The following is a 243,793-nucleotide window of genomic DNA, read 5'->3' on the forward strand; positions in this document are numbered from 1 at the left end:
TAGGGAATAGCTATAGTAAAATTTATTATTATTATACTATAATAACCTTTTTATAGGGTATTTTAGCTAAAATTAAACTAAAAAAGTTCTTAAAAAAAATTCTATTAGATAAACCTCTATAATAATATAATTAAATATATTAAAGACTATATAGTTTATTAAAGAATAGTTACTTTATAATATTAGCCCTATAGTAAACTTAAATTGCTACTGATTCTATATAGGCCTTAGTCTAAACTATTAATAGATTTTATTATAGGGTTACTAACTATTTATTTTAAAAATTAATTTATTAATTTAATTCTAGTTATTATTAATAGGTTTATAAAAATATACTTTTTTTTCTCTATTTCTATATTAATTAACTTTATAGAGTTAGCTAAACTATTCTATAATAAAGTAGAATTAAAATTTAGACCTCTAAATAGTATTATATCTAATAAAGGCCCTATTTTTACTAATAAATTCTAGTTAATCCTAATATAGATAATATATATTAAATAGCGACTATTTACTATATTTTATCTATAAATAAATAGCTAAATAGAATAAATAAACTAAACCCTTAAAAAATACCTATAATACTTTATTAATATATAATAGATAATATAGCTAAATCTACTATATACTATAGAATTTATATATAATAATATAGTTAATATAATAACTAAAAAAAGCCTATTTAATATTCTTTATAGTTACTAACTAGACTTTTACCTCTGAATTAAAGCTAATTTATATACAGAAAAGGTCTTAGCTGTTACTATATAAATAAAAAAATTAAAAATTCTTTACTAAGAATTAACTAAGTTATAAAAAAAATCAAATAAATCTTAAGCAGAATACTATAATTTAAAATATAAACTAATAAAATTTAAAAGAGAGGATCTAGTAGCTTTATCAATATATAATTTAAAACTAAAGCTTCTATTTAAGAAGCTAACTTTATAATTTATTAAACCTTTCTAAGTCTTAGCTATAGTTAAACTTTAGATATATTATTTAGTACTGCTAGAATAATATTCCTAAATCTATAATATATTCTATATATCCCTTCTAGAACTATAAAGAGGAAGAATTAATACTAAATTATTATTAATATTAAAACTAACTAATAATAATAAATAAGAAGTTAAAGAAATCTATAATAAAAAATTTATTAATAAAGATTACTATTTCTTAGTTAAATAGATAGGATAGCTATTAGAATATAATTAATAGGTTATATATAAAGATATAAAGAATATTTAGATTATAATTAATAAATTTAGGAAAAAGCAGAAAAAGTAGAGAGATTAATTTAGTATACACTAAGTTAAAAAATTATATAAAAAGGTTATAATTAAAGCCTATAAAATAATACTAAATCTTTATAAGATTAATAGTAAAAAAGGCTAGTAGAATTCTAATTAGTCCTAAATATCTAACTAAAAAGTAGTAGCCTCTTTATTATTATCTAGAATATCTATTTTATAGATAATTTCTATAATCACTTTATAGAAATAAATCTTTATAGTTATTTAAAGTATATAACTATTATCTATAGATATAATTTAATATTAAATTAATAATTTATAGTTAGTGATTTATTTTAAAGTAGCTTAAAGATTAAATTATAGTAAAGGATTTAAAAAAATAATCTACTTAGTTAAAAATTACTAATACTCCTATTAAGTAATCTATAAATTATTAGTGAATTACTGTTAAACCTTTAGAGGATAAATAAGAAACCTTTACTAAAGGAACTTAAACTTAAATAGCTAGAAATCTATAGATAAACTAATAGAAAGTAATTAAAAATATAAAGGCCCTATATAACTTTTTAATAGCTAAAACTATATAGAGCTAAATATTATCTAGCTAAGTACTCTAGTTAAGAATCTCTGTTAAATCACTATTAAAAAAGCAAAAAAGATCCTAGAATATATCTATTAACTAAATTAACTTTATTAAGTTAATAGTATTCTTAGTAATTCTACTTAGAATCTAATCTATATTAGAAATATATTACTTTTAAATTATTATAGAAAATTTACTAAATTATATATAGTATTCCTTACTAAATAAAATATATATATTTAAGAATTTAGTATATTAAATATATAGTTTACCTAGAATAGTTTAATACTATTTTAGCTATTTTTAGCTAGCTAAAAATAAGAACTATATTAGTTAAACTAAGTAATATAAATATAATTATATACTAAATAAATTAGTGATAAAAAGGTACTAATTAGCCTATATAGCAAAGAAAGAGGTAAAGAAATAGGAGATAAAGTAAAATTTACCTTAAATATTTTAAAAACTAGATTAGTATTTTAATTTAATAAAGAAAAACTTTTAAATTAAAAAAGAAATACTTTAGAAATATAAAAAGTAAATAGAGATATAACTTTAGAAGGTTAAAAAAGAGAAGTTTTAGAAAAAATATAATATCTCTTATTTTTACTATAAGACTAACTAGAAATACTTAAACACTTTAATAACTAACTAAAATAAATCTAAATTAGAAACTATAAGGTTTTAATAAACTATTTAAGTATTTTTATATCTTTACTAATAAAATAATACTATATTACTATATTTTATAGGTAAACTAAGAACTAAATCTAAAAAATTATTTTTAGTTAACTATAGTTTCTTTATCTATAGCTATTCTATTCCTAATATTATAGAAAAATAACTAAATTATATAATACTATAAAATATAATTATTATCACCTAGATATAAGTGTAAATTAAGATATACTAATATAATTAGTTTATTTAGATAAATAAATATTTTCTGCTAGTAAATATTTATATACTAATAATATTTATCCTAATAGACCTATTTAATTTATTAATAAAACTATTCTAAATTATATTTACTAATATATTTATATAACTTTTGCCCTTTAGCTCTGATAGTTTATATTCTAATATATATATAGTTTATACTATACTAAAACTGGCCCCTAAAGAGATACTACTTATTTCTATATTTATAATAGCTATTAGCCTAAAAGTGAATAGTGTAAGAAAGACTACTATTATAAGGATCTATATATATTTATTTATAATATCTATAGTTAACTCTAATAATAATATAAAAATATATATATTAACTAATATCCTAATCAGCATTTATTTAGATTAATTTATAATTCACTTTTAAACTAGAAAGACACTTATAGTATAATATAGAGACTTCTTAGAATAGTAATAATAATATAAAATAGAATCCTCTGAGTCTATCTTATATATTACTATTAGTATTATTAAAAGAACTACTCTCTATATAGTTATAATAGAATAACTTAAATATCTTTAGTAAAAATAGTATTATAGATTAATAGTAACTAGAAGAGTATTATAAAGTATAATAACTAAAGGATTAATATAGAAAAATTAAAGAAGATATAGTAAATTAATAATTTTATACTACCTTTTCTTTATTATATACTTTATCCTATAATCTTTAGTTACTTCTTTATTATATAGTAGATAGCTTAAGATAGGAAAGTATAATAAGTTAAAGGGAGAGTAATATTTCTATTAGGTCTTTTTAATTAAAAGGTTATAATATATTCTATGACCTTTTATACTTTTTTTATCTATTAGCTAGGTTGTCTACTATAAAAGAGGGGATAAGTTATTATAGGGGATAGGGTCCCTAGATAGAATAGAGGAAAGTTACTCTAACTGTATCCTTTAATATTGTAATAAACTCTAGTTGATAACGAATCCCTATAATTCTCTGACAATTTAGGATGGAAAAGGAGATCTCCCTCGCTGCTTAAGTTAGATTCTGTAAGAATCAGTTACTGTCTGAATTAGATATTATCCTTCCTCGCTTTGATTATCTTTACCTAACCAATAGGCTATCTATCCTGAAAACTTAGATATCTGGTTCTTAACAGATGATAAATCGATATTGACTCTCTGGCGATTCAGATTAGAGAGAAAACCCCTAGATGTCTCTGAGTTAGATTCTGCAAGAATCAGTTACTGTCTCAATCAGATGTGAAGATCCTTCGCCCTGCATTATCTCCACCTAGCCAACAGGTTATCTATCCTGACAATTTAGATATCTGGTTCTTAACACTTTTATAGATTAAATAAATCTAAAAAATATTACTATATTTCTTTTAGTTTAATTAATCTTATCTTTACCTTTTAAGCTAAAAAAGGTATATTAAATTAAAGGATTCTTATTAAAAATATCTATTTATCTAGTTCTAATCTAGCTAGGATTTAAATTAGGGATCTTTCCTTTTTATTCCTAATTATTTAGATATCTATTTATTTTACCTTTCTCCTCTACTTAATTAGTATCTAGGGGAATCACTCTTTTAATCCTAAATTATCTGCCCCTTCTATAATATAGGGATTATATTATAAATTGCGTATTTATTAATTTATTTAAATTATATATTCTATCCTTACCTATCTAGGTAGATCCTTATTTCCTAATATTTATCCCTTTTTTAATATAATCCTTTTTATACCCTATATAGATTACTAGCTTTCCTATCTAGATTTATTATCTTTAATCAATTTAATCCTTTCATCCTATCTATTAAAACAGACTTCCAGATCTGGAGTAGTGCCATTCTAGCCTAAGGCAGACCCTTTCCTAAGTCCTTAAACTCTATTAGAGAAGATATAAACGGGGATATAAAAAGAGGATAGTATTTATATCCCTAAAAATAACTAAGATTATATTTACTTCTTAATTAAGATATTTATTTACTATTATAATATAAATATACCTATTTAATTATAAATAAGAATTAACTTTCCTTTATTTACTAATCTAGCTAATTAAATACTAAAATTATAGTTATTTATAGCTATTTTACTATTTTTTTAATATTTACTAGGTTTTAACCCTACTAATTAATATCTAGGATTAATATTTTAGTTTTCCCTATAATTAACTATATATAGTAGTTGCTATATAACTAAGTATATATATTATATACCCTAAAAGTTACTCTTCTAGTAATAGATAGGGGCCTTAATATTTTAAAAGTATTAATACTGAGTAAGACGCGCATTTGCGCTATTACTATTACCTTAAAATAGCTTATACTATCTATCTTAGGGCTTATACTATATTTCTTTTATTTACGCCGCTATTTAGACCCTAAGTCTATATCTTCTTTATCGAGAAATGGCACTTTAGGAGTATTAAGGCTAGAGTACTTTATTATATAAGGATATACTTAGACCTAGTAGGGGAGGATATAGTCTAAGAATCTAGGACCTATATAAATAGTTTCTTAGGTAACTATATACTCCTATATAGTCGCGTACTTAAACACTCCCCCCTTTAACTTAAAAATACTATAGGACTAAAGGGTGGCTACAGAACAGTAAGCTAATAATAGGGCGACGTTATAAGCTATACTAGACAGGAATAGCTATCCGATTAAGGTAGTTAGCGATCTTTAGGGGGTAGGGCTTATTTAACGGGTAACATAGAATATAAACGCACGAATTCCCCAGAAGAGGCGAAGGCTAAGGGGATTCCCTAAGGGTAAGGGACGAGGAGAGTTTTAAGGGTTTTAAGGGAAAAGGGTAAAATATCAAAGCTGAAAGAAGCTTAAGGAGCTCCGAGTTCCTTCGGGCGCCCACAGCGTTCAGCTTCGCCCGCGCTACAGCGGATTTCGTATATCGCCTACGCTTTCTACGTAGATTCTACGAGGGCCTATTAGCGTGGAATCGCAGGGGGGGAGCGCCAAGGCGCGCGCGATCGCTTGGAGCCCATATGCACCCGACGTCACTCCTACTGACCTAGCATTTATGCTCTCCTTTTCTTTTTCGGACGAAGACTTGGAAATTGACGGCCAGCTCCAAGTGCCACTGGAACAGTCCACATGAATAAATATCACAGATCTCAGTTCTGCCCATAATTGTCGAGCATCGCTCACCTGGACAGAAGACAGTATCTTGAAGAGCTACTTTTCAGCAACCCAACCGACATTATCGACCATGTATAACAGCCCCTTTGTATCCATGCCACGGCCTGCTATTCGACTTGGCCTGGGACCTGAAGCTCCGGGGAAAGTTTAGGCTCCGCCCGTTCTATATATCTCTTCTACTACCGAGCGCCATCATTGACAAACCCTCGTGATTGTTGATTTCTGCAGTTCTTTCTTCCACCATCTATCTCTACCTAAATCATGAGATATCTATTCCTTAGCAGTCCGGCTTAGTCCTTCCGTCTTCCGACCAAATGGTTGCGCGCCATTCGGTCAGGATTGATCGGTAGGAAATATATGGAGGAAGACTGGGAGGACTCGGTACAGCATAAATTGAGTCAGAATTCTTGGCATTCCCATCTGTTCTTTTAGTTCTCTAGTCAACTCAATTCAATCAATCCTTCTCTTGGCCAACTTCCTCCGTCTTCATCATCTCTTTTCTCTCCTCTTCCTCTGTCGGAATTCCACAATTTGCACATCGGGAACCTTCCAAGGTTGGAGTCATTATATACCTAGGTATACCCCCAGAGCTGGAGCTAGGTAGCTGCTCCTTTACACTCGGGATGTAACCTGGGAACAAGCAGTTCCAGGGGCCCAGGTTTCAGTCTCAGGGATCGGCGCTCGCTTGTTCTGCATTTTGGGAAAGACTTGGAAGTGGACGCGACCCAGTACAATAATCAAGAATTCTCACGTGGGCCTCTTTGTTCCAGACTACGGATTAGTCGTGAATCCAAATCATGGATTTCATTCCAAGTCTCCAATGATGATCAGTGATCCTAGATATTACCGGGGGGCCAAGGTATGCTTGTTGTCATGCCAAGAGTCTCTGGGGCCATACTATTTATCTCAGACTGCGTACCAAAAGGGATCAAATAATGCCATGAAACGAAGGATCGCTAGAAAGAAAGCTATACATGTGCAAATAGATATAGAGTATTCCAGGGGTATTATATATTGCGAAACTGGGTTGTCGGGTCCACCTGGGCACATCACCCACTATTCCGAAACCAGTTAAAAATGGTGTTGTTAGTGTGCCGTATACTGCAATGATCTTTCTCGGACGCCCCGCCATTTGGGAACGCAAGCAAGAAAATTCCTATCTAGGCAGTAAGTACGGGAGGATCTGTTAGGTGTACTACTAAAATGTCTAATGGGGCCTGGGGCCCCTTTAAACGTTGTGTGCTTGATTGCAGGATTGATCTGATCCAGATGGGAACGATATGAACGCATATCCATGGATGTATAGCCTTCACTGGGTCGGTACGGGGTGGCCCTTAGCCCCCATAAGAATATAAAGGCAGTGAAACCTGGTAAAGTCCCTACCTAGTTAGAGATATATCTCCTTTGGTACGCCAATCTGCCTTTACATATAGGTTGGCGCTAGGGTTTTGGGGGCTATACGTATATGGATGCCAGGAACGTGCTTCCTGGGTACGTGGAGCACTCCGTATACTCAAAGGAATTTTCATTCCAACCTAGAATAGAAAATATCGAACAATTACGTATGTAGCTGCTGGCCCGGAGAATATTAGATAAACCAATATTTATTAATCCCTTTCGTCCCCCCGCTCGTGGGAAATGCCCCTTCCTCAAGACTGACCTCACGTTCAATCCATCCATACAGTATTGCCTGTACCCTGCCTTCGTCCCCATTCTGACATTTGACGGGCGTGGCCGCGATGAAGTTTACCCGTTTCTTGATCGGGGCGCTATTGGCTTTCTCCGTGGATGCTTTGCCAGGCTCCCCGAACGTCGCTCCAAACAAAGCAGGACGGCATGTTAGAAGGGACCTTCCAAGAACACCGTCCGGGATACCTTCCGGAACCCTTGCTCTCAAAAACTCCAAATCAGCGTGTCCAGTGTCTGTACACCATACGTCCGCTGGACACCCAGTATCCTCTGTCCACCATACGTCCGCTGGAGCCCCGGTGTCCTCGGTCAAGACGTCCAATGTCGCCCCCACCGATACAACCTCCAGCGCCGAGCCTACACAGACAGTAGAGACTCAGCAAGAGAAGTATGCTTCTCTCGCTTGCAATACCAAATTTGAAGGATCCAACCTGGGCACTATTTGGAATGAAACTGATCTGAATACAACCATAAGCACCTAGTGAGTGGACTGTGAGCACCAAGAAAGAACACGAAGAATGCCGCTGATTGGTCCAACAGCCTTAACATGCCCGGAAATGTGGACGGCTATCCCAAGTATGATAATAGTCTTTATATCTATGCTTACAACCAGATCATGGGCAATTCTTCGGGTGCAACTGGCTCGAAGAGTTGCAGCTTGTGAGTGCGATGACTGTCTTCCTGGATAATACCAGTCTTCACGGTAACCAAACTAACAAAGCGACTTCAATCATATAGGCAGGATTGTCCCCACCCAAGTGATATCAGCACGGGACTATGCAAACTTGGATTGAACTATCTGTGGACGTTTCTTCTAAATTGCATTGCCGATTTTCGGGACTGGGCGGAAGATGTCACCCAAACTGTCCTGGGGGAGGCTCGTGACGCCATTCTCCCGGACGTCAGCAGCATGGTGGAGGACTTCAGCCCCCAGCTAGACTTCGTGAGTGCTCAATTCGTTGACATAACTGCCGGGTACTGACGCCTCACAGGGCGCTCTGGGGAAAGACGAGCTTGGGATGGCAATGTTGGCAGTGGCGGCAGAAGCCCTTGATTTCCTAGTACCTGAGCTAGGCGGGGAGGTGCAAACCATTGGCGATCAAATTATGGACTTCCAACTAGACGGCACCCTATTGTCAGTCCATCCCCCTCCATCCTGAAAAAAAAAAAAAAAAAAAACAAAAAAACAAAACAAAAACCACTTACTCGGTTCCTCAATTAACGAATCTCTAGCCAATTTGATAAGGAAGAAGAAACGGCGGATCATCTTAGAACTAAGATGTCCCAGGCGATTGACTCTATCATCACTAAGATCGAAAACAGCGCGAGTATTCTTCTCGAAAAGACGCCGGTAAACACCGAAGCGAACCCTTACTCCCAGCAGCCTATGAATGCAATCGATCTTTTCCAAAACGGTGCCTATGCGGCCCCAAAAAGCTGGAGCAGCCAGGTCGCGCCGGCCAAACAGCGCACAGAGAAGGTCCTTGCTGCCTCAATCATTGGCAATATCTGGAAAACCCAAGAGGTGTTCGTCGCAACAGCCACAAAACAGCTAACCGTTAAAAATGGCGACACCGAAAAAACCAACCCCAAGGCGCTCTGTGATTACGATACAAGCGGCTCCGAAATTACGAGTTATTGCAAGGACGGTAGAGTCTATTGGCTTTTGCAAGCTGATGCGCTGAACCATGCGTGGCAAAAGTTCAAGAAGCCTTCTGGGATTGATAAGCTGAGCAGCTACGCAAATCTTCAAAGTTCCGAGATCATGACCTCCGTGGTGACTCGGTACGAGAAGAATCTAAAAGATTCGTTGAGCGCAGCGAATGCCTGGAGCTTTATGGACGCGGACAAGGACGCGGATCGCCCTCTGTACATTCCCCTCAAGGTCTTGGATCTCGATCAAATCGACAAAACGATTTATGTGACCACGCCATCGACCGTGCAGGAGTCATATAAAGACATTGTAGGTGATATACCTCAAACCTCCTACTGGATAAACTAACAAAGTACTAGAACTACGTTCGAGGAATCATTATGGCAGGTAACGGCCTGAAAGACAAGTACGGCAATAAATTCCCGTACACACTCTATAAAGCGACTGGTTAAGCTTGTCGAACAGGCGTTTGTGATGTCTGGCAACTCAAGACTAGGTGAAAGACAAGAATGGAAGGAAATATATCTGGCTTGCCCATCTGGGTGTTCACAGAAACCCTACGTGAGACTATCGCAAGAGAGGCAAGGTCTAAGACTCACAGCTCTAGATATTCAAACCAGATCCTGAGATGCTCTTGAGTGATGTAGTACTTTGCTGTTGCCATAGTGTAATCCCCTTGGAAGAAATCACTGTAAATATCATGATCTACAGACTTGCGATGCTATCTGCGTCTGACCGGGTCATCCAGCAAACCAAGTTGCCAATCGAAAAGACGGCCGCGTCATAGAGCGCAATCAAAATCAACCTCACCATCTTCCTTGTCGCGATAGGTTTCAAGGCTGTAACCCAATCCCGATGCCCCTGGCCACCACAGGTGTCCAACTGTCGTAGGCGCAACTAAAGGGTTTCCTAAGTCATATGGTAGCTCATAGAACTGCATGACTGTCCAGTGTGATCGTTGAAGTCTGCAGAAGATAATGGAACGGGAGACATGACTGCTGAGGGATAATGCTTCAACGTAACGTCGCCAGGATTGGGCAAGGTCGCAGCTGGCAGCTTATTCCGCCGAGATAAAGACTGAAATCCGAGGAGAGAAATCCTGGTAGATCAAAATGCAACGCAACATAATTCTCATGATCGAACTGGGCCGGGGTCAAGGCTCCAGGGTTTGTATAACCCAGACCTGGGCTTTGAGAGTAGTCCATTGCAAGGAAATACGCGGATCCATCAAAGACGGCACTGTCGACCTCTACCCTGGGGGAGTCCCACGATAGTCAGGAGTCGGGGCATCTATACGACGATTGGGTGAGTATTTGGATCGGAGTGAAAGACAGTAGAGCAAATAGCTTTCGAGGCCGGCTTCAGTAATACAAAATATAAGGCATCACGGAAGTGTGAGCGAAGACAAGTTAACCAGTTTTGACTGCCTTTTTTTACAATCTGAGTTTATACTATTTATTCGGACCATTCAGATGATAGCTTCTAAGTGCACATATAAAGTTCTTTGACTGGGGATGGAGCGGAAGAGAAAAAGCGAGTGGTATTCGAATTCCCTCACTAAGGAATGTATGTCTGATGATTCAGGCGGAAACAGATTGTGGAAGAAAGAACTGCAGAAATCAACAACATTTTCCTTTTACAATTATCTCTCGAGGCTAGGCTTTCCACCTGGTATGATTTCAAGCCAGCTTTGCAAAAAATCCGGGTGATCCAAGATGAAGGGTTTACTCTATGACTATCCTTGGTCCCATACAAACAACTTTGAATACTACCTAGGTAGGGACCAGATCGTCGCGGAAAATGTATCCTGAGGCCCGAACCTTGGAGTTATCCCTACGTCATCGTAGCAGCAACAGAGCACCATTCGGTTTCAAATCAGTAAAAGTAATTATCCTCTCTCTTTTACTATATAAGTTAATTCTAACTAGTTATACTATTTTAATATCTAAATCTTAATATAGCTATCTTTAGTCTTTAGTATAGTTAGTTAAGGTATATAATTAAAAAAATAACTAGGATTATTATAGATATATATTTTTAATATATAGTTAAGAATCTATTATTTATAAAGTTCTTCTTTACTTAGGATTTAATTATTAATTTAGATTACTAATACTATTAAATATAGTTAATAATTATCTCTCTTTATTATATAAAAACTAATCTAAATAAAATATATATACTTTTTAGTTTTCTTTAAATTAGTTAATTTTTTTTAAATAATAATAATAATTCTTTAGTATTATATTTAATAATTTTCTAATTAATCTATTTTTTCTAAATAAGATTATTTACTAAGGCTTTTTTTATTACCTTTTAATAATAATTATATATTTTCTATTTTTTTAATTATATTATTTTATTTAGAATATAGTAATTAATAATTAGATAATTAATTTTTAATTTATATAAATAAAAATATTTTTAAAAAAGTTTATTTAATTTTTTTAATATATTATTAGTTAGTTTAGCTTTATTATAATTTTACTAAATTAAAAATATTAACTTTATAACTAATCTTATTAATTTAGGACTAAACTTATAATATATTATATAAAATAATTTAATTAAATTATAGATCTTAAATTCTTTTTATTCTATAATAATCTTTTAATATCTAGCTTATTACTAGATTAATAAGATCTTTTTAACTATTTATAAAAAGTCTTAGTTAATATTTATAATTTTTAGAAAATATAAATTAATATTTTTTTTAAATTCTTTTATTTAATTAATTATTAATAAATATTAAATCTTTTTTTTAGTAAAAATAATATAATATTTTTCTATTTTATTTAAACCTTTTCTTTATAACTATTTAAATATATAAATCTTTTTTAAAAGAATATAAATATATTATATAAAATAGTATAATTAGTAAATAGCTAATTAAATAATTAGTTAATATATATATTAATCTATTAATTAATATTAGTAATTCTTTAAATATAATATAACTATTTATTATTTTTAATCTTATATAAATCTATATAATCGAAAATCAAATACAATTAACAAAAGAGAATGAGGACAAAAGAAACAAAAAAAGTCGACAGAACGGAGGGTCAAGGGAGTGAGACCCTTCATCCTTCATACTCCGAGAGAGGCGCAACCGGAATGGAGGTATCTGACGGCGATCAGCTGGAGCCTACCCTTGTAACGAATCACATACAATTGAAATCATACCCAATAGCCTTATGGTCTACTGTAGCTGGTATGGGGTCACGGAGGCTGATCGCCGCCACCACTGTGCCTCCCCCCGCAGCGATTGGATACCAAGCCTCGTTGACGCGGTACTCTGTCCTTTTGGACGGAACATGGCGTATTCCAAGGCACCTGCATATGTCGAGGATGACAACATGTGCACGCCTAGGAGGGTACCCAGTTCAGTTCCTCATCCACGGTCGGTGTTGTCCATCCACAGATGTGCCTGAACCCGGCTGGGGCCAAAGACCCGTAAAACCCCCCAAATCCCTAAAACGGACTGGAGGGTCCAGACCAGGCGGTATGAGGATGAGGATTTAGAGGGGGCCACCGCGAACATCACTTTTTTCCACTTTTTAGTCTTTATACTCTATATTATTTTTTATAGTATTATTAATAAGTTTAAAGAACTCTAGTTTAATTAGTTTAGTAATAGAATTTAAATACTAACTGTTTAATATACTTAGATTATAGTGCTCCTATATATTATAATTAGTTATATATTTTTTAACCTTCACTAGCTAGTTCTTCTATTAGTGTGATTCCTTTAGTTTAACGCCTTTCTAGGCAGAGATATTTATTAAATCTATCTCTCTTTAGCGGATCAATCAATTCAGTGGTAACTATTCAGAGGTAACTATTTAGGGGTATCCAGGGGATATTCGCCGTCGACAACGCCGTACACAGGGTAAGCTATCTCTGAATAGCTTTAAATACACAAAACAAGTGGCTTGTCGTCTTAGACAGGGCAATCTGGGCTTATAACTGTCGGGATAGGGAGGGGATCCGTCCAATAGGAATCAATGATAAATCTATGTTGCTATTACGCCCAATCTGCCAATTTGGGGGGCGTACGCTTAACTAATCATAACATACAGGAAAAGGATAAACTATTAGTGCGATTCTCCACACTCATTCCAACAGTTGCTTCGCAGGGCGGTGAGGCATGTGACATGGAGCTGGTGCATGCGATGTAGATTTCTGGCATCCTTGCGACTCAAAATTCTTCTAGATTTGCGAGGGAGACTGATATGGAATGGTGTTTGGCGCACTCATCTGAGGCAGCCAGTACTAAATATGGCTGCGATTTGACTGCACTCCACAATGCGCAAGGTGCAATAATGTTTAGGGTCTGAAGAATTCACAACGGCACTCGCACCCGAGGAGCATAGATGCATGAAATACAACATGCAGGCGAAGCAAAAGAATCATTCGATGAAGCCGAAACTTGAAGATCTTGATTATGGCTTGGTGATTCTTTTGTCGGGCCAAATACTCCTCGTGAGGGTAAACAGGTTTTGCAGGGTTTTATTAGGGTCCGGGGAGAGCAGTAGATCCAATGAGATACTAGAGACCTTCTACACCATCGCTTGTTCATTGTACAAGCCCAACACAAAGAACCCTAGTTCCGCCCTAAATTCCATCTGTGAAGTGAACTGACACCCAGAAATCGCTGGGGTTCTTCGTCCAAGCAGTTTCCTAGTTTTCTCTTACTCTCCCGTCACTCCACCGTCTCTCGTCCACCGTAGACCAACGCTTGCCGAGCCTCTTGAGGGCTCCGCCACCGCTAGCTCCCGGTCTTGTTTCTGCGCATTCAGAACAATTTCCTCCCGACCACGACTTCGAACCCTTCCCTTTCTCCCTTCCCCTTCAATCCATCCCCCGTTCCGACAGGTGCCTTCCGGCTGGACGGGAGGGCGCTTCTCGCTATGGAAAATGTGAGTTGCCGACCGTGCCCCTCGCGTGTGTCGTCATTGCCGATCTAACCACGCCCCAGCTCGCGGAGAACGACATGCTCGTCGACGAGTATGAGCAGTATCCCAATGAAAAGACTGATGTCGTCGTCGTTTCTCGCTCTGGCTCATCGGAGCCAGAGCCTGCGCCCTCCGCTGCCGACCGTATGTTCTCACCTCCCCTCCTCCCCTTCCCCTCCACCTTCACGTCGGGATGTCTAAGAGCAAGAACAACGCTTCGTGTGGGATTGACGGAGATGCTGCGGATGACCTTGGTGTGGGCTCAACATGACTGTTTGGGAGTTCTGCTCAGCCTCTTGGCTGCTGTTCTCGCGTTCGCGGAAGATGGCTGACTGAGACATGATGGAATGTTAGATGCGGCGATGATGGCACGAGTGCTTCCCAAACCCTCGGATCTCGAGACCGAAGAAGAGACCTTTCATACCTGGCAGATTAAAGAATGGAGGAAGTTGGAGCGCAAGTTGCATGGTCCGACCTTCAAGTGCGGCGAGTCTCCTTGGTGGGTGATCTCTCTGGAGGAGTGCAAAAGGTGCAGATGCTGATAGATGGGATAGGCGCATCCTCTTCTTCCCATATGGAAATCAATCAGAGCATGCCTCGTTTTATCTGGAGCATGCATGGGATGGCGAGCCTCCGGAGAACTGGTATGCCTGCGTGCAGTTTGCGCTGGTGTTGTCAAACGTGAAGGACCCCTCGATCTATGTCTCCCATGGTAAACACACACTCTTCGCACATCACTGTGATCTGTCGCGCTAAATTCAGGATTAGTCGCAACCCACCGATTCACGGCCGAGGAGGGCGACTGGGGTTTCACACGCTTCTACGATCTTCGGTCTCTATTCAGTGAAGCGTGGAAGGGCAAGAGCGTTCCTTTAGTTCAAGACGATGAAGCGAACATCACAGCCTACGTTCGTGTAGTGAAGGACCCCACAGGAGTCTTATGGCACAGCTTCCAGAAGTAAGCGTTCTCACCTCCCCAACGCCCCGACAAGGTGGAACATGCCACTAACCCTGCGCAGCTATGACTCCAAGAAGGAGACTGGCATGGTGGGACTCCGGAACCAGGGTGCCACCTGCTATTTAAACTCCCTTTTACAGTCTCTTTACTTCACAAATAGTTTCCGCAAGGTATGGCGGAGAGTGCTCAGTCCAGTGCGTCAAGAGGATACTGATTTGGCGGATAGGCTGTGTATAAGATCCCCACGGAAGAGGAGGCTACTCGTGAGAACAGCGCTTGGACGCTTCAGAGACTGTTTTTCAACTTGCAGACCAGTGATACAGCTGTATCTACCACTGAACTCACAACATCTTTTGGCTGGGATTCCCGACAAGCCTTTGAGCAACAGGATGTGCAGGAGCTCTCACGGAAGCTCATGGAGCGACTCGAGGAGAAGATGAAGGGCACCGTTGCCGAAAAGGCCTTGCCGGATCTGTTTGTGGGCAAGACCAAGACATATATCTCATGCATCAATGTCGACTACGAATCCTCTCGAGTGGAAGAGTTCTGGGATATCCAGCTGAACGTGCGGGGCAACAAGACCCTGGATGACAGTTTCCGGGACTACATCCAAGTGGAAACTCTGGAGGGCGAGAACAAGTATGACGCAGGACCTCCGTACGGTCTGCAAGATGCCAAAAAAGGTGTCATTTTCGAGAGCTTCCCGCCAGTCTTGCATCTCCATCTTAAACGATTTGAATACGACCTCAACCTCCTGACCATGATGAAAGTGAATGACCGACATGTTTTCCCGATGGAATTTGACGCTTCCCCCTATCTCTCTGAGAACGCCGACAAATCCGAGCCCTGGATCTATGAGCTACATGGTGTTCTCGTGCACAGTGGTGGCCTGGATGCTGGCCACTACTACGCCTTCCTCAAACCAACCAAGGACGGACACTGGTACCGCTTCGATGACGATCGGGTGAACCGTGCCACTGAGAAGGAGGTTCTCGAGGAGAACTACGGTGGAGAGTACGAGCTTGCGAATGGCGCTGCTGGTGTTCGACAGCCTTACACTCGTACGCTCTCGACAAAAAGGTCTATGAACGCATACATGTTGGTTTATGTGCGGAAAACGAAGGTGGATGATGTTCTTCCCCCGATCACGAAGGAGGATGTTCCTTCCCATATTGGTAAGGAATCTCGTTTTACTCGCCCCGGGCCATCTCTAATCATGACTCAGAAACCAAACTGGCCGAAGACCGTGCGGAAATGCTGCGCCGGAAGAAGGAAAGAGAGGAGTCTCATCTCTATACGACCATCGGCGTTCTCACAGAGAAATCATTCCAGTCCCACCACGGTTTCGATCTAACTAGCATGGACCTTCCCGCAGATGACCCTGCTCTTCCGTCACAGTATCGGGTTCTCCGGACGAAAAAGGTCAGCGAGTTTGCGAAGGAAATTGCCGAAGAGCGTGGTATCAATGCCGACGCTATCCGCTTTTGGGTCATGGTTAATCGTCAGAACAAGACGACTCGACCAGACCAAGTCATCACCGATCCTGAGATCAGTGTCGAGGAGGCTCACAGCAAGTTTGGTACGAAAGGCAATTTCTTCCGCCTTTGGATGGAGGTTGCCCCGTCCGGTCCGGATGGCCAACCCGTCCCCTGGCCTGACCACAGTGATTCCGTGCTCATCTTCCTGAAAAACTACGATGTGACCGCTCAAACTTTGTCGGGTGTTGGTCCCGTATATGTGCGCAAAACCCAAAAGGTGGCTGAACTAGCACCGACTATTCTCGCGAAGATGAACTGGCCCGCTGGCACGGAGTTCATGCTCTATGAGGAGATCAAGCACACGATGATCGATGTGATGAAGCCTAAGCAGACTTTCCAACAGTCTGAGATTCAGGACGGCGACATCATTACCTTCCAGCGCACGGTGAAGGAGTCAGAGCTGCCCCCAACCGCCATTTACCCGGAAGCCAGGCAATACTACGACTACCTTCTAAATCGCATGGATGTGACATTTGCCCCGGTCAAGACTGGCGATGGCGATGAATTTACTCTGACACTTAGCCGGAAGATGAGCTACGATCAGTTCTCGCAGAAGGTGGGTGAGCATTTGAATGTGGAGCCGACTCACTTACGGTTTGCGCCCGTCATGGCCAGCACTGGCAAACCCAAAGCCTTCTTGAAACGATCCAACGTCACAAGCCTCGCCCAAGTCCTGAACGGTCAATACGGCGCCTACGGCTACACTATGCACCGGTCGGATGCCTTGTACTATGAAGTCCTCGATATGAGCCTGAGTGACTACGAGAACAAGAAGTCTGTCAAGGTCACATTACTTCCCGAAGGAATTTCCAAGGAAGAGCCCTTCGAGGTCTTGGTGGGTCGCAATGGAACCATCTCGGAGCTACTCTTGGCTTTGCAGAAAAAGGCGAATTTGGACGATGATACGATGCGGGACATTCGACTTTTTGAAGCTCATAGTGGCAAGTTCTCCAAGGAGCTTCGAGACGACTACAACGTGTCATCTATCAACGATTACTCTACGCTCTACGCTGAGCGGACACCGACTGAGGAGCTGAACATGGACGGTGATGACCGAGTGATCAGTGCTTTCAACTTCGATCGCGAATCCAACCGGCCACACGGCATTCCATTCAAGTTTGTCGTGAAGCAGGTGAGTCTTTGCTCTTTCAACTCTTCATATTGTGACATACTAATATAGAGCAGGGCGAAATTTTCAAGGAGACAAAGGAGCGATTGTCGAAGCGAACCGGCATCAAGGGCAAGCCTTTCGAAAAGATCAAGTTTGCCGTCGTCCCTCGCACATCCTTCTCTAGCCCCAAGTACCTCGAGGATGGTAAGTTGTGTCACCTTTGCTTCGATCACGACAATCCGCTGACCAGCGTCTTTAGACGACATTCTCTCGGACGTGGCAGGCTCTGATGATTATCTTGGCCTGGACCATGCTAATAAGAGCCGTGGATTTTGGAGCAAGAATGATAGCATCTTCATTCGATAAAGTAATTTCTCAAGGGCGCCGAGGGGTTTTGCGGAAGGGCGAGATGCTGCGATCCGGTACATGAGCAGTGATAGCCCCATTATTATCCTTCATTATTTTGTCCACTTTCCTTTCCTTTTGTTTCCTTTTCCTTTTATTTTTGCGGCTTCTTGCGGCTTCCCTTCATGCGGTAGTTTGATAGTTGGAGTAGACGCGATACAAATGCGACGCGGTGGTGAGTTGTTTGGGTGCAAACAATGCAAAACACGGGATCTCCATCCTGGCTAGAACCACAACTCCTGATGCGATTCATCTTCCTTCTGTAGACTACATTAACCCTTCGGCACAATGCGGCTTGCACTTCTGGCTGGTCTGGCCTCTCTGGTCTCCTCTGTCACTGCAACTGCTCTGACCTACCGTCTCGAAGCCAACGAGAAGGCATGCTTCTACACCAATGTGGATCAGGCTAATGCCAAGGTGGCATTCTACTTTGCGGTCAGCACACCAATTATATTCCATTGCCTTAGCAAATAGGGCATCATTGTGAATTTTCTTCTGACGTGTGCGTGAGTGTCTAGGTCCAATCCGGTGGTTCCTTCGATGTCGACTTCGCCGTGACGGCGCCTGGCGACAAGATCGTGCTCGACGGCACCAAGGAACGTCAGGGCGATTTTGTGTTCACAGCCCAGAGCATTGGCGAGTACAAGTTCTGCTTCAACAATGAGATGTCCACATTCGCCGAGAAGATGGTTGATTTCGAGATCGCTGTGCGTTATCTACCCCAAATAACCCCACGGAGACCCCTATAACCCACACTTGATAGTCTCTCAATGGTCTCACATCTTACTAACCATTCTCCATGTTTGTAGGTTGAGAACGAGCAGCGCCATCAGCTTCCTTCTCGCCAGGGCGCCAGCCCCGAACAAACGACCAGCCTCGAGGAATCCATTTACAAGCTCTCCGCGCAACTATCGACCATCTCCCGTAACCAGAAGTACTTCCGGACGCGCGAGAACCGCAACTTCAGCACTGTCCGCAGCACCGAGCGCCGGATTTTCAACTTCAGCGTGATCGAGGGTCTGATGATGGTGTCGATGGCCGGATTGCAGGTCTTCGTGGTTCGCTTCTTTTTCCAGGGCGCTCGGAAGGGTAGGTCACCCCCCTTGTCTATCAAAGATTCAAGAATGGCGACTCATTGGCCTCATGTCTTGCGTTCGTCGAGGATGGTACCGCTAACATATTCGCTAGGTTACGTGTGATGAGCATGAAGTCATTAATATGATTGCATTTAACTTCGCTAAATATCGGGCGTGTGTCCTTGTGTATCTCCATCTCTTACTATAGCCGACTAGAATCATCCATCCATTGAACGGAAAACAGATTATGTGCATCAGATGACATCGGTGTTCTCCCTCCTACACCCTTCGCCGCCAACGCCTTGTTAGTACTCGTCATGGGTGATTGGTCTGTCGCGCAGGAAGTGACGGGAGGTGCGTAGCAGATTTTGCCGAGTGATGGCTCTGCCTTCCGGTCACATTTGCCATTGTTGTGTCTGCGATCGATCACTAACGTCGACAGATCCCGATGCAAGTGATTGGAGTGCTCCGTAGTCCGGGCAGAGTGCCGGTTGTTGTTGGGGTCTGTCGGTGGCCGGTCGCCGCCTTGCTGATCATATTGTGGCAGTCGTCAAGGTAAAGTCCAGACCGAACGGCAATGCACGAACGGCTTCGAGTGTATCGAAGATTCAATAGGTTCTCGAGGTCGACCGGGTGTGGGCAAATTTCGACAAAGTCCATCTAGGGCAGAACGGGAGTTGGGGGGTGCCCTGCCTAACATCCTTGTCGTCATCTTGGTGGTTAGCAAACTGCGTTTTGGAGTCCATGCGAGTCAAACCGGTTTCTTGGGGCTCTAGTCCGTTCATCTAGACGGTGACAGTGAGTGGCTGATCCAAATACAGTATCAAGAATCAAGAGACAAAGTGTCACTCTTTGTGGGACGAGGAGGAACCAGAGGCTGGGGGTGGCATCCGACCCTCAATGCAAAGGGAAATCGATGAACGGCACAGTGTCATCTTTGAGCTATGATGCAACAGGGGAAGCTGTGCTGAGCACCTTCCTTAACTAGGATCGCTGTGTCATGGCTCATGACGTGGGACCATGGCGTGTAGGGGCCCGATATGTTTCAAGTGCAGAGATGCAGTCATACGTTTAACCACGCTCGGTGATCTCATATCGCTACTGAGACATGGGCCCGTCCTATGCACAATGTCCCGCGTTGCCAGCGTGTCTAGCTTCTCTCCTCCCATGCTAGTGAGAGAATGGGGGTCGGAAGTGATATCATCAACGGCAGGCAAGCCAGGCCGTCATTTTCGTCCTCGGGTGTGTGACATTGCAGTGAGCAGCATGCCGCTTCTTACGTTGCGCTCCCGTCACCGGTCCAGATCTCATATGTTGTGGAATGGACTGTTCTCGAGTGGATCATAGAAGACGGAATGGAGCTTGACGCAGCCATGGGGCGAAACATCATTGATACGGACCACCTCGATATTCTGGCGGTGCTATTTCCTTCCTCGTATGTATGATATTCCTTTTTCCCAAATTTGTCAGACGGCCACCCAACTACTACTGTATATGCAACTGTCTCCCGAGGATGCTTGAGCGGATTTTCGCCTGCATGACCCATATCCTAGGGTATCATTCCTCCGACGAATGCCATGTACACTTACTTTCACGTCCACTATGCGATCAGACCCCCGAGTATATGCTGGGTTCCGAGGTGGATGGAGCCCTGTCTGCTCCACAATTCAGTTCAACATATTGCTTTTCGGGCGACACCAGGGCGTACCAGGCGCTGATATCACCCGGGCATCATCGCTAAGACGAGTGTGCTTCGGAAGGAGCAGTCTAGACTCTTCGGCTTAATCTCAGCATGCAATCTATGCAACGTGGTCGATCCCCTGAGTCGATTGGGTAGAGTTTCTGAATTGTTCTGACCCTCTGCTGTCTATCTCTGTAGGATACACCATCGCACCTTTCACGGGACCGACAGAAACCTTCTCATCGATATCCATAGTCCAACGAATGCAACATTTGGTGATAAGGAGGCCCCAATTATTAATAATGGGCCACGTTTCGAGCCATCCAAAGGGCTGGGAAGGGCGTACAAAACCTACACCGTACGAACCAGAACACGCGAAGACTCTTCGGCTTTCGCCTCCCCCGCTACGATGGCGAATAAGGGACGTCCCGGAGATTGAGTCCCTACGCGAACGCTGCTGTCACTGGTCATCCTACGAAGAGATCTTTGGTCCATTCTCTAGCCTTTGGGCGTTTGGGGGTTCATAGGCGAAGCTTCGGTGGGGGTTTCGCCCCCTTAATCCCCACAGAGGAGAGGCTGGTGCTCGCCACATGTATCTCATCCATCATTGATATACTTTGGGCGTAGACCGGTCGGAGAAACGCCATGCTTCGTATTCATTTGGGGCAATTGAAGAGGGAAGGTGATCATGCTAGGAAGTTGCTCCCAGAAAGGCAGAATATCCCCCGTCACAGACAGGATGAATCTCTGTCGAATCGGTGTGTCTAGTGAGGATGGAGATATTGCATTCTTACTTCTGTAGCGCCGGGATCGGCGCCCTGACGTCAAGTGCCTTTCACGCCTGAGGCATAAAGTTCAATCGAACCAATCAGAAACACGAGAGATAGATGAATACGGGGGACACCATCCCGATCGGGCCAAGCGCGTGCGGCCCCGGCTCCACTGTGGCCACTTTGATGCTTTTCCCGTTCTGAACAATCGGTCTTCTCTCACGCGAAGATGGTAGTGTGGTCTTCGGCCTAATCACCGTGGATCTTAATGTGTCTATCTCGAGTCAACAATGAGAGCCTTCATGCAGAGCCGAGATTCCTGCGCGGTCGCAACACCAAGGCCCATGGCCAAATCGATGCTCGGATCGCCCCGACACTCAACGCGATGACGCCATAGCTTGATCCACCACCGAGCCTCAGCTGTTCTCGACACTCGACGTTTCCAGTCGTTTGGGCAGCGAGAAGCAACAAAAGGGTATTGTAGTCATGAGCAGCGCAGCATGACAGTCGATGAACGTGGGATGTCAAAGATCGATCGTCACGCGCGTTCCCCGTCCCTCATCCACCGAGGGATCCAGACCGGCCCCCTTTGAATACCCCTAACACCCGAGAGATGCAGTCGTGTGGAATCCACTGGCTGCAGTGCTCCACCGGGAATGTCCACATCGCGTTCCGCTGCTTCAAACGCAACACCCTACTGTACATCCCCCGGAGCGGTGCAGGCCCAGAAGGGGCCTCGACGTCGAAAGGCCCCAGACACTACTGCTGTGATTCGCCCGCTAGACGTCAGACGAAGATTTGCAGGGGATGTCGGTCTGCTGCACTGCCGATCTCACTACGAGCTGGTCCATTCACGCATTCTCCAGTGACCTCATCGGCACCTCTAGCCCATCCCCCGGTGGATCGACTGATGATACCGGCGTCCATCGACAGCCAGTCCCCGCCCAGGTGTGGAGGCTAGTGGATTCATAATGTCAGGCCTTCATCCATACAGATGCAGCAGCGATACCAGTGACTGTATGTATACAGTAGGACTCCTTTCCAGCGTGGGTGGGGTGCAGGCACCGTTCTTATGATGATGATGCGAAAGCCTTTCCCTTCCTTCCACCCCCCTTTTCAGCTAATGATGTCACTGCACCTCCGCCTCCTCGATGGAGCCGACCTTCAAGCTCGACCATGGAGGCCTCTCAGCCTGCGTGCTTCACCTATCAGCGGTGAGGGCTGGGGAGTTCTTTTGCCATCCTCGATCCACTGTGGTGATTTCATAAATTGGGAACCGATGTTCCCAACTTATAGATACCCTCCAAATCGGAACCTCGTCTGCAATCTCCCGCTGTTCTTCCAGTACTGTATATGCCCTAACCCTGCGCCTCCGCCCCATAGTTCTTTCTGCTTTCTGCCCAGTCTGCCCAGTGACCCATCTCAGCCGTTGCGCGGTACATTCCCACAAAGACACGTCTTAAGATTCTCCTTTCACGATTCCCCATCCGTGGTTCAGCCTGCTTCCCAGCCGCCTTTTTTGACCCTGTTTTGCCCTATTCCTAGGTAAGCATTTGTTTCTCCCCACATCATGTTCTCTCACCACGCGGTTTGTGCCTGGTCCTTGTCCCATCTTCCCATTACTTCACCCCGCAACCTCGCCGTACGCTCCACCTGCATGGCCTTTTCGTGCATGTCAACTACGCCCTAGCACTACTGAGGTGCTTCCTCGACAGCTGATGTACCCAGGAAGCAATCCGACTGACCTCATCATCATGATTTAGACATTTTACACCATGACTGAAAGCTCGCAAATGCAGCCGACTTCTCAGCCGATGTTTTCAACAGACTTGGGGGCAGGCCCTCCTTCGTCTGCAAGCCACGTCGAGACTGCGCGTTCTCTGGATCCTCACAACTCTCTTGAGGACTACAACCGCACTATGCTGGAGTATACTCAGCGCCAGATGTCGTCCTTTGTTGACCTTGACGACAACACTGGCCGCGGCAGCAGCAGCCGGAGTAGTCAAAGCAGTGGCGACAGTGGTCACAGCGGTGCCTCCAGCAACGGCGTGCTTGCCCGCCAGGCCAACGGCGCTCCTCCCACTTCGGCCGGAGCTGCTGCTGAGGCCCGCCATGGAGCCCAGCAGGCCAAATTCAAACCTGCTCGTTCTCCTAATGAGACCAAGCCATCGGGCTATTAGGACAGCAGCACGTTGAAGGTATGTGTCTTATACTCATGTTGGTATGGCGATATGCTGATTTTGGATGCTAGCGGTCCTCTATGTTGAGATGACCGTTACGTGGCCTCGATTCGACTCTTCTGGAGTTTGATGGTGCGGCATTGATGGGAGTTCTCAGCAACGATTAGAATCCTCTCGTCAATGTGCGCCTGGAGGCGGAGTTTCTGTGGAGTTCTACAGCGCGAGTGCTTGCGCATTCTGTGCTTTCCCAGCGGTGCAGCATTTTCGAGCAATGAGTTTCTTGTGTTCCCGACGCGAGTCGAGTCACTGTGAAGCTGGTCCTTCCCTTTTCACATACCTACTTCCCAATATCCCACTTGCCCTTCCCCATTTTCCTTCTCAATGGACATCTTACGACTTTTCTTATGCGCACGGATCTGGTCCACTCGACGTCGCGTCATCCAATTCATGAGACCAGTAGCTCTAGCTATGATCAAACGTATCGCGATTCACATGGATGCATATTGCGCTTCCATGAGTCCGCCATTTGGCTAGACTTGACTCGAAGATCACCGTTCCATTCTCCATCCACACCACCATCAGAAAATGCCAAAAAAAACGAGGCAAGGCAAGGCCCAGCTTGGGTCTTGACCCTCGATTGCCCCTGACTTCTCTTCTTACACTCACTTTGCATTTCATCTTGCCTCTGACTCTTATGGTTGTCTCGGCGTTCACGTCTCACCATCGACATAAGAGCAGTCTACAAACGATGATCCATTGACACAGATGTTCCATTCCCACACCATGTGGGCGTCCACTTTCCCGGGTCCGCGCACCCTGTATATTACACGTCTTTCCCTGAGGTCCTTCGTGTGTGGAGTCCTCAGTGTGTACAACATCATTTGCTTTTGTCAGCGAGCGAGCGAGTCATTTTTGGGTTTTTTGGTTGTTGCTGTTCCGTGCTCCATCTAACGATATACCTTGATGACTCGAGCGAGAACGCCAGTCGTCCCTCGAGAAAATTACCTGTTATGACTCCTTCGATGCACCATGAGTCTTCCTTGTTAGCAGCAACAGCCTGTATAACATCTGTACAACAGTGATGACCGAGAGAACTGGAGCTTTGGTTTTTCCTTTTGGCCCGATGACTGGTAAGTAAGTCTATTTTTCATTATATATATAGTTTGTAGATCGTAGTCCCACAAATGACTGCCCGCTCATTTAGATAATGCCGTAATAGTCAATAGCATCTTTCATGGTCGTGTGACGGTGGATCTAAGTTTCAAATTAATAAAACGGTTATACATTATTTGGTCGCATGGTAAATATCCCGAAGTAAACAGCATACTACATTCTAACAACTCAATGACTTTCAAATGGATGAGTTCGAAGGACAAAACTACCCAGATATCTGCCTCTTGGTGAAATATTGAATATTCACATTTTTCATGCTTCACTATCCCGACGAACTAATTGGTGAAAGGATATACTTCCACGTTTGAGGTCTTGATCAGCAGAACTTTGCAATATATATCTATCGCGGCGAGCCTTGAGCAACGCAGCGAAATAATTACAGCTGTATTCCCATTCAATCCTGCAAGCTGTCTTTTGCTTCGAGATTTGAAGAGCCTCTCATGAACAGATTCAAATAGACACAACACATAATTTGACCTGGAGTGATGCTGAAGTCGGAGGTTCAGTGTTATGATGAAAATGCATTACTTGGTCTTACTACCAAAATTGGTGTTTCCTTTTGAAAGTAGTGAAACAGTATCCCTAGATAGCCCAGTACTGTAGCCTAGTGGGTATTTCGCACATTCTTCAAGAATTAATGCCCATCCCTTGCGTCAATCGAGGGCTGGGAGAGAGAAACCCCATTCACTATTTACGGTTCCAAAGGGAATACTTCCTGAACCATCTCTTGGAAGCTCGTGGTATAGCATTGTATTCGACGACTAGTGATATAAAGTATGACATACTAGCCCTAAAAAGATCTTGCAGCGGAGGTAAATACCTGAGAGCACACGAGGAGGAACAAACCAGACCAATCGGATAGACTCTCGATTCGAACATTCCGACTCATCCAACAATCCACTAGACAACCGCCCAAGGTCACATACTAGCCAATATTGTCACGAGCTGAAACCATCGGAATCTCGGGCTCTCTTCTAGCTAGACCAATAACAAAAAGGAAGAAACAAAGGACCCAGCCACGAGCCCCGCTTGTCTCGAACAAGCTCCCTCTATGTCGTAGAGTAACTAGATCGAGTTTCTGTGCGGCCCAGGAAAAGTCTGTCAACACAGGGTGTTGTTCCCTGACTTCTCCCTTCCCCATTTCGCCGACAACCTGGGCCTCATTCGACATCCTAATTCCGCCCAGCTCTTGTCGTTCCTTTGCATCGTCTTCAGGCCACTCTATACGTTCGTTATTGGACCCGACTACTCGCCACCCCTTTGAAACTTAACCTGTCTACGACGGGTCCGCGGCGTAAGACTTGCGCCCCGACGAGATTCAGACCACGCTCGTTCAACATACTGTTTTATACCACACACACACATACACACGACTCGAAGCAAAGGGCAAATTCCAATCACAAACCAAAATGTATCTCCCGACTATCTTCTCCTCGCTCGCAACCCTCCTCGCCGTCACTGCCGCCGTACCACTTGGCCCGGACACACAGAAGCTGAAGCCGACGCCCACCCCATCGAGGCCTATCACGCCATCCGTCTCCCCTTCATCCTCAACGTATCGCCCGGCGACAGTTACCCCGGTCGGCGCATACTCGTGCCCCCAGCAACAGTACAAGCAGTGCTGCCAGTCGTTGCAGGAGGCGTCCCAGGATGTTACGCAGAAGCTGGGCGAAGTCGTGCCGATTCTCGGGGGACTACAGATCAGCTCGAAGATTTCGTTTCAATGTATGGATGCTTACTATCCCTACCGCATGGATGAGACAGTGCGTGTTCGGCCCAGAGGCATGCTAATGTTGGGATTGCAGGCAAAGACATGAAGAAGGATCAGGATCCGAATACTTGCCAGGGACACGGTTACACTCCCATGTGCTGCACATCTCAACCAGGGGTAAGTCTTTTGTGTCAAACTATTTAGGATTGTGGAGTTACTTTCTCAGAATAATGGCTAACGACGCTGCTTTTTGTCTAGGGTGACGTCAATATGTGCAAGCCCTTCGAGGCGGCCAAGGAAGAATACTATAAGACCTTCGGGTACAGTGATGAGGATCAAGTCGACGTGATCAATGATGCTCTGTCATGAAGAACAAGGCTGGTTTCATTGACGCCAGGGGGCGTTGGGAGTTATCGAGACTGCTTTTTCCTGAATACACGGCAGAAAGTGAAGGTTCTGGGCGTTTGATATATCGTGGGCATGTCGGCTATGATGCTTTTCTCATATCCTCATCTTTTTCTATGTGTAATATCGGGACCTGTGAATTAGTAGACGTGCATTTGCCAATACATTGTCACGTAAGCACACCCCTCAGTTGCTCCAACATCAAAGACCAATCTCCCTCCATTCTTCCTCTATCTTCTTTCCCTCCATCCCGTCGCAGACTGCGGCTGAACCCTAAGGTTGTTGCCTCTGCTTTCGTCTACTGGATTAGGCATTTTTGGCCTCTATGCACTAGGTTTTGCCTTGAGCAAGTCGCTCTGTAGGCTTTTTGGAAGGGCATTCCACTGAGAGCCGCGGTATAGATCATCCTTTATTTTACCGAGTGCTCACTCAAGTATTCGTTCCACAAAGGCCTGACTTGCTTTCTGCCTGTTCATTTGTCTTCGTGACATGTCCTTGACCTCAATCTGACTATCTACGCCTCGCCTATGCTCGTCCCGGCGCCCAGTCCGTGTGACCTGCTTCATTCCAAGGTTTCGTCTACCTGGTCGTCATCTCTGCCCTGTTCTGTTAGGGCTTAGCTGTCTAGCGACTGACCAACGCCGCAAGGCATTCCTGATCCTTGAATCGATCGCCTAGAAGGGCTTTCGTTTTCTCTACGGGCGCCGTCTTTACTTCTCCAGAGCAGATTTATACCATTGAACTTTCCTTTCCCTCATCGACTGAAGTGAGATTGTCCCTCCATCATGACCGAAAGCTGCCACAGCGATCTTAATCCCAGCGCACCGATAAACCTCGAAGATTACTCAGGGGTTGAGTCGCTCGCTACGTCTACTGCGATGACCGCCGAAAGAGCTTACTACCATTGCGGTAATTTCTTCATCAAACGAAGTCTTCGGCCGAGCGAATACAAGACCACCATTCGAGGCACCAAACATATCCCCCAGCTAGGGAAAGAACGACTTCAAAACGAGGCCGCAGCGCTGCATTTCATTCGACGCGTTAGCAACATCCCGGTTCCAACTTTATACGGTGCTTTCGAGCTCGACGACTCGTTCATATTAATCACAGAGCACATCGATGGTGTATCTATGTCGGGTCTATCGGCAGATCAAAAAAAGTGTCGTCCGTGCTGGAATTCAGCAACACCTAGCCACCCTCCGTGGGATCAAATCCGACACTATTGGTGGCCCTGGCCCTTCAGGGATAGTGCTACCACCGTATCGAGTAATGAGGCTCTCGGATAGAGATGAATGGCCACAGAAAGTATCCAAATGTGGTAAATATGTCTTCTGCCACAATGATCTTTCTCAGCATAATATCATTGTCGATCCTCAAACACTGAAAATCCGGGCTATTATCGACTGGGAATACGCCGGGTTCTTCCCTGAACACTTCGAGTGGCCTTTCTACGAAAGACTAGGCCCGTCAGTGGCTTTGGATGGTGAATATGACGATTCCGCAGAGTTGCTGCAATTTATGGAGGCTTCCTGAGTCGTTACTTGAAGAAACCGAGATTGGATTTGTCCCGATCAATATGAGCTAGTAACGCATGTGGAAGCAGTAACAGAGCTCCCCCCTCAATCCAGCACCGGAACAGATATATAGCTCTACATCAAGTAGTACGAATAGCTTATATGAGCACCTATTACCTAGGTATAACTAACCAGCATAGAATACTGAAGTATCTGTACTATACAGATTCAGCCTAGCATTTCTCAGGTACCCTAGCTTGCTCGAGTAGATCTCTTGTTCTATTTGGAAAATATTTGGAACCTTCTAATTTATTTCTCAGTCTTCTTGTTCTTACTCTCATTGCATACAGGAGTGTTGAGCTACAGTGTGGGTGACTGGAGCAGAGTAGATCAGGTTGGGAGATCATTGTGGAAGCTCGTAAGATTCCTACAAGTTGATGCTACCATAATCAGTAGCATCTCCCTCGTCAGGTCAATCCACCACACAATTAGAGGTGAATTAAATGGAGTTGAGCAACATCAGGTGATTGGATATCATAGTATGAACACTAGAAATACAGCGTATCCTCAGCGCCAGTTACGCCCTCCTTGTGAGCCCCAGCTGTCCCCATGCTGCCCCCCAGAATGGGGAGGAGGGAAGTGATACTGTCCCGGAGGGAGAGGCTGCCCAGGGGGCATATGCATGGGGGGCGGACCAGGAAACGAGGGTGGAAAGGCTGAGGGAGGCATGCCTGGTCCCGGTGGGGGAAAGGGTATGCCCGGCATATGGGGGGATGGGGCAGGGGGCCAAGCAGCGGGGTAGCTTGGTGGAGGTGGAGGGAAATTGGACCCGGATAAACCATACTGGGAGTTGTATGGATGGGAAGGAGGGGCAGGTTGGGTGGGAAGTGACGGCGGCGGTGCGTGTGAGGATTGATGCGGAGGCGGAAATCGTGGCGGCGATGGTCCCCGTGGCGAGTAGGGGCTCTCCGGGGAGCGAGAGCGCCGGGACGAACGGCTTCTCAAAGGAGACCGGGACCCATAGCCACGGGCCTCACGTCTATCGGGCCGCGATCGATCTCGCGACTGGGAATATGATCGTCTACTCTCATCGCTCATAGAGCTGTCGCTGTAACGCCGCCGCTTGGTAGCATGTCCATCTCTGCTATGGCTGCGGCTACGGCTGCGTGAACCGCCGGGTGTCCTCTTCATTTGCTGGCAAAACGCGCGAGACCACCCGTAATAGGTTTCGCCATCAAGAATGTCACCGGTGATCTCGTCCCGCATGACCCTCTGGCCGAGCTCGTCAATATCTATGTTCTCATCGTCCTTGATGAGTTCCTCTGTGCCGTAGATCTGTTCCACGTCGTGGAGAAAGCCTTTGAGAGCCTTCACGAGCGTCTCATCCGCAGGTCCAGCGAGGAACTGCAATGGCTTGATACTGTCCGGCCGAAGAGGGATGCTTGAATTGGGGATGATATGGGGAACCAAGTTGCCCGCGGGGAGGTCGTAGTACGGAGTGGATGGATCTCCATGGGTGGATGGCATGATGAACGGTGCATCCTTGCCGGCCAGCTTCTTGGCCGGGTCTGCATCGTCCATCCAGCCATCATTCGACAAAGGCGGGGCGCCTCCAAGCGCGGCCGCGTTTTTCACCACCTCCCGCAATTTATGGATTAGATCGGGGCCAAAGTATCCGTGCTCAGACCAGATTCCAAGTAGGTCGTCAAGACGGCGATGGTGCCGGGGATATTGCTGTCGATCGTAGGCTGCAACATGTCCAAGCAGGTCCACCATGAATGGCTGCAGAGACCCGCTCACCGTGGAGAAAGTTGCCGTGGTATCCATGTGGTACTTGCTGTGGTGGAACAGATCATTGAGGAGATAGAGTATGTGAAGTCGCCGGCGCTGCGGCGACGGTTTGGGCCGAGCGCTAGCCGGAGGCGCATCCAGGGCACCTGCCTGCGCAACCAGGTACTTGGCCAGCCCACCGACCCGATTGGAAGACGATGCCACATACTGGAGCAGCCATGCTTTACAGGTCTGGGGGTGAGGGGCATTTAGTAACAGGAGTGACAGGAGAAGAGGTTGCAGCGAGGTCAGACCTGGATGTTCGCGGGGGAGCAATGCGACAGGACGCGGTCGAGGGAGGTGTGGAAAACAGTGATCTCATCGCGCGGCACGGAGGTGGGATCAGGACGTAAGAGGCCAGCAGAGAATGAGGCCTTTGCAATGGCGATCTGATGGGACGCCATGGCCGGGGACTGGTCGTGCAGATCCTCTCCGTCACCCTTTGGATCTCAAGAACGGAGCGAGTGGCAGCGTGCAAGCGATTCGGCGCCGATGCCGATCACACGTGACCTGGAGTATGCACTGTATGCACTCAGCATAGACGGTTTTGATTATTAAACACAAGTACGCGCGATGATCAGCTTTCGGTATTTACCAATACTCTCTGTATTGCCCTGACTTGCTCATATTATCACCCCATTATCAGCCATGCTAATCAGCGTCGTTGATCTTTGCGATAAGCTTGACCCACACGGGCAAGAGAATCGGGTATGTGTTTCCCGTCCTCAGCCTACCTTTATTCCCCCTGTGTACCGATGAGAGTTACCGTAATACCACATTTCCTATGCCCTTGGGATGGGAAATAATCGCTGGTCTGCTCACCAAATCGACTTGAGCATGTCGCTGCCCATCCCGATCTGGTCACCAACCCCTAAAAAAAACAAACGATATCACCAACAGGTTAACAGGAGTAGAGCACCGAGTGGGCGACTCGAATAAATTCCTATAAACTATCTCACTCACCTCGCTTGGGGAGGAATATCTCCAAAGGCCTCTACATAGCATTGACTCTCCAGAGTTTGCAGCCATTGTTGCTAAATACAGGGATTGTTGCATACCGCTTGTTTTCTGCCTGGATACTCTGCCTCCGCGCTTCCCTTTGTACACATGGTACATCTCGTCGGCGAGGCGTCTCACTTCTGCCCCTTTTGAAACTCCACTTGGCAGGGTCTACATATTCAGCCTCCGGTTTCTTCTTGCACTGAATTTCCGCTCTCCATCATGACTCCCCCAATTATAGGCTGGGCTGACCTGACATTCGTTTCAGAGGAAGTAGACTCTGAAACCAATGCCTTCCAATACACGTCATTCGGCTTCATTGACCATAGCGATACGATCCACTATGGTGAGCTGAAGGCTCCCAAGAACGAGATCTCGCTCACCCAGCTCGTGGCTGCTCTCCAGCCCGTCGCTGACGATGCAGTATATCCCCAATGGCCGTTGCCAGGGGAAGCACTTCACGAGGCACTGGAGCCACCAACTTCAGACGTTTATATCAAACGCCCGGCGCTGGAGTTCTACAAGATGCTCAAAGAGCTTGGGATTGAGAAACAGATTTCCAGCTCCCTCCTAGCTGAAGCGCATGTTCTGGAAGAGTTGTCCCAGTACCCACATCCGAACCTGATCCGCTACCACGGCTGTCGAATCGCGCGCGGCCATGTCACTGGCGTCGTCCTTGACCGACATCCGCACGACCTGCAGACATATATCGAATGCGGATATAAATCATTGGACAATGCCCTTTTCATGACCGAGCTCGAGTCTGCGATACAGCACCTGCATGGGCTTGGCTGGGCACATAATGATCTCACGCCCACCAATATCCTGGTCAGCGAAGGCGGGAAGCCTATCTTGATTGACTTTGGGGGATGTCAAAAGTTTGGTACGACCTTGACACATATTCGGGGGACGAAGGAGTGGATCGATGGCGAGACTGAGGACTATACCATGTCCGAGGCGCAGCATGATATATCTGCACTGGGGAAGATTCGAGTTTGGCTCGAGGACTCAAGAGTGATGTCTACCTCTAATGTCAGATGTTAGGTTGTCCTAGAGGATCGCAAAGCGGCAAGCACCGAATAATCGGAAAGCCCCACCCGCCAATAAAGAAATCATGGACTTGATAGTAACTTAGTACTAAATGAACGAGCTTGCGGTCACTCTGAGTTAAACTGTGCTCTGATTCGGATCCTTTCCCTCCGTGGCCACTCGATCATTCCAGGGCTCCTGCACGTCGCAACTGCCGGGCGCGCACCCGCTGGCGATGTGAGGCCCCGCGATGGCGTGAGAACCATCGCTGATCATCACCGAGGAACGATCATCCGCTGCAAGCATCAGCCCACGCTTAGCGCCCCCGCAGCCTTTCTCTCCCCCCACAACGGATCACTTGCGCTCTCGCATGGTCTGATGCCTTTGATCAATGGCGTGCCGTCCCAATCTATAGTCCCGTCATCTCACTACTTTAGTGCTCGCTCTCTCTCTCTTTCTTTCTCGCTTTCTCTTAAACGCCTCCCAACCGCTGACTCGACTCATCTTCTTCACTACAAACGATACACCACATCACATCCCGTGTCTCGAGTCACTCACTCCCTTCTCACTTGCCACTTTCCTGCTCATCACCATCATGGCCGCAGTCATTGCCGCGCAGCTCGCCCGTCCTTCCATCCGTCACTTCTCCGCGCATCGTCCGCGCCCCGACAGCCGCGCCGCTCGCGCCATCACCATGTCCTGCCTCGTTTCTGGTGTGGTCCTGCCCTTTGTCCCGCCGGCGCTCGAAAGCTCGCGCCAGCGTAACTCCGCTTCCCCCAGCAGCAACAAGTGAGTCATCTGGCCAAGTCGAGACCCAAGAAACCAACTGACAGAAGCTCCAGACCACACCCTCCTCTCTGCTTCCATGCCCGTTAGACATACCTCTTCACGATCCGGAGCAGACGGCGCAGCGATGATATTGCGTGGTCTCTCGGAGGGGCTCGAGTCCTCGGTGCGGGCGCCAACATGGGGACCTGTCACACGATGCATTCTCTCAAGGGCGTTCGGGACTTGGCGTTGGTGATTTTGATCTGTCGGTCTATCTTGAATCTTTGATATTTGGGACGGGAGAATACCCAAGCACGCGGATAATATGGCCACAAAGAGACGTGATGGTGATGGGACATCCAAGCGAGCTTGGTGATTAGATCTCCCATCCACGCCGCGCGTTGGAATAGAGGGTCTCGAAATATGAAACTGCATCCATGAAAAAAACATCTCCTTTGATTCCTAGAGAAGCTGAAGAGCATATTATACACCAGACCTGACGGGCAAGCAGTATGCATATACCAGGGAAAGGTCGACAGGCCTTGATCGGGGACCACAAAAAGGAAGACTCTGGTACATCCATTTTATCGGACTGCGGTATCAAGCCAGCAGCACTCCAAATCTTGTAGCCTACAAACCAGAATATACAATGGAACCCGTCCATGCGATGCGGCTTTCAACTGAATCGGTTCCCACGAGGAGGGCGAAATGGCTCCGCCGCCTCATATTTCCCCTTTTCTAGCACCCGATCATTCTCGGTCATGGGCTCGTGTCGAGTTGGCGCCGGGTCGTGCGAAGCCTCGGAGCTGGGAGAGGCAACATCGTCCGCCGCGTTCTGGAACCGAGACATGTTCGCTCGCTTCAAGCTGGCGTCGTCGCCGGGGGTCGGAGTCGAGGTCGCACTCGGCGTGCCTAGGGCTGCCTGGCGCTTGTGTTCGGTTTCAATCGCCTTCAGCTGGGCCTTGCGCTTGTACTCGGCCTCGAATCGGGCTTGACGGTCGGCATTGATGGATTGTTTGGCAAAGTAGTACGCCCCGCCGCCGGCTGGAGAATGAGATATGGGTCAGACTGGGGCCGAGAGGAACGTCTTCGGCGAGAGAGTATTGCTCACCGACACAAAGGGCACCCCAGCCAATCCTGATGATGGAGTGAACAGTCTTCAATCAGTTTTACCGTCCTCGCCCCGACGTCCCCGGATCTGAAGGCCGAGTTGGGAAAATGTCAGCTTACCAGGTCGATCTGATCTGAAGAGAGAATATTGTTAGGTACAAATTCACATGTAAACTAGATCGGGAGCCTTACTGTGTTCATGCTTGCAATCGGAGCGACGCAACGTGAAGAGTGAAACTGCACGTCAAGCTTGTCTACGTCAGTCACGTCGGCTCCGAAGCGTTGACCAATCAGGGCGGGCGTTGATGCCTGAGGCGGCTTATCACCGGCCAAAGCAGACCGCAGTCACCTTTTCCCTCGCCTCTTCCACATTCGCCTCTCTCTCGACTCGTCACTCGCCCACCGACTCTCCCTCGTGCCTCCTAGACAGCTTATACCTTGTGTACGACCTACATCAAACTGTGAACTTTGTATTAGTCGCGTCATCCAGCCGGCGCAGGCCGTCTGTCCTGCGACCCATCACTTTCTGGGGCATGCAGGCTTGAAATACCTCCACAAGGGCGTCATTCGCCTCTCCGATCCATCCTACCTGAATCCCTTTGCGGCATCCTTCACTCCCACCGATTTGCTATTGAGTAATCGGAAACGTCGGGACGATGCCTCCGAAGCGCAAGGCGACCGACAGTGGGTGACATCTCGAGTCTGACCGAATAAGAGATGACTGACTTTGGTCTTAGGCGGTCGGTCTAGCAGCTCTTCCAAGCGGCCTACGCCAGTGCCTGATATCACTGAGATATCCAGTAGCGATGAATTTTCGGACCAGGATGACGTGCCGGAAGAGCACAACCTGAAAGGTAGAGTGTGGCGATCTGCTCACTTGTTGTGATCCAGAAGCTAAATACGGAGGATAAAGAGGTCGTCAACAAGTTTTCGCTAGAGACTTTCAGCAAGAGGTCGCAACTCGAGAAGACCGACCCTCGATTTGGATATAAGGACCTGTCTTCCCTTCCCCTCAAGCGCGACCATTATAACCGCCCTCTGTGGATCGAGCCGGTAAAAGGCACGATCACCCTCGAGAGCTTTTCTCCTCTGGCGCCCCAGGCACAAGACTTCTTGACGACTATCGCGGAACCGCTGTCACGCCCGACCCATTTGCACGAATATCGCCTCACAGGCCACAGTTTGTATGCGGCGGTATCGGTAGGCCTGAAACCGCAGGATATTGTGGCATTCTTGGACCGTCTCTCGAAAACCCCTCTGCCCGAAAGCATTCGCTCTTTCATCATCGAGTTCACTAAGTCTTACGGGAAAATCAAGATGGTCCTGCGACACAACCGATACTATGTGGAAACGACAGACCCTCAAATGCTGCAGCGGCTGTTGAAGGATGAGGTCATTGGTCCGCAGAGAATCGAGAGCACCGAAGGTATCATTGAACGAGCAGCTCCGAAAATGGGAGGCCTCGTTATTCCTGGTACGAAAGACGCGGCTGGCGTAAGAGAAACAGGCACACAACAGGGGGCTGCCGCTCCTCCTCCCAGAAATGAGAATCAGGAGGCAGCGATGGACTATGGAATCGACGATGTGGGTGAGGACGAGACCGACGAAGCTACCACGTATAGTTTTGAGATCCCACCCTCCGGAGTCGAAGTGGTCAAAGCTCGTTGCCAAGCTATCGGATGCCCAGCCTTGGAAGAGTATGACTTCCAAGGCGATACGGTCAATCCAAATCTGGACATGGACTTGAAACCCGCTGCGCGGATCCGTTCATACCAGGAGAAGAGCCTGAGTAAAATGTTCGGCAATGGACGAGCAAAGAGTGGTATCATCGTTCTCCCGTGTGGTGCTGGTAAGACCTTGGTGGGTATCACGGCGGCAGCAACCATCAAGAAAGGTACAATCGTACTCTGCACTAGCTCCATGTCTGTGGTTCAGTGGCGGAACGAATTCTTGCGCTGGACCACCATCGATCCGAATGACATTGCCATTTTCACATCAGATCATAAGGAGAAGTTCAAGCGGTCCACTGGAATTATCGTTTCTACATACTCCATGGTGTCACAAACCCGCGCTCGTTCCTATGACGCTCAAAAAATGATGGACTGGCTCCAGTCTCGCGAGTGGGGAATGATGATTCTCGATGAGGTGCACGTCGTGCCAGCATCGATGTTCCGTAAAGTCACATCTGCCATTGCTGCACAGAGCAAGCTTGGTCTTACGGCAACTCTGCTACGTGAGGATGACAAGATCAAGGATCTGAACTTCTTGATCGGCCCCAAGCTATACGAAGCGAACTGGATGGAACTTGCTGCTCAGGGTCATATTGCAAAGGTGCAGTGTGCCGAGGTCTGGTGTCCCATGACGACCGAGTTCTACTCGGAGTATCTGCGGGAGAGCTCAAGGAAGCAAGCTTTGCTCTACATCATGAACCCGCGCAAGTTCCAGGCATGTCAGTTCCTGATCGACTTTCACGAGAAGCGCGGAGATAAGATCATCGTCTTTTCTGACAACGTCTATGCCCTGGAACGGTACGCCCTCAAATTGAACAAGGCGTACATTTACGGCGGAACTCCACAGAATGAACGAATGCGCATCCTGGAAAATTTCCAGCACAACGAGCAGGTTAACACCATCTTCTTGTCCAAGATTGGTGACACCTCACTAGATCTTCCCGAGGCTACCTGTCTGATCCAGATCTCATCTCACTACGGTTCGCGTCGTCAGGAGGCGCAGCGGCTGGGCCGAATTCTGCGAGCCAAGCGCCGTAACGACGAGGGTTTCAATGCCTTTTTCTACTCTCTTGTGTCCAAGGATACACACGAGATGGTTTACTCGGCCAAACGACAGGCCTTCCTAATTGACCAGGGCTACGCCTTTAAGGTTATTACGCATCTCCAGGGAATTGATAATTACGAGGGGATTTCATATTCCACCCCTGCAGAACGCCGGGAGCTGCTCCAAGAAGTCATGCTTCAAAACGAGTCTTCCGCTGACGTGGAACAAGTCACGGATGATCTCTTTTCGATGCGCTCCGGCAAGCGTACTCAGGCCAAGAAGCCCACAGCGAAGCGCAGCGCGGCGACGCTCAGCGGTCTGGCTGGTGGTGATGATATGGCTTATATTGAATACAACAAGAGCAAGAACAAGCAGCTCAAGGATAAGGCGGGTCACCACCCGCTGTTCAAGAAGATGGAGCGCGAGCGCCTGCGGCGGAAGAAGGATCGGGAGCTCGCAGCGACATAGGATTGCGTCTTTGGCTGTTTCCTTCCAAGACTACCCACCGATCGCGTTGTACCAAAGCGACCTAATGTCATTGTTGACTTGTTGAAATTGACCACAGGGTGCTCTTTGATAATGTTTTATGGCCCCCTGGGTTTAGATTCCAGCTTCCAAAATGTCATCCATCATTCTCTATATCATCCCCCTCTCGTATTCTCCCATCTGTCCTGTCTCATTAGAATCTCTCGACCAGTTGCAATCACGGCCACCGTCACAGGCCCAGACGCAACCAGATTATTCAGAAATGCGAGTCTTGTCGCGGTCAGCGTGAGCAACCTTGGAATAAAACGCAATCAGTCAGCAAGTCGGGCCCAGGTCGACACCACACCTCTGATGACGTTTCTTCGTGGCGACGGAAAGCCCGAAGGCCCGAGATCCCCGCTCTTTTAGAGTCAACAACCAATGCGTCGCTCCTGATAGGCGGTCTCTATTTCAGATCTGCAGAGCTACCCCGGTGTGCGACACGACAGCTTAACTCCGATTAGTTCGAGCTGGCAAGGGATGCAGTCTGCCAGACTTGCAGTGATGTTATAAAGGGGTCATGCCTCGCGCTATTCGGAACGGCCTCACAAGAATCGCCCTGCGGGTTTATCCTCCGAAGAAGATATTGACTACTCAACCCGGTCTGTCCGTCTTCATCCTCTCTTCTTTGAGGCTTCAGCTGCGACCAGTCGCCGCTTCTGGACTTTCTCCGCTGTTGGGATCATACTGCACTCACCGCGTGCTTCATAGCCAGTCGTTCGCGATGGCTACTGCGACAAAGATTCAGTTGTCACCCTCGACGGACTCCGGAGTTTACAGCTCTGGTGTGCGTGAAGATGCTGCACGCGTAGCGAGCGAGGTTCTGCAAGATGATATGGCGGCCCACCATGTCTTCTTTAATGAGCGGGGGTTCCATAGTACGTTGTTTTGATTGAATAGGACTCTTCGCGGCCTAGATGGCTCTTCGCTGACGATGGCATGGAGATCATATCGTGCATCAGATCCTGACCATCTACGCCCTCGGCGCTTCACCGGACGACATCAGATCTGCCTATGATAGGAGTAAGAGCTACCAGAGACCGGTGTTTCTCGTAGATACCAATCTTGTCACGGCTTTGCATGAGAAAACCACGTTTCAAGCGTCGCTCGGGAAGGAAAAGAATTACGCCACTTTCCTGACATTTTTCCAGGAAGAGATTGAATCCAAGGGAGTCGGGGATGTGTTGAATGAGTATGTCTTTTCCGGAGATGAGAGGGCAGAAAGCATGCTGTTGCGACTGTTTGGTGGTATGTTCTGCTCGTGCGCTCCCAGTGAGACTCTCTCCAACCGCAGGCCAATTGCTCACTTACTCCCATAGGACTACTTCACCCATTGATCCACCTCGGGTTTGGCATCGAGTTCAACCAGCCTGCCATCGTAGCCCAGGCACTTGCGCAGACAGCCGTTCATAAGGAAGGCTTTGGTCGCAAATACTTCCTCCCAGCGGAGCAGATGGCGGGTGGTATTGGACAACCAGGATCAAAATCACTTCTCCAACTTCTCAACGAGATTCGGGCAAACACTGCCCTCAAGGAGAGTGTCAAGTACTCCGACCCGAGTAACATTGCGGACGGAGTGTTGACCCGTGCTCCGCAAGAGATGCTCAAATACGCTTCTCAGTTCACGGTGTCGACAGACCAAGTCGAGGAGCGGCTAGCGGACATGATAAACACAGTTGGTGGGTTCTCCTTTTAATTTGCTTGTGGATCTTGAACGCGCAGCCGACCTGACAATTCGTATCAGTATACTATACGACCGCCGCTCAGCGTCCGAACAAAGAAGTCAAACTCGACTTTTTCTACCTCCACGCTGTAAATTCGTCGATTTTCCTTTCCAAGATCATGAATCTCCCATCCCTGGACCAGCGGACCAAGCTTCGCCTGCTCGAATGGAAAGGCCGCATCAACCTCTTGCTGTACGTAGCGTACGGCTCGCCGGACCTGCTGGTGGATGAAGTGGCTCGGTATCCCGCAAGGCAGGACTGGGCCACCATCTTCTCGCGCAGTGTGAAACACCATCGGGACGACGGACACCTGGCCAAATTTGCGCGCGCTGTGGCGCACGCGCAGAAGGTGTGCGAGCAAGCCGAGAGCCGAGGTGTGCAGGCGATGCCGATCTCTGGGGATATGTGGCTTCGGATCGGGAACATGGGTGAGTTACCTGCCATCTTGAAGTTTTCTATACTTCTCCACATGGCCGCATGCAAATGCTCATCGCTGATTGCTGGACAGCTCTCGACTCCACTGTTGGGGAGACTATGTGGATCCGATCCGCTGGGTTTGATGAGGCGTGGGAGAACCTCGCGACCCGTGAGCGACAGCGTTTATGAGCGTGGTCAGTGTAGGACAAATGGGAGAGTCTGCAGATATGTACTATTTACTCGAAGTTTGGTTTGGATTCTCGAGTTGGAACAGATTGGCCACCTGAATTCTGAAATACCTCTCCCCAGGCCTAGTGCTTGCTTGTAAGACTAACACTGTAGGAGGCTACTAGCTGCTTGTGACACATGATAAGAACATGCACAAAGATCATTTTCGGAATAATAATCCAATTTTGTGAGTCCTGCATGTCTCGTCTCATCTCATCGATCTACAGATCCAAGAATATACTTCGTTATATACTTCGTTCCATCGCGAGGTTTAATTTTTGCCGAGCGGAGAACGGTGGGCCTCACGTGGCGAGGTGGCGCCCCAACAGCTTCAGCTTCATCTCAACTTCTTAACTTCTCTCTGCTGACATCTCCCTTCCACATCATGCCTACAGATCGCAACCCAGAAAACACCAAGCACGAGCCAAACCACGACTCTTCCCAAGTGCCTCAGAACCAGGGCTGGGACAGGGACAACGAGAGCAATCCGTTTGTCGCCTTCCGTCGTTTTGCCGACGAGCAAGTATCGTCGGTATTGCAGTCAATCACCGGCCTTCCATCGACGTTGGCTCCTCCACAACCAGACCGCTGGACTATTTTTACGGACGATCAAGGCTACAAGAACATGGCGTATCGCCATCGGGATGGTGTGACCAACGCGGAGGAGCGTAAATACACACCGGCTCAGGGTGCGACAGAGAGCTTCTCGGGGGACCAGGACAGCACGCCACCCAATAACCACGATAAAACACACACCAACGGCGATGCTGAAAACACGATCTCTCGGCCTCGGCAATCTCAATCGCCAAATGATGACCCTTGGCCCACCTGGAACGGGCGCAAGCCTTCAGACTTCTTTAGTCTCGACTCCCTCTTTGACCGCTTGGAGGATCACCTCCTTCCATTCTCTCCCCATTTCTTTCATCCACGCCTTCGCTTTTCCTTTCCCGATATGTTTGAGGACAGCAGCTCGCCAACATGGCCTCTCACATACATCATGTTCAGCCCATACTCTCCTCTTCATCTAGAACGCCAGGCACAACTCCGAGCGCGAAACGAAAGGGGTGTGTTTTCTTCACTCATGTCCTCTCTTAGCCTGGAAGCAGAGACTGATCCAAACGAGCCACAATGGCGCGAGGCTTTTGAGGATCTGCTTCGGATTGAGAATGGGAAACCCATGGTCGATCGCACGTCTTTATCCACAAGAAATCCTGAGAATGGCACAGAGTGGTTACAGAGTCTCGTCAAGCGCGGTAGCCTGGGGGATGGATGGAAGTATGTGTACGGATCAAAGGATCAGCCCTGGTCTGGTATTACATTTACCGGTTCCCATGGCGAAGACCACCAAACGAGTTTCGATGCCGGCACGGTGGCTCACAACAGAGACACAAATGCCGATCGTGCAAACGAAGAGGCTAAGTCTGAGCTGGATCTTTACGAGCGCGCTTCGCATGCATTCGAAGCCCAGAAGCGTGAAATTGCCGTGGAGCTAAGAGAGCGAGAGAGACTGTTAAACCAACACCAGCGAGACACACCACCAGCTGAAGGCGATTACCGACAAGGCAATGAAGACACCGAGACCTGGCTCGATCTCGTGTCTGGCGGGAACCGGAAATCTGTCCTTGAGACCCCAACAGGGTCCGTGACGGAAAGTACACCGTCTCGCGTAGTTTCCACTATTTCTCGGACTGAACGTGTGCGTTTGGCCGATGGTTCGATCCAGACTAAAAGATACCAGACCAGGCGGTATGCAGATGGTCGTGAAGAGACAGACTCTTCTGTCGAGACGTCTCATGCTAGCTCTGAGGATGCACACCCGGCTGAGCCCGGCGAGAAGCCCAAAGGTGGCTGGTTTTGGAAGGATTGATTTTACATGCTCAATGATCATTATGGTGCCTGATCATTTGTTGCTACCAACGTGGAAGCTGATATGAACCATGAACTTTTTCTATCTGCTCGTCAGCGTTTCATCTCTTTTGTTACCTACAGCTCAACTTCATCCTCTGGTGTCTCTTATCATCATAGTATCATGTATAGGGTCGCAAACAATACCAACGAGTTGTTCTCTACCATTCCTACTCCTTGATAAGAGAAAGACAATATGTGAGACCTCTTATTCTACCTGCACAGAAAACCGACCGGCCAAAGACATCTAATCAAACCATTCTACCTCGCACAGTTTAATCCGCCTTGACGCTCTTCTTCTGTGCTTTTCCGGTGGTCCATCCCTTTGACTCCCAATACTCAACGCTCTCTTCCATTTTCTTATATGCCCAGGTGAAAGGCGGATCTACATGGAAGGTCAGCACCTCCATTCTTCATATGGCAAGAGTTCAACGAAAAGCGAGGGAAACATACACAGGAATTGTCTGAGATCAAATCTGTTGTCTTCGGGAGAGTATGACTCGGCATGGTCTTGGTAAATGGTCAGCAACCTCAGCTGCGGAGTGGATTAGAAGAGAAGGACGCCCGAGACGTACAAGAGGGAGTGATCACGGTCATTTTATGTCGGTTGATAGCGTAACTTGTGATATGTTAATAATGCTGTCGATCTATCAAGTCGTGCTTTCCTACTCCGGGGGAAGGGAGACCCACTAATACCAAAATCTTCTTGTCTTCTGGTAGATTTCGCGGGGGCTATACTCGTTGCCCCACAGATGCAGCAGCTTCTCGTACATCGACCAGGGTCCCAACTTGGCTACTTTGCGGTAATAGCCTTCGTTTATGTTAGCGACATGACGTCTAGCCGCCTTTGGCCAAGCCCTACCGAAGATGCTCAATTCGTTGTAAGTCATTCCCATGTCCGCTTCATCGCTCTGGACGTACGTTGCTGTAATGGGCTCGAGTTCTGCGGTGGGTGTCGCGTTCAAGAAATCATCCAGGATTGGAAGGCGCAAGTTCTCAGTTCCCCAGGCGATGAACCGTTTAAGATCGACTTTCGAGATGCTACCGATGGGATTGAGCTGTGTTTCTCTCACGTTAGTCCTCTGAGCTTGCCAAAGAGAGAAAGCAGGCATGGCTTACATCTGCGGAGCTGCAGTCGTACTTGGTGAGGTAGCCGCGCAAACTATTACGAGAAGTTAGTGGTAGAGTTCAATGTTGACGTCCTATAATGTTAACCACCCAGTGACGATGCGTACCATTCTAAATTCCAATTAGCCTTGGGACTGAGGCGTAGTAGTGAGATATATGTTTCTTACCATCCACATTCGACGATCCAAGAACCAAAAGACCACCGCCGCCAGGTCGCTGGCGAACGAGAGGAAGCAGCTGCGCAAAAAGATAGGAAAGTACCATTCTCAAGCGAGCCTGGACGTTTTGCAGGGCAGCATTCTCAGTAGGGGTACCCCCGTGGACCTTGAACCGTGGCTGGTAGTTTGTGATGACTGTAAAGAGATTCATGATAGAGGTGACCACGGTATCGAAGTTCAAGTCGACGTGGTAGGCACCGATATCTGACGCCAGTTTCTTGGCACGGTCCCTGGTCTCTTGGCTCGAGTTCTGGGTGCCCATATAGCTCGTGTGGAAAATACACCTACCAAGGCCCGTGAGCAAGTTGTCAAGGTCAGTTGTTTTTGCCATGAACTTACTTGCAGATATCCTGGCTAGTAGTAGGAAGCCAGTCCGAATCCTCCGGCTGTGCGCACAGTCGGCGCACATCCTTGATGACCTGCTCGTTGCCTTGATTGACGGCCTTGAGCACTTCACAGCACATAGAATGCACAATGACGGCCGTGGCACAACTATCAATACCACCACTGAGTGGAATGAAGAAGCCTGCAGCCCCACATCTCCGAAGATAGTCCCATAGCCAGCACGCAGGACCTAGAGCAATCTCTTCCTCTGGGCGATGAAACCGAGGTTTGAACGGCTCCGAGAGCGTGAGACTAGGGTCCGCATCATCGCGTGAGCGGGAAAGCCTGATGTCCAAATCTAGGCGAACGTAAGGAGACTGTTTACTAGCTTGCATGCCGCGGCTGACACTGGACCTATATGTCCGAACCTGCTTGCAGTCAGTATCATAGACTTTATAAGCAAGAGACCAAAATACCTCTTCGATATCAACAGTTGCAGTCACAACCTCGACATCATTCAAAGAGAATTGAGATCCCTGCGCGACAATTTCACCGTTGATGACAATCATAGCACAGCCATCGTAGTACAATCGATCACCGTCGCATCCTTGCTGGTTAGCATAGAGATAGATACCACCACTCTGTGCTATGTTAGTGTACAGACTTGAAAATCATATCAGGGGGCCGTACCAGCTTTGTAGCTTGCGTAATGAGGTTGACGCGGGTATCCAGCTTCCTCAGTTCGTGATGGCTACCAGAAGAGTTGGAGATGATCTCCACGCCTACGTTCATTAGAAAGAATCACAGCGCGCCAAGAAATAGTCGTGAAGCATACCAGCCAGACCGTAGGGAATGTGGGGTCTAGCAGCCGATTCATTAGCATTTCGATAGCAAAAAGCACGAGCGATACACACCCATTTGGAGTGAACAGTTCCTCGCAGGTTTCCAGACCAAGGCAGGTGTCCCTCGTGCTGATAATGGCATCTCCAAACGGGACCTTGTACTGTCCAGTAATTTTGCCCACAATTTGCTCAAGGTAATAATCTTCCACCTCTTGAGGGCGCTGCCACGGGGTAAAGTGTCTCATCTCACGATAGTTGCCATCTAACCCAGTCGCATAAGTATGTATGTATGATGATTTATTGAGACGGAGAATAGAAGGAATAGAACGGACCGTTCGCAAGCCACATTTTCGGCCGGATCAGAACAATCTTGCGGTTGTAGAAGATCACACTAGAAGAGGATATCCATCAGCGACTGGCCGAGCACATCTGCGAAGGCTATATCTTGACCCACCGACAGTTGTAACGAATATTACGGTGACGAATGGGCATGCTGTATCATGTTAGTCTAAAGCTCTCTTTCAATCGTGATATTGGTGGCCCAGAGGCTCCGGGCCAGGAAGCATACCCCACATCAACGACAATATCCTGGCAGTCAGGGTGGTCGATGATACGGGCGAGCATTTCCCACGAATGAAGAAAAGTGTCACCATCCAGGAAACCGTCAAGAACACCATAGCCTATGCAGAGCATTCAGTCTATTTCGTAGCTTCAGAGTCTGCATATCGTGTGGAGGTCTTACCGGTAATCTCCAACTCGGGACCAACGCGCAATGTTGCACCAGCGGCCTTGGCCTGTCGGACACTTTCGATGATGCGTTCTAGCATGTATCAGAAACCGCTACCTACTGTCTGCTAGCTGTCTAGGACAACATACCGGCGTTGCCCTCAAAGTCCAGGGCCCATTGGTTGAGGGAGCTATCTCGTCAGCACCTGAAGCTCTAAAAGCGTATAGACAAGCTCGTACCATGTTGCTAAAGTGACAAGGTGCCCCATTATGAAGATTTCGGGTCTGTTGCAAGACTGCCAGAGCTATCCAGAGCTTCCGTTGATGGTCGATGATGAATTCAGCCGCCAGTCACGTGTGTGGGGAGAAACCGTTCCCCGCTCCAATGTATTGGTATTACACGCATGCCGTATCTACTCCGCGGTTTAACCCGTGTCGGCATTGGTCCGACCGACGATAAGGCGTAAGCCGCATACAGGAACCGCATCTGCCCGGCCTGATTAATCGCTGATTAATCGCAGGGCCGTTGGTCACAATCGGAAGGTCAACTTCTTCCTGATCGCGGGATCTTGTGGATGATTGACCCAGGGACCTTGGTAGATACCAAACCTCATTCCCGATCAGCAGAATGAGCGCGACCTCCCAGATCCCCACTCCGGCCCATACGCTCGCGGAAACTATGCTTTCGCGGCGCTTCGGCAAAGAAACAGCGAACTACTTTTCCAGTATGAACCCCAGGGGCCGAGAAAGAGGGGTAATGGGTTGCGAGTAACGATGCTGAGCTTGATCAGGTTCTCCAATCAACCGACTGTCGTTCTTGCGCTCCGATCACCCGTTTCTTTCCACGGCGCTGAAGCACCCGACTACCCAGTTTATACTGTTGAACAATCTTGCGCCGTTGACCCGGTCACCGACCGCACTGTACTATGCCAAATATGACGAAGTGCGCAAACTTGTCCCACAGGATACTTTTGATCAGACCGAGGAGGATATGATCAAGAGCTTTGACTCGCGAAAGACCCACGCGAATCTCATATTCCTTGGCTTGGACGAGAACCGCAAGGAAGGCGGTTTGGCTTATAAGGTATACACTGGTACTCCCTTTTTCGCTGTCGATGTGACCCCCAAGGGCTCCGAGGCACAGCAGACAGCTGCAAAGGACACCATCAGTGCCATGGAGGAGAAGGGACTTTCTTTCTTCCAGACGAGAGTTGTGACGACATTTACCGCCGACGAAGGTACGTACACTGCCGAGGCTGGCTTTTCTCTAACCTCACAAACGCAAGGATGAAGCTCATACATGCACTAGCTGCCATATATGCTCAGGCGCGCGCCCTCGTTGACTGGAATACTCGCAATACCTTCTGCGGCACCTGTGGTAACCCTACGCTCTCCGTGAACGCTGGTACCAAGCGCGCGTGTCCGCCCACGGATGCGGCACGAGTCGCGCAAGGCCTGTCAGACGAGCGCCCTGCATGCAACACTCGTACCACCCTGTCTAACTTGTCTTTCCCTCGTACCGACCCCACCATTATCGTGGCCGTTGTCTCCGCGGATGGTAAGCGGGTCCTGCTCGGCCGCTCTAAGCGATTCCCGCCAAAATGGTACTCGACCCTGGCGGGCTTTATCGAGCCGGCAGAGTCCATTGAGGATGCGGTCCGAAGAGAAGTCTGGGAAGAGGCTGGCGTCACGCTTTCACGGGTGGTTATCCATTCCTCGCAGCCCTGGCCGTACCCAGCGAATCTGATGATCGGTGCCATTGCACAGGTTAGTGAAGAAGAGCATGAGAAAATTAATCTCGAGCACGACCCCGAGCTGGAAGACGCACGGTGGTTTGATGTTGAGGAGGTGGAGGAGGCTCTGCGTGTTGGTTCGTCTGACCTGGGCGCCACTGCTGGTCCTGACTACAAAGGTGGCTTGAGATTGCCGCCTCCTACCGCGATCGCAAACCAGTTGATTCAGTCAGCAGTCAATGCAGATTATTTCCAAGGGGACAAGAGCTCTAAGATGTGAGCTTCGCACAGATCTGACAGTGCTTTCGCAGACGAGATTACGCCTTGGTGAATATTAGGGGTGTGCACATATGGTCGAATATCTCATATGACACAAGAGAGACTCAATTGGTTGTGAATTTATATGCACTTGATAGATCATGAGAATTAAAAACTCTATCATCTTAGAGATTGGCATAAACAGTCCCATCCCGCAGCTCATGGATGCTTTCCTTGCTACTGGGAGAGCCAACCTCCGTGTAGCGTCTCCCATCTCGAAGCTCGTGAATTGTGACTCGTCGGTGGCTCCTTCGGGAGCGACGCGAGCTACGAGAAGAGTGGAAGGTATCGCCACGTGAGATAGAATCTAAGCTTCCAGTCTCACTCAACACCACACTCTCAGGTGTAGGCTCCCTGGCTTCCATACTGTCTCTCTCAATCGAGACTTGAAGTTGACGGTCGGCAACCATGGATGCGCCGACTTGACTGTGCCAACGTCGCAACGCAGAGGCAAAAGCTCGTTCTTCCGAATTGTATTCAACTGGTGGTCCATTCACTTGCGCCTCCGGCCCTGAACCGTTGAACACAGCCCATGAGCTAGCTTCAACACTCACAAGCACGACATCGTGGTCGTAAGTCCGAACCTTAAAGTCGCGCAGAAGTATGGCGTCTCCCTCAGCTAGCAATGGCATCACGGACCTGTAGCGTCGGAATATTTGCGCTTGAAGAGTTGTACCGGCCATTGATGGATCGGTGAGTTGGATAGTCATAAAGTAATCTCTGGAGCCAGACTCTGCACGTGAAATTGTGGAAGTGTCGTGGACGATTGAGATCGTATCAACCAGAGCATTATAATGATCGATGAGAGTTGCGAGAGGAGCAAAATAGGACAATTTGCTGCGCAAACCTTGCGCGAGTCGATCCGGAACCGGCGGCTTAACTATGAGCACTTTTGGAGTTTCAGGGGCATCCTCTCCGGCCACCTCGCTGGGCTTCTCTTGAGCCTCAGCGTGCTTGACAGTAGACAGCTCACCATGAATGGGATCGTCTACTGAACGCTCGGAGAATACAAGCTCCTGGGCAATGGAAACATCCCCAGGCGCAGAACTTAAAGAGACGTTCAGACCCACGGGCGAGCCGCGGGCACTGGGAGAGGGCGATAACTTCGTATTCGCGTGGAGAAGAGACCGCTGGTGCCCTGAAACCGCTTCCTGGGTCGGATCGGGTGTCAGAAGTTGCTGTTCAGCATCCTTAATCCGTGTGGGCTCTAGAATATCGAGCGATACTTGGTCGGCATATTGATCATCTAACTTCGGACTCTGCCGTCCCTGGTCAGAAAAGTTTCCGGAGCCGAGTAATTCTTCTCTCTGGCTGGTCTTGTCGTCTGTTGCTGCTTGGGCGGCAAATCGTGGCCAACCTTGGTCGTTAGTCCCATCCAGGCTATTAAATGGTTTCTCCGAGTGACCAGAACTCCGCTGCCGACCATGCTGTGCGCGCTCCGGGCCAGATTCCTGTGGGACATCTTCGTCGTCTTCACTGGGTTCTTCTTCATCGGAGTCTAGCTCAATGATTGCTTGTTTTTCAGCCTCGGTTCTGATACGTTCATCAGTATGCTGGTCGTCAGATGGTGTTTCTCCTACACGTCCACGTGTGAAATCGCCAATATCCTCTTCTGGGGATGACTCCCGCAGAGAGGGTCGGTCAGAGTAATTGTCTCTTGCCAGAAAATTCACCGGAGACTCATCATCCATGTCGCTTTCATGAACACGGTCGTCTTGATACAAAATCCCGGGCTCGGTTGTTTCATGGCCATCATCTTCCTCAGACATGATAGATCGTTCTTCGTGACTCTCATCAGCAGTAGAATTCTCTACCTTGGGAGACACAGATGACCGACTGTCATGCCTGTTCTCTTGACGGACAGGTGGTGCCACCAGCAAATTATCTGATACAAGCTCGTCTTCGCTGTCACTATCCAGCACGATGATCTCAGGTTGGGCAGTGGGTGGCCGCGGTAAATCGACTGGTTCTGAGTCGTCGTCACTCTCATCCCTTGACTCGATTCCCTCTTCGTCTTCAATTTCCTCCTCATCTTCGTCTTGCCAGTCAAATTCTGCTCTGGCATCGTCATCGTAATGAACTTCCTCGTCAGCCAGATCACTCTCGTTCTCACTGTAGTCTGGGCGAGGCTGACGACCATCGCCTTCTTCCACAGTAGCTGATACACCCAGAGCCTCATCTTCAGACACCTTATCTTCAGATGAAATCTCTTCTGAGTCATCCGCAAGTGTGTCCATTTTCACTGTTGTGAAATGATCTACACCACCATGTGGTTGTAGAGAATCTGCTTCTTGTGCATTCGATTGCGCAAACCCAAAGGCAGAGCTTCCTTCCTCTCTGCTAGATATAATCTCGCGATCCTCGCTGCGGTTCACGTTTCCATCGTAAGATTCCATTTCCTGGAAATGAGTATCCAGTTCTTCTGGCGCAGTTCTTGCATGAAGTGCATCAATATCTTCTATCTCCATTTCAGATAGAATCATTTGATGATGATCCGGAGCTTGCGGTGAATCAGTTGATTCCGCCAGGTTTGTTGGATATCGTTTACTCATTTCCACGATTTGACTTTCTGACGAGCAAGTTGGAGGTAAGTGACGGAAGGCCGGGGCGGCTGGGATGGAAATTGGTGTTCCTTCTTGTGACATGATATCCACTTCATCGGGATGTGGTGGTAGTGGTTGGGGTTGTGAGGCGGGTGCACTAGGTGCTAGAGATTTCGACGCATGGGTTTCATCGCCAGTCATGACATTAGAGGAAAAGAATTGTGCATCTGGCGTCTGCGACGTGTGAGGCTGTGAGAAATATCCTTGCGCGTTGTGCTGGGTGGGAACGATGGGTGAAGGAACTGGAAGCCCAGTGGAAGGTATAGGCCGAAGTTGTGGTGTATCTGTAGGCAAGTTCGTAGCGGCCTTGAAACGGTCATGGGGGCTAGCTCCAATTGATTCTGCATGGACAGTGCTTGACTGCGGTGCTCGCCCGCTAGAGATGTTCCCAGCTAGTTGAAGGGACGGTTTCACGAAGACAGGGGATCGGTCCCGTGATACATGCTCGCGAATGGAGGACGTCTCCGCAACGGCGTCGTCAGGCACAGTCCCTGTTGTTGATTCCTCATCCGAATCGACGTTCAAGTCCTCCGACGACGCTTCTTCCCAAGTCTTCGGTGTTGAGTCTTCCTGTCGAGGGCTGAGTGGTTCATCCAGGACGTGCCAATCGTCCCTTTTGAGGCTGTACCGCGGTCGTTTCCTTCCTTTCCCTGGGACATACCCATCCTCTTCAGCGAATGGATCGTAGGAGTTACCGATAATCCCAGGGTAGGTTTGTGAGCTGGTTTTGAGAAAAGCCGGCGATGCCCAAGTTCCCTTGCCGGGTGCTCGAGCAATCTCAGGGTCTATCGAAGCCGCGCGGGGAGTGGAGGGCGGAGGTAGCTCAGAGAGATGTGGCGCAAAGTCGTGGTGTTGAACGATGATAGATGACGCGTTTTTTGACGATTGACGGACCTAACATACTGTTGTGAGCTCCCAAGAAAGTGTCTAGATGTCCCTTTGGATGGTCCAAGTACCTCGAGGGAAACGCCGTTGTCATCGTCAAAATGAACATCCCACGCGACATTTCTTCCTGGCGTTTGCGCCGCCGAACTGTTCACGACGAAAACCGCGCCTTTGAGCCCGAGCCGCACAATATCACTAATTCCAACTTGGGAACCGGCAACCTTTTCTGCGACGCGTCCATGGAAGATCGCTTTCACCTGTCCATGTGAGCGTCTTAGTCGGAAATCCGGTTCGGCCAGCAGCAGGCTAAGAGACTTGGTCGATGAGGAGTATGGCCAAACGAGCGTGACCGTTGCGTCAACACACTTTGCCTCTGTATCTTCGAGAGTCGGCGACAACTGAGCGATCGGGACATTGGTCAAAGGCGATAGCGCATTCGCGGGCGGAGATTGATCGGTCGCATCCATCATGACGCCCGCTGTTTCACAGATCTCACAGAGAACATCAACATTTCGCAACTGCTTTCAAGGGGAGAAGGTGAGGTGGAGGCCTGGCGACAATGGTGAGCGAGGCGAGCTGAAGATGCTGGAACAAAGAAACGAAGAATCCGCCGTTGCGGATGCAGGGTGGATGGGTAATACGGGTGTAATGTAACCCGCGCTGCCCTGTCAAAGGAAGATCTCGTCATACCAGAATTACACACTCGGAATCCACCCATCGATGAATTCCCCGTGAGCTTGTTGGCGATGGAACCTCTCGATGATATCCTCTGGATGATATCACAACACGGAGTTCTTGCTCTCCGCCGTCAGCTGCAACTTGACAGCGAAGCTCCCCGTAGCGAGCTTAGTACCACGACACTGATAAGCTCCGCAGTCAACTCCACTATGGCGAAAGCGCTTGGCGGACTTTCTCCCAACCGCAACCCCTCTAGAACAGTCCAGAGAAGTCGACTTATAGACAATGGCCTTCACTCATCCCATACGTCGAGTCGCTGTGATTGGGGCAGGGCCATCTGGACTCGCTTCCGTGAAGTCGGTCAAATTGTTTTTATTTCCCGGCTGTTTGAGTTGCTAACCGTGGAAATAGATTTCTGGTGGCGGAAAAGTACTTCGATCAAATCGATGTCTTTGAACAGAGAAGCTGTGTTGGCGGAGTCTGGAACTACGGTCCCAGTTCATCCAAACTCGGAGCAGCGATTCCTGTCCCTCAACTGGATCCCCATGTATCGGCAGAGAAGCCTCTATGGACCAGTCAGTCCGAGGGACCCCCCGAAGCGATATTTGTCTCGCCATTATATGATAAGCTTGAAACCAATATCCCCAAAGAACTGATGCGCTATTCGGACAAGCCCTTTCCCCCGAACGCTCAACTTTTCCCCACCCACGCTACAGTGAAACAGTACCTTGAAGAATATGCGGAGGATGCAAAGAGTCTCATCAGCTTTGAGACACAGGCACTTGATGTGAAACTGAAAAACCCTGAGTTGAACACATGGGACTTGACGACGACAAATCTCCGAACCGGCATCAACACTACCCAGACCTACGACGCCGTGGTAGTAGCAAGTGGCCATTTCTCCGTCCCTTATATCCCCGATATTCCTGGGATTGAAGCGTGGAACCGCGCTTATCAAGGGAACATCTCTCATTCCAAATACTACGATTCACCCGAGCCTTTCCGAGGAAAGAAAGTGGTGGTGGTAGGCCAAGCCGCCTCCGGGCTTGATATTGGCGCACAGATCAACGAGGTCAGCAAAGGTAGGATTCTTGTCTCTCAACGATCTGAATCATACCTAGCTGCATCTTCCCCTTCCAACAAGATCATTTGTCCCGAGATAGCCGAGTTTCTTTCTCCCGAAAATTACGACCGAGGGGTTCGTTTTGCAGATGGCCGGGTTGAGGAACAAGTCGATGCAATCATCTTTTGCACGGGCTACTTTTACTCTTATCCGTTTCTGTCGACTCTCAATCCACCCGTTGTGACGCACGGGTGGCGGACCATGAACGTCTACCAGCAATTATTCTATATAGACCACCCTACACTCGTGTTCCCGGGGCTTGCACAGAAAGTGATCCCCTTTCCCTTGGCGGAGAATCAGGCAGCTGTCTTTGCTCGGATTTGGTCAGGACGGCTTCACCTCCCATCCATCTCGGATATGAAAGCTTGGAATCAGTCCGAGGTGGCACTGAAGGGAGATGGAAAGGTATTCCATCTACTCCCGTTCCCGATGGATGCCGACTATCATAACTTTCTTTACGACTGGGCTTCTAAGGCTCAACCGCAACCAGGGCTATCTAATAAGGGAAACGGGAAGACCGGATCGTATTGGGGGGAGCGAGAAAGGTGGATGCGCGCGCTGTTTCCCGACATTAGAGGTGCGTTTGTGCAGAAAGGGGATCGGCGAAGCGAAATCAAAACCCTCAGCGAGCTCGGGTTCGATTTTGACAACTGGAAAAAGGAGCGACACGAAGCTCAATGACTTTGCCAGGCATGCATAGAATGAAATTAGGTATAGACCCATGCAGACTAGAAGGAATAGACCGAAGCATTACCGCAATGCAACAACCGAACTGCAGAGGAACGAAAAGCGGGTCGGGCGATAAGAAAGCCGAGCGCTTATCGATAAGCAGTCACGTGTCGGCGTTGCGCCTCGGCGTCGAGTCGCATCCATTCACTCTTGACTATACCACCACGTCCGGCGAATTGCAGTGAATACGACAACAGTGAATGTGAGAACTGCAGTGAAGCTGCTAGCTCAGTTTCCGTAGCCACTACTTAAGTATGTCGCCCTCCCTTCCATCCCATATCTCACTCGTCGCATTTCCCAATGGCCTCCGAGTCCTCGACTGACACCTCCGCTCCTAGCAACATCCAGGGTAGTGAGTTGGACCCGACTGGCTCTGGTCCAAACCCATTTACCAACAGTGGGCTCTGGGTGTGCTGGCCGCTGCCAGAGACTTTCGACCCGAACGAACTACTGCCTGGTGCAGTGCTTGCGTCCGTCGAGAACGAGCTTGGCCAGCTGCCGCCGAGCCGCCGCGAGACCGAGAGCTTGTCGTCGTCGTTCGTCAGTTCATTGTCTGAACAACCGTCTGAGTCCTCCCCGCATTGTACCAATCCGTCTGAAGCACAATCGAATGCTACGCCCTCCTCGGATTCTTCGCATCGCCTTACTTCCCAATCGGAATCGGCATCACTTTCTGTGCTATCCCTGCCCACCAGGGACGAGATCCTTGATAGACTTCACGCCGAGTCATTGTACTACCTTGATTATTCTCGCAGTGCTACATCTACTTCCGCTTCCACTTCAACTTCCACTTCTGCATCACTCTCGACACCGGAGTCGGGATCAGAAAGTGATTCCTCGTCGTCCGCATCTCTCTCGACACGGGAGTCGGAATCGGAAAGTGATTCCTTATTGTCTGAACCTCTCTCGGCACCAGGGTCGGAATCAGAAAGTGGTTCCTCATTATCTGAATCTCTCTCGGCATCGGAGTTGGAACCAGAACGTGTTATCTCCCCGTCTAAATCCGCGTCTGATTCATCTCAGTCACCTGTCCCAGCACCACCGCCCCAATTATCCGAACAAGCCCGACGGGCCCGAATAGCCCAACTACCCCGTTTTATTTACCGCGCATACGCCACCTATTCTTCTTCAACACAGCCAGTCGCTGGCAGCTCACCTCGACCAGCCAAGAGACGTCTGGCAATTGTCGCTTCTTCCAAGGTACTTGGTGGCTGCGATCCTATCATTGAACCGCCTCCAAAAAGATACGAACGATTTGCCTTGTCTGCCCCACCAGCCCCATTGTTTAACCGCCCATCACTCTAGTCTCCTCTCACTCAAACAGACCCCCGATCCCCATCATCATGGAAGAGGTGAAATCGAACGCGCCTAAATACCCCCCTGATCGTGATGACCAGTCTGCCGGTGAAGAGAAAGTTCAGGATCCAAAAACCCAGTTACATTTGAAACCCCCTGCGCCGAGCGTTAGCGCAAGTGGAACTCCCTCGTCGGTAGGCGATGTTGAGGCCGCCGTACCTGTTGCAATCCCCGAGACCACAGCTCCTCTTAGCCTGCGCCTTGAAACCGATTCGATGTCTCATTCACATACCGCTGTCCACCACGCTCATTCGGAGTCATTACTGCAGCAGTCTCATTTAAACCATGATGTCCAGGCTTCAATACAGACGATCCAGCCAAGTGCCTTGACTGTTGGGGACATTGAAGACGCATCTCCAGGATCCATCCGTCTCGGCCCTGCTGAGTTCGCTGTTACTCTTCCGATGGATTCGCGTGTGAAAGATGACTATGAACGTGTTTTGACCGATGCGGCTACCAGTATGCGAGAATTTCTCGCGAGTTTCAACCCCAACTCCCGCATTTCAAGTCCTGAAGTAAGCTCTCATTTCACCCACCATTTACCTTTATCCTGACATTCTTCAAAGAAGGAAAACCTATTGTCCCAAATGCAGAATGTTACTGCACGATTGAATAACGTTTCGACACACCCAGACCTGAACATTTCCCATTATTTGACTGAAACAGAATCTGATCTCACCAAAGAAGCTGCTTGGGCCGAGTACTCGAGCGCAAAATTTCTTTTCCTGGGACATTTGATTGAAATCGCAAGCCAGCGTCATCTCCATTTGATCCTAGCGGTCGAAGATGCCAAGAAACAAGAAGTGATGGAGCGTTACTTGAGGGGCAAAGGATTCAATTACACTCGACCTCGCGAGGAGCTAGGCGGCAGCTTGGAAGTCTCTTTGGCTAAAGGCTCGTTGAGCTTTGGAGTCCATTCCAAGGATAGCGTGCGTGATCTTTTCAGAACACCATCGGCAATTTTTGTGCTGGATGCGGCATTCAACCCCAAGAGCCCATCTGTGCAGCATATCCGAACGACATATACCCGCAATGGGAGCCTTCTTCCCATTGTCTGGTTCCTGGTTTCCAATACGTGTGAACACATCGAACGTTGTCTCCCAGATTTACCCGAGCATGAACGACTGCGGTTGCTTTTGCAATACACCGCTCGCCTTCACAATGAAGTGGGTGATCTCCAAGATGATTCTCTTGGCGTGTCCGAGGACGCTGAGGAGATAACAAATTATCTCCTGGATGGTGTCATGGCCTGGCCACTTCCTACTGTCGAGCCTTTGCCCTTTGTTTCAATTGAAGAATTAGAGTCCTCCACTCCGTCATCAGATGAGTCCCAGCCAGCCACTCAGAAGCGCCCCTTGGTAAGTTCATGTTCGTCTTGCAATGGCGTTACTTGCTGATGTAATTTCAGCCAGAGGAAGATGATGGTGACTTTGCTTCGAAACGTGCTCGGGTTGATTTTCAAGACACCAGCCAATTGACCGACTCCACGAAGCCCCCGAGTCAAACTCTAGATTATGACTTGCATTCATTGGAACGAAATCTGCTCCATATGAAGACCAGCCATGCGGCAGAGAAAGAACAACTACAAAAGGATCTGGTCCAAGCGCGGTCTCGGTCGCAGGAAATGGAGAAGGCCCTCAGCGAGCTGCAGCATCGCTATGAGAGCCGAACTAATGAGCTGCACAAGACGCGCCAGGAACGTGATAGTGTGGTGGAAAGCAAAACTTCTCTGGAACAACGGGTGGAAAAGTCAAAGGAGGATATCTCGAAATTGAAAGAGGAACGCAGCAGACTGCAACAGGAACTTGAAGAGGCCCGGGAAGAGCTCAAGGCCGGCGGTGGCAGCCTTGCTGATCTGGAGACAGCTCGGGAAGAAATCCGTCGTTTAAACAAGGAACATGCCAGCTTCGAGCGCAAGGCTGAGTACGAAAAGAACCAGGCCGAATACACCCGCGAACAATACCAGACTGCCTCGACTGTTGCTGCCCAAGCCGGGAATGAAGCTCGCCAGCTTCGCGAAGAGAATGAGAATCTCAAGCGTAAAGTTGAGGGAAACGCTGTTCGGCTTCGGGAGCTTACGATGCAGAGTGACTCTGCTCGTCACCTATCACGGATCAGAGAGCTCGAACTGACCCTTGCTTCGCGCGAGGAGCTGCTCCACAGAAAGGACGAAGAGCTCCGTGAAATCCGCAAAAATCGACCTTCAACTCGTTCCACTAGTACGCAACCCCGAAGCCCAAAATGGGCTGCAGGAAGCCGTCCCACCAGCCCCGGGATCAACAATGGAAATGGAAATGGGAACAACGGCGGCCTTGCTGGCCGAGGCAGTGCTTTACGGTTCAGTTCAGAGGTCCCCTTCTAAGCACCTAGCTCAGTGGGATTTTCAAAGCCTCAAGGCTCATGCATCAACAGCGAACTCTTCTGATAGCCTTGCTTGATTTTGTTAGAGTCAACATGTAGATTTGAATGTCATTTGTTTTATGCGCAGGAAAGGACTCGGTAGACTACTTCAGTCCCACACAACCTCTCGGATTCAATCCCCAGACCTGTCGCACTCTGTCCGAGTCATTAATATGGTGAAAGCCGCATTTGGAAAAGCATCCTTCTGTCCGTCTATGACGACTACACGAACATCTAAATTCTCAAAGTGAACTTGAGCTCCACAGAAGGGAGCCACTGAAGCCTTTACAATGCTCCTTGCCAATCTACTCAAACCAAAACGGAGAAGCTCAATTTTTCAAACATCATGTATTGAGGAAAAGAGGACTAAATAAAGCCAAATATCACTAAATTATGTATACCCCAATAATAAGACAAACAAGAAATTAAGAAAGCACAGACAATTACCCAGGTAATTCAACTCCGTAACAATCTCGTGAGGTAGAGGAGAAAGGGAAAGGAGAAAAGAAAATGGGTGCATCTTTTTATGCAGAATCCATCGCCCCAGCGATGAACGCCGCCAGTTCTTTGGCCTTGGCACCCTGAGTCATGGTGAAGTGGTTAGCTCCCTCCATGATGGTGATGCCACCAACGTTCTTCGATCCAACAAGAGTGTCCCATCCGTTGGGGCCGAGATCGGTACGATCGTTCAGCAGCCATTGCATTTCTCTGGGATCGGGGCTGCCGTCTTCCGCAGGGGCAGGACGAGGGTCATTCGGCTTGCCGCAGACACCATCCTTCGCCCAAACCATGAAGGTCTTTGGGATCTTCTCCGCGAGTTGGCTGTCATTGAAGGGGAACGGAGAGGCTTTGTACGCATCCAGGGAGTCGATGAAGGCCAGGAAATGTGGAAGCAGCCAGCTTGGCGGAGGAGCCTTGCCGTCGCCGAACAGACCGATCGAATCGAAGAATCGGTACAGACGACGCGGCAGCTTCTCTAGCCCAATGGGGAAGGGTGAGTCGAGGAGGAGCAGACGGTCGACTCGCTCGCCTTCCTCGAAGATCAAGTGGCGGGCTGCGTCGTAGGCACAGATGCCACCTGCGGACCAGCCGCCGAAGTTGTACGGACCGGTGGGCTGCCGACGCCGGATCTCCGCCACGTAGGGAAGGGTAATCTCGCCCAGACTGAACTTCAGGTTCTCCGGTTTCCGCATGTAGGGGCAGTTCAGACCGTACACGCAGACATCGGGAGAAACGCGAGGGATCGTGGCGTAAGAGGTTGCCGATCCAGACCCATCGGGGAACAGGAAGAGTGTCTGGGTGGCTGTTTTAGGGTTGCCTTGCAAGAGAATCGAGGTTGCGGGCGGGTGTTGGACCGCCGCACTCGAGACAGCCTTGGGAGGCTCAGGTTGAATTCGCTCGGGCAATTGAATTGTCTCGACAGCAGTTGCCTTGGGCTTCAGGTCAAGAGCAACTTCGATGTCGTTGATTGTCTGGTTCTCAATGAAGAACTCCCCGGGAAGGTCGTAATCCAGAGTCTCACGAATTTTACCGAGGACGGTGAGAGACATCAACGAATCGAGGCCGAGCTCCCCCAGATTGGCATCTGCCTGAAGCTCTTCAGGCTCAACACCAATCTCTTCCGAGAGGATTTCACAGATCTGCCTCATGCTGTTGTTCTGCTCCAGGGTCATGGACTTTTCATTGGTGGGCGTGGGGATACCGCTGGTGTTTGGGGTCGAGAGGTCGGTGGAGGCGGCAGACGACATATCAGCCTCACTGCTTGAAGATCCATCACTGCTGCTCTCGGCAGGGCTCATCTGAGCCATCAGCTGCTTGAAGTCCTTGATAGTCGGCTGGTCCACAAAGACAGAGGAATCCAGGTCAAGACCCATCTCCTCGCGATAACGGCCAGTGACAGTTAGGGAAAGAAGCGAATCGACACCATAATCCGCAAAGTTCAGATCATCGGTCATTTCAGACTCCGAAAGTCCCACCTCCTCGGCCAGAATGCTAAGAGCACGCACCGCGAGGCTTGGGGTTGCCGGCTTGGATGTCTGAGTGGGTGTCTTCTTGACCGGACCGACCTTCGTCTTCTGGACATCAATGGGTGCAGGCTTGGACTTAGCAACCGGCTTGGGTGCGGCTGAGCCACCAGCTGGAGGAAGAGCCATATCAAGGATCTTTCTGGCAAGTGCTTGGAACTATACCAAACTACGTTAGTCACGATCTTCTTGAAAGCGCTTGAGCTGCGATTACATACCTTGACGCCCCCATATACCGCAACAATGTCATCACCGTCAAAGAGATAGACATCACCAGCCCAGATCGAATTCTGCCAGGGCTGCATCCGCACGTAGGTGCGGTAGGTGACGCTGGGATCAAACTTTTTCAAGCAGCGCATAGAGTCCCAACCGTGGTTGACAAACACTTGGTTCTTAGAATCAGTGGTATCGCTGGCATTCATGATAAAGCCAGAGAGGTGACCGATACTATCAATCCAGAAGGGGTTTCGGTGGTAGTTTCCAGGAGGAGCCTGGAACTTGACCAAAGCAGTGGCCTCGTGCTGGTCACTGTCGAGAATGACTTCTTGGATCGACTTGTAGTTCTCGTCATATTCGACCAGAGCACTGAAGAGCTTGTACACCATGCCGCGCTTCATACGGTGAGCCTGTCCAGTCTCGGTGCTCTCTTGAAGATGCTCAATGCTTCGCTTGATGAGATAGGTGTGGCGTTTCCATTCGAGCTCAGCGGCGCTAGTGCTGAAGAACTTGACAGTGCATGTAGCGTGGTCAAGGATCTTCTTACCCTCCGGGGTAACAGACCACACCTGCACTTTGGCGCTCTCATCCGCCCAGTTGGCTGTGGCCGACACCCGGAAGAGCTGCTTTCCGCCCTTTGCGATGAGAGGCTTTGGCACCACCACGTTGCAGACATCGAATCCACGTTCTTTCCACTCTGGCTTGTACTTCTCAACCAGGAACTCACCCAGTGTCTGTGCAATATCTGCGTAAAGTGACTGCTTGACGTTAGCATATGTTCTTGTTAAGTTGATCGAGATTGAGAGCTTACCGATGGACAGAGGCAAGCTCCATTGACTTTGTGCCCGGCAATGACACGGTTGAGATCGGGTTCGGCAATATCATTCTCAATGACAACCGTAGCGCTTGTGTTGTCGCCGCTGGTCTCCAGCACCTTTTGAGCAGAAGTTGTCAAGAAGGTTGAGACGGGAGCAGCCTCAGCCGCAGGTGTCGCAGGTGCACCCTTCAGCAAGCAGAAGTTGTTGGTGTACGGGATCCAGTAGTTCTTCAGGTCCCACTTGTAAGAAGGCAGCGGGAGCACTTGGTGCGTGGAGCTAAAGTCCTGGTGGTACTCTTTCCAGCGAATGTCGATGCCCGCCAGGTAGGCCGCCGAAAGACTATTAGACAGTACTTTCCAAGTATCTTCCTGGCGGCGAAGAGACGCCACCGTAGTTGCCTGGGGACCGAAGGTCGACTTGACCATTCCGGAACAGACGGGGTGGGAGCCAATCTCAACCCAGACGGTCTTGTCATTCATCAGCTTAGCATGGCGAGTTGCCTCAAGAGCGGCGAGGAAATTGACCGTCTCTCGGCAGTGGCGAGTCAAGTAGCTGGGCGAAAGGACGTCAGGATTGGCCTCCGTCAAGACATCCCCAAGCAGAGCCGACACGAATGGAATGGATGGTTCGTGGAAAGTCACACCCTTGGCGACATCCGCAAGGCTCTCGAGGATGGGCTCAACCTGGGCAGAATGGAACGCAAAAGGCACCTTCAGCTTGGTAGCCTTGAAGCCTTCGTTGACGAGCTTGTCGGTGAGTTGATCAATCGCCGCGCTCTCTCCACTAATGACAGTCTCGCTGGGAGCGTTGATACACGCGACCTCGGCGGCATTGTCACCTAGGAAGTGCGTCACCTGCGCCACCGAAGACTTCACGGCCAGCATAGCGTGAGTTCCCACCTGGCACTTCTCAGTCAACAGCTGAGCCCTTCGACCGGCCAGGTAAATAGTGTCACTGGTGGTCAGGATACCAGCAGCATTCAGAGCGGCGTATTCGCCCAGACTGTGGCCCAGGACAAACGCAGGAGTAACGCCAAGCGATATCCAGTACTTGGTCAGAGCCATCTGGATGCAAGTCGTTCCCAGCTGGGTGACAATTGGGCTCAACTGCTCGACAGGAACACTGCCGTCGATGAGAGGAACAATTGAAGGGAAGCCTTGGCTTTGAACAATGCGGTCAAAATGCTCGATCTGAGCCCGGAACTGCGAGCTACTCTCAAAGAGCTGGCTGCCCATGCCGGTATATTGGGCGCCTTGTCCAGTAAAAATGAATCCGACACCAGGGGCATTTGCAGGAACAGGCGTAATGTTCTCGCGGCTTGCAGCCGAGTTCAGAGCACCCCGGACTTCTTCCAAAGTAGAGCCAGTGGCGGTGACTCGGAATGGGTGATGAATGCGTCTCGCAGTGGTAGTGTATGACAGGTCAGAAAGCAGGGTAGAGTCATTGACATTGAACAAATTCTTGTTTGTGTCAATGTACTGGACCAGGGCAGCGACGTTATTCTTCAATGCAGATTGCGATCTCGCAGAGACAGCCACGGGATGCACTGCCCGAGGATCCTTTCCGCTGCGCTCGTGAAGAGGACCGTCTTCCATCAAGAGGGCGGTGTTGCCACCAGCAGCGGAGAAGTTATTGATGAAGGTCTTGCGCTTGCCTCCAGCTGGCCGGGTCCACGGCGTGGGCTCAAGGGCGATATGGACGTTCCGTTGCTTCAGGTCCGTGGGGAAGTTGTGGTTGATCTTGGTCTTGATGCCGCAGTGAGGTGGGATCATGTTCTTCCGCATCATCATGAGAACTTTCACCAGAGCCGACACACCAGAGGCCGACTCCCCGTGGCCAATGTTGGCTTTGGCAGAGCCGAGGTGGAGTGACTGGGCTGGTCCACGACGGTAGTCCGGGGCGAAGATGTCCAGCACAGACTGCATTTCCACCGCATCTCCGGCTTGAGTTCCAGTGCCGTGCATCTCAATGTAGCTCACCTCCTTGGGGTCCACATCGGCCTCGTTGAGAAGCTTGTCAAAGATGAAGGACTGGGCACCCACATGGGGCCGAGTGATGGAGACAGCCTCGGCAGAGTGGTTGGTGTAAGCGCCAGAAATGACACCGTAGATAGGATCGTTGTCGGCCTGCGCATCCTCAAGTCGCTTCAATACCACCGAGCCAATGCCATCCGCTCGGCAGTATCCATCGGCCCCATCATCGAACGTCGTACAGTTTCCAGTTCGAGAGAGGAAGTGGCCACGGTCAAGACCCGCGTGGTTGTCGGGGTTGGTCAAGATGTTCACACCTCCCGCGACCGCGGAGTCGCAATCGTTCTTCCAGAGAGAGTTGCATGCGACGTGAATCGCCGCCAAACTGGACGAGCAGGCGGTGTCAACACTGACACTGGGACCGCTGAACTTGAAGTAGTAGTTGATACGACCGGGCGTGAAGGCACGGTTGCCGCCAGGAATGAAGTAAGTGTCGATATCCTGCCCGCTGTTGATCTCACGATAGTCATCACTCGTCATGCCATAGAACACACCAACTCGGTTCTTCTGCGTGGATGGGGTGCTGTCGGGGATGAAACCCGCCATCTCGAATGCCTCATACGCAGTCAGAAGAGCGAGTCGCTGGGCGGGATCGGCCTGCAAAGCCTCACGCGGCGACATGTTGAAGAACCGAGGGTCGAACAGACCGGCCTCGTTAATCCAGCAGCCGTACTGGACTTTGCTAGTGTTTCTCCGGTTGCCTTCCATGTCCACATGAGCCTTCACATCCCAACGCTCCGGGGGGACTTCACGGTGAACATCTAGTCCTTTATACAGAAGGTCCCAGAAGGCTTCGGTGTCGGGGGCCTCTGGGAATCGCCCAGACAAACCGATGATGGCAATCTTGGACTGTTCGGCACGGCCAGTGCGATTGGTTCCTTCTGGATCCTTCTTGACATCTCCGATGGTGCTATCAACCTCGATATCTGAGATTCCGCTCTTCTTCAAGGATGAGAAGAGACTCTGCGTCGCGGTACTGGAGACGGGGTACAGAATGCACTTGGCGGTGGCTGGTTGCAAGGTCGAGGCACATGAATCAATCACCTTATCCCAGCAAAGCTGTTGAGTGAGGATCTCCCCAAGTGAAGTCGTCAGGAGTGCCTCGAGACTTCTGTCTTGAAAAAACTTTCCGCTCTCGCAGGAGAAGACTGGGATCTGCGGTACGTAGCTTGCGAACTTCTCCTGGGGCCATGACTCCATAATTCGGGCGATGTCTCTTGGATCATAAAGATGCGAGCCATGGTAAGGACCGTGAATAGGCGCTCTGACTGGCTTGTGCTCTTTAGAGAGAGAACTCTCGATAAACTGACCCAACACTGTGGGTGGGCCACTGATAGTCACCCCATTTGGACTGATGGCACTGATATATGGTCGAGAAACCAGAGGAAGAGTCTTCCAAACATTAGCAACGTTTACCCTTGGCATTTGCACTCCAAATTTGAGGAGCAACTCACATTGGCCTCTCCAAATCCTTGGATCAGTTGCTGGGCCTCGCTCTCACGAATGCCCGAAACTAACACAGACCAGCTGGGTGACAACGATCCACTTGCTTCTACAAGATCGCGCATTTTAATGACGCACATACCAAGCCTCAGAGCGAGAACCACGGTCTCCACTCCGGCGGGAATGAGTTCTCCGACGGTTTTGGAAGAGCTCACCACAGCAGAAGCCAACTGCCCGGTGCAGAGACCAATGATGCGGCTCTCGGCTCCAGTGGGATAGGCATTGCCAAGATCTCCATAGTAACTGTCGAATACTGTCAGTTTCCAAAACACCTTGCCAATTCTCTTGTCGCTGATGTACTTACTGGATGAAGCTTCCCAGCTGGTAGATGGTCGTCAACGCGCTTTCGAGGGCTGGGTTTGGTCCTGCTTCTCTGTATCGAGCCAGCAGGTCGACGATGCTTGTGAAACGGGGGAACATCTGCCGCTCAGAGGGCGGCAGACGGCTTATCTCCTTGCGCAAAGCATAGTAGCACTTCTGGAAGAAGGCGATCAGGAGCGAATCATTCTTGGCTTGCAGCAGGCGGCGAAGGCCAGAGTCGAAATCAGCAGTCTGATCTCCGAAGAGATACACATGACTGGGGCCCTCCATACTCAGTCCCGATGCCAGCCAGAGAGTGCAAGCTGTTCGGAGAAAGAAGAAAGGAAAAAAAGAGTTTAAGGCTATCGCGACTTGATGGGGTCCATACTTTATACGTACAACTACCAGGGGATTTGCACCCAGCGGACTGGACAAAGATCGAAGAGCAGGATCTGCCTATGGGTCTTCTTGGCACATGGGGTTCAATTTTTTTTTTTCGAATCTTTTCTCCTCGAACCCGGTGTTTCCATGCCATTTGGTTATGGGTGGAGCTGAAAGCGTGCAGTTGCGGTGCTTCGTCCATGGTTTTTGGTATGTCAGTTGGTTTCGGTGGCACCCCGATCGAACGGCATATCAAGTTTCGCTCAGTTTAACAATGGAACCGTTACTATAGACAAGCTCACATTAGGTGAGATGTCTTTCTGTTTGATGCGGACCATACACTGAGACTCTGGTCCGCGAACCTGGTCTGTTCCTTGGTTCTAGGAAAAGACCCTCGTATACGGTAAGCAACGACACCAGCAGCTCAACAGTGAATCCAGGTCGGTCGAATACTGTTTGCGGAAGAGGCAGCCCTGATCGAGGTGGGTTAGAATTCGTCATTGGATATTCGAGCCTGCGATCGATGACCTATGATCTGAACACCGGTTACGATAGCCGGAAGGGGACTCAGATGGAAGCGAAAGAATCGCATGTAGTTGCATTGGTGGCTTGATATCGCCGTTTTCGGAAGGTTGCACCCGGCGTCTTCCATGGATCACGTGATACATGTGCCCTAGGTAGCTCGACCTCCCAAGTACTAGACATAGCTCAACCAAAGTGCTGAGGATGAGAAGAAGAGGGGCTGCAAGTCTAATTTTTTTGCTCTCAGCTCAGAGGCAATAAGGGGTCATTAACCGACTTCCATGGACTGGCTAGCGACGTTTGTTGAGACCGTTGGATTATGGTATATTCATGCACGACTGTCCTTCGAGTGAACATGCAACAGACCACCAAGTTTAGCAAGATCGATGCAGATCGTTATCAAATGAAGTATCTCCTTGTAGATTGTGTTGAGGTACCATAGCAAATATACAATACGTCACCACTTTACAAACAGCACATCTTCTAGAATTTCAGGTTTCAAGCACCAGGTGTCGTCATGATTCCGGAAATCTTCTGAAGCTAGGAGGATTCCTCAAATCGAAACACCCGAAAAGAATAATTCGTCATAATGCATCACATCAGACAGTTTGTGGATTGATTTCCAAAATCATAGAGAATGTAGGGAGTGCAGGTACTTGAAATAACGAGTGAATGGATCAAGTGCAAACAGGCATTTTCATCGGTGACGGGGCGAACTCAATTAATTCCCGGTTTCGATAGCGGGAAATTATTCCGTGGGCCCTTGTCTGCGGGTATTGCGAGCTCGTCATTTTCCAATCTCAATACGATCTACCCATCTCCCATCGAGATCGACTCGAGGCGTCGATCGGGGTGGGTCATCCGTAGCGGACGGAGACTCCCGCGCATTCCAACCCGTTCACAGGAAATGTCCAAACTGGAATTGATTGGCAGTGAAAACAAAAAAGAAAATATAGACGTGATAGTATCAGCTTGGCACAGACAGACCTTCATGGGTGTATTCTGCGCCATGTAATACAGAAGGATCCGCAATATTGGCTTAAACTCAAAACGAATAGGTGTAGCAAAGCGATGCCATATACGAGTATGGTTCAGTCCACATACATTTGGTGCACCTCTAGAAATTTGTTGGAACATAATGACATCGACACATCCACTATTACTCAAAGAGCGTCAGGCCTCCCATCGGTACCTTTGCTCCCCCCCCAAGGGCGGCTGGGGCCACTCGCCCATACTACCAGACATCGGAAGATCAAACTGCGGATACGGATCTTGATAATCCTCCCTTAAACGGGACTCTGATCCTCGCCGGGGGGAACTTGGGGCCATACATCAAATCCGTCGAGCAAAGCGACGGCCATGCCATTAGAGAGATGGGTCTCAATGTGACAGTGGAAAAGGAATGGACCAGGGTTGACCACCTGATACCGCACAACCATCCATGTTGGACCGGTGGGTCCGTTGGTCACAAATGTATCTCGTCTTTGAGGGTTGTCAAAATCGAATAGATCGGGTTGCTCAGCATACGCCTCTTCGGTGCTGGACCAGTTGAAAAATCCAGGGCCAACGCCGAGAACGAAGGCTTTGTTGGAGTGCTTGTGCATGACATGGGGAGCTTGGATTGCAGGAGTGTTGGGCATTGCTCCTAGTTGCAGCAAAAGATCGACCCAGGTACCGTTTTTGGTCTGGATGGTAACCTGCTCTGCCAGGTTCTGTCTGGCGTTCGGGTCGTAGAGGATGGGATCATCCCAGTTGGCCATCACGTCATAGAGAGCATCTCCTGCGGCCGTCCAGGTGTAAGCTGAGCCCCAGCGACCAAGTGTGAGATTGACCAACTGGTCGGCCTGCTGGGGAATTGAGACTGCGGGATAGGGATGAATAGACCTCGGTTCCAAGGCTACGACCGAAGCAGAAGTGTTCTGCCCACCGTAGTTGACGTAAGGCTGAGAGGGAGACGTATCGGTATATCCCTTGTAGCGCAATGTAGCAAAGCCAGAAATCACCTGGTCACCTTGGGTATCAGGGACGCGAATGGTATACTCTTTCGCTGGTTTGTCGAGCTTTACCATCGCAGAGTAGCGCTCACCATTGAAGATTGTAGCGCTGTCGACCAGCAGAGGCTCAATGTAGCTACCATCAACTTCATAGATGTACATCGGATGTTCATCAATTGAAAAAATGAGGGCCTTCAGAGAGGCAGCGCTGATGAACTTGAGACTAACCCAGCCATCGGCGGGGTCAACCTCAATTACCTCGTGCAACCCGGTGGTAGGTGTGCAGCCAGAATTGAGACCAGCAGGGATCTTATCTGGGTAAGTTGGAGGGAAGTTCCCCTGGGTTTCATAGATATTGGGCAGGCATCTGAATCAATAGAGGCATTAGTATCAAATAGTGTTGTGATGTCCGATTATCTTAATCACCTACCCTTTGTCAGTCAGCGGTTGATTATCAATCGCAGTTTTGAGATAGTCAAGTTCAACACTGGAGATATTCGTTGTTCCGGGGCAGTAGACGGCTCCACGCCCGTTGATCAGAATGCTGTCCGAGCAGCTGAACGGCCGTTAGAATATCATTACTCATGTGGAAGCAGAGCTAGCCAACTCACATAACATTGAGGTGACTGTCTTCTTGGGCCTTTTGATACTCATCGGCGGTCAAGTGGTCCCAGTCAGATAGTATAACGAGATGAGGGTTCTTCTCTGCCTTTTGCATGGCTTCTATATCGGCCGTGGCATCTGATATCAAGCTGAAAGGCTGAGGAGTTTCTGGAGTGGGACTAGACAGCTATCAGTCCTTTACCGGTGGCAGTCAAACAGATAAGATGGTCTTACTTGATCCAGATCGCGCCATATAGACCATCCATAATCTCAGAACGGGCATGGGCATGATACCAATATGTTCCGTACTGTGTAGCCTTCCAGCGGTAAGTCCAGCTCTGGCCAGATTGGATTGGTTTTTGGGTTAGGCCAGGAACACCATCTGACCATGGGGTGTGAAGCTGCTCAATACCATGGAAGTGAACTGAGGTGTCAAAGGGCATGTTGTTGTGAACAACAAACTGCCAACAGTTAGTATAGCCCATTAAAAACATGTCCACAGCTGCTTCAATATACCTCAACATCATCACCTTGGTCAATTCGCAGCTCTGGGCCAGGGAACTGATCGTTCATGAAAATCATATCGCGAACATTCCCATCAGGGGCACCCTTCTGCCAAGTGAGGTCCAGATCGAAGTGAACCTGTTTGGCCCAAGCTAGGGGCATCAACCCGTACGTCGCTAGGACCGCAAAGGTCGTCAAACGAGCCATCTTTGTTTCCCAATTGCCTGGTAGAGTGGGGATATATATCAAAAGTAGAAGATGAGACTGTATTACTCAATCACCAGTGATATTGGTGAGAGACTGATGGATGAAAGTTAATATTGACACCTGTGGAGCCCCTGGGACAGAGACTACTTTAATAACAAAATATCCCTTTTTCCGGGCCTTGCCAGTCCACATGCAGACCCCATATAGAGACCGAGAGCGTATTTGCATATTTGGTAAGACCAGGGAGTTCTGAATGCATGAGCAGTTATTTTGTACCTCTTGTCCTGAAGGGTTGGAATGTTGAAAAGCCTGGCAAGAAGGCTAGCTCTAAATAATTATCCGTTTCCGATATCGAACGAATGAGCCGGCCCGGTGGGCCGTTCGGAGTCAAAGCCGAACCATACAGAAATCTCGAGTCTCATTTTCCCAGCTGTATTCATACGAAGGCGAAGAAAAAAAATCCAGCAATAAGACGCAAGGGAGGCCGGCACTGTCCGGCTGCGGTAAACTGTTTGGATGTGGCTGGTCATTCCTGGTTCTCGGTTGGAATGTGGCGATTCCCTAACTCGGCGATACCGGTCTCAGACAAAACAAAGATGGCCTCGTCGGTGAGTGGTCAGAATTGTGAGAGAAGATGTTACATGTATACCGTGAAGGATTTCTCATTGTTTGTTTGTCTGAATTAAGTGAATTATCGGACAATACGAGTCGTTTAGGGACGGTGACAATATTAAAACAATGCTTACATCGTTCGTAGTCAACTTCGAGCCACGGTGTATCGATAAAACCAACATAGCGGAGATTTGATTCTTTTATAATGGGCGGGAATAAGATCCACAGTTTGTTGGCTGTCTTGGACCAGTGTCTTCCGAACATTTCTCGAGTCGACCAACGAATGCAGGTAAATTGCGACAGTAGCTGAGGACATCGACGATCAAAGACAGCCAAGGCTGAGTGTGAATGAGTGCTATAGTAGACACCATCAGCTTCAAATATCGAGGTTGGATGACTTCTTACCGCGGCAGTCGGATTAGCGCCGGGGAGGGGTGAGATTGGTTCAGTGGCCCCCAAATAGTGGGGGAGCAGGAGGTTGCCAGGGCCTTTTGGTCCGCGATGAAAACCATGGATCGTCCTCAAAAGAGGCTGTGTCAACTCACCCATGGAGAGCTCCATCAATGATGTGCAACAGCCACAGGGCAAAGAATTGTTCGGGTACAGCTGCAGCCTAGAAGTAGACAGACGGTCAACAAAGGAACAAAGGGTCTATTGAGCTCGCGCGCTCGTCCAGGAGCCAACGCGATGACATAAGCGCATTAAGCTTATCGATAAGACATCCCTCCTCCGCTAGTCCCGATCGGGCCACCACGTAAACAACCCAACTCCAGCTCGGGCCTCACCGTCTGAACTTGTTCTCCCTCGTTCCCAACCCTTCCTACTCACACAAAGAGCCTTGGCCAGCACTTCCCCCTGCATCCAGACCCCAGTGCTTTTTTTTTCTTTGACTCCCCACGGTATACCCACAATGCTGCTTGCCTGAGCCTTAATCCCTGCGACCGTGCGTCTCCTGCTACCCCATCTGATTCCGACTTCGAGCTGTGTTTGGCTTCAGAACATCCCCGACATACCGACCTGGCGCGATCTTGTGTTAAATTAGCTGAAGACCTGTCATTGGGATCGTCCGAGAAATCATACGCCATCTGTGACTCGTCCTTCGCATTGCGACCCACCTAACCAGGATCAGTTGATCGCGATGGCACCCAATGCGCCGCAGTTGCCATCGCGGTTTCCGTGTTGGTGCCGTGCGGTATACTCATGGGGAGGAGAGACGACACGCGATCTTGGATTTGTGGAAGGCGACCTGATCGAATGTTTGAATGCGGGGGATGGTCAATGGTGGATGGGTCGTCTGCGGCGTGATAGACGCGCAGTTGGCCTCTTTCCATCCAACTTCGTCGAGCTCATGAGTGAAGACTTTGTTCCAATTAGTCGCGATACCAGTCCGATGGTCCTCGCGGGTTCTTCGCCTATCAACAACCCTACGTCCGCTCCCAAGAAACAAAAGACCGTCTTTCGCAAGCCCTTCCAAGCACACAAGGAGGCCCTGTCTCCATCGTCCGAACTGGCAAGGAGTGGATCAAATACACCCATCAAGAGCTCAATCCCTCAGACCCCTCCGCGTGATGGCGGTGTTCCCCGAAGTGTCAAGCCCTTGCGTACCCATGCGAGCGCGGTCAAGAACCAAGGCTCGTTGTCTCGCCCTTCGTCTATATCTTCCAGGCCCTCGTCGCGGGGAGTTTCTCCTCGTGCATCAATGGAGCCAGAGAGATCTCCGTCCGCTATCATGCCACGGGGTAGTGTGTCCTCGTCGCGTCCGATCTCTCGAGAAATTTCGCCAATGCAGCTTCAAGAGCGCGAGGACTCGCCCCCTCCGCCACCACCACCTCCTCACCGTGTTGCTGTCAATCGAGGGCCATCTCGATCTCCCCAACCGCCGATACATCACCAGCCTCAACTTCAGCAGCCCCAGCCCCAGCGCCTGTTACATTCCCCCCAGCCGCCATCACACTCATCACGTCCGTCGCGTTCTCCAACGCCGCTGAATATGAACGATCGCTATGTAATATTTGCCCGCACTCCTTCGCCTGGAGCTCTGTCCACACACTCGGCCCACTCGGCTGTTTCAGCACACTCCGATGCCAACGGAAATACACCTTCTCCCCTGCGAGACGCCATGGAGGATGTTATGACCTCGTTGGAAGACATGGGCTTGCAACGCCAGCCGCCCTCTCCATCTCCGCACTATCCGCCTTCTCCTTCTCCGCGTCATGCCCCTTCCCCCTCTCCTCCGCCGATGTTCAACAACCCATGGTCTGCCGATACGTATGATGATATGAACGATAGCACGCCGCCAGCAAACCGGCGTCGTCCAATAACTTCGCTCGGCTTCGATGGATATAAAGAGCAGCCTCATGGGGCACTAGTGCAGCGGAACAGTGTCTATTCGCATGATCACTACATGGATGGACCCCCTCAGTTGAATAACTACGTTCAGCGAATGGAGAGTCGTCTGCGCCAGTTGGAAGACCAGAATCGACTGCCCGAGGATGCCGGAGATGACGCTGCGGATGATGATCAGCCCCCGCCGCCGCCGAAACATGCCACCTATCATCCACATCACGGCTCCATTCCGGCGCAATATTCACACCTGAGAAACCGCCGTTCTGGCCAGGATCTTCGAGGCGATATCCTGAATCGGTCGTACACCAACAAATCAAGTGCAACTAGCTCTAGTGGTGTGCAAAGTATTGGTACAAATTTGACTACTAGTACAGATAAGACGAATCAGAGCCTGATGAGTGGTGTCTCCGCCGGAGCATTCAGTGCAACCAGCGCAGGCAGCTACGTGAGACGTAATGGCGGTTACGAGCGACCGAACACTGCCATGGATACTGTCCGCTCGCGTGGTTTCAGTGATGCAGGACATCTAGATCGACCAGAGACTCCCATGACAGGAATCTCCTATCATTCCAGTCACAATACGTCACGTCAAGGGGCCTCGTCTGCTATTCCGTGGTCCTCTACGGATCATGATACCGGTGACTCCGGCGGAGTATTTGGCGGTCTTTCCACACCCAAGAGCAAAAAGCAGGGCTTCTTTAAGAAGATATTCGAGTCTGCGAAGACAGGTGCTGCCAGCGCCAGGAGTAGCATTTCGGTTGGTCACAGCACAGGGTCACAGTCCCCAACCAAGGGTCATAGGATGGCAGGTGCAGTATCACCACTGCTCACTCCGAATTCGAATCGCGATACTGCTCGAGATCTGGGTCTTGGTACTGGCACCATTGACTGGGTGCAAGTTCGTCGAGATGTCAACCGCGCCTCATCTCCCAGTCGAAATGAACGAATTGAGCGGGCCGAGCGGTGTCAAATGATGGACCATCCGGTTGTTTATGCAGTGGAAGAGCTATATGATACTGCAGAAGGTGACGAGAGTATTGATGGACTTCCGATCAGCGAACCAACAAACTTCAACGCCGCGAATATGAACCTTGTCGACAAGAGTGCGCGATTCATTACCAGTCTTCCGCCCACCACCAATCCCATGAGCCTCGCTCAGGCCCACATCTGCCGCCCTTACAAGAGTGACGTCCAACGCCTTAGAGCCATCTTTACTTGGGTTAGTGAAAAGATTGCCTGGGAAGAGCCTGTAGATGGCCTCGAGGTGGATATGAGGCGCGTCTTACAAGCTAAACGGGCCAGCCCGCAAGAAATCGCTCTTCTAGTCAATGAGATGTGTGCGGCCGTTGGCCTCCATGCAGAGGTGATTCATGGATTCCTCAAGAGTCCTGGAGACGCCTTGGATCTCGATAGCCTCTCTCGTCCGAACCATTGGTGGAATGCGGTGCTTGTTGATGGTGAATGGCGTGTTATGGACTGCGCGCTGGCAAATCCAACAAACCCCCAGAGGAGCCGATTTGTGACCAACCACTCCACCACTGCTGAGGCCTGGTACTTCCTCGCACGTCCATTGGACATCTGTTGGACTCATGTCCCAATGTATCCCGAGGAGCAACACATTTGTCCCCCTGTCTCTCCCGATGTCCTCTTGGCTCTGCCCGCGGTGTGCCCACAGTTCTTTAAGCTGAACGCCCAGTTTCCCGACTACGACACTAGTCTGATCCGACTCGAGGGTTTGGAGTGCATGCAATTCTGTTTGGTGGTGCCCCCAGATGTTGAATGTGCAGCTGAGGTCGAGGCACCGGCATTTGCCTGTGACGCCGATGGTGACTTCTTTGAAAGTGGCGACATCGTGCGCAAGCGAGCTCTGGTGCAGCCGGATTGGCTCCGTGGCCAGAAACGGATCACCATCAAGGCCGTTCTGCCGGGTGACGAAGGCCAGGGTGTATTGAAGGTGTATGCTGGCAAGAAGGGGCTCATGCACTCAAGCCGCGATATTCCACACCCTCTCGCGCTGGCTCTGCCCATGATTCACACTGGCGAAAACCCGCCCTACGACTTCGTCCTCCGCCATCCTACGCCGCATGCCCAGCGCCATGATCTGTACATTGTACAACCCCAGAACTCACGCTTGGCAGTCAACAACACCTTCGTCTTTGCCGTTCGGCAACATCCCTCCTCCCCACTGCCTCCGAAAGACGAGTTCCCGGCCAACGGGCGTGCCTCTCCGTCGGTCTTCAACCGTCCGTCTAGTGCGCTGAGTATGGTTTCCAGCACGGCTGGTGCATCGACTGTGTCGAGCGCTTCAAATGAGTTTTCCGCCTCCACCTCTGCTATCTCATCCACCAGATCCGCTGGTGGGCGGGATAAGCCTGCCAAACTGGCGATCCAATCCCCGTCTGGCAAGATCCTGCGTCTCACTCGCAAGGCTGACCACATGATTGGCTCAGACAATCCGAGTGACTCCATCACTGATGGCGTCGCGGATGGCAGTGTGTGGGAAACCGTGATCAAGATCGGCGAGCGCGGGACGTGGCGCGGTCTGGTCCTTGCTGACCGAGTCGCCCGCTGGTGTGTGTTCTGCGAGTGGGAGTGTGTTTGATATACCTTCGTTCGGAGTTGCATTTTGAGCATCTCTGCTGTCAATTCATGGAGTGGTTGTTTGATTTCACTTGCCTGTCTACATATCTTTTCTACTTTTGTTGTCATTGTTCTTTGCGCCATCAGTGAAACTGTGGTCTATGGGGTTTCCTTCTGGTTCCATACTGGCATTTGCATCAGGTCGGCTTGGAGCATTGCATATATTGCATTTCCATTTCCATTTCTTTTTGCTGAACCATTTCCCCTGCAATCATTGGTGTCTGGTGTTTGGATTAATAGGAACGGTTTACAAATACAAGAAATTTTTCAACGTGAATCGTGTTCAGCATTGCTTGTAGTCATTCGTAGTATCGTGCTATAACTGAGAGACTGCTGTCCGCAGCAAAGGCGCTACTTGTTTTCTGCTCGCCTTGGTATTCTCTTGCATCCACAAGCGCCTCCAGAGACCCACGTCACCGTCCAGCGTAGATCCAACATCCTCTTCGGGCAGGTTGACAGACTCATCATCTAGCGGTGTCCACTTGGCAAGATTCAACTGCGAAGCAGCCTGGTCAACAAAGGCTGCCACGCCATCAACAGCCTGGCCACCATCGCCCATCACGCAGATAAAGAGCTCTCGCGAGAACGCACCACTACCAGAGGTGAACGAGGTCATCACAACCACGATATCTAGCTCTTTCCCTTCTGAAGCCGCAAATGAGCGTACCCCGTCTAGGAATTGCCTTGTGCCGCCAGCCTTCTGGACAATCCACCGGATTGGCTTCACCGACGAGCAAAACCCAAGCTTGACGCTCTGCCCTGCCGATCGCGTCGTCTCCGTCCAATCCTTGTAATCACGATCCAGGACCTCTGCCAACGTCAAAAGATCAAGACTATTCTTCTTCGCCGCGAGAACCTGCTCGTAGAACGAGCCCATGTCCCACGCAGGATCCACCGCCTCAACCTGCCGGCGCAAAAACTCGACGGCGCTCACATCTTCCCCCGTGACTTTGCCCTCGGCCGTGAGGGAAGACGTGTCCACGAGCACGGCCGCCAGCGCGAGCTTGGCGACCTGCGCCGTTTCCGCCGGCGACGACGCGGCCCAGAGACCGCGGTTGTGCAGCTCGTTGGTGACCAGGGAGGCGCACGAGCCCGGGCCGGGCTGGATGATCAGGGGCTGGTTTCCTGGAAGCGAGTCGTTGCGCGGCACGAAGTGCTCGTCGACGTGGTGGTCGATGCAGCCCACCGTGCAGAAGGATACTCCCGACAGCCCACTGACTGACCCTTGGCCCGGATGCGCCTCCGTGCGCTCTTGGAGCGCGTTCCAATCAACCAGCGTCGCGTCCGCGACTAACGGGTTCGGCACGGTTTGTTCTTTGAGACTCTGCGCAAAGTCTGCGATCGTGACGATATGCTCTCGTAGCAAAGTCCCGGCGGAGTCGGACGCATTCTCGAAACTTTCGTCGGCTCTTAGGGAGGGGCAGCATGTCGATAGCCACAGGGCTGTGACGAATTCTGGCCGTAGCCGGTACAGCTCCGCGCCTGCAGGCACATTGGGGAGGTTCAGGAGGGGCACATGAGGCCGTGGGGTGGTCTTGGAGCTGGTCGGTAAGCGGTGGTTGGCGCAGTAGGAGTACACGATGGCGGAGATGATGGAGTCGAGATCGGCCGAGGGATTGCCCAGCACGTAGATGGGAGGGTCGGACAGGGCGCCCGACAGGAATTGGAGATGCACCTGGCGTGCTTGTCGTAGGAATTGGAGGAGTGTCATGGTGGGCTGGGCGAGGGAATTGTGCAATGCTCGCTGGGACTGTCGAGCGGTCAATGTGAAATCGGCCGACATAGCGTTCTATCGAGGTATAGTCCGAGTGCCGGTTGTATTGCTTCTGCTGATTTCCATGCTTGAGCCAACCCAATTCAAATGGCCTATGACATTGTCTCCATCAAGCACTCTCATCCTGGGGGTTTCCAAGGTGATTTGCACTACCTCATCAGCATCAATTATGCTCGATATCTTGGGGTGGGTTTCTTCTTGGCTTTATCAGGGAGTGCTCAACACCCTTTCTCCACTGTTATTGCTCACTCTGTTGCTAGCCATGTGTCTACATATGTAGATAAGTATATTAATATCTTTAAGGAATGACTATTCGAAATAGGGTGCCGAGCACAGTGTCAACGTGCTGCTCACCAAATTTCCTTAGAACCCCTGTATACATGGCGGACATCGCAAACCCAGAAGTAACCTGACTGTATACATTTGAATTGTTATCAACCAGCTCTAACTAAGACAGGATCCGAAATCTCCAACCTCCCACCAGAGTACCCTCGTCCCTCTCAATTCGCCGGAATGGTTGGTGACACATGCCTGTGCTCCATGATGAATCCAAGCTCCATGGGCTTACCCGAAGTAAGTAGGCGAAGCAGTCCGCGCTTCTCCAAGTCCCAGCAGAATTCCTGTTTCGAAGATAAATGCTCACCCGAGTGGTCCTGATCCACATTGTCATGGTCGTGACCATTAGTTACTCGACGCGGTATTCTGCATATAGATGTGCGCCATCCGGGAGTGGAGGCTGCTTCGTGGTTCGCTGCTTCGCTGATTGGTTCCTTAAGCAATGCTTCTGTGTGTGTAGCCAATTCCGCAAGCGTGCGATATTGGTTGTGCCAGCACTTATCGATGATATCGTCAATCAGCGGATCGCCATCAAGCTTCGGAAATTTCATATCCTGGAGTAAGTCTACGACCTTAGGTCCATACTCATAGGGATCGTCGGCAAGACATTGATTGTCATAAACCTCAAAGCCGTAGTTGATTAAGTAGTACAACGAACCAAGGGCGAACTGCTCTGTTCGAGGACTTAGGAAGCCAGCAGTTCCGGGTATTCCTTGCTCTGCCTCGTTACTATTGAGTAGTCTTCCGTATGGGCAAGAGCAAGTTTCGAAATCTGTTCCGAATTCGGCCGTGCAATCGAAATCCGATAGTTTGAGTCGGTTACGATCAAGCAGGATATTTTCAGGTCGCAGATCACCATGAGCGAGGTTAAGCGATCCGAGGAAAGCAACACCTTGAGCAAGATCGTTCATCCCTAAGTCTGTAAGAGGTCAGTCCCTTATAAGCAGTTGGTAAGTATCTACTCACATAATTTTCGTAGTGGTAGGGGCTCCAAGTTTTGCACTTGAGTGACTACACGAGTATCGTGGCCCCGAGTCATATTGAATTGTTTCCTATAAGCAAGAGATATATCTAGTAACGTAGTTAGTAGATATATTAGTAGCATTCCGATAGGGGTTATACCTCTCATATACTCAAGAAAGATTCCGTCTGTTGTGTAGAGGAAACATTGCACCAGAGAGGGACAGGGCGGATGCCGGGATAGAATCTCATAGATCTTGAGCTCTTTGCGAAATCTCTCTTTCTCTTCCTCGCCGGACTTGGGAACCTTGACCACGATGAGAGGATGGACCTCATAGACAAAGGAGATGCCTCCTTCCCAGACCCAGTGTACACCAGGAAATTGGCGCTGAATATCCATGACAAGACGATCTGTGCTATCTGTTCACATTGGAGGAACGAGGAAAGGGAAAGGGGGGAACAGCAGAGACAGGGGTGTTGGGTCACGTGGAAATGTCTTCTGTCGAATGAGTATATGGAGACTTGCATTTGATTGTTTATCCATTTCTGTATATAAACTGGCAGATTGCGCGGAATAGCAAGACAGACTTCTTGATTCTAGTTGGTCGGGTCCTCTTCTGAACCGATGGTTTAGCATAGTCCTTCTACTATCCAACTAAATATTTACAAAGCTATTTAGGATTAAATTTCCTTGACTACTATGGATTCATGTGAAAATCCAAAAAAGACATCTGAAAGGAGCAAATCCCGATACGGAAAACATGGAAAAGGGTTGCCGAGCTATGTACTGCATAAATTGAACGGGAACTCCTAGTAGTCTTATAAGCTAGAGAACCTCTGAGTAACCTTCTTCAATTCAATCTTTCCTGCTCATCAGATCACACTGGTTCCTTGCGTGATTCAAAAGATTAGCTCATCGAAGTTGTCCTAGCTTACCCGCTGTCAGATCTCATCTTTAAACCTCCCTGTCTGGGCATTGATTTGTTCTCATTCCCCCTACGAATAACCACAGCATACGTGCTACCTAGATTGCAAGCTTCTAAAACTGAAAAAGCAACTTGCCCACCGGAAACCCACAATGTCTGTGAAGCTCCCAGATCGCTTTACACAGATCCCACGCCACCCAATCCTTTACACGCATCCATCGCCAATCCATCCACTACCAACACTCACCCCCAGCAACTCCCTGCACCATCCACCACGGATATCCGTCTTCGCCAAGCGCGAGGACCAGTGCGCACCACTTGCATGCGCCGGCAACAAATATCGCAAACTGGAATATATCGTCCCAGACATCCTCTCCCAGTCCCCAACGTACCACTACCACGAGCACCATCCCACCGCACACAAACTCGATGGCCCAGCCACAACGCTCGTGACCGAGGGCGCGATCCAAAGCAACCACACCGTCCAAGTCGCCGCGCTCGCCCGCAAACTCGGGCTCAACGCGCTCGTCCTCCTGCACCGCGGCACGGGCAGCGGTCTTCGCGCAAGCAGCGACCCAGCCGCCTTCCTGCGCAGCGGTAACGTGCAAATCAACCGGCTCCTCGGCGCCGAGATCCGCATCTGCGACGAAGGTGACCCCCTCGCCGCAGATGCGTCGCCCGTCCTGGACGAATTGCGCGCCCAGGGCCAGAGGCCGTACTGGATTCCCGGCGGCGCGAGTCTGCATCCGCTCGGCGGGCTCGGGTATGCGCGGGGCGCGTTCGAGATCGCTGCGCAGGAGGCGGCGATGCAGCTGGGCGGGTCAGGTCGGTTCGACTTCGTCTTCGTGGCGTGTGGGAGTGGGAGCACGGTTGGCGGGCTGATTGCTGGGTTTGCGATGGCCGAGCGCATGCGAGACGCATCGTCCTCTGGACGCGATCTCCCACCGCGCCAGGTCGTTGGGGTGCTGAACTCGCCCACCCGGCCACGGGCTTATCATGAGGAGCGAGTGCTTGCGTTTGCACGGCGTGCGGGGGCGTTGATTGGGCTCCATCCCGAGTGGGATATTAGAATGGAGGATGTGCATCTCGAGGATCGGTTTGTCGGCAGCGCTTACGGGGTATTAGATGCAGAGTCTAGGGAGACGCTCGAGAAAATGGCGCAGAAGGAGGGTGTGGTCCTGGACCCGGTGTATACCGCCAAAGTTGCCAGAGGAATGATGCAGTGGATTGAAGAGGATGGAATCAAGGAGTATGCTCGGAGACATGGCCTGGACGAGGTCAACGTGCTCTTCATCCATACAGGCGGACAGGCGGCCTTGGGTGCATATGCGGATGTGAGCTGAAGGTCTAAACACAGCTGGGTTTTAAGAATTGCCTCATTTAAATAGTATTACACAATGACTAGCAACGGCAGGAGTCGAGGAACAAGACTTGCCTCGGTCATCACGAACGTAGCCTTAACTGGCATGAGAGATAGAGCATTTAAGAGAAAAGACAAGAGTACAGCGCTGAAACGAAACTCCATGGGCTCACCTGGCCCTGTCCACCCTTTAATACACCATTTGGCAAGGATCCACGGAAAGAATGAAATCGCAAATAAGCCCCACGAGAAAAAAAAAGTGATTCGCATCGGAGAAAAAGACACACGAAGATGAGAACATCGAGAGTTCGTCGAAACGAGGAAATACGAAAGAGAAAATTCTATCAAAGCTCGGGCGCGGGCGCGGGTTGGGGCTCAGGTTCGGGTTCGGGTTTTGCACTCGCGCTCGCTGTCCCATCATTGGCACTCTGGGCCTCACCACCTTGGGTAGCTTCTTCATGAACCGATCCAGCACGGCTGCTACCGTTGCTGGCATTGAGTGCCTCGAGAGCTTCATTGGCATGCGTGTTCTCCATAGCTTCAGTGTCGGGCTCAACATCTTGATTTGTGAGGTCTGCGAACACATCATCCAAGTTCTGACGAGGACTGCTGCTGGCGAACTGAGGATCGCGATCGAATCGCGGCGGGCTGAAGAGAGAAGATTCCATGCCTTGCTGAGGAGTAGGGGATCGAGGAAGGAACGAGGGGGACTGGGAAGCGGCCGCAGCATGGGGGAGGAATGCGGAAGATGTAGGCGCAAATGCTGGCGTTGAGTCACTGGCAGGTAGAGAGTAGTTGGCAGAGAAAGGGTATGATGCGTTATTTGAGTCCGACATCGGGGTTAAGGTGGGCCCGATACTAGAAGGCTGATTGTTGCTGGGAGTTGGAGGTGCCGGCTGCAAAGAAGCAGGCCGGCTTGTCTGAGCCTGAGTGTCAACAGACTTGCGCTTAGTGACCATATGCTTTGTACGAAGATGCTCGGGGAGATCCTCCGGGCGTTCCACGCCGAGTTGGGCCATGATCTTCTGCTGTTTGGTCGGACGTGGCTTCCGCGTCGACAGGGACTGTTCCAGAATTGGCGGAGGCTCCGGCGCAACTGGTGCCCACTTGTGGATTTCCTGTCGAAAGAAGTTGGTCTCGTAGGCCAACAGGACCTCGGCGCCTTCAATCTTGCGCAAGTAGAAGATCAACGTGGGCACTTCCTCGGTGGTGGTGCACGCAGCATTCGTGAACCCATGCAGGAAATCACGGAAAGCAGTCGCTTGATTCACAATGCTATCCAGAACCTCCTCCTCATCTGGCTGGAAAGGCAGATTGGCAATCTCTGCCTGCCAGTCTTGGAGATCTTCCAGTTTGGGACGAGCAGCGTCGCGAGGGATCTTCTGTCGCCAGTCACAAATAGGGCAGGTGTACTTGTCAAATTCCTTGACCTTGCCTCGCGCGATCTTTAGACATTTTCCGTGGTACCTGTCAATGGTTAGCAACCAATTTCCTCTTGAAAGTCGTTCCGTTATTTTTCATCGCAAGACTTACCATTCGTGACAGACTTCACATTCAATCATCATCCCCGCCTCCGAATGGCGGCATATGCAGAAGACATCACGCTTTCGTGACTTCGGGCCCCAAACAGTGGTCGTAGGGTTCTCAAGTAAGCCGTCCGGAGTGTTGTCTCGCGAAGATGGCTCAACAGGAGGACGGTAGCTGTCTTCCAAATCGAAACAGTACGAGTTACGCTTCTCCACATATTCCATATGAGACTTCAGAATGTGCAACGGGGCGTTTGCCTTGCCGAATAACTTTTTGCCCTTTCTCATCCAGTCCTCGTGGCGTTTTTGTTCGCGTTCAAGGTCGATTGCCCCGATTGGCCGACTATTGAGCTGCTCCAAAGACTCGGTGAGCTCGCGAACATCTTTGTATTTTGGTCGATTCCTCAAGTCGGGGTCTTTGCTGCTTTCGTAAAGAGTCTGGATCCGCTTCTGTGCCTCTCGTTGCTTTGTCAAGATGGCATCCACGGCAGTAAGGGTATCGGGGGAGACTGGGAAGCGAGATGCTTGCGCAGAGAGCGCCTCCAACTGCTGATAGTGAACGGCCTCCACGGACATCAGTTCCTTAGCCTTGGCTTCCCAGGCTTCACCGTGTCGTCCAAGCTCCTTGAAATGGAGCAGGTGTTCATTGGTCTCGGATAGGCCGAGTTGTTCCCCGGTAGAAACAATCTCTTGGCAGTCCTTGAGGGTGAGGTATTTATCCCGTCGGCGAGAAGCCTCGTCGGTCCACTTCATCTGTCGCAGGATTCGTTCCAGGTGTTCCACTTCCGGGATCTCCACGTTGAAATTTCGGCCGGATTCAACAAGTTCTTCAATATCCTGAATCGATCGTAGATGGGAATTCGTCAAGGCAGCGTTAACGTCCTGGCGGAATTTCTCGATCTCGCGGGTCTTCTCTTCCAGGGCCGCCATCTGTGGACAGTCGAAGGAAAGTTTATCAGCCTCTGCCAGAAGGGCGTAGATGTTCTCCACTCTGCGGACTTCACGGTCACGATCGTCCAGCTGGGCTGCCTTGGGACCGGTCTTGCGCCACGCCTTCTCGTTTTTTCTCCGGTTTTGCTGCTTGCGGGTGATGTAGTTGTTTGCTTCCTCAACCCATTTATCGCAGCGCTGGACGAAGGCCGCAAGATCTTGGAGGCCAGGCAGGTGGTATGGGATTTTCTCACCTTCACTGAGCAAGTTGTGGAGAGCCTTCAGCTGGGGCTTCGGCTCATTCTCCAAGGTCTTGTCGAGCTTCTCGCTCCAAATCTCGGGAATCCTGGCTCGTTCCTGAACCCTTTGCACTACCGCCTTTAGTTCGTCATCGTTCGCACGGTAGCGCAAAGTGTGACCCGGTCCAAACAGTTTCTGTGGGACGGATTCACCACAGCAGTCATAGATGTCCACATGCAGAAGACAAAGTGTTTTACCTGACTTGTGGCAGCGGAACTGGGTAAGGTAAGTGTAGGCCTTGCAGTGCTGGCATTGGTAGTCATCCTCGGGGAGGTCTTCCTCCTCCACTACGAAATTGAGCCCACAATCACCTGCCAATAGATCGGCACCGAGAACGCATTTGTGAGGGGTAATGTCCCTATGACGAGCCAGCAAGGCCCCTCGATCGTTGAGTTCTCGGGTACAAGTCCGCTGAAGTGCGGGTGCCAACCACTTGGCAGTCGTAATGGATGTGTCTCGGACAGCCGCCGTGAAAAGCAGTTCATCGTGAGAGAAACATGGGTGTCTGCGGAAGGTTTGAAGGCGTTCTACTCCCATGGCGCCCCATGGCTCCCAGTCGGCTGGCGCAAAGTTGACAGCCTCGTTGAAATTGAATCCGTGATTGAACCCAGCATGATACGCCTGCGGGAACGTGAGGACAAACTGGCCGGCCCTCTGGTCGACAGCATAGACGTTGACACCAGCCTTCTTGAGCTTGTCGGGTGGCATCAATGTGACAAGTTGGAAGAGGAGATCTGGCTGCCCTTCGAAAAGCTCCGGGACTGCCTCTCGCATTGCTGTTTCGAATGCCTCTGCGTCGGCACCGGGAATGCCATACCAGGTCTTCGTAGCACCGAAATGCTGGTAGTTTGCGGAATAGGCATAGTGATCCTCATTGTGCCAGCAAAAGGTTGAAAAGCACATTCCCACGTAAACCCAGGGGACAGTCATGCCCGAAATGTCGGACTTGATGTGACGGAAGAGAGAGTCGCCATAGAAGGGAAGGACATTCAAGTTCCAGGGGTCGGACGAATAAGCGTCTAAAGGATTGCGCTCAATTGTCGGGAACCCACTGCCGTGAGTAGTGGAGTGGATGTCCGCACCATACTCAACCTCAACCGTCTCGTGCAGATCCACTACAAGCTTCCAGAATTCGGCCTCGACATCATCCTCGGTCTCACGTCGGTGAGTGTTGAGAACGGGATCAAAAGGCAATTTCGCGGCGAAATATCTTTTCTTGAATTCATTGGCCTTCTCTTGGAATTGTTTCAAAGAGTAGACACCGCCGTCCTCAAAGCCGAATTCGCCAGTACCGACCAGGCACTTTGGGCAGTGCCAATCGTGCTCTGAAGAAGCCGTAGTAGAGGGATCAAGACAAGCAGTATGGTACCCAAGCTCGCAGCTGTCGCAGACAAGAATGGTCGAGCTTTCGTCGGACTTTCCGCAAGACTCACATTTCTGAAAATAATTAGACTTTTTGTTTTCGGGATGTGACACTGCTAGAAATAGAATACGACTTACATCGCCGGTTCTTGGCACACCGTCCTTACGCGCCTTGGGGAGTGCCGGGCGGAGAAGAGACATGTGCGAGCCTGTAACATGTGGAGGTGCATCTGGGGTAAAAGATGCCAAGTCAGATGCAAGGTCATAAGAAAATTTCCCAATTTCAGGATGAATACCTTTCTTTAAGCGCTTGCTGCGCCGTCCACTTCCTCCATCATCGCCATTCTCTTGCGAACCGCTCTCGTGGCTGATAGCACGCTTCACAGACTGCCCGGATTGGCCATTCGGAACAGGAGTTGAGAAAGAAGGATGCTCAGCAACACTTTTGGGCGTCGACACTCCGTTCTCTCCCTCGCGCTTGATAGCAGGGCCATTGTTCACCGGAACGAACCCGGGGGAGTGATTGACAGCGGTAAAGCCGCCTGCGCTAGCATTCACCGGGGTGAATCCAGACGGTGCTGCTGGACGTGGGGGAGGGGTAGGTTCGACGGATGGGGCGGGCTGATCGGCGGGTTTCTCAATGGGAGTGCTAGAACTCGCTGTCATCCGCATGATCGGGGTTTCTTCGCGGGGTTTAGATGGTGTCCCATTCTCATCCGGAACTGGCTTTTTGGTCATGGGAGATTGACGGGGGGATGGTGTGTAAGGGCCGCCATGTTCAAGCTCGAGTTGCTGCTGTACTCCGGGCTTGGCCCGAGCGAGATACTCTTCGTAAGGCTGCAAATAACGCTGATAAGAGTTTTTGAGCGAGGTCGAGAGCGAGGACATGATTTTGCCGCTATAGCCGAGATCACGGCCAATCTCAGCCCATTTCTTGGTCTTGCAGACGCTTTCAAACCCGCCTCGCACCTCCACGGCCTTTTTGAGCTTGTAGAGGTCAAGAGGACGTTTGTCCACACTGGGAAGCCGACTGTAGTTCGTCCCGTGTTGCTTGTGAAACATGGCGAGTCCGTCGACATAGTTCATATTGGCGCGGTTACCTGGGTTGGAGTCTGGGTTAGAACCGCGCTGCGGAGTGGTTCCACCGGCAGCAAAATTGGCAGGGCACGGGGCCATACCTCCTTCGACTGAGTTGAGTTCCTGTCGACGAGTCTTGAAGTGAAATCTCTGGAGAAAGGCATCCACGATTAGCAAACGACACAGAATTAAGTTCAACGGGCTCCGGAGTGGCAGGAAGGAATAGAAGGGTGCAGAATGCCTACCTCCGTATCAATCGCGAAGGGTGGCTGCCAGTTCTCTGGCGGGATGACTCGACATATCCCGTATTTCTTGCCCTCCGGCGCAATTTTCTGGATGTAGGCGACCGGGTCTTTGAACTCCTCCTCTGTTGGGCGAAAGGTCGGGGCCTCGGGGATGGCATGAGGCCGAACGCGCTTGCTCGGCTCGCGAGGGCCATTGGACTGGCCACGCCGCTCGACGGTGGAAAGATCCAGCGGCGCCGACCTGCGGGCACTCAAAGGAACATTGTGTGAATGCGACGGGTGAGTGCTGGAGGACCGAGTCTGCCCAGCCATCGAATTTGCTCCGGTCGAGACCGGAGCCACCATTTTGAGGAGACCGTCGTATCCAATAAGAAAAAGAGGGAGGAAAGGATGCGGCGTGCGCGCTTCTGCAAGTGTCGACAGAAAAAGGCTACTGGTGGCGCGACGAGCGCATTGGAAGGATGACGAGGAGATCGGAGAACAAGGGCGGACGAGGACGCTGGGGTAGTCGAGAGCAGACGTAATACCGTCTCCGGTCGAAAATCAGTAATCCAGCAAGACGAGATGAAAAGAATGAAAAGTGGGAAGAGCACGGTGGAAGGGAGAACGACGGGGGGTGGGCGTAATGGGGGGAAGAACAGCCGCAATGGAAGGATATTGATAGAACGAGGAACGAGAAACGAGTAGGCAAGGCCGGAGGTACCCAGAGGAGAGATCCGTCGCAGCGTGTAAGTACAGCCGTAGTACATACAGTACTCACTCTTACTGAACTTGGGAAGGCGGCCGTGTAATTTACGTTGTGACCGCGGGTGGTTGGTGCTAGCAGCCGTTACCATTGAATGTTTTCTCTTCTGATGGAGTCGATACGCCTAGCTTACGCTCCCCCTCGGGTTAGATCGGCAGAATCGGAGGTTGCAGTATAGGAGATCGACCTCTGCGCACCGACTGTCCTCACCGCCTACTCATCTGATCGGTATCAGGAAGCCCAAAAATACGCCGGAATGTGGTCATCTCGATACGGCGGTATGGTCACCGAAGGGAAGCCGCAAACGGGGGGAATAATAATCATATGGCTGTTCCGATGCCACGAATCGTTCGGGTCCGCTAAAAGGCCCATTATTAATTACGATTCTATGGATCCATCCATCGTTGGGCCCGAGCGTGCGATGTACACACGCTACCCTCGTGGCTGTGATACATCGGTTGAGCTATGCTTCCTGGTCGCTGGGAAGAAAATAAGCAGCCCCCCTGAACCCCCAAGTATAATGATGACATGGCCTCGCGCGCAAATGGGAATCGATAGACTGTCGGTCACAATGTGTTGGACAGCCCAAGGTTCAAGCCTATTGCACCCGTGGACATGAATATTCCCCTCGGTTAGTCAGACAATCAGAAACCTCGTTGCGGTTGATAACCATATTGACGACTGAGTTAGGTAGTTAAAGTAAGTCGTGAGCGCTGACGTCTCATCAAGCTACAGTAGATCGACGAGATCCGCCCAGCAGCGGCTCCAGTCCAATCAACCTTACTAGAGCCCGGGTGGCTGCTGATTCCTTTAGAATCAACATCACTGTTGACCTTACCTTGCACCCCGGAAGAAAAGAGAAACATAGCCATCTCTCTGTACCTGACATCGCATTCCACATGAATCCTTCCCATCTCCGAACTGGTTCGGAGCGTGTCATGTGATCCCATGTTTACTCGGGTTCCGCGATAGCGCTCTCCCGTCCGAGGTGCCAATGCGAACAAACGGCCGACGCCCCAAACTTGGGAAATCGCTCGATGCTGCCCGGCCATAATGGAGGTGCAGGACGAGCCTCGGCCGATCCCGGCCTATTACTGCTCTTATCTGCTCCGCTCAACCGTCCGCCACGCCTCCCTCTATATCGGGTCCACCCCGAACCCGATCAGACGACTCCCGCAGCACAATGGAACTGCAAAAGGTGGCGCCAAACGCACCGCCCGTGATAAATTGCGGCCCTGGGAGATGGTCCTCGTGGTGGAAGGCTTTATGAGCCGCGTCGGGGCCCTACAATTCGAGTAAGTTGGCTACGTGATTTCCACAATTCGGCTGAGCATGTGCTTACAGCGGAAAGATGGGCCTGGCAGCACCCGGACAGGTCACGGCATATTGAATTAGATAGCGACGCGATGCGCGCTTCTCAATCCAAGGCTGTTGGAAGCCCGAAAACGAAGAAGACCAAACCCCGTGCCTCGGGTTCCCGAAGATCCTTGAAAGCGCATCTCGAAGACCTGCATTCGCTACTTCGTTCAACCTATTTTGCTGCCTGGCCGTTGCGCGTGCGTTTTTTCAGCGCAGATGTCTACCGCGTCTGGAGACTCTGGAATGAGCGGGTCGATACGAGCCTTCCTGACAGCAAGATCATCTTGGATGGGGACTGCCCCAAGCAAGGCCGCGAGAAGGATGCTGTAGGCAGCATCCAGAACCTATCGGTTGATTATACTAACCTTGAAAGCTACTTGGAGAAGTCAATGTTTCTCTTGGATGATGTGGATGATCTACGATGCGAAATATGCCAGGCGCCAGTTGCTCCAGATCTTCAACAAATAGTGGTGTGTTCTCGTCCGCTTTGCCGCGGCGCAAATCATTTATGCTGTTTGTCTACAACGTTCCTTGAGGCCGGCCGCAAAAACGACAACCTCGTTCCAACAGAAGGAACTTGCCCAACGTGCAAAGAAGTTGTGTCATGGGCAGTCATGATGCGAGAAATGACTCTTCGCAATCGCGCTGATAAGGAGGTTCGAACCATTCTGCGAAGGAAAGAAAAGCGTCATCGGAAGGATGCCGCTGAGTCGCCAACAAGCAAGAAGAGCAAAACGATTGCAGCGCGAGCGCGATTATCGTCGACGGAACCTCTGAGCACTAGTCCATCCAAGCGAGCGGAAGACATGACATGCTCCCTGCAACATGATGACCCCCAGTTAGATGACGATTGGTTAGAGACCGTAGATCTGGAGTCAGACGCAGACTACGGGGACCGACAGCGGAGTCGATCTCCTCAGCCGACGTCCAGACTGGAAATGGTCATTGAAGATAGCGAATGGGACGATGCAGAACTTGTGGAATGATACGTGGCTGGTTCCAAGACCTCGAATTTTACGAGAATATATCAATTTATGGGCTAATTGGCAAGTGGTCCCAATTTCCTCAGGGATCCAATCGCATCCAGGCGTGCGAGGCATCCCGAAACAGCGGTTTGAATGCCCTGTGAGACTTCCTCCACTGACCTTCCAGCATCGACGATACAAATGTCCTGCTGTCGCTCGAAAAGGGCGCGAAAGAGCTCGCGGACACGCCTCTGCATTGCCTCATTTTCATATCGCTCCGCACCGAATCCCCCGCGCTTCGCAGCCTGCTCGGCGGAGACGCTGAGGAACAGACATAGGTCTGGTTGTGGCAAGCCAATTTCCGGCTGCCATGCCCATTCGAGTGATAGCGTGGGATTGGCTTTGGCGGCTGAGTATACCGCACCGGAATATGAGTATCGGTCCACGATAACAGTGGTGCCCCGCGCGATGTCTTCTTCGATATTCTTTGCGATTTCCCAGCGGTTCGCTGAAAATAGGAGGTGGATGGAATGGTCGTCTTGATTGACTGAACCGCGTAAATAGCTATCTATGAGCTTCCCGATGGACGTGGTCCTGTCTGCCCAAGAATCAGAAAAATGGCCCTAGCACTCGATCGGTGATGGCCAGATACCTGGGAATCGGATATATTTGACTGCATGTCCTCGCTGCTCCAAGTAATCTCGTAGCATTTCACATTGGCTCGACTTGCCCGCACGGTCGAGCCCTTCGACCACAATGAGCGCTCCGCGTCGCGTCGGCGCATGCTCGGACGAGCCTGTCATGCCGGGAATCAGATTGGATATGAACAAACGATAAGAAATCGGAGAAAGTAGAATGAATTAACTCGATGGGCTCGCGCGAATCAGTTCTGGAACCCGTCGCACTGAGTATGGCAGACCGTCAGTGCATATGGAAAGATGATCGGTCCCTGGCTTAGCCGGAGCCTCTTTTTTCTGCCGCCCGATAAGATGTCCAGATCCCACTCAGCCCACGCCAGCATGGGCTCCTAATGATCACAACCACCATGGACCCCGACGCGTCACCAGCCTCTACGATGACCTTCAGTGTCCTAGGTCCTGCAGCACCTGTACTGGCGCCGCGAGTCGGCACATTGGCGCTCGCCGGCCGCAAGACGATTTCCACGCCGCATCACATCCCGCTCACGACGCGGGGCGCTGTGTCGCATATCGCGCACGATGTGGTACGGAAGGAGACTGCATTTAATAGTCTATATGCTGGACTCGAGGACTGTGAGTTCATACTATTCCCGAGATCGTGGCCCTGGGCCCTGGGTTGTATTGACTAACACTGTGCCCTCTGGGGCTGAGATATTCACAGTCATCGAGAAGAAACACCCTGCCCCGCTATATAATATTCCCGTGGAAAAGAACGAGTCGCCTCTGAGGCGGTTCATTTGTGCTCCGAGCGACATGCCCTTGATCCTTGGTCCGCGTCGATTCCCTGCCATCCCATGCCCGCCCACAAATACCGAGACCTCGATTGCGATCTTGACCTCCATAGGCTTTCGGCAGCTCCCCGCCGAGCACTATGTGGAGGCAGTGCAAAAGCTCAAGCCAGATATTGCCATTGGTCTGGCCGATCTTGTTCTGGGCAAGCCGCCGGGCGTCAAGAGGCGGGGAAAGATGGTAGATCGGACGCATGCGTTTACCCGCGATGCGCTGGAGAAGCTGTATGGGGCGGCAGGGACAGAAGAGAGATCGCAAGCAGCATATTTTGCTCCGGTTTTGCCGCTGGATAATGCGGAACAGTCTTTATACTTGGATGACTTGGAGACCGAGTTCTGGGATCTGCTTTCCGGCCTGGCGCTATATGAGTCTGGTTCTTTGGGTTTCATTCCAGAGGCGCTGGGCAACTTGCCTCGACTGCTGCTCAGTGAGCCTTCCAGTCCCCATGAGCTGCTTCGCGAGGTCTCTCTGGGAGCTGATCTTCTGACCGTCCCCTTTGTGGGTCTGTCGTCCGATGCTGGGATCGCCTTGGACTTCTCCTTCCCTGCGCCGTCTAATCTACAGCAGCAGGATGGCGAACCACAGGCTCTGGGCATCGATCTCTGGTCATCGGAATACGCCACAGATCTCTCGCCACTACGGGAGGGTTGCGCATGCTATGCCTGTCGGAAGCATCACCGCGCGTATTTCAACCACCTGCTGTCCGCCAAGGAAATGACGGCGTGGGCTCTCCTTCAAATCCATAATCACCACGTCTTGGACCTTTTCTTCGCTGGGGTACGAGAAAGTATTCAACGCGACACCTTTGAGCATGATGTCCAGGCATTCAACCGCACCTACGCCTCGACGCTACCCAAGCAAACAGGCGAGGGACCTAGGTACGTCCTTTGCGTAGGAAAATATACCATGCATCCTAATAACAATGCTTCAGGTTACGAGGTTACCAGCTGCCGGCTGCGGGTGCTTACCAGCCCCGTCGTATGCCCCGTGCGTACGGTCGTCTGGACGATGCTGTGCAAAAATATGTCGAATCTCAGTCCTCAGTCGCCACGCCTGATACCGATGCAGAAGGCCTCGAGAAACACGGCTTTGCGGATAGATTATGATCAAAGGCTGGCTTGCTGTTATCGCTGGATTAGTGAGCCTAAAGTATCGCATACTGAAGCGTAGCGCTGTTTATAGAAGCATTTTGAGTCTTGGCGTCTATTTGGCTATCTCCACAACATGTATGAGAGCTTTGAAATTTTGAAACCGAATTACAGTCTATTGGAAAAAAGCACAACTCCAAATGTGTGGAAACGATGCAGTGCTACGATACCTCGATAGAGTGTCGTATGATTTCATAGTCATCCCATCACTTGCACGAGCTGAAGCGTACTGTACAGGATCCCATATCTCGTGATACCATCAATCTTTCTTGTATGCGTAACCATTTCATTCTTGTCAGTGTCCAAGAGAAAGCAGAATGAGAAGGTCAATCGGGGTATATCCAAGAGGCGTAACTGTGGGGTTTCTCAGGCTTAGTCCTAAACCTCGCCTGCCAACACTCGCCACATCCACTTGACTTCATCATCTTCCTCCTTTGAGCCTTGTTTAGTGCCGGCGCCGAATTGCTGCCCGACCACACAAACAAGCCAGGCATCATTCTTGGCAGAGTTCAGGAAGCGCTCGGTAGCAGAGCCAAGCGGGTAGATGCGGCGCCATTCATCCCAGATACGGAAGGCCTCCTCGCCCCAGGCGCGGAAGCTAACCTCCTCGATGATTGTCGGGGTGACAATTTCCTTTCCACGGAAGACGCCCCATGTGACTGCGTTCACGCTTTCAGGGTTGCTGTTGAGATCATCTAGCTCAACGTCCGCTGGCTGTGAGGGGAGCGAGGACTCGAAGGCACCCGTCACATTAGCGGCGAACCATGTCAGGTTTTCGTGGCCGTGCTTCTCAAAAAGTGGCTTGAGAATGGTTTCATAATCTTTGCTTGGGCAGAAAAACTCCACGAAAGGCTTCTGGAACACAAAGCCCTCTCGCGGCGGACCCCAGCCAAAGATATGGTGATCGCTGCGGACGCCGTTAACGGCAGGCTGGGAGGCCAGTGTCCACCAGCCGCGGCCGTCGATGAGCTTGAGCAGTTCCGGGCGAATGAGTTCTGTCTCTGGATTCAGGCCACCGGTACCCTCCTCGGCACCACCTTCTGACCAGGGAACCATGTACAATTCCCCAGAGACATGACGTCGGAAAAGAGTGTTGATGTCGGAATGCTCAACGGGATGACCCCAGATCCGGCGGGCGACTGCCGAGGTGACATGGAGCGAAGGTCCATAGCCATCAATCTCACCAAAGGCCGGAGAACGTGCATCACCCCATCGACCGTTGGGGAAGTCATCCCATGTGGCCTCTCTGCCGAGTGCACCGAGACCCTCAGAGATCTGAAGGGTTGTGCTGCGACTGGGAGGCATTGCGGGCAAACCAGCACTGTCTGCGGTGGCCTCATGAACCGAGTCTTGAGACGAGCCCTTTGCAGAGATTTTGTCCACGATGACACGGTTATGCGGCTGTGAGTTGATAGAAGAGGCTCGGCGCCTCGCTGACGAACGAGCCGGCACATCATCGATGCTTAGCGTTGTGTCGACATCGGCTACTGCAGAATCATCTTGGATATCTGAGTAGGGCGGGATCATGTCGCATCGCTCAAGAATAAATGACACGGTCTTCTCCAAATTCAGGGTGTAGAAGTGGAAACCTCGCGGGCCCGGGGATTTCAGCTCTCGAATACCTCCCACAATATCACTCACTATATCCACGCCTGCGCGCTTTACAGCGTCATCATCGTGCTTTAGTTCATCCATTCGCTTAGCGATCGGATCTGGGATTTTCACATGACTCAGCTTCGTCACGCGAGTGAGAATCTTGTAGCTGTGAATAGGCATCAGGCCGGGGATAATGGGAATCGTCTTGAAAATGCCGGATTCATGGTTGCGAAGCAGGTTCTCAAATTTTTGATAAGCATCCAGGTCGTAGGTGAGCTGGGTCATGATGAAATCCGCGCCCGCTTGTGTCTTCTCAATCAGATAGGGCAGGTCGCGCACAGGATCCTGAACTTCCTGGAAAGTGTCGGCCGGGTGGCCCTCTGGGTATGCGGCAACACCAATGCAGAAATAGTCGCCATGTTGCTGGCGAATATATCGCACGAGATCCACGGCGAATGTAAAGTCTTTGTTGCTGTCGTCCTCTCCATGCATGTTGTATTCCTCACTGCGGGGAGGGTCACCACGAAGCGCCAGGATATTGCGAATACCAAGAACCTTAGCCTCCTCCAACGCCATGTCTACCAATGCGCGGCTCATGTTCGTGCACGTCAGATGCAGCACCGTTGTCAACTGCAGCTGGCGCTGGCAGACCTCCGCAAGCTCGAGGGAGCGGGCTGCTGTGCTTCCGCCGGCACCCCAGGTAACCGTTACGAAGAGCGGACGCAGTGCCTGAGCCATCCGCTCCAGACGCGCGGACAGGTTGGCAAAACCCTACAGCAGCAGGCATGTCATTAGCAAGATGGGTTCATTTCACACTGAAGAATCGGCGCGGGGTGACCCCACCATCCGGGTCTTAGGAGGGAAGAACTCCAACGAGAAGTAATTTGCATCTGGCGGCAGTGCCGCGATCTTCTCTGTAATTTTCTTCGCCATTGCGAGAGGGCTGGTGGGCAATGGGATGGGGAGGAAAGAAGAGAAGTGGGCAAAAGCGGAGCGTCATGGATTGGATTCTCCGATAAAGGTCGCACCGGACGCGGGAAATCGACTAGCGGTGGCCTACCCGCATTTTGGTCTACGCTGCAGGGACGCACGTCATTAAGCCACCTTTTTACTTGCTTATCGTAGTCTTTTTGGATGCTAAAGTTGTCTAGTCTTTCGTCATTCTTAAATTACCGCTCAAAGATGACGATGCATCACAAATAAGAATTAGGAGACATCAAGCTGGGCACGATCGACCCGATTACTCAGCGCCATGCGAGACTCGACGGGATCGACGACAAGCGCCGTTGCGACTGAGCTAGATTGCACGGCAGTAGGACACGTCAGGTCCTGGTCTGGATTGCCAGAGCTGGCCGTGAGCTCCCCGTGAAACGCTGTTCATATCCGAGTCCGCCGCCGTCATCGCCATGACACAGCCATCGACCTTGCTGCGCCGCTTCCGCATCCACGCTTCGCAGCTCCAACCAGCGTCGCGACGAACATTCTCTACTCCCCCCACACCCTTACAGCCATCACGACCAGCTCCATCAACTCCAAAGGACTCCCGCTCTCGTCTACACCGATTCAATGACCGCTTGCCTCGCTTTCTCCGCACCTACACGACCCCCTTACTAGGAGCTCCGATAACCCACATAACGTCGTTTTTAATCCTGCACGAAATCACCGCCATTGTGCCACTATTCGGACTGGTGGCTGCCTTTCACTATGGTGCGTCGATGCCAGATCTATCGGCTGGGTCTGGTGAGAGCAACGCTTTCGACGAGGGAGCTGCGCGGTTTGGACGCTGGCTGAGGAAGAAAGGCTGGATCGATGAATCTGATGTCAACATTGTCGCGGAACATGAAGCTTCGAGCTCAAGACAACCTACAGCACAAGAACGGGCTGGGGTACGGCTGGTCCTCGAGTTTGCGACGGCGTACGCAATAACCAAAGCTTTACTACCCGTTCGGATCGCCATGAGTGCCTGGGCTACGCCGTGGTTCGCAAGAACCATCCTCGCACCGACAACCAAAGTGGCCAAGAGGCTATATGGGAAAAGGTGACGGGGTCGAGGATATCTACTGTTGTAAATATTGTCCAGGAAACGTCATACACGTAATTCATATGATCTTGTATATTGGTGGGGTTTTCATAGCCATTCGGACCTTCTCTACCGCTATCGCAATTCTACGCTGCTAGCAGCTGAGCGCAGGTACTCGTCAAGCTGAGGCACTCGGGAACGAGCAATTTAGGACTCGTAGACCCAGGCGGACTGAGCGGACTTCCACTTGATGAGCTCGCTGGGGGAGAACCAGAGAGCAATCTCCTTCTTGGCGTTCTCGACGCTGTCGGAGCCGTGGCAGACGTTGCGGCCAACGTCGAGGGCGTAGTCACCACGGATGGTACCGGGGGCGGAGGCCAGGGGGTTGGTGGCACCCAGGATGGTGCGGCCGGTCTTGACGGCGTCCTTGCCCTCCCAAACCATAGCGCAGATGGGGCCGCTCAGCATGTCTGGTAAGAAGTTAGCGAAAGTGGCTCTTGACGACAAAATTCGGGTTCGCGCGGGTTCTCACAGGCGACGAGACCCTTGAAGAAGGGCTTGGTGGCCAGGTCAGCGTAGTGCTTCTCGAGGTGCTCCTGGCTGGGGGAGGTGAGCTTCATGGCAACGAGCTTGAAGCCACGGTTCTCGAAGCGAGAGATGATGGGGCCAACGAGTCCACGCTGATGGGTAGCGTTAGTGGTCGTAACTCAATTGATGACGGAGCCAATCCTTTGCCATGAAATCGGCCTCGAGATTGTCATGTTCGTACCTGGACACCGTCGGGCTTGATGGCAATGAAACTAGAGCAGGCTGATTAGCGTCACAGCCAGAAAATGAGGGGTAGAAGGATGGCATGGTTATGGCGGCATAGAGGGAAGAAAATGAATTGGCTAGAAAGGCCATAACTTACGTCTGCTCGTCGGACATTTTGATGGATTGGGGGGATTGAAGATCGGAGGATCAGCAAGGGATGGGAGGCAGAAAGAGGGAGAGGGGAGGAGCGAGAATAAATACCTGTGAGCCTTTTTTTTTGCCTGCAGCAGCATTGGTGGGGCACGAGGGGCCGCGGGCTGCCTTGACACCTCGACACCTTGACACCTTGCTGCCCTGCAGCCTCAGGTGTCCTACCCCAGCTCTCCACCGTCAGGCCAGCCTGGAGCTTCCTTGTTGACAGCAGTTACCCACCCTCTCCTTCGAATGCAGGCGATCGTCCTCCCCACTACATAGCTTTCAGTCAGAGATTGAGGCTCTCTGATTGTACTATCCTGCTCGATATGGCCCGGAGTCGGCCCGCGTCCTTGTGGACCCTACTACTCTCCTTGGTGGTCCTTATCGGGTGCATTGTCGTCCCCGGATGTGAGAACCCTTCTCCCATAGACGGAAGTGCGCCCGGCTCTAATTCTTACTGTGTCAACAGTGACCGTGAAGCATGAGAACTTCAAGAAATGCAACCAGTCTGGCTTCTGCAAAAGGAACCGAGCCCTCGCCGACAATGCCTCCGCCCAAGGCGCGTCCTGGAATTCCCCCTACGAATTAGACCCAGCGACTATTCACTTCAAGGATGGCCAGTTGACTGGCGTTATTATTAAAACCACCACTACCAACGAAAAAGTCCGTCTCCCCATTACTGTGTCTTTTCTAGAGTCAGGTGCGGCGCGCGTGGTCGTCGACGAGGAGAAGCGCTTGAAGGGCGATATCGAAATTCGACACGGCAGCAAGGCGAACAAGAAGCGTTACGATGAGACTGAGAAGTGGGTTCTCGTTGGTGGGTTGGAAGTGAGTAAGTCTGCCACGCTCAATGCTCAAACCGGGACCGGCTTCACCAGGGTCCTGTATGGGCCAGACGCCAAGTTCGAAGCTGTGATTCGCCATGCTCCTTTTGAGATTGAATTCCTGAGGGACGGCCAGACCCATGTTCAGCTGAATCACCAAGGATTCTTGAACATGGAGCACTGGAGACCCAAAGTGGAGAACCAGGAGGGAGAGCCCACGGAGGACGAAAGCAGCTGGTGGGAGGAAAGCTTTGGTGGCAACACAGACTCCAAGCCTCGTGGCCCGGAGAGTGTTGGATTGGACATTAGCTTTCCTGGCTATAACCATGTCTTTGGTATTCCTGAACACGCAGACTCGCTCTCGCTGAAAGAGACCAGGTACAGACTCTATCAGCACTAGCCTCTTTACACAGCTGCTAACCATCTCTTAGAGGTGGTTCTGGAAACCATGAAGACCCATACCGCATGTACAATGCCGATGTGTTCGAGTACGAGCTGAACAGTCCAATGACCTTGTATGGCTCAATTCCGTTCATGCAGGCCCACCGCAAAGACTCTACGGTTGGAGTCTTCTGGCTCAATGCTGCGGAGACCTGGGTCGATATTGTCAAGAAGTCCGCATCTTCAAATCCACTTTCAATGGGAGCCAATTCAAAGACCAACACCCACACGCACTGGTTCTCCGAGGCTGGCCGCATCGATCTATTTGTTTTCCTTGGCCCCACACCACAAGCCATCAGCAAGACATATGGTGAGCTCACTGGGTATACCCAGCTGCCACAGCACTTCGCTATCGCTTATCACCAATGCCGCTGGAATTACGTCACCGACGAGGACGTCAAAGAAGTGGACGCCAAGTTCGATAAATACCAGATTCCCTACGATGTGATCTGGCTCGACTTGGAGTACACTGACGACCGGAAGTACTTCACGTGGGACCCACTCACCTTCCCTAACCCCAAGGGCATGCAGGAGAAGCTTGATGCATCTGAGCGAAAGCTCGTGGTTCTCATCGATCCGCATATCAAGAACAAGGAGGACTTTTACGTCTCCAAGGAGCTCAACAGCAAGGGCCTTGCCGTCTTGAACAAGGATGGCGATGTATATGATGGATGGTGTTGGCCCGGTTCGTCAAACTGGGTCGACTGCTTTAACCCGGCTGCATTCCCATGGTGGAACAGTCTTCACAAGTACGACCGTTTCCAGGGCTCAATGCCCAATCTATTTATTTGGAACGACATGAACGAGCCGTCCGTTTTCAACGGACCAGAAACCACCATGCCCAAGGATAACCTCCATCATGGTAACTGGGAGCACCGTGATATCCACAATGTAAACGGCATCACTCTCGTCAATGCCACTTACCAGGCGATGTTGGAGCGCAAGAAGGGCGAAGTACGCCGTCCATTCATTCTGACTCGCTCATATTACGCGGGAGCCCAGCGCATGTCTGCCATGTGGACAGGAGACAACCAGGCCACCTGGCAGCACCTTGCTGCTTCCCTGCCAATGGTTCTGAACAATGGCATCGCCGGGTTTCCCTTTGCTGGTGCTGACGTCGGTGGTTTCTTCCACAACCCGGACAAGGACCTGCTGGCTCGGTGGTACCAAGCGGGTATTTGGTATCCCTTCTTCCGTGCTCACGCCCACATCGATACGCGCCGCCGTGAGCCGTATCTGATCAGTGAGCCTCATCGGACCATCATCTCTCAGGCAATCCGCCTGCGGTATCAGCTTCTGCCGACGTGGTACACCGCCTTCCACGAGGCCTCGGTTAACGGAACGCCAATTGTTCGTCCCCAGTACTATGCCTTCCCTGATGATGAGCAGGGCTTTGCCATCGATGACCAGCTGTACCTAGGCGCCAGTGGCCTCCTCGCCAAGCCCGTGGTGACAGAAAACACATTCACCACTGACATCTATATCGCCGACGATGAAAAGTACTATGACTACTTCGATTTCACTGTCTACCAGGGTGCAGGCAAGAGACACACGGTGCCCGCCCCCGAGGACAAGATCCCTCTCTTAATTCAGGGTGGCCATATTGTCCCTCGTCGTGACCGACCTCGTCGCAGCAGTGCACTCATGAGATGGGACCCTTACACCTTGGTTATCACGCTGGACAAGAAGGGAGAAGCCGAAGGCACACTTTACGTTGACGACGGCGAGACATTTGACTACGAGCGCGGCGGCTACATCCACCGCGGCTTCCACTTCCGCGATTCCGCTCTGTCATCTGTGGATCTCGGTAGCAAGGGCCCTAAGACCGCTGGATACTTGAAAACCATGGAGCGTGTCACTGTTGAGCGCGTGATCATTGTTGGCCCGCCTAAGGCGTTGAAGGATAAGAGCACTGTGGTTGTCATCCAGGAGGGGGCTGCGGTGGGCCACTCTGTTCCGCTGGAGTACTATGAGCAACAGGGAGGCAAGGCATCTTATGCCGTTGTCAAGAAGCCGGATGTAGGTATTGGAAAGACATGGCGGATAGAATTCTGATCATGCGGGGGTTGACTGTCGTTATTGATCATGAAATATATGTGCCATACTAGATTTGGAAGGATTGATATAGCGCGAAATCCAATGCTTTGATCTGACTCATATCCCCAACTATCGTGGTCTCGAGAGCTCGACTGCGGGTGGTATCGGACTCTAGTAACAACTAGCAGGGATGAAAGCAGCTGGTCCATATATTGAATCATCGAAAGCCACCCGAGGGAGAAAAGTCCACATCGGCCTTCGGTCGACGCTCACCGGATTATGAACTCTTGCACGTAAATCTGAAACTCGTCTCCATCGCCAGCTTCATGAACCGTCAAGGAGAGTTCGTCGCCTCTCACATCCCACTCTACCGAGTTATCAAGCGCATAGTCAGAAGCGTTTGCAGACATGCATTCGTACCACTTGAAGCCCTCGCTGAAGAAATCGGGGTATTCACGTCGGAAGAGCGCCATTGCAACCTGATTTGCCTTTTCTGCCGCATGACAAATTGCTGCAACTGAAAACTCACTGGGCGAGTAAACATATCGACATTCGTGGATCACGGCATAAACGTAGAGTCCGACTCCCCTAGGATCATAGTCTGGTGAATCGCGGTATCCTGCGTCAAGTCTCTCCAGGAGTTCTGACGGGAATGCCAAACTGCGGTTGGAAGTGGTGTGTGGCGGCATTCTGTAAAGGATCTCTCGTTCAATAATGGAGAAGGCTGGGGGTGAAATCCAGGAGCCTCGAAGCCGAAGAGGGTAACTATATTGACGCCGCGGGCACTCGAGGACAAAATATGACGTTGGAGCCATCATCCACACGTTAAGCACAAACACCGAAATCAATTCACCGTAGATAACGCGGATGGGATAATTTCCTTGGGCACTTCTTCTACCGCTCAATCCTCCAACTCCCGGTCGTGCACCGAATATAGATCTCTTCGCTCTCGGTCTCGTAGGAATTGGATATGTCTCTTTTAGCCAAGGCAATCGCGATACTTCTTCCTGAAGTAGTCCAGGACCGCCTGGTTAGCTTCCTCGATAGCATCGCCAAGCTCCATGGATTTCCATCTCCATACAGAAGTATATCATCTGTCTGGTATATAAACACTGCAATGGTGACGAAGCATCAGGAACCCAACACCCTGTGTAACTTGGATTGATGCATATTTGACCATCATTGCCAGCCAGGATTGCACTCGGTCAGCCACGGGCCTTGCGTTGGTTTCAGCAGAAATATCGGCATGGAAAGCCCAGCAGCCATGCGGCTCCCGGATCTCCTATCTAGTGGATGCCGAGGTAGATGGGGGCCACCACCAGAACTCCCAGACAATATGACGCTGTCTCAACGCCACTCAGCAGTCCTGCTCGACATTACTCGGAGAACACCAAGTGTCCGACATGATCCAGGCATTCACCGTCTACCGCGAGTCTTCAGTTAGGCGCCGATCGACACGCTGACATAAGCCGCGACGGGCTGGAAAAAAAGCCGCATGCGTCGTCAGCGTGGACGAGGGAGGTTTCTTTGCTCTGCTCCATTGTCGTCCAACCTTCGTCCTAGTCTTGTCGCGCGTCTCCCAGCTCGATCTCTGCTGCGCCGAGCATCCCGAGCCCGTGGTATACGCTTAATCTGACCCTCTGTCCAATACCGTTCGCGTTGGATCGCTAGATTCCGCGGAGGATCTTCGTGAACACCATGGACCTGATTCAGCTGGCCATTGACTATGGCGCGCCCGTATTGTACGTTCCAGGCATCAAGGAGATCCGCAGATTTCCTCGGACAACAATCGAAATGACCCCTCCTAATCATGATGGCTCCAACTAGTCTCATCTCCTCCCCCCTCACGTCCTATGCCGACCAGATCCTCAGCATCCACCGGTCGAGGAGCTCGGCGGGTTTCTCGTTAGACATCCCGCTGATTATGCTAATTGCCTCGATCCTGAAGTGAGATTTCTCTGAGCAATGCGTGGGAGCTTGCACGGCGCATATTCAACTGACCCCGGTCCGTCAGGGTATATTACTGGTTTGGAGAGTACTACTCCAAGGCCCTGCTGGCTCAGGCAATAGTCATGATCGCTGTACAGATGACCCTGCTCAAAGTCGCCTTGGACAACAGGCCCTCAGCAGGTGGGAAGAACGGGATTGAGCATGCGCCCTTCAGCGGCGCCAGCTCCGGTGGATTCTCCAGGCCCTATGAGTTCTGGCAGTGGAAGACCATCAAACCGTAAGTGTGCCCTTGCGCTTCCTAGTATCGAATTTTGGAGGCTGACATTTTTGCTCCCAGGTACTGGATGTTCCTCGCTTACTTTGTTGCGATGCTGACCGTCATTCACCTCACCCCCATCTCCGAATCCGATGCCTACATCAGTCTCCTGGGTTGCGTTGGTCTCGCCGTCGAGGCCACTCTGCCCATTCCCCAGATCTTTGCCAACCACCGGTCCGGCTCGTGCAAGGGCTTCCGGCTATCCGTTCTCGCCGCTTGGCTCATTGGTGACTCGATGAAGATGGGCTACTTCTTCTTTAGTACGGAGGACATCCCGTGGGCGTTCAAGCTATGCGGTATGTTCCAGTGCATCTGCGACTGCTACCTGGGCGTCCAATATTGGATGTTTACCCGCAGCACGCCCCGGGCTCCCAGCTACCCGCAAGAACAAGAGGGTCGCTGGGGCGCCGAAGAGAAGGATATCCGGATGAACTAAAGACTAACCCTGCTGTACTGGCCGAGCGCATTCGATCGTTTTTCTGTAGATACAGGAGATCCACAGAACTCTAGCGACAATAGACCTGTAATTTTGAACGATATGCTCCATTCTCATGCTTGCACGAGTGCCGTCCATTCCAAGGTTGATTCATCGAGTCATTCTCCCCGCGGAGCTGTCCGTTTCGGGAAACCGCAAGAGTTGCCCCGCGGCAAGCCACTTCCCCACGCGATATGAGATCTTTCCTTCTTCCACGCCGAGTCGCCAAATATCACCCGCTCCATATTCTTCGAAATGGCTGACGTGCCGACCATTCGCATCGGCTATGTGCCCGGTAAGCCGCTTCATCGCTCACAGCCCATGCCAGCCGTGAGTTGGGCCTAGTTGGAGTCTTCAGTGACACCCGTCGCTTCCCAGTCATGTCAGCCGCTATCGCTGCAACTATGCTGACCTCGGTTTCTGCCGATCATAGAGCACTACCTGACTCCACTCCACCTGGCCCTTCGTTCCCCGGCTGTGTCCTCGCTGCCATTCAAGATCGCCCTCACGCCCTTCCCGTCCGGAACGGGCCATATGATCACCTCGTTGCGCGGCAATGAGATCGACATTGGCATTGGCTTGACCGAGGGCTGGGTTGCCGGTCTTGCTGGAAAACAGCAGGCGCAGAACGCCAGCGATGGAGGATACAAAGTCGTCGGTCACTGGGTGGACACCCCGCTGCGGTGGGCGATTGTCACAGGCCATAACCGCGACAACATTACCGGAGTGGCAGACCTGAAGGACCAAAGGGTTGCTGTCAGCCGGCTAGGAAGGTGAGTCCCCAAACCGTCGCGTATCGCATGTACATTTATATGTTCCACAAATGACCGCAGGGCTCTTGACTAATTGCCAATCCGCAGTGGCTCCCACATCATGTCCTTCGTCCTAGCTCAGCAGCAAGGCTGGAAGACGGATTCCCTGACTACTGTTCCTCTGGGCCCATTTGGGCCGCTGCGGGATGGAGTCACCGGCCTGAATGACGCGCATGCCGATCAACCACCAAACCCCACTGCTGAATTCTTCATGTGGGAGCATTTCACGACCAAGCCCTACTTCCATCCAACCGCCGAGAAGCCCAGTCCACCGCTGAAGAAGATTGGTGAGATCTTCACGCCGTGGCCGTCGTGGATGGTTGTCGCATCGACCGCCCTCTTCCCCGATCCCGCGCATGATCAACGCCTCCAGAGTCTGTTTCAAGCTTGGGACCAGGGCATCAAAGATTTTGAAGCGGATACTGCCCAGGTCGTCAAGCTGTTGGGCACGGGCGAGTTGGGCTGTAACTACATCCCGGAGGATGCGACGGAGTGGCTCAAGGACGTCAAATTCACAGATAGCACCCGTGGTGTGGACCGCAAGATGATTGAGGGTGTTGTGGATGTGCTCAAGGTGGCTGGTGTGATTGATTCGGCCATGGGCAATGATGAGGCAATCCAGCGGGTGATTGGGATTTCCAGGTAGGATGTTTAATGTAAAGGCATGGGATGAATATGTTTGATTATGAATGAATAGGCAGCGCCATTTCTTCTAGGTGATGAAGTGCTGCCGAATTTAAGATTTAAATATCATGCCTGCTTCCGAGAGAGCTTAGCGACTACGTCTCGATAGACTCGGCTGCCAGGTATTAGCTCTGGAGCAGAGCTTGGTATCAGGGCTCAATTATCTCGGCCAAATTATGGAGGTTGAAATTTCATTCATACAGCTTATGAATTTATTTCAAGTACTTGGATTGTGCGTGGGAATGATGGAAGCAGAGGTATATGATATCGAGCAAGATATATAACGTAGGCTCATTGGGTGAACAACCACGAAAAACCTTTTTATCTTTCAACCAAGAAAGTACTTTCGAATCTCATAGGAGCTAAAATAATGCAGCTGAGAAGAAAATGGACCCAAGACAGCGCAATGTACAACTCGGGAGGCGATGGTGGTGGACAAGGGATACATAGTCCAGGAAAATGACAACGAGGACGTCTGACCGGGCCAGAACATAGTGGCCGATTCTCGCGGTTCACGCGATACATTCCCCGATCAACCCCCGAGCCCCCTGACAACGAGACGGGAATGCATCCCGCCCTTCAGCGCACCAACCACGATCCAATCAGCAGCGCAAAGCTGAATGCTTCCCCAGCGAGTTCAGCAAGCCCCTCGTTCTGACTGCGCGTGAACTTGGGGCGCCTGGCCGGCAATGATGATCGTGTGGGTCGTCCCATGCGCTTGGAGCGCGGAGCGACGCAGAGGAGCGAAGCATTGTTTTTGCCCATGGTATGCAAAATAGACCGCAAAATAACTCGGAAGATGCTATTTAACGCGTCTTCAGGGCCGGACCTGGGCGAAGACTCTGGTGTTTGCGTGATTTTTTGTCGTTCTTTCATCGGGCTGTGGTCCCTCCATATAATTTCTGCGTACTAATACTTTCCGTTAACCCATAATCCGCTGCCGACAATGCCTCGATACCAGGACGTTATTTCCTGGTCGGTCCTCCTGGCCGGCCTGGGAGGTGTGCAGGCCAAGCTTGACTTGAATTCGACGTCGAATATTGTGGTTTACTGGGGTAAATGATGGACGACGCACTTTGGGGCTAGCAGCCGTTAACCATCTTCCACAGGCCAGAACTCTCTACAAGGCAAAGGCGGCGAGGTGCAACAATCCCTTGGTCACTACTGTGATAGTGAGTGCATCTGCATGCTGAGAACTATGCGTGCTCAGGAGCTAACCAAGAATGATGCAGATGACGACATTGATGTAGGATCCAGAGTCTCCATCAGGTGTCTATCGATCTAACTCATAGCCCAGGTGATCCCCATTGCATTTGATATGATGATCAATGGACCCGGCGGCGCCCCCGAGGTTGATTTCTCGGTGACCAGCCAGGACTGCGATGTCTTTGAGGGCACGCAGCTCAAGAACTGCCCGAAGATCGGGTAAGTAGAACTGCGCAAGCTGGCAGTTGGCCAGACTAACACATGAACAGGCAAGACATCGCGTCCTGTCAGAAGAAGGATAAGACGATTCTGCTTTCGATTGGCGGTGCCACCTACAGCGAAGGCGGCTTCCAGTCTGAAAAGGAGGCCAAGGAAGGCGCGCAGCTGATCTGGGAGACCTTTGGCCCCAAGGCCGAGGGTTCCAAGGCGCTGCGTCCATTTGGCGATGTCAGTCTGGATGGATTCGACTTCGACTTCGAGGCCAATGTCCAAAACATGGCCCCGTTTGCCAACGAGCTGCGGTCCCTGATGGACAAGGAAACCGACAAGCAGTACTTCCTGACTGCCGCTCCTCAGTGCCCGTATCCCGACCAGTCAGACAAGGACATCCTCAACGGCCCCGTGTATATCGATGCCATCTGGGTGCAGTTCTACAACAACTTCTGCGGCGTCAACAACTTCAACACGGACGCGTCCAGCTCCAAGTACAACTTCGAGGAATGGGACAACTGGGCCAAGACGGTGTCCAAGAACAAGGACGTCAAGGTGATGGTCGGCGTGCCCGCCGACACGACCGCCGCCAGCACCGGATACATTCCGGTGTCGAAGCTGACCGAAGTGGTCCAGTACTCGAAGAAGTTCGAGAGCTTCGGCGGCGTGATGATGTGGGATGCCACGCAGGCATACGCAAACCAGGGCTTCCTGAGCGGCGTGCGAGACGCACTGGGTGGTGGCGGTGATTCCGGTTCGTCGTCGTCGTCCAACAACGCGGCGTCGACCGCGGCGTCTGCACCTTCGTCCACTAACTCACCGAATACCTCGCTATCTTCCAATGCACCCGCCTCCTCGTCCTCATCTTCCTCCTCCTTTGGGTCTGGCTCCTCGTCCAGTGGGCATAGCCAGCCCGTCCCGACCAAGTCGACCACCGAGCCGAACCCTACGCCGACTCTCCCGACTCTCCCGACGCTTCCCACGACTCTATCGACTGCTGCGTCTACCAAGCCAGTCGTTGAGCCCTCGCCCAAGCCGCCTGCGCACGACGATGACAGCTCGGACGCTGCGCCGAACAACAACAACAACAACAACAACAACAACAACGACACTGCCTCGCCCGCCCAACCCGCAACTCCCGCTGCCACTGGATCCGACAATTCAGACAAGGGTGGTCCGGTCCATAATCTTCTCTCCTCCGACCTCTTTGGTCTGCTCAAAGGCATTCGTCAGGCCAACGACGTGGTCGGTGGTGTTACTAACGGTCTCACCAAGAACCTCCGCCGCGGCAACCGGATTGCATACTAGAGATCTTTGCAAGGACCGATTTCCTTGTTGGATAGGACGGCACCATACACATCTTTCTATTTTTGCATTGATATCATGTTTCTCACTTTTTGGCGGACATTTTTGCTTTCTATATCCATTTTCAACCTGATCTCTTTCATTGTACCAATGCACCTCTCTTGATACCCATAATTCATAATCTACCCGGCTCATGTTGCACTTGGTGGGATCTTGCTCCAATATGATTTGTCTTACTTCAAGAAATTGAATATTCCAGTCGACGGTTCCAGTATATCGCGTCACTCAGCACTGCCAGTATCTCATCATGGAATACATGAACATAGAACGCGCAACAGATACTTATTTCCATACCGGTTCGAGTATCTGTAAGGAAGTATTAGGTAGAGATTAACAGTGCAAGACACATCTGCAACTCGCAGTCCGAAGAAAACACAAAACACCAGCCATAGCACACATAGTTCATTAAATCCCAGGACAAAATCCACCAAGGGACGCTCGATAGAAAGAACGCCTTCCAAAATCGCCTGCCATATCTGCCAAATGACCTCCTTTTTCAAATTCTTTTTACTCCACATCCTCTTCCTCCTTACTTGCAGCGAGGAAGAAGCGGCCCTTCGGCTTACCAGGCTCGTCATACTCCACGGTCAAGCGCGCCAGATGGCCAAGCACGCTCTCGATCTTGATATCGCCCTTGCTACGCTTCTGACGACCGAGATCATCAAGCCACGCGATCTTGTTCAGGATGGTGTAAACCAGAGCGATGACAATCTCCACGCCCAGCGAGTAGCCCCAGATCCGCACGACCGTGACAATGTCAGTCCAGCCATTTGTGGTTTCGACAAACTTATCCACGGGCTTCGTTGGCATATCCTGGTTGCTGAACCAGCCGAACAGGCAAAAGATGGTCGCAAGAATGTCCACGCCCAGGATGGCGGTCACCAAGTGAATGGATGGCCACGTCTCGATGCCGCGGGTTACGAAGATCAACCAATTCTCGGTGAGGGCCACCTCCAAGAACAGGACTTCTTGGATGGAGCCCCAGTTCTGGATGATACCGCCAGAAGGAAGGAACATGGAGCCGCGGACAACCCAGGTACCCATCGCGAGCAGCACGCCCAGCAGCACGGAAATGAACCAGATCTTCGGTAGCTGCCATTCCACCGGGCGGAGTTCAAAGGACGCGTGGTCATAGGCAACAGCCACCGTTGCCAGATCCGCGAAGAGAGCCAAAAAGACGATCAGCTCGACGCGAATGCTCTCATTGAGAATAATCATCGAAGTCACGAGGTAAATTTCCAGGTGTAAGCAAAGAGCAATACGATACTGGATGTACGCTTTCATGCGGTGGAAAATCTGGCGGGCGACCTTAATCGAGTCGATAATAGTCGACAAGCCCGGCTCGAGGAATACAATATCAGATGCCGACTGCGCGGCTTCTGAGGCGCCTTCGACAGCAATACCGCAGTCGGCCTTCTTCAATGATGGCGCATCGTTCACGCCGTCGCCGGTCATGGCAGTCAAATGGCCTCGCTCTTGAAGCATTTGAACCACTTGATATTTATGTTCGGGGAACACTTCGGCGAAGCCATCGGCTTTCTCGACAAGGTCTCCAGCCATTGCGCCACTAAGCCCGCCGTGAATCAGTTTATCGGAATTATACACTTTCGTTCCAAGTGCGAGCATCTTGCAGGTTTCTTTCGCAATTGCAATTGCATCGCCTGTGAGCATCTTGACACTGATACCAAGGTTCTGGGCTTCGCTTATTGTCTGCGCGGTATCTTCGCGCGGTGGATCAAACATAGGAAGCATACCCAGCAAGGTCCAGTCTTCGTTGTCTTTTTTAACCGCCACGCCGAGTGAGCGGAAGCCGCGATGGGCAAATTCCTGGGCCTTTGCCTTATACAAGTCACCGACCTCCTTGGAGCAGTTAGTAAGCTGAAGCACTGCTTTTGGCGCGCCCTTTGTGCAGGTGTAGCGGGTTCCGTCACAGGTAGCAACAGTCACAATTCGCTTGGAAACCGGGTCGAACGGCGTGAATTTTTCAGTCTGCCATCCTCGGCGCAGGATCTCTCTTGCTTGAGGATACTGTCGAAGTGATAGGATGGTGACTTTGTCGATGGGGTCAAGCGATTCAATGTTGTGCGAGGATGCGAGGACAGCAACAGCAAACATCCAATCAATGTCGACGCCTTCGGCCACATAAGGGTCCCGGATACTCAGTTTGTTGGCAGTCAAAGTTCCTGTTTTGTCGGAACAGAGTATATCCACACCCTGCCACCGGTTAGCATCAGCTCACTATATTCTAGACCACCTGGGAAGCACGGGATGCATACAGCCAAAGATTCAATGGCCGTCAACTTTTGCACAATCGCCTTCTTCTTTGCCAGATACGCAGCACCCACTGCCATAGTGGTCGTGGTAACGACGGGCAGACCGACGGGCACCCCGATAATCAGCAAAGACAGTGTGTAATGAAGAAGGGTCTGCTGTCCCGGGGAGGCAATAGGAATATGGCGGAAGAAGCCACCAATCCATGCAGCAAGAATCCAGGCCATGACCAGAATTAAGAGCGAAGTGCCGATAGTATCCATGACGATTTCAAAGTGACCGGCGCCCTTGGCAGACTGCACCATACTGGCAGTGCGGCCCACAAACGAAGTCTTCGCGGGAGTCTGAACCACAGCGTAGGCTTTGCCACGCTTGCAACCGGTTGTATAGAAGATGGTGTCTCCCATATAACGGTCCACAGCGAGGGACTCTCCCGTGATGGCCGAGTGGTCGCATGCTAGAATAGGATAGCCCCGTCTGCGAGGCTTCCGCGTCTGCTGCTCTCCCTCCTCACCCCCCTCGCCCTCCTTGTTTTCGCCGGCAGCTTCTGTATCCTCGTTTTTGCCCTCGCCTTCAGACTCAGACTCAGAGTCTCCGCCCAGCATACCTTGCTCCTGCAGCTGGTTGAACTCCTCCCAGCCATTGGGGTCGTTGAAGTCACAGATAACCTTGCAATCAGCAGGCACCACTTGGCCTTCGCCGACAATGACCTGAGCTCTAGGTTAGTGTTCTTGGAAGATGGAATATCAGTAGAGCATAAAGTAAGTTGCACATACTACATCGCCGGGAACAAGCTCGCGAGCCAGAATCTCCTGCTGAGAATTGTCTCTCATGACAAGCGCCCGCATAGCAATGTCACCTTTGAGACTGGCGACAACATCGGCAGCTTGCTTTTCCTGGTACCAGCCGACAGAAGCATTCAGACACAAAATGCCGATGATGACGCCGAAATCAACCCAGTCATCCAAGCCAGCAGCCAACAAGACTGCTAGTTCCATGACTACCGGGGAAAGAAAAATGAGTGATTATCAATGAATCAGATAGCGAGGGCCACGTACCGTAGAGAATAGGGCCTTGGAAGTAGGACAGAACCTTGGCAATTGGATTTTCTTTCTCTGAGACGAGCTCGTTCCAACCAGAACGGCGACGGCGCTGGTTGACCTCCTCACTGGAAAGACCCTCGCGAATGTCGGTGATGAGCCAGTCATCCGGGAAGCGGCCAGCAATGTCCTCAACTCGCTTGATGTGGACCTTGCGCTTCTTCCACGGCGCGTACCAGAGTCTTTTCTCCGACACATCACCTTCTTCTTCTTCGCCTGCACCGGCGTCCCGGAAGGTCGACACATACTTGACCAGTTTCCCGTACTCGTCCAGATTGGCGTAGTCTTCTTTCAGAGACGCGCGAGAGATACGAGAGCTTCGACGACCGTCGCTGCGCTCGCCGCGCTCGTCGCGCTCGCCGGGCTCAATATCGCCTTGGCTCGCCATATTGGCTGTTTGAGGGGAGATGAAGGGCCCGATAAATCGATTCGCACTTGAGTGAGCAGCTCCTGGGGAAACCACCAGGAGAGGGAGTGAAAATAAAAAAGAAGAGGGGCACCACAGAAAGGAAACAGCAGCTCTGCAACGCGGGTGCTGGCACGAAAGGTGCAAAAGAGAGGAGATATGCTTCTTGTCTTCTGCCCCTCAACACCAACCGCGTCGAAGCAAGAACACAACCCAAAGGCCCGGGAGTAGCGGCAACTGCTTTTACTTAATGCTCACAATGGAGAAAAAAAGTACGGAGGTTGGAAGCTACAGCGTTAGCAAGGAAATCCCCCTTCACTCAGTTTATCATGCTGACGTCGAGACTAGCCCAGCACCAATCGCGGGAGAGACGGGGGATACCGTCCCCAGCATCCTGTGTGTCCGCGAAAGAAGAGAAAAAGGCACCGATAAACGACGATTCGAGGAATCCTTGACGGGTCTTGACGTATGAGACATTGGGTAGGCCTATCCGGACGAACCTTGCAACGGGCCGTTTGTCGCAGCCAAGGGCGACCAGCCAGTGCTGGGCTGCGTTGACCACGGATTCCCGCAAAGGTTCCATCGACACGGCCGTGTGGAACGTCGGTCTAAGCTGTCCAAGCTTTGCGCCTGGAACGTGTACGAAACAAGAAAATTGTACGCCATTGCCAATGCTGTGGAGATGCCGGGGATCGCCGTTTAGCGTAGCCGGCCTGTTCCGCGTTATTGGCTGGAAGCTGCCGCGATTGAACACGATGCGATGCGATGCTCATGGAGCGCTGAACCGGTGACCGACGGATGCTCAAATCGACTGGAGCATATATAGGCCAGTGGCTGCTTGAAGCCGTAGTCAAGAGCTCAATTGTTGGTGTCGCTCGGGTTGGGTGTGACTTCCACTCTCATCGACGTCATCTACGGAGAATTCCCCTTGGAAGCCGAAAACTCTGACCTACACGGATCTGGCTATTCAAAAGTGTGTAGTTCGTCCACGAAGATGATGCGTAAGAGAGCTTATGGCGAACAAATGAGGAATGATGAAGGTTAGGGATATTGAACACGATGAAACGCGACCTGGATCTCATCCACAAGGTTGAAGCGTAGATAGATCGATATGTAGGCAATGCCGTAGTGGATTAGTAGACTATGCTCGACCGCAACAATAAGTATCCAGTATCAACAACCCAGAGCACCTCACTTTCGAACTACTGCTGAACGTCCTAGTACCTTCAGATTTAAACACAGTGATGCTCTAGATGCGACTGCGTGGTATGGACTAGTAAGAGAAAAGAGGCATGTACACTTCATTTCATTGTCATTGTATTCACCGGGTCATTGATAGCCCTGTTCTACATTCATAGCACACTCATCAGACATGCTTTTTTGTCCTGCATCACATCATCACTGCATTTATTTCGACTTGCCCGAGGGGATGTTGAAGAAGACAGCCGGGGACCCCGGTGCAGATGCTCGGTCCACGCGGTAGTAGCCCTTACGGTCAAACTGGATAATATCGCCAACCTTGAGTTTCTCAACGTTGCAGTCAGCCACCGCGCTGTCGCGGAATTCGGTGTGGTAGTTGAGGACATCCTCCAGGACGTCATCCTCGCTGAGGGAGTCCTTCTTCAGGAGGTAGTCGAAGTCGACAATCTCAACGGGAACCAGCTCTTGGCCCTCAGTAGAGAGCCAAGTCACCTTCTTCTCCGTCTTCTTGAAATCACCAGCCAGATGAAGCTCGAGCTCGATGCTGGTGACGTTGCCAGTGGCAGGGTCGGTGGTGATCTTGCGCACATAGGCGTTGCCCCAGTTCATCAGGGTGATCTCCTCATCCTGCTTAAAGAGCTTGACGTCGGCCTGCTCTAGAACAATGGAAGAACTAAAGGCCACCGTCTTGTTACCAACGGCAGCGTTCTTGGCATGTTTAGGCTTCTCCTCCGTGTATGGGGCAGCCGGGCCACCAGTGATAGTAGCTTTGACGATGTCCTTGCTCACGATGGCAGTGTGACGCGGAGCGACAGGATCAATATACTTCTTATTGGTAGCCCAGATCAGACTCCAGTCAAACAGGGTCACAGCCTTAGATGGACCCTGCTTCAGGATGAATTCTCGGAGTGCGGGAATGGTCATGCCACGACGGCGAATGCCACGGATGGTAGGGAAGCGCGGGTCGTCCCAGCCCCAAACAACGCCGGACTCAACGAGCTTGGTCAGCTTACGCTTAGAAAGGAGGGTCCGAATGAAGTTCATGCGGGCAAAGTCCCACACCTGCACGTTACGCAGCTTCAGAGAATCCAGCATCCACTGGTACTGAGGGTTACGATCACGGTATTCGATCGTTCTCAGTGCGTGGGTGACGCCCTCCATGGAATCGACGACGGGGCACGCGAAATCATAAGTCGGGTAAATCTTCCACTTCGTGCCAGTGCGGTGGTGCGGGGATGGGTTGCAGCGATAGATAACAGGGTCACGCAGGGCCTTGTTCTTGTCGTCCACAGAGATCTTAGCCCGAATACACCAGCGCAGACCGTCAGGAGTACCCTGCTTCATCTCCTCCAGACGGGCCAAGCTCTCCTCGGCGGTGAGCTCGCGACGTTGGCTGGGCAGTCCATCCATGCGCTGGGCGGCCATAGTCTCCTTGTCCGTGTCATCGGCATAGGCGTTGCCATTCTTGATCATCTGAACACAGTAGTCAAAGAGTTCATCGAAGTAGTCGCTAGTGTAAGACACCTTGTTGGGCTTAATGCCCATAAGCGCGAGATCTTCAATGATAGAATCTTCAAACTCCTGTTTCTCATTCGAGGGGTTGGTATCATCAAATCTGTAAAGTCAGTATAGATGCGTTGATGAAATAGAGTAGACAAGTGGTATTACCGGAGAAGAAGTGTACCAGTGTACTTCTCGTGTGCAAAGTAGTCGTTCAGAAGAGCAGCCTTTGCGTGTCCAATGTGAAGGTAGCCTCTGAAACAAGTGGTTAGGATATGACAAAGCGCCATGAAATGGAAAGAATACTCACGAGGGTTCTGGGGGGAACCGAGTCACCACACCCTGCTCAGTGTTGCGCAGAGCAATATCGTAGCTAGCGCCCTCCTTAGACTTGGCCGCCTTCTTCTCCTTGGCAGCAGCGTTCAGAGACTCGACGGCAGAGCTAGCCCATGGGCACAGCTCCTCAAGGAAGCGGTACCAGCGGGTCAAGTTGACAAGGGTACTCTTTTTCAGAGCCGCAACTGCAATGCGGTTCCCACGAAGTGCACCCCATAGGGCGATGTCCGCGGTAGAGAGGGAGTACCCGACAACGAAAGAGCGCAGAATGAGGTGCGTATCAAGACGTTGCAAAACAGGATCGAGAGCCTTGAAGTCAAGGGTGGTCAAAGAATCCAGCTGGGAGATCCATTCGTTCTCCTAGTAGCAGGAATTACATTAGATATATGTGACTCGAAAAAGAAAGAATGGCTGGACGGCGGGGTAACTCACCAGCTTGGTATCCTTTGCAGACAGGAAGGGAAAATGAGCACAAAGCTCCTGAATGGCATCAATGGTACCATATAGTGACTTTGAGCCAGTGCTAAGCTGGAGAACAGCCTTGTCATTCCCACTGAGAACAGCACTGTCCTCATAGTTGATCTTGATCACGGGGCTCGGGCGAGCCTCATTGATTGAGGTAACAACGAGAAGCACAGGCAGAAGTGCAGCATGATTGCCACGAGTGGCCACTGTCAACTCGAGCTGAGTCATTGTGCAATGGTTGGCACAAGAAAAAACTGTGGTGTGAGTAGCGGGAAATTTGGCGGAGGGGCATTTGATTATCGATGATCACCGTCCGGCTGCACATTTCTCCGAGGCCGACAGCCTTCCGGCAGAAAACAATTACAGCGCTCGATCGACTGCTCCCTCAACACCCGTTAAGCCATGTCGTCTTACGGCGCCGTAATGCCTACTGCGGCACGCGGTATCCTCTCATCATGTCGTCTCCCACTCCGAGTGAAGTCAATTGGTCCCATTTTCGCAACCTACCAACAAGTCCGAGGCGCCAAGAACATGAAGGGCAAGGGGAAGAGCCAGCCTAAGCAGGATCGGAGAGGAGCTCGAGAATTCCGACAAAAGAGCTTGAAGGATATGGAGCAATATGCCTTGTGCGATGCGATGCGGTATGCTTACCACTCCTGATTTCAAACTTAAGCCCTTGACAGGCCCGTTCATTCTTCTAACGTTGGTCCTACGACAGCTACATCCGAGCAATTGAAGTTGGCCAAGAGCCAACGGTGTCAAAATACGAAGTCCACATTCGCATGCGGACAAGAAAGGATGGCCCCGTCATTCGAAACATGATCCGATTCCCTCACGCCGTCCAGACTGAATCCCGTATCTGTGTCATCTGCCCACCAGGATCGAAGCAGGCAAAGGATGCGCTCGCTGCCGGCGCAGTCCTTGTTGGAGAGCAGGAGGTCTTCGATGCTGTCAAGGAAGGCAAAATTGAATTTGACCGGTGCCTTGCACACCCCGACAGCTTGCCAGCTCTCAATAAGGCTGCACTAGGTCGGATTTTGGGCCCTCGTGGTCTGATGCCGAGTGCGAAGACGGGTACCGTGGTGGAGGATGTTGCTTCCCGCGTAGAGATGCTGCGTGGAGGTACCATCTACCGAGAACGCGACGCTGTTATTCGGCTTCCAATCGGACAGTTGGGTTTCTCTCCGGAGCAGTTGCGTGACAACCTGCGCACGACTATTGAGCAGGTGAAGAAGGACGCGGCCGGGCTTAATGACCGCATCAATAAGGAAATCTACGAAGTGGTGAGTCTTGCCATGGATCTCCTCGAGGTGGAAATATCCTTGCTAACACTTAGCTCAGGTGCTGAGCTCGACCCACGGACCTGGCTTCAGCTTGAACGGCGAGTTCAAAACCGAAGCCTCTCCCGACACCTCTGCCTTGATGGGCGTGTAAAATACTTGCTGTCTTATATTGACTTGGCGTGTACAGAATTTGTTTTATTAGGCAAGGACACGGTGTATCATGGTATCATTTTTGTTGAATAGAGACTCCCGCAAACCCTGAACGCCGATGCTATGCAACTCCAGCCCAAAGTCCATCACCGGTGGCATGGTAAGAGCGATCTATACCTTGAGGTTCTTCAGCGCGGCTATTGCACTGACATCTTCGCCCATCAAGTCGTAAAGCCGCAAGACTGCCATGGTGCGCATGTCACGCTTCTCACCCACATGGCTGGCCTGTTCTAGCGCGGTCTTCAGATCCAACAGCACGGTAGACCTTATCCTAGAAACACGCGGCTGCTGGGACAGCAAAAACGGGTGGTTGTCGCCCACTCGAGCGGCGAGGGTAGTCAAAAACACATACTTTTGCACGTGTCGCTCCAGTCGACTCAAGGGAACGAGGGCTGCACCGTCAGCCAATTCCTCGTCTGCAACACGCTCGTCGTTGCCGTTATCATATAGATCGGACCCCGTATCAGATTCATCGGCGACATTGGTTTCTTCATGTGACGGGGATGTGTCTTGGATCATCAAGCGATGCTCCAATTCCTCTATACGATCCGCATAGTCCAAGAGGTCCTTGCCGACATCTGCATGAACTCGTAGTTGCCGCTTCTCGTTCAGCAATTGCTCAATTTCCTGACGACGAGCTTCGACCTTGTCACGAATGGACTGCACATCTCGCTGGAAAGATAGTAATCCCACTTTCACTCCATCTATTTTCTCCTCGCCTCCCCGGAGAGCAGATCCCAAGGAAAGGAAATCCTGGTAGTTCTCATTGACCAGGTCTAAGAGCTCCTTGTTGAGCAATTGTTCCAAGCCGCGCAGCTCCTGTCGCAGATCCTCAAGGCTCTGATGGCGGTTTGTGAGGGATGAGAGGAAAGTAGCCGGGTCGAAGTCAGGGGTGAGGAAGGACGCCCGAGACAACGGTTCAGGGAAAGGCAGGCCGGAAGGGTCCTCGTCGAAGTCGGAAGAAGACTCGTCGGAGTCACCGAACTGGACATGTTAGCCCGAATAGCAATCCCGGAAACCAGTACGACCTACATTGAACCGATTCATGGTGTGTCCGATGTCGCGCGGGCAGAGAAACGGAGCAGACGAAGCTGAGTGGTGGAGCTCGAGGCCAAACGTGTCGGGTCTTGGCATCTGTCTGGCCGCGCCGACCACCATCCGCTCTTGTTCTTCTTCCACCGAGAAATGCGAATGCGCTTTGCAGACTCCTATCCGCTCGGATCCTGCCAGCGCATCAAGATAATATGCGCTGCGCATGCAACTGGATGCACCATTCCTCGTGAGTGTGCACTGGCGACGTGTACCCCCCACCTACCTTGCCGGGCGGGGTTTTCCCTCATTCTGCGCTGTCTTGCATTAACTCCAAGGGATCTGATATAACTGCATTGGGTGGCGATGGACCCTGAGTCTTTCCCTGTGCGCTGGGGCGGCAGTCGGCTATCTTCGTCTTCTATTCCTCGACAAGGATGGCCCCGACTGTCTCCGTCCTACGCGGGCGATGCAGACCCCTCGCACCACCCAAGCTGGCTACCCTTCGAGCATGCAGTAGACCAGCCTGATCGTTGGCAGCATACAACAGCCCTGCAACAATCAGACCTAGCCGCTCGACCCTCGTCTCGAAAAGACCGGGCCCCCAACCCCAGCTCTGGACGTGTGTCGGCTGTTCCAACCCAGCCAGTACTGGTGAGAGCGTATTCCGGCAATGCGGAGAATACGACAAGGAAATCTTCGACCATGACCCCCCGTCGACTCTTCTTATTTAGCGGGTCGAAGAGCTCAACTCCCCCTCGTCGTCCAGGCCCACCACTTCCCTCCGATCAGGACTTCAGCATCGAAAGCATACTGCAAGCGATCGAGCCTGATATTCGAGGTACTCTAGACTCAATCGCCGAAATCTGCGGACGTAGCAAGCTCAGTCTTGCTAATGAATACGGCAGCCACATTGCACCCTTGGGTGAAATTCGTGCACCGCCGGGAGGTCTGGTGCCAGTCGAAGAGGCCAGTTCGACCGATGAGCGCCGAGCTGATGAAAGCGTGGCCGTATTCGAAGGTGACCATAGCACCATGGATGTTGGACACGACTTCCATCCCTTCTCTTTCTACCGATATCTAGAAAACCTCCGACAGGCTGCGTCTGCGCTGGAACGCAATAGCACATCTGAGACCATGGTCCCAGCACAGCCGGACGTTGCGGTGCATGCCTCGCCGGGCCATTCTTCAGCTGCCGCTCTAACGACCAACCCAGAAATCTTGCCAGCGACTCGGGAGTTCGTCTCGAAACCGAAGCATTCCGGTCGGGACCTTTTAGTCAAAAATACCACCGGGGGCCATGATTATTCCAAATTACCGGATATTGCGACCTCTGCAGTGGTTTCCGAGGTGCATTTGGATGCGCAAGCAAATGACCCCTATCCTCCGGCCGCCGATTTTTTCGAGGGATCCAATAAAGTGGCCTCGGAGAGATGGAGTGTGCCGGAGGTCCTTCAATCTTTGCTTGACTGGCTGAAATGGACTGCCCGAGTGGCTGGACGAGAATCTCACCCAGCGCTGCAATCAGCAGAGAGTCGACTCCGAGCTATGCTTGAACGGTCTGCCGATGAGAGCACGACCTGATCAACTGGTTGACTAATTAATTAGCCCTACCGTATATGATTTCATGATGAACGATAATAATGACTACTGTGACGAAGTATGGGATTGTTCCAAGTTGTGTGATATACCTACAATACGATTACTGCGATGCAACGAGGTCTCGGCATTCCTTGAGTGCATCTCTAGTGCTATTGAGGAAGTCGACTTATAACGGTTCGTTCCAAAGAGATATCGGAGATGGGTTCATTTTATTCAGAACCACAAACTCTCCACCCATTCCTGCTATAGTTCAAAGACTCTGTTGGTGCTTCGAATGCTAGGATGGGCATCGGGACCTCTGCTATGTCAAGGTTGTCTTATTCTAGGCCAGACTGATGGACCTTGAGAATCTGAAGGGACCCGGACAGGTCCCATCTCGAGATTAGAGTTGATATTTACAGAGAAGGGAGGTGCAAGATAGATAGAAGCAGAGACATAGCTAGTGAATCCCCTCATGGTAGACCTTTCCCGGTGGGCTCAAGAAGTCCCATTTGTCGCCTGTACGCCTCCGACGATGGTCTTTGCGAACTCCTCAAACCGAGGATACGACCAGCCCTCCCTGTATTTCTCGACGAGAGGCCTCTCGTCCCGCTCGGGTGCTTGCTGCTGCTGCTGCTCTCCATTTTCCCCTGCATCCTCATCATCTTCACTTTCTGCCTCAATCCTCCCCTCGACCAGCTCTCCAAATTTCACATCCACGGGAACTTTGCCCAAAAATGGAATATTCAATTGTTGCGCCATTATCTCGCCCCCGCCACTTGAAAACAGATTGCTCACTTCTCCGCAGCAAGGACAAGCATACCCGGACATATTCTCAATGACACCGAGGACGGGTATACTAGTCTTGACGCAAAAATTGGCTTCTTTGCGCACGTCCGAGGTGGCCACCGCCTGCGGCGTGGTGACCAGCACGGCACCCACCAGTCTCGGCACGTTGCTCTGCGCGGCAGTCGCAGCGTCCGTCGTGGAGAGGGTGAGCAGCTGCTCTGCCAGCGCGATATGCTCGTCGCTAGTCCCTGGCGGCGTGTCAATAAGTAGATAGTCGGTCGCGCCCCACGAGACGTCGGACAGAAACTGGCGGATCATAGCCGTCTTCTTGGGGCCGCGCCAGATAACGGCGTCGCCGCGATCGCGTAGAAGGAAGCCGAGGGACATGCACCGAAGGGAGCCTCGGTTTGACTGTGGCGAGGTGATGGGCGAGGCTGTGGTGTCTGTTGAGGTGGGTATAGCATCGTGAACTGGGACTGGAAGCCAGCCACCAGGGGACTGGGTGATTTTTGCATCTTCGAGGCCGACTAGGCGTGGAATGGAGGGTCCTGTGAGGTCGATATCGAGAATCCCCACGGACTTGCCTTGGAGGGAAAGCGCGAGCGCGAGTTGAAGGGTGACGGAGGACTTGCCGACGCCTCCTTTACCGGAGAGGACCTGCAGCAAGAGTCAGTGATTCCTAGTCGCAAGCAGGGGCATCGTGTCGAGGATGTTGCATCTCGCGCAACTTGACGTCCTCGTTATCGATAAGGCACGCAGCGAGGGGCAGGTGCCGCGGGGTGAGCAGTTAGTGTGCACCAGGGCTAGAGAGCGCGCTCAGGTCTGCGTAAAGTACTTACCAGGACAACATTTTTGACTCCGTCAAGAGGCATTGTGGTATTGGTAGATGCGACAGAATAGACATAATGACGGAAGAGTAAAGTAGGCACGACTCGGAGAAAAAAGTGGAGAGCCGATATTCGGATGCTTATCAATCGCCTCTTAGTAAAACAAGCGTTGCGGATGGATGCTTCTACCAATAGAGACGAGGCACGCATCGAATCTTTGGTATTTTCTGATTCAATACATGTCGTCGGCTTTTCTAGCTATTAATGGTGCTGAGTGACCCAATTCGCGGTGATAATGTCATGTAGTGTCCGTAAAAACCTCTATCTTTCTCTGCCAACACTCACTTTGTAGAATCAAGGCCACGAAAAAGAAAATTTGAAGCCATGGAAAGCCCTATGTCCATTTTTGGACGACAACCCCTCCTCGCTTGAATTCAGGAAGATCACCGAGAACAACTTGCCAGTCGTTCAGCTCCTTACTCGGGAAAGTGGTCATCAAAACCCAGGAACGGTTTCGACCATCCGGAGTCGCCGCGGCAACAAATCCATAGACTTCGCCAATGGTGGCGGTGGTATTAAAACGGGAGGTCATCCGAGTGCCATCGCCCAAACGAATCTGCAGAGTCACTGTCGGCTGCGACTCGTCCACTTCAGGCTTCGCCGGCCCGGGGGCGGGCCTTGTGGTGGGAGTAGCCGCAGATGGCGTAGAGACTTGGCTCTGAACGCCGGGCGTCGGGCTACCAAGACGTTGGCCAGCTCCCGAAAACGGCTTGTATTTAGGCTTGGGTTTCACATATTTCTCCTCGTGCTGCTTAAGTTCAACGTCCACCTCTTGTCCGGCGTTGACGTTCATGATAGCGAGAGGTGCTCGGCCCTGGCGGATACCTTCCAGAATTTCGGCGTTACGCGGATCATCCGAACGGTAGAGCTCGCCATCATCAACCGAAAAGCCATCAGCCCAAAAGTGAAGGGTTCGTTGGACACGCTGCGGGCGCTGCGGGGTGGGTTGGGAGGGGGTCTCGATTACTTGACTCGGGGCATCGTCGCCACCGAGCGTGCGCGCAGTACCAGTAAAGTGTGAGGCTCGCGACTGTGGTTCATGTGAAGGAGGAGGTTGAGCCCTGGTCGATAGGTTAGAACAAGGACATGCGCCATGGAAAGCAACAGATAAAGCTCACTTCCGGGCTTTTTCGAGAATCTTTTTTTTGAGATCATCAGGGTTCTGCACAGCGAGGCCAGACTTCTCTCCTCCTGCAAAGAAGTCTTGATCTACTGATCCATCATCCTCCGACGAATCACCGCCGGTCGTGGAGGCGAAGTCTCCCAGCGTTGCGAACTTCTTCTTCGGCGCCGCACGACCAGCTGACGAAGATCCCGGTACGGCAGAAGAGGAGGGTGGAACAGCACTGCCCCCCAGAGATCGACCACCGGCAACTTCTGGAGATTCTCCTGTTCCTAGCGGCCGGCCCCCATCAGTATTCATATCCTGTAAAGCTTCATCCTGCTCGGCATAGAACTCAGTCACGGCCGCGTCCATATCCCACCGGTTGGCAGCCAAGTATTCCTGGGCCTAGAAAAGCAACATTGAAATGAGTGACGCATCAGAAATGCTGAAGGGGCACAATACATACCTCTGCAGGCCGAGTGCCTGTCAGAGAACAAAATTGAGACACGGTCTCGTCGTGCTCTGCGGGGTTGTATTCCATGCTTCAGCTGGATGGACTGCCTCTTGACAGGGGTGTACGTGAAAAAGGCACAAATGGTTCCTATTCACTTGAAAGAAGGGGTATTCCAAGGTGCGTGATGGTAAATGGGATCAGCTTCAAGGGTAAAGCAAGCTGAGTTGAATGAGCCAGCTAAACACCCGCGGCAGGTACGTCACTGCAATTGGTCAGCCGGGCCGGGGATGTTCCGCTCTCCATTCATGCCTGAGGCCATAACGGATCTATTAAAGCGACACTATCGCTCATTTCAAATATTAGAATGACAATCCCATTGTCCAATTTCAGTGTGTCAAAGCTGTCATTATATACCAATAACCATGTATCTATGTTGGTTATCATTATATGGCTTAGCAACATAGCTGGGTGAACCGATCTAGAAATGAATTTTCACATGGTCATAAACCAGACTAATAAAAAGCAACCAGAGACAAAGCTGCTAGAACTGGTCTATAGTTGAATACATGTAATGGCAAGGCCAGGCTTACAGTGGTAGTTTTATATACACTTCGAACCGTAGTTCCCAGGCCGTGACCTCCAGATCGACACGCTGACATAATCCAGTCATTCATCGTTGCCCATGAAGTGAGGAGCATCCCAAATCCCCCGGGCCTCTATTCCTTCCCACGCCCCGCACGTCCTCGTCGCTGCTCCCTCAACTCAACCGTTTATTCACACAGTATCACCGTGACAATGGCTTCCGAGGCCGCCAGCCCACGGGTTGACCTCTACGACTCAACAATGACTGTCCCCTCAGACTCAGAAAACTACTCTGCCAACAATGAGATGTCATCTTCGCCACCTTCCACCTCCAGCTCCCCTATCGTCCTGTACAAGCCTCCCACAATCCGGAGCATTCTGCGCGGCGCAGCTATCAACTTGGTCCTCCCATTTGTGAATGGTTTGATGTTGGGCTTTGGGGAGTTGTTTGCTCACGAGGCGGCTTTCCGCCTGGGATGGTCGAATACCAAGGTATATTGCTCTATACTGGTACCATCTGGTGCAGTGTGTGTGTTTTTTGTTCTGACAGCTGATCGCCTGGCTACTCTAGATATTCCCGACTTACCGCCGGTCTCATCCCGTGGGTCCTGGGGTCGAAATTCGAGAGCTTCCCTCCGAGCGGAGGCGGACTACCTCCGCGGCCGGCCTGAGGGATACCGCAGCCCTGGAGTGAAGGACTCATCTTTCTCGCATGTCTGCCGATGCTGGAAGGGAGGTTTTAACAACAGCCAAGACCTGCATTTCTACGGGAATCATAAAATCGGTACATGTTTTGATTGAATCATCTGCGTTAGGACTACACATGGAGGTAGTGCATGTATATAGACTTATTATTCGGCGTCTGGCGATTTGGGTTCTTGCATTTCCTTCCTTTATCACTAGAATGCTGACGATAGCATCTTTTCCTGCGTCTTTCCGACATAACTCGGTGTAGCTTCAGTAAGAGTCGCGGCATTCCGGTGTTTATCCGCTTGTCTCCGCCCGGCAGAAAAAGTCTCCCCGACACACCAGGAGGGTCTTCCGATCTGTTCTTAACCACACCCTCCTTTGCTTCGACAACAATGATCGGAGCTGCTGGCCTGAGAGGGCCCAATTTGGCGGCAGCCATGATGCAGCATCGGCTTAGCGCTGTTCCTAGGTCCACGCGATCTGTTTGTCACCCCTCACAAGTCTCGACCGATATGGAAACTGACCCCAGTTCCCCCGGCAGATCTCAACCTTCCAGTCCCAGCGCTTGCGCGTTCCTGGCCGGTCAGGTCAAATGACTCTGTCCTCATCTGGCAGCCGATTGTGGCGTCCCGCGGGTGCTGCTGTTGGCCCAGCGGCAATCCGTTTCAACTCTACATCCTCCGATCCAACCCCAGCCCCGACTCCAGGAACGGCTACATCAAGCGAATCGGCCCCCGTTGACGACCTTTCCAACTTTGACATCATTTCAATTCCGGAGCAGATTGGATATCTCAAGGAACTTGGATTGGATTACGGCTGGGGCCCAACGGCGATAATGCAGTATCTCGTGGAGCACATCCATATCTGGGGCGATTTGCCGTGGTGGGCTAGTGTCATCAGTGCGGGTCTTCTGGTCCGCCTAGCCTTGCTAAAACCTATGATGAATGCGTCCGACACATCTGCTAAATTGAACAACGTCAAACACATTGTCCAGCCGCTTCGACAGGAGATGATAGCCTTCGCCAAAGAGCAAAAGCAGTTGGAAGTCCAGATGAAGCGGGCAGAGTTACAAAAGATCAACCAGGAGCACGGAATCAAGATAATCAATACATTCATCCCAATGATTCAAATCCCGCTGGGTTTCGGCATATACCGGGCGGTCCGTGGCATGTGCAGCCTCCCAGTGCCATCGTTGTCCAATGAAAGTGCTTTCTGGCTGAACGACCTGACCGTGGGCGATCCATTGTTTATTCTCCCGGCAGCAACCGCTGTTATGATGTACTTGACATTCAAGGTTTGTTCTCTTCGACCTTTCCGGTCTGATAGCACGCGTTGATAACATCTGCAACAGAAAGGAGGCGAGGCCGGCCTGAATGAAATGATGAATGGCGACATCGGTAAAGTCATTCTCTATGGCCTTCCCATGATTTCTTTCTGCTTTATAGCATTCCAGCCGAGTTTCCTTCAGCTCTACTTTGTGTCGACTGGTCTGTTTGCCCTCGGTCAATCTTTTGCCATAAATAGTCCTCGCTTTCGCACGTGGATGGGCATGACAATTCCGAAACGGCACCTGGAACAACCTGAACCCTCTGATGGAGCAATCCGTCTGACTCGGCAATTGGAGGAAGAAATGAACCGAGCCCTCTACCCTCCACTCCGATCAACGCCTGCTGAAATCCGACCACCGCCTGCTGAAGTGCAAACACCGTCTGCTGGAGTGCAATCAGCGCCGGCTGAAATCCAACCATCGCCCGCTGAAGTCTCGAACATCAGCGCCATCGATCGCTATATCAATCGTTTCAAGGATTTCCGAAAGAATCTTTCCACAGAAATCTCTGACAAAATTAAGCAATTCCAGGGCACGGGGCCACGTCAGAACGCTGACGGCTCGCAAACGCCGCCGCCCCGTCACACCGACGCCAAATTGAAGGCTGCAGAGTCTTACGAGACGCAAGAGAGAGAAAGAGCAAAGCACGATCGTGAGCAACGCAACGCAGAACGCCAGCAAGCTTACAAACAAGCTCTCAGAGTCGAACGGGAGAAGGCACAACGGTCCTGGCAGAGGCAGCGGGAGACCGCGCGTAATATGCAAGGCCGGCGATGAAAGTGATTGTGCTCGATATGTATAAACTGTACTATATGGCGCTCATCCTAGCATTTTGTAATTTCATGTATTCCAAGTTGAGAGCCTAGCTTCAGTAGACTTTTCTTTCCAGGCCATGGTCGAGGGTGTTGCCTGTGCATTGCTACGTTGCACAGGTATACGAACCATTTCAGGGGCTAGTATACTTTGATTCCAGCCAATTGAACCAGCTACGATCGTCATTGGTCATCTTGAAAGGGGGGACTAATGCCCCCAATTCTGACGGAAGGCGCCGAGGTCGAGGAATTGTAGTTACTCGTACTAAAGTTAGTTACCGAAGTCACTGAAAACGACCAATGGGAGTTCTGGGCTTTCCGGGGTTGGTTCAATGCCGACGCTAGACTATGCATAGTAATTTCATCGAACTCAGTAGTGTTTCAACCAGGCGCATCTCCCGCATTACCATAACCGGCATTGCTCCGTGGCTGGAAGGCTATACTATACATTCGAGTCACCAAGACCCTCAGTAGCCGCGGAAATTGCACTCAATGATAGGTGGTACTACATTCTAGGGCTTCTCAGATGGAAGGAAATGATACATATTGTAATCAAGATTGGTCCAACCAGGAATAGGTGGCTTTGCGAAAACGCATACTGCTGAAGTGATACAGATCTGATACAGATCTATAGTCGCAAGCATGAGAGGATTTGCGATCGCCGGATCCTGATATTAACGATCTGGCCCCGTCCCATTTTCTACGCGTCAGGTACAGCTTGACACTCGCAATAGGCATTGTTCCTCTATTTAAAACGATCATTTTCCCCAGACCGAACCGCTCTCAACGGAGCAGAAACAAGTTGTTCAGACTTTCTCCATACCCGCCAGGTTTCTTCCATCATGCGTCTCAGTTTTCTCCTCGCTACGGGAGCCTGGGCTCTGACTGCCCAAGCCGCTGACACGACAAGCTCTGCGAGCGCGGCTTCTGTGACGGCAGACATGGACCAAATGCTTAGAGATTATGGCCCGGCCAACGGTGCTCGGATCGCGCTCGAAACCAAAGGCTCCTCTTGCTACCTCAGCATCACCAACCTCTGGGGCTGTACTGGACAATCCAGCACGCCTGTCGGCACGATCGACCCTGACACCGGCAACTGCACCAGTAGGTCTCGCGCCGTTCTCTCTCGATGGGAACAGCTCAGCTCTGCCGCTGGGGATATTTGCTGATTGACCCTTTCTCTCCAGGCAAGGAAGACGCACCCATTGTGGCGATTTGCGATAGCGCGCATGCCGACCTGCACTACAAGGCGAACAAGGGCAATGATAACGTCACTGTCGTCGCCGAGTATTGGGCTGCTGGCCACGGCAAGTGGTGGGAGGAGTTGGTGCCAGGTGACTCGTGCTTTGTGAACACTAGCAACCAGACATGCGTCCGTGTTGGTCTTCGACCTGGGTGTGACAGCACATATAACATTGAGACTATCAAGTGGCATCAGTCGTGTCCCTCGTCTTAGGGTTTGTGACACACTAGAGAGCGTTGAAGCATCTCTACACTCGCCTGGCGCTGGAAGGCTGATTCTTCAGCTCGAGCTTAGTATCAGCGCTGAGCTGAAAGTGAGAAGGGAGAATCGGAGGAGATGCTGGCAAGGAAGAGCAGATTGCTCAGCTGGAACATGTATTTTAATCTTCCATAAGTCGCAGTTAGGAGACTGCTGTTTAATATACTTGATATCACTGATCTGGAATGCATCAGTTCTGAGTGATGATGTTGGTGGTGAATTTAATTCTAGTCCGTTGTGTTGATGACTCCCTAACTGTCTATAGCTGGCATTTCGGCTCGAAGCCAACGAGTTACCATTCAATAATCGCTGATCAAAGTGGTCTTTCTGCTTTTGTAGTCGAGTTACAGACACGCACGGAGCAATTCCTAAGTGCTCAATCAATTCTCACGGTCAGATCTGTGGGCATCATGACCGGATTTCGTTCAGCCTGGCCGTGGACCTACACTAGGTGTCTTTCTGGCTAAGTTATCAGACTAATCCCCGATGCAGGCTTGGGATATCTTCTCAATCCCTTGACGCATCCGCATTCTCTCGTGAGAGCTAGCGAAACTGCTCCTCGCCACTCTTCCCCTCGTAGATCCAGGCGCGCCCATTCCAGCCGCGCCTCAGTAGGGCTGATTTGGGAGGTCATCGACTGGCCAGGCAGCCGATCGGCGGCAAAATCCAGCCTAACGTCATTATCCTCAGCTTTTGAACCGAATCGAATAGTTCCTTCGATGTGACCGTCCCCCATGAAGAACAACCTGTTGAGAGCGCCCGCGCTCTTGACCGTGTCGATATTATAAGGCAGATACTCCCCCGTCCATCGTTGCATGGCGTTCCCACGCCAAAACACTCTCGTTGCATCATCCATGTTCACTTCGTACGGGCGATCTACCTTCATCACGCCGGTGGCAACGCCCAGATTGAAATTCAGCCACAGAGTGTTGCCGTCCAGCGTCGCGATGAGGTCCAGCCGGCCCTCATGCTCAGGGAAGTTGCGCACGACGTATGGACAAGACACTCTATATACTCCATTGAGCAGGCCGATCTTCCGCCGAGGGCTCGACGGCGGGATCGACTGCTGAGACCCCCATGCCCCAGAGCCAGAGCTTGGCTCGTACTCCGAGTAGGGGGGAGGCGCGTCGTCGAACTCGCCGTGGGAGGGTCCGGAGGTAAGACTTGACGGCTGGGCTGCCTGATGAGCTGGGGCCCTCGTCTGCGCGGTGGGTTTGGAGGGTTTGGCAGGCTTAGCCGCTGTCACCTTCTTGTCCTTGGCCGTTGCCTTCGGGGCCGTCTTCGCTTTCTTCGCAGCAGGCTGAGCAGCCTGCACATCAACCACTCCGGTACTGGAGACATTGACGTTGACGCTGACGTTGACATTGGTCGAGGTCGAGACCTCCCCTGCCTTGCGCTTGGTGCCTTTGGTAGACGATTTCGCCTTGCTCGCATCTTTGAGGGTTTTCTTCGTCTCCCGTTCCCTCTTGGCCCATTCCTTCTTCAGCTCGGCCTCGATCTTCTGGATGTGCGTCGGCACGGTGAGACCGCCTTTTGTCACCGCATCAAAGAGACGTTTGTGTGCAGTGCCCTTGACCTTGGATGGGGGTAGGCCATAGTGGAGTAGCTGGGCCTCGTACCAGTGCGCCGGGCGATTCACTGGGTCTTCGCCGTTAAAGTGGGCCTGGAGCTCCGGGAGGGTAGCTCTGCGGTGGCGGTTAAGGTTACTGGCTTCACAGTAGAACGAGTCCCCGGCGTAGGAGAAGCCATCCTTCTGGGAAGGAGGTGCAAGTGACATCCTATCAATCGACCTGTTGTCTGGGGGAGAAGAGAGCGAACAAGTGAGGGAGGGAAATCAGGGGAAGTGATGATCAGAAGCAAAAGTCGACGCGGCTTTGCACGTGGGGCCATTCGATGACGTTTTCCCATTTTGGGAAATCGTCCACGATCTTCTCAGACAAGACTTCGACAGCATTGATGCTCGCGATTGCGCGGTTTTTATCTTTATATTGTGGCTTATGCTGATGGTCAATCTCGCGTTATTAATCCTTCTACTTCTTGGCACCTATTTAGGACAAGCTCCAGAGGCTCGTCTAACCAACATCAACATCACGGGCGTGTCCATCGATCCATCGCTGGCGGAACCTGAAGATCACCCCGTCCGTGAACGCCAGATCGAATGAGCGTGGCGACACTGTCGTTTGGGCACATCTCCGTGGCCATTTTCGGGTGCACGATAGAGAACGTCTCCTTCTCCACGATCTCATGCGTGTCCTCGTTTATCTCCGCGTGTCTGAGGATGGGGTCGAGCATGGTCATGACCTCGTGTCTGTTCAGCCAGCCGAACGCCAAGTGATGCGTCTGCACGCAATCCACGCAGGTCGTGACGACGGGTATGAGTGTGTGACGTGTTGTGTCTCTGTTCATTGCTCTGACCATGGTCGCGGAGGTGCAGAAGTAGCAGACTCGAACGACGTCTCCCCGGATGGGGTTCTCCGCCGCGAGCTCCTTTGCGATGACAAGCTTGTTCCGCTCCCTGAGCATGTCCCTGACGACCATCAGACACTTGCCTAGCTTGTTCTGGCCCCATGCGTGCGTGTTCGCCATTGCCACGTTGGCCGTGTAGCCGATCCCCCAGATGCGGTCGTACCGACTCGCCTCCGCCAACGTGGATGCGCCCGTGTCGATGAGGATCTTGGCCAACTCGGGGTTCTGCACGAACTTGTGGAAGCTGCCATCCACCACCACCTGCACGCCTACACGGTTCCACTTGGCGTCGTCGAAGTTCTTGACCTTCCTTCCCATCGATTTGTGCGCCCTAGGATTTTGCCCAGACGATGTCAAGATCTTGTTCGCCATCGTCTCATCTCCGAAGACCATCGCCTTCTTGTACATCATGAACTGCTCCATTGTGGTGAAGGTCTTGCCGTCGTACGTGAACGGGGATCTGTACCACTGGCTGAACGCACCGAACTCCTCGTCCACCTTCCAGAAGAAAACGAGAGCTTTACCACCTTGTTGCGTTTCTCCTGCCATTCTTTTCTTTTCCTGCTTTTTTTTTCTCTCGTCAAACGTGGCGGTTCCTCTTGTAGGCTTCCTTCGTGTCTTCAGCTGGGTAAGGAGGAAGAGTGGGAAGTCCAGGGATGTCGGTCCCTCCCAGAAATGACTCACAGCGAATCGCTTATCTAAGAGGACCACGTCATTGATTGGAGCTGAGAGACGTGCGCAGGGTAAGTCGAAGCAGTGGTCGATAGTATGGTCTGGAAATGTCGTCTGCTCGTTCACTCGCTACCTATGGACATAGAATATCATGTTGACTGTGTTTAGGGTTAGAAAAGTGGGGATTTCCGCCCGGCGACCAAAAACCCAACTTTTCTAGTAGTTGGAGGCCATTTATCCGATCTTGCTCTCGCGCGGTACAGCGGGGGATGCATAGAATAGCATCGAAGAAGTCTTCCAAACTGTCCATTGAGGCTGGGAATCGCGTGGTTGGGGCAGAGCCGCCGCCCGCTGCGCCCCTCGGAGCCGCTCCACATCAGCGCTGTCCGTCTGCTAGACTGCCGGACATCCCTCGGCGATCCTCACTATGCCGCTGGATCTGAGCTACGGCGAAATCTGCGCCAAATTCGACCGGCTGATCTCCGACGGCGTCATCATCTATCAACCCAGCGACGCAACCCTGGTGACCGACCATGGCATGGTGGTTCGTAGCGCCGCATCTCTCCGCGATCGAACCCGCTAATTGACCACCCCCAAACCCACAGTTCTGCTTTCACATGGTTCACGCACTCAAAGACAAGCCACAGGCCGACGACACTCCGCTCGTGACGAGACCCGACCCAGCGCATGCGGTGCAGTCTCAACCGCTCTCGTTTGGGCCCGGGAGCGATCTCGCCAATGACCATCCCGATATGTGCATCACCACCGTCAATGGCACGCACTACCTGGTCATCAACAAGTTCCCCGTCTTCCGCCCGATGCTGCTGCTGCTGACAGTGGATTCGTACCGCCGGCAGCACGAGCCGCTCGGCCGGGAAGACCTGCAGGCGGCGTGGGATGCACTCGGCGTTATGACCGATGAGTACTACGTCTTTTTCAACTGCACCGTCGTCGCAGGGTCCAGTCGCGCGCACAAGCATCTCCAAGTCGTGCCCGCGCCCGGCGCCCATGGCGCGTACGCCGAGGGATTCTCGTTTTTCCCGGACTGCGATGCGGGCCCCGACGCGGGTGCGCCTCCGTTTGTGCATTTCTTGCAGCGGTTCCAGGCGTTGCCGGACGGCTGCGTGAGGAGTGGCGACCAATTGCTAGAGATCTACTCACGGCTGCTGCTGCAGGCGAGGGAGGCGCTGAATGTGCAGCCGGACGAGGTCTGTCCGCACAATTTTGTGTTGACGAAGAGGTGGATGCTGGTCGTCCCTCGGCGGGCGAAGGAGTCTCACGGCCTCACGGCGAATTCGGCGGGGATGGTGGGATCGGTGTACCTCTGGACGCGGGAGCAATTAGATTCTTGGAAAGCAATCGGTCCGGCGAGGATTCTGGCTGGGCTCGGGCTTCCGAGAACGCCTTGAAGTTATATATAGCAGGAGCATTGCGTTGAGGAACTCGTCCCGAATTTGCGCTTGATAAGAGGGTTAATTATATAGATTCATGTTTACGAAGTTGAATATACAGCGCAGTTCCATGGATGCTACCTATGTTCGAGACTGACTCGAGCGCATCAGACGTCACCATGAGAAGGCAAAAGTCCAACATCCACTATGTTCTTCTCGTCGGTGGGCAAGTTCGCCGGTGAGCCCGTAGTCCTGCTACCTCTACTAAGCTATTGCCTCGGAAGATTTGAGTACGTGGTGGATCATATGTGACCAAAACTGAAATAGTGGAGAAGACATCCAAAAAGCCCAGGTAAAGGCGTCCTTCCACCCGCCAACCAATGTATTTACAACACAACTCCACAACACCGAAAATGTTACAAAAGAGTGCTTGCATGACAACAAAAACAACACGCCATCATGAGTTTTGCATCTGCATCGGAATCGAAACAGCAGGCAGCGGCAACGCCGCCTTCTCATCCTCGACAAACACAGCCCGCTCCAGCTTCGCCGTCATGGAAGCACAGAACGAGTCCACGTACGCCGTCCAAGCAGCCGCACACGCATACACCAATCCAATCCAGATGGGAATGCTAATCGCAACCACCCCCGGCGGCCGGAGCGGCAACCAGTCCCGTTCATCGTCGGTGAGAGCCTCGCCTCCTTCCCAGGGCTGGCCGCTAATCCCGTACAGCATCCAGCAGAGAACGACGCGCAGCATGGTGCCGTGGATGAGGTAGACCGCGAAGCTCTGCTTGCCGAGCCACAGCAGGAGTCGATTGGAAAGAAAGTCTTTCGTTGATGGGGACAGGTAGATGGCGAGAATGATGAGATCCACGCCGACGGCAGTGTATCGTTTGCCGATGTTGACGTCCGGTGGGAAGATATATTGGGCGACATCAAACATGTAGTGCGACCAGGTGGCCCATTCTGGGTGTTCCCCCGGATAAGAGGCAATGAAGAGGCCTACCACGGTTAATGGGATAGTGATCATCTTCCGGCCGTACGGGTGCTTTTCAACCCAGTTCTTCATGGCCGCGTGGTAGGAGAGATCGCTGAGCAGCATGCCATAGATGGCTTGGATTTGGAAAGTTTCTGTCGAGCGGTTCCAAGTTATTAGATTAGATCTGGGTACAGCAATAGGTCCCTATTGGAGGATATATCCTCTTTCGACTCACCTGTGTCTTTGGTGGCATCCTGATGGAAATACAGCATCATTCCAAGACAGATGACCACCCGATACCGGAACTGCACAAACATTGTTGCGACCAGAAGAATGTATATCAACATAGACGCCTTTAGTAGAGGCAAGAGTGCCCATTGATGGTCATCATATGCCATATACCCGGTCGTCCAGGTCGACAAGAAGTTCTTGCCTAGTCGCACAACCTCGCTCCAAAACGAATCCTCCAGATCTGGCGCCGCGTATCGACACCACCAGCAATCAGATCGGTTGGCCACTGTAAACCCACCAAACTGAGCAACAGTCCAAGAGATCACGAGCGCAATCGTCGCGGGAAATATCAAGCGCGGCGGTCGGCGGAATGCACTTTTCGCGATAGTTGAGAAGGCCGACATGCTGTCGCCTGCACGGGATAGCTTGAGTGGTTTGAGCGCACACACGTAGCCGGTGAGGAAGGCAAAGATTGTGACGCCAATTCGGCCTTGCCAAGGGATACGGAGGATAGGCCATTGTAGGATACGAGGAGTGACGTCTTCGTTGTCGCGGGGGAAGAACAGATCATAGTCCCAGGCACGCGCAAGATGAGTTAGTACTACTAGGAATGAAGCCACGCCGCGGAGGCCCTGGATTTTCAAACATAGAGTTAGTCCGGCTTTCCTCCCAGATTAGGAGGGTTGGGTTTTCGTACATCGATCCATTTAACGCTTTTTCGTGGGTCGCCTTTGGTCGATGAGTCTCCCTGATTCCATAGTCGAACAGACGGCATTGTATCCCGCAAGCGAGTGTAGAGATGGGAAGATGAAAGGAGAGGCATGGTCTATATCAACAGCAAGGTGGATGTGTATTATCGCAAGTACCCCAACCATAGAGGGCACTAATATAGAAAAGAGAGTAACGAATGGCTTTCAGTAGAAAAGAAAGAAACGGAGAGTATGTAGAAACTGGTAGATTGAACAATGGACACGAAAGGATGGTGGAAAGAATGAATCCCCAGAAGGAGGCCAGGAGACGACAAAAATTGGCATGTTGCCTTCAAGGCCGGGGCATGATCGGACGAGCACAGCACCAGCGTCGCGCGAATTCGCCAAGAAAGGGGTTCCAAAGCCAACCGCAGCCCCGACCCCGAATCGGCGAGCACGAAGGCGAAGGGGAGCTGCAGAGAATGAGCATCTCGTCCGATCCAATTGCGCGACCACGACCCCGTCACGGCTCGAAAGGATCAGCGCAGAAGCGGTGGGATAGGCTCCTCCATAACGAGGGGCGTCACATATTGCAGATCTGGGCGCGACGATGGCTTGGTACAGCACGCCTCTGGTATGTCAGAAGGGGCACGACCCGGTGTGGCCGTCATGCAGATGTGCGGGCAAAAAGGGAGGCGGGCAGGGGACCGGCGGACCCTTGCAGCGGGAGAGACAGAGCCTGGATCTGGATGTGGCATGGATTGACACCGGACTGCCACTGTCTCTTCCATCTCTGCATGACAGCGAGGGAGAGCGGGTGAGTGGAGGAGTGGAAAGTGCTGAGGTATGGGGGGGAGGTGGGAGTGGTCACCCTCGGGCCGAATGTAGTCTTGGTGCGAGCCCTACTCAGCTTGCCTCGGACATCAACAGTACGCCTTCACATAATTGACTTGCCTGCAATTACTGCGGATGTCCTAGAAGCCACGGCTCTCGCTCGTGCCAAGCTGTCTCCAGCAGCCTACATAGATCGATAGCTGAATCAGCCACAGAGGAATGCCTGTTCTAAATTAGGGCTGCTATGCCACGAGTCACGTCGTACAAAGCAGCATTCACAGCATCAGGCACGGGAGGACCCGGAAAAGCCGTGGTATCGAGTCTAACGTGGCGTCGAATCATATCAAAACAGATCCAGTCCGCGCCTACGTATAAGGAGATCCCAGCGAGAGTCCTTATGGACCAACAGTGAAAGTGAAAGAGCCACCCATCCATCACGCCAATACGATTCAGGTAAGACGAAAAGCAAAAATTAAGGCGATCTCAACGGAACAATCTTCGTCCGCCAGTGGTTCCGGAATTCCACGTAAACGCTCCCTTCACGCCTAGGTTGTCCATACTTAAGCCCGAGAATCCGACACCACCGCCCTCGCCGTCACGTTTCGACCGGCGCAATGCCTCTCGTAAATGCGCTGGTAGAAGTTGACCACGGTGCGGGTTGGGTGGTGGACGGAATGGGCGTCGTGGAAGTAGAGAGGCCGGACTTTGGAATGATATCTGGCCTCGTTGGGAGGATGGAGAGGGAGACACATATTTTCCAGGGGCGGGAGATGATGAAGAATTGAGATTATTATGAGCTGGGGCTGAAGACAGCCTTTCTTGCCCTGGCTCGGGCTCTTCTTTCTTGACTCCGTTGCTGAAATTGGCCGAGCCCGTCCCCGGGCGAGGCGCGGCTGATGGAGTAGGTGTTCCCGTCTTGGACTGAGCAGCCGCAGCTTCAGCTTGCGCGAGTGCGGCCTTCTCTGCAGCAGCCTCTTCGGCCTCGAACGCAGTGCGCGCAGCCTGGTCGTGGGCATCCGCCCATTCAGCCTGCACTGTTCGTGCTTTCTCAATCATCTCGCCGGCAAAGACCTTGGTAAAACCGTTGACAGTAGTAACGACACTGGCCGGAACCGATTGCGAGAGCGCGTGGTTGACAATGCGACGAAGAGACTCCTTGCGAAGCTTGGCCCGCTTAAACAGGTCATATCGCTCGGATTGCATGGGGTTAAATGCATCGACGAGAATCCTAGAAAATAGCAGACATGAAGTCAGTCCCATCCACTTCGCACCGTATTGCTCAGCACATAGATCGCAAAGGGCACATACGCTAGATTCTTCTTCTCAGCCTCTGTATCAGTGGTGCCCTCCTCCCGGCCAAGAAGCTCGCCCTCGTCGTCGTCATCGTCGTCGTCCGCATCATCCGCACCTCCACCGCCACCGCCCATTCCTCCTCGTACTGAGCCTTCGACATCGGCAGATCCCAGCCGCGCATCGCCTGCCCGAAGGCTGAGTGCATCTTCACGCTCCCGTTCACGTTCCTTTTCCGCTTTGCTCTTCCGGCCACGCTTTTTGCCTCGTGCGGCGCCAGCGAAGACCCCGTCTGCGCTTGCTCCGCCTAGACTGCCTGTGAAACTGCCCGTCACGCTACCCGTATCGCTGGTCGCGCCGAAACTACGCTCAGTGGCATCGGGGTTCACGGGGAAGGAAGTCTGACGGAGGGGGTGCATGCGCGGCTTCTTGCCGAGAGGCTGTGAAGTGGTTGAGGAGATGGAAGGGCGCTTGAGAGGGTTTGTCGGGGTCTGGTAGGGTGGTGGTGACGACATCTTGGAGGTGAGTTCGGAGAAAGAGTGAGGCGTTAGAAAGTGACCGTGGCGAGGAGAAAATAGTCGGGGTAGATAGGAGAATATCTGTGCTGTAAACAGTTGATCTAGGGTGATATGACGACGGAGGGTGGCCTTGAGGAAGTCGGCTGGGACGGTGGTGATGGATGTGCTGGGCTCAGGACACGACACAATCTCGAGATCAAGCAAATGAGTCGAGAATATGTGTCCGGATACTGTATGGCTGCAGTTGAACAGTGTTGTCCGGGGATCCAGAGAAGTTACCTGGATGAATACCGCAGCGTCTGTCGCATGGCTCGCGATGACTTGATACCGGAGCTGCAAGACAAATTGCCACTATATACCGCCTTCCGTTTTAAATAAATACAGAGTGAGCCCTAAAGACGCATCCATGGCTAATAGTTATCTAGAGCACGTAAACATTGATGATCGGTTCGTTACTCTACTTTGTGAGAATGAAAAGGAGTGCAGGTTCAATCTCAATTATCGTCCAAGAATGATCGAATGAATAAATCACATGAAAAAAAGCCCGAAGCATCGCTGATGTAGGTCCAGTCGAAGCATGGTCGCGGAAAGATAACGGGGCGCTCACAGCATAGGTATGCAACGCTGCGTATTGATTCATGGATATAAAGATTGTAAGAAGAAAAAACTCGACATAGAAGCTCAAAGACACAAAAGAGATTGAAAATCACACTATTCAAAATGCTCAAGTGGGATTAACGCGGCAGCAAACTGACTAGAAAGAAGACGGAAAGAGAGAGAGATGGAATCAAGATCCGAGAACATCAGGACTAGCAGATACGGCTAGAACTTCTCTCCAATCCGGGGTGCCCCCCCTTTCCAGTCGTTGCGCTCATAGTAGCGGAACACAAGGTCGTACCCGTTCAGGTCATGCACAATGCGGTCAACGCGACGGTAGCCTTCAACATGTTCATTCTTGGGGTGGCGACGATGAGCTTGGCGCTGAACACTGGCCACATCGTGAAAACCGTTCACATTGGCATCGATTTCGTCGGCAGAAGGCTTGGTCTCGAACAAGGTGATGCTGAAGCGGCCGGGCTTGAAGATGTCGACAACCTGCTGGATGATATCGGCAGTAGTCTTGCCATTCTGCGAGTGCGGAACGTTGGTCTCAAATGACGCATACGAGCAATGCGGCTCGGGTGTCACATGCACCGTGAAATAATGGGTTGGTGCATTGCCATCCGGAGCAGGAACGACACCGTTGGCGGAGAAACCGCAGGGTGTGAACAGGTATGCGTCGATACGTGCGTCTGGGAACTTGCCCTTAGGGTAGACGTCCGATAGACCGCAGGATTCAGAGACCACGGTACCAAGTGCATGACCCTCCGTGGTCAATTCAGGCGGCAGGACACGACCACCTTCAACGTCAGGATCATCCAGATCAGAGCCATTACTGAAGACATCAACGTGCTCAATTCCTTGATCCTTGTCAAAGTTGCGGTAGCGCTTCTCGGCCACGGCGGTGGCATTGTCCAGATAGAATTGCTTCGCATTCTCTTCATCCAGGTCAGTCATCAGGACCTCCAAAGTCTCGTCGTGCTCGTCACAGTCGGCAACGGAAGCTCCCTGGGGGAAGCTGAGCACTTTGGTTTCGGTCTCGGGAAACTCGGCTTGTTCCTTGGGACTGGCAGGCGGCGTGAGAAGGGTGTTGGGCTCGGTCAGGTACAAGTACCAATGGTCTCCGTTCATCTTGCCGATCATGTAGGCGCTGCCATTGACGAATAGTCTGTCCATAGTACGGACCTCGTCACGCCAGCTGCGGTGAGGGCCACGCTGACGGTCGGGGAAGAGATAGTTCTTGCGGCTGTAAAACACCCGGTAAGGCGCCGCGGCGACTGAGATGCCCCGCGACGGGGCCGTGGTACGAGGGAAACCAGCAAACAGTGTCGCAATCTCCAAGATACGTGGGAGACCCGACAGCAGGGTCGTGGTGCCGCAAGTCTTGAGGATCAGCTTGTGGGGCCAGACGAACATGCTAGACTCTGAGAGGAGGTAGGCATCCACATCCTCGGATGCCACAACCGACAGGACCTGGCAGTTGACAAGATCGAGCATGTCCTTCCAAATTTCATTTGGCACCTTCTTTAGACCTTCGGGGCCAGCGGCGCCGAGCTCAGTGGCCGACGGGGCGAACCACACCTCAAGCAGCTTCTCAGGACCTGTTCGCAACTGTCAGAACGCTTGAATGTCATGCATGTTGCGAGTTGGAATTGACAAACCTTCGAAGGCATTGGAGGAGTCAAGGTCCTGGGTAGCCTCATAGTTGATGGTCAGAGAAGGCGTTCCGGCAAAAGAAGACGGAGACGCGGTGTAATTCTTTGGAATGCCGACGTAAACCATATCCGATGATTTATGCAGCCAAGGCTGATTGTCTGCTGTGCTGAATGGTGGATTGGAACGAAAATGCGTGACGTCGGACCGCCCTGGAACCGTGGAATCGAGACAATAAAGGCTTTAGAAGCACTGTCTACTTACCCAGACGAACAAGGGGGCAGTGCCCGTCTGAGAAGAGAAGGCCCTTGGGGGGGAGTAGAACCGGGACAAGCCAGGCAGATGAGGAGTCAAAATAGGCCAGAAGGGCCGCTAAGGAGGAAGGAACGCGAAGGAAAGGAAGAAGATGGTGCAAGGAATGGTGACTGTCAGTCCGGTACCCTCGTGCTGGAAGATACCGATACCGGTCAAAGTATCGGGTCTAGCAGACGAGAGTATCTGCTTCTTGGGAAGGGTATGGGAGAAAGTGGGAGCTGAGAACGACTGGCGTGAGTCGTGTTATCGTGGCCTGGACGCGACCCAACAGTCAGTACTTGTGCCGTGCAAAAAGATAATTTAAAGAAAAAGAAACACGAGACGGTAGCAGTAAAGAACAGTGGTGGACTAAAGTCCACAGCAACGATTTCTTGACGTAAGAGCTCGGAGCAAGAAACCATGTGTATTGGTCCATTAGGATCGACAGGAACGGGGATGAGTAGAGATGCGACCAGGTACGTACTTCGCAGGCTTGGACAGAAATCGCAGAAGATCCTTTGGGCTCATGGAAGGCAGTTAAGGAAATTCAGCTTAGATTTGCACGATGTCGCGCGAGGCCACGGTCGTCAACATCAGCGGGGGGAAGTCGGCAGAAGAGAATCGGTCAGAATGGGTTCAAGAAGCCCAATGAATGCCCGAAGTGGGATTGATTGCTCGGGTCGAGGGCAGACGGACGCCTTCCCTTTGAGAGTTTCGCTGGCTATTGCAGAGACGCGGTGGGTGAATTTCCGGGGCCTCGAGAAGAGGGGTGACAGCTGGAAAATGTTTGCCGCAACAGGCGGTTTGGTTGGTAATGAGCGATTTTGTCTGTGGGCCCGGGCTCGTGGGGCGCTACGGAGCAAAATCTGTCTGACATCAGAGAATGCAAGCGTTAGTTGGACACCACGGTCAGGCGCAATAAACAAGGCATTGGCGACCACCTGGGGGTATTGCATACCAGGTAGACACGGGGAAAACCTTAGGACGGTGCAGATCGTCTAGGACGATACCTCAAGATGCGTTGAGGAGGAAAAGAAGGAAGCCAGAAATCAACCGGTCCCGAATCTTGGAACTCACGCGAGCGGTGAGCGGGGGCAGAACAACCCGAAATTGACTTCCAAGGTTTCCCCGGCCGCGCATGACATAAGCGATCTACGGGGTCCAATCCATGGATAGATCCATGGACGCATGCATTGAATCAACAACGCCGTGGACGTGAGCGGGAGCAATTGCCAGTCTCGAACTAAGAACATATTATTTTTTCCTTGAAACGCCTAAGAAGTCATAACGCCATGCCGGATGGACGTGACTGAGCCGCAGACCATCCACCCCTTATCCCCCCATTCCGTTGGTATGAACATAGTACAGGAAACAGGGCAAGAGAAAAAAGTTGGAGATCTCAGCCATCCAGAAGCAAATGGGCCAGCTGCACCTCATTGGCATCTGCAACCCGAGAGGCAATCAGTTCGCCCACTTTATCCGTTAACTGTGCACGCAGTTCATCGGTCACGGTGGAAGGGTGGCCATTGGCCAACGTGGATTGGCCATCACGAAGGGCCGCCAGGACAGCAAGGATAGCATCGAGTACTCGTTCAGCGGCAGGCCGACGAGCAGCATCCTCTAGACCATCACCGAGGAGCTTCGAGTAGTCGTTGAGATTGGGAACGATGAGTGCGCGCACAACTTCCGCGCCACCCACAGCTTGGAGCCCAATGACCGCCCCATAGTGCGCACCGAATGGCTTGGACGGGTCCAGGAAACTCTTCAGGCAGGACCGCACCAGACGAGGCTTGAGCATGTGCGAGGAGTGAGAATACTTCTTCGCAACCAGGCCGAGAAGGGAAGCTGCCAGGTCGCGAAGTGCGAATTGTTCAGCCACCTCAGCAGCCCCGCCGAGTTGCCGACCAACGAGACAGGTTAGGATGGATGGAACGAGCGATGCAATCTGAGCAAAGAGGTTAGCACCTGAATTACGACAGGACTCAGTGGAGCTGGAATTTGCCTGGCGTCACTCACGTATGGGTCGACATAGAGGGATTTATTCTGTACCAAGGCCTCGGCCATGTGCATCACTTGGGTCAGAACGAAGATGTTCTTCAGACTGTGGGTAACTTTCTCGGCGATGAATTGCACAAAATATGGCACCAGCTGATGCAGGCCGGGGTCATCCCGTAGACTAGCATATCCTGAGGTCCGATAATCCTCGCTGGTCTCATCCAAGAATGCACTGCACACTTTCTCAAAGTACAGCTGCAGCTCCTTGGACAGCACGTGCTTGACCAAGGGTTTCACAGCCACATCAACAGTACCGCTCATCGCTGCTAAAGTCGAATTGGCGTTCGGACCCTTGGAGACTAACTCGAGATTGCGTGAGTCGGCGGCGGTCGGATTCTGGGGGATGGATGGCTGCACGCCTTCAACGGCAAGCCAGTGACCTGTACAAGAGATTGGTAAGCCTTTGTGGTCAGAACTTGATTTCCAAAAGGGACTGACCTGTGAATGAAACTTCACGGGGGACCTTGGGCAAGGGTGCATTGATCAACTTCTCAAAATCAACCTCTTCATCTTCAACGTAGAATAGCGGCTGTCCGGGCCCCAACGACGCCTCACCGAACCGCAATGGACGGAGCGATTCGTACCCATACAATGGCTCGACATCGAGGGTCCTCAGTGCCAGAGAGATGTCCTGTGTGGTGAGAAGCGTGCGCTTTCCGTGTCGCATGGATTTCAGAGCCTCCTCCAGCACCTGCGCAACGCGGTATTCAACGTCGCGGGCAAGATTCTCAGTCACATCGTGGTTAAGATTGGCGACTCCAACAGATTCTGCGACATCGCGAATGTTGTCCGGATTCCAAACGGACATGGTTATTCGGGTGTGTCGGACGTGCTGTCAAAGGGCTTTGGATGAGAGTTGAGATGATGCGGAGGGATTTGGATCGAGCGACGTGGAAGAGGCGTGGCGAGCAGACGAATTGGTGATCAGGAAAAATTCATGAGCGAGCGAGTCGCATTCTGAGCGCACCACAGCAGGAGGGCGGTAGAAATTCGGAACGAAGTGAATGATGGTATATATCGCCCGATCTCCATCGGTCGCAAGATGAAGGAGCTTTGTCGATAAGAAAGTGAGAGGTTGCGCAAGTGGTCGTGCAGCCTGCCGTACAAGCTTGGATGGCCGCCGAGCGCAATCTGTTATCTTTGGATTTCATTCAACGCGCCTGGAATATTCTATCCACAGTAGCTTGGTTTGAAGGAATCGCTCCACATGGGATTATGATTATTTATCGCTGTCTACAAAACGAACATGTAAACGGGGCATCAACTGCCTCGGATCAAAACAAGGAGAGTGTCAACCACTGCTCCTCCGGGTATCACAGATGGGCTCAACTGAGACCAGTAAACGTTCACTTGGCTTCTTCAGTTGCTCCCTCAGCAGCCCCCTTGGGCTCCTCCTTGACTTCCTCCTTGACTTCCTCTTTGGCTTCCTCCTTGGGCTCCTCCTTGGGCTCCTCTGCAGCATCTTTGCTAGCCTCCTTCGCAGGTTCTTCCTTTGGCGGCTCGGTCTTGGGAGCTTCCTCGGCCTTTGCAGGAGCCTCGGCAGTAGTAGTCTCGCCAGATGGTTCAGGGGCCTTGGTGTCCTCCTTCGCCTCGCTGTCCTCCACCAGCTGAACCGAGCGCGCCTCCTCCTTCAGCTCCGGACCCTTTCCTCCATATGCCTTGGGGATCTTGTCTGCTACAGCGGACGGGAACTCACGAGCCAAGTTGGCACCATTGCTGATGGGGTGGAACTTGCGAGTGGTGTTGCGGCTGAGAAGGAGCTTCATCGCCGAGAACATCCAGCCCATGATGCTAGGAACATTGACAAAGAACTTCTCGCGCAACAGCTCGGGGTACGCGGTCGAGAAGACGTCAATGGTCTTCTTGGTGGCTGCGCGCACGGCAGGGTCCATGCGGAAGAACTTGACGTTGAGGTAGTCGTGGACCTGAATCATCTGATAGGGGTCCTTCTCGCCGTCGTACTCAATGACGGTCGTGGCATCCTTCATCTTGAGGTCTTGGACAGCCAACTCCATCAGGGCCGCGCGCCACTTGACGAACCTATCGCAGGCGTTAGAATCGCATTTCACTCTAGTCTTCTCATACGCGATGGAGGAGAGGAGGTTTCACTGACTCGTCGGAATCGGCAAAGGTAGCAGCCATGTCCTTGACAGCGCCATAGATGTTCCAGGTAAACACCAGCGGGCGTCCGTCCTGCTCGTAGGTCGTCAAGTACCCCAGACCGCCATATTTGGCGGCGCTGTAACGGCCCGATTCGATCAGCGCGAGAGGGTCTGTCTGCTTGCGCCACTCCAGTGCCTTGCGCAGCTGCTCCTCAGCGGCCTGGAGGTTGCCCTCGTTGGCGCGCAGGAACTTGATCAGGACATTGACGGTGGGGATATCGTCGCTGTCCTTCAGGGGCACCCCCCACATCTCACTGTGGCCGGTCTTGGTGAGAATGGCAGGGAGGTGTTCAAAGAATTGGCTCAGCGAGGGAATGTTGGTGAGATATGCAGGCTTCTCGGGCTGCTTCTCCTCGGGCTTTGCCTCGGACTCGGTGGGGGCAGCAGGAGCATCTTGGACAGGCTCGGTCGCCTTGGTAGGCTCTTCCGACTTTGCGGGCTCTGCTGGGGCCTGCTCTTCGGCCTTGGTAGCCGGTGCAGCAGGAGTCTCAGCGGACTTGTCGCCAGCCTCGACAGCCTCCTCGCGCTTTTCCGGCTCCGTGGTGGGGGTCTGTTCAATGGGTTTCTGATCGGACATGATGTGTGTTGATGATGGGGGGGAGCGATAGGGGGGAAGGTGAGACGAAGCACTCAGGGGGAAGCGGAAAGAAAAGAGGCAGGGGCTTGTCAACAATAAGAATCGAACTAAAGACGCCTGGGCAACGCGACCAGCTAAACCTCTTATCAATCGAGGCCCACTCCGGCTCCGTCTCTTTTGATGACTGCGGAATGGCTTCCTGCTGGCACTCTACGTAAGTCGTTCTGATTATAAGTGTTTCCTGTCAACTAATTTCCCCTGGAACTCGCGCTGTGCCAATAATCACCGTGCTGCAGATCCCCGGTAGCACGATGGACGCAGCTCGAAACCCGATCGGCACGCCAATGCCAATCCAGGCCGGCCGAGACGGCCGCCACCGCTGTCACCGGAGACGATCTAGGCATGAATCGACAGGGAGCAATCTGCCAGAGCCGTGTGCGCTAAATAGGACCGTTGAATGGACCGTTGAGTTTATTTTAGTAGTGACCAGTACCAAAGGGTTATGGTAAATCTTTTGATTGTGTTTTTAATATAATATGATCTAAGCAAAGACTGATTAGGGACTAGATAAGCTAGTAGTAAAAAGTAGTAAAAAGTAGTAAAAAGTAGGAATCTATAGGAATTCTCGTTGCTTTGTTATCTATTGTGAGTAGCCAATTACTGGCTGCTTTGGTCAGTGTTGCTCGATAGGGGGGCATTTCACTCCAATCACCCAGAATTCGTGCCCAGATTATCAGAGCCTGGGTCAAGACGTTCATAGTAGGAGGTTATGGGATATTTGCGACACTATTAACATTGCATTGTAATTATGTGATTTCTGTAAACTACGTGAAAATGAAGATGATTCGTTCATTATAGGCCTTCACCCATCAAGTGCACACGGATATATGAACAATCCAGATATATTCAATCACATTAGATCCTCCCATGCCTCATTTTCTGGATAACAATAACAATGAATTCCGTGAAACTGTGAGTATCCTGGAGCTGTTGTGACAGATTATGGTTGCTATAGTTATAGGCAGTGATAATGCGTGGCAATGCCATAGATCGCTATTTTCGTCATCAAAAGTCAGTGTTCAACTAGAGCTGTATTTCACTAGAGCAAAGATCTCGTGTTTCTTATTAGAAAGTTATAGTACTCAATCCCACCCTCCATCCTCGGGACTTGCAAGTAAAATACCCATTTCCCTGGCCGAGTCAAAGTCGATCAAGACCGGCATTGACCAGCAGGTTTGTTGAACGCACGTGCCTTGATGTTGATCGTCGGCTCCCCTCGTGCGTCTCGACCAATTCTCACCAGAGCTACATCCGGCCCCTACGCTCATCGTCAATTGAAACCTTCTCCAATGTCATGGAAACCAATTTCCTGATCGATCTCGTCCACGAGATGCAGGGCCAGCTTTGGGTTGACAAGGTGAACGAGACCCACAGAACGGGCCGTCTCTGCCAGTGGGTATCGACTTTCCATCCCAATCAGCTTTCCTGTCAACTTGACGGTACCTTTCACCATGGCGCATTTAATGCCGGCATGAAGATGGTTTTCAGTGACAGCACTGCATGGATGGTTCGTTTCCCTCGTGTGGGGATGGTCTCTGACGATTACACCGACGAGAAGGTTGCCATGGAGGTGACAGCCCTGCGTCTCATCCACAATAAGACTACTATTCCTGTCCCACGAGTACAGGCGTGGGGACCTGCTGCCAGCAACCCGCTTGGTCTAGGCCCGTTCATCATGATGGACTTCATTGACGGTGTGAGCCTTAGCGACCTTTTGCAGGACCCCGACGCCGAGTGTCCCAGCCGAGTCATGAGAGAGGACATCAGCGATGGCGATATTGAAATTATTTACAGGCAGTTGGCGGCTTTTCTTCTCCAGCTTTTTAAGCTTGATTTTGACCGGATCGGCAGCCTGCCGTCGCCAGAGCCTGAAGCCCAAGACCCAACGCCGCCACGGCCGCTAACATTTAAAGCACATAGCATCCTACAAAATGGAGGAGTGAACACTTTTGGTACGACTTGTAACCATCTTTTTCTTTTCTCATCCCTAATGCATCAGCCAAATGCGTTAACTATGCAACCGATGTCCAGGTGACCGAGCACAGGGGTTTGCGACGACGACCGAGTATTTTCTATATGTCGTTGGGCAGGATTGGGAGCAACTAGTTCACCAGCCGAATTCTACTATTGGTTCATACGATTCCCAAAGCAAATACGTGGCGTTTCAGGTCTTGAAAACCCTGATACATGAGTTGGTCAACCCGGAGTACGACCATGGCAAATTCAAGCTGATTTGCGACGATCTCGGCTTGGCAAATCTGATTGTCCGCGGCAAGGAAGATCTCACTGTTGTCGGAGTAGTTGACCTCGAGTGGTCATACATCGGGCCCGCCCAGCTATTTGGCTCGGCGCCGTGGTGGCTTCTTCAAGACAGGCCCGTCAACAGCTCATGGGACTGCGAGGGCGACGAGTTGCCCAGAATTGCCGACCGATACTTTAAATCCCTTGGAATTTTCATACGTGTCCTGGAGGAGGAAGAGGCAAAACGGCCCGCGCACAAAGAGAAAGAGCTCTCTAGTCTCATTAAGTGGTCCCAAGCCTCCGGGGCTATGTGGCTGCATATGCTCCTCTCAACCGGCTTCAATGACGATTGCAGCTTTCCCTTTACACAGCTGCGCCGGCATGTGGGGACTACTGAATGGGCGAGGCGTGAGAACGAATTCGACAACGTAAAGGAGCTTGAGGAGTTCGCGAAGCGAAAGGTGAGCGAGCTGGATCAGTATGATGAGGCCTTGGAGAAGATGGAGGAAAACAAGGCACTCGTGGACAGCGGGAACATGACAAAGGAGGAATTCATGGCACAGTTCTCTGAGCTTCTGAAAAAGCAGTGCTCCCTATGAAGCAGAAAAGGACAATGGAAATTTGTCCCCCAAACACCAGGGAGCAATCTGCCCCAGCCGCGTGCGCGAATAGGACTGTTGAATGGACTGTTGAGCCATCCACCTGGGGAGAAAACGAAACTTGTTCTATATAGAAGAGAATAGTAGCCGGCCCTAATCAGCCACGTATAATACTTATTCTAGATCCGCCCTATACTCCTGTCGGCTACCGACTTAACGGCCACTCTTCAGATCTTCCCTTTCTCGGGGATGGCGATAATGCCACGCTCTTGTTTCAGCCTCCACTGCATCGCCTTCAACGTACGATATAGAAAGGTCAACGTCGGCATGGGCACTCCACGCGCGAGTCCCTCCCGAAGTGGCTCGCCCACGAGTGTCTCATACTCAAGCAAGTTTCCCTAGCACTCGTCAGTGAACAGGGTCCCAACCTTCCCCGGTGAATCAAGCAAACCTTTCGAACATCCTCCAGCATGCTAGGTCGTAAATACATCGTCAATGGATCGGCATTGATCATGCGATCCACAATCCCTTTAGGGAGAGTGACACCGCACGCTTTGGCAGCCGCCACGATCTCGTCCATGGCGGGCCGGAGTAATGTCGACACCGTATCGTCGGCCAGACGAATCCGTCCTGTATCCAAGCCGGTGATGGCACAAACGGGATTCAAACAGGCATTGTAGACGAGCTTCCGCCATCGATCCAACGGGACGTCTGCAGAGAACGAGCAGTTTGTTTTGCCACTGGCGGAATAGAGTCTGGTGAATTCATGAGCTGCGAGATCTTGTTCATCCCGGGCTCGACGGGGGTTGTCAAAGGCCCCAACGATCAGTCGATCGGGGCCTTCATGCTCGATCACGGCCGGTGCGATCTCATGGGAGCCGATCAGACTGACACCCGAGAGACAGATGTTATCAGGATACTTGGCGAGGAACGGGGCCTCGATGTTCAAGCCATTCTGGATCAGAACAATCACTGTTTTGCCGGGTGTTATCACGGGCGCCACCAAATCAGCCGCTGCCGGTGGATGATCTGCAATGTTTTTCATTGCGATGACCACGTAGTCGAAGGCCTTGGTTGACTGAACGGGGATTGCATTCACAACTGCACTCCATATCAGTCCTGTATAAACGGTCTGATCTGGACTAGACGGTGCATGTCCAAACCTTCTGACGGCTTCCAGCCTGTGAGTTCACCGTGGTCGCAGGATCGGATATGAAAGCCATCGGCCACCACTTTCTGGTAGTTGGACCGAAGGACTGCCGTGACTGCTGCATGGCCGCCAGCTTCTAGATTCAACGCTGCGATAGTGCCGACACCCCCACTGCCGACGAGAAGGATGCGTGCCTTGTTGGACATGGTGGAAGATGTTCAGCTATGAATTGTAGAATGAAGTTGGGCGATACGCCGGTTCCGGTATTTATTCATGGAGAAACCCACCGCTTATCACGGCCACTCTTACCTATCGTGATTATCCTTATCGCAGGTGGAGATGGCGATCCGACATAGATAGACCATCTATGATTCTATTTATCCTGCCGATTCCGATTTACATAGTTCACAAGGCGCTAGTCATCTATTTCTACTCCCGTGAGAGACGTCAACACAGCAACTCCGTAAATAAACCCGAGTGTCATATTAGCTTCGTTTCTACGTCCGGGAGCAGGATTGCTTGTGATCTAGTGAAATCAACACCATGAGATGTGCTACATTATACCTGGGCATCATTCAGACAACAACAGTGAACCGTTTTTATAACGCAGCATTGTGCTCCAAAGCCTCGCGTACTGCTTTGGCGCCCTCTTCACCTGAATTCAATGCCCCCTCCATATAACCCTTCCATTCGTTTGCGAATTCAGTTCCCACAAAATAGACATTGCCAACAGAAGCCTTCCACATCTCTCCAAGAGACGACATGACTCCCGGCCCACTGATCGGACACACCGCGCCTTGGCTCCATTGCTCGTTCATCCATTGCCGCTCAAGAACGTCAATCGGACACAAAGCCTGCTCATCTCCAGTGACATGATACAGGTGTTGCAGCACAGCAGTCTTCCTCTCAAAAGGGGCCCTCTTGCTCCAATCCCGACCGATGGAGCCATTCACAAAACAGGTCAATGAGTACTGCCAATCCACGGCGGTGCTCGTATCCCGGGCCACGACAACGGGGCCGTCGTAGCTCAGAAGTAGGCCGCACAACTTCTTTGCAACCCACCATGGTTGCCGGTAGATGACAATGACTTTAGTGTATATTCCCAGCTTGGTGCTATTGCTTGCAGCCATCTTCCTGGCTGGAAGGGGCGGCATGAAGGAAATCTCCTTGTAGAGCGGCGTCGGAATCGAAACGACCAGTTTCCGCGCGTGGAATGTACTCTCTCTAGCATATGGCGAGGAGATAGTTACTGCAACACGGCCATTCTGGTCCAGCACAGCTGTGACCGGAGAGCAAAGACGAATCGAGTCTGGCGGTAGCAGTTTGGCGATGTTGAGCGCAACGGACTGAGAACCTATGCTGCGTGTTCAGTACTCACGACATCCACACGAGTCAAGATTCATTCGACAGCCAGGGAGAAGACGGACCTGTCCGAAAGCGCAGATATTGTCCTCCATGCTTGCTATCAGAGCGCATCTGCATCAACCCCCCACCTCGCGCGCAATAGTCAACAAAGCACCCAGCACTGATCTCGTCCGCGTCTACGCCCAGCATGACCTGCGCCCATAGATTAACCATCTTAGCAGTGCGCTCCCTTGCACCCTCGCGCCGCACAAATTCCTGCAGAGTAATTTCGTCGAGTTCCATCACCAGCTCCGGCGCGCCCTGCGCCCGGACCGATAGAGCATGAATGAGATCTCGAATGCGCTCAAGATCGTCGACATCCACTGGATCCTCGAACTAGCGTCCCGATTAGCTTCCACCCAAGAATCCTGGGGAGATAGACACGATTTCCCATCCAAATGACAACGACACGGACCGAGCGCCGCATCCCCCAGAAAAGAACAAGTCAACTATACCGGAGGCGTAGACCCATAAGCAAAAGGAAGCACCCTTCCACCCGAGTCCTGCATCAAGCCGGCCCCGTCTGTATTCTGCTGCACCAGCTCCAGCCCGAATCGCCGCGTATAGCTGTACATGCGGTGCTGATTGGTGTCGTTGATCCAAGCCGCGCCTAGCTCGACACAGCCACCCGTTTCGAGCCAGGCTGTGCATGTCTTGCCGCCGACGCGGTCGCGCGCCTCCAGGACTAGCACTGAGTGACCGGATTCGTGGAGAGTCAGTGCGGCTTGGAGGCCGCTGAGGCCGGCGCCGACGATGATGGCGTCGTACATGAGGAGTTGGTAGGTCTGGAAGAAAGCATGAGACGGGGACGTTTCACCATGATTGATGGAGTGATCTTATTATCTTAGTGCGAGGGGCGTATCAGTTGGTCAATCTCTTTATCTCGGAACTTTGCCGATCTATAGATACGGATTCTGGATCAGGAAGGCGTGTGCGAAGCGTATCAGGCTGGAGCGCGGGGTGGCGGTGAGAATAGAAGTGATAGCAAAGACGAACGGTGAGGCCTGTGAATCAAGAAGCCTGGGAATATGAGGCCACAAGCCCTCTCAGATATAGAGAGAGACTTGTCTACAAAGACCACGACGTGTCAGAGCACGCCAAGGTCGAGGGTCTGATGATCAGTAAATGTTTCTCATTCAATCATTCTATGTGTCCACCGATGCTCCAATCAACCTGGCTGTGCTCGCGAAGAAAAGGCAAAAAGTTCGAGGACGTTGTCAAACGAATAAAGGCATGCGAATCAAGACACGAGTGGCAGTTACATAAATCTCCTTGAAGGAGCGCCTGCCAACGTGAATCATTGATCCTCCGTGAGTGTCAAATTCAGAATTCAGCACGAGAACTTTGTCCGCATGTTTGAGACAGCCAGGGATGATCGGAGATAGACCATTTAGAAAGAACGCGGAGCAAGAACTGGAGAAAGAGTAATCGCTGGGGAATATACAAGTGGAAAGGAGAACGCAAAAGACGTCAAACGAAGAGGAACGTATCAGCAAATGCATGCTGTGTGAGCTGAGACCACCGGGAGAAAAGAGAGGAGAGGGAAGAGCTGACGAAAAGGCAAAATACGACCTATTGCGCACCGTTGCGGAAGCGCTCTGGAATCTGGGGTACTGCTGGCGGGGGCCCCGGCTCGGTATCATCTTCATCTTCTTCCATTTCATCCAGGTTCTCAGGGTGACTAAATCACGGTGTTAGTTAGGCCCAAGGAGTAGAGAACAGTTGCTTCAATAACAGAAACATACGCAAGCAGGTCCCTGATATTCCTCATTTCGTAGTGCTTCTTCCGGTGCTGCTCAAATTCGCGATGCTTCTGCTTGGCTTCTTCGGTCGAAATCAGGCCATCGTCTCCCGGCACGGCAACACCATTCGCCTCCGCGCCAACGTGGACATGTTTCTCGCTCTTGTGCGAATCCATACTCATACTCCGATCGCGGTAGATGCGAGGGTCCGCTCCAGAACCAGCCACAGCAGGGAGAGACTCTTCAGCCTCGCCGAGCTCCAGGTCCGGGATATCAGCTTCGGACATTCCCTTCTTGTGGCTCACGATCTTGGCAGGACAGTCGAGCTCGTCGACAACCACATCCTGAGCGTCGATCAGGCTCTCCTGCGCCTCTGCAAGGCGCATTTCTTCTTCATCTTCGGCTGGGTCGTAATGCGGGGCGTACGGGGTCTTGGGTTCATCGATCTTCATTTTGGCAGTTCGTTCCTGCTCGGTCAGGTACAGGTTTGCTTCGTCCCACTTGAGGCGGTGCTCGCCCTCGTCCTGAGAATTCGCAAGGGACTGGCGGCGTGACGAGGAGCCGGGCTGAGTGGTGGATGAAGACCGCCGGCGGCCGGCGTTTTGCAGGGTGTTTTGGAGGGTCAACTCCTTCGTGTCGGCAAGCTCGGCAACGGCGGGCACAGATGGCGGGGTGCTCGTCATCTGCGGGGGCGGAGGAGCGTGGTAGGTCTTGTTATTCTTGAGGATGCCTGAATCGCCGGTGGAACGAGGCTGTCGGTTAGCAGAAGCTTTGCTGCGGGTTGGAGTAACCCCCGCCTAAACTAAACAGAGTCGAGCAACTCACCCTTTGGCCGTGGGTGCACATCATCGGTGCTGTGTGCCTTGGTCGGCATATGCGGTGCGGTCGTCATGTTGGATCTTGAGTTGCGGATGGGAAGGACGAGCGTGCCGTCCGATTTTCAAGCGGACGACAAGAGGTGAAGATCCTCGGCGGGGTAGAGCGCGTGGGCTGAGAGCCGACTTGAGTCAGATGGGTAGTGCGTTCAGCTGGGATGCGCTCGCGTGGGAATATCAAGCCACCGGAAGAACGTGGTTGGGGTCGAACAGAACGAGAAGTAACGAACAGAGTCACCAAAAGGCCGTGGCACCGTCAGCTGCGAAACTGCGAAGTTGCAGAAGGGCGGCACGTGGGGCCCGATGACGTCGGGCTTGGCAGCCTGACGTCTTCGGCATCAACGTTGGGTATGCGGGAACCACTGCAGTAGGAATAGGTAGAACGACGTATATCCTGCCGAGGTGGGCAGGTATCTGCAGGTGTCATTGGGCAGCCAAACATACGATGTGGTGATTAGGTACCATAGAAACGTGTTTCATATCTTATCATGTTACTGCTGATCTCGAAGAACAGTCCAATAAAATTAGGCCGCCCGGTCTTTCAATGATACTGCAACGCCAGCATACTCCTGCTCTACAAGAGCCCTATACCCTCATACATGTGGCAAGAGCAAAAATAATACCCTCTAACACCAGAGCAATCGCCCAGAAAGGGGTATCTGTATATGCAATAAACCCAAGGCCCGCCTCGTGGAGTCAGAAGAAAGAGAAGAAAAGAATAAGAGCGAGAACGAAGGGGAAACAAAGACAGCTCATGCAATAGAGTCGAACTCTTCCCGCTCACGCAGACGGTTGCGCGCAAGAACATCGCCTCCACTCGCTGACAACTGCATCCAGTGCAATGCCAGACACATACTCTGCGGATCAGACTTTGAATCCTTCCCGCGCCGGTACATCATCTCGGCCTTGAAGGTATCTCGTGGACGAGTGAGTGGCAGGGTGACGCGAGGGAGAAGCTCTGGATGTGTGAGATAAAGAATGGCCAGTTCGCGTTGTGCCACAGGATTGCCTTCTTTGGCCGTGATGATCCACATCGCCGCCGCATCTTCAATCGCGTGGCCCGGTCGTGGATAAAAGTCCGATCCGGGAAGTGGATGCCGTCGCATGAGCTCCTGCGATACGATGCGATCCGCGATCTCGACCATACTGTTGCACACTTCGTCTTTAAGGCTCAGTGCAGCGAGACCAAACTGGAGAAAGGCGGTCCCACGATCGGTCTTGCTCAGTTGATCAACAGGAACAAAAGCCGAAATAAATTGGAGGTCTCGGAATAAGGTCTTCGGCTTGACTTCCAAAATCAAATCACGGAGAGTGGCCACAATCCGGTCATCGGAAGGCGTGGAGTAGTCAGACCGTCGCGAGCCGCAAGTGATGGACTCGGGCGGAGAGGACGTGGGTAGTCCCGTTCCTGTCTGAGACATGGGTGTTGCTAGGACCTCGGAAAAGCTGTTCCGTGAGCCTCTATGCTGGGGCCGAGAGCCCTTATGTGTCACCCGGTCGACATCCCCAGACACCATTACAACAGCCGCGTCTGACGAGTTGGCGTCGTGTGACGGAATTAATGAGGCCATAACCAATGACCTGAGGTCTCGAAGGGCGTTGAGCTTGACGAATGGGTTGCCATGGCGCGAGAACACCTCGATTAATCGATGGAACACAGCTTTGTAGGAGAAGTCTGATTGATCCTCTTGTGAGGGTTCTGGATCCGTTGCTGAGGCACTTGGGATTGACGCAGGCTTGCGCAACATGGGAGCATCTAGAGACCTGCTCCGTCGCCCTCCTGATGGTCGGCGCTGCTCACGGAGATTTTGAGTTCGTACATCGTAGTCTGCGTAGAACCTTTGAACAGCCGCTCGCCTCTGCATCTCCACACGGACACGAGTTTGGTCCAAAGTATTGGTGAACCAGGCATCTGTTTCACTGCCACAACTCCATACCGGAGATCCAAGATCGCTCAGAAGAAGACTGGTGAGAGTCTGTTTGAGGTTGTCCATGAATACTGCTTTGCCTTGGGCCTTGGGTTCAGAGCGACGGGGCTGCCGGGTTGCAGTCTCGCTGAACATGGATGGCGGTCGGGAGTATACACTCGACACGCTCGCAGCGTGCATGGGATGTCGCTGTGGTGCAGACCAGAAGGTGCTACATGTATCACCGGTTGATGTAGAGGCTGCACGGCCCGGTGATCCTCCAATAGAGGACACATCGATGGAGGGGAGATCTCTTTGGGCACGCCATTTATCGGAGACAAGACTCTGGATGGAAGGTTTCTGTCCCAATGACGGAATATCTTGAGAAAGTCGCGATAGCGGGTCTGGCATGGGCACATTGACTCCATAAAATTGCGAGGTATGCAGTGGATCTTCGCTCGTGGTCGTTGACGGCCGAGGAGTTGTAGGCACTGACAACCCAGGAAAGGGGCGATTTCCATAGCTCTCATACTTTGCGCGCTCGCGTTGGAATAACTCGCTGGCCCACAAGACGGGTGTCTCTGCCATAGTCTCACCCACAAGGCGGTTGATGCTTGTTCGGACTTCGTAGCAAAACCGGTGTATTCGTTCCTCGCCCTTGCAGAAGTTCTCGATTGCGTTGTGGGCCAGCCACTTTCGAGTCAGATCAACTTGATCATCGGACAGTTTCTTAGGGCCGCCTTGGCTGCTTGGGGCTTTCATGATATTCATAACTTGCAGTTCAGGCTTTCGAAACAGAGACCCTCCTAGCGACCGAGCTCCAGGACGAGGCCGCGAGTCTTCGGGAAAGCCGGCGTACGGGCGGGCAGAGTATACCATCGTCTTGAGTGCCATGGCGACGTGTCTGGCTTCTTCGTACCGCATGGAGTTCTTGACATCAGTCATATACCACATCTTATTGCGAACCTTGGCCACTGTGGCCATGAGATCCTTGACCTGGGTTTGCAAGCGACGCAAACTATGGTCAAGGGAGATAAAGTCACTTTCACAACGCTCGATGACTGCTCGTGATTTGCTCAGTGAGCGAGTGCATGAGTTATGCATTGGGACCAGAATCCACGAATCGTCCGTAACATATACATCCGCCATACGACCTTGGCGAAGTTGCCGTGATGCATTCCACCAGTAGTGGGCGCCGACGAAGTCAGAGGCGGTGTGAGAGGAGGCCATGGCCTGGTTGAACCGCTGCTTCAATGAAGTAGCCGTCGATGGTAAGGATTTGGACGCTTGATCATAGCCATCGGAGTCATAAAGATGATTCCCGTGAATTAAGCGAACGATGGCAGTTTGCAAAGCCTCGTAATTCTCTTCCAGCCCCAGGTTCGTGGAACGAGAATCATCATCACCCTCGATAGTAGAGAGCTTTGACTGTCCAGATTCGCAGTCGGGAAGTAGGCTCCATGTGAGACCATGTCCGTCACTGGTAATAGAAAATATTGCCCAATGCTCGTCAGAGGGGTGCTCCAGCTTGAGACGTTCACTGGGCTCGTCCACTTCTGTCAGTTCAAAGCGTATCCTAGCAGCATTTTGACCGATAGTAGTGTCAGGAAGTGAAAAGGACGAATCCATTGAAAAGATCGAACCACTCTGTGAGGTTGGCCGAGGGCTGGTATCATGATTTGAACGAAAGAAACATGGCTCGATGTGCGGCTCTTGACGAGCATTAGGACTGGGAGACAGGCTAAACCAGGGAGAAATTCCAGCAGACGCCGGTGAAGACTGCACAGAAGGATACGACTGTGGGAAAAGAGCATCTAGAACAGTGAGCACATCCGTGGCAGACAACAACAGAAACGTTGACGGGGAATTGCGGCGGCTTGGATGATCTGACGGTGGCGAGTCGACCAAGGTCCTTGTTTGGAACTGCGAAAGCATGTTGTCGACATGGTGCTTGATCGATGGACGGAGGATCGAAAAGTGGTTCCTATACCCAGTTCAGAACTAGAACAGACAACCGGGGGGCACTTGATGTCAAGAAAGCGCAGAACAACGGGTCAAAACCTACATGGAACGCAACACAGCGAAAACTTGAGAGTAGGCCCGCAGTCCCACCTGGTTAAGCAATTTGTCGCGAGCATCCTTCCGAATATGAAAGTCTAATAACAAACCGTGGGTCTGGCAAGTAGATTATGGTCAATGGCGATTCGATCCAAAGACGAGATATCATACCTCTGGGTACGTTAATGCGCTGTAAAGGAACTTCGGGAAGAACCACTGAATGAACAGATACTCGAGAAAGCGGCTGCGAGTGTCAGGATTGTCCAGTTTCTGGAGGACGGCCTTGGCAAATTGCAGGACTGCGCGAGGAAATCCTCCATCTGGATCATCAAGAACGCGGAATAGGTCATCCAAAGCGGAAGCAAAGAACTCCTCAGCGGCTTCCGTTCGTAAGGGATCCATGGCTTCGGCGGCATAGTCCAATCCGGCAGGTGTATCTATGTGCTCCAAGAGAAAGGCACCGGTTTGCAGAATATCCATCAGGTAGAGCTCAAACTTGGGACGTGCTTTCCAGCTGCTGCCACTGGCCCAGGACGAGAGAATCTGGCCAATGAGAGGATAGAATCTACTGCTTCCAAAGGACATTAGTTGGGCGCAGACGGATGACCACACCTCAACGCGCAATTTGGCTTCCGGCGTCTCAGGTTCCAGGGGTGCGGCAAAAACGTTACAAAGCAAGATAGACAGCGGATCCGTCCTTTCAAAGGCATACGCATGGTCCTTAAAGGGAGCAGATTGGGCCGGGCTTCGATTAAAGGAATATTGACCTCGCGAGCGGGAAGAAGAAAGGAAAGTAGGGTCACCGGAGTCCAATGTGGTAGCCGATGCGGTAAATGCGGCCAACTGGGAAGAGGTGAGAGTACGCAGACGATCAACCAAGAACTGTGGATCGGTGCGAACCAGTCGCAATATTTCCAGCAAGTCTGCTCGGGACTGAGGACTTAGTTGATGAAAGAAATCAGAGGAATGGTCCAGCTCCGATTCTGAGGATGGATCGAGCTCTTCCAACGACTCAGATAGGCCATCATGGCGCGTGCTGGAAGCGCAGCCCTCCTGAAGATCATAAAGCATATGATAGAGGGCAACGAAACTGGCCTTGTCATCATGCTTGAGAGATTCAACGAGACCCCGCTGGACAGTATTTCCGATGCGGATCAGGCGCGCGGAGACACCGATGGACACCTTGGTGGCACGCAGGCGCTTCTCCAGTCGCTTTTTCTGGGCCCGTTTGCGTTGGCTCTGGCGATAGCGGATGGCAAAATCCTCGAAGGAGACCTGGGGATTCTCATCATGGGGCATTGGGGTCGTCGCGGAGGTCGTCGCCGTGCGCAGCGAATCGACTGTAGATGATTTGGCCAATAACCTGGGACTGGAACGGACCGAGCCATCCAACTCACCTGGCCCCACGTCCGGTTCCGCCACAGGCGTAGGCGCAAACACAGAGGACATGGTCGCTGGCGGCGACGTTGAAGGTGAAGGAGGAAGCGGTATTGCGGCGGGATCCGCTTGATGTGACGGAGCGCATAGTGGATCGGTCTGGAGAGCGGGAATCCGCAGGGCTAGAGCCGATCAGATTGGGACAAAATCAGGCACCAAAGTCAACTCTCCAGGTGGACGGATGGTTCCACCTCCCAACAAAACCAACACAGGCGGGACGACAAAAGGACAGGGCTATACAATACATACTGGTCGTAGATGCCAGAGAGGACGACCAACGGCCCCCCGGGGGCAATACCATCATCTTGCCTGGGTTCGCGCAAGCGGGCGCAGTGCACAGTCGCGAGATGCCCCTGGCCGGCGGCGGATGCTTATCGCATGGTTCGATCGCGGGGCAAGGAATCGACGGGTGCTCATACAAGGAACCACACACCCGGTCGGAAGGGGCAGAGCAACAGCCGGACAGGTCCAGGATGGATGGAGGAGCGAAGGAGAGGGGGAGGCGGGGAGTGGGGGAGGAGAGGATTCGGGGAGTTATAAAATCACGGGCGTTACTGAAGTCAAGCAGGGCTTGCGCGCATGGAAGAAGAGAACTCGCGACTCGAAGCGGACTGTTGCAGATGGCGATTTGTCTCGGAGTCAAGTACGCAGTACGAGCCGTCGCCAACGAGCGCGGCCTGCGGCAAGGGATTTCTGGCCGCAGCAGACTTCGCAGGAAGTACCGAGTACACGGACGCGATGCGTTGGCACTGATGCAGGAGTGAAGTGGTCGGCGCGGCCATCGTCGCTGATTCGCCCGCCACCCCCCTTGGTCTCTGCGGAGTCAGCTTCTGCTGTCCGGACATGGATCGCAGCGCGACCAATCGTCGTTCACTGATGCAGGTGAGGAACTGCACGGTGGTTGAGTCGTGTGCGCGGTGGAGATGGGAGACGTCGAGGCGAATCCCATGTGTCGTGGACAACGTTTCCTCCGATCCCGTTCCCTGCAACTCCGTCTATAACACTTGCCCCCCCCCCCCCCCCCGGGGGCGCGATTCAACCGCCGACAAAGCTCTCGATTAAGTTTGGCAAAGAGGCTTTTCTCGCCCGTATCAGAATCATTCGAGCTTCCGATTCCGTTGCTTGGCAGTTCCCACGTAGTCAAAATGGAAAATGGGGATCCCTAGCGTCTCTATGGATCCGGGATGAGTCGATGTGCAGAACGGCTGCATCGCCGGTGTTACGGAGTTACCTACACCTCATGAAGCACCGTGAAAATGTCGCTCTCGTGATTGTTAGGGTATCATTGGTCCACGGTCTGCAGTTGCCAGTTTTCTGCACACTATGTAGACCAGCGATGCTAAACATACTTCGTCCACCTGGAACGTCTCTCCCAAAAGCAGGATCACAATAGGAAAAACCCTTGGTCGGGAGATAAATTGTGCTTCATGTACACATAATAGATGCCCAAGACTTGTTCGTGACCCAGAACTCCAGTCGTAACGGATGCAAAGCAAAGAAGAGATGTCATGGCGGTGGTTCCCGTACAAGGACGTCACCTGAAAATCCATTTTTTGTCGGCCTCCTTCTGGCCCACGCGCACCGCTAGTTGATCAAGGGTGGCCTTGAGCGTTTCCTTGGATACCTTGGGAAAGCTGGTCACATTGTCAGCAAAAAGGACCGGGCCAAAGAAGAGCACGGAAATAAGGACAAGGAACGCACCGTTTCTTCAAGATCTCCACGGTTCCGATCTTACTGAGATCACTCGCCTCAACCACCTGCTTGAATTGCTCGAGAAGTTCTGGAGGGAATGGTCGTTTGGCCTTGGAAAGTGATGCTGGCAGAGCACTTCCGACCGCTGGTGTGTCAGATCCATTGTTGACCCGGAAAGCATCCAGGGTCTGGGTCCTGTTCGAAGGGTTCTGGGCTGTTGATCCCTTCGGCGGCTCTGGTGCACGCGGTTTCTGCCAGTATGCAGTGGAAAACGGATCGATGGGGAATCTGACAGCGTCCGAGATGGTCTCGATCTGGTACGCCTTGAATTCCGGCTCCACGCCATCTGCCGCCCACTGAATGCCACTACAGACTGGTTCGAGATCGCCCACTATAAGGCGGCGTTTGCCTCCCGCGAGTGCATCATCTTCGTCATCAAGGAAACCATCCATATCATCGTCTCCGTCATCACTGCCTTCTTCCTCTTCTTCTGAATCCAGGTCTTCACCCTCCTCGGGTTCTTCCCACTCCGCTTCCGAGTCATAATCATAATTGATATCGGGTATCGCTCGGCGATATGGATTGCGGGAAACCTTTATGACAGAAGATTCAGGCACCGGTCGAGTGAATGTTCCTTGATATGACGGCCGAACGTCTTCACAGAATTTGAGCGACTTCATGGGAACTTTGCGGAGGAGGTCACGAGGATTGTGCTTTAATGAGGCCCCAGGTTTGGTCTGGGGCTGGAGAGTTTCGTCATTCTCGTTCTGCATCTTGAGTAGAATATCTTTGACCGAGTGAGCTTGTCGTCCTCGATGTCGGCGGTACGGGATTAGATTGAAAATCTCCGAAGGACGAAATGGATGAGGGGAATGATGTTGGCTAGTCGTGTCGTTGGGGTTCATGCAAACATCAAGGCTTTGGCGAACATGCTCAAGGGCCTTCGAGTCACGTTCAAAACGATGTACAGGCGCGACAACTGTATGCGACAGCAAAAAGAACTCTGGAAACTCTTTCGCGTAGTCTGACTTGGGTGGTTGGACAGTGTGATCCGTAGAGACATCACCCTGAGATGAAGCTTTACCCGGGGAAGCAAGTTTAACACCTGCCGATGATGCAGAAGGCAGCTGCGGTTTCGCAAAGAAGGAGTTGAGTTTAGGTTGTGCCTGATGGCCATGTTAGGTGGGTGCTCAGAAGACATGACACGCCAGGTTTCTCGGCACTTACCCGCTCCTTCTTCAGCTTTTCTTCCTCCTTCCGCCGCTTCTCATCCTCTTTTGCTGCCTCCTTGGCAGCCTTTTCTTCTTCCTTGGCCTTCTTCTTTTCTTCGCGCTCGGCCTCTCGTTTCTTCTTCTCTTCCTCTTTCAGGCGTTTTTCCTCTTCGCGTTCCGCATCACGCTTTTTCTTTTCATCAGCCTTGAGCCTCTTCTCTTCCTCCTTCTTCGCCTTCTCCTCGTCCTTCCTTAGTTTCTCTTCCAATTTCTGACGCTCTTTAGTCTCTTTCTCTTGTTGCTTCGCCTCTTTACCAGCAGGTGACACTTTCTGCTTTTTAGCAGTGGGCGTAGACATATCTGACTTGATGGGGGAAGGTTGAACTGCTTCCTTTTTTGGCCTTAGGGAAGGGGATGTAGCATCAACAGGAGGGCTAAACGCAGGTGGATAATCTTCCAAGTTAATCTTCTGCACAGGTATTTCCACAGAAGGAGGCGGTGGTAATATGAGTGTTTGTTTTCCCGACGGGGTAGATGGGCCTTTGGGCGTTTGGGAGAGGATCGGATCACGGTTCTCTTGGTTTTCTCCGGAGTAATCGGTCAGGGTCCGCTTGGGGTTGATTGGGGCGACTGTGGCCTCATCGACCTCATGGATTGAACGTTTGCGCGGCCCAGCTGAAGGAGACGTGGGAAATGGTGACGTGTGCGGAAGGGAGAGACTCATGTTTGGTGAGTCCATTGAGGACGGGAATTGGGGACGTGTAGGTTGTCACTACACACGGAGCATCAAGCGAAACAGCGCGTTGTTGGACAATTTCAACGGCGAATTGTGAAAGAACAACCTCCAATAAAGGAGAGGAGACAAGTAATTCTTAGACAGCAAGATCACGATGAGACGGGGCGGTAGTCCTCCAGGTCCAAGGGGAGGAACTACGGGTGGAGGACGCGTTAATGGTTTCGCGCTTCGCGTCCGATAAGGCACGTGTGGGGATTATGTAACCACCACACTTGAGGTCTTGCCCAATCGAGGCAAAGATAGTTAAAGCATAGAGATGATTATTGTATGAGTTCATGTAGTGAAAACCTCCTATAGGAAGAGTAGGAATTGCCGTGAAGTCAAAATAATTCTACACGCTTGATAGAAGAAAAAATGGGATCTGTGAATCGGTCAAGAATCATCTTCTGATCCTAGCACCATTGGGAGCAAATGATACACCCTCTGCGTCTAATCTTAAGTCTGAAAGGAAGGTAATTGGAAGGCATAATTTACAATTAAATATTTCTGTTCAGATTGAAGGCTTTGAAGAACAAACAAGGCCGGGAGGTGCCCGGATGCAGGTGAAGGATGTAAGAGTAGGAGCCAAGCAGCCAATCCAGCAAGCAGACAACAAGAGGCCACCAGGGCAGAAGAGCCTCGAGGACAAGAAATTGAGCACAGCTGCAGCACACCTTGAATCAAGCCATCAAGGCCTGCGGAGAGGATGCGACCAGACGTGAAGCTTCGATGGAGGTATTATGTGCAGTGACGAGGACAGGAATAAAAGTCACTTAGAGATCATCAAGAAAACGGAAGAACAAAGAAAGAGAGAAAGGAAGGGAGAGAAGGGCAGCCGCTGCGTGATGTGAAGGAGAACCCTAATGGTTTTCAGTCGCTGAGGTCCGGGTTTGCGACAAACAGTCGCACGTTGGTCATTGAGGTGGTGCGCTCGTCCACACTACCTCGTCGCCGTAGTTCATCGGCCTTCTTGGCCTTCTGGCTTGCGGCAACAGCGGCACTTGGTGCCTCCATGTCGCCCACGAAATCATCTTGTTCGCTGCTGTTGGTCGTGTGCGTGGTCGCAGCATCGTCCCTGACCAGCGACGAGACCCGACTCTTTTCTTCCTCCTGGATTTCTGCGGGGGTATTTTCCGACACATCAGGGAGGTCGGTTTTTTCATTCGGAGGTGTACTGTTGCTGCCCATAGTGCCTGGGGTCCGTTGATACCCACTGGGATACCGGTTGCTTCCCAAGGAGCTGCGGCCACTGCCTGTGCGGCGGTGGATCATACCACCCTCACTGCTCAGGGCATCGTCTTCGGCGTCACCCACTTCGTTGGCACTCAGTCGAACGGGCACCTTGGCGCTCACCAGGTTGGAAGGTGAAAAGTCCATGGCACTCTTGCCGCCGTGTCGAATCTTACCGCTGCCAAGCGTCCCTGAGCGGCCGGCGCCTGCGCCATGGACCTCCAGATACGCTCGCTTCTTGTCCCGAAGAGCCTGTTCTCGCATTCGAGCATCTTCGGGTTGCGCCCGATCGCACCAGACCGTTCCTTTCTGCCGCCGCATGAGGGCCACATAGCCAAGCTGGGAGTTGGCTGATCGGTTCGAGGCGCTGCGCCGGATGTCAGAGTCCGATGGCATTTGGTTATTGCCGGTGGAGGTGGTGGAAGTGGTCGTGCTGGATAAGCGTCGCGAGGGCAGAAAGTTCATTGGGGGCCCCATGGCGTGGTGCGAGACAGCGGAGGAAGGCGCTGCTGCGTACTGGTGGGAGCTTGGGCCGTAGGGGAGCACGCTGGAGGAGGTGGTGCGAGTGCGACTATGGGTAGTTTGAGGAGCGGCCGAGGGAGGCGCAAGTGCTCGAGGGGCATCGTAGGCCTGGTAGGAGTAGCTATGTCCGGGGTTGGGTAGCGGTTTCCGGGGAGGGGGGCCCTGGTGCATCGACATTCGAAATTCGGTCATGTTGGGCAAACGGCTGGGATACCAGCCATGAAATCCTCACTTGCGACCGAGTATAGAGATCAAATGTGCTCGCCCGGTGGCAGGGGAGTCTATGGAAAGAGTTCCGGGAAAGCGGTGGGTTTGAAGATGCAGACGCAGACCACTTTCAGGCAAGAAGGCGTGCTCTGCGAACCCGATGCGCGCGGCTGACGGTCAAAAGATCTGCGGTTTCAGCCGACGGCAGTGCTTGCTGCGAGTGATTCGGCTTTGGGGAATTTCGAGGTGAAGGCTGGGGATTGAGCGGTTTGAGGAGTTAGGGGCGCTTAAAAGTAAGAGGCGGTTCAATGGTCAGGGACAATGTGGAATTTGGGGGGGCCGGCGGTGCAAGCAACAAGAGTTGTGTGGCTCGGCTGGAAGCGAACAGGCGGTCTCCTCGATCCCCAATTGATCGGTGGCCCTAGCTGAGGAGGGTGAGATATGTGCGTCTTGACTGTACGGACAGAAATGGACGAGGACCACGACGCCGGCCACAAGTGATGGGTGAGGGCGAAGGAGCAGGGGGAGGGGAGAGCAAAGAGACTTTGGCCGCCCTGCTTGTTTTATGATTGGCCGATACGGGCGGAACCCGGCGGACAACAAGTACTCGTCCATTCAAGTTGGCGGGTGGAGTACTTTTGGGTACTTTGCGCTCAGCCACACCTGTGCTGTCGATGTTTCTACAAATTTTCCCTTCACTCTCCCACATCTATGCTTCATGGTAGTATAGATAATCCATCAGATATCGGACTCGCTCCTGATGGATCAAACCCATCTTCCCTAGGCGAAAAAATACTTCCAACGGCTTCATGCGAGGTGGCTTATCGCTAACAAGGAAATATCTCGAATCTCCCCCCCCCCCCCCCCCGCACTCAATCCACTTCCAGTTTACGTCGCGTTCCCCTCGACACCAACCTTGGGAGCTACTTGCCGTGCTAGGTCACGCCAACACGAAGGCCGTCACTTCTCCGAAGTAACCTTGAAATCGGCTATTCCGGCCCATCGCAGGTAGTGACTTGATCACACAAACTAGAGATCCGCGTTCCCCAAGGTCGCGAGTGCTGCAATGCAACATGCTCATCCTATATTCGCAGAGCCCCTGGTTGTGGTTGTGCCCGCGAAGCAGAACCATAATCGCCCTATACCAGAAGTGCTTAGTGAGGGTGATGGGAAATCCTCCACTGGCTCCACTATCCAGCCCCCAGTCACTTCGATACACCCAGGAACGTGCGCGGCCACGCTAATTGATAGCGCTGAAGTCTTCTCCCAAGCTTTCGGGCCGGGAGATGCATGGACCTAGATGGCTAGTGTGAATGGGGCGGTGTTGCCCAGGATTTGAGTGTTGAGCCAAAACTCCGCGATCATCGGATGGTGAACGGCCAGCGCGGTTGGACTGGTCGTGGGCAGGAGACAATTGAAGAGTCCAGTAAGGGCGGATTGCTTATAGCGCGAGACTTGTCAAGACGAGAAACCGTACGGATTGGACCGCCATTTGCAGACGAAGAGGCCAGGGGCTTTCTGTTTGCTGAACTCACGAGGTAAGTACCGAATCTCGTCCAATATTTGCACCGCCGTATTGTCTGCCAGCCTGACATGTTGGAGGCCCGACCTGCAACATTTCTAGTGTGGCTGGAGCGGGTAGGGCTGTAAATTACCAATTACCAATTGCAAAATTGCAAAATTGCAGTCCTGCTGAGCCACCACGTGGGGGAGAGTACCGATTCTGAGATGTACAGTACATGAGGTACATACGAGGGTTATGTAACTATAACATAGGTAGTCATTGAGTTAGTTAGGGTGGACCGGCAGTCGTGACGTCAATATGTTTCAGCGCGTCCCGGGGTTTCATCGTGCCTGGTGACGGCATTGGGAATTGCGAGGGTCAGGCACGACGTCCCAGACGCTTGCGGTGCTTGCAGTAGGCGCGGATCCTTACCGCGTCGAGAGTTGAAGGTTAACGTTTCTACAGGACGGACTCGATACTCCGAGGGTTCAGCCTGAACCATTGCAGTACAATCAGTCAAGTAATACAGAGTTAAAATGCATGTCCGGCGGAAGCGCGGGAGATCCTGGCATCCTGAGATCCACTTCGGTCGATCGCATCGTCCTCATCCGACTGGCTATGTCTCGCAGCCTCACAGCTTCGCCTTGTCACCCACCGACTCCAGTGCGCCGTCTTTCCGAACAACAAAATCCCTCCGGGGCTCCCATCCCATCCACGCCCGCAAGGTCTCCTCCCCGCCGTCGCCAGCTACGAGCCCGCCACCACTCCAGCCACCGTCCTCCGCCGTGAACGGCACACCCGGCGTCCGAGACAGATGGACCGCCGGCCGCTGGTCATACCCGGCCGCCTGGAGCTCACTCTGCTCGAAGACGGGGGTGGCGCAGGCATCGGCACCGTCGAAAACAGCCTCCCACTCGGCGCGGGTCTTCTCCCGGAACCGCCGCGTAAATATCTCCCGCAAGGCTGGCCAATTGTCGCGGTCCTCGCGCGCCGGCAGAGCCTCCGCCTCCAGCCCCAGTCCCCGCAGCAACGCCGCGTAGAACTGCGGCTCGAGCGCGCCGACGGCGAAGTACTTCCCCGCATCCTTCGTCTCGTAGGTATCGTAGTAGGGGCATCCGCCATCCAGCAGATTCTGGCCGCGCGGCCCGTTCCACGCCGGGCCCTGGCGGGCGAGTCGGGGCATGGTGGCTAAGTAGGCCGACCCGTCGACCATGTTCGCTTCCACGACCTGCCCGCGGCCGGTGTGTGCGCGCGAGAGCAACGCCAGCAGAATGCCCAGGACGCACATTGCACCGCCGCCCGCGAAGTCGCCCACGATGTTCCCCGGCGCGTAGGGCTTGTCCCCGGCGCGTCCCAGCATGGACAGCACGCCGGAGACGGCGATGTAGTTGATGTCGTGGCCGGCCATGTCCTTGTACTTCCCATCGCGCCGGAACCCCGTCATGCGCGCGACGATCAGCCGTGGGTTGTGCTTGAGAAGGACGTCGGTGGGGGACAGACCGAGGCGCTCAAGGACGCCCGGGCGGAAGGGATCGATGAGGATATCCGCGGCCGTGAGGAGACGCAGTAGCATGTCGCGCGACGGCCCGGCGCGCAGGTCGAGTGTGATGGACGACTTGTGTCTGGTGAGTTGGTCACCGCTGACGGCTTTGGGTCGATCAATGCGGAGCACCGAGGCGCCGTAGTCGGCGAGAAGAAGACCGGCGAATGGGCCTACGGCGATGCGTTAGTAGGACGCGGTAGATCGCAGTGTCGAGGAGGAATACCTGGAGCAAGGCCTGCGAGCTCAACCACTCGAATGCCCTTGAGTGGAGGCGCAGACATTGTCGTGGGGTTGGAGAGGGAAAGAGTTCTTTGAAGGCGTTAATCCTGTGACATTGATCGAGCGGTTCTCGCAACCGAGGTCCGGGGTTGCCAGTGCGGGGAGCCGGCAGCTGTCAAACTTAATCGAATTCACAGTTCGAAGAGATTCAATTGGATGTCGGATTTAGGGTGGTGGGACACTATGCTGCGAGGTCAACGGCCACTTGACAACGTACAGCATGGGTACAGATGGAGTGGAAGATCTTGAATTTGAACGGTAGGCGGATGTATAAAATACGAGGCAATTCACTGCATGAGACCTTTGAACCTATAGGGACTTTTCAACATATGAGGTCGTCGCATCGTGATTCATTTCCATAATTATTACTCGCACGCAAGAATCGCCAATTGCCTGAAATGCGACATCGATCAACACGGGGGCGACTGCGTTGTTGCTCGCTCATGATATCCACAGGACCATCCCAATCCATCTCCTCACGCCTTGTAATCATCTTGATGACGAACAGTGGTCTCGGCAGACCCATCTATTGTGGGTATGAGTGGTGAGCAGCTTGCAATCATGAGTACGAGATCTCTACTCACCATCATTCACATCGGGATGGGTGCCACACTGTCGGGCCTTTTCTGAATTTTGACGTTTCTTCAGCGATCCATGGTCGGGCTCGTCATTATATCCTGTATAGCGCAGTGTGCTCGTATAAGACAGCTCTCGGCGTGGATACACAGAGCACACACTTACCATCATTTACGTCAGGATGGGTGCTGCGCTGGTGGACTTTTTCTGAATTTTGAAGTTGTTTCATGGATTGGTGGCCAGACTCGCTGCCGTGCCTATCCAAGTTCATTTGGCTCATATCCACATTTCCCGACATGGTCGTCGAGGTCGTTGAGGTGAAAAGGAGAGCGTTTGTTTTCTTAACGTCGGGAGGGGAAACGAAGATGACGTATGAGGACAATCCGACTACTTATGTAACCAACTACATATTTCCAAGATTTCCAAGTGTACCTTGGTACTAACTAACTATAGATAGTCAACTGATAACTCAATAGCGATGGCGATTGGTCGGAAATCCAAGGTTAGCAGCCTCAGATCCAGAACCGTCCTTCCAATATTAGTGTCACAATACTCGTACGAGTGGCTTCCATGGCTATACTTCAGCCTTATGGGAGAGAAATGTGCCGCAATTAGATTGATTGATGGTTCTTCTGCGACAACATGATGACCGAGTACATTGCCTAGCTGTGCGGGCGAAGAGATAAATTATTGGCAACAAGCCAAGGCGAAGGATCAAGAATGCTGAACAGTCGAATCAAATGAAAGCTTAGTGAGAACACGATTAAATAAAATTGGAATAGATTTTACAGGGCTCGTATTGATATTCAAGGAGTGGCATCGTGAAGGGATCAAAATATTATGGTTCGTAGAATAAATCACTCCACCAAACTAGGACCTTGATACGTCCTCGTGAGGTAAGAGATCGGAGAAAGAATTGGAAAACGTGGGTAAATCTCATAAAACACATACACAATCGCTCACGGTACTGGGTGTTGCGCTATGCTAGGTGGATGCATCATTGGGGAGGGGGATTCCATGCTGGGCTTCACATCAGCACGGCTGCAGACACCATGATAGCGAGAGCGACGCTGGAGAGGCTGGCCATTCCGAAGGCGCTGGAAGCCCCGTTGTAGGCCGGGGCAACGCTTTCTGGAGTACCACTGGGAGCACCACTGGAAGAGCTGCTGGAAGAGCTGCTGGAGGCTGCTGAGGCTGCGGGAACAGTGCTTGTGGTGGAAGGATAGATCGAGAACGATGGCGTCTGAGTGACTGGACGCACACTGCTAGTCCCAGAGCCCAGACCCTTGGAAGAGGACTGGGGCGGGATCACCAAGGTAGAGTGGCTAGTGGTAGGCTTGGAAAGACCACTAGGTCCAGACCCTTCGCTCTCTCCACTGGAGACTCCGGCGGGAGCTGTAGAAGTAGCCGTGGACACGGAAGCAGGAGCCATGTAAGGCACAGTGAGCGTGACAGTGGAGCCAGTGACGCCACAATCCTTGCAGAAGCTGACGGTGGTGGTCCATGTCTCCGTCCATGTCTCTGTGGTAGGTGCCAAGGAAGTCACAGATGTCGTACCGGGAGAGGCCGTCTCGAGCGCCGTGGTAGGGTTGGGCAGCGTGAGAGTGACGGTAGTCGGAGTTGCGGCGCAATGTGTGCACACGGTCACGGTAGTGGTCCAGCCTTCAGGGATTGATGCGGTTGTGGTGGCCTCGCCGGAAGGAGGAGCAGTAACTGTAGCAGCAGCGGCCGAGGTCTGTTCAGGGCAGATGTAGGTGGTCATCGTAGTCGTGATGGTGGTGAAACCAGTGGGACAGATGCTAGTGTACGAAGTAACAATGACAGTCGTGATGGTCTCTGGCACAGAAGAACTGGGGGTCGAAGTCACCAGTGGGGTGGGCGTGACGAGATGGGTGACGGTGATAGATGCACTCTCAGTCGGCTGCGGCTTGTCAATTGACCCAGTCCCAGTGGATGTTTCTTGGCTGATTGACCCGGACTCAGTGGATTGTCTAGCGCCAGGACCGCCGGTGGTGGAAGACGAAACATTGGAGTCGGAAGAAGATGACGCAGTAACACCGCTGCCGGAAGTAATCCCACTGGACACGGAGACAGCACTCGAGGTGGAAACCGAGGTGGATGATTCGGTGCTCAGCTCAGGTACGCCCGTGGAGCTAGACAGCGAAGTGCGTGTTATCCGAGTGCGAGAAGGTCCTCTGGATGAGAGAGACAAGCTCGATACAGTCGAGGTGACCGTTGGCAGCCCAGAAGACAGGGAAGTCAGCGAAAGAGTAGTCGAGGTAGAGCTTGAAGAGGCCCCGTGGGAAATAGAGTGAGAAGACGACGCGTGGGAGGAGCTACCGGGGGTCTGCGTGGTGGACTGTGCTGGCAAGATACTCGAGGCGGAGATCGATGAGCTGCCGTGGGAGTGCATCGGACGAGAAGAAGATTGACTAGACGCGCCACCAGGCTTGTGTGTGGATTTGGTAGGCAAAGAGAATGAGCTTGACGGTCTTGTGACAGTGGAGGAGCCCGGTAAAGCCGAAAGGATTGTAGAGATGGCGCTCTTAGATGTCGTCGCACTAGGAGCAACGCTTGGTTTGGTGGAGGGCGTCTTTACAGTGCTGGATGAAACAGTCGAGGACATCATGGAGGTATGTGACAGGGACCCACGAGAAATGCTTGATGCTTTTCCACCGGGAGAGACACTGGATCCACTTGAAGACGCCTTCGTGCTGCTGGATGCCACAGTAGTAGAAGGCAGAGACACATGGGAAGTGCCAGAGAGAGCCTTCGAGCTGGACGAGATAGAGCTGGGAGTCACAACAGAGACCGACGAGACGCTGGAGCTCGATGTTCTCCCACTGGTCGAAACACTTGGTCTACCTGAAGACGCCTGTGTAGTGCTGGATGAGACAGTCGCTGACGAGGGAATCGAAGACGACCAAGACATTTGGGAAGTGCCGGAAGGAATCACCGAACTGGAGGCAGCCAAGCTAGAAGTCGCAACCGAGTGCGAAGAAATGCTGGAGCTCGACGTAATGGCAGTGGTGGAGGGAGCAGCCGAGCTCGAGGAGCTCACAGCCGAGCTGGAGTGCACCAGGCTTGAGGTCACTGAAGAGGTCGAAGAGGCGACACTACTCGGGAGCTGCGACGTCGAGCTGGGGACAATAGTCGAAGAATGCGAGGAAGTGGCAGGCGGCGGGGGAGGAGGAGCGCATTCGTCGAGGACCTCCTTCATGTGCTGCGTGTAGTCGACGCCGTCGATGACATTGTTCTCCGCAGCCGTGGCTTCCCACACCATGATACCTCCGAAAGTATCGGGGTATCGACCCATGTACTCCTCTACCAGGGGCTTGACTTGAGCGGGAGTGACGTAAAAGCCAGCAACTGCAGCCTCAGGAGCTCCAGGTAGACCGACGAAGAGTTTGGCAGCAGGGTTGGCGCTGTTTTGGATGACTTGCACCCACGCATCGTAGCTGAAATCCCCAGTTCCATTGGCATAGTTCGCAGCAGAGCACCCATCCGTGTTGTAGAACTGCACCCAGATGAAGTCGAAGGCGGCGTGGTTGATGGCCCATCCTAGCTGTGGATCGGGGATTTGGCATTGTGGAGCGCCCGAGATGTAGAATCTCTGGTCTGGAAGCTCTTCGAAGTGCTCACGCAGGCGGTTGATCAGGGTGGCATATCCTGCGTACGTCAGTGCATGTCGCATCCGAAAGTCGATGGGGGCATCTCTTACCGAAACCGCCATCGTGTTCGATATCAAAATCAAAGCCATCGACGGAGACGTTCTGGAATGGGCGAGCGTAAAGACCAGAGGCGATAGCATCGGCGTTGTAGGGACCAAACGAATACCACAGGAAGTCGGCAAACCACTCTGCGGTCTCATCGTCCAGAGCCTTGGGGTAGGACGAGTCACCACCGAGAGAAAGCAAGACCTTCTTGCCCATTGCCTGGCAGTAAGGAATGTCTTCCCAGATTTGGTGGCAGCCCGAAAGCAAGCCTGTATCGGGGTAGAATGAGCCATCGCACTGGTTTCCAAAGTTGGAGCCAGGCCATTCTCCGGGAGTCTCGGGGAAAGTGTTGATGAACCCAAGGTTGACAATATCCATTGAGGTCTGCTCACAGAAATGGCTGAGACGAGGCTGGTATGCACCTTGGCCCTGATCCAGAGTCAGTCAAGGGTTTTCTGAGGCGTGGGTGATAGAAAGATAATAGAAAATCTTACATAGTAGACCGCAACATTCGTACTCAAGTTAGCATCAAATGCCATAGAAGTTGAGGCAAGGGCTGACAAGAACCCCGCCGTAGCGAAAGTCTTGATCGAGGACATCTTGGAAGCAAATAAGACAGGGCAGCCAAGATGGCAAAAGAGTGACAGGGCTGTTTGCCGGAATCGTTTGTTAAAGAAGGGACGCAGACAAAGGTCTGCTTGGGCACTCAACGAGCGAGAGTGGAAGCGGAAATCTTCGAGAGCCTTTCTGAAATCAAGAGAAGGCGAACCCAGATTAATAGGACTACGGTTAGACGGAACAGTCTCGGAGGCTTCAGGCACACTCGCCTCTAGCAGCACCCAGCACGAAAGGGTCCAGCACACTAGCCGATAGACTGGCTAATGAAAAGCCATGGCCGTAGATCTGGATGGAGACAACTCTAGTCACTGCAACCAGGGTACCTGATGGGTATGTTGGCTCACGCAGTTTGTGCCCACTTGCAAGTCCCTCCATATCATTAGCACAGCAGGCCCAGCAGCTAGAGGACACCGTTAAACTTTCAGAGCCTCACCCAGAGTCCCTGAACTCATAGACCCGCCACCTGCTTGATTATGCATCTTTGGTATGAGATTCGTCCATAACCACCGGTGTCAAATGCAGCAACAGGCAGGGAATTTCTTCCCGAGTGTGGGCCGAATTGTACTATATTAGCGCCTGCATTGGCCTCATCTTCCAGCAAGAGCCGCATCGAGAGAGGCTCAAGAGCCTAGGGACCCTAGCGAGCGAGTCATCTCAGGGTCCATCCAGAAAGCTAAAGAGCGCTAAGCTGACTGGTTCCTGTGGAGCAACGATGCGTGGTGCTTCACACGGAACAGGCCAGACTTGCTTCTATCCCCCCATGGGACACTCAGTAGGTATTTGCTGAACACCATGCAGCTGCTTAAGCCGTGATGACAATCTCAATCAAGTTTTACTGACAATTCTGGCATCTGTGTTGGTGAAAATTGACGAGGCGACGGCAAATGAGGAGATGGTCGAAAGCAGGCTTGAGTGTAGCGCGGGCGCTAGAAATCCCAGGAACGCCAATCAGCATCTCCAGCCACCTTCATCCTCTCCCTCCCATCCACTTTGTCGGCACCCACCGGATCATCGCGTCGTTTGCCATCTCGGTTAGAGAAGTCCCTTCTGGCCCTAAGGACTGCTCCGACACATGGAAGGACTGATGCCACGTCGGGTCGGTAGCTAACACGCCACTGACTATCCTTGCCTGTCAGATCTCTTTGCCCCGACTTTAACTCCAGAAAGGAACGATAAACACTGAGCCAACCCAGGCCACCGGTTTGCCTTGCTGATTCAAGTACAATTATGGCCTTAACCAGCAACGACTCGAACCGTGGGAGCAGTGGAGATCCAGAATGGCACCTCGTATAGCCATAGCGGATCTCGGGCTCCGCGTACATCTGCCGACAGGGCTCGCTTCGGCCGGACTTGGCGTGAAGCGCAAAGGGCCTAAGCATTTGACTTTGCGAACGCCTTTTGCCTATCTGGGCTTGGTCGACGATGTTTTTCTCCGAGCCATGGAGCGCCGGTCACTAGTGTGGACCGCAGGACCCTCCCGGTTCCAACTCGGCGAAGCCTCTCTCATCATACTTCCCACTTCTGCCTACGCCAACAAGAAACAGGAAAATCAATCTCATTGTGGCTGTCAATGCATGACTATCAACTACAGTGCACACGTACTGTTTCTTCGGGCTCAGGATCGTTCGAAGTCCAACACACATGAAAGAGGTAGGAGGACCGTAAACCCATCTCAGCAACGCGACGACCCAAGACGTCTACCCTGAGATATCGTCGAGAGCGATCTCTTCGCGACGCCGGCGGATCGACACCTTAGCCTCGCCATCAGCCTGCACGGCAAACCCATATCTCCGAGGCTTGGGGACAGAGCCCTCCGCAAGCTTCAAATCATACTTGAGCAGCATATGACACAGGGCAATTTTCATTTCATTAGCCGCGAAGAATCGCCCCGGACAGACATGATTGCCAAGGCCAAATCCGAGGTGCTCGGGCGATGGCGATACCAGTTGAGCGTGATGTTCATGTCCGGGGGTTTGGCGGAGCTTCAAAAAGCGATACGGATCAAAGGTTTCCGGCTGGTCGTAGAACCTGGCATCCCGCATCCAGTCACTCGCCACCAGAAGCGACGTCCCCTTGGCGATGTTGGTCCCGTCCTCAAGTTGAACATCAGTCTCGGCGATACGTCGCAATGACACTGGATCAGCGCTGATCAGCCTCGAGAGTTGCCCCTGGGGTCATGGGAATCGACGAACCGATAGCGAGAGGTTTCAATCGCTGCGATTCCTTCAAAAAACTATCCATCAACTGCAACTTGTACATTGCTGTTTTCCGCCATCCATGTGTCGAAATCACGGAGATTATCTCCTCTCTTAAGGCTGCGACAAGTTCCTCTCGCCCACAGAGGTCGAAAAGCGCCTGTGTCATCATGTCCGAAGTAGTAATGATAGCGGCCAGTGAGAAGGTGAGCTGACTAGCGGCAGGGTCATAAGGAAGGCCTTTGGAAGCTTGTTCCATCCACTCCAGAGCATCGTTGTACTGGGGCAGAGGGACTCCTTTCCTCGAAGCAGATTCCTTGCTCTTCCTTCTCTCTTCCAACACCGGGGTGATTATTCTTCTGGCTTGGAGAAGATCTTGCCTGACCTTTCGACAGGACTGCAAAAATAGAGCCACGACTGGACGAGTTATGTAAGGCCATAGTCGGAGCTCCTCGCCTGCCCTCAGAGAGTCGACACTATGGTCAACTGTGATCTGTAGCCATTCGGGGTTTCGACAGATTTGGTCGCCCAAGAAGACTCTGGAAGACAACTGAGCAACTATGCTCTGAATAGTCGGCTTCAGAGGAAGATCATGCCAGTCTGGATCATTCGTTAGAGAGAACTATGTACTGTAGGTAATTGCTGACCTAAATTATCACCCCAGTTCTTCTGCAGTGCTAGCGAAACCTCCTCCGAGAGTGGCTTTGCAATACCTCCTAGGTATGACTCAGCCAAAGAAGGCCATCAGTAGGCTTATCTAGGGATGACCTACCAAGCGCTCGTGTTAACTCTATGCGCACCGCATTTTGAAAAGCATGGGCGGCGGCTGAGAACTGTTTGAACGCATCGAATCCTTTGATATGAGTATGGTTTTCAGAACTAATGACCCTGCTGAAGCTCAAGGCTGGATGCCGAGAAATTTCACTGGTATATTTTGGTGACAGAACGGTTTTGTAGCCATTATCACTGAGAAGTTGGAAAGTATCAGACTAAGGGACAGGTTATCGCGTCCTACAGTCAGCACGGGGAGTACAGGCAATAGCAAACCAGCTCCTCCAGAATTATGGGTATTATGTACCTTAGATAGGCCGGCTTTGATCAAGCTTGAAGCATCGGTGAGATAGCGGTTCACGGCTTTTGAAGCGTAGACCTGGAACAGTCTCCAAGCTATGATTTTATACAGAAGTAGCCCGAGTGGTAGTGAACAAAACAGAATCAAGGAACTGAGAGCCAACCCTCGAAATGACCGAGCTGACTCACTCCAGGCGGTACTGTGAGGCGAAATCGAAAGCATATTGTCTTTCAAGAGGTGGCTGAAAGACTAGGGTAGAACGAAGGAGACCTCATGATTCTACCAAACGCTCTTATACTTCACCCTCTTCAAGATGTCAGTTCAGTTATACATTGCCTCCGTGCATAGTTATTCCCCGATGAATTCATAAGTCCGGAAATAGGGCCTTTTTGGGACTTCCAGGATGTGTATTACAGATATAACTGGCGGAGCCATTGGCTCTTTAGTTGATAAATTGGCGTAATGCATGACCAAGTGGCAATGTCTGTAGTAACGTTTCACGGGAGGAATGAAATTGATTCATCATTAGAATAACGCCTGGAATGTTTGAAGTGTATTTAGAAATGAAACTAGTGGTCTCGAGCGTCGGCTATTTGAGCATTGAATATCGGTATCAGGATTGTCCCCATCCAGGAGCGAAGCTGCACTTAAAAATTGAAATAGGGAGATGGGCTCAATTTCGCACCCCGGTGTATATTGCTACTCTGGAAGCTTTCGTGTCCCACCTTTGCAGTCAAACATGTCAGGGTGTTGCGTGGTAGTATGATTCCTTGTGTCACTTTCCCAACATCTTTGGCGACTACAACATCCAGAAGCCAGCCCAGCATAGAATCCTCTTCCAAAAACCAAGTGGGGTATAATCTAAGTCGGTCAGTCTATTATGAGACCTTTTCAAGGTTTACACCTAGTATGATCATTCAGTTGGAAGAGTATAGGGTTGGGCAGGTGGAACTACCATGATCCCCCTGCCTAGGTAGACATTTCCACTTTCATTCGACGGAGCAGAGTTACTTTTTCTGTGATCAATCAGGACGAAGGCGTGAAAAAAGCCTAACACTTTCCATTCCTTCGTGTGCTAGTCGATAATGGTTTCCAGCTAGGATTAAAGCCAATGGTTCGACCTTGACCCGATACCATGGCCCATTAGTTGTGAATAGCTTGTTCCTTACGTGTACCGTGTCCATGACTTCCAAATACCAATTCCTATGGGTGCAATGTGATGTTCTCAACAAACCAAAAGATTGAGTTCCCCAGTGGTGACCATATGTCCCTAGTGAACCCGACTAGTGCCGTGGATCAAGGCGAGGTCAGGGAGCAATTTGACTTGGTTTTCTTAGGTACATATGTGACACTAATTGGAAGTGGATATGCCTATTCCTGTTGGTAACAAATGAGGCCCCGCTAGATCAAGTTTTCGTCTTCCTCGAATCAGAGCCAGTGTTCAGATGGCGGCGTGAGAAGATTGAGATATCCCGGCTATGAGATCTAGCGATCGTTCGACACGCGACCCAGGAGTTGCCTGAGATGCCATTCCGTTACAGACAAGAGGACCTGCACAATCCAGAGCTTTCAGACATGAAGTTATCAAGGTATGGAGCTCCTGGATGCTCCGGCCTCGTCCCTCGCTGGTGACAGGGTTATCCCTCGTTCCACGTGCAAGCGATTAGATATCGTGAGTCGAAATGTGCGACGCCATGGACAATGGAAGAAAAGAATCATTGACAAATTCTCAAGTGATGAAGATTTAACTGATGGACATTTGTCTGGTGGACAGGAAGATGCGGACAGGAGGAAAGTGGCCGGGCTGGACGTCATCGAGGGGGCTCGCCCTGGCGGACAACCACGCTTTGTTCCTGATCCTGCCTGCACTCCCTCGACAGCAACCCTTCTCCCGTACATTCATCGTCGCACGGATTCTTGCAATTCTCCGAGACGTCCATTCTCAGGGACTGAAACGAACTGACGTCGAGCACGATCTCCAGGGATGCAGCGCCGCAGCCGGGTTGACCAACGACACCCCTGGCTCTGCCTGGGGTCTCTCCACCACGACATTCCAGGAGATCAACCGATGGATTGACCGTTCTTGTCCAGAACGCGACTGGGATTCTTGCCATGCCGGCCCCTCCGGAGGCACATTCCACCCCTCCGCACTTTCGGCGCGTCGACGCGCTCTCACGCCTGGAGGGCGCCTCATTTAATTCCTTTTTGAGTCCGCGGCAGCTCTACACGTCTCGACACATCTTGCGCCTTGCCATTAATGCACTGCTAGCCAGGCTGCCTCTGGGTTGCAGGGTTGTCCGTCGCATTCCTATACTGACCTCGTCGCTATACATGTGGGCTTTTTCTTGCTTGCTTTCTTCCCTCTCGCCCGGCCTTTGAACGACGCCAGCGGCACCTCCGAGCAGCTCACGCGCTCCACGACACAACTATGGCGACTGGATTCTCCCCCAAGCCTCGAAAGGAAGGGACTTGGACGAAATTCGTGATCTTTGTCGCGCTATACTGCCTAATCCTGGAGTCGGTCTTGGAATGTGTGCTTGTACTATTCCTCTATGGCAATCACCAGGTTGATTCCAAGATGACTTTGAGCCTGGTCCTCTCTTTAGTCTCGGTAAGGCGGCCGGTTAATTGTGTATGTACCCAACTCTGATCATCGTCCAGTCATTTCTATCGATACCACTGGTGTCTCTTCAAAGCTTGGTCGCCTGGCAATACAATAAGATTGGGGGCTTTGGCGAGAAGAAGACCGTTCTGCACAATGTCTGCACCTACGTGCTCCGGCTGTCTCTCATGCTGTGGCTAGCCACCAGTGTATCTGGGCTAGTGGTCGCCGCCCAACAAGTATACTGTCTCCCTTCCGGAACTCATGCCAGTTTTTGGCGGGTGGGGTCTAGCTGTGCCTTCCACCGCGCATCGGTGATTGTCTCGGTGGTATCCTTGTGAGTGTGGTACCCTGAGAGATTTGCACATCTCTCCGTGCTGATAAATGGTCCCTAGGGTTACTGTGTGCACTATGTATTGTGCGAGAGAGCTATGTGACCGGCCATATGACGTCTCAATTTTGGGGATCTATAAACGTCGGAAAGCCCTCTGTGATGAGAGCATCTTCTCTGGGCACAGCTGGGATAGTGACGAGACCCTCAAGAACGAAATTCTCAATCTTTGCCGGCAGCACGACGGTAAGGCCGGCGAGGAACCCTGGTTTTCAGATCCTCTGGCCAACAAAGTGCATTGCCACCCCAGCATTCGACATCCTGCACCTGTCCGTTTACGACCTCAACTCCGAGTTAATACCAATCCTGGCTCCGAATATGGGGAGATCACCTCAGGGACTACGGTTTCGCCTGATGACACTCTGCCACGCATATCGCCGGGCGGACACACCCTAGCGAGCGACTTTTACCCGATCTCGCGTACATCAACTGTCATGACTTCCCAGACTGCCTGCGAATCCCGAACACTACTATCTGATTTGCTGGTCCCTAAGGTCCCAACGATCCCGGAACAATATACTAACCACAAAAGGCAAAAGTCATCGCTCTCTTCTCTGCGGCGCTTCCTTCCCAAGTCCTTCCCATTGTCTCTGCCCTTGTCATCAGACCCGCAGATTCGCGCCTTGGCTGATCCCAACACTGCCTCGGACGTTGAGAAGCAGGTTGTGACCTGTGTTTCAAAGAATGCGTCTGCCTCAACGGCGGTCAAGGAGATTCCTGCTGTTGAAGAGCCGAGCACTGCGTCGACATCTAATCAAGCCCCGGAAGTTGGCACGGCTGCAAGTCAAAGCACGTCTCCCAAACCCGATGGCCATCGTCGCACAATAACCATGAACTCCGCCGATGCTCCAGAAGTGGTTCCATCAGTACCCGCCGAGCCAGCCAAGGTTCGTCGATCTCAAACGGCATGCCTCACAGCGCCAGCGCGATCCATCTACCACCCACACCATCCAAACCCGCGGAAATACTCCTTGTCATGCAGACAGAACTCGGCAATCTTGCCATTGCACGTCGAGCCTCTGAGACGAACCCCTTCGCGTCGAGCCAGTATCATACAACCCCCCGTCCGCAGCCGCTCATACCAATTTGACCCGGCACGAATCCCTCGTCACACCCAAAGCCAGTACCACCCACACTGGTACCCCCCACCTCGACGCCGGGCCAGCCAACCGATCTTCGACCCTAGTCATGCCATCCCTCCCATGCCGCGACGTCATGACGTCGAGGTGATTTACCCCAGTACTCGACGCGCCCGGAGCAGCACCCACGGCGGCCCAAGTGGCCCTTTGAGCTGCATCATGGAGTCGGCATCTACCCCACGGGCGTCTGTCGACGAGACCCAACTTGCTTCGGCCAAATCCGAAGCGTCTCGCAATGTGATTGACCAGATGACGTACCGTGGTGCCAATCGTACCAGTCTGAGCTTTTATTGAAACCTCTATAATACCCAGTCCTCGTTGTCTGCAGGCCAGGCCCTTTTCTTCTTGGTATTGTTTAGCTTTAGAGCCACATGGTGGTATTGGAATGAGATTTGCGCTCTGGTGATGATCACGCTTGTATACCAGCATCTGATGTGTTTCGCGGATTTTTGCTATTCAGTCGCCCTTTGATACCAGTTTTTATATCGCAGTTATCATTACTCTCAGAAAAAACAGACGATGGGTTCGATTAATGACCATATTTCCAATTTGACGCCGAGAGCCACAGAGCCTGACACCAAAAGAGTAATGCAAAATACACCAGAACCACCAGCCCTGATTACACGCAGAAACCATACGCCTGCAGTCGACCCTCCAAATTCGCAGATTCAATACAAGATGCAACGAGTAAAAACCCATCTGCCTGGGTCACAAAAGCGTTTAGACCGCGCCCTTCTCCCCGCTCCTGGGCTTGTGTTTCTGGGCATACTTGTACTTGTACGCCTGGCCTTGTTTCGCATCGACGCGGTCCCCATCACGTCGACGATTCTCCTTGTCAGCAAGAACACCAGGACCACGGCCCATCTCCTTCTCACCCCAAGACATCATCAGTGCCTTGGCCATGCGATCGCGTTCTTTGAGGAGAAGGTCCACCCGGCGCTGCCACTCGCGTTCCCGCTTGTCCACAGACAGAGCAATTCGCTGGTCCACTTCAGCGGCGGTCTCGTCCTTGGCGGCAACGACGGACTCCAGACGCTTGATCTCGGACTTGAAGGTTCTGCGGAGTTGCGTTTCCTGGCTGGATGCTGAGATACGGAGGCTGGTCAGTTCGGTGCGTAGGTCTGCTTCACGCTGTTCGGCGGCCGTGAGAAGATTGCGAATTTTGCGCATCGACTCTGCGTGGGAGGCGCGGAGGGTGGAGATGGCTGTTGAGTGAGCGGTCTGGAGGCTTCTTATTTGTGCTTGATGAGAAGCTTCCGTAGGAGCGGCATCAGTTGGGGCAGGTTCTGAATTGCCAGCGCCGCGCGCTCTAGGAGGCGACGGGGGTGGGCTGGGAGGCTGTCCGAGTTTCTCTTCTTGTAGCTGGGCCACGGTTTCCAGCGATTCCGCGTGCTCCTCCCGGGTGCGAGTCAACTCGTGCTGAGTCTTGTTGAGGGAGGTGGTAAGCTCCTCCACGCGGCTTGTGAGCCTCGAGTTCTCGGCCTCAACGGATTGAATGAGGGTTTGGGACTCAGCGGCTTGTTCTCTGAGCCGGGCTACCTCGGCATCTGCTGCCTTTTGGGACGCAGAGGTCTCCTGCAGTTCCTGCTGAAGTTTATTGATTTCTTGACCAAGGAGCTGCATATCCTGATTTTCAAGGAAGGTGTCCTTCAATGGAGATTCAGGATTGGAGGCACCACCGGGGTGGCCCAGGTCTTTGATCAGATCAAGGATTTCGCTGTATGTACTGCGGCCACCGATGGGTAAATCGGCAGCCACGGCCTTGAGCGCACTTTCTTGGGCTTCCACCTGGGACTGCACACGAGAAAGGTCGGCTTCGAGTGATTGATTCTTCTCTTCAAGGGGTTGGTTCCTCATTTCAAGCGTAGTTAGACGATCCTCAAGAGCTTGATAATCAGCGTTGACGCGGTCAAGTTCCATTTCTAGCCTTTCATTCTCAAGCGCTTGGTCGTCGGTCTCAGCTTTCAGTCTATCAATCTCGGCGTTCTTCTCGTGTAGTTGGGTCTCCTTCGAGCGTGTGATTTCCCTCAACTTCGAAAGAGTCTCTTCCAGGCTTGAGTCACGCTTCTCCAACTGCTCCTGTGTCAGTTTAAGTTGCTGTCGCAGGTGAGCGATTGTCTCCAATCGCTCATTGTCCAACGAGTGCTGCGAGTCCCGGTTCTGGAGTTGCTGCTGCATGTCCCAAATCTGTTGCTGGAGTTTATTCAAATCAGGGCTGTTCGCGGATGACTGTCGCAGCAACTGTTCTCGCTCGTCATTTTGCTTCTTAAGAGCCATATTTTGCTCGCGGAGAATGGCTACGTCTTTTTCTTGCGCTTGAAGCCCATCGATATGCGCATTTCTCCGCTCCAGTTCTCCTTGGAGGTGGCGAATTTGTTCGCCAGCCGAGGCTGCTTCTAGCACACGGTTGTGGTTTCTTTCAAGCTGCTCATCTCGAGATTGGACTTCTTTTTCCAGTCTCTCGATGCGTGCATGCAGGTCGTCTTCCCGTTCTTTTGCCCCATTCTTATCGATATCTGCAGTCAAAGACATCTTCCGGTTCGACGGGGAAGCAATCACTTGACCGTCATCTTCATCATCGTCGTTATCTGCAGGGTCTTCTTCGATATTTTCAAGGTGGGTGGAGTCCTTCGCAAGAGCGCTGGTTCGGTGCAGTACATGCGACGGAGTTGACATATCGACTGGTGGACCAAACTCGCTGTAATCACCTGATTCCGCCTCTTCTTCGACAGCCGGTTGTCTTGATCTTACAGAGTGGTGCTGTGATGCTGAACCTGGCTCTGCACCCTCCTCCGTTGCGCCGAGTTTCCTCGCGCTTGACATGCCCTCGCCGATCAAGTACTTTTCCATGTTTGCTGTGAAATCCTCTGGGCCGCCAACGTCGGATAGTCTTTCTTCCAGGTCATTTTTCCAATCCGGCAGTGGGTCTGCGTCTCGCCCGTCCGAGAACTGGCCACTTGGGAATTGGCTGAAGTCCAAGGTGTACTCAGCAAGCCGAGCATCCAAGTCTGCGCCAGTAGGACTGCTGGGTGTTGATGACCGAGACATATGGTTCACTTCTTTCTCCGGGGGTCGTTCATTGTCGCTCGGGGGCCCTTGGTCGTTCCGCTCGTCCAGTGAAGAGTGTTCTGAGAAGACGGGGCTGTCGGGAGGCAGTGGGGACTCTGGTGTTGGACTTGTAGAGTGTTGGGGAGGCGAGGAAGGCATAAATAGTGGCGTCACAAGAGTCGACTGGCCGATAGTGTCATGAGACGTTGGAAACGGCGACGTGTAGCCGGTGTTGGCCATGGTCGCGGACGCGTATTGGGATGCGCTCTGGTGGGTTGGAGCGCAGCGCGCGCGCGACGGGGAGGAACCAGACGTTAAATCTCGGTGACTGATGGCTCAGTCCAGTCGCAACATTGGGCAGCAGGCTCCGCAGTTGAGGGTAGCAGGATAACAATAGCAATGGCGGGGAGAGAGAGACAGAAGATTCGGACGAAATGCGGGTTTGGGACGCTCCTCGTGGCCTGAGGCAGCCTGTTTACACATTACCTGTTTGGGACTAGTGGGTTCTGGCCATCAACGGTCGACTTTCTACTTTCACTTCTCATTTCCAGCAACTATTTCTCACTTCTGGCTCTACCTCACGCTCCGTGGCAGCTTATGTTTTCCATTCCCCGAAGCCTGGTGGGACTACCGAAGGCCTGTATGGAGCACCCACGTACACAGAGCCCTCTTCCTCCAGACTTCTGGCAACCTCTCGCTCCATGGCGGCTTTTCTAGTGGCTCGGCCACCTTTAGAAGCAATGGCACGCTGCAAGCAGTCAGACAAGATCTTCACGGAAGCCTCTCATCCGCAAACAAGGCATCAGATGCTGACCGCCATACCTGTTTCTCGGGGTCCATCTCATGAAACCCACCAACCCCTCGCGCTTTCCCACCCTTTCTACCACCTTGACGCCCCATTACTGACAGCTCCTGTCGTGGGCGATTTGCAAAATTACCAGCATTAGGATGGCTCCCGGGCGCTGGAGTGGCGATGCCACGATGACTCCATGCCTCAGCATGCTTGCTTCGAAGCGACGCTGTCCAGCGATGCAGGGAACGTAACATTATCAAATCTCAAGCAATGTCCAATTTGACTGCAATGGTAAGGCCGGTGGGTATTACGGGTTGCCACTGCTTTGCGCAGACATTCTTGGGTTATATATCCCCTCTAATTGCAAAAAGTCGCCTTCTGCAGCATGCGCCGTGCATTAGTGGCTGCCATGCTTCGAAATTTGCCCTTGGGGCGCATCCATGGATCTTTCTGTTTCGAAAAAGCCAAACCACGAGTGTGGTTCGTTTCCTGAGATCGAAGTCGCCAGCGTGTGCCTTGGTTGACAGGTATTCATGCGGTTCTGGCAACTGCATGCATTCCCGGAATTGAATCCGAGAGCCAACTTGATGTCATCCTGTGCCACCTTCAGGCTCAGTAACCAACCGTGGTACGAGGGCCAATTACTCATATCATATTCAAGAGGCTTGATTTAGGGGACAAGAAACCTCATGGACAGTGCGATAAATGGAGAATAGGTTTCGCATGTTCTCGCTGACGACGTATCCAGCGCAGTAGGACTGCGCGTAATATGGAGCATCTTTGACAATCTCCTCTTTGGTCACAACGCCCCATGACCCCGAACTCTTGTAGGAAGCTGCTTAGTTCGAAATGAGTCAAATTTCCATCAATCCATGATCATAATCTGATAGGTGAAACGGTATCGAGTTGCTTCGTAGTCCACGTAGCCGATCGCCGCTTAGTCAGGGCGAGGTCTCCCCGCGGTCGATCCGCTTGAACGGCTCCCGTTCAATGCAAGACCCAGTGGTGGACAAATCAGGAGTTGGCTGGCTTTGATTGAGGCTCTTTCTGATTCTCTCACTTGTCTCACCATCTCATCTTATCTGCTCCCAGCCCACGCTGGACTGTCGCGTCTCGTCAGAGCTGTCGTCCACCCTCCAGCAACAACGCACCGGGTTCATCTGGTATATGAAACGCCGCTGAGACCGAAACCCCTCAGCCGGATCTCACCAAGATGCCGCCAATTCCCGGCGGGGCCGTGGAGCGCCGGCGTGTGATCTGCTATCATCAAACTCTCATGCCAGGGGGAGGCGAATATGTGTCTATGCTCCCGCTTCTGGAAAACCACACTGGCATCACCCACATTATCCTTGCAGCCATTCATATCAATGACCAACCAGGAGATATCACTCTCAACGACGATCCACCAGACAACTCCAAGTTCAATTCACTATGGGCCGAAGTGCCTCTGATCAAGCGAGGTGGTGTGAAGGTCATGGGCATGCTCGGCGGCGCCGCACCAGGCTCCTTTCAGCGACTGGACGGCAGCCAGGAGCAATTTGAGAGATTCTACGCCCCGCTTCTGGCCATTCTCCGTCGCTATGAGCTGGACGGGCTGGACCTGGATGTTGAAGAAAGAATGTCTCTGCAAGGTGTCATTCGACTGATCGATCGACTCAAGGCCGACCTGGGCGATCAGTTCATTATCACGCTAGCCCCTGTGGCGGCCGCTCTACTAGGGATCGGGAATCTCTCGGGCTTTGATTATCGTGGGCTCGAACAAGCGCGGGCGTCGAAGATCAGCTGGTATAATGCGCAATTCTACAATGGCTGGGGCCCAGCTGAAGATCCACGGATGTACGCAGCTATCGTTGCGCAGGGATGGTCTCCGCAGCGAGTTGTGTATGGGCTTTTGACTAACCCCGATGACGGTTCCCAGGGGTATGTGTCTACTGAGAAGATCGGGCCTGTCTTAGCCAGTCTGGTTGAGCAGTTCCCAACTTTTGGCGGCGTTATGGGTTGGGAGTATTTCAATGCGCTGCCGGGTGGGCGGGCCAAACCCTGGCAGTGGGCAGCACAGATGACCCTTACCATGGGCATGAAGGATTTGGTGGTGGCAGCTCGCCAGGTATTGACCGCGGGACCGATGGCGAGCAGCTTGAACAGCCTACTGCAGGACATGATGAACCAAAGGCGGCGACCTTGATTATAGAATCCATGGATGGCATCTACTTTTCAATCTTGAACAATTCGAGCGTTCCCCTGTCGATGTTAGATACCTCACTATATACTCGAATCTAGAAAGAAATCCCTCAGACCTGCTCTTGGGCCGAATTACACAAGATATGTTCACTATGAAATCACACTTTGTGTACGGAGACCACTGAGATGTTGTTCAAGAACCATATAAAGTGATATCCATGGATGCGATTAAGATCTGACTGAGCATACTATGTATGAGTTTGAGAACAGGAAGGTGCAGCGGGTTGTGTGTAATTTGTCCTAACGCTGGCCAGATGGTTTCGAAAACGGACATTCCTGAATTAATGAAGAGTGAGTCTAAAGCCGAGCCTAATTGAGGATCTTCATTATTAGGCTAGGTACATAGGTACAATTCTAGTTCTTTGAATTATTGCAACATAGAATTATATATTTTCTCTTCGATCCTGGTCAAGTCCCATGCTTACGTCGAGATGTTGAAGAGGTGACAGAAACTTCCATTAGAGACTTTGCTTCAACACCTGGAACAAGTATTCGACAAAAAGGAGAAAAGAGGAAAAAGGGGGACTTTTGTTGCGCTCACTCCAAAGCAGGCCGCGCCCTATCATCGTTGCCGGCGTGGACCCGTGAGGCTGGGGATAACGTCATTCCAGGCGACAACACCAATCAGCAAGGAAGAAAACAACATGACCGCCCTGCAACTCTCCGACTTTCAAGGGCTTCATCTCTCCATATATCTGAGGTCAATATTCGATGAATGCGCTGGCTGACTCTGCCACTGTGTAAGTCGCAACAATGGCATCCGTTCAACGCATTGCCGCTGCCATCAGCTCTACGACCATCCGGTTGATGGCCTTTGTCTTCCTAAGATGGGTAAGATCCTCTGATGTCAGCTCTCACTTTCCGATTCTAATCCAACCCTGTGCAGATCCCTGGCTATCCGTTTGGACCGATCGTCTTTACCTCGCTGGCGGTGTATTTGTCGTCGCTCTTTTCGCTCGTGCGCGAGACTCCGCTTTCAGATGATCGCGCCAAGGGGACTGAGAAGAGCTCTGCTAGTAAGTCTTTACCGTATGACCCTGGAGGACAAGCTGTTTGACTGACCATGCTTTCCATCAGAGCGTGATCGAGCCTCCGGCTCTGATCAATCCGGCGATTCCGCGCTGAAGATTCTATTGACAGGCCTTCCTTCAAGGCGGTCACCGCTGTGGACATGGATCTCAGCCCTGATCAACATCATTGCGGCATTGCTGACTCTGGACTTCTTGGTTCGAGGCTTGGTGGTCTATCCTAGTATCAATGCCTCGTTCGCTCGCATCGGATATGTGTCGCCGACCACGGCAAACTTGCTCTTCCGCGAGCCGGACTCGGCTCAATTGCCAGTGATCATCTCCTACCAGGAGGCTGCTCCACAGGTCTCTGAACAATGGACCAAAGAAGGCACCGTCTACAAGTTAGACAATAGCACCGACTTTACCACTGCCGTGACACTCAAAAACTTGAAGCCGGCAACGCAATACCGGTACTCATTGTCTAACAACAAGACGGGCACATTTGTCACTGCTCCACGGCCGGGCTCGCCCGCTGCGAACAGGCTGTCTTTTGTGACCTCGAGCTGTCTGAAGCCGAACTTCCCATATAATGTTCTGTCGCATCCATTGAAGGTTCCTGGAATTGAGCAAATGACCGAAGTCCTCGCCAAGTTGCCGACACTTTTCCGACCATCTTTCATGTTGTTCCTCGGGGACTTTATTTATATCGATGTCCCATTCCGATTCGGCTCTTCAATGGACCACTACCGCAGTGAATACCGAAGGGTCTACTCGTCACCCTCATGGGCTTTCAGCTCCACGGACGGTCCAGCCATCGACCTCCCATGGATCCATACTCTAGACGACCATGAGATCGAGAACGACTGGTCTCGAGGCAACAAAACAGCCCCCTACCCAGCTGCCGCCGATCCATTCATCCACTACCATGTGGCCGCAAATCCCCCTGTTCCCGCAAAGCCCTTTGCGCACCCAGACAACGTCACCTATTTCTCCTTCGTCAACGGTCCCGCCTCATTCTTCCTGCTGGACACCCGCACCTACCGCTCCGAGCCAGCACAAGAAGACTCCACGATCCTAGGCCATGCGCAACTCCAGTCACTACTAGCATACCTGGCCAGTCCCGAGCCAGCCGGCGTCCGTTGGAAGATCATCTCCTCCAGCGTCCCCTTCACCAAGAACTGGCACGTCGGCACAACGGATACATGGGGCGGATTCCTCAACGAGCGACGCACCGTCTTCGAAGCCATGTGGCGCGCCGAAAGGGAACTCGGCGTGCGCATCGTCCTTCTCAGCGGCGACCGCCACGAATTCGGCGCCACGCGCTTCCCCGATCCTGCGCTCGAGTTGCCGCCGGATGAGCTCCAGTCCAATACGGCCGGCGTGGGTCTGCACGAGTTCAGCGTCGGCCCCCTCAGCATGTTCTACCTCCCCATCCGAACGTACCACCAAACAGATGACGAGGACGTGGCTGTGAAATATGCCCCGGATGGGAATAGTAAATTCGGCCTGATCGAGATCACGGACGGAGTTGATGAGGCTGATGTGACCGCCCCTGCACCGGTGCCGGTTCGCAGCTCTATACTTACGTACTCGCTTTACGTGGATGGGGAGGTTGTCTGGCAGTATCGTCTGAGTGTCCCGATTGAACGCGTTGCCGGTGGCCGTGCTGTGTCGGCTCCTGAAAAGAACTCGCAACTTCCGCCTGGTCGAGTGCTAGAAGATAGGCTGGTTCACGACGGTTGGGATGCTATCTTCAAGACGGCCATTGGGAGGGCGGAGATGCTGGGTAAATGTGCGGCCAAGAAAGTGACTGGCCTTTATTACGAAGTCTTGGACAGACTGCAGAAAGTGGACAGGCTGGATTAGATGGCTAGAACCCAATGGCTAGACATCAATAGTTATGCTCAACAACAAAAATTTACTTGCAATTTACTTCCATGTAGTAGTGGTCTAGTGGTAGGTGGTAATATAGGCTACATCGATATAAACAATTTGTCGTATTGTTCGAGTTCCATAGAATGTACGAATATCTGAACGCCAAACACCGGCCCAGATGCTAAGTTGACGAACCAACGGTCTGCAGCGAACAAGCAAAGAGACGAGCACGAGTGATTTCTCACATTACCGTCCTCTTCCACGCCCGCCGCCACCTCCGCCCATTCCGCCCATCAACCCGCCCATCTGGCTCATCATACTTTGCAAGTCCATGCCTCCAAGACCCGGCATACCGCCGCCGCCGCCCTGGCCACCTCCCATCATTTGCATCATCTTGGCCATATCACCCATTCCCGGCATACCCGGCATTCCGCCAGCACCGCCCATAGCAGCCATACGTTTCTGCATCGCGGCAAGTTGCTGCTGGTTGTTCCCGCCCTTGAGCATGTTCTGTGCCCGCTGCATCTGCTTCTTCTGCCCACCCACGCGCTTGGCCATGCCGGCCATCATGCGGTGCTGCGAGAGGAGGTCTTCAACTTCACGGACGGTGGTGCCACTACCATGAGCGATGCGGACCATGCGGCTAGGCTGTTCCACGAAGTTCTTGCCGTCGCCGTTCAGCTCAGCGGCCGTCATGCTGTCAAAAATGTAGATCATGCGGCGCAGCTTCAGCGAGCCGTCTTCATCATCCAGACCCTGGGTCAGGTTGGAAAGACCAGGAATCATGCCGGAGAGCTTGGAGAGAGGACCCATCTTCATGATGGAGGTAATATTCTCTCGGAAATCGCGCAGTGTATAGATACCCTCTGCGATGTGTTTGTATGTTTCCTTCGCAGCAGCAGAGTCCTTCGTCACTGCCTGCACGTGTTCGACGAGACCCGCGACATCACCCATGCCCAACAGCTTCTGAACGAATGCGCGGGGCTCGAATCGCTCTAGGTCCATCATATGTTCACCAGTTCCGAGGAAAATAATAGGCGTATTTGTCGCAGCCACGGCTGAAATCGCACCACCGCCGGCGGCATGGCCATCCGTCTTGGTGATGATGATGGCACCGAAGTCGGCAGTGGCCTTGAACGCAGCCGACTGGCCCTCTGCAGCCTGACCGATTGTGCTATCCAAGACCAGAATAGTCTGGTCGGGTGTTACAGCGGTTTGGATCTGGGTCATCTCCGTAAACAGCTCCTCCTCCTGTCGGTGACGACCAGAAGTATCCACAATGATAATATCGAAGCGCTCCTTCTTGAATTTGGCCACGCCCTCCGCGGCCACAACGGCTGGATCCGTCTGCGTCAAGCTACCATAGTAGGGAATCTTGGCCTTGGTGGCATTCTGCTTCAGCTGATCGAAGGCACCAGCACGGAACGTATCCGCGCACACAAGGGCCGTCTTGAATCCGCGCATCTGGTAGTGTCGAGCCAGCTTGGTACAGGTAGTCGTTTTACCCGCACCTTGCAGACCGACAAACATAATCACATTAGGTCGGCCCTTCTTGGGACGGAAGGGCTCTGCATGAGGATCGACCAATGCCACCAGCTCATCAAAAACGGTCTTCTGGATCAGACGCTTCTTGTTGACCGCGGCGGGGAGCGAGGCGAAGTTGACGCTGGACTTGATGGACTTTCGCAGGGACTGGACCAGTCGGACATTGACGTCGGCGGAGAGGAGGGCAGCGCAAATCTCTTTGAGCATGTCATCGAATGCCTGAGCCAGTTAGCATTGGTCTGTCGGCCACGACATGGCCACAGCACGTACCTTCTCGTCAAGGTTATTAGACCTCGTCAGGTCATTGACGGCGGAGTTGATACGCCGCCCTAGATCCTGGAGGACCATTGTGAATAGTTATGTAGACGGACTGCAGATGAGAATATTCACAGCGATCACCAGTGCGATCCCGGGGAAACGAAGAGTGAAGGCGGTGGTGAGAGTGGCGGGCCCAGGGCGGTCAGGACGGTCAGTATGCCAGATGAGCGACTTCTTCATGCAATTGTGTCTGTGCTATTAGATGGAAAGCGATGCAAGATAATTTTACCTGGATGCCTGGCTATCTACAAATGTATTTGAACATCATGTATCTCTCCAAAAAGCCCATTTATATTGTGTGATGCAGAAACAGTATTCCTACTCAACCTCTCTCGCTAAAGCATGTTCGGTCCGTTCATGGTCATAAAGCAAATAAAAACGAACTCGGGGCGAGTAAAGGATCACTAGAGTTCTCCTATTTTTTGCAGCTGCTTTGTACTGCTTAAGAATTTCGTTTCTGTCCTCCATGAAACACCACAACCACACTCTTCTTGTAGAGCAAAAACCAGCGGAGGCGGGCAATGGGGTGTGCCAATCGGAGTGCGGGAGGCCCTCACCGCCCTAAAAAAAAGTTGAACCGCTACAAGACGAAGACTTGGCTTCGCATTCTTGAATACCACCCAACTTTCAAATTCAAATCTCTGCCACCATGGTTGGCTCCTACTCGAAAAAACGCAAGGTCGCTGATGGCATGCATGGCAAAACTGCCCATGCGAAGAAGTTCCGCAAGCAGCGCGAATACCATAGCAGTTCGGAAGACGAGCAGGACGACAATGATACCTTCAATGCCGTCAATCTTGCCGACTCGGACGAAGAAGAGGATGGTGGTGTCTCAGTGGCAAAGCCCTCGAGGGAACAAATGTCCAAGCCTACGCCTGCACCACAACCGAAAACCAGTCCTACCAACGACGACTCCGGTGATGAGAAGAAAGATGACCAAGATAATGAAGACGAGGACGATGAGAACGATGCTTCTGGCTCTGAAGACGAAGATAATTTCTCCGATTCTTCGATGACCAACGTGGATGAAAAGCGCCGGTCCGTACCCAAGCGCAACGACCCCTCCGCCTTCTCGACCTCCATTTCCAAGATTTTGTCAACCAAACTCCCGTCCTCTGCCCGTGCCGACCCCGTCCTGTCGCGCAGCAAGACTGCTGCTCAGGCAAGTAGCGATTTCGCGAACGAGAAGATCGACAAGCAAGCGCGCGCCAAGCTGCGCGCAGAAAAGAAGGAAGAGCTTGACCGTGGCCGTGTTCGTGATGTGATGGGTATCGAGAGAGGCCTTACTGGTGCCGTGGCCGAGGATGAGAAACGGCTTCGCAAAATGGCACAGCGTGGTGTGGTGAAGCTGTTCAACGCTGTACGAGCAGCCCAAGTCCGCGGTGAGCAGGCAGTGAATAGTGAGCGCCAAAAGGGAACCGTTGGTATGGGTGAGCGAGAGAAGGCCGCCAACGAGGTCAGCAAGCAGGGCTTCCTCGAGCTGATCAATGGAAAGAAGGGCAAGCCACTCAACATTGAGGAGGCTTGAGCCCTCACCCGAAAAGCCTAATGATCTAGATCTGGCATATATCAGGCGTTGGGATCTTGTACTTATGTTTATTTGATTGCATGTAACACTTGATACTCCACGGTCTGTTTTACAATTGGTACAGGAGATTGTTCATTCGGTATCTCGCGCATCTGACAGACGCAAAAATAGAATGTAAATAGTACAGGGTCCATATACGGACTATTTGGTATTCTCGTCCACCGCTACAAGTCCCGCTAGAAATCTAGTTGGCGGGAAAGCGCCCTAATCACACGCTGTTGTCGTCTCACTTCTGCTCGAAGTCGCTCGCCTGTAGGTTCCGTGTCATTGTTGGCAAGCGCACCACCAGGCCATCGAGGTCTTTGCTCATCAACACCTGACAACCTAACCGAGATGTCTCGGTCAATCCGAACGCCAAGTCTAGCATGTCGTTCTCGTCATCGGAGGGTTCCTCCATCTTATCAAACATGTCCGGGTCTTCCACAATCACATGGCAGGTCGAGCAAGCACAAGAACCACCGCAGGCACCTATTACAAATATCAAATCAGCCTACTGTGATATGATAAGCCATTCGAATTGGTTGACTCAACATACCTTCCATTTCGAGATCGTTGGCTTGCGCAATATCTAGTAGGTTGTCACCCTCGGCAACTTGCAGGTCCACCTTGGTGCCGTCTTTATCGATAAATGTGATATTGATCCTAGTGCAAGCTTGCATTAGCAGTTGTATCCCATTGTTGGGGTTTGATCTGGGCTACCCACTCCTCGCCCGGCTTGGGCGGCGTGATATGTCCATGACCAACATGCGCCGAGCCGGAGAATGAGCGTTGTGCCCATTTCCAGCTCTGTGATGGTAGCTGGAGACTGTTCCTCGCCCCAGGGTTCCACTGACACGAGTTTGCGACTGTTCCGGTCCTCCATAATGTTGTCGAGTGACTGACGTATCTCCGCGATTGGACAAGGCATATCTCCCCGGCGGCGGCCTTGGGCGTGGCGCGGCGCAATTGCCGGCTCATCTCTCGCCAAAGAGCCATGGTGTAGAGGCCAGTAGAGCAAAAAAGAAGAAAAAGATAATCGGACAACACGAGGGGAAAGATCCGGGGCGTCGGGGGAGGAGGGAGTTGCGCTCGTCCAATGGCCGCGGACGAAAAAAAAGACTGACAAAGCTAAAGGCGGCGTCCGTTCGGACATTGCACGCTGCACTTCTCCGACCTTTGCAATTCCCCGACCACCCCTCCTCGTCATCCACAATGGCGTCTCGTGAAGGGATTAATCCCTTGCGACCTTATTACATCCCCCAGTCCGGGCTTTCGCCTGCCACCAATGCGACGCCCGAGGCTCCGGCGACTTCGTCCGCTCAGGTGTTTGGGAGTTCGGCGCGCGACCTGATTCCGGATCTCGATTATGCAGACTATCTCGACTCCTCGCCGTCGGTTTCGGACTGGGTCCGCGACTCCCTGAACAAGGCTCTGGTGCGCTATAGCCAGGTCCTGACTGCGCAACCCTTTGATGTCGCCAAAACGATCTTGCAGGTGTATGTCGTGCCCGACACGCCAGAGGAACAGCCGGAGCAGCCAGGAGCCGGAAGCAGTTCATACGACTCGGTATGGATTCTCAATATCCTTTCTGTTTGAGTCGAAACTGACGGAGCTCCCCACAGGAGTCAGAATCCTCTGATGATGAGAGCACCTATTTCACCTCCGCAGCCCCCTCGACACCAACACCGACCACGCCACGCTCTCGAAGGGCCCGGCATCGCATCACAGACCGCAGTGGTTATATTCGTGCCGAAGCGGCGCCACTCGCCTCTAAGCATGCCCTGACTATTCGCAACCCGAACTCATTAATGGACGTCCTGTCCCAGCTGTGGTCTAACAGCGGACCAAGCTCCCCTTGGAAATCGTCCAACACCACCTTTATCTATTCGCTGCTTCTCCCGACGCTGAATACCTTTATCCGCAGCCTGCTCTCAGCTATCGTGGGCCTGCCAGAAGAAGATATTGCATCGCCAATGACTGCCGATATTCTGACGGTGCCCTCGCCTTTGGCCACACTCATTCTATCATTCATTTCGTCATCTCTGTCCGCACTAATCCTTTCCCCGATTGATACCGCTCGTACCTTCTTAATGCTCACCCCTGCAACTCACGGCCCTCGCTCTCTCATCCGAGCCATTCGCCAGCTTCCCACACCCAACTGCACCATCCCGCCACACCTCGTCCCCATCACCATCCTCCACTCCAGTTTGCCAAACTTGATTACCACGTCAACCCCACTCTTCCTCAAGTCCTACCTGTCCATCGACCCTCTTCTCAACCCCTCCATGTGGAACCTGTTCAGTTTCCTCACCTCCGGTCTTGAGCTTGCAGTGCGCTTTCCCCTCGAGACCGTCCTTCGTCGCGCCCAGATCGCTACCTACACATCCCTCAGCCTGCGCCAGAAATCCTCCGGCGGCAGTATGCGCGCCGCGTCAATCGACGCTTCTGACGTGGAGACCATCGTCCCGACCCCGCGGACCTACCGCGGTATCGTGGGCACTATGTGGCATATTGTCCACGAGGAAGGCGTGAGCCCCATTTCCTCCGACTCCGAGCGTGCCCGACAAGTCGTCGGCAAGTCAGCCTCCCAGCGCCAGAAGCGCCAGCAGGGCCAAGGCATCCAGGGCCTGTACCGCGGCTGGCGGATAGGTATGTGGGGTATCGCGGGTATCTGGGGTTCCAGCTTCCTGGGTGGCGTCGGAGGCGCCGGCGAGGAGGAAGTGACCGTGCGAGACGGCTATGGCCGGTCCAGCGGCGGTCGATTCTAAACGGGATACTCTACTTCACCCCGAGTGCTTGCCGCATCTTGAAGTGGAGTGCCCTTATGGTTTGGATATTCGGTGTCCCGTTCTCCTGGTTTCTTTCCCACTCTCTGCCATCTTACCACCTACGGACTGGGATTTGGTTCCCTAGATCACCCAGGCTGTGCCCTCGGGATAGCCGGAACGTTGGACCTCATCACGCTACTTATGTCTGTCTTTACTTCTTATCTCGACTCTCCCCTCCGCCCTCCGCTCACACCGTATACCCCAGGGAATGGATCCAGGGGCAGGCGAATGGCGTCTTTTGTTCTTTTCCACGCCCTGTATAAAACTGTCACTTCCTTACATAGCAATCTCCATAATGCTCATAACCATCCACCTTTATCTTAATACTCATCTGAATGTACAGAAGGATCGTATCTGTTAGTCGTCCGCCACTGCCAATTTCATGTCAGTCGAGCTCGTGTGTACGTACCACGAGACTAGACACGCCATTAAGACAACGAACGGACGCAAATACATTCCTCCCAAGACACACAAATCACAGATCATCAAGAGTCATGTATAAGAAAGAGATCATTTCATTCATCAGAAGCACGGTGTACACATCACGCGAAATTGGCAAAGAAAAACGCCAGTCAAATCCAAACCCGTCTAGTTCAGAAGGACAAGGAGCCAACGATAACAGTAAACTACCACATAAACCTACCACAGACATGGACCAGGTTCATATCGGCCAAGAGGCGTTACTAGTCTACGACAGTAGAGGCTAGAAAACGCTTGGGAATGGTAAGAAGAAAAATGCGAAATGCGAGCTTTTTGGGGGGGAGAAGATTGTCAAGAGTTGCAGTGTTGCACTGCAGATGGCAAGTGGGCACGGTGATGGTAAAAAAGGAATGTAGACCGGTATGGTGATACATGGCAGCAATCGGGGGTGTGGGTATCAAGTAGCCTCCGGAGGAGGCGGAAAGGAAAAGAAAACCCGATGCAGAATTCAAGAAAGGCAGTTAGGTCGGAAGTCTTCATTTCTCGGCGAAGCGCCGGTCGAAGTAGCGGAGCACGCCCATAACGCTGGCGGCTTCGACTTCCATGGCCGCCCGACCACCACGGCTCTCTGCTAGAGCCAGGTCCCGGGGGTTCGGGAGAGTGTGTAGCTTCGGCAGCCAGGAGGAAATCTCATCGCTGGCCTGAGAGAAGTTCGGGTGGCGTGATAGGGTGGTAAAGGCATCCGCACAGCTCAGAGTGAGGGCATTGGGCGTAGGGGGCTTGGATGGGGCAGGTTGCGGAGGCATGGCGGGGTGGTTACGCGTGGTCGGGATGGAGGGGGCATTGCGCGACATGCAGCATCCGCCGTCTGCTCCCTTGCCGCCACAGCAGCCTCCTCCCGATGGAGTCCCGCTCGCTGACCGGGAGGCTGCCAGCGTCTTGCAAAAAAGGGTGCTCCGGGGATCGGCAAGACACTGAGCGCAGGTACCGGGCCCGTTCGCACAGGGGTTGGTAGCTTGACTGATGGGAGGGAGAGTCACTTCCGAGCGGACATCACTGTCGGAAGGGGGAGGAGTGAATTGCGAGATAGACTGAATGGGAGCGAGGCGGTTGTTCTCGAAAGAGTTGCGGCGGCCGCGCTGCTGCTCCTGGGCGGCCATCTCGGCGCAGATGCAAGGCGTGCCGTCCTGGCAGAATCCACAAGGGTCGACAGGCGGCGAAGAGACCGTGTTGTTATTGCTACTTGAACTTGTTTGAGCCGGGGCACCCGCGAATCGAGCGGTGAAGTCAATCTCCATCTCTTCGGGATCAGGTTTGATGTCGGGCTCGGCGTTCTCGCGCTCCGGGCTGCCAACCCCGTGAGGAGGATGCCTCGAGCGAGACGACTCATGCGTGTCAATTGGCATGGCAAAGGCATCTTCAATGCACTGGCAGTGTACAGACGAGCAGTTGGTGCAGCCCAGCGGCACGTTATCCTGTCCGTCCTCCCGGTTGCGGTCGGCGCTAATGGGCGTCGCCACGACGCCCTCCATCCGGGAGCTTCGGGTAGATGGCCGCGAGCGAGGCGGAAGGGGGACTGAGTCGGGGACCGAGGACTTTTGGCTGTTCGAGCCGGACAATGAAGTGCGGAATTCCTTGACGAGGGCTTCCTTTGCACTGCGTTCAATGGACACTTCCTTCTCCAGGGCATGACATCGGTCGCGCCACCAGCCCATCTCCTCGCGGCATTGCTCGACCTCCTGAGAGACATTGCTAATCTGTTCATTGAGGGCGGCCACACGCAATTCATGGTCATCCTCGATTTCTTTGATTTGCTCCTCCAGCTCTTGCACCCGTGCGGCCCGTCGCTCCCGGAACGCTCGCTGGGCAGCCCGGTTCTGCGCCTTGCGCTTGGTGGGTGGTGTATCGGTGGCGGGCTTGCGACCAGGCTTGGGGCGAGGCGGAATTACCCATTCTTTCGACGTAATGGAGCCGGGCGTGCCAGGTCCCGGCGACGGAGCGACGGACGGCCGGGCAGCCAGCGCGGGGGCAGGGGCAAGAGCCAGCGGCGGACAAGCCGTAGCCGGAGCAGGCGTGATAGACACGCCCGTCGTGGCCATCACGATTTGGGGGATTTCAGTGCAGGGGGCTGCGTTGTGGTCAGTGGGCACACATTGAGGGGAGTTGGAGTCGGGCGGGTTCGGGAGGCACGCACGAGCCGGTTCTCGGTCGGAAGAGCGGATGTGCGCTCATACGAGCCGATAAGCGAGTTGGGGGTCACCCCGAAGAACTCAGAGGGGAGGATGAAGAGAAGAAAGGGCAAGTGCAGAGCAACAAGACGATGGTGAGATCAGAAAAGTCAGAAAGGCCCGAAAGGTCAGCAAGGGAAGTAAAGAGCCAGCGGGAAAAAGTGGGCGAGGAAGGAAAGAAAAGGGAAAGAGCGATGATCAGATTAGATGGGCTCACATGATCCCGGTTTCGGACGGGCTGGTGGATTCCCACCTGCGCTGTTTCTCCCTCGGTGGAGCACTCCGAGCTATGGAATCATCCGTCCTGCGCAGAGTTTTTCATTTATCAGATTCGTTAGAGAAGAGCCCGGCAAGCGCGACCGGCCAGTGGGCTGACGCTACATATACCGACGATTTGCGACGCTAGCACTGGCTATCCAGTTCGGGTGGTTGATGTGCCTCGAGGAATTCAACTTAGAGGCTATCCAGCACGTTGATCAAACCTGCCGACGAAAAAGAGTATGATCACGCCATTCCACGCAAGCAAAGCAAGAACCAAAAACAGTGGGCTTCGCACAACGGGGTGTCTAATCCTTCGACCGTGGATGGATGCCCGTCTCCGTCGGAACTACGCCCCTTCATTACCTAGCAGAAACGGCGATTTCACCAATCAGTGGCCTGGTGTGCGCAATTTTCTCTTCTCGGGCCTCAGCTTGCCGTGAACAGGCATGGATTGACAAGGGAAAACAGTGTAGCCCAACCGCCGCTCTCGCTGGTTGATCTTATCTGATGGCGCTAGGCGGTCGCTTCAGTTGGCTCGATCCGCGTTTTGCCCGCCGATCGATGATGTTGCGAGGCAATTCCACGACTGAAAACCACACGCAGCCCTCGAACTCGCTTAGTGTCATTGGCTGCTCACCCAACCGCGCCCGCGCTGCTTCTTGGCGACTTTCGTCCCCCACAGCAAATTCTTATCAATCAGTGGTTCTCCTCTTCGCGCTCCCCCCTGCTTCTCCCACCGCATGCCGAAAACGGACCCTTGTTAGAAGGTTTAACCCAGCCCTCTCCCGGTTCGTGGGAAGGGAGCCCTCGAAGGGGAAACGAGTTCTCGAGGACGACGGCTTTGTCTTCCTTTGCGTTCCGTCATAGACCCATTCGGCCTAGAGAGGCGTGCGTCCTTCAGTGGCAATTCGAGGAGAGGGCTCCACCGGTGATCCATTCCGATCTCTTCCCACTAATCCGCACCAGATATTTGCTCGAGGATTTCAAAATCCCTACAGACTCGACCGACTTTTGGTTGGGTGTCTAGAATATCAATCTATGATGGAGATGCAGCCTTAATCATTACAATCTAAGTCCTCCCAGGTTACCTACTCTGCCAACTGTGCCTGTGAGCAAACACGAGAGGGACTTGTACGCAACCTGTGCCCACCGGTCAACGAGGAAGTACCCGGGCCCGTATCTCTGCACCCCCAGTTGCTCAATCGGCATGCGTCATCGCAGTTCACGGGTTGATTCTCCCTTTGTGGCTAAGACTATTAGGCGGTCCCCATTTTTTCCTTGCGCCAATGCCGGACGATTGCCGACAAGCCGATTCTTCCCCGGGCTTCGGATGTTGGTGACCCTGCGCTGGGCGAGCAAAGACTGCCCTTGACGTCCGATACTGATAGCAGGATGTCTGAGGATTTGGGCAAGCCCCGCTGTGTAGATAGTTCTCAGTTTAGAGGATCTTCCATTCTCTCTCCTTCTCCCTCTCCAGTGCACTACGTTTATTCGTTTTTGTTTCTGCCTGCTTTCTCAGGTTATTGCGTAGATTCGATCCCTTCTCCGGCTGAATAGACATGGTCTTGGCACTTGATAGGTCTCTCATCCCCGTCTGACTTGAAACATGACTTATTGAACTCATATAATATTAACGAAAGTTGTGTCTGTTCGCCCCAGACTCAACGCTATTTTAGAGAACGCGGTTGGAAACGCGGTGTATGGCCTGCTTTTGTCAACCGGTCCTAGTCATTTCCAGTACCTGGCTTTCCGAACGGGTTACTGTTACGACCCCGGCCCTCGCAGGACAGCACATATGGTCTCTATGGTCCTGCGCAGACACAGATAGCACTCCAGCGATTAGTTTACACTCAGAATCGAGTCATTGGTTTCTTCACTCTAATCCTTTTATCATCTCATCGGACTGCCTCGCAGAGCCAGTCCTAACAGTTACAGCCCATTAGGCCTAGGCATTTTCGAATCGTACCGAGCTAGTTATGCCTATTGCTTATTAATTATATCAAGATCCCCTCTCCTGCATCCATGGATCTGTTCAACCCCCCCTATATCCGTGCAGCACACTTATAAGACTCCCTCGACTGCTACAGCTGCTTTGAACTCGATTTATTAATTAGAACCGATTCCTACGCTTCTTTATCGTACAACTGCTAGATCTGGCTAGCACTGCAAGCATGCCGGCGCTAATATTTCTTTATTAATTGAGTATATATATATATATATCTCTCCTATACACTCCCCTCCTGCTTCCTTAAATATCTCTCTTTTTCTCTTTAACTTACTCTCTCTTCCTGTTCAATCAACTCTATCCTCTCTATTTCTTTCCGAATCAAACGGTGATCAAGTGGTCATCACAATCAAGATCGGTCGGAGCTCGCCCAATATCGTGCTGGAGCCATGGGAACTTGTGAATGATAGGGTCCCACGTCAGCAAGTCATTAGCAAAGGCGACAACAATCATATCTACCTCCAGGGTCAGCCGTTTACTATCAGCTTCAATAAGCTCTTTCTTCGCCCACCAAGCATCCCGAGAGAAAAGGACATCAGCCTTGACGACGATACTCTGAAGACACTTGCTAGCAACGTCTGGGAAGAGCAAGATTTTTGACGATGGCTCAATCAAAGTCGCTCATGTTACGCAATCAATTCATGCTCGACCTATAATTTACGTTATTCGGCAGTCTTCAAGTAGTCATCTCAGCGATTCTCGAATTTGGTTGGTAGATGAACGTGGTATCGTCTCCCTGCAAGACTATGTAAACTATATATCCACAGCACCTGATGCATGGCCGCCATAGCTTTCACAGTTCTGAACATGCCGAAATCGAGTCAACCCAAACTTAGAGCTCATAGCCGTGTTCAGTATGAACTAGGCGATGAAATTCCATCTTGACAACCCATACCATAGATCGCGTTATCGGCTAGGAGCGGAAGGCTGCCGCAGCCGGCGATCTGTCAGGCACCCAGCCACCACTTAGCCTCTCCGCTCCTTTCCCCTCACGAGTCATCATCCATCTCCAACCCTTCGCTTCCCCTTCCACACCTACTTTTCCACATCTCCTGTGCTCTTATTCCATCCCAGCCATGACCAGAAGACATGCGACTGGACTTGACCGCCCCTGGGCCTCCCAAATGTCCGCCCAGCTCCCGGGCAACTACGACCTTCCCGCTGCCGCTCTCCGAGCGCCGACAGCAGCACCAGCACCGGCCTCTGCGCCCGTTCGCCCCGAAGACTACTCGAAGCCCTACTGCGATTTTATGACTTCCAACCCCACCATCTTTCACGCTGTGAAGTCCTTCTCCCAGCAGCTCGAGCAACATGGCTACAAGCAGCTGTCCGAACGCCAGGTGTGGACTCCGGAGCTCAAGCGGGGCGGCAAGTTCTACTGCACACGCAACGGTAGCTCGCTGATCGCTTTCCACATTGGCAAGGAATATGCCACTGGCAATGGTATGGCCATTGTCGCCGGCCACGTGGATGCCCTCACGGCCAAGCTGAAGCCGGTGTCCAAGCTCCCCATCAAGGCGGGCTTCCAGCAGCTCGGGGTGGCCCCTTACGCTGGTGCCCTCGGACCAACATGGTGGGATCGAGACCTTGGTATCGGTGGCCGTGTCCTTGTTCGCAACCCGGAGACCGGGAAAGTCGAGACCAAGCTGGTCAAGCTCGACTGGCCCATCGCCCGCATTCCTACCCTGGCTCCTCACTTTGGCGCTCCTTCCAGCGGCCCATTCAACCCAGAAACCCAAATGGTCCCTATTGTTGGTGTCGATAACTCGGATCTGTTCCAGACATCCGCACCGACCACGTCTAGCGACATCCCCGCTGGAACATTCGCCGCCACGCAACCGGAGAAACTGGTCAAGATCATCTCCAAGGAGATTGGCGTGACTGACTACCACAGCATTCTGGAGTGGGAGCTTGAGCTCTTTGACATTCAGCCCGCTCAGCTTGGAGGCTTGGAGAAGGATCTCATCTTTGCGGGCCGCATTGACGATAAGCTCTGCTGCTACGCGGCTCAGGAGGCCCTCTTGGCTAGCGATGAGAACGCATCGAAGGGAATTGTGAAGATGGTCGGCATGTTTGATGATGAAGAGATTGGCAGCTTGCTGCGCCAGGGTGCCCGCTCGAACTTCATGAGCAGCGTCATGGAGCGAATTACGGAGGCCTTTTCGGAGAACTACGGCCCCAACCTCCTTTCTCAGACGGTTGCGAACAGCTTCCTGGTCTCCTCTGATGTCATCCACGCCGTGAACCCGAACTTCCTCAACGTATACCTTGAGAACCACTCTCCTCGCCTGAATGTTGGCGTAACAGTTTCTACCGACTCTAATGGCCATATGACAACGGACAGTGTCAGTCATGGTATCCTGAAGCGAGTGGCTGCTCGTTGCGGGTCGACTCTGCAGGTCTTCCAGATTCGAAATGACTCGCGTAGCGGTGGTACGATCGGTCCGATGACTAGCGCGCGCATCGGCATGAGAGCTATCGACTGTGGAATCCCCCAGCTCAGCATGCACAGCATCCGGGCCACGACCGGAAGCTTGGACCCCGGACTGGGCGTGAAGCTCTTCAAGGGATTCTTCGATTACTTCGAGGAAATTGACAAGGAGTTCGAGGACTTTTAAGTTAAGAGCATCATTCCGGGAATAGATCTCATCTGCACAAGCCTCTTATAGGCGGGTTTATACTCTTCGCAGGCGTAGCTCGATTAGCAAATTCTTTCCAGCGGGCTATACAACTTCATGTATGCAATTACATTGCTATGCCTCAACTATATATCCATCTCGCTATCAATATTTGGGGTTCGAAACATACACAAACTATTAAGGTCATATGAAACAGAAGAAGATGACACGAAAAAAGAGTGAATACTCCCGGATAACCCTCACCAGACCGAAAAGAGCGCACAGCTCTGGCGAAAATTCCCCGAAAAGCCAAATCATGGACCCCGACGTACTCCGCGGCACGCTTGAACGGGCTTGTCGTTAACATGGCGGCGTAGACGATCATTTGTAGGACGGCGACGATGACTGGGACGAAGTATAGTGGTGACGTTGCTCGGTGAGCTCGGTGACCGAGCTATTCTGCATGATCTGATCCTTCTCTCCACCCGACCAGCGCTTCCCGCCGTACTTGAAGTTCTCTCCCGACTCGAGCGCGAGGATTCGCTCGGGATCGCCAGCGCCGTACTCGTGGTCTTCGCCGGGAGCGCCGAGCGCGACGAAGGTGGATTCGTCGTGCCAGTTGCCCGAGCGCCGGGTGGACATGGGGCCACTGCCGTACGTGCCCCGGTTCTTACTGAACGTGGATAGGAGGCCCGGCATGAGACGGGAGATGAGCGGTTTCAGCGTGGGCAGACAAGCGCAGATGATGCCCGTGTTGCATTCGATGGCGGACCACGATGCGGCGCCGACATTGTCGTCTGCTCGACGTGATTAGATGGGAGACACACACTTGGGATGGGAGGGAGCACGTACAAGTCGGATCGGTGGAGTCGGAGATTGTCTTCAAGGCCACCAAGCGGACGATACTCGTCACACAAACACTGGCACTTGATGTTAGTGATCCAGGGCCACAAAGCGGATGATTGGGCATCACTCACAAGCCTCCCAATGCAAATAGCACCATCAATGCAAACCTCTGCTTTCGGGGGATATCAATGGCCAGCAGAGCCGGGATGGGAATGGTGAGAATAACCAAGTCGGTCGTGATATGCATACTGGCGTTGGAGAACCAGAGGCCGGGTTTGCTCAAGCAGAAGCCGGGAATCGAGTCATTCCAGAATTTCGCAACGGGCACGCAGTTCAAGAAGGCGCTGATCACGGCCCATGTGCCGTAGAGGCCGAGAATGGTGATCATCACCCAGCAGACGATGCGCATGCGACGCGTGGGGAAGACATGGAAATACTGCATCAGAATGGAGGCTTTGGCGCAGAGAACGGCAGCGTTGTAGAATGGGATGGTCAGCCAGAAAGCCTGGAGGAAGTTAGAACTGAGGTCACGTCTCAGGATGGGGAGTGGTCCGCCTTCACCTTCATCTGTCGCGCCAGAATCTTGGGCGGAATCTCCTTTACATGCACGCCCATTCCACTGGTGGCTTCAACAATATCCAAGCCCATGAAGATATACGAATTGATCTTGATACCGTCAGTGTCTGCCATCCTAAGGTCTTCGTCGATGGACTTACCAGTGCGATCACAACCATCCAGTCATTAGCCTCCATGCGCCTGATCAGTTTGATTCGAGTATACAGCCGAGCCCCTACAAAAGCAGTTGCCAGCGTGGTGAAGATGACGCTCACAGCCAGTCCCTGGGAGCCCCGCTTGGACATGACAACGCTGCTATCATCCCGTATGAGATCGGCATCTCGAAGCTGGAGTAGATTCATCTTCCGCCCACACCGTGGACAGATAACAAGCACTCCAGGGTTGTTCAGATCGGTCAGGTATGATAAGAGCAGAAGACAGCAGGTCGGGAGCCAACGATCGGAGATTCAAACGAGTGACCAGAGTAAATAATTCCCCCCAGATTTGCGCAGCAGGAGGGAAGATCTCGAGCATATAACTGCTCACCCCCCTTGAACCCCAACGTGACCAGCCCGGGGGTCGATCAGGCTCGTCGACAAGGCACAACCAGACGCAGAGAGCCAGGAACAGGCGGAGCGCAAATCCGCTAGTCCCGTCACCCGGGGTGAGAGCGCAACCGCGCAAATCTCCCTGCTTCATGCTCCTCGCTCCCCGGATTGGCGGACCGATGCGTGGACGCGAGACAGAAACCCGGCTTGGGACAAGGTACGCTGCAGTCTCCTGCGCAAGGGGCTGCATCCAGCAAATCAGGTTGGACTGGCCCCCCCGGTGGCCTCGATCCATGCGTCTTCGTGTTGAACTCTATGCTGTGTTTTACTCTTGTTGTGTGCTTTTGACGTTGGCGGCTAGTGGTCTGTCTTATCACCCGGGAGATTCTACTCTACGACTATAGATACTAATGAGACAGGGCTTGGATGAGAGTTGACACGGTCTTGAACTTTCTGACAACGGCCCATCCTTCGCAGGCGTTGTCGCGGCATTTATCCCTTCTTTCACTTAGTCACAGATTGGTCCTGGATGCTGGGGGAGCTGGCGATCGCGCATGTAGAATGACCGATCAGATCCTCGTTCCCACGCACTCGGTCATAACGATTGGTTGATTTGAGATTTAGCACGAGCTGGCGAGCAGCGGCGACCCGAAAACAATTTACGGCGGACCAGGATGGATTGCATGGACGCAATGGACAGCGAGTGTGAGTACAGAACAGGTCCTAAATCAATACGACAAGCCTGATTTGACAATGAGCAGTGATAAAGAAGAAGAAATGATATCGTCTCCTCGATGAGTGCATGACCCAACGCGTGGAGTCCATGCCGCTCTCTGCGTTATTGGTCACTCCAATGCACATGGAGGCGCAATAAACAATTCTACGACGGCATATCCCTGCACGGCCCTCCATCGGCCCTTCGACGGACACTAGGACGTACATAATACGCCTTCACAAAGAGGGGATTCGACAGCGGACAGTCCGCATAGGCGGACTCCGAGGCCCGGACACAGCCGGGCCCTGATCTATCAAAAGAAGTGCCGATCCTGCATATGCGCCGGATGATCGACAGCCCTTTCAGCTTGCCCGCGTTATCCCACTAGGGACACGTTGGGAATTGAAATCTCCAAAGACTCTTCTACCCTTGAACGAGGCGTATTGAAAGGCATAGCACTTGGAGCTTGACGCATAAAGAGCCAGTTCCTGTTGAGACATGCGCGTGGCCACGCAGGATCCCATTGGGATAGGGCTCCGTTAAGCTCACTGCAGTGCAAGGGGTCTCATGTCCGAAGCTTCCCACAAATCATATTTCCGTTTCAACGGACTTCTATTTCCAATACTGTGGCTTATGGAAAAGCTAGATTCCGCTGCCACATCGATCTCAAAGAGGTCATCATGATCGTCCTGCGGCCCCAGTTACCGGGAAATCGACGACCGTTCGAGATTCTTGCAAGGGAGCGCTGAGCCGGACATGAGCGCGCATAGTATTTGATTGGCAAATTATGATCCCAGAAACGGATCCCTCGGATACCCCGAGGCCCAGAATAAATTGCTTTTCGACTGTGGGTGCAACTTCAGGGATTTCTGGGCCCTCGTCCATCTACCGATAGATGCAAGTTTTTCATTCCAGCAATGTTCAGTTCAATCCACAAAATGCACTAAGGGGGTGGAAAGAGAAAGCCCAAAGCAAATTTAGAAATAAGCCAGCTGTCAAGATGCATAAATCTGGCCAAACCAGCCAAGGCGCCACTCGGACGCGGATGATCTATCACATTGCGCCACCGCGATTCTCAAATATCGTCTGCACGCCTTCTGACGCTGCTACTCTGGTTTTGCTGGCAAAAGCATTTTGAGTAGTGCCTCAATTCTCCTGCACTGCAAGGCCGTAGCATCTGCTGTGTAACTAGTCATCTGCGATTCGCATGTTCGTTCCCACCTTCGCCTCAAACGCGTGGAGGCGGACTCGAATCAGCACGGCCGGTTGGAAACTGCGTACCGCATTCTGAAGGCCTTACAATCTCATTTGGGAAAGTCCTAGTGCTCAATTTTCACTCCTCCTTTATTACCTATGGATTCTGCTGGGATGCTGTAGGATACCCTTTCCTCTCAACTCGAGCCGTTGCTCTCCAAGCGCTGTGACGGGCCTATGCCTGGTTGTATTCTAAACTGAGCAATGCAATCTGTAAGATCGAGTCTCACAACTAGTCCTCGTGCAGCCTTTTCTCACCAACCAGAAGTTGCAAGGTTGGGAGACGTCCCCTCCAGCACGGTTCGATCGGTTTGAGACTGGACCGCAGGCAAATCCAGCAGCCGCCGTTTGAACTATAGCCGGGACAGCTACATTGTGCCTCGTGCATACAGCATACATATAGCTGTTCGCATATGCAGACGGCCGATGTCATCGGTGCTGTCTTTCACATGGATTGACCGCTACTTTACTACAAGCTTGTCACCTTGGTCACAACTGTACCTTGGGGGCAGAAGCAAAACCTGCACATAAATGAGCTTAGCGCTCGTGAGAACCAGACATCCCCGTGGGAGGTGACTATGCCTGCCGTCCTAAAATTCCACATGAATATACAGCACAATACCCTGTGAGAGATGTTCTTCTGGCTTCTAGGGCTCGTCACTGCACGGGCATATTTACCTCGGCCTGATACCCGCCCATTTTAAGCCCGAGCAGTAATCCTCGTCTCCAAAAATAAGATTGTTCTAGATCCTCTAACCGGCTTGATCCAAACGCAAACTTCTGTTGCTTCAAAATATTGTAATGCTAATACATCCAATATGCTGCATAGGTAAGCCACAGGGATGAAGCAGCCCTGGAGTGAACATAGCGACAAGGTGCTCGAGTGATCTGGAATATATATCCGACCTCTATACCAAAGCTAGCTATGTACTCTCTCAAAGGTATAGGTAGACAAAAATCCAGAAAGACTTATAATTGAACTATTTTATTGTTAACCTTTCCTTTACCGCGAGGATATACATCGTTATACAAGAATGGCCATCCGATAAGATAGGGCGATAAGCACGCACAGACCAACATCCCGAGAAATTTCCTTTCCACATCGCGGCGCCCAACAATTGATCCCCCTCCTCCATAGGCTGCGATCTTCCCCTCTGATTCTCCCTCAAGTCTTTGGCACTTCCTTCGTTTTAAGACAGAACATGGCGGTGTCTGCAGCATCACCGCCCAAACCCGTCCACACAATCGTGTTGGACGCCGGTCCCATCCTGAAGAATACCCCGCCGCTTTCCACTTTGCTCGCCCAATGCGAAGAGATCATCACCACCCCGTCGGTGGTGACCGAAATCCGCGATCCCGATGCACGCGCTCGCGTCGAGACACTCTATCTTCCCTTCATGAAGCAGCGCTCCCCCACTCCCAATAGCTTCAATGTCATCAGCGAGTTCGCCCGGAAAACCGGTGATCGAAGCGTGCTGAGTCGCACCGATATTGAGGTGCTGGCGCTTGCTTATGAGATGGAATGTGAGCGCAATGGAGGTGACTGGCGCCTGCGGAGTGTCCCTGGTCAGAAACGTGTGAATGGGAAGCCGCCCGTGAAGGAGGAGGACAAAAAAGATGAAACCGAATCGAATGGTGTGGATGCCATTACGGACGGCGTGAAGGAGACAACTGTTGCAGACAACACCGAACAGGCCAAGCAAGAAGGAAATGCTTCCCAAGAAAATGGAGTCGCGGGCGAGAGTGCTACCGCCGAGGGCGCAACTGAAGATAATGCCCCCGAGGAGAGCAAAGATGACGAGAACGATGATGATGATAATGCCGACTCTGACGGCGGAGAATGGATTACTCCCTCCAACTACAAGAAGCGGCTGGCCCGTGACGAGACTGGCGGCGCCTCGTCCACCGCATCTGAGCCGAAGACCATGCAGGTGGCTACCATGACCACCGATTTTGCAGTAAGTGGATGTATCCGTCATTGAAATATAAGCGACTGCTGATGTTCCCCGAGTGCCAAAATGTTCTTCTCCAGATGAACCTCAATCTTCTATCGACAACGACGCTGCAAAGAATCCAACATCTGAAATCCTTCATCAAACGCTGCCATGCTTGTTTCCTTACTACCAAGGACATGAACAAGCAATTCTGCCCTCGTTGCGGCAAGGACACTCTCACTCGAGTCTCCTGCACTACCACTGCCAATGGCCAGTTTACCATGCATTTGAAGAAGAACATGCAGTGGAACAACCGGGGTAATCGCTACAGCGTTCCCAAGCCGATCCATGGCAGCGCCAACGGAAAATGGAAGGGAGGTGGTGGAAAAGGCGGCTGGGGCACAGAGCTCATTCTCGCCGAGGACCAGAAAGAGTACGTTCGCTCGACTGCCGAGGAGGAGCGTCGGCAGCGCCGGGAGCGTGATCTCATGGATGAAGACTATTTGCCCGGCATCTTGACTGGCGAGCGCAACAAGCTGGGCGGTCGCGTGAAGGTCGGCGCCGGTCGGAGTGTCAACTCAAGAAAGCGCTGAGGGGATGTCTGTGGATGACTATGCATTATGGACTACCTAGGTACATGGGCTGGAGTTTTGGTATACACAAAAGTCACCGGATTGGTTTTCATCATGAAGAACCGGCCTCTTGATGAACAATGACCGAGGCCCTCTCTATTGACGATTTACTCTTGCACATAGATAACACGGAATAAATACCACTTTTGACCGTTGAAGAATGTGTCATTTATAGCCAACACTGGAAACTAGATATCGTGAAGATCCACGTCCCTAAGCTTCGACGGAGTATCACAAAATTGCAAACTGCAGCCATCCGGACTGTACAAAAACACCATGCGCCGAAACACGGGCCTTGTCACCCTTCAATAAAAAATTTCCCAATTCCAGTTGCATTCTTTTATGACGAGGGGGTCTCGGGCTGCTGGGTGAGCAGGAGGCCGTAGCGCCTCTTCAGGGTGACACGGTGACTAACAGATGGAACATTAGCAAGAGGCCAAGAATAATTCTTGCGCAGGGAATCCAACATACCGCGAGTACTTGTCATCAGGCGAGAAGCGAGCAGGGTGGCTGGCGGGATGTTAGGAACTAGAAATCTTTGTGCACGACCAGGCACGAGTTCTTACGCGGACTTGGAGACCTTGCCGTCGACAACCTTCTTCAGCGTGTAGACTCGCTTGCCATCGGCACCGAGAGTGTACTGTTTGCCGGTCAGCGACGCTGTTCCTGGGCGATTCGTGCTGCAAAGAGATGGTTCGGGATCGCGATCGGATAGCACATACCATAAGATGCATCCTGGAGCGGGAGAAGTCAGTATGAGTTCAAAAGTAGAGTTCAATAAAATTCGCGACATGGAGGTAGTCACTCACTTGGCGGTAATTAGAGGTTGCGGCGTGGAAGAATTGCTTGTGTCGTGGACAGTGAAGCGGAGGAATTTTTTTGACGCCGACGGGGACTCGGACCACATGCTTAGTCACCACCGCGCTTAAAACGGGCTGCCGCAGCTGCAAAATTTCATCTCTTCGCACATCGTGAATTGAGGACCGAGACCATCCTCAGCAACTGCGTCCATGATGTACGGACGCACTCACTAAACTTCCAGCTCTAGTAGGCAGACAGTCCTATCTCTTATTATGATCTTCCCCTGAACATCTAGCCCTCTGTCAACACCAACCCCGAGCCATTTGAGGATCTTACTGGTGAGTTCCTACCTAAGCTCCCTGAATCTACTATCCCCTTCAATCCCCCCTCCCCCTTCTTCCGATGATGAGCAATACTATACCCAAGCTCAGGCAGTTGGCACTTTGATTTCTAGCCTCTGTCAATGATGTTGCTATATTTGACTACAACGGTATCTGAGAAGATCACAATCATAATGGAACCACCAGCGTGATTTTTGATGCAGCTGGCTAACCGGGCTTTTCTGCATAGGAATTTCAATTCATCAGTAATCCTCAACATGGCTGAGGTTGCCAGCCCACAGAAAGCCGGCTCCAAAGCCGAGCTTACACCTGACCAACCTCGTCCACCCCGGACATCTCGTCCTCCTAGGCCCAACTACAGAGATATCCATCGTTTTCCTCTGCCAGTCAATGTGCATCCCGTTCCACCTGTAATTCCTCATAACCCTCTTTCTATCATTAGTGTTGCTCTCTCGTACCTCACCTTCCTATTCTCTCCTCCGCGTCAAGAGGTCCATACTGCGTACTTCGACTCCGCTACCTCGGCCATCCATGTCACCGATGAGCGGGCGATCAATGCCCTGTGGCAAATGGGTTTCTTCGGCAAGGGTAGTCTGAGTCGAAGTGAGCCCAGCTGGCTGGAGCGGGAGAAGAAGAGAAGAGGTTTACTAGGTGGTAACACTAGCGAAGAGGTAACGAGGAAGCGCAGATCGGATCGACGTGAATTGAAGTTGGAGCGAGCGCGATCGGAGAAGATTCTGATCGAGGAACGGCTGAAGGCCGAAGCCGCTGCGAGAGAATCCGGCGCCATGCTGAATGGCACGCCGTCTACAGATGGCTCCGCGGACGCCACTGCGATTGCGATTGAGAAGTTTTCCGTCCGGAAAGCCATGGAGGCCAGACAAAGAGAGTTGCGACCCAGAACTTCACAACCGGCACACAATGGTGATGTCTTGTCGCCCGCTGGCTTATCACCAAGCAATGGGAAATCCGTACGCTTCTCGCCCGTCGTCCAAGAAAAGGAGGTCGCCTCTACAATCGACGACAACGAGCAAGAAGGTGATACGTTCCTGGAGAATGAGGAACACCTTCAACTTTCCAACGAAGAGGCCTTCTTCCTGGCATACGGGCTTGGTGTCTTGCGTGTGGTAGATCGTGGGAACAACGCGGCCATCCCAGCCTCGTCCCTCTTTCCGCTTCTTTGCCACAACTCCTACTATCCACCTCGTGCCGTGTCTGAGAGATTGAAACCGGACGACCCTTTCATGTTATCTTATGCCGTGTACCATCACTTTCGATCCTTGGGGTGGGTTGTGCGGTCCGGTGTAAAATTCGGAACCGACTACCTTCTTTATAACCGTGGACCTGTCTTCTCGCATGCCGAGTATGCCGTCATCATTCTCCCTTCATATGCTCATTCCTACTGGGCAGAGACAGAAGAGCGTCGGGCTCATGCAGCCAGCCAACAATCCCGGAGTTGGTGGTGGCTGCACTGCGTGAACCGCGTTCAGGCTCAAGTGAAAAAGAGCCTGGTGATCTGCTACGTCGAAGTGCCACCTCCCACCGATTCACTTGATGACCTTGGAGCTATACTCCGCCGTTATCGATTTCGAGAGTTTCTGCTCCGCCGATGGGTGCCCAACCGAAGTCGTGATTAGAGCGGAACGTTTCTGTCTGTACGAAATCTAGAGTGAGATAGGGCTTCGGATACCCAATCCACTCTGTGCCATCTGTATGAAAATGTTGGAATATACCCCTTTGATTGTAACTCTGAATTCAATATCTCCCACATGCCAGCGTCGCTCAACCGCGACTGAATGCTATACAAGCACCGAGTCCCGAACATAATTATTGTCTCTACGGACATGTCACGGTCAAAGTAAAGTAATACGGACAAGGCGCTATGCCACAATAGGCAATATTACTTGGTGGCCAACGCGTGTCACGTGCTGGACGCGTTTCGCGTTTCTCGCTTCTCCCGCCACACTTGGTTCATCGGTCTGTTCGGCAAAGTGATGGACTACTGCTCATCAGAATGAGTTGTAGTGGGTGAAGGATGCTATTCACGACTCAAGAGAGGATTGTAGTGTTGCTCTAAAGCGATGGAGACCCAAGACAGCATCGATATTGCCGAGCTGCAACGCGTCGCGTTGGGACTAGTATGTAATGACCTGCAGCGTTCCAGATTCTCATTGGGCTAATCTGGACATCTTCAGGAGCACGAACCATCCCAGTCGTTTCCTTCCGGTCTGGCGAAAATTGACAGCGCTCCGCAAAACGACCCCAGCCGTCCCAACCACCACGCTGTGCATCGGTCTCATGGTGACGCATCGGCCACGAACCAAGGGTTATCCTCAACACCCTCATCGCACCCTACGAGCTCCACCCTCCAAGAACGTCCTCGTCCCTCTCGCCGTCGCCAATATGAACGCACCCCAATGAACCCCAGCAGTGATTCGATCGAACCGAACAAGGTCAATCCGGTGTCCAGACCACAACGCGCCAACATGGACTCTGTCGAGGCACCGCCGTCAGACACCCAGGTTGTCTCTCAATCAGTGTACGATAGCATCATCCGACAGAATGGAGAGTCGATGCATGGAGGACCGTCGCAAAATGGAGCGGATGAGGCGACCCTCAGGACTCTACACGAGGGTGACAGCGGCCATATCGATCTCCTTGCCGAATTCGACTCTGCACCCGCCAACACGACTCTCTCGCAGGATAACGACTTGGAAAGCACATATGATCAGAGCGAATCCTCTCCCATGGCCTACCAGCCAGAGTTTTTTCCCGAATCCCAACGCTTTTTGACCACAACACCCGGAACGGCGGTCAAAATGAACCAGACACCAGGCACATCGACGGAGACCCCTAGTCTATCACGGAACCCGCTGGCCGGTGATATCGAATCGAGTGGGGGCTTGCTGGGTCTCAGCCAGGTCTTCAAGGCGACTCAGGCCCCATCCTCGCCCCTGGTCCATGGTCAACAGCCGGAAATTATGTCAGATCGCCCGTCGCCGAATATCCAAATTCAACAGCCGCGCATCGCCAACGCCGTCTCCTCCCCTCTAGCCAATTTGCCCGTGAATTTTACAAGAGAGTCGTCGGAGCCCAATCTCAATTACATTTCGATGAGGGAATCGCAATCACGACGCGACAAGTCCTTGGGAGAGCGACCTACCCGGTCAGCTGACAACATGCCATCCGAAGATCAGATTGACGAGGAATTCTACAAAGAGTCGAGCTTTGTGGAGAATGCACGACGTGAACGACAAATTAACGAGGAAACAGCCGTCCATTTCGCGGCACTCAATGCCCCTTCCAGATCAAGACCCGGCACGGCCACTTCCCCTGAACATCTAGCCCGCGAACCCCAAGACCAGACAATGACAGGGCCTGCCGAGAGCGAGGAAGAAACAGAACAAGAAGAAGACTTTGGACCGCAGGTCCCTCAATCGCAAGATATCCCTCAGTCATCAGAAGAAGACAAGGAGAACTATAACGGTCCGCCCGCTGCGGTTGGCCCCAGTAGTGCACACGACCGTCTCTCTCAAGCTCTTGCGCTCGAGGGATCCCCTTCGTCTCAGATCGAATCAAGAGCAGACGATCACACTGAACGTGACCAATATTCCGGCCGGTCCTCGCAGGTGATGGTCAAGGATTCTCAGCAGTCCCCGCAACTATCGCCCAAACCAATTGACAAGCATGATCGAGCATCACCGCAGCTTCAAGTACCGCCTTTAGAACCAGTCTCTGATGTGGAAGTTGACAATACTTCGCCTGTCCGACGCTCTGTTCGATCATCACCACCTTATGCACGTCCAGCCGTCAGGCCAGGGTCTTGTGTAGATGACCATTCTCGCAGAGGAGACTCTCATCAACCTGAGCCATTTCAGAAGGCCTCTTCCAGTGATAACAGACAGACGCATTCTAGCAATCCATCCGAATTACCAAGGCCGGCATCGCTTTCCAATCAATCTCAATCCGGATTCGTTAAATCCTCATCTATGCCTTCCCGTGTTACAGAAACACCTGTTCATAGGCGCCCGACAGTGGGTGACATGTCGCGTTTAACCAGCATACCCGAGACCAGTCCCAACCGCACTCAAACTAATGGCTGGGAAGCCGAATCCAACGGTGATGGTATGAATAACGAAGATGATGACCTTCCCCCAATGCTTCCTACTGTCAATGCCTACTGGCTCAGCCAGGCTCGACCAATTCAATCTCGCGCGCTTTCCTCGCCCATCAAGAATCTGCAGTCACAAGCGCAGTCTCAAATATTATCTAGCCCAAGCGGAAGGCAGCGTCGAGCGTTGACTGAGATTGCCTCGGACTGCTCTCCTCAAGTTGACTTCAAGATAGGCGACCTTGGAATGGACTTCTTCACCGCAGATGATGAGCAGTTCAACTCTTTGGTGCAAGATGGATCGCCCACTCGCGCGAAGAAGAGACGTCGTGGCAATCAAGGCCAGAGCTTCCACACTTCTGATACGGCAATTCCTGCCACCCCTCGTTTCCAACCTCCCAAGACAGTTGCGCCAGTTCAGCGAGGGCCGAGTCCCGAAATGGCTCAGACACCGGTAGCAATTCATGTACCCGAGACTACTGTTCGTAGACAGGCAGAAAGCTCTCGGAGAGCCGAGAACGTTTGGGAAATCGGAAGCTCGCCCCAGCAACGAGTCATTCGTCGGGGGTCCAGAGTAGGTAGAGTAACTTCCTCTCGCCCTCTGGAGGACCAACGCGCTCAGAAAAATCCCACACAACACACTCAAAACAGAGCGTCGGCGGTCCGACCAGTTGTCGTTCACAACCCTCGACCTCCTCCCTCCTCTGAACTTACGGACATCGACATTGGCAGCGAAGATCTGCAGTCAGATACCAACACTGCCAACAGCCTGCCTACAACACCTCCACCCCGGTTGGTATCCGACGACCGCCAAGTTGCCCCAAGTCAAGTGCTTGCAATATGGATGGGCCAAAAACGAGCATACTATCCTGCGACATGCTTTGGGACGCCCCTCGGAGTCTCACAGACAAAGTACTCGGTGAAGTTCGAAGACAGCCTCCCAGTCGAGGTGGTCAAGGGCGCTGTGAAAAGACTTGAACTTCGTATCGGCGATGGAGTGAAAGTTGACATGCGTGAAGTTCCAAAGGTGACGCATATCGTCCGAGGTTTTGACGATAAACTCACCAGGGAAGAACTCGCCCGTGCAGCAGATAGCGGCGTTTATCCGCAAACCGACATTTACGGGCACACAACAGTGATACTTGGCCCGAAGCAACGCAAAAGCCTTCCCAATGGAGGCCTGGGTCATAGCGAAAATGTCATCAAGGTTCCCATTTCCCGGATCTACTTGGACTCTATCCTGTGGAATCAATTGAAGGACCGAGCGTTTACCTACCAACCTGAGTCTGCACCTCAAGAAGCCGCGCCCCATACGCCATCCGAAAAGTCATCATTGCCGGCCTCACCAAGTACCCGTTTTTCCCGGAGTCTTCAGTCCGCAAGTGGAATCTTCGCCAACATGGCATTTGCCGTGTCTTACAAAGAAGATGACGGATCTAAAAACCGCGTCTCGAAGCTCATTGTGGACAATGGGGGGTCAATTCTCCATGATGGGTTTACAGAACTGTTTGAGCCTTCATCCATACTGCCCTTCGACACACCCATAAAGGGTCAAACCAAGAAGGATAATTCCAGCAGTTCTGGGATGCGTCTGACTTCCTTGGCTGAGAATGTTGGGTTTACCTGTTTGATTGCCGACACACATTCCCGCCGTGAGAAGTATATGCAGGCACTTGCGCTCGGTTTGCCCTGTCTTTCCGGACGCTGGATTGAGGACTGCGTCGCTAAAGGACGGGTTCTGGACTGGGATGTTTACCTCTTGCCCGCTGGTGACTCCATGTATCTCAATGGTGCTACGAAATCACGAGTCTTGGTTCCAAGCTCGCCATCTGATACCCGTTTGACTGATACAATCTCCGCCCGACCGAAATTGCTGGCGGGCCAGTCCGTTCTGATTGTCACCGGTCGAGGCAAGGCAGAGGAGAAGCGAAAAGCTTACATCTTCCTCACGTTTGCCCTGGGTGCTTCTCGTGTGGAGCGTGTGGCCGACCTCGAGACAGCCAAGGCCATGATGATATCTCAGTCTGATGCCGGCCTCTCTTCCAGCTGGGACTTGATTTACGTTGATGACGCGGATCAGGCCTCCGCAAAGGCTTTGTTGACACCTCAGCCAAAGACGCAACGGATCCACCTGTTCCATGGACGGAAACGCAAGAAGTCGACTGTTTTCACCATGTCAAATCCTGACACCCAGCATCCGCCTACTGCAAGAGTTGTCGGGAATGAATTCGTCTGCCAGAGTCTCATTCTCGGTCGGTTGTTCGAAGAGTGATCTGTTGCTCGCTTTTGACCCGTTTACCGTGATACCAATGTTATTAAGTATATTCGGAATCGACGAAAATACATGTTATGTCTCCGGCTTCAGTCTCTCTGTCACCGTAATCGTCTCATGAATATTGACATGATCTGGCGAAAGGCCCAGTGAAGGGTTCAAACACTCCTCGCTGCTGTCCGCGCCAAGATGCCGTCCTCGCGGTGCAGACACCGTAGTCACGACGGCCTTGCCAGCCCCGTTCAGATCGGGGCGCCAGTAAGCCGGATCGCGAGGGGCCGGAAGCGCTTGCACTCGATCGCTCTGAAGACTTTCCAGGCTGGACAGCGGCCATTGCTGGGAACTGCTTGCCCGGTACCGCCTGTTGCGACCGTATATTTTCTCGTCCAGGAACCACCGGAACAACGGACGGAGAGTGATCAAGCTACCGGCAATGATGCCGAGGCCGGTTTCAACATCGGACCAGAGGGCGATCTGGTACGTGGAGTCTGGATGTGTGTTAGCAGGTTCCTGACAACTCGACCGCGACGGAAAGACCACGAACAGAGAAATTCCCGATCTCCATACGAACCCAGGAATGGAAGTCGAATCACCACCGCCACGCTCGCACTAATTGACGGCGATGGCCAGTCAGCGTCTGCACAATCCAGGAGTGATCGACCGCACATACATAGCACCCAGACTGAGAATCCCCACAACGGCAATCTTAGTCCGTTGATTCATCTGCAGTCCGCGGACTAGGAATACCGGGAGGATCCCCAGAGCAAAGTCGCAGAAGATGGTGATCACGCTGTATAGATAAGTGATGTCCACCAGGGTATCGACGGATGTACACGTCCCCGTAGCGGAGGGGTCGATTCGGTTCCAGAAGTAGGATATCGGACGACAGTCAAGCAGTAAGACGAGCCAGAACATAGTGCCGATGGCGATGACTGTCCCGATGACGACCCAGAGAATCACCACATGCACCGGTCGAACCGTCAGGCGCAAGAGTGCGACGGCAATGGAGACCTTTGCGAGGGACGACGACCAGATGTAGATGATTTGGCCGAGCCACCACCACTATCCAGAAACCGGGAATTAGATCTGCTTCGCTTCACTGTGGAACGTTCGGGCCTCACCAGAAGCGCTCTTCGATAGACGGCCATGTCTTTGAAATCGGCCAGTTTATGACCGACGCCATTCATAGATCCGACGATACAAATGATCGACAAGGCGACGAACAACAGCTGTCGGCTGGTTAGCTCGGTCCCATTGATGATTTCTCCTAGGGCCTTGCGAGATGGACATACCAATGCCGCGACCATTAGTGCATCGTCCCAGCCAAAGGCGCGGACGATGCTCACGCGCACAAACGTGCGCAGCGAGACCGCCACGATCGAGAGAGACATCATGATGATGGACTCGGTGAAGATAGCTAGGCTGCGGCCCACGAGGGGCATTGGTGTCTGCATCGTGGTACTCTGATGTGGACCTCCCCTGTGCTTCTAGATCTCGCGTGCGATCTAGTTATGGTATGGCCCACCACCCGTCCATTGGCATTGAGGTCGCTGGCAGTCAATTGCTAACCAGACGAAGTCACGGAGAGCAGCGGGCTTTCCGGGAGGATTTCCACAGGATTATGAGGACGAGGCTTCGACCTAAGACTTTTTTTAAGTATTTTGCACTTCTGGGCCGATCGACAGTGCTGGACGTGGATCTAGCACTAGCCGCATCCTGCGAGGCATAACACTCCGAGCAGGCTGGGGATCCAGAGCCTCCAACGCAAGCTCTAGGTTTAGCGATTGATTAAGTTCGCAGTGGCAAATGGATCTGGTTCCTGCTAACCACATGCGCAGACAACGCCGTGTCCTAAGCTGCCAAAGTAGCTGAACTAGCCCAAGCAGTATACACCACCGCCCCCACGGACTGCTCAGGATCCAAGCTATTGGGACAATGGTTCAGTTCAGGATTATTGAACCGAGCACACGGGACGTTTGGCACTAAAAACAATGCCATGCCTCGCGCGTGAGTCTAGCGCCCCCATTTTTATGTCAGTCTAGACAGAGAGGGGTTAGTCTACGCTGCTTGGCAGCCGATTGTACATAAAAGGGGCGGCCCGGGAAATCCGAGTCGCGAAGTAATCAACGGAGATGAAGAGTGTTGAACTGGGAATGATAGATGATGGCTGGATGTTTGGCAAGCAGGAAAAATTGAATCAACTGATTAACTGAATTGACTTGATTGAGGGCCTCAGGACCCGGGACTGCGAGGAATTCTCGCTCAATTCGTGCAGTACTAGATTCGACAATCCTGCTCCATGCTTTTCCCTTGGAAACTCGTTCTTCCTGGATGTCGCTTGGGAACTCAACACGAATATGCAGCACTCGAGAAATTTCAATACTAGCCAAATAGATTGGCATATATCTGGTCGAAAGATGGAAGGACTGTACTGGACCGCCAAGAAATATGTAAAAGGTCTAAAGGATTAAGCTGACACTGATGCAGAAACCAAGAAGATATTTCGGTGAATTCTTGGCTGAGGGTAAGCGGAAAAATGGAACTTGCTAGTAGAGGTCCTTTATTCAATCTAATTTGACTCAGTCAGCCTGCGACAAAACAGGGTGGAATTGTCAACTGTCCTGAGCCACCACCCTTGTATCATATGTCGAGAGACACCCGGTCGCTTTGGCGGAATGGGCGACAAAGGAGCAACAGTCAGCGGAGACGATGGGGTTTCGCAACAAGCTTGTATCTATGTCGAGCTATGATCATCCATTGCACACCCTGGGAAGGCCCACTTATGTTAGTTACTCTAGGCAGATCATCTAATATTCCAAGGAGCTAACTAATTCTTTATTGAGACTGGGGTCTGAACTTTGATAAGATTTCATGCATTCTCTTCATGACCACCGATAGAGAAATGGGAAAAGACCGCAGTTTTCTCCCCGTCAGTGGGTGGAACTTCCATCAAACTATGTTTGTCCGGGCTTGTAACCCTGTGATTAGAAATTGTCAAGGCATTTTTAAATAAAGTCTTGATCAAAAGGTTCATAGTGATCGGACTGGTTGATACATCTCAGTAAAGAAGTATAAGGATAGATGATGGCATCAAACCCATGGAATGAATAACTAGTTAATCAATGCTCGTCCCTGACCTAGTAATCCACAGACCTTGGGCTTATATTTCAAATAACTAGACTTTTATGATTATCGACTTCGCCCCACTTGTGAGTCTCGAGCATCGAGATGAACAGTTCGGGAAAGACTCTTATAGGCGACGATCACCCTATTCTAAGTTGGAGGCTTAATTTGTAATTTCCTCAGGCGATCCTAAAAGGTGGGCCAGCCAATAGCACGCTTCAACAATGTGTTACCATGGCAACATCAAAGAATCATTTGAAGCCTGAACCCTCAGGCTTTGTGGTCATATGACCCGAATCGGCATACATCGATTAGATACAGTTCTCTAGTCCATTTTCCCTCTCCAGTCCACACACTACGTGATTTCTGCCCTGTTTTCTTGGCTTCCGCGTAGATCTCCTTTCATCTCATCTTCCTGATACGTACTCAGCACTTGTACGCCGGATCTCTATATCAACAGAATCCCTTCATACCGGATGTTTTCAGCTCAGTTCTCAGGGTGATATGCCAAAGAATACACTTTTCTACCCACCATCGCCTACAAAAAGCCTCTCAAGTATCACATCTCAACTGGAAATCATTTGCCCGGTGGACGACCCTATTTCCTTGAATCTAAACAAGAATCAAACCGTACCTAAAGAAATATGGCGACGAAGGCGCTCGAAGCGCATTTCAAACACTTGTCTGTTCATGATGAGAATGAAGGACACAAGAGCATCCTCCCACACTCCAAGGTAGGCTCCTTCCATGAAGACATTGCAGCAGCGTCCAGGCCACAATTGATGACATAGAGTAGGTTGCAACCACTGGCACGCGCCCATCGAGCAGAACCCGACCAACAGAGAGCTCCAAGTCAGCTACCTCTAAACAAAATTACACAATTCACGACCCGAACACTTCAGAAGTAACTCAAGACAAAGGCGAAAAATCTTTCCGGCGTATACGAAAGCCCCTCTCAGTTATTTCGGTGCAGAAACCCAATGAAGTGGCCCAGGCAGAAGAACACAGTATCACTGGGACCAAGCAACAAATCGCAGCTGGCAGCTACGCCCCTTCCCAAGCGACTCGGTCCCCCAATGGTAAAGCTCCTTCCCGGGCTCAACATCCCTTGTCTATTAGTACGTGGCAGACACCAGATGCAACGCTCGAGATAGAAAACCAACAACGTGGTCGTGATATCGAGCGACAAAGCGCAGTTGCCAAACATGTTGTTCCCCCGGTGGCTCAAGCAAAAGGCGGGCAAGCTCTTTCTCTGGCTCGACACGCCCTCTCTGTCGCCCAGTCGAAGGCGAATAATACAGCGATGGAGGCAGAAGAAAACTCCCTCCAGCTTATCCAACAACCTGTCCCCAAGGTTCTTCATCTAGGCATGTTTGAAATTGGTCGGCCGCTGGGAAAGGGAAAGTTTGGACGAGTATATCTTGCACGAGAACGAGAGACTGGTTTTGTTTGTGCGCTGAAGGTACTTCACAAGGACGAGATCCGGCAAGCGAGGGTTGAAAAACAGGTGGCTCGTGAGATCGAAATTCAGAGCAATTTGCGTCACCCCAACGTCCTGCAGCTATACGGTCACTTTCAAGATCGCAAGCGGATAATCTTGATTCTCGAGTATGCCGGCAAAGGGGAATTATACAAGCACTTGCAGAGAGAAGATCGGTTCCCAGAGTGGAAGGCAGCCCACTATATTGCACAAATGGCGAGTGCTTTGCAATACTTGCATCGCAAACATGTTATTCACCGGGATATAAAGCCTGAAAATATCCTGGTTGGTCTTCACGGGGAGCTGAAGATGTCTGATTTTGGCTGGAGTGTTCATGCACCCAGCGGTCGCAGGCTGACCATGTGTGGAACACTGGACTACTTGCCCCCTGAGATGGTTGATCCTAGAAGGTCCACAAAGCCTTATGATGAGAAGGTAGATCTATGGGCGCTGGGAGTTTTGATGTACGAGTTTTTGGTTGGGAGGGCACCTTTTGAAGACACGCCCATTATGACACAGAGACGAATCGCCAGAGCGGATATGACAGTCCCTTCTTTTGTGAGCCCTGAAGCCAAGGACCTTATCACAAAGGTGAGTTCATCTTGAAAACACAATATTCGTCAAGTACTAACAACAATCAAGCTATTGGTCCTTGACTCGGATCAGAGAATTTCCGTGGAGAAGCTTCGACAACACCCTTGGATCATCAAACACTGCCACAACGGTGCAAAACAAGACAAGTCTTGAGGATGATATGATGGGACGATAATTATGATATTCCTGTCTTTGGGAATGTTCCAATTTAGCTTTCGGAATAAGAAACTTAATAATTCGGGACTTGCGGCTCTGGCTAGCCTTTGCGCTGGATTTTGTATACCCAAGCCTGGCTTTATGTTGCCCACTAACAATGGTAATCACCCAAAACTTCTGCATATCAAGACGTTCTGGTTGGCTGGGATGATGAGGCGGTCCAAGTTTCTGCCACAACCCCAGAACCACTATCTCACAGAATCTCCACCTTTATTCTTACACTTCCCGCCGTCCGTAGCTGTTTACCCAGTCAAGACCACAGTAATCAATATGCTAGCGACGCTTCCATCAGAATTATTGGACCTAATAATTGGCCAAGTAAGTTCAGGTCCCCTTGAGACCGTATTTCACTGCCTTACGATCGAAGATTGCCAGCCGTAGGGACCTGAAGCGGCTTTGTGAAGTCTGCACGCGTCTCTATGATCTGACCATTCCACACCTATACCGGTCTCTTATCCTATGCGCACCGGAGTTCTCATTGGAGCATCTGGTAACAGATTTGGCGACAATACCATTGAAACACTTGAAGTACGCAGAAGAACTCGGCTTCAGTGTTCCAATCCATAACAGAGTCGAATCCCGCTGTGTACACCACTGCGGCAATGACCTCTTTGATGAGGTTTTCCAGGATGAGTTTACTGGACCTCTTGCAAATGATGATAATATGGACCTTGGGGATACATATGAGAGTACAGATAAGGTGAGGCAAGGCACTTGTTCTTAACACCGGATGCTTGAATGTCAGGCAACTAACAGGCTAGCGCAGGATCTCATGGTGGGCCCTCTCTTCGATTTAAGTCGTGCATTGGATCCCCTGAGGCTTTCGGATGATCAGTTACGAAGTTTCCGGTGAGTATGGTATTTCTTTACCTTGGGCAACCTACTTACATGGATTTAGGTGGGAGGTAGGCACATGTGTTCCAAAGGCTCTCTTCCACGGCAACCGTTCTTTTCTCGGAAATCAAAGACGCCTTCAATCCATTACCATCATTACGGATGGCGAATGTGGTGCAAACAAAAATTACTCCGCGAATCTTGTCCAATTCCGCGAACTACTGTCCCTTGATTGGAGGGGTTTGAACCAATTTCACGACTTTGAATCCGTCAGTGAATGTATTAAAGCCCATGGCCATCAAATTCAATCACTTACTCTCGACCTTTTGGCCTGGGCTCGTGCGGAGAAAATCTGGGCTGATGGATACCGACAGCGAACACCTCAGCCCGCAAGGATTCCTGACAACTTTTTCTCACAAAGAGTGCTCGACATCCACCCTCAAGACCACAAAGTCATTTTTCTGTCCCTTGAGAGCCTTCATCTGTCGGCAGTCTCTTTTTCTCATACCGCAATGGAAATGGCCTATGCTTTCAATATCGAACGCCTACGGAGTTTGAAATTGCGGAACTGCCCAGGATCTCTTGACTGGTTACAGGTGATACTCAATTCTGGAAAGTCAATGGAATTGAAAACCTTCGAACTTGCTCTCGACCTCAATAGTCTTCCGAGAGATGCATACCTGCATATCACGGAGACGATCTCCAATTTCATTCAACTCATTTCCGGCTTAGAGAGTCTCTATCTAATGCTTCCTGCACCTATTGATTGGACCACTCTCACAGATAATCTCTCAACTCATCATCATCATCTCAAGCGCTTTGTCATGCACCATCTGGTTGATAGAGGTGGCCAAGACTTCATCGATGGTGATATATTGTGGCCTTTGCATTTGGAACACATACTGCAAGAAACTCAATTAACTTGCTTTGGATCCTCCATCCCACCCGGGGAGTTAGTATGTATTGATCGGGATCTTGGATTCTATACAACTGCTAACTGAGAACTAGGCCAGTCACTTGCAAAGGCTACAGCCAAGGCCGTCATGCAAATTGATACATGTTAGGACAAGTGGGGTGGTGTTTGATAAAAGAAGCAGCTCTGAGCAATCCAGCTGGTTTCCTTCGCCTCTTTATACTTATAAATACGGCGACGGTAAGCTGATTCCAGCCATCGAAAACTACAGTTCAACTTGATAGAGTCTAAAGTCGAAACAGAACTACCATCTAAACCCGAGGAAATATATGACTTTGCGCAGTGGGCATTCAGTGCTGATGGTCTTCCGAACCTCCAAGTACTCGCATATGGAGACTTCTCATATAAAGGCCGCTATTCAAAGTTCAATGTTCTTCTTTGCAGATCCGACGGCGGCTACAAAACCCTAACCCCTTCTGATATATTGCCTTGGGATCTTGTCCAGGACAACATGGATATGCTAGCGTCCTGCCCTTTCGATGATATCCTAGAATGAGGTATAGATGCAGCAATGGAATCAAAGTTAGAAAGATAAGTCAACAAACCCTTTTCACAGAAAAAAAAAGTCGTATTTCCTCCACGTAGGGCTTCAACTGCCCAGATGGGGGAGACTTGCAAGCGCAGCAGGCAAATTTCGCCAAAGAATGGTCTCTATCCTTGGATTTCTACACGTCAGAATCCTCTGGTCAATTCATACCCTGGATATGGCGTTCAATCAAATAAGAATATGCCTGAGGTATTTTACCAGTACAAAATATAACCCAAAATTCATCGGACTCACCGCCGTAAACCAGCATACCGAGCCCTGTCTCAATTTTCCGCCCATCAAGCCTGTTCCTGAATGTCTACATGGGTACTAGACAGGGCAGCATGTAAGTGCTCATGGTACCAATCAAACCAGCTGCCGCTTCAATGCCATCAGAGAGCAAAGAAACTCAGCATAATGATACATATGAAGACATCATTTGTGGAGTACATATTCTTTCTATAATACAGAGAAACACCAGAGATAGACACTCAGATCGCTACAGAAACCCAGAATGCATGAATCAAAGCATCATGCAGGCTTATTTGCCCTTTTTGGAGGCCTTCTTCTTGCCCTTCAGACTCTTCATCTGAGCAGCCCGCTCAGCACGGGCCTGTCGCTTCCTCCATGCCAGCCATCGGTTGTTGCGATCATACACCTTCGCCGAGATGCCCGCTTTCTCAGCAGCGCGACCAATCACCCAATTGGCCTCGCGGTACATATAACCAGGCCGCAACTGAGGACCAGACTCAGCATTGACCGCCTCGACACTCGCAACCTGAGTGCCGTTCTCATCAATTTGGGCCACCAGGTCAGACTGGAAGGCAACCGACTCGGCGCGAGGAATGGATACCATGTTCAGCTTGCGTCGGCTAGGCGCGTTGCGCGGATACGGGAGCTTGTCGTCCTTCTCGAAGACGACTCCGATGTACCGTCGCTCCGGGTGTCGTTCCGGGTCCAGGTAATACCGAACGTAGCCAGCCTGTGTAGCGTAGATGGTGTGATCACGTCCCATGGCGCAGTTGTCGCCGGGGAACCATTTTGAGCCGCGCTGTCGGAAGATGATGCATCCCGGCACCACGTACTCGCCTCCGGTGCGCTTGGCACCGAGACGCTTGCCGGCTGGATCGCGTGAGTGTCGATTGGCCGTTCCTTGGGAAGCGTGTGAGGCGAATCGCACTTGAGAAAGAGGGAAGAGCGTGCGCGAGAGTGTGGGTGCGGACTTCGGGAGGGTCATGGATGCGGAGAGGGTGCGTTGCAGGAGCGATTGTGGTTGGTAAATGGTCTGAGCTGATCGAATAGAGGGTGTGAATGCCCGCTCCAGCACCCGGAGGGGCGCCAGTAGTCTGGGTTGCAACATCGCTGGCGTTTGAACGAGGATTTGCGTTGCGGAGATCGAAGCTCCAAAGGGGAACTTTTCTTGGTGGCTTGGCGTCACGTGCTCAGCAGTAAACAGTATGTTGTGGACGGCAGCTGGGTTATTCAGTTGCAATTTTTTTTTTGGTAAGAATTAAATGTTGATAATATAAATGGTGATGGCTTAGACTTGCACTTGTTATTTGGTCTCAAGGACTTTGCAAAGGGCTGATCTCTGATCTGACCAAATAACCTGCGGCAGTGGTATGTACAGTCAACCCTACGCGCTTCCATGAGGACATAGTTTCATCTATACCTCGGGGCCATTCCACCTCCATTTCTTGATCCCCCACGACTGGCCATTGTGGTATTGTGTCCACTCGGGAACTCCTTGAACTGTACACGATGCAGTTGAACCTTTGCCAAACACTCTGGGCCCTGCTTATGCTGGTGTCGGCCGCCCAGGCCCAATTCAACTTCTTCGAGCACATGTTTGGGGCCAACCAGCAGCCAGAGCACCACCAGCCGGGCTCGCAAAATGTTCCCAGTGACAGTGGCCGGTATCAGAATATGTGGCGACAAGGTACGTCCAAGCAGCTTTATATTGACTGAATCCCGGCAGTCATTGCCCGCGCCGAGTTGCTAATGCGAAGGATTCTCCTCTATAGCCCACTGCAGCAATTACCTCTGCCCTGGAACCCTTGCATGCGTTCACTTCCCCCACCACTGCCCGTGCCCGCATCCCGATGTTGAAGAAAAAGTCGAGCTAGGAGACGGAAGCGCAATCTGCGTGTCGAAGGGGGGCTATAAGGAAGGCGAAGCATCACGGAAGATCGAGCTTGCTCGCAAGGGCCTTTTGTGAGATACCTTGTTCCATCATGGGAATATCTCTTTACTCTGCGTTGGTTTGGCGAGATGTTGGGATTGGATCGCATATTGTTCTCCGCAGGTCCGAGCTACAGTTGCCTCGTTCGCAACACGTTGATTCAACCCTATTGAACACCTTCAACAAATTGATCAAATTCAAACAACACATCATACTATATATCATAATCTAGTGACCTAACCAACGAGAGGTTCGTGCAGTCGCCATTGTGCTTCTCTACTGTAGTTGAGCTAGCTGGGTGCTCATAGAGCCGGTATTGCAACACACCGTAAGAAGAGACGATAATCCCGAAAATCCTGCTAGCGACCAAAGATTATCCGTGTCAAGTATCATGCCTCCAGATAGTAGAAACAAGATTATATTGGGGCAAATGCCTAGACAGTCGGCCACATCGAACCAGCTGGAAGGCGATCTGCCGCCATCGCTATCTCCGGTTAACCCCGCCGAGAATCTTCCGTCACGGAGCTCTCAACCTTGGATATTCCCAGCGTCACACCCACTTGCCTTCCCACCTCTAACTCACGATCTCAGTCAACACTTCTAAAGCTCTTCAACGTTGCCTGTGGCCAGCACCATGTGGAGTGTCAGGCTCCGACCGCCGTCGCTACGGGAGATCCCTGTTCGTCGAGGGCTGTCCAGTCTCCGAAGTCGAAGCAGCCATCTTGGACCCCGCAACAGCATCATCAGACCGGGCCGTGCCCAGCCAGTGAAGAGGATAAACGAGACTGGGCCTCAATTGGTATCAGAAATTCAAACCTCGGAGCCTCCAGATACCAATAATCTCAACTATGACCCGTCGCAAAACACCCTTCTCTCTCCAGTCCATCTTCCCGAGGACCCAAATGGAGTCCTGAAAGAGAACCATCCTGCAATGAATATACTGGCCAACTCTGGTCTAGTCGTTCAGCGACAACTGGAGATGATGAATGTTATGATGTGAGTGACTCGACGTCAATATCTACGTCGTCCGCCTTCGGGGGGCTAACAAGAGATCTTTGGACAGTGGCTTCGAACAAGCGAACAAGTATGTCATTATGGATGCACAAGGTAACCATATCGGATATATGGCGGAGCAAGAAAAGGGGATAGCCAACGCAATGGCGCGACAGTGGTTTCGCACGCACCGGAGCTTCGTCACACATGTGTTTGATCGAAATGAGAATGAGGTCCTCCGGGTAAGTGAGGAAACACGCTTTTTGTCCACAGCTGCGTTGCTGACAGTGATAGTTTAACCGGCCGTTCTCCTGGATCAACTCTCGAATACAAGTCTACGATCCCCTCGATGCTGCCGCTAGCGCTTACTCCTCCTCGACCTCCCTCCAAGACGTCACGCCCGGCTCTCTTATTCAAGCCGGCGCTGCGTCAAACGCTCGTGTATCCCCCCTTAGGTTCGATGAGATGCGCGTGATCGGCGAAGCTCAACAACAATGGGCGCCGCTACGGCGAAAATATAACTTGTTCACCTACCATCAACCTCCAACCCCTTCGACGGACATGGGCACCAAAAGTTCTTCGCTCTCGGGGTCTGAGTTCTCCAAGGCCCAACAGATGCAGGTGGCAAATATCTCTCAGCAAGGTCAGGGTGAATTCAACCAATTTGCATACGTGGATGAACCATTTCTATCATGGGACTTCTCTCTGCTCTCCGCGGAGAATCGGCTGATTGGGTCGGTAAATCGTAACTTTGCTGGTTTCGCTCGCGAGATTTTCACTGATACCGGTGTCTACGCACTGAGGATGGACTCCGCAGGGTTTGGTAGTGAAGTATCGCAGAATGAAAGCAATCCGCCCACCGGGATGACTCTCGATCAACGTGCCGTCATGCTGGCCACCGCCGTCAGTGTTGACTTTGACTACTTTAGTCGGCATAGTGGCGCAGGTGGGTTCGGCTTCATGCCGCTGTGGCTCCCCGGCATGGGCGGCGAAGCTGCCGCTGGTGGTGCTGCAGCAGGTGGTGCCGCTGAGGCTGGTGCGGTGGGTGAAGCTGCTGCTGGGACCATTGGCAGGGCTGGAGCCGTTGGCGGCATGGGAGATGGCATGGCCGCGGGTGCTGCGGGCGCTGGCGCAATGGCGGGATATGAAGCAATGCAACGGGGCATGCCTGGCGAACAGAACGCCCAGGAAGCGTCGCCCGAGCAGGCTGGTATGCCGCCGTCAGACCAGCCACAACCAGGGCAGCCTGGCTTCTATGAGGATGTATGGCCGGAGGAACGACAGCAAGACCCGTGGGGCTCAGATAACGATCCTTGGGATGCTGGAGAATCCGACGAAGGCGGCGGTGACGACTTTGACTGGTTTTGATAACCCTTGTATAATATGATAGCTAATAGCCAATGTAAATGGCCCCTCGTGGGTGGCCCAGGATATGTCAGTCCATCGTTGAAACGCGACGAGTCGGGATCGTCATGGGCCGAAGCCGACATTGGCGCCCCCCGCCAATTCCCCATATGCTCGTTTTGCACTTCCGCCGTTTCGCCCATTATTCTTCCTCTCCGTTTCTCACCTCACACCCATCTTATTCCTCACTCACGGACCACACTCGCTCTTACCAAAGGCGTCCCCTGTCTCCAGATCCCTATCAATCGCAATCAGCGCTGAGTATCCCACTTCGCCACCCCTCGGAATCTCCACATCCCGCTTTCCTACACCAAGCGCAATCCCTCCCACTCCTCGACCCGGCTGCGAAGAATTCGATCCCCAAGATGGCGTCTGTTGCTCAGAAGCGTCTATTCCACGAATACAAGAACCTCTCCACCAATCCGCCGGAAGGCATTACTGCAGGCCCGGTTTCCGAGGATGACATGTTCTACTGGGAGGCCCTAATCCAAGGCCCTGAAGGAACGCCCTTCGATGGTGGCGTGTTCGCAGCCGAGCTGAAGTTCCCCAAGGACTATCCGCTTAGTCCGCCGACTATGAAGTTTGTTGGGGGAGGAGTGTGGCACCCGAATGGTAAGTGTGGTCTTTGCGTGACCTCGCCGTACTTTGCTTTCAGGTGAAATCACTTCTGCCGATCTGTATGCTCACGCCTTTTGTTTTGTCCATTCAGTGTATCCCAATGGAACAGTCTGTATTTCTATCCTGCACCCTCCGGGCGACGATCCCAACCACTACGAACATGCCTCGGAGCGCTGGTCGCCCATCCAGAGCGTGGAAAAGATCCTCATCTCAGTCATGAGCATGCTCGCGGAGCCAAATGACGAGAGTCCTGCCAATGTCGAGGCGGCCAAGATGTGGCGCGAGCGCCGGCCCGAGTACGAGAAGAAAGTCCGAGATGAGGTGCGGAAGGGATTGGGACTGTAGCTGGGGCAAAGTTGTCTCTGTTGCAACGAAGGAAATGCTTTGATGACTGGCGCCGAACGGTGATTTCTTGAATGATTTTTTTCTGCATGGCTTTACTGGCGATAACTTGCTTCTTGGTTGTACAGCTTGTAGGTGTATCTAGCATCCTGAAAGTGAGACCTCTTATGCTATTCTTGGTGTTTCTGTCTGCGTAAGCTCTATCTTCTATGGTATATACCTGCTACTATAATAATCGGAGGGTGCCGTGCCGAATATCTCTCCTAAGTCTGCCAGGATGACTATGCTTGCCGAAACATTTTCCGATCAATCCAGGCCTCAAGACCCCCATCGTGCTCGTACAAGACTTCAATCTCCGTTTTCACGTTTAACATCAACATCCGCTGCAGCTCCACCCGCCACTCAACCTCGGGTCCATCATTCGCATACACTGGGTTGTTGCGGAGCATTGTGACAATCTTCCTGCGGTCTCTGACCGTTAACCCTAGGAGGGTGACATCGGTTGCGACTTCTGCTCTCATCACTGCGTCTGATACTCGAAGGCCTAGCCAGTGTAATGCCGGGATGACAAGTCTTGCATTGTCATGCAAGTGAGCTAATGAGCCATGCTTGTACGTCGACATAATAGCTATGCCGTCTGGGTCCCCATCTACCAACGCATAAAAGCGCGGAGGCCGGTGATTGGAAGTGGATGAAACATCAAATAATCGCCGAAGAAACTCTCTTGTGCAGAGATCCGGATAGCCCTTCCCCTGGATTCGCAAATCATTAATAATCATATTTAGTTCGGGGTGTCAAAAATGTCGAGCTCACAGTGACAAGAATGCCATTCCCGGCAATGGCGTTTGTGTGGAAATCGTTTCGCGCAAGTCGATGAAATACTGCCTGATTGTACGATCAGCCTCAATGGTTCTGGAGAGCAGCAAAAGGTATCTTATACCTCTTTCTCGACAACGAGCACCCATCGAGCACCTGATATATCGATATCATCGTCATCTTGTAGCCGAGGGATCAGAGTATCCTGCGGTTGTCAGATTCTGCTGGAGATTTTCGACAAGTGAGCACACAAGGGCGAACCGGAGAGGTATATCGAGCATCCAATACCACTTGCGACTCGCGTTTCAACCGAAACTGGCCTGCAACCAACCCCTTTGCTGCTGCTTCCTAAAGGATTGAGGCTTCAGTTCGATGCCATTCTTGCAATCCATGACCAGTACTGACCACATGCAGTGCTCCTCGATCAACGCCGATTGTGAATGCAATATCATCGATCACAGCGTCCACCGTCCGCTGGGATTGAAAGTACGCTGGATCGATGTAGAAGATGTCCCTGGAAGATGTTGAGCACGAACGCCAGTTATCCTATGGACTCCAAACCAGAGCCCGCATGCCGACCTTTTGGAAATCTTCTGGCCTGTCCGCAGGGCCTCATCAATGACAGCAAGCACTCGAATTATCACCGCTACATTCGCATGATATGCTTAGTTATGCTGTTGATTGGGAATCAGAACGATGGTTCATACTGAACTTCCATGCCTCAAATGAGGTGCGCCCTGGCCATACGTTTGTACGATTGGATCCCTGCTGCGACCGTGCCTCCAGAGTTCCATTGGTTGAATTAATAGAGCAGTCCCTCACAGTCGGTCTGGTTCTCAAAGTGATAGATGGTTGTCCTTCGGAGGGAGAGAGCGAGAGCTCGTGGAGGAGGTTCATTAGCGTGGTGTCAATATAGTTGCGGACCAATGCCACCTGGCTGTCTTCGAGCATCGTGCCTGAATGCCTTGCATTGAAAGTCATTGCGATGTCACATCTTGCCAGGCCGACGGAGCAGTGTCAAGCAACGATTGACGATGAGGTGGGAATATCATGCCCGGGTGAGGACAGCTGTCGAGTGTCTATTCATACAATTCCTTCATGGCCATGATCACAATCACATGCAAAACCCGCGTCCGCGTTCTTCGTTCTTCGTTGTACCGTGTAGCACTGAGTCCGCTGACTCAGCTACCCCGGGCTGCAGCTGTTTATCGCTATCGGGAGATCGGTTTCCCTTTCCACTCGGGGAAGCTCGAAGCTCAATTCCCAACACTCGTCGCCAGCATGACTTCGCACATTGGCCCATGGAGGACTGCGGCCCAGGGCCACCTTTCATCTGATGCCAATGGCGACTCTAAAACCGACTACACTCGCTGGCGATTGGTCAATGAAGAAGGCCGCCACACTTGGCGGTATCTCGAATCCGATGAGGAGCACGCCGCTTGGCCTCAGTCAGTTGCGGAAAAGTACCACATTGGTTTACCAACCGTACGGCCCTTAAATCAACAATCAATTCCTTTTCCTATTACGTTTTTTAACATTGCTTATAGGGTCTGCCAATCTTGCCAGAGGCCAAGACACCGCTACAAGCTGCGGAAAATGGCTTGTCCTTCTTCTCGCATTTGCAGCTTGAACCTGGTAACTGGGCTTGCGAGTACGGTGGTCCCATGTTCTTGCTACCAGGACTGTTAATCACCTGGTACGTGACCAACACTCCCATCCCTCCGGAGTACGCCACGGAAATCAAGCGCTATCTATTTGCCCGTCAAAATCCGGAGGATGGAGGATGGGGTCTACACATTGAAGCTCACAGCTCTGTTTTTGGCACTGCCATGAACTACGTGGCTCTGCGCCTGGTTGGGGTCAGTGAGGATGATGCTCGCATGGTCAAAGCTCGCGGTTTGTTGCACAAGTTCGGGGGCGCAATCTACGGGCCCCACTGGGCCAAATCTTGGCTCAGCATTCTGGGTGTGATGGACTGGGAGGGCGTAAATCCTGTGCCTCCTGAGATTTGGTGTGTCATTCATTGATCTCTTAATCCGTGGCCCTAGCTAACAGATGGTGTAGGCTTCTGCCTGATTGGGTGCCTTTTGCGCCGTGGCGCTGGTGGATCCACATCCGCCAGGTATTCCTGCCTCTTTCCTATATCTGGTCGAAGAAGTGGTCTTTCCCACTCAATGACTTCACCAAGCAGCTTCGTGAAGAGCTGTACACTCAGCCATATGACTCCATCAACTTCGCAGCCCACCGCAATTCAATTCACCCTGCTGACAACTACTACCCCAAGACCTGGGTCTTGAACACTGTCAATGAGCTTCTGGTTCGCGTCTGGAATCCTTTCCTTCGGCTTGGCAGTATTGCGAAACAGGCAGAGGATTGGACCTGGGAATTAATCAGGATGGAGGACGAAAACACGGATTATGCGGGGCTGGGACCCGTCAACAATCCGTTGAACATGGTTGCCTGCTATATTCATGATGGCCCAGACAGCTATTCTGTCCGCCGGCACCGCGAGCGGTTGCACGACTACATGTGGCTCAAGAATGAGGGCATGTTAGCCAATGGTACCAACGGTGTTCAGGTGTGGGACACGACTTTCGTCACCCAGGCTGTTGTGGTTGCCGGACTCGCTGACGATCCCAAATGGCGGCCTATGCTTACCCGGGCTCTCAAGTTTATCGACGATCATCAACTACGCGAGAACGTCCCCGACCAGGCGAAGTGTTATCGCCAGCACCGCAAGGGCGCCTGGCCTTTCAGCACCAAGACCCAAGGGTATACTGTCAGTGATTGTACCGCGGAAGGCCTGCGGTCGACCATCCAGCTCCAGGAGATGCACAAGTTCCCCGAAATGATTTCCCTTGATCGCCTGAAGGATAGCGTGGATTGTCTGCTTCTGATGCAGAACCCCACCGGTGGCTTTACTGAGTATGAGACCACCCGCGCATCACCAAAGGTCGAGTGGCTGAACGCCGCGGAAGTCTTCGGCGGAATCATGATCGGCTATGACTACCCGGAGTGCACTACGGCATCTGTGACGGCACTGTCTCTATTCAGCAAATTCCACCCCGAGTATCGCGCGGACGAGATTCGTGCCGCCAAAGCAAAGGCAGTTGCCTATATCAAGCGTGCTCAACGAAAAGATGGTAGTTGGTACGGCTCTTGGGGTATCTGCTTTACTTATGCCGCTATGTTTGCCCTAGAAAGTCTGGCCAGTGTTGGCGAGACCTATGAGACTAGCGACAACTCTCGTCGGGGTTGTGACTTTCTGATCTCCAAGCAACAGCCCGATGGTGGCTGGGGCGAGTCCTATCTCAGCAGTGAAAAGCACGTCTATGTCCAGCATGAGAAATCGCAGGTAGTTCAGACCGCCTGGGCGTGTCTTGCTCTTATGGAGGCCCATTACCCGCACAAGGAGCCTCTCGAGCGCGGCATGAAGCTCCTGATGTCTCGTCAGCAGCAAAACGGCGAGTGGCTGCAGGAGTCCATCGAGGGTGTCTTCAACCAGTCATGGTATGTCATTCCCAATCTTGCGATATGAAATACTGTTACTGATCTCTTCCAGCATGATCTCTTACCCCAACTACAAGTTCTACTGGCCAATCCGCGCTCTTGGTCTGTACAGTAAGAAGTTCAGCAACGAGCAATTGCTGTGAAAATGGAATAAGCTCGATGTACTGGTACGTCCATAATTTATAATATGTAAGCTAGCACAAGATTCAATCAAAAGGCATCCAAGGAGGGCTGCTATGACATCCCTAGAGTAGTTAATGAATTCATAGAAAATGTACCTGGGCAGGTGCTCCCCCATATTATGTAAGCATAAAGAAGCTCCTGCGTTTTGGAAAGCTGTGGAATCGCAGCCTTGAACCGTGTCTTCTCTTCAATCCACCTCCCTGCCTTCTCTCACAGATTTTCTTTCGTGGCACACAATTAGCGATCGAAGCTATCACGTCTCGCTGTACTCTCATCCGTGCCTGCAGCTTCACCCGGAAGCTCGGGCCATCTTGCGGAGTGCAATACTTGATTCCCTACGCCGTCACTCGCCTTGCCGAAATCAAGCAAATCGCCTCTCATCCATCCAGGGCCACGATGAACTCCGCCGCGCAAGGTGAGAAGGCTCTCGCCGAATCCAACGCGCCTCTCGCCATCCAGCACTACACCCGCGCCTTGACCGAGCTACCCCGCGCCCCGACATACTACATTCAGCGCTCGATCGCCTATTCGCGCCTGAAGCCAGCAGACGGCGGACCGAACTCCAGTGCCGCTCTACGAGATGCTGAAGTTGCTCTGGCGCTGGCCAGAGAGCGCGGAAAGCGCGAGCTGATTCTCTCGGCGCAGATGCGACGTGCCGTGTCGCTCTTCCAGCTTGAGCGGTACGGAGATGCGCAGTACCTTTTTCAGTTGGTTGAGTCCATGACCGCCACTGGAGAGGCGACACAGAACAAAGCAGAGGGTGTGAAGGCTGCCATGGCCGGGCCGAGGAATATGAAGACCGACCATGGAGCTGAGTTGTCCATTTGGATGCTCAAGGCTAGCCGCAAGTTGCGCGAACTCGGGGAAGGTGATGAGAAGGGCATTGTCTCCGTTGTTGATCATCCCACCGATACCCATGTGCCGACGGAGAAAGAGTTGAAAGTGGAATGGGAGAAGCTGAAGTCGGGGGAGACACTGGCTGGCACATCACAACAGACTAGCCAGCAGAGCTCGGGGGTGTTGCCTTCTTCCGCGGAGCAGAAGACTGAAGCCGAGTCTCAAGCAGCTGCAAAGCCTACAATTGCTCCTGTTGTGCCTGAGAAAGTTCGGCATGAGTGGTACCAGTCGCAGGACTCTGTCGTGGTGACACTGTATGTCAAGGGCATTGCAAAAGACAAGGTGGAGACTGAACTAAAAGATAAATCGGTATGTGGAATTGAATTTCTTTCCACTATTCCTTTCAACGCAAAGGGAGATATGCTCATTCATATTCTACAGGCGTCTCTACAATTCCCCCTGGCTTCTGGATCCGAATATGACTTCACGCTCGACCCCCTCTTTGCCCCAATCAACCCATCCACGTCCCAAGTCACCGTCATGGGCACCAAAATCGAAATTGTTCTGCAGAAACAGACACCGGGTCAGAAGTGGAGCGCCCTCGAAGCATCTCCCGATACCACCAAACTCGCCGATCGCCCGGCTGCGCCCGCCTCGACACCTGCTTCTGGGCCCGCGTACCCAACCTCCTCGCGCCACGGTGCAAAGGACTGGGACAAGCTTGCCTCGAATCTCACGTCCAAAAAGTCCAAGGACAAGAAAGAAGAGAAGGACGATGGGGATGACTCTGACGGCGCAGAATCCGTGGACTCTGAATTCGGCGGAGATGCGGTGGACGGCTTCTTCAAGAAACTGTACTCTGGCGCGGATCCTGATACACGACGAGCCATGATCAAGAGCTACGTTGAGAGCCAGGGAACGTCGCTGAGCACTAATTGGTCCGAGGTTGGTAACAAGAAGATGGAGGTGCATCCTCCGAATTAAAGGTCCATACCAAGTGGCTCGACCGGTGCTTTCTTGCTGGTTTATGATTCTATGAATTTACGCTCCGCATCATCTAGCGAGAGGTGTTTCTTTTTGCTGAATTAATTTACTTTTTCTCGATTTTATGACCATGGGGAAACTAGTACAATCAACTCTAAAACCGAGTTGGTAGTCAATTCCTTCATTCTACTCAGATCCGTACACAATTTTCTTTGCCTAGGCATCTTGGGACTGCATTTTTCATCCTGATGGAATCTCTACATCTCCATATCCAACCTCTGAAGCTCCTACACGCATTGGTATCTCACCGAGGACGATGCTTGAATTAAGTTCAAGTTCTTTTAGTTAGATACCAAGGATTGTTGAGAAGCATCCCGGTCGTGATGCATTGGTTTTATGTACATCATTAACAATCATTCATCAGCGTCATTCTCATCATCCACTCCCTTCCCATCGCGGTACAGGAAAAACTGCACGAAGATTGCCATATCCAACAACAGTGTCCCAAAGCTACCCACCAGCCAGGACAGATTGACCAAGACATATCTTCCATACAGCGCAGCCGCCTCCCCAGGACGACAATGCGCCCGGTGACGATGGGCTGAAATAGCTGCGCCGCCTGCAGCCGAAGCATCACCGCGGCAGATGGGCGAGTACGCCATAATGGACAGAACATAAGTCAGGTTGCCAATGCAGGCGAAAAGGAAGAAGAGCAGGGAAACCCCATCGGTGGATTTCCGACGGAAGTTAAGCAGGAGCTGCGGAAGACGCGAGCCGAGGTACAGGACGGCACATAGGTAACCGAAAACTTGGCCCAGAGGGTCCATGGTAAGCGGTTCTGGCTCCGAAGATGATGTCTTCGAGCCTGGACTAACGTACCACCCGAGCACGCCCGCCGCGCACACAAGGGCAATGGCGGTGGTGTTAAACAGGATGGCCTGGAGGGTGGAGATGTGGCGGCGGCGGCGGCGAGAGCGAGAGAAATCCGAGCTGGGCTCGATGAAGGGCGTTGCGGGAGAGAGATGTGTTCCATCGACGGAAGAATGTAGAAGGTCGCGATAGGATGACGCAGAGTGTCGTCTTCCCTCCGTGGAGGAAGAAGGAAACGGGCGTGTCTCGTCTGCAGCATGACGGCTACTTTGACCCTGGCGAGTAGGCTCCTGGATTTGAGCGTGGCCATTAGATTTCGGTAGCAGAGCCGACCGTTCGGTTGGCGTAATGGTATGATCCGTGTCGTTGTCATCGCTATCCCGTGCACCAGTAGCAGTTGGACCAGATTCTGGGGTTGAAGATGATGAAAACTCCTCTCCGATCTTGAAACCTCGGTAGTAGAAGCATTGGCACAACAGCACAATATCTGCGAGGGTGTAATATATTGCCAAAATAATCATGGTTGGCAGTACACCCTGCAAGACGGCGCCTAGAATGTTGAACACATCGCCAGCCAGCCAGATGATAAGAAATAGCAATGACAACCCATCTGCAGAGCCACGTCGGAAATTCTCGATGATCTGAGGGGAGAACACAACGACCCAGCAGGCAATAGAAATAGATCTACTCGTGGTCAGTCACTTGATTGCAGGCTAGCTATAAGTGTGAAGGTTTAGAAGAGAAAGTTGGAGCCAATGCAATGCACGCATCCAATGAGACAAGATACACGTCTTCGTTGTGATCAAAGAAGCAAAAGATAAACAGCGGCAACATACCCACAGATTCCACTCACGGCCTCAACGTTCAAGTTGACAGCTTGGGAGGGGAACATGGCGCGTGCAGGATGGCGTGACGTGCCACCCACGAATACCGCTGCGAATTGACCCTAGCAACGCTGCAGAACGTACCAATATTCTAGCACGGTGGTTTCAAGCGAGATACAGCTCTGTATATGTCAATATACTGCAATTGCAGGGAAGTGAAAAAGTTGGAGAAATCCTCGGAAGCCAATGTGGATGACGTCGGGTGGTCACGTGGTGTGTCCTCTATATGGTTCAGGAACTACAATGGCGCACTCTAAGGCCGTTTTGAAGATTGGACAGATAAAGAAGTCATGGCATTGTCGTGCTTATATAGAAAATTTAGGGATTAGTGGGGACTTTCATGATCCGCTCCAGCTTGTCCTGGAAGTCACAGAAGATGTTGACGGCCTAGATCCGAATCAGCGGGGTCTTCATTCATATCAATAGGTCCTTAATATACCTCGGTCAATTTAATATGGCTGGCACCCCCAATGTCGCGCGTGAAGGTGATTTGGTACTTTCCAGGATCATTCAAGTAGGAGATCCCCGGCGCCGGGACAGGTACTGTGGGTGCGGCATCGAAGAGTGACTTGACATGGGAGGAAATAGGCCGTGCTAGCTGCGCCAGCAGATGTGGAGCAATTGTAAGATGATCTACACCAGCAAGCATAAAGATCTCCTCTGTGGAAGTCAAGCTAGCAGGCAGGACTTGGGTGGAGGCATTGATCGACTTGTAGTACTTCTGGATGGCGACACAAAGCGGAAGCAACTTCTGTTCATCAACAAGGCTAATGAAAATATATCGTTAGCAGGGTGCGCAATTTGAGAAAAGACAAGCGGCATATCTCTCACTCACCCCGCATTTACCTGGACCTTGAGTTCGTTCACGTATGGTGCCACATAGGTGCAGCCCACTTCCGCAGCGAGGACAGCCTGCGACATACTGAACAGGGTCGTGGCCAGCGTGCGTACCCCAGCCAATTCCAGCGTATGGCAAGCCATCATACCCTCCCAAGTACTTGGGATCTTAATAGCAATGCGATCCACATCAAAACCAGGCTGGACATGCTGAAACAGCTGCACGATTCCTATTAAAACGATTAGAGCCACAGGCATGGAGAAAAATGCAAAGCAAAGAATAAGCTTACGCAGAGCGTTGATGACAGTCTTTTCCGATGAGTATGAGTAGTAAGGATTAGTCTGCACATGAACGCGACCGCGAATCTGGCTGGCCATAGCAACAGCCAAGCGGACCATCTAGTGGCCAAATCACTGCAGTCAGTCTACTGCGGCTACCAATAGAGCTGTAGTCGTGATACATACGGCAATCTCCACTCCGAGCTCCTCAATACCGATCGATGAATACTTTGCATGTAGAGCCTTCGCATCTTCCAAGGAGGCGGCAATTACTGCAACACGCTCCGGCTTAGAGAGCTCACCGAAAGCAATAGCCTAGCATTTGTGGTTAGAGGGGGTATAGTATGGTTGACTATCTAGACCGGACGTAGACGCCTACCTGGTTCGAAGTACAGTCCTGGAAGGGACCAATCGTTTTGGCCACTATAGATCAGGTCAGCAGCAGCCCTTTCCAGGATGAGCGCTCACCTCACCCTCCTCATCCATCGTGTCACAGTCCACCACCGTGCGTGAGCGCATGTAGTCGAGGCCAGTTTGGGCAGCCATCTTGGAGACACCGGTAGAAAATCACCAGCGTTCGAATGAAGAAGGAACCAGATGTGAGAAAATCGTGGTCACAGTTGTAGGTCGGAGGTGGATGGAGGAGAGTTCCCCAGGTTGAGCTCGTGCAGTCAACAACCTCCGTTGCCGAGAGGGGAAGCTACGTGTAAACGCGGTGCAGCGCGGGGCTGCAGGAATATGGTTAAGCGCAGCTATACATAGACCAGACGGGCCCAGTCCTGCGAGGCCTGCATGTATGAATACGTCTACTCTACTTCCTAATATACTCCTTATAGCTGCATTTGCTTTCGATCTTGAACTTGGTATCCTCTGGCTATGCAGGAGCCTCACAGTGGATGACCGGGCTCATCTCACCATTAATCCTCATCTATAAGATAGTAGGGCTGAGTGCTGTCATATACAACAATCTTTTTGCCCACCAAGACTTCGTATTTGAGGGTCGCCTCAAGCGATGGCAGAAGAGCGTATAAGAACAAAAGCCCTCTCCCGGCAATTTCTTGATTCCCAACCCAGTTGCAGTATTCTCCTTCATTCCAATTCATTGGTGAGCAGTTTGGGGATAACGGAGCGATACCTACAGCGGGAATATGGGAAGTGCATTTCGGTCAAGGACATTAGTTTCTGTGTGGACGTGATTACGGGGATGAACATGCTGTTTGTCTACACGCTCCGGGATCAGCTGTGGCTGATCTACAGCTTCAATAATGGTTTTGAGGAGCGATCCGACGTGGATACATACCTGAAGAGCATCCAAGATATCCCGGAGCAGGAGCTGCTGAAGTCATGCATTCGATACTGTACTTGATAACCAGTTATTTGACGCAGAGGCGTATAAGCTGTGAACTTATCAAAGACACTCTTCCCTCTTCGTGATTCCCTGCTTAGGTAGGGGAGATACCAGTAGATGACTAGCGTAGGGTATAAATTGGATGGAGAGAGAAAAGAAAGAATAAGATGTCTTCGAGATGAGTCTGTTCCTAAACGCCCCGCGATGCACACATGAAAGACCACCTGTGAAAACACACCACAAATGTATATGAAAGAAATGCTTTTCCCTTGTTAATTGGCGGTCACATCTATTTGGCTCCCGACTGACTGGCCAGCCAGGTCTCATGTGCCTTCTTTTGCCTCTCCCAGTCCTTGCGAAGCTTCTTCGCCCGGCTCTTGGTGATCTCCTCACCAGCCGCATCGCGGGTAGGCATACCCTCGTCGTCCCAGGCGCTGTACTCGTTTGTGCGGAACATCTCCAAATGGCTCAGTTTTCCCTTCTCCAACCTCTTGAGAGCTTCCTGCTCTTTCAGATGCTTCTCCTGCTGCTTTTTGAGGGCTCGCGCTTCTTTCTCTTCGCGGGCCTGGATCATTTCGCGGGTGACTGGGCGAACGAGAGCGGGAAGGTTCTCGCGATCCTCGAAGTAGACGCCAATATCAAAGAGATCAACGTCTCGTAGGCGATCGCACAGAGCCAGTACCTCCTTTCCAATGGAGTCAGATGACTCCAGCGAGCCGACCTTGGTCTTGAAGTTGGACAGAACCTCGGCATAAGGCTTGGCAGACTCGGAGACATCCGTGGGCGCGGATTCTTGTTTGAGCGCCTCTTCGATGTCCTTGGAGGAGATTCCTTCCTTTGAGCGAGCTGCTTGTCGCAGAGTGTCACGGATAGCAGAGAGCGGGTACAAGAATGGCTTAGCCTCCTCTGGCACATCAATTCCCGACCATCCGATCTCAGTGCTGTCGGCAGCAGCGGTTCCATTAAGACCGAAGATGTTGACCATTGAGGTGACCCATCGTGCAGCGGCCTCGACATCCTTCGGGTTGAGGGCGGCTTTATCAGCACTGTTGTATTTCGTAATAAGTTCCGAAATGGCCGTCATGGCGCCTAGGGTGTTGAATGAGTCGCAGAGGAATCGGTGTACATCAGTCTTGGCCAATTCAAGATCGGGACCGAAGGTAGTGTCTGTGGCAGAGCCCTGGAAAGCGGCCGAATCTTTCACCTTGAGGAAGAAGTTGTTCACCTTGTCTTCCCAAGCAGTGCCTGTGCCCACAAGCTCATCTGTGATCTCGACGCCTTCTTTCCAGCCTCCCAGAAGGAATACAATCCGTAGACTTCTTGGTGTCCACTCCTTTCGGTCCAGTGCTTCTCGAATGGTGGTGAAGTTCTTCAATGATTTGGACATCTTAGAGCCCTGAATGGAGAGATGGCCCATGTGCAAAAAGTAGTTGACCCATTGCTCATGGTTGTGGAAGTAGGCCTCGCTCTGAGCTAGTTCATTATCGTGGTGCGGGAAAGCAAGATCAATGCCACCAGAGTGTATATCCATCTGCTCACCCAAGCGGGCCGAAGCCATTGCCGAGCACTCAATGTGCCAGCCTGGACGACCCTTGCCCCAGGAGCTGGACCAGCTCGGCTCTCCCGGCTTGGATGATTTCCACAGGGCAAAATCAGATGCTCCGCGCTTCTCCGTAGTTTTGCTGATCAGCGCCCCCTCTCCTTCAGCGGCCAACTTGTTGTCGGACCGATTCCACGGTTCGAGGCGTGCATACGGGTGGCCCGCTGCCTCAAAGGCGCTGATGTCGAAATACACTGATCCGTCCGCTGTAGCATATCCAAAGTTATTTTGGACAATGCGCTCCACGAATTCGGCAATCGCGTCACCGTACTCCGTCACGCGCGTCAGCTCGTCCGGGTCGAGAACGTTCAAGTCCCGCATATCCGTCATGAACCGCTCTTCATACTTCTTAGTGAGCTTGGTGAAAATCCCATGGTCGTTAGCATCAATCGACGCGCCCTTCAGAGCATCCAAGTACGGCAAGAGCACGTCTTGCGCATTAGAATAGAATGACTCGGCGAATACAGCAGGGTCTGCAGCGGTGCTGGTGCTGGTCTCTGCTTTAGCCAGAACCTTGGCGGCCGAGGCTGCGGTCTTGATATGCATTTTGACCTTCGCCTCATCGTCGCCTGCCTTCGAATTTCCGTTCAGGGCTCCTCCGTTCAACACAGTCGCGTAGATCTTTTCAACCTCATCCTGGTATTTCGATGGACCCAGATCGGCGGGTAGCAGGGGAAGGTTCTTCTTTATATAAGCCGTATAGGCCGACTTGGCAATGTCGATGACATCGGGGGTAACAACGGGGTGGGAGGCAACGAATTCGTTAAAGAGATGTTGTTGTCTTGCGCGGAGGATGATCTATACGATTCATGAGTCCTTCCGCCTCGAGATATAAGTAGGTAAACATAATGCAAGCTTCCTTACCTTATCGTCCACATCCGTTATGTTCATCACGAAGTGAACATCGAACTTGAAGTAGTCGCGCATGATGCGCCGAATGATATCAGTGCTCACATAGTTGCGGGCATGACCCAGATGCGCATCGTCGTACACGGTCGGACCGCAGGCGTACCATGTCACTTTCTTACCGGCCGGATCGAGGGGAACGAAGGGGGTCTTGGACTTTGTCAACGAGTTCCACACCTTCAACGGCGGCAGTTGCGCTCCGGGGTGCGAGGGAGGCTCCCGCCAGGGCGGCTGCTGGCGAGACGACATGGGCCTGGCAGACACAACAGACAAAATCGACAGAGCAGACAAAGACCGGATGCGCTGCTGAGGCAGGAAGGAGCAAAGACGGTGAAGGAGGGGCATCCAGGCAGCGCAAGAGGGGCACTTTTGCATGCGAAGACCAGATCGACTCATCGGCCAGCGCAGCCATGGCTGTGATTGGTCCATGCACGGGGTGTCCCACAGCCCTGAGCCCTAACCGCCCGGATAGGCAATGCCAGCTTTTTCTCGGCGATCGCGACTGGATGCTCTTGGCTTCGCAGTTCTTCAGAGCGCCGCAGTCACCGACTCAGCTTGGTCTATCTGCCTCGAGCTGCAGTCGCCTAGCCTTCCCATCATGCCGTCTCCCTTTCTGACCCCCGGGTCTGTTGCCCAGGCTGACGAGATCGCACTGCTGCATCTCCGTCGTGACCAGACTACGCCGACAATCCTCCGCACCTATGACGACGAAGACCAAGGCTACAAGGAAGGAAAAGTGGTCAACACGCGGTTCGGCTCGTTTCCGCACAGCACTCTCATCAATAAGCCATGGGGATCTCAAATCGCCGCCTCCAAAGTCGACACCGGTTCGCGCGGCCGGCGACGAGAAGCTGCCGCCAAGCGCAAAGCTGATGAGATCGATGCGTCGGGTACCAATACCGGCGCGGATGAAGAGCAGCCCTCACCGAAGATACCCGTCGCCGCCGGGAGTGGTTTCCTACATCTGACATACCCTACGCCCGAATCATGGACTTTGTCCCTTCCGCATCGTACGCAGGTCGTATACACGCCGGACTACAGCTACATCCTCCACCGTCTGCGCGCGCGGGCAGGTGGCACAATCATTGAAGCTGGTGCCGGCAGTGGCTCGTTTACTCACGCGGCCGTTCGTGCAGTATTCAACGGATATCCCGAAAAAGAATCCTCGGCCAAGCGGAGGAGGCTGGGAAAGGTGTGTAGCTTCGAGTTCCATGAACAGCGAGCGGGTCGGATACGAGAAGAGGTCACACAGCATGGGCTGGACGGGTTGGTGGAGGTGACGCATCGTGATGTCTATGAGGACGGGTTTCTTCTCGGCGATCCCAAGACCGGCCAGTCACCCAAAGCAAACGCCATCTTCCTCGACTTGCCTGCCCCATGGCTCGCATTAAAACATCTTGTGCGCAAGCCCGCCTCGGGCGCTGAGTCTCCGCTTGACCCCAATGCGACCGTCTACCTGTGCACTTTCTCCCCGTGCCTTGAACAGGCCGAACGCACCATCCGCACTATGCGCCAGCTGTCGTGGCTGAACATCTCTATGGTGGAGGTAAGACACCACCGGATCGATGTGAAGCGTGAGCGCATTGGTTTGGATTGCGAAGGCGTGCGCGGCGCTACCGTCTACCCCAAGACCGTGGATGAGGCGGTAGCGAAGCTCCGAGAAGAGGACGAACGCGCCAGAATGATTCGCCAGGCCCATCTCGAAGGCGATACCGCTAAAGTGGAAACGATCAGAAAAGAAAGCGCAAAGGCCTCTCAGGACTTGGCTGAATCCTCCGGTCCGACATACACCTTGGGTCGCTTGGTACACCGCTCGGAACCAGAGCTGAAGACACACACTTCATATCTGGTCTTTGCCATTCTGCCTCGAGATTGGACCGAGGAAGACGAGCAAAGGTGTCGCCAGAAATGGCCTCCCAGTCAAGTGGAGAAGAAGGCGGACAAGACGCCTAAGACTAGGAGGCAGATGAAGCAAGAGTTCAAGGCGCAGCGGATCCAGGAGGCGCAGGAGGAAAACGAGCAAGAGCAAGACCCAACGCCAGAACAGCCGACTGAGAAAGCCGAGACTGAAGCATGAGGCCAGTCTCTGTATCAACACATAACTAGCATGATACCCGGGGTGACGGCGAATTCCCCCCCCTGAGTTTAGCTCCATCCTTTCGGGTTTAGCGTCATGAGTTCTCGTGCGTTGCGGTGCGTGGCTTCTCTAAAGACCCCCCATTCCCCCTTCGAACTTCGCGCTCTTCGTCGCCTGCCCACTTCTCTTTTCTCCTCGTCTTCGTCCGTCCCCTGTTGGTGAGGCATTATTGCTATTGATCCGGACCACCGAGCTCCGCCATCCCTGATTGTCCCTGGTGCGACTAGTCAGCTCTTTGCGCTGCTTTCGCTCGCCCAGCCCTCTTGTTCCTTTAGCTCCCACTATTACGCTTGATATGAGGCAATTTTGCCTTTGATCCGCTGCGCCGACCTGCGGATCTGTCGCCTTACATACCCTGTCGGAGGTGCACCCTGAGTAAGGCTCCTTTTAATCGTCGCTGATACTGTCGGTATTTCTGTTGGGTGAGCGGTTGTTAGACCCGCGGAAACATACTAGGACTAAGATGAATATAGCGAGCTTTATTCTTATCCAATGATTGTGAAATTATTATGGCGGTAATGTTGAGATCCCTTAACGACCTTATTCGGGAAGGCTATAAGGCGACGTCGTCTGATCGCGTATAAATAAATATCTAGTTTACCTCGATCTACGCCGAATTTTGTGCGGCCTGTTTGTATTCTGAGTATCTACGCAACTTTATCTTTTATTACTAAGTACGCTTTGTTGCTGGAATTTTTATTGGCTTTAAGGTCTATTAGTAGAGATGGTATAGTGGATAGATAGGAGACTGGGTCTATTTCTGCTATACTAGGTTATCTAGTGTCACGCACCGGCCGATCGTCCACTGCTGTGTTAGCCTTGCTGCCTCAAAGGTGATACTTCTCTCAGTAGCCACAGTCCCTCCAAGCTTGCCTGTCTCTCGTTACCACTGCCTACCCGGCCTTATGTGGGCTCAGAGTCCATAAGGTGCTTATCCTAAAAGGTGTGTTAATCAGGGGCGCCGACTAAGTCAGTCACTTAGGGATCCATATCACTAAGTGAGCTCTCAAGGTTGTTGGATATCGTCAGGGGTAGTGAGGATATGAAGTCAAACAAGAACAAGTTATATTCTAATCTAATTGTTCTAAGTGCAATAACTGATTGAACGCGAAGAACTAAATATATACTAGTGAATAAGTGTCCTTATATATCCAGTTCTATCGCATCGCCTGATGAGACCAGCTCTTATCACTTGATAGGATCCGATCCTATCGCCTGATATATTACCCTATCATCCAATAGGTCGAGTCACATAATTCGTCGTTCGTCCGAATCGCAACCTAAAGGTTGTCCCCACATAACTTCCAAGTTGATTGATTATCACTTCTCCATTTTCATGCCTTAGCGTGTTGCTGACGCTAGGTCCGTAACAATAAGTCTACTTTATTAAGCTTAGCTTATTATAATTAATATTAATAAGGGATAGTATTATAATGAAGTAGGTAAGCCTAATTTTAATACTGATATTAAGATTATAACTATACTAGATTCTAGGAGAAGTTAATCAAAGAAAGCTACCTTAACCCTATGAATAGTGGTATTGACGTTAAAATAATATCTATTCCTATACTAATCAGACTATCTATCTACGACGATCTAGAGCTCTTAATTTTTTAGTAAGTTAGTTTTAGACTCTACTTAATTAGACGAGAGACTAAAAATCCCAACTAAGAGTATTCTTAGAGTAACGAAGAATTACTCTAGTTATAGAATTATAATATATAGAAATAGTGCAATAAGCAAAAGAGGTAAATTCTAAATAATAACCCTAGTCTACTAATAAGTATAAAAGAGCGACGAAGATATAACTAAATACTATACCTTAAATATAGAGCCTATAGAGTCTTACTAATAGCAATGCTATTATATAGGAACTAATAGATCTAATTAATAGATTTCCTAGTCAAATAGAACTGTCTGTTATCTCCTCCGAAGCGCGAGGAACGAAAAGCAGATTCTTATATGTCAAAAAAGACCCTACTGGTCTTTGGTAATCGAAGCGTTTGATTTCTGCTTGGCCCCGGCGATTGGAGCATTTAATTAAAAAGGTTGGCCACTAATATCGGTATATTCTCTCTATATTTCTTTTTATGGCTTTTAGGTTGGTGTTTGTTGATTATGCTATGCTTCGCAGTTTGTTTTGCAGCGCTACTGGAGGGGATGGGTTTGATTATGCCTGTCATTCGTTATTCCTTGGATTCTATAAAGTTTAATGGTATATAGTCCTACTAGGCTTACTCTGTATTGTGCTCTGTATTCTTGTATATGCTGGTCCACCTTGGAAAGCTATCTTGTGTGCAATTTTCTGTGTTATAACTAAGGGTACCAAATTTGCTCTCTGACGATAGAGGGAATAATTTTCTAAAGACATAACTATCAGAAAAAATCATAGATACTGAAGTGTAAGCCCTTATCTAGGTATAACGTCTTGTCAATTAGTTTGATGAGGAAGAGCATGATTCACTAGAGATTCACTAGACAGCTTCTGCTATTCCACCTGCTATAGAGATATCTAGTATATTGTCTCTAGTTTATTGAGTAGGTCATGGTGAAGGATGACTTAATTAAGATCCCCCTGGCCATTTGGAGGCACACCAGCCTATCCACTTAGATAACAGAATTCCTTATATATATTGTATAGTTTAACTATCAATGCCCCTTTCCTCTGTTCTTTA

The 243,793-nt window shown here is 51.8% G+C and overlaps 97 protein-coding genes across 97 annotated transcripts; 49 read left to right on the plus strand and 48 right to left on the minus strand.

Moving 5' to 3' along the window:
* Positions 1 to 8,145: 8,145 nt before the first annotated feature.
* N7459_008190 (uncharacterized protein) lies at positions 8,146 to 9,600 on the plus strand (the record flags this gene model as incomplete). The annotated part of the gene is made up of 4 exons (XM_056947358.1): positions 8,146 to 8,258; positions 8,337 to 8,541; positions 8,591 to 8,733; positions 8,832 to 9,600. The coding sequence occupies 4 exons, from the start codon at positions 8,146 to 8,148 to the stop codon at positions 9,598 to 9,600; spliced, it is 1,230 nt and encodes a 409-aa protein (XP_056796868.1).
* Positions 9,601 to 14,165: 4,565 nt separating this feature from the next.
* N7459_008191 (ubiquitin-specific protease UBP15) lies at positions 14,166 to 18,183 on the plus strand (the record flags this gene model as incomplete). Its single annotated transcript, XM_056947359.1, has 10 exons — positions 14,166 to 14,174; positions 14,234 to 14,354; positions 14,565 to 14,709; positions 14,765 to 14,922; positions 14,979 to 15,168; positions 15,230 to 15,338; positions 15,395 to 16,343; positions 16,394 to 17,838; positions 17,892 to 18,021; positions 18,077 to 18,183. The coding sequence occupies 10 exons, from the start codon at positions 14,166 to 14,168 to the stop codon at positions 18,181 to 18,183; spliced, it is 3,363 nt and encodes a 1,120-aa protein (XP_056796869.1).
* Positions 18,184 to 18,510: 327 nt separating this feature from the next.
* Positions 18,511 to 19,398, plus strand: N7459_008192 (p24 family protein; the record flags this gene model as incomplete). The annotated part of the gene is made up of 4 exons (XM_056947360.1): positions 18,511 to 18,657; positions 18,741 to 18,929; positions 19,032 to 19,311; positions 19,385 to 19,398. 4 exons carry the CDS (start codon positions 18,511 to 18,513, stop codon positions 19,396 to 19,398), a joined length of 630 nt encoding a protein of 209 aa, XP_056796870.1.
* Positions 19,399 to 23,524: 4,126 nt separating this feature from the next.
* Positions 23,525 to 23,929, plus strand: N7459_008193 (uncharacterized protein; the record flags this gene model as incomplete). Its single annotated transcript, XM_056947361.1, has 1 exon — positions 23,525 to 23,929. One exon carries the CDS (start codon positions 23,525 to 23,527, stop codon positions 23,927 to 23,929), a length of 405 nt encoding a protein of 134 aa, XP_056796871.1.
* A 2,582-nt stretch (positions 23,930 to 26,511) lies between these two features.
* N7459_008194 (uncharacterized protein) lies at positions 26,512 to 27,182 on the plus strand (the record flags this gene model as incomplete). Its single annotated transcript, XM_056947362.1, has 3 exons — positions 26,512 to 26,827; positions 26,908 to 26,990; positions 27,072 to 27,182. The coding sequence occupies 3 exons, from the start codon at positions 26,512 to 26,514 to the stop codon at positions 27,180 to 27,182; spliced, it is 510 nt and encodes a 169-aa protein (XP_056796872.1).
* Positions 27,183 to 28,003: 821 nt separating this feature from the next.
* Positions 28,004 to 28,751, plus strand: N7459_008195 (aminoglycoside phosphotransferase family protein; the record flags this gene model as incomplete). Its single annotated transcript, XM_056947363.1, has 2 exons — positions 28,004 to 28,342; positions 28,368 to 28,751. The coding sequence occupies 2 exons, from the start codon at positions 28,004 to 28,006 to the stop codon at positions 28,749 to 28,751; spliced, it is 723 nt and encodes a 240-aa protein (XP_056796873.1).
* A 548-nt stretch (positions 28,752 to 29,299) lies between these two features.
* Positions 29,300 to 30,966, minus strand: N7459_008196 (RNA polymerase II-binding domain-containing protein; the record flags this gene model as incomplete). The annotated part of the gene is made up of 2 exons (XM_056947364.1): positions 29,300 to 30,754; positions 30,817 to 30,966. The coding sequence occupies 2 exons, from the start codon at positions 30,964 to 30,966 to the stop codon at positions 29,300 to 29,302; spliced, it is 1,605 nt and encodes a 534-aa protein (XP_056796874.1).
* Positions 30,967 to 31,783: 817 nt separating this feature from the next.
* On the plus strand, positions 31,784 to 32,605 carry N7459_008197 (uncharacterized protein; the record flags this gene model as incomplete). Its single annotated transcript, XM_056947365.1, has 1 exon — positions 31,784 to 32,605. The coding sequence occupies one exon, from the start codon at positions 31,784 to 31,786 to the stop codon at positions 32,603 to 32,605; it is 822 nt and encodes a 273-aa protein (XP_056796875.1).
* Positions 32,606 to 33,185: 580 nt separating this feature from the next.
* N7459_008198 (uncharacterized protein) lies at positions 33,186 to 33,466 on the plus strand (the record flags this gene model as incomplete). Its single annotated transcript, XM_056947366.1, has 2 exons — positions 33,186 to 33,379; positions 33,433 to 33,466. 2 exons carry the CDS (start codon positions 33,186 to 33,188, stop codon positions 33,464 to 33,466), a joined length of 228 nt encoding a protein of 75 aa, XP_056796876.1.
* A 568-nt stretch (positions 33,467 to 34,034) lies between these two features.
* N7459_008199 (uncharacterized protein) lies at positions 34,035 to 34,669 on the minus strand (the record flags this gene model as incomplete). The annotated part of the gene is made up of 4 exons (XM_056947367.1): positions 34,035 to 34,402; positions 34,470 to 34,495; positions 34,589 to 34,602; positions 34,661 to 34,669. The coding sequence occupies 4 exons, from the start codon at positions 34,667 to 34,669 to the stop codon at positions 34,035 to 34,037; spliced, it is 417 nt and encodes a 138-aa protein (XP_056796877.1).
* Positions 34,670 to 35,124: 455 nt separating this feature from the next.
* N7459_008200 (TFIIH/NER complex ATPase/helicase subunit SSL2) lies at positions 35,125 to 37,711 on the plus strand (the record flags this gene model as incomplete). Its single annotated transcript, XM_056947368.1, has 3 exons — positions 35,125 to 35,152; positions 35,206 to 35,322; positions 35,382 to 37,711. The coding sequence occupies 3 exons, from the start codon at positions 35,125 to 35,127 to the stop codon at positions 37,709 to 37,711; spliced, it is 2,475 nt and encodes an 824-aa protein (XP_056796878.1).
* A 781-nt stretch (positions 37,712 to 38,492) lies between these two features.
* On the plus strand, positions 38,493 to 40,098 carry N7459_008201 (questin oxidase family protein; the record flags this gene model as incomplete). The annotated part of the gene is made up of 5 exons (XM_056947369.1): positions 38,493 to 38,646; positions 38,714 to 39,016; positions 39,088 to 39,447; positions 39,513 to 39,920; positions 40,001 to 40,098. The coding sequence occupies 5 exons, from the start codon at positions 38,493 to 38,495 to the stop codon at positions 40,096 to 40,098; spliced, it is 1,323 nt and encodes a 440-aa protein (XP_056796879.1).
* Positions 40,099 to 40,522: 424 nt separating this feature from the next.
* Positions 40,523 to 42,004, plus strand: N7459_008202 (uncharacterized protein; the record flags this gene model as incomplete). Its single annotated transcript, XM_056947370.1, has 1 exon — positions 40,523 to 42,004. The coding sequence occupies one exon, from the start codon at positions 40,523 to 40,525 to the stop codon at positions 42,002 to 42,004; it is 1,482 nt and encodes a 493-aa protein (XP_056796880.1).
* A 313-nt stretch (positions 42,005 to 42,317) lies between these two features.
* On the minus strand, positions 42,318 to 45,549 carry N7459_008203 (glutamine-dependent NAD(+) synthetase; the record flags this gene model as incomplete). Its single annotated transcript, XM_056947371.1, has 19 exons — positions 42,318 to 42,427; positions 42,496 to 42,552; positions 42,618 to 42,661; positions 42,733 to 42,853; positions 42,905 to 43,100; positions 43,162 to 43,204; positions 43,278 to 43,281; positions 43,338 to 43,672; positions 43,728 to 44,140; positions 44,189 to 44,353; positions 44,403 to 44,494; positions 44,548 to 44,573; positions 44,627 to 44,816; positions 44,887 to 44,945; positions 45,009 to 45,047; positions 45,123 to 45,234; positions 45,297 to 45,374; positions 45,431 to 45,471; positions 45,521 to 45,549. The coding sequence occupies 19 exons, from the start codon at positions 45,547 to 45,549 to the stop codon at positions 42,318 to 42,320; spliced, it is 2,154 nt and encodes a 717-aa protein (XP_056796881.1).
* A 359-nt stretch (positions 45,550 to 45,908) lies between these two features.
* N7459_008204 (NAD(+) diphosphatase) lies at positions 45,909 to 47,293 on the plus strand (the record flags this gene model as incomplete). Its single annotated transcript, XM_056947372.1, has 3 exons — positions 45,909 to 46,005; positions 46,072 to 46,518; positions 46,590 to 47,293. The coding sequence occupies 3 exons, from the start codon at positions 45,909 to 45,911 to the stop codon at positions 47,291 to 47,293; spliced, it is 1,248 nt and encodes a 415-aa protein (XP_056796882.1).
* A 163-nt stretch (positions 47,294 to 47,456) lies between these two features.
* Positions 47,457 to 51,286, minus strand: N7459_008205 (uncharacterized protein; the record flags this gene model as incomplete). Its single annotated transcript, XM_056947373.1, has 2 exons — positions 47,457 to 50,828; positions 50,891 to 51,286. 2 exons carry the CDS (start codon positions 51,284 to 51,286, stop codon positions 47,457 to 47,459), a joined length of 3,768 nt encoding a protein of 1,255 aa, XP_056796883.1.
* Positions 51,287 to 51,782: 496 nt separating this feature from the next.
* Positions 51,783 to 53,301, plus strand: N7459_008206 (putative flavin dependent monooxygenase; the record flags this gene model as incomplete). Its single annotated transcript, XM_056947374.1, has 2 exons — positions 51,783 to 51,853; positions 51,909 to 53,301. The coding sequence occupies 2 exons, from the start codon at positions 51,783 to 51,785 to the stop codon at positions 53,299 to 53,301; spliced, it is 1,464 nt and encodes a 487-aa protein (XP_056796884.1).
* Positions 53,302 to 53,649: 348 nt separating this feature from the next.
* N7459_008207 (uncharacterized protein) lies at positions 53,650 to 54,654 on the plus strand (the record flags this gene model as incomplete). The annotated part of the gene is made up of 1 exon (XM_056947375.1): positions 53,650 to 54,654. One exon carries the CDS (start codon positions 53,650 to 53,652, stop codon positions 54,652 to 54,654), a length of 1,005 nt encoding a protein of 334 aa, XP_056796885.1.
* A 38-nt stretch (positions 54,655 to 54,692) lies between these two features.
* N7459_008208 (uncharacterized protein) lies at positions 54,693 to 57,067 on the plus strand (the record flags this gene model as incomplete). Its single annotated transcript, XM_056947376.1, has 3 exons — positions 54,693 to 55,220; positions 55,272 to 56,063; positions 56,114 to 57,067. The coding sequence occupies 3 exons, from the start codon at positions 54,693 to 54,695 to the stop codon at positions 57,065 to 57,067; spliced, it is 2,274 nt and encodes a 757-aa protein (XP_056796886.1).
* A 562-nt stretch (positions 57,068 to 57,629) lies between these two features.
* pksP (polyketide synthase alb1) lies at positions 57,630 to 64,287 on the minus strand (the record flags this gene model as incomplete). Its single annotated transcript, XM_056947377.1, has 5 exons — positions 57,630 to 59,288; positions 59,348 to 60,103; positions 60,157 to 63,585; positions 63,648 to 63,939; positions 64,001 to 64,287. The coding sequence occupies 5 exons, from the start codon at positions 64,285 to 64,287 to the stop codon at positions 57,630 to 57,632; spliced, it is 6,423 nt and encodes a 2,140-aa protein (XP_056796887.1).
* A 1,898-nt stretch (positions 64,288 to 66,185) lies between these two features.
* Positions 66,186 to 68,207, minus strand: abr2 (laccase abr2; the record flags this gene model as incomplete). The annotated part of the gene is made up of 5 exons (XM_056947378.1): positions 66,186 to 67,260; positions 67,324 to 67,449; positions 67,505 to 67,675; positions 67,731 to 67,957; positions 68,013 to 68,207. The coding sequence occupies 5 exons, from the start codon at positions 68,205 to 68,207 to the stop codon at positions 66,186 to 66,188; spliced, it is 1,794 nt and encodes a 597-aa protein (XP_056796888.1).
* Positions 68,208 to 69,957: 1,750 nt separating this feature from the next.
* Positions 69,958 to 73,767, plus strand: N7459_008211 (putative SH3 domain protein (Cyk3); the record flags this gene model as incomplete). The annotated part of the gene is made up of 1 exon (XM_056947379.1): positions 69,958 to 73,767. The coding sequence occupies one exon, from the start codon at positions 69,958 to 69,960 to the stop codon at positions 73,765 to 73,767; it is 3,810 nt and encodes a 1,269-aa protein (XP_056796889.1).
* Positions 73,768 to 74,121: 354 nt separating this feature from the next.
* On the minus strand, positions 74,122 to 75,588 carry N7459_008212 (putative exopolyphosphatase; the record flags this gene model as incomplete). The annotated part of the gene is made up of 1 exon (XM_056947380.1): positions 74,122 to 75,588. The coding sequence occupies one exon, from the start codon at positions 75,586 to 75,588 to the stop codon at positions 74,122 to 74,124; it is 1,467 nt and encodes a 488-aa protein (XP_056796890.1).
* Positions 75,589 to 76,079: 491 nt separating this feature from the next.
* N7459_008213 (serine/threonine protein kinase) lies at positions 76,080 to 77,275 on the minus strand (the record flags this gene model as incomplete). The annotated part of the gene is made up of 3 exons (XM_056947381.1): positions 76,080 to 76,834; positions 76,882 to 76,986; positions 77,038 to 77,275. The coding sequence occupies 3 exons, from the start codon at positions 77,273 to 77,275 to the stop codon at positions 76,080 to 76,082; spliced, it is 1,098 nt and encodes a 365-aa protein (XP_056796891.1).
* A 678-nt stretch (positions 77,276 to 77,953) lies between these two features.
* Positions 77,954 to 79,144, plus strand: N7459_008214 (1-aminocyclopropane-1-carboxylate deaminase/D-cysteine desulfhydrase; the record flags this gene model as incomplete). Its single annotated transcript, XM_056947382.1, has 1 exon — positions 77,954 to 79,144. One exon carries the CDS (start codon positions 77,954 to 77,956, stop codon positions 79,142 to 79,144), a length of 1,191 nt encoding a protein of 396 aa, XP_056796892.1.
* A 361-nt stretch (positions 79,145 to 79,505) lies between these two features.
* Positions 79,506 to 84,946, minus strand: N7459_008215 (uncharacterized protein; the record flags this gene model as incomplete). The annotated part of the gene is made up of 3 exons (XM_056947383.1): positions 79,506 to 80,628; positions 80,695 to 84,506; positions 84,602 to 84,946. 3 exons carry the CDS (start codon positions 84,944 to 84,946, stop codon positions 79,506 to 79,508), a joined length of 5,280 nt encoding a protein of 1,759 aa, XP_056796893.1.
* Positions 84,947 to 86,399: 1,453 nt separating this feature from the next.
* N7459_008216 (structure-specific endonuclease subunit SLX1) lies at positions 86,400 to 87,691 on the plus strand (the record flags this gene model as incomplete). The annotated part of the gene is made up of 2 exons (XM_056947384.1): positions 86,400 to 86,641; positions 86,698 to 87,691. The coding sequence occupies 2 exons, from the start codon at positions 86,400 to 86,402 to the stop codon at positions 87,689 to 87,691; spliced, it is 1,236 nt and encodes a 411-aa protein (XP_056796894.1).
* A 53-nt stretch (positions 87,692 to 87,744) lies between these two features.
* On the minus strand, positions 87,745 to 88,473 carry N7459_008217 (bifunctional thymidylate/uridylate kinase; the record flags this gene model as incomplete). Its single annotated transcript, XM_056947385.1, has 2 exons — positions 87,745 to 88,268; positions 88,323 to 88,473. The coding sequence occupies 2 exons, from the start codon at positions 88,471 to 88,473 to the stop codon at positions 87,745 to 87,747; spliced, it is 675 nt and encodes a 224-aa protein (XP_056796895.1).
* Positions 88,474 to 88,715: 242 nt separating this feature from the next.
* On the plus strand, positions 88,716 to 90,263 carry N7459_008218 (tRNA-ribosyltransferase family protein; the record flags this gene model as incomplete). The annotated part of the gene is made up of 3 exons (XM_056947386.1): positions 88,716 to 88,941; positions 89,030 to 90,035; positions 90,089 to 90,263. The coding sequence occupies 3 exons, from the start codon at positions 88,716 to 88,718 to the stop codon at positions 90,261 to 90,263; spliced, it is 1,407 nt and encodes a 468-aa protein (XP_056796896.1).
* Positions 90,264 to 90,683: 420 nt separating this feature from the next.
* Positions 90,684 to 92,834, minus strand: N7459_008219 (methylenetetrahydrofolate reductase (NAD(P)H) MET12; the record flags this gene model as incomplete). Its single annotated transcript, XM_056947387.1, has 2 exons — positions 90,684 to 92,672; positions 92,718 to 92,834. 2 exons carry the CDS (start codon positions 92,832 to 92,834, stop codon positions 90,684 to 90,686), a joined length of 2,106 nt encoding a protein of 701 aa, XP_056796897.1.
* Positions 92,835 to 93,307: 473 nt separating this feature from the next.
* On the plus strand, positions 93,308 to 93,943 carry N7459_008220 (uncharacterized protein; the record flags this gene model as incomplete). The annotated part of the gene is made up of 1 exon (XM_056947388.1): positions 93,308 to 93,943. One exon carries the CDS (start codon positions 93,308 to 93,310, stop codon positions 93,941 to 93,943), a length of 636 nt encoding a protein of 211 aa, XP_056796898.1.
* A 185-nt stretch (positions 93,944 to 94,128) lies between these two features.
* N7459_008221 (uncharacterized protein) lies at positions 94,129 to 94,848 on the minus strand (the record flags this gene model as incomplete). Its single annotated transcript, XM_056947389.1, has 4 exons — positions 94,129 to 94,391; positions 94,454 to 94,601; positions 94,691 to 94,721; positions 94,832 to 94,848. The coding sequence occupies 4 exons, from the start codon at positions 94,846 to 94,848 to the stop codon at positions 94,129 to 94,131; spliced, it is 459 nt and encodes a 152-aa protein (XP_056796899.1).
* Positions 94,849 to 95,195: 347 nt separating this feature from the next.
* N7459_008222 (glucan 1,3-alpha-glucosidase ROT2) lies at positions 95,196 to 98,189 on the plus strand (the record flags this gene model as incomplete). Its single annotated transcript, XM_056947390.1, has 3 exons — positions 95,196 to 95,277; positions 95,339 to 96,071; positions 96,125 to 98,189. The coding sequence occupies 3 exons, from the start codon at positions 95,196 to 95,198 to the stop codon at positions 98,187 to 98,189; spliced, it is 2,880 nt and encodes a 959-aa protein (XP_056796900.1).
* Positions 98,190 to 98,440: 251 nt separating this feature from the next.
* Positions 98,441 to 98,860, minus strand: N7459_008223 (uncharacterized protein; the record flags this gene model as incomplete). Its single annotated transcript, XM_056947391.1, has 1 exon — positions 98,441 to 98,860. One exon carries the CDS (start codon positions 98,858 to 98,860, stop codon positions 98,441 to 98,443), a length of 420 nt encoding a protein of 139 aa, XP_056796901.1.
* Positions 98,861 to 99,869: 1,009 nt separating this feature from the next.
* N7459_008224 (PQ-loop repeat-containing protein) lies at positions 99,870 to 100,873 on the plus strand (the record flags this gene model as incomplete). The annotated part of the gene is made up of 4 exons (XM_056947392.1): positions 99,870 to 99,913; positions 99,999 to 100,118; positions 100,186 to 100,398; positions 100,459 to 100,873. 4 exons carry the CDS (start codon positions 99,870 to 99,872, stop codon positions 100,871 to 100,873), a joined length of 792 nt encoding a protein of 263 aa, XP_056796902.1.
* Positions 100,874 to 101,167: 294 nt separating this feature from the next.
* On the plus strand, positions 101,168 to 102,370 carry N7459_008225 (uncharacterized protein; the record flags this gene model as incomplete). The annotated part of the gene is made up of 3 exons (XM_056947393.1): positions 101,168 to 101,207; positions 101,346 to 101,685; positions 101,773 to 102,370. 3 exons carry the CDS (start codon positions 101,168 to 101,170, stop codon positions 102,368 to 102,370), a joined length of 978 nt encoding a protein of 325 aa, XP_056796903.1.
* Positions 102,371 to 103,354: 984 nt separating this feature from the next.
* On the plus strand, positions 103,355 to 105,132 carry N7459_008226 (glycoside hydrolase family 18 protein; the record flags this gene model as incomplete). Its single annotated transcript, XM_056947394.1, has 4 exons — positions 103,355 to 103,463; positions 103,518 to 103,654; positions 103,706 to 103,833; positions 103,884 to 105,132. 4 exons carry the CDS (start codon positions 103,355 to 103,357, stop codon positions 105,130 to 105,132), a joined length of 1,623 nt encoding a protein of 540 aa, XP_056796904.1.
* A 564-nt stretch (positions 105,133 to 105,696) lies between these two features.
* On the minus strand, positions 105,697 to 108,948 carry N7459_008227 (putative plasma membrane H(+)ATPase; the record flags this gene model as incomplete). The annotated part of the gene is made up of 4 exons (XM_056947395.1): positions 105,697 to 107,403; positions 107,466 to 108,170; positions 108,237 to 108,460; positions 108,519 to 108,948. 4 exons carry the CDS (start codon positions 108,946 to 108,948, stop codon positions 105,697 to 105,699), a joined length of 3,066 nt encoding a protein of 1,021 aa, XP_056796905.1.
* Positions 108,949 to 109,225: 277 nt separating this feature from the next.
* Positions 109,226 to 109,669, plus strand: N7459_008228 (uncharacterized protein; the record flags this gene model as incomplete). The annotated part of the gene is given in 2 exon segments (XM_056947396.1): positions 109,226 to 109,432; positions 109,451 to 109,669. 2 exon segments carry the CDS (start codon positions 109,226 to 109,228, stop codon positions 109,667 to 109,669), a joined length of 426 nt encoding a protein of 141 aa, XP_056796906.1.
* Positions 109,670 to 110,373: 704 nt separating this feature from the next.
* N7459_008229 (glutamate--tRNA ligase GUS1) lies at positions 110,374 to 112,695 on the minus strand (the record flags this gene model as incomplete). Its single annotated transcript, XM_056947397.1, has 4 exons — positions 110,374 to 111,781; positions 111,835 to 111,921; positions 111,977 to 112,362; positions 112,435 to 112,695. 4 exons carry the CDS (start codon positions 112,693 to 112,695, stop codon positions 110,374 to 110,376), a joined length of 2,142 nt encoding a protein of 713 aa, XP_056796907.1.
* A 174-nt stretch (positions 112,696 to 112,869) lies between these two features.
* On the plus strand, positions 112,870 to 113,901 carry N7459_008230 (mitochondrial 54S ribosomal protein uL1m; the record flags this gene model as incomplete). Its single annotated transcript, XM_056947398.1, has 3 exons — positions 112,870 to 113,108; positions 113,186 to 113,750; positions 113,809 to 113,901. The coding sequence occupies 3 exons, from the start codon at positions 112,870 to 112,872 to the stop codon at positions 113,899 to 113,901; spliced, it is 897 nt and encodes a 298-aa protein (XP_056796908.1).
* Positions 113,902 to 114,071: 170 nt separating this feature from the next.
* Positions 114,072 to 115,007, minus strand: N7459_008231 (COG2 family protein; the record flags this gene model as incomplete). Its single annotated transcript, XM_056947399.1, has 2 exons — positions 114,072 to 114,944; positions 114,993 to 115,007. The coding sequence occupies 2 exons, from the start codon at positions 115,005 to 115,007 to the stop codon at positions 114,072 to 114,074; spliced, it is 888 nt and encodes a 295-aa protein (XP_056796909.1).
* Positions 115,008 to 115,355: 348 nt separating this feature from the next.
* Positions 115,356 to 116,573, plus strand: N7459_008232 (uncharacterized protein; the record flags this gene model as incomplete). The annotated part of the gene is made up of 1 exon (XM_056947400.1): positions 115,356 to 116,573. One exon carries the CDS (start codon positions 115,356 to 115,358, stop codon positions 116,571 to 116,573), a length of 1,218 nt encoding a protein of 405 aa, XP_056796910.1.
* A 495-nt stretch (positions 116,574 to 117,068) lies between these two features.
* N7459_008233 (Mrp/NBP35 family ATP-binding protein) lies at positions 117,069 to 118,231 on the minus strand (the record flags this gene model as incomplete). Its single annotated transcript, XM_056947401.1, has 2 exons — positions 117,069 to 118,016; positions 118,199 to 118,231. 2 exons carry the CDS (start codon positions 118,229 to 118,231, stop codon positions 117,069 to 117,071), a joined length of 981 nt encoding a protein of 326 aa, XP_056796911.1.
* A 349-nt stretch (positions 118,232 to 118,580) lies between these two features.
* On the minus strand, positions 118,581 to 119,892 carry N7459_008234 (protein phosphatase regulator SHP1; the record flags this gene model as incomplete). The annotated part of the gene is made up of 3 exons (XM_056947402.1): positions 118,581 to 119,307; positions 119,365 to 119,756; positions 119,818 to 119,892. The coding sequence occupies 3 exons, from the start codon at positions 119,890 to 119,892 to the stop codon at positions 118,581 to 118,583; spliced, it is 1,194 nt and encodes a 397-aa protein (XP_056796912.1).
* A 708-nt stretch (positions 119,893 to 120,600) lies between these two features.
* Positions 120,601 to 121,081, plus strand: N7459_008235 (TOM13-domain-containing protein; the record flags this gene model as incomplete). The annotated part of the gene is made up of 2 exons (XM_056947403.1): positions 120,601 to 120,879; positions 120,959 to 121,081. 2 exons carry the CDS (start codon positions 120,601 to 120,603, stop codon positions 121,079 to 121,081), a joined length of 402 nt encoding a protein of 133 aa, XP_056796913.1.
* Positions 121,082 to 121,669: 588 nt separating this feature from the next.
* Positions 121,670 to 123,181, plus strand: N7459_008236 (membrane insertase OXA1; the record flags this gene model as incomplete). The annotated part of the gene is made up of 2 exons (XM_056947404.1): positions 121,670 to 122,371; positions 122,429 to 123,181. The coding sequence occupies 2 exons, from the start codon at positions 121,670 to 121,672 to the stop codon at positions 123,179 to 123,181; spliced, it is 1,455 nt and encodes a 484-aa protein (XP_056796914.1).
* An 841-nt stretch (positions 123,182 to 124,022) lies between these two features.
* Positions 124,023 to 124,651, minus strand: N7459_008237 (uncharacterized protein; the record flags this gene model as incomplete). Its single annotated transcript, XM_056947405.1, has 2 exons — positions 124,023 to 124,368; positions 124,419 to 124,651. The coding sequence occupies 2 exons, from the start codon at positions 124,649 to 124,651 to the stop codon at positions 124,023 to 124,025; spliced, it is 579 nt and encodes a 192-aa protein (XP_056796915.1).
* A 529-nt stretch (positions 124,652 to 125,180) lies between these two features.
* Positions 125,181 to 126,494, minus strand: N7459_008238 (uncharacterized protein; the record flags this gene model as incomplete). Its single annotated transcript, XM_056947406.1, has 1 exon — positions 125,181 to 126,494. The coding sequence occupies one exon, from the start codon at positions 126,492 to 126,494 to the stop codon at positions 125,181 to 125,183; it is 1,314 nt and encodes a 437-aa protein (XP_056796916.1).
* A 311-nt stretch (positions 126,495 to 126,805) lies between these two features.
* N7459_008239 (NADAR family protein) lies at positions 126,806 to 127,732 on the minus strand (the record flags this gene model as incomplete). Its single annotated transcript, XM_056947407.1, has 1 exon — positions 126,806 to 127,732. One exon carries the CDS (start codon positions 127,730 to 127,732, stop codon positions 126,806 to 126,808), a length of 927 nt encoding a protein of 308 aa, XP_056796917.1.
* A 550-nt stretch (positions 127,733 to 128,282) lies between these two features.
* Positions 128,283 to 129,264, plus strand: N7459_008240 (uncharacterized protein; the record flags this gene model as incomplete). The annotated part of the gene is made up of 2 exons (XM_056947408.1): positions 128,283 to 128,399; positions 128,461 to 129,264. 2 exons carry the CDS (start codon positions 128,283 to 128,285, stop codon positions 129,262 to 129,264), a joined length of 921 nt encoding a protein of 306 aa, XP_056796918.1.
* Positions 129,265 to 129,703: 439 nt separating this feature from the next.
* Positions 129,704 to 131,282, minus strand: N7459_008241 (acyltransferase family protein; the record flags this gene model as incomplete). The annotated part of the gene is made up of 3 exons (XM_056947409.1): positions 129,704 to 130,380; positions 130,464 to 131,091; positions 131,157 to 131,282. 3 exons carry the CDS (start codon positions 131,280 to 131,282, stop codon positions 129,704 to 129,706), a joined length of 1,431 nt encoding a protein of 476 aa, XP_056796919.1.
* Positions 131,283 to 132,465: 1,183 nt separating this feature from the next.
* N7459_008242 (transcription initiation factor TFIID subunit 11 family protein) lies at positions 132,466 to 133,787 on the minus strand (the record flags this gene model as incomplete). The annotated part of the gene is made up of 2 exons (XM_056947410.1): positions 132,466 to 133,173; positions 133,254 to 133,787. The coding sequence occupies 2 exons, from the start codon at positions 133,785 to 133,787 to the stop codon at positions 132,466 to 132,468; spliced, it is 1,242 nt and encodes a 413-aa protein (XP_056796920.1).
* An 825-nt stretch (positions 133,788 to 134,612) lies between these two features.
* On the minus strand, positions 134,613 to 136,172 carry N7459_008243 (adenosylmethionine decarboxylase SPE2; the record flags this gene model as incomplete). Its single annotated transcript, XM_056947411.1, has 2 exons — positions 134,613 to 135,991; positions 136,052 to 136,172. The coding sequence occupies 2 exons, from the start codon at positions 136,170 to 136,172 to the stop codon at positions 134,613 to 134,615; spliced, it is 1,500 nt and encodes a 499-aa protein (XP_056796921.1).
* Positions 136,173 to 137,736: 1,564 nt separating this feature from the next.
* N7459_008244 (TATA-binding protein-associated factor TAF6) lies at positions 137,737 to 139,200 on the minus strand (the record flags this gene model as incomplete). The annotated part of the gene is made up of 3 exons (XM_056947412.1): positions 137,737 to 138,282; positions 138,354 to 138,772; positions 138,831 to 139,200. The coding sequence occupies 3 exons, from the start codon at positions 139,198 to 139,200 to the stop codon at positions 137,737 to 137,739; spliced, it is 1,335 nt and encodes a 444-aa protein (XP_056796922.1).
* A 538-nt stretch (positions 139,201 to 139,738) lies between these two features.
* On the minus strand, positions 139,739 to 141,131 carry sfh5 (CRAL/TRIO domain protein; the record flags this gene model as incomplete). Its single annotated transcript, XM_056947413.1, has 2 exons — positions 139,739 to 140,432; positions 140,506 to 141,131. The coding sequence occupies 2 exons, from the start codon at positions 141,129 to 141,131 to the stop codon at positions 139,739 to 139,741; spliced, it is 1,320 nt and encodes a 439-aa protein (XP_056796923.1).
* A 1,354-nt stretch (positions 141,132 to 142,485) lies between these two features.
* N7459_008246 (phosphotransferase family protein) lies at positions 142,486 to 144,031 on the plus strand (the record flags this gene model as incomplete). The annotated part of the gene is made up of 2 exons (XM_056947414.1): positions 142,486 to 143,143; positions 143,223 to 144,031. 2 exons carry the CDS (start codon positions 142,486 to 142,488, stop codon positions 144,029 to 144,031), a joined length of 1,467 nt encoding a protein of 488 aa, XP_056796924.1.
* Positions 144,032 to 144,258: 227 nt separating this feature from the next.
* N7459_008247 (ketopantoate reductase family protein) lies at positions 144,259 to 145,387 on the minus strand (the record flags this gene model as incomplete). Its single annotated transcript, XM_056947415.1, has 3 exons — positions 144,259 to 144,429; positions 144,483 to 145,132; positions 145,195 to 145,387. The coding sequence occupies 3 exons, from the start codon at positions 145,385 to 145,387 to the stop codon at positions 144,259 to 144,261; spliced, it is 1,014 nt and encodes a 337-aa protein (XP_056796925.1).
* A 393-nt stretch (positions 145,388 to 145,780) lies between these two features.
* On the minus strand, positions 145,781 to 147,355 carry N7459_008248 (putative flavin-containing amine oxidase; the record flags this gene model as incomplete). The annotated part of the gene is made up of 3 exons (XM_056947416.1): positions 145,781 to 146,535; positions 146,609 to 146,921; positions 147,041 to 147,355. 3 exons carry the CDS (start codon positions 147,353 to 147,355, stop codon positions 145,781 to 145,783), a joined length of 1,383 nt encoding a protein of 460 aa, XP_056796926.1.
* Positions 147,356 to 148,157: 802 nt separating this feature from the next.
* Positions 148,158 to 149,219, minus strand: N7459_008249 (PP1-complex regulatory subunit GLC8; the record flags this gene model as incomplete). Its single annotated transcript, XM_056947417.1, has 3 exons — positions 148,158 to 148,266; positions 148,331 to 149,096; positions 149,153 to 149,219. 3 exons carry the CDS (start codon positions 149,217 to 149,219, stop codon positions 148,158 to 148,160), a joined length of 942 nt encoding a protein of 313 aa, XP_056796927.1.
* A 735-nt stretch (positions 149,220 to 149,954) lies between these two features.
* On the minus strand, positions 149,955 to 154,616 carry N7459_008250 (uncharacterized protein; the record flags this gene model as incomplete). Its single annotated transcript, XM_056947418.1, has 3 exons — positions 149,955 to 153,093; positions 153,175 to 153,284; positions 153,339 to 154,616. 3 exons carry the CDS (start codon positions 154,614 to 154,616, stop codon positions 149,955 to 149,957), a joined length of 4,527 nt encoding a protein of 1,508 aa, XP_056796928.1.
* Positions 154,617 to 156,138: 1,522 nt separating this feature from the next.
* N7459_008251 (putative chromatin assembly factor 1 subunit A) lies at positions 156,139 to 158,246 on the minus strand (the record flags this gene model as incomplete). Its single annotated transcript, XM_056947419.1, has 3 exons — positions 156,139 to 156,238; positions 156,306 to 157,462; positions 157,524 to 158,246. The coding sequence occupies 3 exons, from the start codon at positions 158,244 to 158,246 to the stop codon at positions 156,139 to 156,141; spliced, it is 1,980 nt and encodes a 659-aa protein (XP_056796929.1).
* A 906-nt stretch (positions 158,247 to 159,152) lies between these two features.
* On the minus strand, positions 159,153 to 160,226 carry N7459_008252 (uncharacterized protein; the record flags this gene model as incomplete). Its single annotated transcript, XM_056947420.1, has 1 exon — positions 159,153 to 160,226. The coding sequence occupies one exon, from the start codon at positions 160,224 to 160,226 to the stop codon at positions 159,153 to 159,155; it is 1,074 nt and encodes a 357-aa protein (XP_056796930.1).
* A 2,150-nt stretch (positions 160,227 to 162,376) lies between these two features.
* N7459_008253 (CaiB/BaiF CoA transferase family protein) lies at positions 162,377 to 163,569 on the minus strand (the record flags this gene model as incomplete). The annotated part of the gene is made up of 2 exons (XM_056947421.1): positions 162,377 to 163,458; positions 163,512 to 163,569. 2 exons carry the CDS (start codon positions 163,567 to 163,569, stop codon positions 162,377 to 162,379), a joined length of 1,140 nt encoding a protein of 379 aa, XP_056796931.1.
* Positions 163,570 to 164,043: 474 nt separating this feature from the next.
* Positions 164,044 to 164,441, minus strand: N7459_008254 (uncharacterized protein; the record flags this gene model as incomplete). Its single annotated transcript, XM_056947422.1, has 3 exons — positions 164,044 to 164,093; positions 164,152 to 164,244; positions 164,309 to 164,441. 3 exons carry the CDS (start codon positions 164,439 to 164,441, stop codon positions 164,044 to 164,046), a joined length of 276 nt encoding a protein of 91 aa, XP_056796932.1.
* A 729-nt stretch (positions 164,442 to 165,170) lies between these two features.
* chiA1 (class III chitinase ChiA1) lies at positions 165,171 to 168,458 on the minus strand (the record flags this gene model as incomplete). Its single annotated transcript, XM_056947423.1, has 3 exons — positions 165,171 to 167,812; positions 167,865 to 168,288; positions 168,354 to 168,458. The coding sequence occupies 3 exons, from the start codon at positions 168,456 to 168,458 to the stop codon at positions 165,171 to 165,173; spliced, it is 3,171 nt and encodes a 1,056-aa protein (XP_056796933.1).
* A 1,716-nt stretch (positions 168,459 to 170,174) lies between these two features.
* On the minus strand, positions 170,175 to 171,966 carry easM (cytochrome P450 monooxygenase easM; the record flags this gene model as incomplete). The annotated part of the gene is made up of 6 exons (XM_056947424.1): positions 170,175 to 170,611; positions 170,670 to 171,272; positions 171,320 to 171,388; positions 171,445 to 171,661; positions 171,751 to 171,839; positions 171,933 to 171,966. 6 exons carry the CDS (start codon positions 171,964 to 171,966, stop codon positions 170,175 to 170,177), a joined length of 1,449 nt encoding a protein of 482 aa, XP_056796934.1.
* Positions 171,967 to 173,495: 1,529 nt separating this feature from the next.
* On the plus strand, positions 173,496 to 173,942 carry N7459_008257 (uncharacterized protein; the record flags this gene model as incomplete). The annotated part of the gene is made up of 1 exon (XM_056947425.1): positions 173,496 to 173,942. The coding sequence occupies one exon, from the start codon at positions 173,496 to 173,498 to the stop codon at positions 173,940 to 173,942; it is 447 nt and encodes a 148-aa protein (XP_056796935.1).
* Positions 173,943 to 174,172: 230 nt separating this feature from the next.
* On the plus strand, positions 174,173 to 176,170 carry N7459_008258 (uncharacterized protein; the record flags this gene model as incomplete). The annotated part of the gene is made up of 3 exons (XM_056947426.1): positions 174,173 to 174,355; positions 174,406 to 174,683; positions 174,742 to 176,170. 3 exons carry the CDS (start codon positions 174,173 to 174,175, stop codon positions 176,168 to 176,170), a joined length of 1,890 nt encoding a protein of 629 aa, XP_056796936.1.
* Positions 176,171 to 176,596: 426 nt separating this feature from the next.
* Positions 176,597 to 179,164, minus strand: N7459_008259 (putative spindle pole body associated protein SnaD; the record flags this gene model as incomplete). Its single annotated transcript, XM_056947427.1, has 1 exon — positions 176,597 to 179,164. The coding sequence occupies one exon, from the start codon at positions 179,162 to 179,164 to the stop codon at positions 176,597 to 176,599; it is 2,568 nt and encodes an 855-aa protein (XP_056796937.1).
* A 1,766-nt stretch (positions 179,165 to 180,930) lies between these two features.
* On the plus strand, positions 180,931 to 181,902 carry N7459_008260 (putative class III chitinase; the record flags this gene model as incomplete). The annotated part of the gene is made up of 1 exon (XM_056947428.1): positions 180,931 to 181,902. The coding sequence occupies one exon, from the start codon at positions 180,931 to 180,933 to the stop codon at positions 181,900 to 181,902; it is 972 nt and encodes a 323-aa protein (XP_056796938.1).
* Positions 181,903 to 182,711: 809 nt separating this feature from the next.
* On the plus strand, positions 182,712 to 184,834 carry N7459_008261 (alkaline phosphatase family protein; the record flags this gene model as incomplete). The annotated part of the gene is made up of 3 exons (XM_056947429.1): positions 182,712 to 182,789; positions 182,845 to 182,974; positions 183,036 to 184,834. The coding sequence occupies 3 exons, from the start codon at positions 182,712 to 182,714 to the stop codon at positions 184,832 to 184,834; spliced, it is 2,007 nt and encodes a 668-aa protein (XP_056796939.1).
* A 255-nt stretch (positions 184,835 to 185,089) lies between these two features.
* Positions 185,090 to 186,736, minus strand: N7459_008262 (RNA-binding signal recognition particle subunit SRP54; the record flags this gene model as incomplete). Its single annotated transcript, XM_056947430.1, has 2 exons — positions 185,090 to 186,607; positions 186,659 to 186,736. The coding sequence occupies 2 exons, from the start codon at positions 186,734 to 186,736 to the stop codon at positions 185,090 to 185,092; spliced, it is 1,596 nt and encodes a 531-aa protein (XP_056796940.1).
* Positions 186,737 to 187,355: 619 nt separating this feature from the next.
* Positions 187,356 to 188,234, plus strand: N7459_008263 (rRNA-processing protein RRP15; the record flags this gene model as incomplete). The annotated part of the gene is made up of 1 exon (XM_056947431.1): positions 187,356 to 188,234. The coding sequence occupies one exon, from the start codon at positions 187,356 to 187,358 to the stop codon at positions 188,232 to 188,234; it is 879 nt and encodes a 292-aa protein (XP_056796941.1).
* A 286-nt stretch (positions 188,235 to 188,520) lies between these two features.
* On the minus strand, positions 188,521 to 189,269 carry N7459_008264 (ferredoxin family 2Fe-2S iron-sulfur cluster binding protein; the record flags this gene model as incomplete). The annotated part of the gene is made up of 3 exons (XM_056947432.1): positions 188,521 to 188,762; positions 188,830 to 188,936; positions 188,998 to 189,269. The coding sequence occupies 3 exons, from the start codon at positions 189,267 to 189,269 to the stop codon at positions 188,521 to 188,523; spliced, it is 621 nt and encodes a 206-aa protein (XP_056796942.1).
* Positions 189,270 to 189,485: 216 nt separating this feature from the next.
* N7459_008265 (mitofusin complex protein UGO1) lies at positions 189,486 to 191,041 on the plus strand (the record flags this gene model as incomplete). The annotated part of the gene is made up of 2 exons (XM_056947433.1): positions 189,486 to 189,839; positions 189,896 to 191,041. 2 exons carry the CDS (start codon positions 189,486 to 189,488, stop codon positions 191,039 to 191,041), a joined length of 1,500 nt encoding a protein of 499 aa, XP_056796943.1.
* A 1,016-nt stretch (positions 191,042 to 192,057) lies between these two features.
* Positions 192,058 to 193,620, minus strand: hapX (bZIP transcription factor HapX; the record flags this gene model as incomplete). The annotated part of the gene is made up of 1 exon (XM_056947434.1): positions 192,058 to 193,620. One exon carries the CDS (start codon positions 193,618 to 193,620, stop codon positions 192,058 to 192,060), a length of 1,563 nt encoding a protein of 520 aa, XP_056796944.1.
* Positions 193,621 to 197,091: 3,471 nt separating this feature from the next.
* N7459_008267 (M18 family aminopeptidase) lies at positions 197,092 to 198,633 on the plus strand (the record flags this gene model as incomplete). The annotated part of the gene is made up of 1 exon (XM_056947435.1): positions 197,092 to 198,633. The coding sequence occupies one exon, from the start codon at positions 197,092 to 197,094 to the stop codon at positions 198,631 to 198,633; it is 1,542 nt and encodes a 513-aa protein (XP_056796945.1).
* A 381-nt stretch (positions 198,634 to 199,014) lies between these two features.
* On the minus strand, positions 199,015 to 200,396 carry N7459_008268 (uncharacterized protein; the record flags this gene model as incomplete). Its single annotated transcript, XM_056947436.1, has 4 exons — positions 199,015 to 199,433; positions 199,486 to 199,538; positions 199,611 to 199,984; positions 200,196 to 200,396. The coding sequence occupies 4 exons, from the start codon at positions 200,394 to 200,396 to the stop codon at positions 199,015 to 199,017; spliced, it is 1,047 nt and encodes a 348-aa protein (XP_056796946.1).
* A 3,357-nt stretch (positions 200,397 to 203,753) lies between these two features.
* On the plus strand, positions 203,754 to 205,078 carry N7459_008269 (rRNA-binding endoribonuclease; the record flags this gene model as incomplete). Its single annotated transcript, XM_056947437.1, has 2 exons — positions 203,754 to 204,509; positions 204,563 to 205,078. The coding sequence occupies 2 exons, from the start codon at positions 203,754 to 203,756 to the stop codon at positions 205,076 to 205,078; spliced, it is 1,272 nt and encodes a 423-aa protein (XP_056796947.1).
* Positions 205,079 to 205,457: 379 nt separating this feature from the next.
* Positions 205,458 to 206,024, minus strand: N7459_008270 (H/ACA ribonucleoprotein complex subunit NOP10; the record flags this gene model as incomplete). The annotated part of the gene is made up of 5 exons (XM_056947438.1): positions 205,458 to 205,527; positions 205,589 to 205,627; positions 205,684 to 205,757; positions 205,840 to 205,852; positions 205,927 to 206,024. The coding sequence occupies 5 exons, from the start codon at positions 206,022 to 206,024 to the stop codon at positions 205,458 to 205,460; spliced, it is 294 nt and encodes a 97-aa protein (XP_056796948.1).
* Positions 206,025 to 206,516: 492 nt separating this feature from the next.
* sen2 (tRNA splicing endonuclease subunit SEN2) lies at positions 206,517 to 207,896 on the plus strand (the record flags this gene model as incomplete). The annotated part of the gene is made up of 1 exon (XM_056947439.1): positions 206,517 to 207,896. The coding sequence occupies one exon, from the start codon at positions 206,517 to 206,519 to the stop codon at positions 207,894 to 207,896; it is 1,380 nt and encodes a 459-aa protein (XP_056796949.1).
* Positions 207,897 to 208,340: 444 nt separating this feature from the next.
* N7459_008272 (chromatin-binding protein RAD9) lies at positions 208,341 to 212,642 on the plus strand (the record flags this gene model as incomplete). Its single annotated transcript, XM_056947440.1, has 2 exons — positions 208,341 to 208,397; positions 208,455 to 212,642. The coding sequence occupies 2 exons, from the start codon at positions 208,341 to 208,343 to the stop codon at positions 212,640 to 212,642; spliced, it is 4,245 nt and encodes a 1,414-aa protein (XP_056796950.1).
* A 75-nt stretch (positions 212,643 to 212,717) lies between these two features.
* Positions 212,718 to 214,084, minus strand: N7459_008273 (uncharacterized protein; the record flags this gene model as incomplete). The annotated part of the gene is made up of 5 exons (XM_056947441.1): positions 212,718 to 213,130; positions 213,214 to 213,251; positions 213,313 to 213,704; positions 213,764 to 213,871; positions 213,935 to 214,084. The coding sequence occupies 5 exons, from the start codon at positions 214,082 to 214,084 to the stop codon at positions 212,718 to 212,720; spliced, it is 1,101 nt and encodes a 366-aa protein (XP_056796951.1).
* A 2,325-nt stretch (positions 214,085 to 216,409) lies between these two features.
* N7459_008274 (aurora family serine/threonine-protein kinase) lies at positions 216,410 to 217,992 on the plus strand (the record flags this gene model as incomplete). Its single annotated transcript, XM_056947442.1, has 3 exons — positions 216,410 to 216,499; positions 216,562 to 217,836; positions 217,888 to 217,992. The coding sequence occupies 3 exons, from the start codon at positions 216,410 to 216,412 to the stop codon at positions 217,990 to 217,992; spliced, it is 1,470 nt and encodes a 489-aa protein (XP_056796952.1).
* A 333-nt stretch (positions 217,993 to 218,325) lies between these two features.
* On the plus strand, positions 218,326 to 219,953 carry N7459_008275 (uncharacterized protein; the record flags this gene model as incomplete). The annotated part of the gene is made up of 5 exons (XM_056947443.1): positions 218,326 to 218,373; positions 218,423 to 218,755; positions 218,822 to 218,904; positions 218,954 to 219,756; positions 219,898 to 219,953. 5 exons carry the CDS (start codon positions 218,326 to 218,328, stop codon positions 219,951 to 219,953), a joined length of 1,323 nt encoding a protein of 440 aa, XP_056796953.1.
* Positions 219,954 to 220,929: 976 nt separating this feature from the next.
* On the minus strand, positions 220,930 to 221,748 carry N7459_008276 (mitochondrial 54S ribosomal protein bL27m; the record flags this gene model as incomplete). Its single annotated transcript, XM_056947444.1, has 1 exon — positions 220,930 to 221,748. The coding sequence occupies one exon, from the start codon at positions 221,746 to 221,748 to the stop codon at positions 220,930 to 220,932; it is 819 nt and encodes a 272-aa protein (XP_056796954.1).
* Positions 221,749 to 222,149: 401 nt separating this feature from the next.
* On the plus strand, positions 222,150 to 222,606 carry lcl2 (the record flags this gene model as incomplete). The annotated part of the gene is made up of 2 exons (XM_056947445.1): positions 222,150 to 222,327; positions 222,413 to 222,606. The coding sequence occupies 2 exons, from the start codon at positions 222,150 to 222,152 to the stop codon at positions 222,604 to 222,606; spliced, it is 372 nt and encodes a 123-aa protein (XP_056796955.1).
* A 598-nt stretch (positions 222,607 to 223,204) lies between these two features.
* N7459_008278 (scramblase family protein) lies at positions 223,205 to 224,931 on the plus strand (the record flags this gene model as incomplete). The annotated part of the gene is made up of 3 exons (XM_056947446.1): positions 223,205 to 223,566; positions 223,634 to 223,805; positions 223,858 to 224,931. 3 exons carry the CDS (start codon positions 223,205 to 223,207, stop codon positions 224,929 to 224,931), a joined length of 1,608 nt encoding a protein of 535 aa, XP_056796956.1.
* Positions 224,932 to 225,332: 401 nt separating this feature from the next.
* On the plus strand, positions 225,333 to 225,930 carry N7459_008279 (E2 ubiquitin-conjugating protein UBC7; the record flags this gene model as incomplete). The annotated part of the gene is made up of 2 exons (XM_056947447.1): positions 225,333 to 225,579; positions 225,677 to 225,930. 2 exons carry the CDS (start codon positions 225,333 to 225,335, stop codon positions 225,928 to 225,930), a joined length of 501 nt encoding a protein of 166 aa, XP_056796957.1.
* A 278-nt stretch (positions 225,931 to 226,208) lies between these two features.
* Positions 226,209 to 227,724, minus strand: N7459_008280 (uncharacterized protein; the record flags this gene model as incomplete). Its single annotated transcript, XM_056947448.1, has 7 exons — positions 226,209 to 226,679; positions 226,741 to 226,812; positions 226,868 to 226,948; positions 227,005 to 227,091; positions 227,149 to 227,257; positions 227,323 to 227,389; positions 227,451 to 227,724. The coding sequence occupies 7 exons, from the start codon at positions 227,722 to 227,724 to the stop codon at positions 226,209 to 226,211; spliced, it is 1,161 nt and encodes a 386-aa protein (XP_056796958.1).
* A 300-nt stretch (positions 227,725 to 228,024) lies between these two features.
* Positions 228,025 to 230,281, plus strand: N7459_008281 (terpene cyclase/mutase family protein; the record flags this gene model as incomplete). The annotated part of the gene is made up of 3 exons (XM_056947449.1): positions 228,025 to 228,228; positions 228,291 to 228,754; positions 228,808 to 230,281. The coding sequence occupies 3 exons, from the start codon at positions 228,025 to 228,027 to the stop codon at positions 230,279 to 230,281; spliced, it is 2,142 nt and encodes a 713-aa protein (XP_056796959.1).
* Positions 230,282 to 230,832: 551 nt separating this feature from the next.
* Positions 230,833 to 232,257, plus strand: N7459_008282 (co-chaperone SGT1; the record flags this gene model as incomplete). Its single annotated transcript, XM_056947450.1, has 1 exon — positions 230,833 to 232,257. One exon carries the CDS (start codon positions 230,833 to 230,835, stop codon positions 232,255 to 232,257), a length of 1,425 nt encoding a protein of 474 aa, XP_056796960.1.
* A 413-nt stretch (positions 232,258 to 232,670) lies between these two features.
* On the minus strand, positions 232,671 to 234,019 carry N7459_008283 (PQ-loop repeat-containing protein; the record flags this gene model as incomplete). The annotated part of the gene is made up of 2 exons (XM_056947451.1): positions 232,671 to 233,811; positions 233,964 to 234,019. The coding sequence occupies 2 exons, from the start codon at positions 234,017 to 234,019 to the stop codon at positions 232,671 to 232,673; spliced, it is 1,197 nt and encodes a 398-aa protein (XP_056796961.1).
* A 310-nt stretch (positions 234,020 to 234,329) lies between these two features.
* On the minus strand, positions 234,330 to 235,673 carry N7459_008284 (transaldolase family protein; the record flags this gene model as incomplete). The annotated part of the gene is made up of 7 exons (XM_056947452.1): positions 234,330 to 234,398; positions 234,451 to 234,778; positions 234,847 to 235,078; positions 235,139 to 235,247; positions 235,314 to 235,442; positions 235,507 to 235,550; positions 235,601 to 235,673. The coding sequence occupies 7 exons, from the start codon at positions 235,671 to 235,673 to the stop codon at positions 234,330 to 234,332; spliced, it is 984 nt and encodes a 327-aa protein (XP_056796962.1).
* A 1,091-nt stretch (positions 235,674 to 236,764) lies between these two features.
* On the minus strand, positions 236,765 to 239,230 carry N7459_008285 (cysteine--tRNA ligase; the record flags this gene model as incomplete). The annotated part of the gene is made up of 2 exons (XM_056947453.1): positions 236,765 to 238,873; positions 238,940 to 239,230. The coding sequence occupies 2 exons, from the start codon at positions 239,228 to 239,230 to the stop codon at positions 236,765 to 236,767; spliced, it is 2,400 nt and encodes a 799-aa protein (XP_056796963.1).
* Positions 239,231 to 239,579: 349 nt separating this feature from the next.
* On the plus strand, positions 239,580 to 241,058 carry trm61 (tRNA 1-methyladenosine methyltransferase subunit GCD14; the record flags this gene model as incomplete). The annotated part of the gene is made up of 1 exon (XM_056947454.1): positions 239,580 to 241,058. The coding sequence occupies one exon, from the start codon at positions 239,580 to 239,582 to the stop codon at positions 241,056 to 241,058; it is 1,479 nt and encodes a 492-aa protein (XP_056796964.1).
* Between the last annotated feature and the right edge of the window lie 2,735 nt (positions 241,059 to 243,793).

This window comes from Penicillium hispanicum (assembly GCF_028827665.1).
Source record: "Penicillium hispanicum strain IBT 35686 chromosome Unknown utg000007l_segment0_segment0, whole genome shotgun sequence".
Lineage (NCBI taxonomy): Eukaryota > Fungi > Ascomycota > Eurotiomycetes > Eurotiales > Aspergillaceae > Penicillium > Penicillium hispanicum.